This window comes from Haemaphysalis longicornis, unplaced genomic scaffold (assembly GCF_048455015.1).
Source record: "Haemaphysalis longicornis isolate Haplotype H1 unplaced genomic scaffold, Haemaphysalis longicornis Haplotype H1 scaffold_6, whole genome shotgun sequence".
In the NCBI taxonomy this organism is placed as follows: Eukaryota; Metazoa; Arthropoda; class Arachnida; order Ixodida; family Ixodidae; genus Haemaphysalis; species Haemaphysalis longicornis.
The window spans coordinates 12,492,301-12,704,547 of record NW_027526407.1 but is presented as its reverse complement, the minus strand read 5'-3'; the positions used below and the strand labels follow the sequence as shown (position 1 = coordinate 12,704,547).

The 212,247-nt window shown below is 45.7% G+C and overlaps 4 protein-coding genes and 2 non-coding genes across 7 annotated transcripts; 5 read left to right on the top strand and 1 right to left on the bottom strand.

Moving 5' to 3' along the window:
- The first annotated feature begins 18,631 nt into the window (after positions 1–18,631).
- Positions 18,632–18,704, top strand: Trnak-cuu (transfer RNA lysine (anticodon CUU)). The gene has a single exon. It is a non-coding gene; the product is annotated as a tRNA-Lys (tRNA).
- A 4,297-nt stretch (positions 18,705–23,001) lies between these two features.
- Rhogap68f (Rho GTPase activating protein at 68F) lies at positions 23,002–79,571 on the top strand. 2 transcript variants are annotated; one of them, XM_077673614.1, is made up of 13 exons: positions 23,002–23,101; positions 39,991–40,017; positions 41,590–41,886; positions 44,381–44,468; positions 47,621–47,752; positions 50,177–50,263; positions 54,790–54,888; positions 56,602–56,730; positions 59,141–59,217; positions 62,119–62,196; positions 67,492–67,620; positions 70,422–70,528; positions 71,601–79,571. In XM_077673614.1, the coding sequence occupies exons 1-13, from the start codon at positions 23,026–23,028 to the stop codon at positions 71,769–71,771; spliced, it is 1,497 nt and encodes a 498-aa protein (XP_077529740.1). In that variant the 5' UTR covers positions 23,002–23,025; the 3' UTR covers positions 71,772–79,571. The 2 variants fall into 2 exon arrangements, with proteins under 2 accessions (XP_077529740.1, XP_077529742.1); XM_077673616.1 differs by lacking the exon at positions 23,002–23,101 and adding an exon at positions 31,842–31,951.
- Positions 79,572–81,571: 2,000 nt separating this feature from the next.
- Positions 81,572–85,678, bottom strand: LOC144142253 (zinc finger protein 593). Its single transcript, XM_077673617.1, has 3 exons — positions 85,410–85,678; positions 84,519–84,581; positions 81,572–81,724 (listed from the first exon to the last, which is right to left on the bottom strand). Exons 1-3 carry the CDS (start codon positions 85,601–85,603, stop codon positions 81,607–81,609), a joined length of 375 nt encoding a protein of 124 aa, XP_077529743.1. The 5' UTR covers positions 85,604–85,678; the 3' UTR covers positions 81,572–81,606.
- A 4,495-nt stretch (positions 85,679–90,173) lies between these two features.
- Positions 90,174–136,773, top strand: LOC144142251 (multidrug resistance-associated protein 1-like). The gene is made up of 29 exons (XM_077673613.1): positions 90,174–90,331; positions 96,841–97,017; positions 97,458–97,583; positions 98,576–98,713; positions 99,449–99,586; positions 100,565–100,626; positions 101,493–101,621; positions 102,403–102,567; positions 104,040–104,214; positions 105,266–105,520; positions 106,651–106,854; positions 109,537–109,683; positions 111,651–111,735; positions 112,089–112,288; positions 113,315–113,491; positions 114,996–115,163; positions 116,590–116,834; positions 118,042–118,246; positions 119,256–119,472; positions 122,258–122,402; positions 122,870–123,035; positions 124,508–124,707; positions 126,635–126,761; positions 128,073–128,174; positions 130,688–130,834; positions 131,116–131,274; positions 133,394–133,560; positions 134,329–134,523; positions 136,430–136,773. The coding sequence occupies exons 1-29, from the start codon at positions 90,302–90,304 to the stop codon at positions 136,539–136,541; spliced, it is 4,563 nt and encodes a 1,520-aa protein (XP_077529739.1). The 5' UTR covers positions 90,174–90,301; the 3' UTR covers positions 136,542–136,773.
- Positions 136,774–151,497: 14,724 nt separating this feature from the next.
- Trnak-cuu (transfer RNA lysine (anticodon CUU)) lies at positions 151,498–151,570 on the top strand. The gene has a single exon. It is a non-coding gene; the product is annotated as a tRNA-Lys (tRNA).
- Positions 151,571–152,046: 476 nt separating this feature from the next.
- On the top strand, positions 152,047–209,354 carry LOC144142250 (multidrug resistance-associated protein 1-like). The gene is made up of 29 exons (XM_077673612.1): positions 152,047–152,205; positions 164,429–164,605; positions 166,204–166,329; positions 166,960–167,097; positions 168,369–168,506; positions 168,963–169,024; positions 171,141–171,269; positions 172,184–172,348; positions 173,311–173,485; positions 174,278–174,532; positions 175,049–175,252; positions 177,283–177,429; positions 179,202–179,286; positions 179,622–179,821; positions 180,741–180,917; positions 184,626–184,793; positions 186,236–186,480; positions 188,561–188,765; positions 190,287–190,503; positions 191,006–191,150; positions 191,460–191,625; positions 192,748–192,947; positions 196,803–196,929; positions 198,296–198,397; positions 199,646–199,792; positions 201,069–201,227; positions 205,354–205,520; positions 206,553–206,747; positions 209,014–209,354. Exons 1-29 carry the CDS (start codon positions 152,164–152,166, stop codon positions 209,123–209,125), a joined length of 4,575 nt encoding a protein of 1,524 aa, XP_077529738.1. The 5' UTR covers positions 152,047–152,163; the 3' UTR covers positions 209,126–209,354.
- Positions 209,355–212,247: the final 2,893 nt, after the last annotated feature.

Sequence of the window (212,247 nt, the reverse complement as noted above, 5' to 3'; positions counted from 1 at the left end):
GTCCCGCACCACCACCGTGTGCGACTGCCGTACATCCGTATAGTGCCGGTCATTGGCCCCTCTAATTCGTCGTCGTCGTCTCGTACGTGCCTTGATAAAAGGCGCTGCAGCCGCCGAGGTCGCGGAAAATTGTGCACCCCGGCGCCCTTCCTTAACAGCCCGGTCCGTTTACACAATTCCCGTTCCCGTATGGTCGGTCTCTTCTTATAGGGGCGGCGACGAGAGAAGAGTTCCGCTCTTCAAATTCTCCTTTCTTTCTTTCTTTCTTTCTTTCTTTCTTTCTTTCTTTCTTACTTTCTTTCTTTCTTCTCTTCCTCCGTTCCTTCTTTCTTTCTTTCTTCAGCACCGTCGTCTTCTGCGCCGCTTCTTCTCATTCTTCTCTAGCCCAATTCCGTCTCGGCACTCGCCTTGTGGTAGCGCACGCGGTCCTTCCTGTTTGCCTTCTTCGGTCACGTGATATATATATCTGACTTCCTCGACTTTCTTGCTCATCTGCCGCGGGTGGTGTAGTCTTATCTCCTTCTTTTCCGATTTTCTTGTCGGGAGCGCGATTTCGCCTTTGATTCAGTTTGAAACTAAACATTTATGATTTCTTTACAATGCAACGAATCTTTACTTTGTGACTCGGAAATTCAACCCGCCTGAACTTCGTATTCTGAACTTCGTCTTGTGAACTCCGTCTTGTGAACTTCGTCGTCTGAACTTCGTCTTCTGAACTTCATCTTGTCAACTTCGTCTTGTGAACTTCGTCTTGTGAACTCCGTCTTTTGAACTTCGTCTTTTGAACTTCGTCTTGTGAACTTCGTCTTGTGAACTTCACTGCACAACACGTGTACACTGGGCAACACGTCTGTCCGTGACGGCGAGTTAAACTTCAGTTGGCTGTACCTGAAGTCTTCTGACGCAAACTGTCGAAGCAAATACTTGGTGGCCGTACTAGTCGACTGAGACTGCGACTTTTTCAGCAGTGTTCTCTAAATTATTTCATGCCAAGGGAGCAGCAGCAGAAAGCCGTGTTATGCCATGTGTGGGCTACTGGCGGAACAGACATGTCGTAAGATATGTGTGGACGTGGGATACGGCGATTCACGTAATTTGATGGAGAGGAATTAAACGCCGTATCGCGCAGTTTGCACATGTCACAACAGTTGCGACAGCTGCAGTCTGAACCTGGCGTTGTAGAAAAGTGAATACACGTGCGACTTATGATTCGCGAGGCGCCACGGGCAAACGACGTTTATGTCGCATCTCGAATGACGTTTTTGTGGAGGAAGTTGGAGTCAAACAGCTTTTCTTCTTGGTCCCCGAAGTGAGGGGTACATTCATAGACAAATGCAACGCGATCGGGAAAATATAAACTAGAACACAAATGGCGCGATTCAAATGAATGCGTGGCTTAATTACACTGCCAAAGTTGGGAAATGTGGCTTTTATAACGATCATCATCATCACCAGCCTATATACGCCCCCTGCAGGGCAAATGCCTCTCCCATTCATCTCCAATTTACCGGTCCTGTGCCAACTGGGACCAATTTATCCCTGCAAACTTCTTGATCTCATCTGCCCATCTAACTTTCTGCCGCCCCCTGCCACGCTTGCCTTCTCTAGGGATCCACTCTGTTACCCTTAATGACCAGCGGTTATCTTGCCTTCTCATCACATGCCCTTCCCACGTCCATTTCTTCTTAATGTCTACTAATATGTCCTTAACACGCGTTTATTCGCTGACCCACTCCGCTCTCTTCTTTTCCCTTAATGTTACACCTATCATCTTCCGCTCCATTGCCCGCTGAGTCGTTGTCAATTTAAGATGAACCCTCTTAGCGAGCCTCCAAGTTTCTGCCCCGTAGATGAGTACCGGTAAGATGCAGCTGTCACACACTTTCTTCTATATAACAATAGCGCGCCATTTGGACCTCCACGAACAATATTTTTTTCAATTTTGCGTGTTGTGGTTCATATTTTCGTGTTCGTATTTCGTTTCTCCATGACACAATTCTCCGCGATTGAGTGTATACAGAGAAAACGCGACATGAATATTCTTGCAACATTTGCCAAACCATTTTCGGCGGCGATCAGAATGCTGGTCTCGATTCACCGTGTGTATACGGCGCACCAGGTGCTCAGCTCTCTGGCCTCGTCGTGCGCTGTTCTTTCTAGGTCCTGCGCGGTGCACTTACGCGCCTTATCGATTCCGATCGTGTCCGCGCGAGAGCGAACATCGTGTAAGCCCGCACCACCGTGGTAACCTGCTGCTGCTCGGAGCCCCCTTCGTTATAGAGGTAGTGCGTCTATAAATACGCGGGCGCTAAGAAGGCGGCGCGGTGGGAACTTGAAAGAGGCGGCCGTGGGAGGGAGCGCGAACCAGGAAGGGAGGAAGAAAGGCCCTCTCTGGAGAGACACTATACGGAGCTCCGCTCATCTTCCCCGCATCATCCATCCATCTGTCACGAGCGTTGTCTTCCCGGCGGGAGCGGGGGGTATAATATTAGGCCGTGATCGCGCCTCGCTCTGTGAGCCGCTGTCGCGGCCTGAAAACACTGAGACGTAGGAAGTGTCACCTTCCGGATAACTTGAGACCTGGAGGTGGACCCAAGAGGCGTCACGAGGGCCTCGGAGTTTTTTCGCACGAAACTTGCAGCTTGCATGATTTAAAGCTCGATCTCTCTGGTTGTCGACGGTGTTTGTTGCTTATGCCAATTAAACAAGCCTCGGACCCTGTTCTTTACATTTATGCCACTGTGATCATCCTTTTGAAGCGCGGAATTCGTCACCGCTGTGGCCTGGTGTGCCTTAGCGCTTATTCCCCGATTTTGGAGGGATAAAAATGCATACTCTGCATTAGCGTTTTGTAAAAGTATGCGTCGAACCTTCTCGTAGTGTTTCTTAACTCTTTCGCTACCGCCGGAAAATTGACTAATTTTAGGGGTCCAAGAAAACATTTTTTTCCTGCTAAAAAATTGGTGAGGCACTAATTGCAGGAACACAAAATGCAGATTATTTAACGGCCTTTCCAATAACACCAGTTTTTTAAAGGTTTTTATATATCATAGTTGTGAAAAAAATATCAAAATCAAAATTTTTGTCAAGTTGTCGAAAAAAATGATAAAAAAGGAGTTGCATTTATCAAACCACCAGTAGTAGAAAAAAAATAGAATATACATTTTGTAGGGAAACATTTCAAAAACACGACCTAGAAAAAATGTCGACTTGCGCGGAACAGTTTGTCAGATATAAAAAAAAAATGTTAGCATGCACGGTGCTCGTGTCATGCGGTGAAGCCCAACCTCCAATTCAAAATGTGCAATTTCGGGTGGTTTCCTGGAATAAACCTGGCGGTTTGTCATTATCAGAGGCACCAATTTGCACCCACATAACGTAAAAACATCATGTCAATGGCTGAATTTTCATTTACAGCGAGCACAATATTTGGGACTAGCACGCGATGCGGAAAAAACATGCATGAAGTTGAAAACGGAACACCGTGGCTGATGCTTGTTGTCGTTCACGGTCAGTTATCTCTCAAAACATAAAGCTGAGCTTCATTATCATCTTCTTACTCGCAATTGTAGCCTTGCTCGCAAAAATGAGGTACGATGAGCTAGAATCGTGCCCTGCGATCTTTGGCCGAGTAGCAGTTGCGCGATGAAAAAGATCAGCACAACGAGCCTCCTCTATTGCAGCGCCACCTAACATTTTTCAAATGGAACAGTACAAAAACTTATCGTTATCGGAGACTCCATCCAAATAGATTGTTCAACTAAGCAGCAACATTAGACACCGGGATATACCCTCGCATGGAAACGAATCTGGAAGTCGAACAGCTGGGAGTGTAAGGCCGGTTTGAAGCGCTGTCCTCAGCGGAACAAATATCTGGCGACTGGGTGTGATCTTTTGACTTTCATCTGAAGTTCCTATCGCAGAAATTGGGTTGGGGGGGGGGGGGGGGGGGGGGGAATCAGGAGCACCGTGCTCTGTTCGAGGATCAGTCGCGGACGCTCCAGGCGCCATGGCAGGTAGCGTTGATGTTGGGTAACTGCGTAGTAGCGCTAAATATGAATTTCGCGATGCAGAAACAAAACCGAAACTGTTGTAAACTGTTTGCGAATGGTCCTGGGGTAAGTAGAACTACCACAGTACTTAGAACAATGTGCGCAAAGGCAATAAAACTGCCTAAAATCATAAAGTAGCTTTGCAACCAGGCACTGCTTGATATTTTCAACCGATTTCTGGGATTATTACTGTCAGAGCGTGAACCTGACGATTGAAAATCGTTTGCTAGTTCCCCATTCACGCCCTGATAGCAAAAAACAACCGCTGGTGCAGAGTAATTACGAGTTGCACGCATTCTTCGTTAGTAGCAGTGACGCGCGATGACCACGCCCCTTTTCCACACTCAGGTGATTCAAAAGCGTGTCAAAAATCCCATTTCCGCAGCAAAAATAAAAACAAAACTGATTTTGAAAGGCCATTTTCTGGTCTAACTCCGAACAGCTTTACTTGTTCGAGAAACGCCTGGAACGCTATGAAAAGGCGCTCCCAAAAGTATCGATCAAATTGATCGATTTTGATAGGCGCGGTAGCGAAAGAGTTAAAAGCAGGCGCAGGATGTGTAACCTTCGGTTCAAAAGGAGCGCGAACACGAGCGAAATGCGCGGTGGGGCCAGCTGTTGCTTTAAAAAAGAAGGGCGGTCGTAGGGGACTCGAAAAAGGGCCCACGCTAAAGTTCTTCAATGGCGCCAACATGTACTGTTTATGCGATTAAACAACTCCGTGCTTGACGCTGTTTTGGTGACGAATACGTGGTTCTTGCGTAGCTCTATATAGGATCAACACACTCCCGATGAAGGCTGCTCGCCTTCCAACAGAAGAGCTGTTGAGGCCAAGCTCTGTCCGTCCGTCGCACCAAAAGCCTCGAAGCCCCAAAAAAGCAGTGTGGTTACAGAGGTCCTGAGAATCTAACCCGGGACTTTGATGCCGTGAAACCGGCAGCCGAACCACTGGGTCAACCAAAGGCCCGAGGGGTACTGGGCGGCGACGAACAATAACAGGTGTCGCCAAGCGAAAGAAAAAAAAACACCTCCCGTAGTCGGAATCAAACGTGGGTTACTCGCGTTTTTCTGTATGCAGGGTCTATCTAATCGAGCTATTATCGCATTGTGGGTACACTGCATTTCCTTTGGGTTCGTAGCGCGGGCGTTGGCTTTGGACTTGGTTGACCGTGGGTTCTAGGGCGTGCTAGCGCGGTCCACTTTGGGGGAGATGTGAAAGCTTGTGGACGAAACGATCCGGGCCTATCTGCCAGGCATGTATAACTTTTATCATCAAGTTCAAAAATAAATGCGAGATGCAACATCCGGGTCTCCGACGAAGGGGGAGGGGCCGCCAGCTCTGCTTTTTCTCCAGCCTTTCACCATTAGTGCAGGCTGCGCCAATTATTCTTTCTTTCTTTCTTTCTTTCTTTCTTTCTTTCTTTCTTTCTTTCTTTCTTTCTTTCTTTCTTTCTTTCTGAAAACAGGTATTTGCAAGACATGCTCAGTAGTCTATACACATCCGCTGAAGTGTTTGAGCCAATAACCGTGGGAAGCATAACCTACCGTTCACGAGTGAGTCGGTAAGGTTCGCTGACGTGCGCGCAGTTTTGTCTGGAGACAGCTTCTTTTATCTTCAGATTCGTTATTACAATAGCAGTGCTTACACGACACGGCCCACTCTTCTTTGAATCTCAAATAAAACGTCGCAGTACAAATGATTGTGCCCGAGCTAGCTATCCCACCGCGGAGATTTGGTCGTTGGCCGCCCCTCCCTGCATATGTACGCCTGATGTACGTGCTTCGCGTGTTGATGACTTATCATTCGCCATCGCCAGGTAACGTGCGCAAAAAAAAAACACAAAAAGAAACTAGCGAAAGAAAAAGGGTGTCATGGCCACCAGGTGGCGCCGCAATTAGTCTTTAATGGAGGCTCTTCGCGTTGCGTCTGCGTCCGCGACCCGCACCATGCCGTGGATTCATAGCAAAATTGATGACAAGGGGGTCACACGGGTAACAAAGCGGACACCGAAGACGGAACGACAACTGTACGGGGAACTGGGTTTTATGGCGAAAGAGGATCGGGGGACAAACAATGAGTGGGTATACGGCTGAAAGGGCCATCCGGGGCCGCTTGGTGGGAGTTTTTCCGGGACAGGTCTCAGTTCAGTTCAGTAAAACTTCATTGACGTTGGGGAGAGGATTAAAGGGAGAAACGTGGGTGGAGTCCTCTTTCCACGGCGCCAAAAGCTTGTGCCCCTCCGCCGCCAGGCCTTGTCGCGGTCAGCTTGCGCTGGTCTACCAAGCCCAACCTGGATTTCCGTTGGAATATGTGTTGAAGAGGACAAACTTTACTGCGTGCCTTCCTAAAGAAAGTTGAGAGGAGCGCGAAAGCTTTCAGAGATCAAAACCGCGTTCAAAAGTGCGTGAAAACCTTCGCTAACAATGCGTCCAACCTTCGGTGAAAGTACGTCGGCCGGTCGATCGTCAAAACCTTCGAAGACTCCCAAATTGCAAACGAGGAAAGAACCCATGCGGCCATTTTTCGCGCACCAAGTAAACGCATCGACGAGCTATCTAAACGTACACCACTACGTGGTAATGAGATAACGGTATACTATTGCACTCCTTCTTCGTGATTGATGCGTGTGTTGCCCTTATCCAGAACCGTTCCGTTGTCGCGATTTTCAAGTAACCGTTTAGCGACCGTTCACACTTGCGACGAAGCGACGCGACAAAGCGACGAAAGCGAGAGCGATCGCCACCTTTGCTGTTCACACTTGCACGCGACGTCGAGCGACGGGCGACGACTATTTTTTGGTTTTCTTGTTATTGTCTCGCGCTCGCAGTGAGACTTCACGGGAGCTTCGCCGCTTGTGGAGACACAGCATCCGGGTGCTTTGTCAGGATATGACGTCAGGAAGTCTCGCCTCCTGCTTCCGCTTCAAAAGCGACGGCGCGACGGAGGCGACAAAAATTGGTCGAGACCGATCGCTCTCGTCGCGCGACGAAGGCGATGCCAAGCGACGAAAGCGACAGAAATTTCCGTCGCTTCCGTCGCTTTCGTCGCTTTCGCTCGCTTTCGTCGCAAGTGTGAACGGGCCTTTAGGCTCAATGTAATCCCGGTTTCACGCATGCGTCGTGTGTTCAGAGATCTTATCAGAGGTTTTCGGTCGGCGAACCGGTGTATGGGAAAAACCAAATCATCATCATATTTTATTTCCTTAAAGACCCCACAAGGGGGTATTACACAAGGGGTGGATATACAGGGTATCGAAAACATTTGCCACATAGGGGGTTGGTATACGGCATATAAAAAAACTTTTGCTACATGAGGGGCGTGTACAAGGTATAAAACATTGCTACATAGGGGTGGATATATACATTTCCATAAGGTCAAATCAAATCAAATAAAGTTTATTATTTCGGCAAAAGAATACAGGAGCGGGTTGTGTTTTGCAGACAAGGGTCCCAAAGTCCAGGGACTGCGACGGGACCCTCGATAAGTGAACGCAACGAAAGCAGTCAATATGCAGGGTAGCAGCGAAGGGGAATGCAGAAAATAAATTAACACTGTTTAAATGTAATTTACGCAAAAATGCATAAGAATTCGCAACGTAAACGCCAGTAAAATATACAAGAAAAATATGTTGCAAGGGTACAGACGTACAGTGAATGCCAGCTAAACAAAGTTAATCGGCCGGGATGGACCGTAAAAAATGGTACAAGGCATGAAGAAGAAAAAAAAAAAAGAAATCAGCGGTCGGGTAATTGACAGCTAAAAAAACTAGCAAAACAACAACAAAAACCAAACTGCTATTTTTTTTTTTGACAGGGCGTCATCGGTACCACTAAGAAAGCTTTCACTCCAATACAAACACATTCCCGCCCAAATCGGCAGGTCTTCGTCGTACAGCGGGCAACAAAGGAAGCTGGTGGTAATGATGATTAATATGATGGTGCTGCTGTTGATGATGATTGTGTCTGGACAAAGGCTTCGCATGGTTTCTGGACGTACGTTTGGCGTATTTACTGATATTGTCGTTATTTTGAACTCTGCATCCTGTGAAGAAGGATAGTGTACAACCCGTGCGGTACTTGTGACGGTAACTTGTGTACAGAAACCTGATGTCCTACGGAGTGCCCAGAAAGAAATCGACTCGATGCGAAAGACCACCAAAGATTCATGTTATAAGGCTGTACTGACAGCAAGTGGGCATGCATCTTGAATAAGGGGGCATATTCTTGTAGGAGGTGTTCTAACTCAAATTAGGAGACACACGTGAGTTAGGAGGGTCACCTGGTCACAATTTACAAAAGGTGGATGCAAGCGGAATAACGGTAATAGCCCTCGCGTGTGTGTGTGTGTGTGTGTGTTGTGTGTGTTGTGTATGTGTGTGTGTGTGTGTGTGTAGGAAAAAATATAGAAAATTATACGAAAGGATAGAAAACTGTGATACTAAATTTGGCGAGTAAAAAGGGGATGTACCCGCCGTGGTGGCTCAGTGGCTAAGGCGTTGTGCTGCTGAGCACGAGGACGCGGGTTCGATTCCTGACCGCGGTGGCCGCTTTTCTGATGCAGGCGAAAAGCAAAAACGCCCGTGTGTGCGAGATTTCGACGCACGTTAAAGATGCTGAGGTGGTCAAAACTAATCCGGAGCCCTCCACTACGGCGCGCCCCATCGCCTGCGTTGCGTGGGCGATTTAAACTTTACAATCAATCAATCCAAGAGTAGATGTGAATGGCGCAGGATAGGAGTGGTTCAAGTGTGTGGGAGCGACATCCCAAGTGGTCATCAAGTAGGCTACGACTCTGAACTTTATCATTTTTTTTGGTGATGATGATACATTTCATACTCGCGTGCCTGAATAATTTATAGGCGGTATCTAGATTGCCGTCCGACCGTGGTATACAAGCGCTGCACTAACGCGACGTCCACCGGCGCCTCCTAAAAGATGCCGCGTGTGGCGCTACTTCGCTCCTCCTAACGTAACATAACGTAACGTTACCTAATCCTAACGTGACCTAACCACATCTAACGTTACGCAACGAACCGAGAGAAAGCATTTAAAACGGCGAAGGCTAATCTAAGACATGAAATTTACAGTTGGAACTAAGGATGTCAAAAAAGAAATGAGGGAAAAGCCGGACTGTAAACTACCAGCCTTGATATCAGGAATCTCAGGTAGGACAAAAAGGAACATCTACAGACGCTCGGTCGTGTTCGGCAATACAGAGTGAGAGCAGAGCGGAGAAGCGCCACCGGTACGGGGCCCGCGTACATCCCCGCATGCGCACAAGCAGTTTTTCCGGCAGTAGCGCCGGCGCGCCTACCGGCACTATACTGCGCGTGCAGTAGCTATACTCGGTGACAACTTAAGAACGGCACCGGAAGTTGCCGCTGTGCCTTATCACCGTAGCCGGATGTTTCTCCGCGCGGCGCAAGTAGGGCGTTACTGGGAATATTTTGAACATGGCGTGAGCCGTTCCCGTGATTTTTTTTTTAACTTAATATGCTTATACACGACTCCAGTGACGACAAACAAACTGCGTGAGACAAGGCAGACGATATCACGCATTCATAGCAAACCCCTTTCGAAACGCGCGTGCACTGACGTCACGGGTCCGGCGCTTTGGCGGAGTGATACACTACATGAGGTGGTGCCGTTCTTGAGTTGTAACCGAGTATAGTGTCGTCGGACGGCACTGCAGACACTGCGTAGATTTTAAGCGCATTTCAACCGCTTCCGCCCACGCTTTTTGCGACAGCGCCTGGATAAAAGGAGTGCGCCTTCTTTTGATTACGCGTATTATTCTTCCCGAGTGGAACATATATGTGCGCATCAGGGGGCAACGAACGCCGCCGAAGCGGGTGCCACCCACATCGGCGCGCATGAGCGACCACGGGGAGAGACCGAGCGTCGCCGCGACCTGCACCCGGGTGCGCTCACTCGCGCAGAAGAGGCGTATGATTATTATAAATGTCGACCGCACGTGCGCGTTCTCTCCGAAGACGCGGCGGCGACGCGGGCATTTATCTAGCAGAGTCACTGAATCGGGAACAATGGGTGTGCGGGGAGCGCTTCCAGTAGGGCACCCGCATGCGTTTGTGCATATAATGTATATATAGCATCCCCCGTGGCTGCCCTGTTGATGCTGTTGGTTGCACGCGAAGGGTTAAAGCCACCATCCGCACGCATTGCGGTTTCGCACGCGTTATTTAGGGCGCGTGCGTATTTAGTTCTCGCCCATTGTACGCGGGCAAGACTGTGCGTTTTGGATCGATCAACTATATATATATATATATATATATATATATATATATATATATATATATATATATATATATATATATATATATATATATATATATATATATATATATTGGGCAGACAAACCTCACACAGAGCGCGTAGAAATAGTATACGAAAATAGTCAGAGACACCGCAAGAACAATAACCAATAACAAAGATGTTTACTCGCGTATCGGCAACGGGGCTTGCCTTCGTCAGTGTACAGTTTACATCACATTGGGAAGCGATGTGAGGACAGTGAATGGCAGTGAAGTTTAATGGCAGGGAAGGACGCCTCTGTTCAAGGTAGGTAACAAAGTGTTAGAAAAAGTGAGCGATTGATTACATCTATCGTAGGAATGTGCGTGTGCAACTTCTGAGAAGAATCAACCGCAGAAAAAGAAGCATGGTATATGCTGCGTTCGCCAAGAAATCTGATATTATGGGCACTAACCTTGTCGTGTCACTGAAAATCTGGTACAAAACTAATTTGTTTTTCTGGTATTGACATATGGAGTACAACAAATCTGAAATCTCACTAAGCACCTTGAATACAAACTTCAATTAGGCATTGAAAGAATGTTGTGGGTCGCATTTGCATATGACAAAACAGCGACGTGGGATGGGTAATGGACTCGTGTGGAAGACATGTAGTTCAAATTAAGTAAAGGAAGCGTGCATGGGCTGGACACGGCAAGCGCATTAGTGACAGCAACGGACCGTAAACGAAATAGGGGCAGACCAAATACTCGTCGCAGGGATGAACTGCAAAAATTCTGTGGCAGAGCCTTGCGCTCGCGGCTACCTGGAAACCTTTACGGGAGGCTATTGTCCGTCACTGGACACAGGCTGATGATGATCACGGGGATGATGATGATGATGTATATATGTACGGCCATGACCATTGATTGGCTCAACGTAAATGTGGCCGTACATAGTATGCATGGCCGGCTCTGTCGTCCATGGAGCTTGTGGCTTGTGAGATGCATATCCATGTGTGTTTATGGAAGCAAGAACAGGTGTTGATCCGGCTTTACTGTCCTGCGTTCCAGGAAAACGCAGTTAGCCGGCCTCTGAAACGCACTTCGTGCGTAGCAGAGCTGTCGCCACTTCATAAGCGCTGGCTTGCAGGTGATAGGACACGCCTGTCTGTGTGGATAGGCCGCGGTGAAACTTGTGCATGTGCGCCTTTTTCGCACTCGTGTTTGCTACAGCCTTGTACTGTTATACAAGTATGTATGCACCAAGTCTTGCTCACAACATACGCCCAGATGGTGTACAGGCAAGCGTGCAGACACAGACAGACAGACAGACAGACAGACAGACAGAGTGAGGGAGAGAGACGCACGGACGGAGTTATAGGTGGTATTCATTAAAAATTTTAGCTGTCAATTTCTTCGCTTGGCAACACTGGAAACGGCCACTGTCATGGCGCGGCTTGGGCCACTGCGCCCGCTCGCCGAAGAAAAAAAAAAGAGCAGGGGCGTGCATCGTCTGCCCGGTTGCAACCCGTCTCTCCATGGTGGTGTCAACAGAGATGTTATTTATCGCATTCACATGAAAGTGAAGGCATTACTTTGCATACGGTGGGCGTCCGACACAAATGATGTGCTTAGTGCTTAGTACAGGAAAGTGCCGCCATCCCGCGGAGCTTTACGTAATTAGTAACGGCGCACTCACATTGTTGCCTGCATGTGTGCCTCGCCAGTGAATACAAGCTACAAGTCCAACGAGACATGGTCTTGATTGAAAAGATTATGTAACGACACTTCTCAGCTGATTGACCGGAAACGGGGATATGTAAATCTTAGTTTGTGGCTTTATGGCAAATGTTACACGATGATGGGGAATACTGTGAACCACAACCACTGCTCTTTAAACAAAACTCCGAACCTGCCTTAATTGTTCGGCCTCAAGTACGTTTCGCCTTGATGGTGAGCGCAAGCAGTGCGTGTCTGAGGGCCAAGTTACTGGACGCGTAGCCATCACTCTTAATAAAAAAGGTCGCAAAAAGGTAGTAACGGCCGTATTTACTAACTCCTTACGAACCTTACTACCCCGCGTTTTTGTACGTAGGCTCTGGCACTAACAACTGCATGGTTAGTAAATTAACTGAGTGTAGGAAGTGGTAGCACTAGATTAAGGTCGTGCTTTTGACTAGGTTGTGCATGGCCAGTTAGTAAACGCATGTAGCTCAGAAGAGTGCTATCGCTGGGACTTTACTAGTGGGGGTAGTGGTGCTTACTGCCTGCTTCGGTTAGTAATTTTGACAAGTGCTACATTTACTACCTCCAGTTACTAAGTACCTAGTGTATACTGGGACAAGTAACTTGTTAGTATTCCATTAGTGAATGCTCCGACCTTTTTTTAAGAGTGATGCATCGACGGGATGGCGAAGAAACTATCGAATCCACGCGATAGTGTAGCCTGCATGCTCGCTTTTCCGCATCGACCGTCGTGCACCGCCCGCAGCACATCGTTGTTGGTCAGGCGCGTAAAAAGAGCGGGGGCAGCGGCGGTCATGGCCTCCGCGCGGACGAATCAATTATGAACGAGCGGCGAAAAACACAGCGGTGGTGGGAGTGGCAGCCGAGGAGGAGCGCGTATGCCCCGAGGGACGACATGCCGCCGCGTGTACATAGTACACGGAGGAAGAAGACGGAGTGCCCTCCATTCCTTTGTTTCCCGCCCCCACCACGGCGCGTCCCTGTCGACCCCGCCCTGTCAGCCTTGGGCGCTTTTGGTTTTTCCGCCCCGCTGGGCCCGTCCTCGAATCCCGTTTTGGATTTTAACGGTAGCCGTTTATCAACCCGTCGCCACTGAGCTAGGAGCTGTGGTGTGAGATGGGTTCACTCGCCAACGCGATGTTCTTTTTGTCAAAGCTTATGTATATCAAAATCCGACGCTCCCGTCCACGCAGAGAAGTCATCCGGCGGAACCCCATAAATGCGCACGCGCGAGAAAAAAAGCAAAAAAAAAAAAAAAAAGAAACGGCCAGGTTAGGGAGGAGATAGGAATAAGCGGAGACAGATTGGTCGAGTTTGAATGCAGATAAAGCTTTGTAATTTTGTAATTTGGCTAAGCATCATGCAGTGCTATGACATCAGGCGTTTCGGCGACGGATAGGTTTGCAATGTGCTGCTGGAGTTACCTCTTTCGCGTGGATATCCCCTGCAGTTCCATTGTCGTACTGTGTAGCCCTCGGTAATGTTGTTGCTGTTCCTGTCCATGTCGAGAGTTGCGGTTCCCCCTGACGTTTTACCTCTTTACGAGCTTTCAACTGATGACGGTTTGTGCGTGTTGACGGGGCTGATATACTGGCGCTCGGTTGTGCAGGTAACGATGTGTGGGCTACTATTTCCTCTAGCGCTGAAACCCGACTTTCTAGACCGTCACTATGAGTGTTTAGCGTCTGTGTTAAGCTCGATGCCATAGCTTCAAAGTTACTGCTCGGTTTATTGCTTAATTTCTCGCCAAGGGTCGTACTTAAAGTTTCAAGGTAATGCTTGAGCTTTCCTTCAACCCTCGTTTCGAGTGCGTCCAAGCTGTGTTCGCTGTGTGGTTCCATGTGCTCTTGTTTCTTATTCTTTTCGGTGGAGGCGGGTTTGGGTTTGTGGTTTCAGTGAGAACCTCCATTTTGGCCGGCCATGGGCGCCAACAACCGGCCTATACTCAGAGTGCAGAAGCGCTTTCTTTGTTTTTTTTTGTTTTTTTGTAGGAAAGGAGGGTGGCATAGCCCGCCGTACTCACGGTGATAATTTTTTTTTTCCGGTTTACAACCACCGCCCTCCCGGGGGTAGCCTCTCGTTTCGAGTTTTCTTGAATAAGTTTTTGGCAATTCATCTTGATGTCATAAATGAATCTTCAGAAAGCGGGGTTTATTTCCCGCGGTGAGCTTGTAAGTAGTAAATAATGCGACAGGTTGGCGCACTGTCAGCGTCTGTTTTCTTTTTGGTTTTCGCGCGACGAATCGTGTTTCAGGCTGCCCTGAATATTTCAAATGTGTCGCCTTAGAAAAATTGTGCCTTCCGTGCCCCGCAAGAAAATAAGGGGAGAAAACTGCGTTTCTCTCATGTAAAACTCAGTGTGAGGTCCGAAAGGTATTTGTAAATTTTGCATGAGCCTTTGGTAAAACGCACGCTGTCTTTCGTTTTTTACCTTGCGGCTGTTCATAATTAAAGCGGTAGCCGTCAGAAGCACCAAATGCGGTGCCCGTATGCCAGCACGGCGACGGTGCGGTGGCGTTAGTATCGCTAGCGATGTGTCGCAGAAATGCGGCGGCGCTGGTATCGCTAACGACTGCCGGTAAAATAGTGCGGTCGCTTTTTAATACACAATTTTGTCGGCGAATGGTGGTAAACCTACATGGAGGTTTCGGAGAGAAAGAGAGAAAAAACAACTTTATTGTGTATTTCGGAGATACACATGAAGAGGGTCTGACAATTCGCTCGTACAGTTTCTCGAAGGCCGCGTCTCCTGGTAACCTACAACTTGGATTTGGGCAGCGCACGGTCCTGTCGCCCGGCAGTCACGCTTGCCACTTTAAATGTGGTAAGTCTAACCTCACAGAAAAGGAAACATTGGCTAGTTGACCTCCTGAATGAAAAAAAAATAGATGTGGCCTTTTTACAGGAAACCAAAATTGCCTCTCGAGAGGACGCTCAAAATTTTGTACGATTTTTCGGCCACCAGTTCTGGTGTTTTTACACCCTCACACCCACCCGAGCGGGTGGTACCGCAATTCTAATCCGGAAACACGAATTCTTAACAGTAATCGACTGCGAGCTGGCGAAGGACGGACGCTTTTGTTCCGTCGACGTCCTGGTGGGAGGGGAGCTTACACGCTTTGTGTGCGTCTATGCGCCTAATGATACGCAGGCGCGGACCGACTTCTTCTCTTCTATTCGGGACATCCTAGTGGTCCCGGGCCGTGTTGTCCTAGCGGGCGACTTTAACTGCGTTGTAAACGCCAGCGACAGAGCAGGTGCTAAGGGTGTAGTGGATGCGTCAGCGCGGATTTTGAAAGCGGTCCTTCGAGAGGGCGACCTGGCTGACGTGGCCCTTCAGCGTGGGTGGTCAACCACCCGCTTCACTAGATGGCGAGGCACGTCACAGGCCCGCCTCGACCGGATTTACTTGACGGGGGACGCGTTGCCATTAGTGATCGATTACGCCGTCACTCCTGTCGCGTTCTCGGACCACGGCTTGGTGACATGTACCATCCGAGCTGAGCGTGAAATCAGAAAAAAAGCCGGCAGCCGTTGGCTGATGAACTCCACGGTCCTCGAACACGCGTCCTTCGTCGATCGCGTAAGAGGTGAAATTGAAGCAATGAGCACTGCGCCCATTGATGGAGCTGCGTGGGAGCGCTTCAAACAGCATGTCAAAGATGCAGCAATCACAATCGGGCGACAAGAGGCGAGAGACAGAAGGGCGAAAGTAAATCGACTGGTGGAGTGCCTGCGCTCCCTCGTAGAAGCGGACGAGGAGAGGCCGGGGGAATTCTCTGAAGACATCCGTAACGTGAAAAACGACATCCGCGCTGAGCTCGAAAAACGGTATTGGGGGGCTCTTGTGCGGAGCAGGGAGCAACGAGTGGAGTCCGAGGCACAGCCATCGAAGCTTTTCGGCGCCTTCGAACGAGCAAAGACCGCCACTAAAAGGATTCCCGAGGTGAACCATGCCGGGGGTCTTGCTAGTGGGAGCGAGGAGGTGGAGACGGCCTTCAGTGAATACTACGCAAGGCTGTTTTCCCCGCACGCTCATCTTGAGGCTCCTCCACCGGAAGTCACAGGCGCGCTGCCAACGGTTGCAGAGGACGTAAAGGCCACAATAAACGAACCCATATCGGTAGAAGAGGTCAAGCGCGCGATCAAGAAACTCTCAAAGAATAAGTCACCGGGGCCTGACGGCATAATCTCGGAATTCTATCAGGTGTTTCGTGAAGAGATCAGCCCGGTATTGGCGGCGGTCTTTGAAAACATCAAAAGCACAAAACTGCTACCACCCTCCATGCGGAGCAGTAACTTAGTACTCATTCCCAAAAAAACCTCCCATAACACAACACCCAACGTGGAAGACTTCAGGCCTATCAGTCTTCTTTCCACCGACTATAAAATCCTAGCCCGCATCCTGGCCCAACGCCTCGAGACAGCCCTCAGTAGTGTTGTGGGTCCTCACCAGACGTGCGGGTTTAAGGGACGCTCCATCAACACCAACCTGCACCGCATGCGGACCATCTGTGAGGTGGCGGAATCAGGCATTCACCCCTTAGCTGTCCTACAACTCGACCTTAAAAAGGCCTTCGACCAGGTTGACCACGCCTTCCTGTTCACGCTCCTCGGTCAATGTGGGGTAGGGGATACAATGGTCGAGTGGATAAAAATTTGCTACACCGCCATCACCACCAGCATCATCATAAACGGGGAGGTGGGGGCGCCCATCGACATCGGAAGGTCAGTCAGGCAGGGCTGCCCTATGTCCCCGATCCTTTTCGCATTGTATATTGAACCACTTTGCAGGATGGCAATAGCGTCCAAGTCAACCAAAGGCTTGGTTCTCGGCGACGAAGAGCTCAAGGTGTTGGCCTATGCGGACGATGTTGCGTTTGTGTGCTCCTCGAGAGAGCAGGCAGGGGAGGTCGTCGCACTGGCTGAGGCATTTTGTCGATTCTCGGGGGCCCAACTCAATCTTTTGAAATCAGAGGGCGCATGGCTAGGGGAATGGCCCACCAAACCACAACAACTCTACGGAGTTCGATGGAGGGCGGGCATCACCCGCTACCTCGGGGTAAACCTAGAAAACCGCACAGCCACCGCCCCCAGGTGGCAGACGAAACTGGCAGCTGCTGGAAGGAACTTGGAACCCTGGAGAGCGCGACATATTGCCCTTTTCTCTAGGGCACATGTCTGCAACGCCGTGGTATACCCAGCCATCTTGTACGCGGCCCGAGTCTCGACCATTGACGCAGGCTCAGTGGCCAAGTTACATCGGTTGTTCGCTGTTTTCGTCTGGCGATCCACGTATGAGCCCATGCGCCGCACCAACGTTTTCTGGAGCGTTGAAGCCGGGGGGCTTGGGCTCGTTAATTTAGAGCTTAAACTAACCGTGCAACGATTTTTGTACTTCCGAGATCACCGAGATGGCTTCCTCCAGGCGGCAGTGCAAAATGTAGGCGCGTTGCACCTCGCCCCTTGGCTCGCAACAACAGCGGAGCGCCTAGGTGGTGCCCGTGCAACAGGGTTTTACAGAGAAGTGGCGGGGGCGGTGGCCCTCTTACAGGAGCGCTTCTCGTGGGAATACCTCTGCTCAGTGAAACCAAGGAGGCTGTATTGGGACCTCGTAGAGCAGACCCTCCCACCGCCCATGTACCGCCTGCCACCCCTTGGTCGGCCGAAAAGTGACGTCCTGCGGCGAGTACGGAAGCTCCCTATCCCGACTGGCTCGAAGGACTTTTTCTTCCGCTTTCACACGTGTATACTGCCTACAAAGGCAAGACAGGAGGAACGCGGTTTTTTTTTTGCCAGGAGGGACCAACTGTCTGCTGTGCGGAGGGAGGGAAACGGCCGAGCACGTATTCATGGACTGTAACACGGCGTTCTACTTCTGGGATGAGCTGCAGTGCTCCTTCAACACGCGCTGGAGAATCACTTGGACAAATCTGAAGTTCCTAGACGCGGCCTCGGAACGCCCGCTCCTTCGCGACTGTGTCCACGTAATAGGGCTCCACTCGCTATGGAGGGCGAGAGTCGACGCCGTCGAACGTACTGAGCGCCCCCGACCGGCGTGGCGACACTTAGTCCAAAAGGCACAATGGGAAATTGCCGCCCTCGACGGGGATGAGGCAGACTCCGAGCTACGCGACGCACTGGAACGGGGAACGCGAGCACTCATGGATTTCAAGTCACAACAGCAGAGAAGATGGGACGCAATTTGAGGGCTAGCCCCGGGTAACGCTGGTGTCCAGTTATACCAAGAAATGGCTTTACCCAAGACCTCTAATTTCTCCCTTCCCTCTATCCCGTTCACTTCAAACTTTGTGCAATGACACAGTAGCCCTGTTGGCAATCTCTCTTGCTTAAGTTTCACAAACGCTCTGTGACTTCGCGGACAATACTCCCCGATTGGCTTACAGTTACTTGGCAAAGCATTCTGACCCTCTCCTCGCATGATAGCCGATCGCCTCATTTTTATGTTTAAGTGGAGCCATGTTCTGATGCGCTCGGAAACCACTGTAATCACTGCATACTGTTCTGTATATATTTGTAAATAAAGTTATTGTTACCAAAAAAAAAAAAAAAAAAAAAGCCCGGCTAGCTCAGTCGGTAGAGCATGAGACTCTTAATCTCAGGGTCGTGGGTTCGAGCCCCACGTTGGGCGTTTTTTTTTTTTTTTTTAGTAAAAGGCCTGAGGTGGTCGTATTTAATGAAACGTTGTAATATGATAGGCCGTTCCTGTCTTTAGGAAAGATATCAGGGCAATACTTCATTACGGAGAGTCATACATTACCGGATGGACTAATGAGGGGGCCATGATATTTTTATTTCAATATAACACTCAATTTCCTCTAAACATTGGGATCAACAAACTGTACAAATGAGATACAAATAAATTACAATGCATTAAACAAAGACGGGCACACGTTGTTCCTCTTCAAAAAGGACAACGTGTGTCATTATCCTTGTGTGTGACGTGCGTCAGCGAGAGCTGGACTTGGGATAAGCGTGTTTGCCCGCGTGCGTACGCACAAACCCGTCATTATATTCCAATTTCATTGTAATCTGAATTAACCCTGGGTTTATTCTCTGTTAACTGACGTGAAAGTTAGATTCTCGAGTTTGAAAGCCATTACATTGTCACCTCAGCAGCGACAGCCGACGCCGTGAAGACGAATGAAATGCAGCGTACCTGTAGGCGCTCGTTTGAGTGTTCGTTTAATATCCGTATTGGCTAGTTGACCTTCCGAAAAAAGTACGAGGTGCGTGGATGAAAAAGAGTATGACTCAGCTGTTATGTCACTTTTTTCTTTTGAAGCCGAATGAAGGATAAAATCTCTGCTAGCCCGCAAACCTTGTAACTACAGGCAGAGTCCTCCAAAGGCATTCAAGGTCTCCGCCATTGGTGACCATTCCTACCGGTGTTCCCGTTTCATGCGCAGTCATTTCTTATTCCCAGACCGGCGTTGTTATGAACTTACTGTGGTTGCTCAAATTTAGAAACAAACTTAGTAATTCGGCACTCTGCCGGCTTGGGAGGTACACTGTTGGTTCAGGACGGCTTCTGGGTTGTGAAAGAGTGTGCGAACTTTTAAATCTCAAATGGAGCGTGAACCTTCCTATTTGTTTCGCATAGCACACCTCGCAATACTGAGCTGTTGGAGCAGTTAAAGTTCAGGTTCCACCCGTGTGACGTATGCGCCATGATAGAGTTCAGTAGCATTTCTGAATACCGAAACGAGCATCACGTACATGCGCATCGCCCACCTTAAAAGAAACAAACCGGAATTTTCGAATAGTAAAAAAAAAAAAAAAGTTCGAATCGAAAACGACTATCACCCCGTCTTTTCCAAACAACAAATACGGGCTTCAAATATTGAATTGAGCACAAAATTGAGTTTTTTCTACACGACCAGTACTTTCGGGTCGCGATAAATGCGAGCAGAAGACGAAAAAAAAAAAGCAAAAACGTGCTTTGCGTTTCTGTATTCGCTGATATGCGACACTCGCGGGTGCTGGGTTTTAAACCTATGCTACAGGTTTTATAGAACCAAGCAACGATTCCATGTCACATTTACGGTGCAAACTCTCGAATATTCCGTCAAAGCCGAATATTCGGAAATCCGATTCGTATTCAAAATTTACATAATTCGTGCACGCCAGAAACAACAACACAGAAAGCAAAGGAACTTTAGGACGGCTCTAGCGCAGCGTTTCACCCCTGCGGCTTACGCCGTACTTTATGAGGATGGGCGTGTCGGAGAACCGCACATATGCGGCTATCCGCCGGTAGCCCATTAAAAAAATGCAACACAGAATTGCTAGCTAGAGCTTTTCGATTCGTATGCGAAATTTAGAATAGTCGTACATACGCCACAAACCACCACAAAGAAAGCAAGGTACAGTCTGTCAAAATTTTCTAGGCCGAGCCGAGAACGGACAGTCCGCAAAAATTCAATCTATACATTGAATTGTCGGGACGTAAGCTTGTATACAAGCTTACGTCCCGACCGAGGCTGAAACGTTTTAAGCTCGAAAGCTAGATAAAACAATTTCTTACTGCCATAAAATATTTTTCTCACATTTAAAAGTAAAGCGTATTCTTTGAATTATTTTTTTTTATTTGTATTTGTCAAATCATACAATACAAAGGATCATCAGACTGGTTGGACCCATAGCCAATGGCTAGTCCTGGGTCCAAAAAGAAAATGTATGCAGTGATGCAGGCTTCCTTCTACAGAAAAAAAAAAAAAAAAAACTAACACTCCAAAACACAGGCTGTTGTACAGTACTAGTACAAGCATTTTTTTAACATGCAATCTTCGTGCCCAACAACAATAAAATTTATAATCGCGATAGTGTCAAGGTGCAACAATGCAGGCAAATCTCTAAAGTGTACATAATAACATAAAAAAACAACTAAGAAACATTTAAGTAGCCAACAATACCAGTACCTGTATTCTCAAATACAATACAAATACAACATTCATTGCTAGGCCACAACAAGATTCACAATCCAGAACAGCGGCGCAGATTTTAAAGAATGCACAAACCAAATAACCATCCAGCACGTATGATATTTCTGTGACTGCAACACGACATGCCAGGAAATAAAAAATCGCGAAGTTAGCTCGCATCATTCAAGCTTGTGGTCGAGAAGGCTTAGGATCGGCCTAGAAAATTTTGTTGAAGGGTGTACGTTAGCTGCGTGTTAAGGATACCTCGAGTGCGTCATTTTCGCCCCCGTGGAATCCGCCATGTTTTACGAGGGTGGGCGTGTCGGAGCGCAAAGCCGCACGTGCCACGCGATAGCTTCCCGGTAGCTCATTCAAAAACGGAAATAAAGTCGGCGCTATTTGATCTTTCGCCGAGTCCGCAGCTGCAGCTGTGTCGTCTGTGCTCCAATTCTGGCAGCTGCAACGGCATAGCAGGGTTGCCAACCTTCAGCACGACACTCATCCCCTTCTCGCCTGCGTCTTGTATACGTACGCACACGGAAGCAGACGGTCGTCTGACTTTGGCGCCTTCGAGGGCTTTCTTTGCCTAGCGTATGTATACGTCTGAGCGCTTACGTAACTGGCGTGTTTTTTTTTTTTTTTGTTTATGTTGTTGAAATCGTTGAAGTTTTTATGAGAACGTTACGGCGAGTAGCTTTGACGTCGTCGGTTTATGAGCGCTCAATCATATTATGATTGCTTAAAAGGACTGTTGAGCAGACGGCTATATGCGCGTGCTGTTGTTCATCGTGCGTGGTACACTTTGCTGCTAGAGTTGTATAACCGCTGCACCTTTGTTGCGTTTACCCCTGCCGCGCGCGGTTCCGTATTTTGTCATGGCGCTGCCCTTTTCTAAACCAAACAATGGATGCATTTTACGCTGTACTATGCTGCGCTCCCTACATTTCCGTGTGCATCTCTCCATGACATGGTACATATATTCCTCCCCTTATTTCTCTGTGTATTCCTTCATGTATTTATCCCCACTTTTTCCCCCGTGCATGCCTTCGCACATTTGTCGTGGAGCCTATACGCACCTTCCGCATTGACACCGTAATTTCCAAAGGCGTTTTGCATCCGAGCCAACACCATCTAGAAATTCTGACTGAGGCCAATGCAGGACTGGCCGCGTAAATGATATCTGCCCCCTTGTTACAGAGGCCAGGTAATCCGGAGGCATTCTGCGCGGACGCTCTTGCGTTGTAGTGAACAACAGTTTTGGAAGAGCAATAGTATCAAAGACTATGTTCATGTTCGCATATACGTCTGATTCTTGCTGAATACAGTGAACTCTGTTAGGACAATAATTGTCCTCATGATCATCATAATCATGTATTGCACCCTTAAAGGCCCCTTACAGGGTATTACGTGATAAGAGAGGCTAGTACCGAATTCTACTACGGATGGTAATCGATGGTATAATGCATAAACAATAAGTCAGGTTCATGATGAAAACAGTGACGACTGAAGGAGTTCGCTATGCTTGAAAGGAACTATAGCAATTATAAAACTACTAACAAATGAAATGATACGTGATTAACTGTATAGATGTTAAGGGGTTGTGTTCATTAACTACGGACTGAGGCAGGTTGATTTGTTAAGGCATTTGTCGAAAGCAGTTCTTGTACCATGCAAGCGGTGTAAACTTAAATATTTTATGGCACAACCGCGTCGCGGTTTGGGGTCGGAAAATAGCCCAAACAGCGAAGAAAGCCCCCCCAATAGCAATAAGGGAAAGCTAACCTCACGGCCTACACGCGTAAACCGTATAGTCCGAAGCTACCGATGGTCTCATTAAATGTAATACGCGGAGACAGTTGTGCGTCAACTGCAGGATTCATGACCGATAATTCCTTTTATGTCTTGTCGTTTGCGGTGTACGAAGACTTTGTTTCCCGTGCACTCTTCTATCTATAGAATGCCCTGGTCTTTGTTTGACCGTCCGTTCCCCTCTCGTCACTCGCAGGGGACTCGACGAACAGCGACAGCATGCCGGACAACCACGACTGCGACTTCGAGCCGGCCCTGGAGTTCGACGACTCCGAGCTAGTCCAGACGTCCCTCGGTAAGCTCACGCCTACCACCCGCTCGCGCTTGCTCGGCGATTTCCCCCCCGTTGGCTCGTGATGGATTGGCTCGTTCAGGGTGATGGATTGGATCGTCCGCTTGTCTGACCTGTACAAAGAGCGGACCAACAGTACGGCACGCGGTAATTGTGCAGGAAGTGCAGCGCTATTAGTGCGATTTGAGCGTCGGCGCCCATGGCGGGGGAGATAGCCTCTAGGCTTTCAATGCGTGAGCACCCTTAGGCGCCTGTATGACTTACTACGCGGAAAAGCGTAACGCCTTATATCTGCAAAATAAACGTGCTGTTGGTCAAGTTAGTGTAAACATAGACGATTGGTACCTTCAGAATCGATAGGGAAGAATTGAAAGAATAAACGCATGGGGTCATAAGGAGTGTTCAATAAAAGACCTTAGAGCCTTCGTAGTTTACATAAAGATGGTGACATTTCTCCTGGGTATAAATATTCCCAGCACTGTATTTGTGTATATTACTGAAGTTGACCTCAAGTGAACTACATGGAGGGCTTTTAGTCTCTTCTCAGCAATGCATGTGCGTGTAAGGGTAAAGCCTACTTTAAAGGCGCCAAGTGTACAGCTGAGCAGTTTGAACTAATACTTACGCATTAGTGGGAACTCCTCAGAATTTATGTGCAATGCTTTGTTTTTTTAATGTGCCCCCCCTCCCCCCCCTTCCCCCCAGACACACGCATTCTGTGCCTTAGTAAAAAAAAAATACGCTTGCGTCGTGTTGTAAGCACTTTAAGCGCGTGTGCTGTCTTGTAAGTGAGGCTTCTTCTTCTTCTTCTTCTTCTTCTTCTTCTTCTTCTTGTTGTTGTTGGTGTTGTTGTTGTTCTTCCACATGTTGTTGTTCTTCTTCTTGTTCTTCTTCCTCCTCTTCCTCCTCCTCCTCCTCCTCTTTTGAACCAGTTCTAAACCCACTATTGATCTGCGTTTTCAGTTGCTGTGATGTTTTAATATAGCGCTTAATCGGATGATTTCAGCATTCATGTACCGAAACGGAAAGAACGGGAGCACCAAATTGTTACATCTTTGTAAAGGAGTACATAGAAAAGTAAGGGCGAGAATTCGCGCACAGCCGGTAGCTTTTCCTTGCAATCCTTCAAAGAGAAACACGAAGAGAAACAAAGGCACAGGTTCCCCTGTACCGTACTGCTTCTAAAAGCCGGATGTTGGAAGATGTTCTCCTAAATGGCCGCAGGCGATAAGTTTTGAGCAATCTAGTCCTGTTGTTGCAATGTTGCAAAGTCAGAGAGCTAACTCGCGAGAGCACGAGTTTATGGGTTCTTTTCTCTGCCTCGGGGGCTATTTTATTTCTATTTCGATGGAGGCGGTAAATAAAACGCCTGTGTGTACGGTATTCCGGTGCGTGCTAAGGATTCTCAGGTGGACTGTATTAATACCCGCCGCGGTGGCTCAGTGGCTAAGGCGTTGCGCTGCTGAGCACGAGGTCGCGGGTTCGATTCCCGGCCGCGGCGGCCGCTTTTCTGATGGAGGCGAAAAGCAAAAACGCCCGTGTGTACGAGATTTCGGCGCACGTTAAAGATCCCCAGGTGGTCAAAATTAATCCGGAGCCCTCCACTACGGCGCGCCTCATCGCCTGCGTTGCGCCGGCGCGTTAAACCCCACAATCAATCAATCAATCAATCAATCAATCAATCAATCAATCAATCAATCAATCAATCAATCAATCAATCAATCAATCAATCAATCAATCAATCAATCAATCAATCAATCAATCAATCAATCAATCAATCAGGACTGTATTAATCTTGGTAGCCTGTCACTAGGTGCGCCTTGTAAACCAGCTGTAGCGTGGGCGCGTAAATAGTCAGTTTGGAGTTTAAGTTCACTGGGCTGGCGAAAATTTTCGGAACTGGTAACTCGCCTCACATAGTCGCTCGTTTGCTGCGTTCTGTCACTGCCCGAAAGTGCCTGGTTCTACACCGAAGTCTGCGACGGCTATCTCCCGCTATGTTCCCGTCCCCGGACTGGATTGAATGAAAGTAAACTACCAGACGAGTGCAGTAATATTCACAGTGTATTAAAGCGAAGTTTTAGTGTCTTTACCGATGCCGTTGTACGCCAATACGCCCTGCGGGAGAGCCGACTTTTTGTGATGATGATGATGAGTGATCTGAAGTGAAAGAAAAAATTAAAGCCGTTCCACTCAACGTGAAAACTGACGGAAGTGCAGAGAAAGTGATATTCGCCACAATGTCCTGTAGCGCCGTTATCCGCTCACTGCTACCACCCAGTGCAATTCAAATTTCCCGCTTTCGCAGTGCTCGCGCGCCCCTTGCCTTGAACTGCACCAGCGGGAGTTCTGTTCTTTTTGTGCTTGCTTTTCCTCCCGCACGTGCCGGCGTTGCACCGCCAGTTTTTTTTTTTCCCCGCTTGCTAGCGCGAAAACCAACCCAACGAGCGTTCCTAACTAAATGAACGTGGGCGGTGCCGGTTAATTACGTATATTTTGCCTCAAATGTACCTGCAGTGTTTTTTTTTAGATGCGACGCTCAGAGCATCTCTTGTCGGCGGCCCTGTCCTTCCTGCGTGCGTCCGTTGTTGACCGCGGCGTGCGTCCGTTGTCCGCAGCCACTCTCCCCCTCTCCTCTCCGATAGCGAACACTCTCTCGCGAGGGGCATTGGATTGGATTCGATTGGCTTGGATTGGATTGGATTGGATTTGGATTGGATTAAAATGGATTGTGTTGGATTGTGTTGCGTCATAGCCGCGGCAGACGCACTGGCGCCGACGCGTGCCCAGGTGAGAGCGTGTGCGGCCCAGCGCGCTCTAACTCCGCCGGTGGGCTGCGCTGCGCGCGGTGCTGCGCATGCTCCGCGGTTTTCTCTCCTTCGGGCGCGCTGCGCATATGTATATAGTGTCTATAATATAACCGGTGTGCCGCTCTCCGGCGGCCTTTTGGTCGACGGTTGCTCTCCGCTTCGGTCGACGGTTGCTGAGGGTTGAACCCCCTCAGCGTCGCATCACACCAGGGTTCCCGCGAGAGGAGGTGGGCGTAATTTTTTCGCTAAACATCGGGGAGATCACGAGCTTCGAACGGTCATGACAATTTAAACCGCTTGGTTTTCGAAGCCTCTGCGGGACGGCCTACGACGGAACACCGGGCTCTACTTGGTTCCGCTATCTAGCGGCACCGCCTGATTTCGGCAGTCGTTTGACATCGACCGTTACAGCGAGCTACGACGGCAAGGCGAGCCCCTAAAGTGCTCTGCGCTTCAAAACGCGGCTTCCCGTGGCCGGAATCAACCCTCGCGTTACAAAGCCGGCGTCTATCCTATTGCTCCATTTCCACGTATTCGAAGCGAACGCCAATCAGCAGGCACCGATTCCCGCCGTACACCCCAAAACCACGGAAAGAGAATGTATTAAAAGCTAGTTACAGCTAAGCCCCAAAACCAAATGTTCGGCCTACGGAGTTCCCACACGGGAGTTGCTTGTGGGTACCTCTATACTCGGTTACAACTCAAGAACGGCACCACGTCATGTAGTGTATCACTCCGCCAAAGCGCCAGACCCGTGACGTCAGTGCGCGCGCGTTTTGAAAGTGGTTCGCTATGAATGCGTGATATCGTCTGCCTTGTCTCAGGCAGTTTGTTTGTCATTAGTAAGTCCAAAAAATCACGGGAACGGCTCACACCATGTTCAAAATATTCACAGTAACGCCCTACTTGCGCCGCGCGGAGAAATATCCGGCTACGGTGATAAGGCACAGCGGCAACTTCCGGTGCCGTTCTTAAGTTGTCACCGAGTATAGAGTAGCACATGCTCGCCGTGTGGGATCGGCCAACCAAAGAATCCTTCACGAGAAAGCTTCGCGTTCAACCATCTTCGTCGTTGCACGGAGGGGTGCATCATTTTTAGATGCGAAGCATCTCTTGCTCTCGGCTCCGTCGTCCGTCCATCCGCAGACCCAGGAAGAGACACCGGCAACATTGTCGCTCCAGCATCTCATGGTCGGGGCTATGTCCCTCACTACTTCTTAAGCGCCAAAAAACTACAGGAACATAGAGTGAGACAGGGACAAGCGCTAACTTGCAACTAAATTTTATTGAGCAAGCGTGAAATATATACATGAAAAAAAAAAGCGATAGGAGAAACAGAAAAGGTTAGAATTACACAGACGAACTCGGTGCTGTTCCACACGTGTCAGACACTACCATGACCAGTTCTTTTTCAAGAACACTGCTTCCTTTACTGACAAGGATATCGACGTTGTGCTGACGCATTCGAAATCACCTAATTGCATTTCAGCCGCTTCAACTATTTCACGCGTGCGTTGATAAGAATCATGAAACAACGTGACTGAATTTGAAAAGTAGGGTTCGCACCCCTGGCATTTAGCACAGTGATTTGAGAGGTTCCCATTTTTTCTTTTTAGTATGTTATTCTGGTGTTCACGTAGCCTTGAGTTGATGCATCTGCCAGTCTGTCCTACATATACTCTACTACAAGCCAACGGCACACGGTACACTAAGCCGCCATCACATTCGACATACTTGTTGTTATGTCCCTGCTCTATTGTCTTTTCTGCGAAGCACAGGACTTGATCAGACTCTTTAAAGAGGACTCTCTTAATGAGCGCGTCATCTTCATCACAGTCATTATCATGATCTGTTCATTGATTTCATTTTTTCATACATCTGGTGTAGCAAGCTAGGCGCCTTGGCCAGGCTAACCTCACCAGTATCATTAAAGACTATTCTCTCTCTCTCCCTTGTCGTTGTTGCGCCGTCCACACCCCCACTGCTCATGCTCGGCTCATCTCGGGCCGGCCCAGGAAGCCACCGGTAACACTGTCGCTCCAGGAGCCATTAACGGGTAAGACACCACCGGGCTTTCAGCAAGCCGAGCATACGCAGTGGGGGCGTGGACGGCGCAACAACGACAAGGGAGGGACATAGCCCCGTCGCATCTAATAAAATTACACCATCTTCCCGTAGGGGAATCCTGAGTAGTATGCGAAACAGCCATGGGCTCAACGCAATTTCCCATTTCATAGTTCCGGTAAGTGAAAAGTGTGGTAGACCATGGAAACCAAACTGTAAATATAACGGTAGCTACCTCAACCTAACCGAAACGACGAACTGAAAACTAATGGGCACTTGAATCGACCCCATGGCTGCTTTGCATACTACTCAGGGTTCCCGGCCCTACGGGAAGATGGTGTAATTTTTTTCCTTCCCTTTTCCTTTAACTCATACTACTAGTACTACTAGTCCGCGACGCCTTTTTTTTTTTTTTTTTTTTTCGTGGTTGCGAAAAATAAAATGAAGCAGAGGTCCGTGACCACGCGAGGTTTTTTTCACTGGCGTCGATACTAGAAAATGGCGCCGTTTTCTCGCGTTCTTTCGATGTTCGAACGAACGACATTGCGGTGCGCACTGTTTTGGCGTTTATTCGCCCCATTTTGGTGCTGTTGCACAAGCAGAGGCGCATGGGGGATCCTACCTTTGCCAGTGCACAATAGTCATGCCCGTCTCAGATCGAACAAGTCTGTTGCAGTCGGCCGTCATGCACAGCCCCTGCACTCAGTGCACACGAGTGCAATGCCGGTGGTCACCGCAGTGCAGAGCTGACCCGGGCGTTCAGTTCACTCTGAGCCTACACGCACCTACACCAAGCATAGGTAAATCGAATGGCGAAGTGCAGGTACGGCGTGTCCCGAGAACTGTGTTGGAACCTAATTGCAGTCCAATCGAACACATTTCGCGACACACCGAAATAACTTGTGTGGCCGTGATCCGTTGTGTGTAGAGTAGAGTAAACATGAGTCACACTTCCTCAGAAAACGGGACCTACAGACCCGGTTTTCAACGCATGCTATGTAAATATAGGCGCAGATCGGTGCAGGCGGACCTTGTTCTGATACCATATCGGCCGTATCGGTGATTTAAAGCCGGGCGTGTTTGAGTTGTATTGCGTGCCAACTTGGAAGGTTCGTGTGAAAGTCGTGCTAGTGGTATATGTGTAACACTTCCGCTTTACATTCGTTTCCTTGATCCGTTTGCCGGTGTTCTTAGTTTTGCGGCCCGAAATAATTCTTAAACCTGCGCGCAATCGTTTTCCGGAATTTGCGTATTCGTACTAACGCCTCAAATACTCCTCCATTTTTTACTACGATTATCGTATACTAAGGTGCAGATTAATGCTGCGTTCCAATTCGCGGACAGCTTTGTAGACAGCCTACGAAGCAGTCTAACTAGACGTCTAAAGGAATAAAATTGGAACGGCGCCGCGGTCGCAAACGCAACACCAGCGCAGACGACAGCGTCGTAGCATACATGTTGAGTTGCGCAATCCGCAAGTTTCGTAACTAAGATTAGCGTTGTTATTACAAACGTTACGTAATTTAAAAATGATACAAAGTCATCTTCATCACTAGTAAATTATACTAAATATTTCAATAAATGAACAAGTGCTTTTCTTTCAACATTAATACTCAAAAAGGTGGCGCTGGCGTCACTTATTAGTTTAGACAGGAAGGTAGCCTGCATCGTTGCTGACTTCGATGCTGTCTCCTCGAATCAGTCTTCCTTGACTACTTCGTTCGAATTGGAACGGGGCTTAACATGGCGTACTGTCCGCGAAGACGGCAACGAAGCTGTCTAAACGGTAAATTGGAACGCACCCTAAGAACGACAACGACGACGTGGACGACGACGATGATGATGATGATGGTGGTGGTGGTGGTGGTGGTGGTGGTGGTGGTTGCTAGTGGTATCCCGTTTGTAGCGGGGTGATGACGTGTCATCTTACAAAAAAAAACTAATGTACTTATGTTTTATATCTTCGTTTAATACTAGCGCTACTCTTAGGGCAGGCACAAAAAGCTTATTATGCACAAAATACTTTTTTTTCCCTGTTACAGGTGGTAGCTATCCTAGTCAATATTCCCCTTTCCGCTTTTCGTCCACCAGCATTCTTACCTTGCTTTCGTCGCCTCGGCAGCCTTGAAATTAACTCACTCTGCGCTACCCTTAAATCCCATGGCTTCTGGAAACCGAATATTTCCCTCATGTAGATTCGCATGGATACACGCACATTCTAACACTGCGTGGCGCATAGTTTCCGTTTCTTTCCCGCAGATTACGCATACCCCATCATTTTGTGAATACGTACTTCCCCACAGAGGTCTTAGTTCGCAAGCAACCTGCTGTAGCCTCAAAAAGCAAAGCACTGTCGTGGGAATTATCGTAGAAATTTTCCTTTCTGATGTCCAATTTCTCAGCCCTGTACATCTCTAACGACGTTTTAGCTTCCATTTTTTCCCTCCATTTATTCGTTTCAATCTGCCGTGCCTCTTTTTTGGTTACCTTGGTTGTTTTGGATTCTCCGCTGTTCTTGCCATATTTCATCGTTAGCCTTCTAGTCTTCTTTAGCCACTGCGTGTCCAGTGTATTGGTACCTAAAAAACGGAAGGTGCCCCAGCGCCTCATAACCGTTATTCCTCCGCCCGGCGCAAAACGTTCCTTACTGCGAGTATTTTGAACATGAAGAGTCGTTTAGGTGATTTTTTTAGACTTGATATGCTTATGAATTACTGTGGCCACGGCAAATTTAAGCTCAATCTACGTTTAAAACGCGCGCCCGTGCACGCTGACATCCGGGTCCGTCGCTTCGGCGGAGGGATACACGTCATGGGCTATTGACGTTTACTAACTTGTACCCGAGTATGCTGTCTCATAATCGTTGGCCTGTTCTTGCTGGTATATGGATACGAAACTTCCGCAAACGCGGGGCAATAATTACTGAAGTAAACTGTTTTTAAGCATCCGTGATTCTTAAGCCAATGCTCGTTCGGGCGTCTTTGTGGTGAGGGCGGATAAAAACCACTGATGTGTCGTGGGGGAAAACGGGTTCTCGTATTCTGGTGTTATATATATAAGCACCGCAGAACGTCGTACTCCGTAACCGTCAACTGCTAGGCTTCACTCGGGAGTCACTTTAAGGCCTGTGTTGTTCTGTACTTTGTGCGCCAGTGATTTCGGGTGCGCGTTGTTGTAGATTTACATATATAGCGCAGCTAACTTTAGTGGGCTGCTTATCAACGATTTAAACTGTGCGCCTAAACGGAGCATATCAATCAATCAATCAATCAATCAATCAATCAATCAATCAATCAATCAATCAATCAATCAATCAATCAATCAATCAATCAATCAATCAATCAGATTATTTACAGTGGCCAGGAGCAACCGTGATGTCCAAGTCGTACACTTACAAATGAAAGGACAACAGCAATTACAGTCACACGACGCATAAATAATAATAATAATAATAATAATAATAATAATCAAGAAAGCAGAAGCGGGTCCAGCATCTTCTTGGGAGGCGCAGTATACAGTGGAATGACTCAGCGTACTTGCTCTTGAACCGCGCCAGTCCGATGTATCCATCCACGCTGCATGCGTTTACGCATTGAAATATAATGTGCGCGCACGCGCGTTTGTATGCGTATATGAATGAACACCCAGCAACTGCCATTGTTTTAACCGTTAGAAATAGCAATTATCGTTCTTATTGCTTTCAAAAGAGCAATTGAGCCTGTTTTTTTTTTTAATTCTGTTTTCTTTGGCGGCTTGTACAATACAAAACGAAAAGCGCGCGTGAGACCGTTATCTGAGCGCCATTGAAGCCCTGCTTCGTGGAAGGGGTGGAGGGAAGCGGGCCGGTTCGTCGCAGATAAGCTCGCGACGTGCTTATCTCCGCTCGTGGCCCACCGGGACGGAACTTTTGCGGAGTGTCTCGGATAACAGCGCTTCCATTCCGACACGGCCATGTCGTCCGAGCAGGAGTCATCGTCAGGTAGGCGAATTTCCGTTCGCGGACTGGATCGCGTGTTGGGCGGTTGCTGGGGTTCTGAGCAATACAAATCCTGAAACGTGATGTCCGGGAATCATTTGTCGTAACACTTCCGCGCGTGTGATGACCGCTTGTGTCGTAACCTCCGAGGCGTCTTAGTCGCTGATCAAAACAACCGCCATCGCATATGGTAACAATGGTTGTGCACGAGCTCCCGCGGAGCTCCGCGAGCAAGCGCAGACTATGCATTCGCCACTGATGTTTTTTACTGATCGTGTTCAGAATTGAAAACATAAAGACTACGGGTCTTGAGATCAGCTATCGGGCTATGCAGTTTGCAGCTACAGCGGGGAAATTGCATTTACTTGGCTCGGGCGATTTTGAACAGGCGCCTGCCTTACTTGAGGAAGATCTTGTGTTCCGCGTCTCTTGCGAGCAGCCGAGTTACTCTAGCCCCCGGTTTAACTTGAACATTTCAATCTCTTAACTGGTGTTGTTGAAATAGTCAGATAGGAAGCTGCCAAAATTTTAAGAAAAAATTTGAGATAAAAAGAAAATTCCGGGCCATCTCCACTAACGTTAAACCTTGGGAGGGGCGAAGCGTGCAGTGTGTAAGTGTATTCTTGGCGCCTTGGCCTTTTTGCCAACAGAGGCGAAACCGTTAGAGGTACAAGTGTACAGCTTTGCTGTAAAAGTCTCTTGTCTTTGAAGCACGAAGCTCTCAAGCGTGAGGCGTAAACGAATTTCCCCGGTGGTTTAGTTGCGTGACTACACGAGATGACGATTACGACGATGACAGGAGACGCCAACAGCCCCAGCCCCCGAGGGCCTTCGCCCCTAAAAAAACTGTACAACTTGTTAAGTCTTGAAGTGGTTCTGGAACACCTCTGTCCCTACGTGTGCACAGTTAGTACTCGTCCATTCATGGTGCATTGAAGTGTTTACATTGTGCACTTTAAGACACCGTCCGCCCACTTCTGTGCTCGTCTCGTTACTTCTTGCTTCGTCCGCTTTCGCCTATTGCCACTGCATTTACACAGCCGTTGCGCCTAAGTGGGGTCGTTCGGTTTCCCGCCCTGCGGCGGCTGTTTTCCTGCCGGTGGCGAAATCGGAAAGTGCCTTTGCGGCCGGATTTCGCGCTAATGAGGGGAGGGGGGGGGGGGCATTGAGCCTTCCAGCTAGCAAGCCCAGACTATCTGTACGTGTAGTGGTCGTAACAAGGGGCATTCGTACTTTCTTTTTCGCCGCCAGAGGGTTGCGGTGTCACCAATTGACGTGAACTTTTAGGGGCAAAGCCCCTTAGTTGGGGCTGTTGGCGCCTCCTGTCGTCGTCGTCGTCGTAATCTTCGTCGCATGTAGTCATGCTACTAAAACACCGGGAAACTCGTTTACGCCTCGCCCTAGAACAACACCGGGGCACTCGTTTACGACTCGCGCTGGAGCGCTTCGTAAGGCGTACTAAAAATACACACGGACACTCGTTTACGCCTGGCGTTAGGGAACTTCGTGCTTCAAAGACAAGAGAGCTTTGCAGCAAAGCTACGTCTACCGCCGATGCTTTCATCCCCGTGGACAAAAACGCCAAGGCGCCAACAATACTCTTATAGTGCACGCTTCGCCCTTCTCCATGTTTCACGTTAGTGTAGATGGCCCCAGATTTTTTTTTTAGTTAATAAACTCCTGAGAGCAGCGCTGAAGGCCTCCATTTTTCTTTCTTAAGGAAGACCTAGTTAGGACACCTGATTGTGCGTGTATCGATCTGAGCAGCTTTGTTTCTCGAAATGAGTCAAATTCACCCAAAGAGAATTTCATGAACAAGCGAAAATTTTGTGACCGGGCGTAAATGCAACGCTGTCAAAGCTATTATATGGTATGTTTTACATGATAGTCAGGGGAAGTTAGCTTTGATAGCGATGCATTTAGGCGCGGTCACAAAATTTCCGCTCGTTTCTGAAATTCTCTTCGGGTCGATTTGACTCATTTCGAGAGAAAAAAAAAAAAAAGCTGCTCAGATTGATACACACATGTAAAAGCCAAAAACCTGCAACTGTCGGCATTACACAATGATTAAGCAATGATGTCCAATGGGTTGAGTTGATGAAGGCGGAAAGCGAAAGCGCCCGTGTGTTAGATATTTCGGCGCATGTTAAGGACCCCCAGGGGGTCAAAATTAATCCGGAGCCTTCCACAACGGCGCGCCATAGATCCTCGCCTGTGTAGCGTCGGCGCGTAAAACCCCACAATAAATCGATCAAATCGAATGGTTGAGCATGCATGGGCTTTTGTTCCGACACAGACGCGAACTTCACCGAAAAATTTCGCACGGAGTTCGACGTTCGACGAGTGTTCGTGGAAGGCGTTCGCGGGAAGCAATTCCATTTCTTTGATTACCCCGAAAACCATTACGTAGTGCGAGGTAGCAGGTGAACTCAAGTTTCGTCGAGCGCTTTCATCACGCCCCGCTCGTTACCGCGCGCCTCTAATGCGTGACGAGAGGGGAGTGACGTGTTTGCTTCGGTGTCTCGTTAATCACGCAGTGTATACGTTCAACAATGACGAGGCGCCGGAGGCCGGGCGAGGCGCACTTGGGCGTTTCTTTCGTGTTGTGCAGCGCTCAGCGCACTCGGCTCTTAACACCGAGTTACACCGGAAACTGGCTGTACCATGGAAGTGTCGACGCAATTTACTAAAAATAGATGTTGGGAACGAAAACTGTCTTCGTGAACTTCAGGTCATTCTCTCTCTTGATTACGTGAGGCCAATTAAAAAAAATTAAAGATCCCGGCCCACTCCACTAACGTGAAACCTGGGGAGGGGCGAAGCATGCAGTGTATGCTTGGCACCTTGGAGTTTTTGCCAACGGAGATGAAAGCGTTGCGGGGTATAGGTATACAGCTTTTCTGTAAAAGTCTTGTGTCTTTGAACCACCAAGCCTTCTAGTGCGAGGTGTAAACGAGTTTCCCAGTGTTTTTTTTTAGTACGCCTTACGTTCTAGCGCGAGGCGTAAACGAGTTTCCCTCTGTTTTAGTACTGTCACTACATGAGACGACGACTACGACGATGACAGGAGAAGCCAACAGCCCCAGCCACCAAGGGGCTTCGCTCCTAAAAAAAAATGTTGGGAACAAAAACTGTCTGCGTGAACTTCAGGTCGTTCTCTGTCCAAATTACTTGAGGCCAGTTGTAAAAAAAAAAAGGCAGAAAAAGTTTGTGATGGACAAGTGTGATGGACAAATAACGTGGGAAAGCGGTAACAGACAGTCCAGCATAGACTACAGTTTAGTATCCGAGACAGTATACGGAAGGCTGCGGGAAATGAGGATAGATGAAAATGGAACAGACAGCTTAGGAAGCGACCACAAGCGGTTTAGCTTGCACTTTGGAGGCACAACCCGGACAAATGCAGAAATAGGTACAATAGGAGGAAATACTTTGAGTAATGAGCAGTTAAAGATCATCGCTGATAAATTGGAAGATGAAATCAATAAATACCCAGGCAAAAATTGGGATTACGATGAAATGATTGCGTTCATAAAGGGTAAGATGAATGAAGCAAAGGAACGAAACCGATGGAAAGGGAAGAGAAAGCCGAGAAGCTGGTGGAATAAGGAAATAAAAGAGGCTATTGACCAGCGAAGAAAGGCGTCGAGAGAACATAGAGAAGCAAAAAGAACTGGTATGGAACCGGAGGTAGTGAAGGAAAAGTGGGAGGTCTACCGTGGAAAAAAACTAGAAGTGCAGAAAATGGTGCAAACAAAGATCAAGCAGAAAAGCGAACAATGGATGGCAGAAATACGGAAGAAGGATAAAAGCGCATCCAAGAAGTTTTGGAACCATGTAAAATCACTAAGCTCAAAAAACGATAGCCATCAAAAATTCCTGATTGATGAAGAGGGGGAACATTTAGAAGGAGAGCACGCGTTGGCGCATATTCATCGAGTGATTAGTGAGAAGTTTAGGACAATAGTGGTAGGGAAACCTGCACCGATAACATCAGCGCCACAAAAGACTGCGGAAAGGCAAATAAGTTTGAGCAACCTTGATTGGAAAAAAGCAGAGCAAAAGGTTTCCCCCCAGACAGCAGTGGGCCTGGACGGAATACCAATGCAACTGATAAACCTACTTGGACCTAAAAGTAAGGAATCGTTTATGAGGGCAATAGATAAGGTGATAGAAACCAAACAAATACCAGAGGACTGGTTAGAAAGTACGATGAATTTAATATATAAAGGCAGAGGAGACAAAGCCAGTATTGATTCATACAGACCACTCACGGTAACGTCAGTGGTGTATAGATTCGTAATGCAGGCGATAAAATCAGAAATTCAAGCATGGATGGAAGAAAATGAAATACTTGGGGAACTGCAGAATGGATTTAGACAAGACAGGCGACTGGATGACAATCTGTTCGTGATAACGCAATGCATTGAAATTGCGAAAGCACAGAATAGACCACTATGGATTACGTTCTTGGACATTAAAGGGGCATATGACAACGTAAACAGAGAACGGCTGTGGAAAATGTTGAAACTCCAGGGATTAGATGACGAGTTAGTACAGTTCCTTATAGCAATCTATAAAGACAATAGAGTGCACCTTACTTGGGAAGGACAGAAATGCGCCCAGCAGGTCAACTTCCATCGGGGACTGAAACAGGGATGCCCTTTGAGCCCAATACTGTTCATGCTTTACATGGCAGGGTGAGAAAAGAAAATGGAAGAAAGTCAAGTAGGGTTTAGCCTAACCCATATGCTGCAAGGCGAAGTGGTACAACAGCATATTCCGGGAATGTTATACGCAGACGACATTGTTCTTTTAGCTGATAACCAAGCCGATATGCAGCGGCTAATAAATATTTGCGGCCAGGAAGCCACTGACCTCGGATTAAATTTCAGTGCAGGAAAATCAGGAATAATGGTTTTCAATGACGCTACCACCGACGTAGTGTCTATCCAGCAAGGCGAATTACCTAGAGTGAAGGAATATAAATATTTGGGAGTGTGGATAAACGAAGGGGATAACTACTTAAGTACTCACGAGGAGCAACTTAAGGTTAAGGGAAAGCGAAACGCAGCTATAATGAAGCATAGAGCTCTGTGGGGGTATAACAAATATGAAGTAGTAAGAGGAATGTGGAAAGGAGTAATGGTAATTCACAAAATGATGGGGTATGCGTGGTCTGCGGAAAAGAAACAGAAACTATGCGGCACATCGTGTTAGAATGTGAGGGTATCCATGCAAATCTACATGAAGGGAATATTGGGCTTTCAGAAGCCCTAGGATTTAAGGGTATCACAGAGGAAGTTACCTTCAAGGCTGTCGAGGGGACGAAAAGAAGATTAGAATGCTGGTGGACGAAAAGCAGAGAGGGGAATATTGCCTAGGACAGTTACCACCTGTAACAGAAAAAAAAGGATTTTGTGCCTAATAAGCTTTTTGTGCCTGCCCTAAGCAGCGCTAGTATTGAACCAAAAGTGTAAAACATATGTATATTAGTCCTTTTTGGTAAGATGACATGTCATCATCCCGGTACAAAGGGGATACCAATAGAAATCATCATCATCATATAGGCAAGTGTCTTGCCACCTGTACGTCAACTTCACAACAACAGTGCCTGACAAACACTGTATTTTCCTATACGTGCGCTCTTCAAATTTGCCTCCATCTCGCTTCCTCAACACTTTAAAACAGTGCTTCCCGAATGGGCCCGCGCTCCCTAAGGGGTCTGTGAGGGTGCTTAAGGGGGTCTGCGGACCGCGAGTCCCTCTGTGAGCTTTTTTTTTTTAATTGTTCTTCTTTTTACCAAACTTTGACGCCAACGCAAAAGAGGTGGCTTTTGATTTCTTCGCGAAGCACTGGTTTTGAAAGTCGGCTTTTTGCGTAGCACCGAAGTCGTGCAAAGAAGGGAGCCGCAAGAAATGCGGCCGTAGAAGTGAGTGTAGGTGACTTCAACTGCAGTCAATTGTTTGACAGTATGACGTCGTGGCACTTTACGTCATCTTGGGGTACACCACTTATAGGCTCAGAAGGGGTCTCCCGACATGCTCACAGTTGAGAACCGTAGGTTTAGCATTCAATTAATCCATTCCTTAAGGCGGGGATCGGTAAATTTTGGTCGCGCGCTTTTTTAAAGCGAAACTTTCTCTGTGCCTCAGTGATGGCGTTCGTGCACACCACGAAACGCACTGCAGGAAAGCCAACTGTCTCTGATAATGATGGTGTGAATTAAGTTAAAGGTGTTTGAAACGCGAACCTCTCTCTGGTCGAAAGCCAATGTCTTCAAAGTCCAAATCGTTACGACTAAAGCGCACTGCAGAAAAGCCAACTTACACAGTGGGTTTCCGCAAAGGCACACCAAACGCCCGAATAAAAATTCAACCGCTTCCCGGGATCGGAATCGGTCCTCGGTCCCTCGCGTTCAGGAGGCGACGTCTGTCCGATTGCGCCATTTCGGATTTAAGACTTTGACTTGGGTTGAGCAAGCTTCGCGTTTTAACCATCTCCGTCCTAAGAAAGGGACTTGATTTATTTAACCCACTAAGAGCGGGCAATTGGCCACGATTCGATACATTTTCGACCGGCACTTGGGCACTTAATCTTGAGGGGGAAAGACAGTGCAGCCTGCGGGTAATGACGCTTTCATATCATCTTAATCGTTTTTTTTAAATCTCCCCCTTTTCCGGCGTCTAAGCGTCCAATGGTGTACGACGTCTGCGCATGCGCAGAGTCTGCCGGACTCGATGACGCACCTGCCCTGCAAGCCGGTTCATCACTCATTGGCGGCGTTAGAACGCTGCGAAACTAAAGGGGCGAGCAGCTGATTGTAGCTCATTACGTGAGGAAGCCGGGTGCCGCTTTAACCCCTCGGCAGTTACGGGCGTATAACGGTTACCTAAGGCATGCAAGGTTGCCTTTAACCGCTACGTTGGTGTAGGGGGACGTCTGTAATGACCATCATTATCGTCAGCCGTGCCTTTGCGCACCCAACCTTGAACTTGACCGGATGTTGTGTAATGCGGGCAGTCGGGAGTGGCCAACGTGTGCGGCATGTTTGATTTTCTTGGCGATTGCAGCAGCCGGACGTGGCACTGAATGCGGTTTAAAAATGTAAACTTTTCTTTTTGTACGCTATATTCATCATTGTTTGCAGTAGTCGTGGTTTTGTTTCCTCGTCTTTCTAAGGTTTTCGCGGAAGACACAAAAAGAAAAAAACCGGATGGCCGAAATTTCTTGACGGCGAAATTAGTTGCAGGAAATTAACTGCGCGAACTAATCAGAGGAGCGCGCGGAGTCGCGGTGCTTCGATTTTGTCGCGTTAAATTCGCGGTCATAATTTAAATAATGGCCGCGTGTGCGGGACCGCTTACTTCGACGCGGGAATTTTGAAAACAGGAAAGCCTCTTAGGTTGGATGAAATTTGGCGTAAAAATTTGGGTGCTTTTGTGAACTGCTCCACAAGTTTTGCACTGAAAAAAAAAAAACTTAATAAAACTCGAAATGTTTAAAGGGGCCATGAAGAAAAAATACAGGTTTGTTTCATTGAAAAGTCTGCTTTGTCCCAATAACAATGGTATCAATTTTATCGCAAACTTCAAACAAATTCTGTATTTATTCGATTATAAGGCGGTCACGGGGAGGGTGCAGTTTGGAGAGTAAAAAAAAAATCGCCATACTGAGGTTCCGAAGTTTGCTTGTTTCAGATAGAACAAAGTTGTATTTTATGCTTCATGGCCACTTTAACTTATTGCTGAATTACTGGAAACTTGGGGAATAACATGGCACTAGGACGCCATTAGCAGAAATAAGACACCGCAATCTTCGCAAACTGAAAATTTGTTGTTTTTAAATGCCTTGGCCAACTTTAGAGTCCACGCTGCGGTGCCTCTATATGTACTGCTGTTGATTTTTGCTGAAGTTCTGCATTTGCATGTAAAATAGGTAAATTCTCTTAGTTTAGAACTTGTGTTTAATTTTTATTTCTTTGCGATGTATATAAATACACGATTAAACATACTTTTCTCTATGTGTTCTTTCTTTACAAGGTGCTCATGGAAACCTACCCATCAAAGGTGAGCAGACCAATGTTATGCCTTCAGCTTGTAAGATAAATTTGCTGACCTATTTGCAATTTTTAGCTCCAGAAACTGTTGCACTGTTGGTTGTTTCATATGTTACTAGAGACATTTTTGTGTAGAATATATGTAGCAGTGCAAGTGTTACACTCTGACTGGAATAGTGTGGAAACTAATTACTACTCCTAAAAATGATTAACGTAAAATTGCAATTAGCTCTAGAACACCTTGGTGCTGAGAGTAATTCTATGTTCAGGCTACTGACGTAACAGCCATACCGTGATCCATGAACTTAAAAAAAAAACGGCGATCGAATGACGGCATTATTTAAACGGTCGAATGACGTAATTATTTAAAGGTGTTACGACGTCATTATTTAAAGATGTTACGACAGTTGTGACAACAGTCTGAACCTGAGGCAAAATAACCCTCACATCCTGTTTGAGTTTGAACTGCTCATGTACGCCAAGCGGACTTAAGCATCAATTGCGAACATTTATAATTTTGCCCATGCTGGTTCCTACCTCCCTCTTCCGTTATAAATTCTCCGCCTGCAGCTATATCTTTATTCTCAGTGATCAGCACTCAGGAATGCTCAAGTGCACTCAAATTCTTATGTTAAATGATACTGAACTTAGGCCTGGTTTAAAAAGTGCTTCTATAATGACGCGTGAGTACAGTACGGAGTGATTTTCCATTCTGTGCTACAATTAGGTACTTTTTAAAGCAATTATGTGCCCACTAACAATAGCATACCCAATATTGGGTTCAGACTGCTGCCCAGTTACCCTTGCTGATTGCTTGGTGACCCGTCATACCGTACGCACTACTCTGGAGTTTTGATGTTTTTGGGAGCGCATACATAATCACTCCCGATAAGGATATTACATGTCTGTACCCGCTTATTAGTCGGTGTAGAGAGGGATAACAATGTGACTAGCGGCCGCGCGTTGCTATCAGGCTTGAAATAACTCTGGTATACCTACTGCGCATGAGCACTTAGTAACAGGGGACCATGCACACGCTTTGTCAAAATTTTCTTGGCAATGGCGAAAATGCACAGGTCCCCAAACATTCAATGTACAAGGTGACGGCACGAGCGACTGAAACGTCTTATGCCGGAAGGCTAGAGAAAACATTCTTTCTTACTGTCATGAAATAATTTTGTCGCTGTTAAAAGATGAGCTTATTTTTTTGAATTCTTCGTGGTCCGGAAGCCTTAGTTCTGGGCAACAGCGCGAAAACAGACGTGGACGAAAGAAACGGACTGGACCAGCGCTCGTCCTGTCCGTTTCTTTCGTCCACGTCTGTTTTCGCGCTGTTGCCCAGAATGACGCCATACCAACTTGCCCAGCTCACTACTCTGTTACGGAAGCCTTAGGTTTGGACTGGAAAATTTTGGCAAAGACTGCATTTGCTAAAGTGCTCCGGGTTTCCGAGTGAATATGTGCTTGCACGAGAGTGCAGCTAGTACTTATGCATTTGGGTCCAAGTACTTGCTACAGCGCACTTACGAGTACTATGTGTTCCCGAGTCAGTACTCGTGAGTTCACGCGAGATTGTTCGCAGCGGCCGAGCCCAACCGCAACATCTCGGTGCACCTCGACCTGAGGGAGCCGACGACGGACGCGGTGGGGCGGCCCGGCGCCGCCAACGGCCGCTACTCCAAGGGCGGCGGCTCGTCGCCGGAGTACCTCGACTCGTCGCCGTCGCTCTCGGAGAGCCTGCTCGACGACAATAACTACGAGGCCGTGCTCGGGCTCGACCTCGAGCCTCCGCCCGAGCTCTTCCCGCCCGAGGACGACCGGCGGCGACAGGTCGAGGACTTCTCGGACGTCGAGTGCCACGGCATCGTCGACATCGCCGGTACTACTACGCTGAAGTGCTACTCCTAGCTGCCGGCTGTTTCGTGCCGTCCAAAAATTGGTTTTGCCTTTTTAAATCCATTATCAAAGTCGCCTTGCCCAGTGGTCTTTAAATGTACAGCCACAAGCAAAAGTTTACGGACTAGGAAAATGAAAATTTTAGGTTATTTCTCTTCCGGTAGCAGCCCGACAAACTGCCGTGTTCATGCGAGATGTCGTATAGTTACTGAAGTAATGCAAAATACGGCGCATAGATACTCCGGGCTGCCTTACGGCAGAGAAATAACCTAAAATTGCTGCTTTCGTGGTCCGTAAACTTTTGCTCTTGGATGTACGTGCAGCACTGATGGCTTGAGAAGGTCCTAACGTTATATTCTCTTACAAGCACATATGTTACATCTCACAAACTGTAAAGCTTGTGGTGATAACTGCTGTGGTGATGAGTGAAAGTGTTAAGATTGCAGTGGTGCGCATGATAGTTTTTTTCTTTGAAAGAAGCGCTGTGAAGCTAAATATAATTTTTGTTTGTTAAAGACACTGCTTTGTCCTGATAACAGCGATACCAATTTTATGGCAAACTTCAAACAAACAAATAATGGAGATATTTCACTTTCTGGCGATTTGACGTTACACGGAATCTTGTTTGTGCCATAATCCATCGCCAAGAAACATGACTGGGCGATTACAGTAGGCTGTCTAATAGCGTCCTCGATAAACACGCACCGGTGTTGCCCCCAAAACCGGCGCGGTGCACAGTGCCCCACGACGGTGCGTACCGGCACGGAGCGTTGATCGAGGACAAACGGGGCGGTTCTACCCAGGCGCCATCTCTTAATCTAAGAAATCAACTCATAAAAACTTTCACAAGTAATACAGCACTGTAATGAGACACAGCGCTATTTGAAAGTGGTATTTATTGAAGGCCAATGATTATATGTACGCACAACTTAAATCCGTCACACATGCGGAACAACGTAGCGCCACCGCTTCCACAGCTACATACAAGCTGCTTCTCATCTTCGTTTGAGCCATAATGCGAGTGCCTGTTTTGTTCCGCCCTTCCGTTACAGCAAAACAAGTAGGTCTTCATCGTCTAGGCACTCCGGTAACAGTTCATGATAATTCGATCGAACGAAACGAATGTCAATCCCCAACTTTCTGGCAATGCATGCAGCCGTCTTTGAAGTACACAAAGTTCGCGTCCTCATTTACAATCACTGGCCGTTGTTACCGCCCGTTAGGAGACTGTCGCATCGCTGCCCGATGAATTCACAAGCACGCCATCCTTGTCAGCAACAATACACAGCTCCGCCCGCCTTGACACGAGTGCGGCAATGCGCCGTCGCTGCAGCAGACGGCGGAGGAAGCTCCTTCGCCGGCATCGTCCGCGATGCATCTCGGGACTGCACGCCGGCGCACCGTCGACTCTCTCGGTGCGCGGCGGTGCAACCAAAAATTGCCCCGCGACGGTGCACCCCGGTTTATCGAGGACGGACGGTGCACACCGGTGCGGTTTATCGAGGATGCTATAAGTTGTGTATGATCATATAACTAGAACACATTAATGAGTGTGTTTTTAGTGTTGGTCCATATTACGTCACTCTGGCCCGTAATGCATCACTGTGGCACTAAATTTAAAAGTTTTCTTTATATTTCTTGCATTGTTGCAGTTAAAAATGTTTCCATGGCTGGAATAGATCTAAATGAGTTACTAAAGGCCGGTTCTTTTTATACTTCACAAAGCTGAATTTTGTCTTCATGGCTGCTCCTAAGCACACAATCGCTTCCTCCTTGCACAGTGAGCTTTAAATGTACAGCGCAGTAAAGGGTTGAGATTATCCAAACTTTGTATTCTGTAATGTGCATGTGTTACATTGTAAAAGCAGTAAAACTATCGATGATAATTACTCGGATAATAGAGTGAAGGTGCTTGCATCGCAGAGGTGTGTGGAAAGTTTTTCTGCTACAATGTCACAGTTCTGCTGTGTTACATGTTAAGTAATTATTGTTCTGAATACAACCAAAGGTGTGACCCTGAAAAATATTTACAGCCCTGGAACTGCAAAACCATACAAAATAAGTGAAGATTTCGTTGCAAATCTTTCAAATAAACTTACTTTACGTAATTACTTCCATTACTGAGAATAATACTAGCGGTATTTACATTTATGAATCAATAGATTAGCATACTGCCATCACCATACTAATGCTTCAGAAGGGTTTTGCAAAAAAGAATACTCTAAGTACCTTTTTTCTCCCCTAGAAAATCTACCAGTATGTTTTATTAGCTGGTAAATGCATCATATGTTTAGACCTGTGAGCAGTGTCGAAGGTGGAGCTTTTGGTTCCCTGTAACTGTCCTCACTCCTTTCTATCCTAGTAGTATAAAAATGCCAACCCAGTTTTCTAGGTTTAGTGTGATCAATTTCCTCTTAACTAGTACCCTTACGTCTAACTTGCATTCGAATTTCCCGCTCTTTTTCTCTCTTCACCAGGCGATGATGCGTATGGTCGCAACGTGATAGTCATATCTGCGTGTCGGCTCCCACCACACAAGGAGCTCAACCACCCCAAGTTTCTCAGGTGGGCCGCTGGGTGGCTTTCCACCTGTCATCCACACAGCAGTCCGAAACAAATATATAAAATCTCTGTTTGGTTTCGGAGAAAAAGCTCTACAAATACCCGTGCCATACGTACACAAAAAATAACATAAAGTGCTTAATGTTTTAAGTTTTAATGCCGCTAGTTCGCTGCTACATACAAAAATCTAATGCCATTCACTCTGTCACTTTTGGTTTAAGGACTTCTACACAACTCATTTGCCTTCACGAACGGCTTAAATCTGGCTACTCTCAAACGCGATGAGCACTAAATGAAACCAATGAAACTCTCGGCACCAGAGTGTTGATGCGGAAACGTAGCTGAACTTCGAAATAAGACAATTTTTTGTGCGCTCTTGGTGGCGAAGTTCCCGTGAAGATGAAGTTCACTAAAACAGTTGCAAAAGGCAAAACGTCATGTTACTCATCGTTTTGAATTTCTTGGATTTGGCCACCGCTGGCAGGCGACAGCAGCTGCTGAAGCTATTTTTAGAAACGGCTCAAATCGTTTTTTTAGAAAACACTATTTCTCCTAACGCTTCTTTTCACAAAAAAACATTTTTAACCTTCGTAAGACGTTTTTCTCTATGTTAAAAACTTCTAAACTATGAGTGTATTTCTCTTTTTGGTCATCATCACCATCGTGCCTAACAAATTTAATGCCTTTGCGTTTTCGCATGTAGCAATGCCTGGCCAATTAATGTCATTCGGTATCTTAAAGCCTTAAATACTGAAGGTCATTTTTCGTGTACGTGTGGCACGGGTATTAATGAGGTTATGTGCTGGGTATAATGCACCTGAACTAGCTTTGCAAGAACCAAATGTTGCTGTCTCAGAAATAGAGAGAGCAAGGGTGGCGCATTTGTTCTTCTTTGTGCACATTACCCTAAATAGTAGTTGACGGAGAACTTTTGAAAGTGCTGTCATCACTCGTTTTTCAGCATGTGTAAACTCAAGGATCATTACTTTATGTACAAATTCGAAATGCAATAATACCTCGTTACAAGAGACACTCAAGACACCAAGGAAACATGTCTCTTCTGACCAGAAGTTCCAAAAACAGTGCGGAGTCAAACATGACCACTTTGTTTGTTATAAATCAGTATCAGAACGTATTCAGGCAGGTCGACAAGAAAATTTGCACTTTGGCTTAAGAAAGCCATTCATAGTAGTTTTAGGGACTGCAGATGGTATTAGCTTCCTTCCCAACTTTTGTAGGTAAAGCACTTTTGTAGGTGAACTGCCGACACTCTCTGCCCTACAATACCCTCGTCATCCTACTCCTCCATTTCATCTTCTAGGGCACCATTTCCTTGTACGAGGATCACATAATCTGTAGGCTCCTCAAACACAAAAGGTCTACATCTGCAGACACGAACTCCTCAAAAGTTTCTGGAACCTCTGTAGCCTCTTGGATGCAGGCCAGCGCTTCATCTTCAGGGCAGTTTTCCCACAGGTCCTTCATATAAGATCCCCCTTTCATCGTGTCTCTTCTAAACAAGGAAGAATATACTCTACGGACCCAAAAAAGTTGCCCTTACTAACAGAGTGTCTCTTGTAACCAAGGTCTCTTGTACGCAATACAGTAAAACCTCATTACAAGAGACACTTGGTTATAAGAGACATTTGAATAAAAGTGGTTTGGTTGGTTTTCCAATGATCACCATGTTCGCAACTTCGCGTACAAGAGACCTTGGTTACAAGAGACACGTTTCCCGGATCCCTTGAGTGTCTCTTGTAGCAAGACTTTACTGTATTGCTGACATGGTGAACATAGGAAAACCAAGCGAACAATTTTGAAGTGTCTCTTATAACCAAGTGTCTCTTGTAACAGTGTTTCTTGTTACGAGGTTCTACTGTAATTTAAGACCATTGTTTCACATTTCCAGGTGATTAAAAAAAACGGTGGCTGCCTCATTGACCACTCTTGTTGTTCTGTCCATAGTTCGGCATGCAGGGTCCATTTTTGGAAATTTAACATGGCCCTTGGAATTGCCATCTGTCTTATTCAGAATGCGTCTACATTAATTGGGCAGTGGACGTCTGCAGAATAAAGATGTTGTGGAACGTGTTGTGTGAATTCAACATTGATTTGTCAATGGCCCTTTGATGTGTGCGACTAATGGAATTTCTTTATATCCCCACACTGTTTGCACTGGGTCTTTCAATTTTTTGGTACCATTTCCTATTCACTAATAGAAAGATGGATCTTTCTTGTTTGAGATGCAAGCACAGCTGCCATTTTTCAATAAAAAAACAGTCTGGAGTGCCGTCCGATGACATTAGAATATCTAAGACCAGGCTAGCACAACATAGGGCGTCTGCTATTGTGGTGCAGAAGTTTTGTCTTAGCTTCATAATACTACAAGACACCTTTTTCTTTTAATTGTGTGTTTCAATTGTAGCTTTCGTGGCTTAATAGGTTAATTTCTGGAGTTTTTATTGACTGCTTTCCGTTCTTTAGGTTATGTAGATTAGGTAACCTCACGTTACGTTAGGGAGAATAGATGCAGCATTTTTTTAACGAAACACCCCTGGACATCGATTTAGTGGAGTGTTTGTATTACTGTCAGATGGCATTCTAAACACAGCCATAAAAAATGTGACGAAACGAAATCTCAATTTAAAATTTATGTTGTTAGAAGAATGGTTAGTTAGCTTTATTTTGACATTTTTTGTGCTATCTTGAACCGAATAATTTCTGCAAGAAATGAAGATGGAAGGGAGTAAAGCATACTAACATAAGTTTGAATTCTTTTCCACAAAATGGAATGAGTTTAGTTCTTGATACTCATGTCTGTGCCTGCGGCAAAATTTTGGTTTGAAATTTTAATTGTTGAAAGTAGTAAATTTATTTAGCTTTATTTTGATGTATTTTGTGCCATTATTGACCAAATGCCTCCTGGAAGAAAAAGAAGCGAGTGAATTCAGCAAAATTTGGGTTTAAAATTTTTAGTTGTTAAACGCATATTTATTTAGCTCTAGTCTGACATTTTTCGTACTATCCTTGACTAATTGACTCCTGCAGGAAAAAGAAGGGAGTGAAACATTCTAAAAGCAGGAATTCCTTTCCACGGTACATGGAATGCGCTAAGCGTCCTGGCTACTTGTGCTCCCCTCCTCTGTGTGGCCCAGGTACCTGATGCACACGCTGGACCAGTTTGTGGAGAGCGACTACACGCTGGTCTACTTCCACCACGGCCTCAACAGCAAGAACAAGCCCTCCCTGGGCTGGCTGTGGACCGCCTTCCGGGCCTTCGACCGGAAGTCAGTCTTGCTCTTGTGCTCGCTCTCCCCCTCGCTCTCTGCCTCGACCTTGTCCTCGCAAAGATGCAAAGCACAGTGGCCCGGGCTCATAGCTACTGAATGTACGCCAGTGGCGAAACTCCCCATAGGCCCCATGTGTGAAAAGTCGGCGCACGGTTGGGCCCCCTGCGTTGGGGGCAAACAGGGGCAAGCAGATTGGCCGGCCTGCCATCTCTCGACAGAAGGTTGAAGCACAGTCGAACCTCGTTATAACGAAGTAGTGTCGGGGCAGTAAATTAGTTTGTTCTATCCGATATTCGTTGTACCCGTAGAGGTAAAAATCGGTTAAAAAAAACCAATCGGTAATCTGGCTAGTGCAACAATCCTTGATAAAAAAACACATTGCTCTAGGCTTCAAACCCACTATCAACGAGGTAGTCCCTATCTGTATCCCTGTGGCATTTCAAACTAAATGGGCTGAAATGTGAGATTGGGAAATTACGACGGAACAAAGTTCATTCGCCGAAACAGGCCGGCGTTCTTATTTACTTGAAGGAGGACGTGGCCTCCTTTGCCTGGTGGCTTTTCACAGTCTGAGCGGAAGGAAGTTTTTCACAGGGCCTTTGGGCCTTTTCTACTTCTGCAGTTTTTCAAGCTACTAAAAATGAGCTACTTGTCAAGTTTTGAGCCTCGCGGAAACCAAAAATTTCCTTGTTATAGCCGATATCGCGCGGCTCTCCAGGTTTTGGATTTGTTATTTTAAAAAGAATAGGCGTTATTGAAATGAAGCGCGACCAAAGGAGCTTCGTATTTAGTTCGCTTATCCGATAATTCGCTATATCAGTGTTCATTGTAACGAGGTTCGACTGTAGCACTAAAGTGTTTGTGGCAGCTGCCGTAAGTGATAAAAGAAAAGCCTGGGAAACATAAATAAACAGTACCTAACTTATTGTTGTCTCATTTGAAAACCAAGCTTTATTTTATTAAACTGTGGTACTAAGTATTCAGCAAAGTTCCTGTAGGTTGCCCCTCATCTTCATCAAAGCAGGGTTGCTGGAATGGCCCCCGGATTCCAAAGCGGAGTTTGGGCTGGGGAGGACGTTCTGTCGAGTTTTGTCTCAGGCGTGACGAGTGTCGTCGCTTGAAATGAGGTCCTTACAAAAAAATTTGGCAAAGCTTGCACTATTGTAAGTCGCGCAGTGCTTGAACTACACAGCGAAGCTGGAGGATTTTTTTCGGTGTAAGCATTGAAAGACGCACCACGACGCATTGAACTAGGTTTGAAATACTTTATTTACACGCTCGGTTGTTGCTTTTCACTGTGGTAGTAGGAGTCATCATCATATCCATCTATATCATTGTCTTCTTCTTGCATGACTGGCGGGCCCGGACCGTTTTGCCCGCAAGCTTTCACATTTCTCCCAAAGTGGAACGCGTCAGCATGCTCTAGAACTGGCGGCAACCGGCTTCACGAACTGGGCGTCTGTAGCGAGAGCTGTCTTGGGCTTCTTCCTTTTAAGGCGCGGACGCATGTGAACTGTTTTCTTGGTATTTTTTTTTTGCGAGCACCACGCCTAAGCCTGGTCACTGCCGGGTGCTTCTTATAAAATGCATGCTCACATGCATAGTATACGGTGGGAGTAACTATGACAGTTTCTTTGATGACATTCTACACAAACAACAGATTCGTTCTTAAAATGTGTTTTGTGCACTATTGCAGCCAAATAACAAAGTCCAAACGTTTAGGAGAACACTGTCAAGTCCACCGAAAACTAGCGCTGGTGTTCAGTGAACTGAAGTTTATGGGGAATTTAATTGAATGTAAAGCTAAAGTTTTTTTTCTTTTTGATCTTTGCCTGTAGTATTCCACTAGTCATTCACTAGTGGTATTCCACACACTAGTATTCCACTAGTCATTCCACCACACCAAGATGGCATCAACGAGATCTTTCTGATTGGCTGCCAATCTTTGTGGTAAATGTGAAAGCCAAGGAGAATATACTCTCAGGAGGGGGGCAACGATTGAGTGATGTCAGGCTCAGCTTGCTCTGGCTCTGGGCACTTTGTGCTGTAACATCACGGAGAAATACAATGGAAAAGGCAGAGAGAAATGCCCGCTTCAATTACGTATTTCTCAGCAATCGAGACACCATTGGTTGTCGAACAAAAGCTGAGAGAGCTGCAAAACACACAATCTTTCAGTCAAAACAAATAGTTGTTCAGTATTTAGTGTCTCTTTAACATGTTTCGAAGCATAGACGGTATGCTCAATATATCAAATAAAACAGAAGCTTGCAGGCTGCGTCTAAAAATGATCTCCATGACGATGTATTCTTTCTTCAACAGGGCTCCACTGACCACAGTAAGTTGGTTTGTTGGGATTGTGAAAAGGGGCCGTTCTGTTTCTGTTTATGACCTCCTATCCTTCCCATGATGCCCCTGCAGGTACAAGAAGAACCTGAAGTCCTTGTATCTAGTCCACCCCACGGGTTTCGTCAAGATACTCTACCAGCTCTTCCGGCCCTACATCAGGTTGGTTAGACGTCCTTGCTACTTATGCTTCTCCGCTCCCCCTCTCCCTTACACTGTGTGCAATGGTGCACTTAAAGGGGCCCTGAAAGGCATTTTGAGCACACTAAATGAAGTAGCGCAATCGTTAGATTGGGTCGTCAAGGTCATCTGGGCCAAGTATTACTCTTTTACGCGCAGCGGAAAGCTCACACTTTTGTTGCAAAGTTTGTCGCTTTTTTCTCACCCTTTCCTTCGTGTTTTTGGACGCCGCCATCTTCACATGTCTACATCATCAATTCCCCGATGTTCGTCATGAGCTAGACATCCTGCTATTGGGCGGCTTTTTCACGCACTTCCGGCAAAGAGATGAGTCGTCTGCTCAGCGTCGACTCGCCGGCTGATCTGCCAGCGTAGTGCCGGAGTGCTTGGGCATTTTACGAGAAACGAAACAAGTGTAAAACAAACGCTTAACCGTTTGTATTGAATGCAACACGCCCATAACATGACATGGATATTCTCTTACCGGAGTACGTTCCATAAAGAAAGCGTTGAAGCCCCGTGGCACTTCTTTCGTGCAATCGCTGAGAACGCCCTGAGCCGAATGCCCGGGTTTGACGGATACATTTTTTTCCACTTCAAAACAATCCAGAGATGCGTTTCGAACGAACACAACGTCACAACATGCGTTGCAAGTCTGAACCGCGATTGACAGACGATGGGTTGCCTCCTCCTGCCCGTCGTAAATTCGGCACTCGCCTCGCGCGCGGTTTGCGGGGACGAACAGCAAGTCACTCAACTCTGGCGCGCAAGCCGAGATGGCTTTTAGCCACGCACACTGCACATATCCCATGCGAGGTTGAGTCGTACGTCGCTCGAGAAAGATAATCCAGACCATGGGAAGCACTATCCACCCGCAGAAGCACAACGTCGCATTTCATCGCGAAACAAAGGCGTCCACAACACACACACCATCGCCTCCTGTAATGCCAAACGCATCTCACACTTCCTAATGAGAGTGAGTGGTACGCCTGCAGTGCCCACATATCGCGAGGTGGGGCCCCGAGCTGAACCGGGATCACGCAACCGTAACTGACTTCTGGGGCGGTTTGTGCCTTGTTGCCAAGGCAACCGATGTTTGAGATCGTCAAAGAAAGGCGCTCGCTCCAGCGCTAGAAAGCTCAGAACCGCGCCGGAGCATGTTTTGCCAACGTTACCGCTCTCCACCACGCGTCGCCCCAAGCTGAACTGGTCACATGATTGAAGCGTTTTGTGCACGGGTTCTGTATCGGTTTAAAATGTCCTTTTCACATGCCGCCGGCAGGAATTACCACCACCGCAAAATAAGACCCAGCACCAGCGGGGCCACATCTGATACGGCGCTTTTTGGATAAACAGTGCGCGGTGCATGAAAGGGACCGAGCGCAAGATCCTCCCCAGCGGCTGCGAGTTCGCCGCCGATTAAAAGTCACGTGCTGCACTGCAGCAACGCACACCGCGAAAGGGCAAGGCCAGGCCACCGCACACATGCGGCCAGATTTTTCGTTCGATTATCCATCCTTGAGCGGAGTGCGGAATTCATGGTGTCAACAAAACTTGCCCGTAGCAGACGGCAGTCGGAGGAGCGTAATGCGGAAGTACGTCACCGCTGACTAGCGCAACATCATGGGAGGGAGTGCTCGCGCGCCGTCAAAAGTTGAAAAGAGGAGGAAACGCGGCGCGACGATAATGCGCGGTTTTTGATTTACGATTTCTCAGCTAATACTCATCGCTTTAACAAAATTCTTGCGGGAGGAGATTGCTAATACATTGTCTTATTTGGTTACATGTACATCCATGCATCGGCGGAAGGTATTTCAGGACCCCTTTAAGTCATAGAACCTTTTGACTCTCTTCACAGTTCTCACACTTTACAGCAATAGAACATGTTCAATTGCTGTATGTTCTATCGCAATTTCTATGTTCTATCGCATGTTCTATTGCTTTACAGTGAACAGCTTATGATGTTACTGGTAGCAAAATCTATCGTGAAACTAAAAAATGGAATTTGTCATCTTTAAGCTCCAGGCACATCTTGTGGTGTCCATGAAGTGAACCATGCCAAGAGGTGCATGGCAGCGATTTTGACATGTAGTTCTATTGGTATTGAAACCTTTTCTTGCAACTGTTTTCTTGCAACAGTCTCTGTCCCTGTCACGTGAGCGCTGTTTGAACTAAGCTTCTTGTGGGAATAACAGACTGCCACTGGGCCACTAGGCTTCTTTTCACTTTGCTGAACTTTCATCACCTACATCTGGAATGGAACAGTGAACTACTGCCAAGTTCCAGCACTCGTCTCAGAGTGCTGATTCAGTAGAAAACACAGAACAAAAACTAAACGCACAAGAAGGAATTAAACACGCCGTGAAGACAAAATATGACAAAAATATGCGGTTCAACGTGGAATGACGAGGCTTTGCTAACTTGCCCAGCTCTATTCTAGCCACAGAAGATGTCTCTTTAACAAGAAAAATACAAGAAGTGCAAAAAAATTGGCCGCGTATCAGCTCGATTCGATACAAAGTCACCGAAAGACGATAGTCGAATGGCGCCCCTGCCAAGTACATGCCTCCCTTCCCTTTCCCGCTCACCTCTCATGGTGTTCCTTACCGGTGTCATTTCTCACAACATAACACGCTAGAGGTTTGGTCCAGTCAATTTAAATTTACCGCGTTCCACTGCTCCAAGTCAGGTGCCTCGATGACTAGTGCTGCCGTACGACGGAGAAGCGTGGGAATTTAGGCACCCTACCACAATATCTATAGAACCACGATGCCCTACGCCATGATCCCTTCAAGCGGAACGTGGAACCTATCTAGTCGAACATTTTGTTGCTTTTGCCGCTTGATTTCTCATATGTCGCCAGGAGGTAGCGCTGGCAACAGCAGGAGACTGTTTTCTGCCGCTGATGTAGTATATCATTTGCTATCGCAAAAACCAAGCATCCATGAATTTTGAAATAAGCGAACGCCGCAAATATCACCCGTGTATTAATTTCTGCCTTATACAGTGCAGCCCACTTATAACGAACCCACTTACAGCGATATAGCGGTTATAACGAAGTGATCTTGATTTCCCGTCCCAATTATAGCGGTCTTATAATAGTCCAGATATAGCGAAAAAGCGGTTATAGCGAAGAAATTTCAGATTCCCGCTTACTTCGTTATAACCGGGCTACACTGTATTTGCGTAATGTCTTGTTCTTGTTCAACAATGTCGACAGGTATGAACACTGACACCGGACTTAGACGTTTAGATTTGGCGGTGGGTATATAAGTCTGTTGCGCAGATTTCGTTTCACCTTGGCCGGGTGGCTGATTTGAGGGACAAAAAGACAGACAGGCAGACAGACCAAAATTTCTGCATTTAAGTAGCCCAAGAAAGAGTATCGTCTTTAAAAAAACTTCCAGATTTCTTACCAGAGTGATGTATAGTATGACCCGGAACTAGAAATGTACTGCTTATATGTGTGTGAACTGCACGTCAGCATTCAATTCAATTTCAATTTCAATTCAAATTGAATTGAACACAGCAACATGATTGCAGTTCAAATTATGCAAAAATAATATACAAAAACAGCTCAGATACTACAATAGAGACTTATTATCTAATGCAAAGTAGGAGATTCACGGTAACACAAAACAACAAAAAAAGAAAAAATACAGCACAAAAAGGGCCTAAAAAGAACAAAGAGACTACCGAAACGGCAGAAATAAAGGGTTCAAATACTCGTACAGGCATAACTTGTGAAAAACATGAGGCATAAATACAGTTACTAAATACAGTTGCAAATGAGACATCAATACAGTTGCAATAAATGCAAATTCAAGTGTCACAATCCAATGGAAGTAGAGGCCCCACTGCAATCGCCCAGTTCTGTTTCTTGGTGATGGCTTAGGTCGACGGCCATCAATCACACAAACAAGATTCCGTGATGGCATAGAAAAATTGCCAAAAGTGGGGGGGGGGGACTCATCACTGAATTACCTGTTCTCCCTAATATATCTCGCTTATTTGTTTGAAGTTAGCGATGGAATTGGTATCGTTGTGATCGCGAGAAAGCAGCCTCTTCAGTGAAATATACTTCTATTTTGTCTTCACGGCCCATTTAAGAAAAAAACGAAAGGGAAGAAAAATCAACGCGCAAATTATAGCTCTGTCACGTAGGTGCTGTGGATGACAATGCTGGGACACTTGCACTCTCACGGTAGCCAGACTAAAATACACATTCTCCCAATGACCACTACATGAAGCGAGGGGTAACTTTTGTATGCATTTTTCGGGGGGAAAAACTTGTACAGTGTGTCACTGTCAGAACGTCTCTCCATTGCTTGCAAAGGGCAAAGTCCCACCCGTGGTTCATTCAAAGTTTGAGAACTCCGACAGTATTTTTGATGCCTTCGTGTTTTTCCTGTCCTTAATTGTGAAATAGAATGAAACTAAATCTAGTTATGCTTGTCTTTGCCCCAAACGTCTACCCTCCCTCTCCAACCCCCTCTTTTATACACCAGTGCCAAGTTTGGGCGCAAGATCTCGTACGTGAACCACCTGCACGAGTTGAAGCAGCACGTCCACTACGACCAGCTCAGGATACCCGAACAGGTTCTCGAGTGAGTACGCTATACGGCCCCCTTTAATCGAACAAGATCCTCTTCATTCGGTGGTTAAAGTGTGAGGAGCACACAGGCCAACCTCTGCTTTTAATTAATGTTCTGCACCCGTCCAACACTTCATTTCCTGAAATTTTGGCAGTTTAACACACCAATGTTACACTTTGACTATGAGGCGCGCCATAGTGGAGGTCTCTGGATTAATTTTGACCACTTGGGGATCTTTAACATGCACCGAAATCTCGTACGCACGGGTGTTTTTGCTTTTCGCCTCCATCGGAAAAGCGGCCGCGGCGGCCGGGAATCAAACCCTGATCCTTGGGTTCTGCACCACACCGCCTTAGCACACTGAGCCAGTGCGGTGGGTAGAATTCATTTCTTTAAGGCCACGTTCTGGATGTTAAAAAAAAAAAAAAAGATGTTTTGCTGTGAGCTTTGCTTTGCTGAGGAACTGGGAACGCAAAATTTGCTGAGTTCAAGCTGACAAAGCGTGCGTCAACTTTTTTTCCCAAGTTGATTCCACTTCTGGAGGTCTGGTGACCCAAAGCTTCTTTTTGGCTGATGCCCTCTTGGCTAGTTCCCTGCTAGAGCATGTCTTGTAGCCAGGGCTGATGCTGTGTGCAAAGGGTTAGTTCTGGTAAAATTAATAAAATTGAATGTTTTTGTAAACCACTAGAATTATTTTGCGTTAAGGGTCGGTCCAGTTCGCCATTAGATGAAGTTCAGTTATTGTGTGTCCTGTGCTTCCTGTGGAGTTAAGTTTCAACACCTTTCACATACCATTTTCATGCGAATACAATGGAGGTTTTTTTTTTTTTTGTCATTTCGTGTTTCCGAATCGCCTTCTCGTTTCAACCTGACATTATGTTTCGATTTGAACCATGAATATAATGGGACTTTTTTTATGAGCGTCAGGCTGCTGTGGGCTCAACCACTAGGCACCCAAGCTGTGTAGAAAAGCCCACCTCACAGCAGCATCATAATTGCCATCATCAAGAGGCCTCCGTGAAAACTCCCCAGTTCTTCTTATCTTCAACACTGTGTGTTTTGGCAGCACCTTATGGTGTACACGCAGTCGCAAACAGAAACTGCCCCAATTTCTTTTTTTAGGCCTCTTTGTGTTGTAATAGTTTTGTTTTCCCTTTGCAATTCTTTCAAAGTCTCCTCTTACATTACAATTATTTCGTCATATTGTGCATTTGCAAATACTGCTCCTCTAGTACTTGTGCTAAACAGACGATCGAGTCTTAAAGTTATCTTTGGAAAAAGAAAAAAAAAAAAGGAATATATGGGAACTGACGCCACTAAAGTTGAAATATCGGCGCATTGCATTCACGGTGAAGGGCTGTGAACTTATCTGCTGCGCTTATCTCTTAGAGGTGCCGAGAACGGTGAGAGGATTGTGTCGGAAAGGGTGGTGGTGACGTCAAGCTACGTGTAACTCGTTTAGCTGTGGTGTTAATCTCTAAAGAAACACACACACCGCGCAAAACAACAGGACGAAAGACGGAGGGATGTACAACACAAGCGCCCAACACATCCCTCCGTCTTTCGTCCTGTTGTCTTGCGCGCTGTGTGTGTTTCTTTCGAGATGATTTACCAACTCGCCCAACTTTCGGTGTTAATCTCAATAGAGATATGTACCCAGGCTTGTTTGCACCCAGAACCAGAAATAGAGATTGCAAGCGACCGTCACGTGTGACCTTGTCGCAGGCATGACCGGAAGCTGCTGTCGAACACCAAGGCGGCCCGGATACCGCACTCGCACAGCAGTGGCTTCTTCAACAAGGCGGCCGCACCCACCTTCCATCCCACCCAGCAGTTCAGGGCGACACTGGAACAGTGAGCGCACCCCCCTTTCCCTCTGTCTGTCGGTCTGTGTGTGTGCGTGTTCATTCATCATTCCACCTGTCTCTCTGTGTGTCGTCTTGAAAGTGTGAGAAACAGAGAAATGTAGCTGTTTCCAGCTCGCATGCTGTTTTAATTGTGGAGAGGGAACTTTAAATTCCATGTTTAACGTGTAATGTTTCAGGTAAAATACTATGCTTGTGGTGTTTCAAGGTGCTGTGAATATCTTTATATAGTCCCCATCAAATCACTTAGTGACCTAGTACTCTGTGTTGTCCATTGCGTTTAGTTCGTTAAAATCATGCGGGTGGGTTGGTGTTCACTTATTTTGAGAGCTCGCACAAAGAGAAAAAATAACAGCTGGACGATATCATCTCGTTGTCTCCACTTCTTGTTGCATACCCTGTGTTTTGCGCTGAAGCAAAAAGTAAGCAAGAAAAAAATAAAGGAACTGCTGGTGGCTATTTCTTGAAATGGTTAGAAATGGTGACTAACATATTTGCACCCGTAACGGCCTAACAGCACTGATTAAGCAGTCTTGCTACAGTTGCTCTTGCGTTTGTGTGGTGCAATAGACTAATCTTCACTTGTGCCAACTGCTCCAATATCCACTCTCGCACACATAGTATTCTTAAGAATAGATTTGTTTTTGTGGTGGTACCATTCTCAAAGTATGAATACAGCTGGTACCCACCAGCCCACTGGAATTTCGGTCATGTGTTCAGAGCAGAGAAATGAGCCACTGCACTTTGGCAGCACTGTGAACTAAGACATCGTGTTTCTGTTCTTGACAGAAGAGGTGGAAGTCAATGAACTTCAATTGTTTCTTTATTGCACACACATGTGTGCAATAAAGAAACAATGTCCGAGAAATGCTGCTTCACGGGTGTAATGTAGTCATGCAATCGACCGGGGTTTTCATTGTTGGGCGGATGTACTGCAGCCTGGTGGGTACAGAAATTGTTGTTTGAACTTTTTTTCGACTGATAAGCTACAGTCATTGGACAGATTAAGTGAGATCAAGCACATTATCCAGAGTCACTGAGTGCTTGCCTTTGCTCCTGCTTCTATTTTGATTGCCAAAGTCCAACATTGCTTTGTTCGTTTGAGGTACAGTATACTGTGTTTCTAGATAAGTATGGTCACTTACGTGGCTTATTCGGGTGACTCGTATTGCTTGATGCCTGCGTGGTCATTTTGGCTTATGCTGATGACTACCCGTGCGCTGTTAGGGGAGGGGAAAAACAACAACACAAACAGTACAGCAGGCAGGTGTTTGGTGCAGAGCCTACAAGATAAGGAAGGAAAAAAAGTGACCGGGGCATTTAATGAACCATTTTTGTGGAGAGCTTGCCAGGACCCCAGCAGACTGCCTTAAAATTAAGAAGCCTGTTGTTGCATCATGGAGAGGAGGCAAGGGAGGCCTAATTTCTGTTCCACAGCATATATTTTTTCTAGAAACCTTTGAGTTTACTTCAGAGAGTGCAGCATTGAGTGGCGCTGGCCATTTGCAAAAACAGTGAGCAATAGTTACATTACTTTCTTTGTGTGGTGATCATAATTCTAACAATAAAGATCGCTAGAAAGGTTTTGATTTCACACTTTGTTCGAATTTGCGTTGCTTCTGTAGCATCTTGTTTTTTTTTAGTGGCATCTTAGGGTATGAGTAAACACAGAGTTTACCATTGTCTTGGTAATCAGACTGTGTCACAAAATCTCAACGTGAATAGTAGCCAAACTGTGCTCTCTTTATCTGCTGCACCCTCCTTTGTGGCTGCAGTAGTATGTCCGTACCGTTTCACTAATTCCGCACAATAGTGCCAAGAAGTGCCCTGTGTTAGACCAGTCACCACAGTGTCATGGCAGCAGCACTTGGTTTCTTGTAGCAGTTTTATGAGTTTTTCTTTCTGCGTCAAAAGTGTTGTGGACTTGCTCACGCTGCCCCGTGAAAATGATGGTCCAATAAAGACTTTGGTCAAGATTGGTAAAAAAAAAAAAAGCACCTCTCCAGCGTTTGCTTTAGTTGTGGCATCACTTGCTCCAAACGAGAAAGACGCTTCATAGCGTACGCCCCTCCAAGGGGATGTCCTATGATTATCACCTCCAGAAAAATGAAAGACGCTCACACTTATAGCAACAATGATGGCCTAAAGGTCGTTATGGCAGTGAAGACGCAGCAAATCGGCTGCAATTGCGGGCTTAAACCGTTGTGATGGTCATAAAAATTGCGTACAGCTTCACTACCTTCAAGTCTTACGTGTTAGTGTGAGCATCCTTCATTTCTTTTTTTCTTTAAGGTTCTATGTTAGGTGCATTCTCTGTCCAGTGATGGTTCACGGGTCTTGTTTTTGGTTGCACAAGTGCGTGAATTCACGGCCTTTGCTTCTGTGCTGTCTTCGTGCAGCATCAAGAAGCACAACAATGGGGACCCCATACCAAACGTAGTTCGGGACTGTGTCACCTACCTGGACAATGACAATGGTACGTAACGTGTCCTTTTCTATTCTTTTTTTTTCCCTAGCTCTACCATAGCTGGTCTTGCTGTTTCAATGCACAGAATAAAAGATGCCTCCAAGAAGGAGCCACCCTCTACATGTGCACAGATGTAGCAAAATTTGAGGAAATGTTTTATAACCTGCAAGCTTACTGCCTGAAATAAAGCTGTGTAAAGGAAATGGTGTAACATAATCTTGAGACTGTGCACCAGATGCCAGTGTTCTTAGCGCAAGTGCTTAAGTTTATGCGGTTAAAATTTGTCTACTTGTGCATCTTGGATAACATGCAATGTTCTTTCTCTTGTACGTTTGTGATGGAATGCAACAGAGGTGGCTTGCAGAATTACCGTATTTACTTGTATAATGAACCCACTCGCGTAATGAACCCTCCCCCTACACTTTTCTTCTTGAAAGTTTACCTTTTTGTCACTTTGAATAAAAAAATGCAGCGGGGATATGTTATCTCAGCATAGTTGCTGGTGCTGTAGATGATTGCAGTAACTTGATATCTCGCCACAGTACACGCAGAAATGCTAAAAACGCATTCCAACAAAAAGAAATCAACAGTAGCCGGAGACGTCAACGGGAGTGCTGTGGCTCACAATTTAAAAATTGCACGCTTGTGGTGCGCCACCTGCTGAACACAAAACAAATGTTGCGCCATAAAAACGTTGCGGAGTGTGAACAAAGCGCACAATGTACTCCGCACTCCTTCCTTGCTCTTTGCCACATAGTTTCCGTTCCGGCTCATTTTGGTGGCATGCGGACAAAGCACTAAATGTAGTCTTGCTGTTGCACGACTTCGCCATGACGCTCCGTGAGCTGCACAGACGGTTTTAAACTGAAGGTGGTGGAGCATGCGTTGATGCACATGGAAACCGCGCGGCTGGGTGGCACTTCAGTGCGGACCCACTGCGTGTACGCTACTGAAGAAAACAAGGTTTTTTTGGGCGGTGAACAAGGATCGCCGTGTGTTCGTGGTCCCAAAAAAAGGGAAGTTTCTGGGTATGAGAAAAGGTTTTGGAGTGCCTTGATGGCATGGAAGAGGGTGCGCTGTGGGCCAACTACAAATGTGAAGCAGCAAGCTACTTCAGTGAGGAGGACAGCTCCATGGCAAGTAGGGGGCCACTAGCATGATGGGAATAAAAAAGAAATTTCATTACATAATCCCCCAGGTGTTTTTACGAAAATGGTGAGGCTCTGAGGCGCTTCTCTTAGCAACTTTATTGTGTGGAATTTCAACTTTTAAAAAATCTGTTCTAATTTTTTCCCGCATAATGAACCCTCCCCCCAAATTCATGCCGAATTTTCTGGAAAAAAAGTGGGTTCATTACGCGAGTAAATATGGTAGTGAATAGCCCAAAACTACAACCTTGAAGCCAATCTAGCATCAATTAGTCATCTTGTGTGTACCAGGTTTGGGGAAGAAATTTTCTTATGTTAGGTAAATGTCTAAAGTTCACATTCTGAGGGTTAAGACGAGTATCTGTGTGACTGAGGTAACTAAATCCCATTTGGATTTTGGTCTGTTGCCTTTCAGCATGATGATTTCAGGTAACATTTAAAAGAAACCGAAAGCTGGGCTCCAGCACTGCTGCCATTCAATCAATGTAGATTTGATCAACTCAATTTTGCAGAGTCATTGCAGATGACATTGTACTTAACTTAATGCGTATCACTTCCTAAGAAAGAGCAGCTATTCAGCGTCACAGAGAAGGCTGTGCTGTTCGTTTTGTGCTCCAATTTCACATTAGGGCGTGTCGTAATCGTCAACCAATTCTTTTGCATTTGAGGAGTATTTTAGATTTTGTTCAGATTTATGGATTAGTAGAGCAAAATACTGGGTCTGTTTTGCATTTATTTTTGCATTTTCCCCTTATTTTAAATTTACATTCGTGACTGTAATGATGAATTTTGAACACCCTGTTAAAACACCTTTCGTGGTAGAAGTTTAATGGTCGGTAGGCAGAGGAACAAGTTTTGCCACTGGCCTTGTATCGGAAACAGAAAATTACTGCAGAACAAACTACCGTACTTACCCGATTCTAACGCGCGCCCGATTTTCATGGCAAAAAAAAATGTAAAAACTTGCACCTCCGATTGTAACGTGCATGGAAATTTGTTACCCAGAAAAACGAATGCGAGAGAAACGGGCGATTTATTTCCCAAAGTAATCTCACTCGTCTTGCTCCTCGTTGCTCTCCGAGAGCTCCTTGTCGCTTTCCGCTGACCACAACATCTCGTCCTCGGTGCCGTCAAGCGCATTTTCGTGATGCCACACTTCCGAACGAGCGTTCAACCATGGTTGATGGGATCGTGGCCCATGCCTCGCGCGCCCATCCCGCGAGCTTCTCCAGAGGCACATGCTTCAGCTGACCGCTTGTTTTGAACGCGCGAGTGCCGCTCGTAAGCCACTTGTGGAAGCGGCGCACCGTCATTGCCACTGCTGCCATTGCTGTTATCAAGCGCGCAAGTGGAAGAACAATTTGACGATTTGTGTGAACGCCAATAGAAAAGCCTAGGCGCCTAGGCTACAGTCCTCCGTCCGCAAAATCGTTGCCAAAAGCATAGCCTCCTTTATACTTTGGTGAGATGGCGATGGCGATGGCTGGGGCGAAATTTCCGCTGTTTTGGCAGTTTCGATTTCGTATCCGATTCTAACGCGCATGCAATTTTTCATCCTATTTTTTCGGAAAAAAAAGTGCGCGTTAGAATCGGTTAAGTACGCTAAAAGCAAAAACATGTGGATCCGCAAATTCGAAATTTAACAAACTAGCGGCAGCTTTGAAGTGTGAACCCCAAAAAGAACTTTGCTTGCGACTGAAAGAGGAGGTGATTGATCTCTCATCTCTCTCTTTCTCTCTGTTCTCTCAAATTCCTGGTGCAGCCCTGGAGACGGAAGGCATCTTCCGGCGGTCAGCAAACACCCAAGTGGTCAAGACTGTGCAGGCACTCTTTGACGAGGGTAAGCGGGAGAGAACCCTTCGGATTAATTACTCGTTAGGACATTCTTGAAACCAGTGTTTCAATCTCTTGTGCCTTCATGGGCACTAGCCAGCATGAAAAAGGAACAAATGCAGGAAGGTGGAGCTCCCAGAGAGTGTGTTGGAATATCCTACTCTTCTATGGAGGTCATGACTGTAATAAAGTTCGCAACAAATAAAAAACAGGACATTCGTGTTAAGCTGAAGCATTGTTTGTGTGTTTGTTTAATTGTTTCCTGGTTCGCTGTCAAACATTGAGCTCTGCCTGTGTTTGCAATCATGGCAGTATTATTGCAGGGTTAACTCCCGAAATACGGTCAACTCTTACTACGTATATCAAACAGCGTAAAAGTTGGGAAATAGATCAACGTAACCAAAATTTGGTGTATAAAATTACATTGAGAACTTCCAAGAAGTTCTGCTAGCTTTTGTTTGCTGTCTTACTTGTTGATAATGCCAACGGTGTTTTCTTATCGACCCAACCAACACTCGGGCAGAGACAGCTCATGGGACGCTGATTTTCTTTCTCTAGAAGTGCATTGAAGGGAAAGGTGGTTGGGGCAGTTGTGGTTATCATGTGACTGTAAACGAATTGTTCGAATTAACGGCTGCCTTATATTTTCTTTTTCAAATCCAATCCAGAGGGGAAAGGGAAGCCCTTGGTGTGTCGAATGAATGACCTGTTTATTTTTTTGTGGCCCTTAAAATGATTCGACTGCTTTCGTTTACATATTTTTTTTAGCCTTGTTTGCTTTTGTTGGCTGCTATCAATGCCATTACGAAGGACAGTAAAGTGTGACACCATGCAGCATATCTGACGCTTTTCTCATGTGTGGAAAGCTGTTCTAAGTGATTCTAAGTGTTCTAATGACTGTGAATGCCTGGTATAGTTAGAAAAAATTTGCGTGAAGTCTTTCACTTTTGTTAGATCACCAGCCCCAACATGGCTACATTCTGAGCTGTTGTGTTCGTAATTCACTTCAGCACTGTCTTTCCGGCATCGTCAAATGCCAGCATTCGAACACGCCATCCAGTGGAGCATTGGCCTTGGTGTCATTTTTTATTTTTAGGAATGCGCGTGAGTTGCTTCTGAGTGGGCTTTATAGTGAGTGTACACACTCGTGTGAAGGCTGCACTTATTTCCCGCAATTTTGACACTGCGCACCTCTACACAAGTCATGGCCTATATCTATCCGCAAAGACCTTGTACTGCTGCCGTGACTGTTGCAAATAACAGCGTAAACAGTTCCAATTGATCACACACACTTTATTTATGTATATTCGTTGTTGCTTTTGCTCCCACGCTACCTGACAAGTCTATGTCATGGGGGCACCTTCCGAGAGGTAGTTGTTTTGAGTACCATCTGTGCGATTCACGATCTTGATGCTTTTTGCAATGGCCACGCACTCAGAATCTGCAAACAAAATTGCTGGAGTGATGCCCTCTTCAACCGTTCAGTAGGTGTCCTCTCTTGAATGTCTGCTAGCTGCCATTCACTCAGTATAACAACACTGGAATTGGACCTTGGAGGGCTGAATGACAGAACAACACATGGCTTGAAAATGCTTGTCATGCCTCTTGGAATGTCAGCTCAATGCGTCGAAGCCTTGGCAAACTGGACTTTCCAACCCAAACCTTAAGGTTGCCACGAAAACTGTCCAGGATGAACAAAGCCTTCAGTTGCAACAGGCTGCTTGGTTGGTTCACCCACACTGTTTTGACCCGATCCAAGACAAGTTCATTCCACGTCCATCATTTCTTGTGACAGTGAATAATAATTCCATCGAGAAACTTCTCCCTGAGCCGCGTCTTCCTTTTGAAGACTACACATGGTGGCAGCTTTCTGCCGTTGGCAGTGATCGAGAGCATCACTGTGCACGTTTGTCGTTTGGCACCCATTGTATGCACAGGGATGCTTTTTGAAACTTTGAAATATACAGTTCTATTTTCATCACCAGCCTACCTACGCCGACTGCAGGGCGAAGGCCTCTCCCATTATTCTCCAATTACCATGGTCCTGTGCCAACTGTGCCCAATCTGTCCCCGCAAACTTCTTGATCTCATCTGCCCATCTAACTTTCTGCCGCCCCCTGCCACGCTTGCCTTCTCTAGGAATCCACTGTGTTACCCTTAATGAGCAACGGTTATCTTGCCTTCGCACTACATGCCCTGCCCACGTCCATTTCTTCTTCTTAATTTCTACTAATATGTCCTTAACACGCGGTTTGTTCCCTGACCCACTCCGCTCTCTTCTTGTCCCTTAATGTTACACCTATCAACTTCCGCTCCATTGCCCGCTGAGTCGTTCTCAATTTAAGTTGAACCCTCTTAGTGAGCCTCCTAGTTTCTGCCCCGTAGGTGAGTACTGGTAAGATGCAGCTGTCATACACTTTCTTCTTCAGGGACAATGGTAGGCTGCCATTCATTATCTGAAGTGCTATTTTCTGAGACATCAAACCAGACTGGCGTCTGGTTCGTGTTTCCTCTATGAGACAGGTCATAGTTTTCCTCCCTTTGAAGGCTGTCCACAAGGCGAGGGAACTTTAAGAACTCGTTCTTGAACCCACTGGGCAGCTTTTTGACACACTGTCGCCCTGTCCCAAATAGAGACCCTGTGCTGCTTCATAAAATTCTCGTAAGTGCAGTGCCTGTATTGCGGGTGATGGCAGTGGCTTTCGCACGGATCATCTCTGTCGACGCTGCATACCGTATTTTCGCGCCTATAACCTGCACCGAAAAATGCGAAAATTTTAGTGGGAGAGTAGGGGTGTGGATAATACGCGTGGTTTTTTCTATTTCAGTGCTGCTTCACGGCAACGCGCGCTCTGCCGTGAAGATGAGCTTGTGTACTACAGTGAGGACTGCGGCTCAAGTGACAGCTCTAGCAAGAGCAGTGCCACTGAGTGAATTGTGACTTTCACCTTGCAGTCAGTGTATTCTACTTGCTAAATGTACCATATTCCTGTCTGCATAGTATGTGATGTGTTGCTTGAGCAGTAGCTTTGGTGCAGCCTTTCCTGTAGCGAATATGCGGGCAATACGCGAGGAATTTTTTTCTTTTCCGGCGGGCTGAAAGTGGAGGCGCGCATTATATGCAGGGGTGCGGGTTATACTAGCGAAAATACGGTACCTATTTTTTCTCGTACTCGTTACATGCTCCACAGGTTCGTTTTCAAGTCCTGAAAACTTGCATGGCTTCCCACAAAATGCTTTCTCGTTTCGGTTTGTTCCAGCGAGCTGTTCTCTTTCGTTGCACCACCGAAGCACACTTCTCGTTCGCATCAAATTTGCGTTCAGCGGCCTGATTGCTGTGATTCTTCAGCATGACTTTCAGCTTGAAGGCAGTGGGATATGCAGTCAAATCCTTGTCCATTGCCACCAAGCAACTTAGGCCGTGATCCACTGTCAACTGGGTGCACTACAACCGTGACCACACAATACACCATCGACCGCTGCGACACCACACAAAGAAACGATGGCTTCGAGCAAGTCATTGCAAAAACATGATTACAGCCATGTCACCGCATGATCTCAGAGCACCTTTGATGGTAGGAGAAAAAAAGCCGCTTGCACCATCTAGTAGCATTTCGTGAAGCTTAATTCGAGCTCGTGCATGAATTGGTGCATGTGACAGCTAAGGTTTTTCTTTTTTTTTTTTTTTTTTCAAAATTTCGGCTATTATGAGGGGGTGCAGTCCTTATCCATGCATATGCGATAAGAGCCACCAATGCTGCACTGCTGCTTTTTTCCCCTTCCCCTTTTTTTCTAAGTGGCATTGAACTGAAAATGTGTGCTGTTGAATTGTGCTGTTCAGCTGAAAATGTGTGATGCATGGCAAAAGTGGCTTTGGGGAATTGAAATGAGCGTGGAAGCTACAAATGCAATAAAAGGTACTGTGCATTGCTCGCGTATTCGGGACGCTACTAGCTGTAAGAGTCAGTAATTCTAGGCTGGAAACTGGAGCTCTCTCTCTTAGCTGTTGTGGACACCGTAGGACAGGTATCTTTCTGGCATACCAAAGCCTAAGTTTGGTGCAAGCTCAGACTGAATGTCGACTGGAGCTGAGTTGGAAGGTGAGGCGCGCAGAATGCTAACTTCACACCGTCGCGTCTAGTGAAGTACGACAGCTACTATGAAACTTCAGTTTGTATGCATCAAAGGATTCTAAAATGGAAAAAGTCCGCTAAGCATGTTTGCAAGAGCAGATCAACAATCCAGCAATATATATCTGGGTACCATCGATTAACATTGCAGTGCTTGAATTCAGGTTGTAGCATAATGCAAGTAAGATGAAAAAAAAAAAAAAAGAAATCGTGGAAAATTCTTAGTGGAAAATGTTGGTTGAATGCGTATGCCTTTCTTATATAAGCTGAGCCCCTAAATTAAATTCAGCTTCACTTTGATACACATGAACTTTGCTGGGAAGACATTTTTTCAAGGGGTGATGCAGGCGGTCCTATATAAAAATATGAGGGCTCTGAATAGGTCTAACAGTAGCATTTTCTTGTGCGGCGAAAGTGTAACACATCAAGTGTTGCAGACGGAGAGTTTTTCTCGTAGAACAAACGTAGTTAAGCACTTTAAAAAGTATTAGCCTTTCTGTGTGGAAACTGAATCTTGGATATGAGGCATGCTATAGTTGATGCTACGGAATAATGCAGACCACCCAGGGAGCTTTAACACATGAGCAGAAGTCTCGCCACAAGGGTATTCTTTTTTTTTTTTTTTGCTCCATCACAAAAGCAGTTGCCACTGCTGGAAATCTTGCATCTTTGTAGTCATTCACACAACTCTGCATGGTGTCACACTTGTGCATTATGGCATGCAGTCAAGTTAATTCAACTCATTTCAGTGGAAAATTTCCCATTGTAAAGCTATACCTTCCCGCGAAATCAAATTTCCATCAGCACGAATATCGTAAATGTAGCACTCTACTTCATAGCGTTGAGCTTGAAGTAATAACTTGGTCTAAAATGCGGCCTTGACTGCTTGCTTGACTTAATTCTTTGTACCTGCGTCATATTTGATGCAGCTTAACATGGGCTGTTTCAGTGTGGGTCTAGTTATTTTGGAACAAATGCATTACCTCCATGACCTGTTTGATGTCCTATAAATTCGGCTGTGAACCACTGCCATCTTCATGGTATGCGTAAGTTCTTCTTTACTTTTTGCACTCATTTTCTGGGTCATAATCCAAAAATAAGTCAACCTACTTTTGCTGTCCTATTTCCTTTACGGCAGAGCGCAATCATCGAGGTGTTATTCTCTAATGCAGGGAAGTACGTCAACTTTGGTGCGTACGAGAACGTCCACGTGGCGGCGGTCATCCTCAAGACCTTCTTGAGAGAGCTTGAGGAGCCACTGCTGACCTTTGACCTCTACGACGACGTCATGCGCTTCCAAGGTGCTGGCTTGGCTTCTTGGCTGCTTTGAGTCCTGAGTGATACTAGTGTACAGCTATGACAACTTGTAGTGGGGAAGGGTAACTTTAAAAGGGCCATGCAGACTAAACACAAGCTTGGTTCATTTGAAAGACTGCCTCGTTAGAATCGTGCTGACAACATTTTTAACGTACACTTTGCCCAAATAAGCTACATATAATTAGAAAAAAAGGGAATGGCCATGCGAATCACTAGCTCATTTCCCGCAACAGAACCTATGATGTCATATGCCCAGCAGTGCGATTGGCTGAGGCCGGCAAAAGCAAACACAAATTAGGCACGGATTATAAGCTTGGCAAATGAGCTATTTGCGCTTAAATGTAATGCATACTCCTTTTACAGCAATAATAATAGCGGGGTAAACAATGAAAGTTACGAAAATACATGTAAACAAAGAAGTACCGATGCGCACTGCTGTTTTTGCCGCGCACTATGATTGTTATAGCTGCTCAATCGTCCGCCGCTTTGGAGTTGTCTTACACGACACTGGCCAATTGGCGTGAGCGACGTTGTCTTACGTGACCCTGTCTGTCGAGCATACCCCATGTTTCACGAAACGATTACGTTCTACCGTAGCAAAAACAAGCCAGGTGCAAATATGTTAAAAAAAAAGCAACGGCGGCCAGCGATTTGTGGCTGATTATGGTAGCGCCATGTGGGAGGGCTGATGCAAGGCTGCAGAGCCTGATGACACACTGGAAGTTTGTTTAAAATACCCGCCCTTCTGACTTCATGGCAGACATCGCAAAAACACACGATTTGGCAAGTGAATCAAAATTTGTACCTAAATTGATTAATTTCTCAGTGAATATGGCGTCATTTGCTGCCAGACAAGTGTTGGGGGCACTATAAAACACGAAATCTTTCAAATAAAACAAACTTGTAATTTGTCTGCATGGCTCCTTTATTAAGTTGTGCTGGCAGGTGCTTGGCTCACTTCATAACCAATGTGATTCCAGTTGTGAGTGTTTGCGTGCATATGTACTAATTCAAAATGTTCAGCATGAAAGTAGAGGAAGCATTTCTACTTGGAATGTAGACATTTATTTTGTTAGAATGTCTGCTGCACGGAGGAAAGAACAGATGGTCTAGTTACTCAGCGAGCAGAGCAGATGAAAATGTTTGCTCTAAGTGCTGCAGAAAGCAGTTTGTTAGAGGCAGTGGTATTTGACGAATGTGTAGGGGAAGCCCCTCTCATGAAGCTTGAACCAAAGTAAACCAGGGTTGAAGCCCTTAAATGAGCTGAGGCTCTTCCTTATCTGGCAGGTTTTAGATTGATGAATTAGGTCAAAACAGTGAAAAACACACTGAGAAAGAAACCGTCTTGTCGTTGCTTCATTCACATCATCCCAGCTTGCCGCTCCATTTTGTCTTCTAAACCGAAAGCTTTTTTTAGTGGGACCAATGGCACCCTGTCAGAAAACTAATGCATTTCCCCATAGACTGGTTGGTCGACTGACAAGCTCTGATAAGATGTCTGGACACACATAGTGCATGCGTTCAATCGGGCTTCCCTTCTTTCAAAATGGTTACAACAGGAAAATTGTGAAAAGGAAAACGGTTCTGAATAAGATAATGCACGCATCAGTCATGAAGAAGGAGTAAAATAGTATACCTTTATCTCATAAACCACGTATCGGTCTACATTTGGGTCATTTGTAGATGCGTTCACTTGGTGCATAAAAAATCGTCGCATGGGTTCATCCTGTGTTTGCGATTTGAGCCTTTAAAGTTATGGCGATCGATTGGACGAAGCTTTCGCAATTTTTTAAACTTTCTTTAGAAAGCGACGGTAAAGTTCTTTTTACGAAGCAGCTTTTTCTGTAACCGTTTCTGCTGAATTTTTTATGAATAATAGCATCTTTCTTTGAGAACTGTGCGGAGTAGGATATACAACGATTTTTAAGCAGGAGGTGGTTGGCATGATTGCCGCAAATGAAACTAGGAGATACCAACACGTGGAGATGTCCACGGCGGAAGTGCGACGGTTGTTTTCAGCTGCTGCAACGTTTACACACCCACAGGTGCTTCTGAGGTTGACTGCCATCGAAAAGCAGCATAGCACTGAACCGGAAATACTGTACTTGCACTCGAAAGTAGACTGCCCTAGCAGCGTGTCTGCTTGTTAAATTGGTAAAACTCCACGCGAAATTTCTGTGAGTAAATGTAGCATATGAACTTGTCTGGTTTTCTGAATCTGAGAGTGACATTTTGTCAGTGCTAATGTGTTTCTCACATGTGAGGCTCACTGAGAGAGTTCAGCTTATATAGAGGACGGCTCAGTGGTCAATGGAGCGGAAGATGATAAGTGTAACATTGAGGGACAAGAAGAGAGCGGCTGTGGATCAGGGAACAAACGCGTGTTAAGGACGTATTAGTGGAAATTAGGAAGAAGAAATGGACGTGGGCAGGGCATGTGATGCGAAGGCAAGATAACCGCTGGTCATTAAGGGTAACAGAGTGGATCCCTAGAGAAGGCAAGCGTTGCAGGGGGCGGCAGAAGGTTAGATGGACAGATGAGATCAAGAAGTTTGCGGGGATAAATTGGTCACAGTTGGTGCCCGACCGGGGTAATTGGAGATCCATGGGAGAGGCCTTTGCCCTGCAGTGGGCATAGACAGGCTGGTGGTGGTGATGATGATGATGAATGTGTTTCTATAGTGCTAACCAGGGCAGAAGGATAAAGTTGTTTAACGCTATCCTTAACTCGAATTGATGCCTCATCGGGTGTACTGGTTCTGTCTTTCCCTCCGTTTCCCCTCAGAGCTGGACCAGTCGGAGAAGCTAACGCAGGCCCGCACCTTGCTGGTGGAGAGGCTGCCAGAGGACAACTACGAGCTCCTCAAGTACATCGTCGAGTTTCTGGCCAAGGTCAGTGGGCCACTGAATCGACACCGTCTTAGTAGAAAATGTCTAGGACAACAGCCCACTTGTCCAGTGAAGTAGCAAAATATTGGAAAAACATTTTGGTCACTTTTCGAAACTTTGAACAGCCTGTCAGCTAGCGCAAAACGAAACCTATTTCTTAACCTTTGCATACAAAGCCAAATTTTTCTTGACTCTCCGAAGTACTTCACTCTGTAATTTATCAAAGGTGCGATTATTTGAATGGGGGAGGGTGGGGTGTTGTGTTCGATTGCTTCAAGATGAGGGATGCGTAGGGAGAAAAGTGTTATGGTATTTGAAACGTGTAAACTATGAATGAAGTTTTTTTGCATTTATGAAGCATTTTTAGTGAAGAGGAAGGCACACTGTTAATTTCTAAATCAACCTTCAAGTGCAAACAAAGCTATTTCATTAAGTCGTGTGGCAGAGAGGGCACTTGTCAGGCTTTTAAATGTGTCGGCATTTTTACGCGGGCTGAACAAGAAAACCTGTCTTTCTGCAACGCTTGCTATGTCACACTTTTGATGCACACAGAGTGCAGTTAATGAAAGGATTTCATTTAAGACAGCTTATATTGTCCCTGGGAGGCTGTCTTCTTAGCAATGCATTTTTCATATAGTAGTGCAGCCAACTTTAAAGGAGCTGAACACACACACTAATGCAGGCATTTATGGAAAGGCTCTTCAAACTTTGATTTGAGGCTGTTTATATTGGCCTAAAAAATGTCTCCTGGTAATGAATTTGTGTCTAGTAGTGAAGGCACGCCAAAAAAGCTTGGCTTATGCTCACACACTATGTGACAGTTGTCCTTCAGAGTTCCTGCAATTTTTTTTTTTCTTATTCCCCTTCCTCGTGTGGACATTTATGGCCCAGGTGCTATTTGAGTGAGCCTCAGCCTGTACACATAAGAACTTACACAGTCCCTTCCGCATTTTGTCCTCCTTCTTAGCATAGTCTTGATGCATTTGAACCAAGCCAGCATTTTTTAGGTGATTCAAAGCAACAGACTTTTAAGCCTGCCCCCCTAAAACCTGCCCCTTTGGCACTGCCTGCGCAGGTGATCGACCGCAGCGACCTGAACAAGATGACGGCCTCCAACCTGGCCATCGTCTTTGGGCCCAACCTGCTGTGGTCGCGCCAAGAGCAAGCGTCGCTGGCGTCCATCACGCACATCAACCAGTTCACAGAGTACATCCTGAGGAACCAGCACCTGCTGTTCAGCAAGTGAGCGTCGTCTGCCACCGCACCGAAGAAGGGCCGGAGGAAGCCGAGTGGCGTCTGCTGCTACTGCCGCGTCTTTTTCCGTCATCTGCTGCAAATGTCGTCTGCTATGGGTGTCGTCTGCTGGAAGCGTCTTCTGCTTGGAGCGTCGTCTGCTGCAAGTGTCGTCTGCTACGTGCGCCGTCTGCTACAAGCATTGTCTGCTATCAGCGTCGTCTGCTACAAGCGTCGTCGGCTAAGTGTCGCCTGCTACAAGCATCGTCTGCAACATTCCGTTCCCTCATCGGTACAAGCCTGCCACTTCCTGTACACACCCAGTGCCATCTGCTGGTTCGCTTCAAACACTCGTAAACTTTTAGGCAACTGCTTTAACAGCACCCTGTTTGGTCTCATTAGCCTGGGGGACAGAATCGAGGGTTTTGGAATGAACGTTCTGGTTCGAGTCCCAGCAATGCCTTTAATTAATTTAAGACTCGTGATTTTTTTTATTGTAGAACGTCATCTTAGCTTAATTCTCCGCCTTCTTTTCATTCATAAGCATGATTTGGTACCTCTTACGGTTGTTTAGAGGTGGGGTGCGGCGTAGTAACACGTTTAATTAACGTTATGCATCGCACTGGAAGTGGCGGGCTTTTACCCATCTTGGAACGGAATATCATCGTCTGCTATGCGTGTTGTCTGCTATAAGCATCTGGTCTCTTTTATTTGCACGTCCAGGATACACAGTTAATTCTGGGCAGTCCAAAATGACAAATTTAAGAGATATATAAATATCGTTTGCTATGTACGTCGTCTGCTACAAGGATCGTTTGCTACAAGTGTCCGGCTACTAGAAAAGTCACTTGTGGGCTGTTCTCAACTGCGGGAATCTCCCATTAACTTGCCCTCTTGACCAAAAGATCTTTTTTATTGGCCATAAGGTCTACTAGCAGCTTTCAGCTGTTGAACACAACAAGTTGAGTTTGGATAGCTTGCTGCAAAACTGTCACCCAGTCAGAAAGAGAACTTTCAACTCAAGGTGGCGAATTTTGAAAATTTACAAAGTAAAGGGATAGCCTCCCTGGTACAAATCTCGTCTGCCCGCCCAAAATGTTGTTCCGCCCTATTGAAGCAGAGTTCATTAAAAGGCATTGCCTTCATCTGTTATTTTTTCATATCGCAGGCTTTCAGTGATGTCGTCCGCTATACTCTGTCCAAACGTAAGACATTCCGCTGTTTCGAAAGAGAGGTTTTGAGTAACATCTACATGATGTCGCACATCGGGTGTGGCTTGTCCGGTTGGAGGCATGTTTGCATGGTTGTCAGGCTCACTGTTCGAAGCAAAATCTTTGCATTTGACATTTGATTCACAAGTGCTGTGCGCAGTATGGTGTATGAAATTGTATTTGCTAAAAAAGTGGCTTGTTCGAGACAAAAAATTGCGGCGAAGTTGACATCTTGCAACAAAGCTCACTTTTCAAGACTATAGTTTTTTAGAAATCAGCGCCGGCACTTCGTGACGTGTACCAACTTTCGCTTCGAGGGTTTCTCGTGCACAACAGACAACTACAGGGTGACCGTACAGACGAAATTCACAGCTGCCTGGCAACTTCAGTGCACAAGAGGCAAAAAAAAAATCTTTCTTATGCTGCAACAAAACGTCCCATCGAGAAAGCGTGCTCTTTAACAGCAGACGGCAGCCATTGCCACGACAAACGTCGTACCCAGCTACTTGGCAGATGACCATTTGGACAGCAGACAACCACTAAGGCTGAACTAATGCCGTTCGACGTCCCTAAGAGTAACTCCTCATCATTGTAATTTATAAAAAACTTTTTTCTCTCCGTGTTCCGTGTACTGTAATCTACAGGGTGTACAACAGTTCTTTTTTGTCACCCTATGTATAGGAATGGGGATGAATGAGTGAGGTCTTCGTTACTTGTGATATGACTCTAGGAGTTTTGATGTTGCAGCATCTGTCCAGATGTACCTTGCGCCCACAGGTCTTGCAAAGAGCAGCCATTATTTAACCAAAAGCAGGTTGGGCGCGGTTATATACATGCTTCTCACACCGTATCGTTTTCCTACCTTGTTCTAGTTCATAAAATATGCGGTAGTACAGCTCGCACATTGCAGCCATCGCCGCTGGCATTGGCAGCGCACAAGAATCTTGTTCCCCTGTAGGCGTGAGCAGTTAATGTCTGCTGTTTAAGACACCCTGTGACTTTGCAGTTTATAAATTTAAATTTTGTACGAGTGTTTGTCCATTGTTCCAAATCTACAAGGCAACACTGCCTGAGATTGAGAACCACTCCCGTTTAATTGTCCTGAACTAAAGGCAGTGCTGATTCAGTTTTCTTGTTTTTTGTTTGTGACCATGATTGACAGGTTTAAATGGAACTGCAGGGAAGAGCTGGTAGACATTAAGCAAAATAAATAATTATGATGAGCGAAAAATTGAAGCACTTTTTTAAAACATTCGCGACTTTTGTAGATGGGAAATGAGGTCTCAACCCCCACCTTTATGAACTAGCATGTTCAAAGCGGAGCAAATGATCTGAGACTAATTTTGCACAAAAACAAGGCATACGGGGTTTTTGCAGAATAAAAATACTTCTGTTACAAACCCCATTACAAGGGCCTGCGTTAGCCAAAGGTTATTAGGCAGGCAAACTATATTAAATTTTTGTTGAGTATTTTGGGGAAGTTACAGCCATAAAAATCTCAGATTTATACCAAATTTATTAACAGGCTGTTTTATATCATCTCAGGCTTCATATGTGATCGACAGGCACGAAAAGCAAGACTGGATGGGAAAATAGTTGCAGAGAGTTCGTTGAGCACGGAGGTACGGAAATCGCTAAACTGTCCACATATCATTGACGTCCATACATGTTGGTGTTCGCGGCTCTACTTAACGCAAGTGTTAGTACGGATTTGTAAAAAATCCGTACTGTTTATAAAACCTGCACACTGTCCAACTTCTGAAATGCACATTATGAAAATCTTGGCACATTTCGCATGTAAAATGTGAAAGCGTTGCTCGTTTTATTGGTGTTCTTGTGTCACATGTGCGTTACGCGTAACGTTTCAGCAGTGCTATGGCGTCAATAGTTGACTGTTTTAATAATACTGTGTCTGTGAGAAATGCATAATGTCTTCAAACTTTTAGTGCTAGATTTTTAATGTAATCGTGTACAGTGCATCAAGTTCTGCAGTGTGGTCAATTTTAATCGTGCGTGTGCTTTCTGCCTCTTGAACCTTGTTCGATTGTAAAATCTCTCACTTCTTTTTAGGCTTTTGTTGGAGATAGAATGCCGTCAACAACATCAGCCTATCCCACTCTCGCTTGAGTTTTTGTTTTATTTTGCGTTTGAAGGTCCAGTTTTATGTGTTTGGCACAACTTCGAGCATTTCGATTCTCAAAGGCCGTACTGAGTGGGGTAATTTGGACTGAATTAAATTTACCCGCTCTCAAATCGCCGCACACCACCGATAAAAAAATATTTTCTTTCTCAATACTCTGAAAAGCTTACCACTTTTTTACTTTAATGTGCCGGAGAAATACTTTGTCTTTCATCTTTTTTCCAAGTATATGTTTAATGAAGCTGATCAAATTCTGCCATTTAACCTATGCCAGGTTGAAGCAATGGAACTAATAAATCGCAGAGCGTAGACCTTGCAATTTTTTTTTTTTTTTTTTTAGAATACATTTTTGTGGTGAAGTCTCACAACTGAACAAAAACAGCCACTGAAGTAATTCGACACGGGAAACTATGACAGCGCAAGCCACTTTCAACTTAGTTTGAACAGACAGGAACAAGTGCTGTTTGAATAGAAGCCTTAATTAACCTTCAGAATTCTGCTTGTAATTAAGCTTCCATTTTCGTAATACTGTTGCAATAGTATTTCTTGCTTGGGCTTGGAAAATCCGACCTCTTCATAGTTTATGCTTACATTGTATGCGAAAACATTGGTTCAATGTTTTTGCTAGTAATGTGAGGTCAGTTTAAAACGAAAGTTAACTGTAGTATCTAACTTTGTGTGCATTTTTCAGCCCCTATTTAAAACCCAGCCATTTTTATGGATCTAGCAAACAGTTCTATGCTTTTGTAAAAAGGTATGTTAGATTCACTTCATTGAAGCGCTTAAATGGCTTCCGTGTGATCTGCATTGTCTTGCTGTCAAACGTGTTTCGTTTTTCTTGGAGGCAGATACCAAAGTCTTTTTTTTTTACTGTTTTTACATTCCTGCCTAATTTTGGAAACTCAATAAAGTTTAAAAACATGTCAGGGATACTGGATCACATTTCACGTGCAAAGCATGTGTAAAAATTCAGAGTACTGTTGGTTTTTTAAGTTTCATGTCTCTGACAAACGTCTTTTTCTTTTTGTACACATTTGTTTGAGGCCTCTGTTTCAGTGCAAACGTCTTTTTTTTTTTGCTGTGATCTGCGTCTTTGTAAATAACACACGAGAAACTTCTTTATGCACAAACTGACACAGAGCTTTGTTTTATGTTTTTTCCCCGCCTTTTTCTAGTCAGTTATGATACGCAAAACTAAGTCTAAGCCCTGTTTTTTTTTCTGTTGCCTACATGTGTATATTTCTCTGGGAATGTGCACTTATAGTACATAACTGCTTTCTGCATATTTTAATAAGTCGGTCTAATCTTAATTGCTCTTATAACATGTGCAATTTAGGATCGTGCGTGTGTAATGCTGTACGCTGTATTTAATTACACGCGAATTGCAGTTGTCGAATGTGAGTGTGATTGCGGGGTGCTTGTGTGTGCAATCTTGTGAACAAAGTGCTGGTGATGTTATGAACTTCTGACGGAACGGGAATCCTTTGATCTGGAAGGGTTACGCAAGTGGAACTTGCGTGTTTAGAAATCTCCCGACAGTTGAAGTCCTGATACAACACGCATTACGACATTTGTCGATGTCGAGTGTTAATTTGCTGCTATTGAGCAAGTGGAGCGCGTCAAATGTAGAGGTTGAATTCCAGAGGAAGCGTGAGGTCTGTGACATTTGAAGCTTTAATTTGAACACTGCTACATTTCCGGCTGTTTATGTGCGAAAAACAGGGTGTGAGTACTTTATGTGAAATGTGCAGGTTCTGCCAAAAGCTTTTAGCTCGTTTTGTGCTTGTCCACAGCCCTGGATAGAAGCTTTATTAACAAACTTCTGCTGTCAGTTTGCACCAACTACCAAAACCTGTGGTGTGGTAAAGCATTTCTGCCGCTTTATCAAGCTAAAAATATTGGGTTACGAAGTCTATACTTACCAAAAGACGGCCTGAAGGTAAATAATAAGCTATGGTTATTGCATTCAATGAATTAAATCATTTTGCAATTAATTCTGGCCGTGTCACAACCAAGTCACTATGTGGTCCATGAACTTTTGGCAAAAACTGTACATCACTGTGTGCTTCGCGCCAGATCACCACTGGCTTTGAACATTAGACAGGGTGCTGCTCTTAATGTTGCAGAATAGAATAGTTACAAATCTTGATGAAAGGATTCCTAAAAAAAAACTAATTGCTGCACTGTTTATTGCAGAAGCACCAATTTTATTGAGTGATTATTACTTCTCAAAAGGTAAAAGATGGTTGCACTTGTGATGGTGCAAAAGTAAAAGGACTTGAATGTGTAAAGTGTTAACATTTTTGAGAAGTGCATTATCTGGTTAGTTTTCTTTGAATGTGCATTTTATGCCTGCAAAAAAATTTTGTATGCTACACTGAAAAAAGATTGCTGTAGGTTGCATAATGCAATACAAATGGCTTTTTATGTGAACACTATATGTAAATAGATTAGTGCAAAAAGACAGTTTGCACCGGAAAAATGTTGCATAGTGAAAACAGGCAGATACTTTTCAACAGATAAATCATAATTTTCCTTGTAAAGCGTTTGTGTGTTGGGCTTCCTCTCATGTCATTTTTATTTCCCCTTGCTTTTTGAAATGTAATGAGTAATGGAGTGCAACTTTTGTAAAGTGTACATATGAGGGCAGTGTTTTAACAATAGTCAATATAATGTTCTTCTTTACATGCTTTTTTGTATAAGTCTCAAGCGATCGCGTGAAAAAAATGATAAAAAGCATCTGTGTAGAAATGTTACGCACCCTACAGTCAAGCACCAAATTTTAGTAGTTATTTCTCGCTATTTGAGGGGAAAAAAAAGGAATGACCATTTTTATGTTGCCAGTTTCTGTTAGGCTGTAATCGATTGGCAGAAAGTCAGGATACAATACAAAAATGGTTCAAAAATTACTTCGTAAAGATAGACGCTCCTATTATATGGATTCATAGCATATAGAAACTTCGTTTACTGTTTGAAAGTCTACGTGAAATAGATTTAGCTATTTCATAACTAGGGAACACAAACAAACTTTGAACAAGGTGGAGCATTGTTGTTTATTGCCAGCTTAAATAGTATACCTGTTGGAGCGCTGTAACACAATAAAATGTGTCCTCTTCTTTTGTGGATGCACAGATATACAGATTTACACAGATTCAACTACTTCACAGCTCTGCAGTTGTCTGAAGTGCTGATATAACGTGCATAAACCATCTTACTTGAGTAGTTTAATTGCACGGAAAACAAAATGATGTGCTGAAACTACACCCTTCATATGAAGGGATGATTCTGTTGTCAAAGTTGCTCCTCTGATATAAATAAGGTGTTCCAGATTGCACCCTCAACATAATCGCCACAAACCTCGGTGCATAACACAAAAGGAGCAAAGCAAACCAGTCCAAAAAACTTTGTCTTGCGTTGGCTAATCTGACCCCGAAAGTCATTTCAACACAGAGACCCATCCAAGCCTAGATAACGCTTCCACAAATAATGTCTGCAGTTGTTCGCGAGCGCCGCTTCACAGACACATGTCCCAGCTTCCTCCGAGCCAAAGCTGATCCAATGCCGTTCCGACACAATCCATCCGCAAGCCAGTTTTTCCGTGCCGTCGATGAACCGAAGTTGCGGAGTTCTTGGCGTCCGACACAGCTCAAAAAGCACTGTTTTTCTGTTCACACATAAAGCTTCTCCGATGTACTGAACTGGTGGTGCTGTACAAGAATGGTGTGTGCGGGCTTTTTTTAACCCATGGGGATGGAATGGGGTGATATTGTCCATGACTATGTTGTTGCATAATGGGCTGGATAATATTGTTTTTAAACGACTTTCTGTGTGAATTGATGGTAGATTCTTCTTACCCTTGCGTATTGGTGTCTCATCCTGAATTTGCAACGTAAACAGCCGACGTCTTGCCGTTGGCATGCAAAATTTAATGACATTTTACAACAGAGCACTTGTATCAAGGTAAAAAGGTAGATTAATCTACAATCCACAAAATCCACGATCCACCAATCCACAATCCACAATCCACCAATCCACAAAAATATTTTAAGAAATCAGCCGAATTTGGCTTGGAAGTCAGAGAAACTGTTGTGGTATGACGATACACAGTGGTCTGTACAATGTTCCACCATTCCATCCCCACACTCCCGAAGTGAGCAGTGTCCAATTTACGGTGCAGTTAACGCCACCCACTGTTGCCCAACGGTGCACACACAACCATTTTGACGTCCTTCCTTTGTGTAAGATGCTAACGTGTTATATAAGCTCGTGTGCGTGTGACAGAGATAATATTGTACGTGTGTGTATATGTATGTACATTTAGGAACAAGAATCACCCTAATAGAAAGAGAGAGTAAAGAAACAGTTTCTTTTTGTATTGTGCCAATGCTGCCGTGAATGCAGGCAAAAGAAAGTGATGATGCCATGCCCTGTAAATAAACTTTTCCTTTTGCACAAAACTGTTGTCTTGTCTCTCGCTCGCTGTTTCTTACAGTGTGTAGTCAGAAGATTGTGGTGTAACTCGCCCGTTCAGTCAAACTCTGGACAGAAAGGGTTGCAAACTTGGAACAGAAGGCTGCACACAAAGCTAATTTAATTATTATAACTGTTGCCAGAATAGTTTGAGCCCAAGAAATTATGCTTAGCGACATGGGAGATCGGCCAAGATGTTAAGTCTAAACCATTGCAACTATCACCACCATCATGCATTATTTGACGCATGTGAGTACGACGGCAAGACTTGAAAGTCGCAGCAACTTGATTACACATGGAGCACCTTTATGACTCACTTTTGATGTAACGAAGCCATACAGGAAGTTTGTTTGGTGTAGTTCTTCGTACGTAGATGAAACTGAACCGTGGGATGTGAAAATATTTACTACGGTATGAATTGGTGAAGTCGTGGATGACAGGGTAGGTAGACAAAAGAAAGCACCAGAAAGTGCTACCGTGTGGACATGCATGAATACCGAGGACCTTGCTTCTAAGAATATTGCTCGAGGTTCATTTGTATGAAATGGCTGGCAGGCAGTTCACCATAAACATCTAAACAACTGAAAATAACCGTCAATGTCACTGGCCAATCCCTTTGAGGGGGCACACAAGAATTTTCTCTCCTTAAGTTGATGTTGCAGACACACGGGAATTTTTGAAGCTGAGTCTAGTGTACCGTCTGATGGCACTGTAAGCATTCCACTAAAGCGATATACACCAGCATTCCGCAGGAAAAAAAGCTGCAAGGCACTACTTCACTCCCTCAAACGTAACACAACCCAACCTAACAAACGGAAAGCACTCGTTTAGAACGCCAAAGCTAAGCTAAGCCATGGAAACTATAATTGAAACTAAAAATGTAGAAGGAAAATAAAGGAAACACGAGCTGGACTCGAATGATCACTTCTTGGTATCACAAAACCAAGATGGAGCTTCTACATCTCAAAGACATGCTCTGCACTGTGTCAGCCTAGTCTTAAAAGTTCGAATGTCTTCAGCAGCACACTAGCCGCAGCTTTTTGGCTGACCTAAAGCTCCATTGGACAGCACTCTAGACACTGTGATTTGTGAATCACACCCGCACCTCTTAAAGCAGCTGCCTTCGTCACTGGCAAATTTATTGAAGTGGGTATGTTAGGCCAATACTCAGCCTTAATGTGAGTTAACCTTTGCGTTTAACGCGATGTGATGAGCAACATCAAGCTCAATGCACGTCAAGCTGAGAGTATCACTTGACGATGTTCGGCCCGAGAGCTGAACATTAGGTCTAACACCCGGCCATAGCATACCAGCGTTCATAGCCACACGATGCGTTACAACCAACGGGGACGTTGCACTACCACATACCTGTAGTTGCAGTCAATGGGATTTTCGGTACTATCGTAGTTGCACTGCTGATGCTGGATTTTCGTAGAACGGGCTATACACATTTAGCACTTTCACACTGAAAAAAATTTGAAGCATGCTTAAGCTACAGCTTTCAGAGTGGAACACAACTGCTGAGGAGGAGCAGCTGTCGATACACCATACACACTTGCGGAGGATTCAGAGAAAAAAAAAAAAAAGGATCACCGACTGCGGTGACTCAGTGGCTAACGTGTTGTGCTTCTGAGCCCAAAAACACGTCAAAAACAAGCATCAAGATGGCAAAAGATGCCGCCAGTGCTTACGGACTCCCGGCTGCCATCTGAAAGGGGTTGACACCACTCCCAGAAATCTACCCTTTCTACACAGAAACTGACAATAAAGTTTACCTGACCTGACAGGGCTTTGCGTTTAAGATGGATGTGAAAAAGCAAAATGCCTGCTTGTCGAGGTTTTGGCGCACGTTAAAGTTGCCCAGGTTGTCAGAACTAATCTGGAGCCCTCCTCCATTAGAATGCTCCTCACAGCCCAGGCATTGAAATTTTTTGAAATGGAGATTTACGGGAAACAATGCTGTAAACTGGACCGTTATAAAGGCATTTGAAACTGGTTTGAACGGCACAAGTTTATTCCTGCGAGCACTACTCCTTGGGCGGCTGCGACTCCACTTTGCGCCTCTTGGGTGGGATGTAGTTTCCCATGCCGGCTGCGGCTTCGGCTTCAGCTTGGCTGTACGGCTCCTCTTCCAAGGCCTTCAACCTGAACGAGAAAGGGCGGCAAATGATTGACTAGCTTAAAAATCGAGAGGAAAGCGCACGAGCAAAGGCGTATTTCGGACATGTACTACCTTTTTAACTGGTCTCTTGCAATGAGTTTTAATTTTTTTTAGAAACAAGAAGGATGGAGGGTTATTGAAAAAAAGTGAAAGCATTTTGCCGATTCCTGAAGCCAAACTCTGGCTGCCACTCTAGGCTTACACCCATCCACCCTAAAACATTAGTGCAGTTGGGACAAAAAGGTGGTTGACTTCATCGCAAGTGTTTTTTTTTTCTCGTATTAAAATTGAAGGAAGAAAGAATAAAAGAGACGGGTCTTCGAACTTTCTTAGCATATATGCAATGATGCGAGCACTACGCAATTTTTTCTTTGATCAGCTTCAACAAAGGTGCAAATGTCACGTACTGCCAGCCACACAATAAATCATCGGACTAAGGGAGCAATGCATGGCATCAAAGCGACGCCTCCCGGCCCAGTGCCTGCTGTCAAGATAGCTGGCATGCGCATTCTAGTCTCGTCAATGCGCACAAGTTCTCCCAATATCAGCTGCAGCGCTTGGGTTGTCTTAAATGTGGCACTTGGCGGCGCCTTGCGCGGTGCTCCGAGCGAGTGGCACGATTTGTGGCAGCGGCTGTGAAAGCGTGCAGCATGCGCTTAACACGAACAACGGTGCCGTTCGTCCTTATATGTTGTCTGGCACTCTCTTTATTTTCATCCTTTTCAGTGTAAGGAAAACTGCCCTGCAAGCAAGTCTGCGATAAAGATTGACACACGACTGAGCCGGTGCTGGTTACGTGACCAGCGTGCTGTTGATATCAAGCACTGAAAACCACCGCGATGAGTTTTGTTCGCTTCAGAAAAATGCAGTAAAATACGCAGTTTTGTTGAAAATAAGTAAAGTACTATTGAAAAGCCATAAGGTGTTTCAGTACTTTTAAGCCCTGTCCACACAGCACGAGCAGTGAGCGACCACGACCAAGCAGTGCGCCAGTTGCAATGGCCTCTGTGCGGGGCAGACCTGAAACCATCCATAATGTCTGAGGAATAATGAAAGTGCAACTCGCCACAAGAAATGACTGTGGCCGCATGGCCGACGAGTTGCGGAGTGCAGTCAGAGAGGAATGGGAACTCCTTTGCTCCCGTCCAGAAATCGTAAATTCTCTTTACAAGTCCTTTCCCCGACGCATTCGTGAGGTAATCGAAAATGGCGGCAACTTTGCACACACCTAATCAGCTTGTCGTAAATCACTCACTGTATCGCCTACAGTCTAACACGGATATATCGAACTCCAAGGGGATCACGAAGCAGTTTGATATATCGATAACTCGAAACAATATGCCTTTCACCTGAAGCGTATCTGAAAACTCCGCACATCAATGAAAGTTTTTCAACGTTGCGACAAGCGGTAGCTCACAGATTTATTCCTCACAGCACGGTAAATTCAAGCCACAGTGCAACGATCACCCCACTGTGTTTAACATACGATCTGTAAGATTTGCTTGCTTCTTCTTCAGTGTCATAAGTTCACAGGCTGCTAGAAATACACACTCTTCCGTTTTTCCGTCACCATGGCTCCCAAACGCGGGCCGTGGACAAAAGCACGCACCACGTCACATAGGTCCACCCCTGTGCGATCCACCACTGATAACCATTCAAGCACGCAGAAAAAATGCCAGAAACTGAGTGCGGCAGCCTCCGCGACAAGTCACCATCATCGTCGCATCCACCCCGTCAGAAGAAGCGCAGTTGCAGGGGCAGCTGGAGCGCAGCTTTCGATGTACCGACTGTGCCCGTGATTGAGAGTTCGATACACGCGTAGAACAGCGCTATGCTTTTGCATGAGATTTCCAAGGGGATGTTCCGATATAGACAATACTTCGATATAGCTATGTTCGCCTGTATATTCTTTTAAAAAGCGAGTAAACCGCCGCGGTTGTTTTCAGTGCTTGATATCAACAGAACATTTGCCACATAACACTGTTTTTTTATCGCAGAGTTGCTTGAAGGGCAGTTTTCTTTACACTGAAAAGGATGAAAATAAAAAGAGTGGAGTGCCAGACAACATATAAGGATGAACGGCACCGTTGTTCGTGTTAAGCGCATGCTGCACGCTTTCAGCTGCTGCCACAAATCGTGCCACTCGCTCGGAGCACCGTGCAAGGCGACGCCAGGTGCCACATTTAAGACAACCGAAGCGCTGCGGCCGAGATCGGGAGAACTGCCGTGCATTGACGAGACTAGAATGTGCATGCGCCCCCAGCAATCTCAACAGCAGGCACTGGGCTGGAAGGCGTCGCTTTAATAGTTGCCGTGCATTGCTCCCTTAGTCCGACGATTTATTTTGTGGCCAACAGTACCCCAAAGCATGCAAAATGAGTGCCGCACTTATTCTGTCTGCTCTCTAGCACGTATCACTTGGGCCAGATTTTGAAGACTCATAAATACAAACTAACTCTCGTAAAATACAGTTTTCTAGCAAGGAAAGAATGAGGCCTTGCGGACTCAAGAGCGGTGGCACTTCCCGCACTCCACAACTAACTCCAGCGGATAAATTTGTGGAAGTGCGAATGTTGTGGAAAAAAAAGTTACAAACAAGTGATACTATAAATAAAGCTGAGTTCCATTGAAGCTTAGAACTGCAAAGAAACCAGCCTGATTTTTTGAACAAAAGTTCCAGGGCACACATGGAGAATCGGCAAGAAACCATGTGAGCATTAAAGACAGAAGTGAGGATGCCAACAGAATGTGTGGAACATTCGAAGTGTTCACACGTACCTTCTCTTGTGGTTCTTGCTCTTCAGGTGATCATTCAGGGAGTTCTTATCCGCGAAGTACCTCCTGAGAAAAAGAAAAAAAAAACGGGCTGTATACGAAGTACAAGTGACCAATCACTGTTCGAACACAATCCTTAAAAGTGGAACAACTTTGCGACCATGGCTACTGCATTTATTGCAGCTGAATGCAAACACTATGCCTTAGATGAGATCGTCTACTGTTCGATTAGGCGGTTAACACTGTTTTGATATATGAAGTTTTACAACATTTTTGTGATGCAGCAAGCTCTAGTGGATGATGAATTTTAGCGGGACGATAAAGAACATTACTTACGACACCAGCTACAATTAGACAGGCGATCAACTTTCAACCTTCTAATTATGTACTGCTTGGTTTAAGTGCGAATTCTAGTGAATTATCAGCACCTTTTTCTAGAGCTAATCAATGGAAGAGACTTAGCGCGGTGTCTTTGCTTTTCCTTCAGAACTTTCCTCACTCACAAACTAGAGAAATGAACATATCAGCAGCAGCTTGAACAACTTCATATATATAATAAAAGTGGACGTCGTACCGACAAAAAAAAAAAAACACTAAATGACAACAGTGTGCGTTTTTATCACTGCTTTTTTAAAGCGTCACAATAATAGTAATGCATAGATGCAAACATACGCGGCTTTTTACCAACTAAATATCGTAGCGACGACAGACGCTTTAATGAAACTACTACAACCGTATCTGCGAGCGCAAACGGCTCATCAGGCTTCAATGACCGTATGGCCGCCCCATCTGAACACGAAAACCGTGCCAAGCCGTCCGAACTGTCATTTTAGGTATTTCTGCCCACGACACACGTATAGCCAACAACAAAAAAAGAAAGCGAATTCATCTTACGCGCAGTGGAGACAGTAGAACTGCGCGTCGCCAGGCATGTCGTAGTCGACCTCTTGGTTGAGCAGCTTTCCGGCGTTCTCAGGCTCCATGTCGACGTGTATCTGGTCGAGATCCTTAGTCCTTCGCTTGGTCTTGTCCTTCTTGTGCGACGCTGTGTAGCCCTTTTGCGTTTTCTTTCTCGAATAACGCGTCATTTTGACGGACAGTGATGTTTGTCGCACACGCTGCGACGCTAATTAAATGTGAAAAGGGCGCGGCCATCTTGGTTGCCATCACTGTTGCCAGCAGAACCTTTGAGAACGGTTCAAAATTGGCCGTCTGTAACCAAAAAGACAAAACGTGGGAGGCTAGACGTGAAGGGACCTGGTGTTTTACGACGTATTCCCCACGAGAAACACTCGATTTAGCATTAATAAACGTTATCTCTACCTATACAACTGCAGTTGCTTCATTTTTTTTTGTCAAGGGGTTAATAATGGTGGCGCGGGATTTGAATATCGTATCCGTTCCGATCAACGTTGTATTTCATCTAGCGCGGGTGCTGTGGCTTGGGATGTTACAATATCCGCGAGCCGCACGGATAGTCCAAAAATAGAGCACTACACCCAAAATATAGGCTTCCGTGACCAGTTTTACTCGCCATCGTAAGATTGCTTCCCAGATGATGAAACTACAGTACAGGTAATGTTTGGAGCATAATCAGAAAGCTCTTACCGTGCATTTAAGGCTCGTATTTACGAGCGCTCCGAAGAACCACTTTTTTCTCCTTTTATATTCCTCCATGGCGTCATGCTTGTGAAATAACGGATGGATTCACAAATCAGTTTTTATACATCCACGTTTTTGGTTTATGCTTGAAAGCTCTGAGGTTTTCAAAGCGCTACCAAATAACGTTGTGAATACGCCACCAAATTCCGACACAAAGTTTTAATTCTGACGCCTCTGACTACGTAATACCGGCGCCCTCTCTAACGTAGTTTTGAGGTATATTTCTGACGGAGATGAAGTTATTGCGAGGCTCACTCGACAGATGGTCTGTCCAATATGCGTAGCAACGACCTTTACTCACACCTATATACAAGAGAAACTAAAAGCTACCGTATGAGTCAACAGACTGCCGTCGGGTGTCGGTGAACCCTATTGTTTCCGGACATTTGAGGGGGTGGTTAACAGGCGGTTTCTTATCTCTCTAGAAGTGTCAGGCCTTTCTCTCAGCAGCCAGCAGGGTTTTCGTAAAACAGCACTGACAACGATAACCCATTTTATCAGCGACAACTTGGACAGTCGAGCTACGCCAGATTTGGTTCAGCTCGACCAAAAGCAGCTCAATTCATTTTAGTCACCCACAGCGTGCATAGGAAGCGACGTGGAAAAATCTGCCGAAGACAGCTTGACATATATCCGATTACTCCGATGCGTACTAATCCGGGAAGGTTTGACGGATATTTTATTTCATGGCAGCTGTGGCGTAGCCAGAAATATTTTTCGGACGGTGTTATACGCTGCCGCAAAAAGAGAAAAACGAAAAGGAAAGATACCAGCGTAGAAAACCGGGCTAGTTGGTACAGATTCATCTTCGCAGCGCACAAATAACTATACAAAGGGGAGGAAAACACTGGACAAGCGCTTGTCCATGTTTTCCTCCCCTTTGTCCTGTTATTTGTGTGCTGCGAAGATGAAAGATACTATAGGCGCACAAACCATTTCATTTTCGTGTCTATTTTCCTTACATTGTTCTTACATAATAAACCAATGCGGGGTATGAACAGCGGGGATGGAAAAAAAAAAAAAAAAAAAAAAAAAGGTCGAAAGGCGGAGAGGTCAACGTGGAGAATGCACCGTTCAGAAAATTTGGGGGGGGTGTTCTGAAACCGACCCCCCCCCCCCCCCCCCCCCCCCCCCTTGGCTACACACCCTTGCATGGGGGGGAGGCAAATACAAAAAAGACGGACGTGGTGTGATTTCTACCGTCCTCGGTTATGAACATCACATCCTAAACAAAAAAGGGTAATACAATAAAAATATATTTACAGTATTACAGCATTGCACAATACTAAACGGATGCCAAAAATTGGCACGAAGTCATTGTTATGACACCTGAATCGCAAAATTATAAAGCGAGAATAGCTGTAATGACAACAAGAATGACGTCAATACAAGCAAGTGAAAGAAGCGGAGCAACAACAAACGCATTCCAACGGGGAAAGCATTTTGTTGGATAATCGCGAAACGTCAACATACTGGACATCAGTAATGTGACATTTTCGGCACACCGTAATTGGTTCGCCATGTAGCAACTTTCCGGGCTTCACGTTCACTGCTTCCGATGCAGTATATTTACGTAGGCTGTTTGCATTCTCTGTGACTTTCTGTTTCTTTCTGTTAATCTAGCGTTATAAGGGGGAGCATTTTAAAGGTGTAATTGTCCAACGTGTTAGTAGTATGAGATGTGTAACGCAGGTTGCAAAATGTTCGTATAAAATATTTTTTTTGCCCTGCAAACTCATACGTGGCAGTTCCCCAAACTAAATAGGTGCGTGTATTTGGAAGCAACTACAGTAGAACCTCCTTGCTACGTTTCACCTGGCTTTCTTGATTGCTGAGGAATTACACCCAACAAGTTTTACATGATGGGTCACGCTCTGCGAAGACTGCTACCTTGTCCAGTGTACCACAAGGTTCAGTCCTGAGTCCAACGCTTTTCATTCTCTACGTAAAGTAGATGCAACGCAATTACAATGCATTTTGGGTGTAGTATACGGATGGTAGAAAATGCACATAGATATTGCGCCAGTTTCGTCTTACTGTGACATTAATTATCAGCTGCAGTACTATCTTGAGGAAATGGTGACAGATTCTTACACATCATCTCCGCCTGAGCACCTCAAAGGTTGCGCGAGTTTCTACGATGAAAAAAAAAAAAAAAAAAACACGACTGCCGGCATTCCACTGACACCCTCTCCCCTCCCGTCCGTCGTGGCCAGTAATCTGGTGTTTTCTGCACAAATTGCAAGGGCCATCGAAAAGGCTGAAGGCTATTCGGTTCCGCCACTTGCACCGCAAAGCTAGTCGCGTCCACGTCTTTCCGGACGTTCCACATTTCCTTGGTCTTGCCTTTGGTAGGGTAATGCTGCGCAGTAGGGTCACGTATTAACAACACATGATAGTGAGACTGGAGGGTGTACACTGGGCATCACGTACAATTCAAGCTCGAACCTCTGGTATGGGTTGTACTCCACACGGCCGTCAGCTATTTGAAGGCGGTGGCTTGAGCAGAGGCGGAAGATTTCCCGAGTCGACGCGCTGTGCCGACTGTAGACAAATCGCTTCCTGGCACCGGGAGTGTCACTAGGAGGACAGGGTACGCTCCCCTCTTCACGCCAGAACCATTAGTCCCAGAGAATCGCTACTGCCGTGCTGTTGCAGACTTCTTCTCCATCCCGTTGGCCGCTCGTAAAATACCAACAACTGATGACGAGTACGAAAACCAGGCAGTCTTCGCAAGCCGCGCGTCGTCTGACTATTTGTGAGCCGAGCAAGCTATTGGCGTTGTGTGATGGGACTTGTTCACGCTACTTTAGTCATCTTAATGGTCTCCTACCGACCCCTTTTAACAAAATGTACAGTCATAGACAAATAAAATGTGAACACGAATATATGAACCTGAACACGCAAAGTGGAACAATGCTGTTCCTGGATGTTCAATAATGGTACATATGGAAAGCCCCATTTACCAATTTTGTCACGGTAATTATACCACGGGTCAACTTGACTTGCACAAGAAGAAATCGCGCTACTTGTGCGTTCGGGTTTATTTTTTGTGACTGCACACGGAGGTAGGCTATAGAAGACGCACACGTGAAACGATTTTAACATATCTGCTTCGCCTGACACGCGACATTGTACGGTGCATTTATATGAGCAAATAAATTAAAATAAAACATGAATACGCCCGTGAAATCTTGCCTGTTTAACGTAAAAGTGTGCCAGGGGTGGCAGAGTAGGTTCAGTCAGAAGTCCGAGACTTCTTAAAGCTAAATTTTAAACATAAAGCTGTGATAGTAATGGTTGTCGGGGAAGAAAAGACTAAAGGGTAACCTCCTAAGTCAGACCAGACCCGAACTTGACCACGGCCAGTGGAATTAGTAGATGGGGATGGAAGATTCAGCTAAAAGATCCCCGAAAAAATTAGACGGAGGTAAAAAGTGTGGCTGCATCGGCGGTTGCGAGTGCTCACACTACCACTGGTGTGCGTGCTATCCGATACTTTATGGCAATTTATCGGCAACAATATGCCAATGTTGATAAAATAAGAATAAGATTTTTCTTTTATCAACATTGGCATATTGTTGCCGATAAATTGCCATAAAGTATCGGATGGACCGTGCTGAGCCGAAGTAAACAATGATGGTTTCTGCGGTGCATCCGATACTTTCTGGCAATTTATCGGCCATCATATAATTTTGTGAAACAAGTCATAACGGCACGAATAGTTGGCAAAGCTTGCTTAAACATCGGCACAAAACACGCAGGACAATCGCTGCACTTGCCGTGTCTATTTTTGCAAGTCTCTGCCAACTTTCCGCGCCCGCATAACTATACCTTGTTTAGCCGAGTACCAACTTCCCCAAAAACATATTCTCTTGCCAGGAATTGCGTAAGCGCAGGACAGGTTGTATCTGGGTTATTTGTTAGAGAATAGATAGGGTGAGAAAGGGGCCGGAGAGCTGGGCGGTATACGCGAAGCTAGCAGATCGGCCTTATCAGATAGCGTTTGTCCCCGCATGAACGCTTGCGGTCGGTCTTTGAGCGATCGCGACACTGCCGGACCGTTCTCGTGGGCGTGATGCAGTTCTAGGCGCCTCATACCGCAACCGAAGACGGGGGACAGCATGGATGCCTTCTGCGGTTCGCCGCTTTGGGTGAGCGAGCAACGGGAACTTTCTTCAGATTACGTCATGTACAGGCATGATCGACAAATGAAGTGCGAACACGGAAATATGAACCGGAACAGGCAAATAGCGCGATTTCCTTCCTTCCATGTGAAATTGTGACGTGGCTTCATCGCAGTAACAAAGTTGGAAAATGTGTCCTTCCAAATATACCACTAGACAGCCATTAATTTATCTCCACTATCCATATTATTTGGTTTCGCGTGTTATGGTTCATGTTTTCGTGTTCTGATTTAATTTGGCCATGACTGTACGGTACACAGGGAAAGACGCATGACTGCAATACTCGAGAGGCACTATTTTCACGGCACGGGTAACAACTGGTGATCGCGACTGGTTTTTTTCGGTATGGTGACTAGTTTGAGACCGGTATCATGCAAGTATGCGCGGTGGCTTCAGTCGTCTCGGTTGAAATATATCTCCATTTAGCTGAGACGACAACGTATACCAACGCACGCATGCCTTCACAACTCAACGAGGAGTGATGCCCATGCACTCGGACACCGTAGCAAAAAGCTTAGGTGACCTTTCTCCTCAGATCATCTCCCGTCATCTTTCAGTAATCTCTGGCAACACACTCAGATCATCTCCGGCGACGGACGACCGCGTAAACAAACAATTTTCAGCGTATGAAAAAAATTCATAAAAAGTAAAAAAAAAAATCTTGGGGCTTCCATGTTTCGGTACAAGACAGCTTACATTGCCTCTAAAATTGCCTTCCCAACAGCGCACTTGTGTTTAGAGGTGAAGCCAATTTAAAGGAATCGGTGTAAGCTTGCTCTTTGTAAGCTGCCTTTTCCCACATTGCCTGTCGCTCAGTGAAGCAAGGGAATGAGTGAAGCAACTAAATATACTCCTCTCTACCATCGACCCTCTTTACAATAACATTTAGACTAAAGGGTGTTGCTTTTTCCCGGTTCGTCCATTCTCCTCGCCACATGCGCCGTTTCCCTCACCCCTGACATTGTGCAATGCCGGGCGCTCTTCCGCGGCCACCAGGGCGGCGCACTAGAGACGCCATTGTCAGTACTAGCGTCACTAAATAAGCTAGCCTTTATTTAGTGACGCTAGTCAGTACCGACCAATTGTGTACGCTCTTGGGCGGCCACCAGTGCGGCAGTGCGGTGCACTATAGACACGTCATTGTCTCTACCAACCAATCGTGTGTACTTTGTAAGGGACGTAAACATCTCGTCACGGTTCTTATAGTTTAATAATGCAAACCCACGATACAGCTAAACCTTTAAATAGCAAACCCCACTAGAACGGTGGAAGGGCTTTGATTTCTTTCGATTGGCGGTCCGATTCTTAGTTTTCTTAAAATGCGATACTTTGATTTGCGTTTTGTTCAATTCCTATTTATATCATTTTAAACTGGACCCTTTTTAAAAGCTGAGCTCCCTTTCCCCCCTTCTCCCTCCTAGACGCAAAAAAAAAAGAACGTAAAATTAGCCATACCACTCGAGGGAATTTGAGGTACTGTGCTTGAGAGACTCGCTGTTTCAGGTTTACCTTAAGGCACGTAGGAAAAATTCACGGTTGTCTCGGAGTCCCGGCCGATCTGACCGACAGCGTCCCGCATGGTCGTTTTAAATGCGACGCTGAGAGCATCTCTTGTCGGCGGCCTTGTCCTTCCTGCGTGCGTCCGTTGTTGTCCGCGTGCGCCCTTTGTTGTTGTCCGCAGCCGCCACTCTCCCCCTCTCCTCTCCGATAGCAAACACTCTCTCGCGAGGGGCATTGGATTGGATTGGATTGGCTTGGCTTGTCTTGGCTTGTCTTGGCGTGTCTTGGCTTGGCTTGGCTTGACTTGGATTGGATTGGATTTGGATTGAATTTGGATTGGATTAAAGTAGATTGTGTTGCGTCATAGCCGCGGCACTCTCTCTCTCCGCGGTCTCCTATCCTTCGGGCGCGCTGCGCATATAACCGGTGTGCCGCTGCTCTCCGGCGGCCTTGCGGTCGACGGTTGCTCTCCGCTTGCGCTTGAACCCCCCTCAGCGTCGCATCACACCAGGGTTCCCGCGAGGGGAGGTGGGCGTAATTTTTTTGGCAGTCACTTGGAGGAGCTAATGCCAACAGCTTTCCTCGCCCTTTGTCTGTATCAAGGGGTCAAGGAAGATGGCACCCTCCTTTTTTATCATTTTTTTCATCCTTAAACAGCGAAGCGGTTTAGCACATCGTTATTTTGCGTGTACGCAGCTAAAAATACAAAGAAAATGCCGAGCGCACGTGAGCGTGCGCCTCGCGGCGGCCGCCCAGCGTCTCCGGCGCACGTTTGTCAAGTCAAGCATACCCACTTAGAGGGATTGGCCAAGATTGGCCAAAAAAGAGAGAAAACTCCAGCATTCGCCGCAATCCTGGCCATACTTGCTCGGAACGAGAAAGACACGTCATACCGTACGCCCCTCCAAGGTGACGTCCAACGATTACCACTTTCAAAGAAGTCAAGGAAGACCACACTTATAGCAACAGTGATGGAGTGTAGGTCGTTGCGGCAGTGAAGAAAAAGCAAACCGGCTGTCGCTACCTTCAAGTCTTGCGCGTTAGTGTGGACTTCCTTAATTTTTTTGTTAGTGCTTTCTCTGATATATATATATATATATATATATATATATATATATATATATATATATATATATATATATATATATGATGGTTTTTGCTATCGGTGAGCGACAACAGCTTTGTTATAATTACACCGAGGCTGTTAGGGGTGCAGGGACTCTCAAATACTCTGGCGGTGTGGTGCGAATCTTTCGTGTGGTGCTCCGCCAGCAGCATATAGCATTGCTGCAAAGCTTACTTTCTGGCGAGGCATAGATTCTTGGGTAAATCCTTAGCGCAGACGACCGCTAAGGCTATTCTGTCGTTGCACGAAGATTAATTGCCTTGTAAATAGTCAGTTCACAGAGGAGCTGGAAAAGTTTCGGAGTTCCCGTCTGTTGTAAAGACATGGGCTTCTGGGAGGGATATTGTCACAGAAAACAGCTGCAACTCCCGTTTTACCGGAACTATTCCGGAACAAATCATATGAGCTTGACTGCTCAGACAACTCTATAACCGTGGTTAGTTTATCAGGCGAATTAGAGGTGGCAGTTTTAAGACAAATACCATTAAGCCGTAGGTTTCGAAACCAATTCCAGCAACATCATCAGGTTTGGGAAAGCCGCTGTGAAATGAATTGTAGGAACTTCATGTGTGAACAAGGAAAAAATATAATCATTACAAGATTTATTACGTCATTTAGCTCAGCAGTATCATCATCATCATCACCATCATCATAATCTTGCTTACGCTTAAATGGCGCTCTTGTAGTATATGTCAGCTAAAATAGAAATACTTTGTATTAATTATATGCCACAATAAAAACAAAAAATAAGCATTGACAAAGGCTAATTCAAATTGCTCTCAGCAGTATCACCGCCATCATCACCACCAATATGCTGAATCGCAAATTAGACCCCATCCCCTGTTCTCGCTCACTCCTAAACGGCGCCCCTGTAGTATATGTCAGCAAAAATAAAAATACTTTGTCCTAATTATATAATACCACAATAAAAAGAAGAAATAACCATTGCCAAAGGCTAATTCAAATTGCTCATTTCTGGAATACCATCTTTATAGGTATTCGAACACGTTGGCTGGCAAATTCCTTGAAAAGAGGTTAGTGCCAATCGATTTTTGCGATACAATGCCAAGCGCTCTTGCTGTTGTTTCTATCCCCGTAGACGTATTGCAGTTGGGAGCCAGCCCACCTAGAGCAATCCAAGCTTGCCTTCGACGTGCACGTGGCCTCGTATCTAATCGCGGCTATACGGCAGCGAGAGCTTCTTTTGAAGGCCGGAGGCTTGTATGAACGTGTGTGGATAAGGGCATATTGTCCTTCGTTCACCTACTTGGTCGGTTCACCTGCTTTCTTTTCTGCCTTCTTTTCGTCTGTGGCTTCCCTTTGCGCTTTCCTTTCTCCCACTCCCTATTCCTCTGCACTTTCTGCTTTTTACACCCTTTTAATGTTATCTCTCCGTGATATCGACTCACGTGAAGCAGTGGTTCTATATTATCACTGCTTGAGCCGTTCAAGGAGGCTGCCCTGGCAGCTGTTGACCACGAAGAGTCAGTGGAATGCGCTCAAAATTCCCGCCACGAAAAAAACCTCAGGTTATCGCTGTTTATTTGTGTGCGGATAAATGAACTTCCTCAAAGCCGGACTGCAGCAATGCCAGCGTGTAAAAACTCTACGTTGTTTTTCTCTAGTCGGGTTCTGACCAGCTTGGACTCACGATGGATTGAACAGGGTTTCTTCGTTTCGATGAAGATGTATTAGGCGCACACAAGCACAGAGTGCAGAAGGTTGCACAGGTTAGCGTCAATTCTTTGCGATATCGTGCCCCCAACGACGGAATAGCAACTATCTCCTGATAACAAGGGGCATATTTCGCAACAATAACAAAAAAATGAAAGCATAAAGGGATAGGGCAACGAAAGACAAGTAGACGGGACGAGCGCTTTACTTGTCTTTTCTCGTCCCCCTCCTCTTACTGTCTATATTATTATAAAGCCACGAACTAACTCGCTCAACAGAGTATTCTATTTAAAAAAAGAACATTCACTAAGATTTTTGTTACGAAGTGCCGAAACATAATCGCACTTGAGCCATAGACAGGGCCGGTGGAAGTTTGGACCACCTGCCACCCAAAACAACCAAAAAAGTGGGTTCGCTCGTGGGTCAGTGCCAATCAACTTGTAGTAATCGATCTGTGACCATCACCTGTGTGACCGGTTACTAGTCCGTTACGCACGGGTCTCACACTTGTGGCCTAGACGAATTTTAAGGAAGGGTCCTTATTGCTCCATGAAAGCTAACAATATCCAATCCGTTAAAATAGAAAGAAATAATTCCGCCAAGAGTTTTCCAGCTCAAATTGGTAATAACCGATTGGCAATTGGCAACATACCCCATTTATTACTTTTAATGACTCGGAAAACGCGCCATCACTACGAAAGCCTTAAGTCAGTGGTTCTCAAATGGGGGTCCGCGAGAACATTTGAGGGGTCCGCGAAGCCTCCCTCAAAACTTTTCCCGCCACCATTCTTTTCTCGATTTTGCCGTATTTTTTGCAATCGAGAAAGGTGGCTTCGCCGCATTACACGTGCGTTTAATTGCTTCGCGTTGTACATATTTTAGCATCTGCTTCTGCGTAACATGCCAGGTATGAGAAGGGAGAAAAACAGACACAGGAAAGGCGGTATATGGGTGTTAGGAGGCTTTTAGATTCAACAGCAAATTGTTTAACATTATGACGCGCATAATCATTAACGGCAAGCAGAAAAGGCGGGCATATGATAAGTGTGTGGGCGATGTACGCTCCAGTGCAAATTATTTGACGTTATGACACCGCTCAACATATGCTCCATCGTGGGGTCCACCACCACTGTCGCAAGGCCAAAAGGGGTCCTCGGGGCAGTCATAGCTGAGAATCACTGCCTTAAGTGATTCACTGTGCTAAAAAAACTATCGTCATTGTTATTGGTGTTGTTGAAGGGTACAGAATATAGCAAGAAATATAAATTTATGTATAAATAAATAAATGCAAATATATAAACAAATATAAATAATAACTATTTTTGGGTCACGGTTTACTGCTGGGTAACCAATCTATTCGTCACGCGTGAATTGCCACTCGACCCCTAACCATCCTAGAGTCAGAGGGGATGTTACCTGTTGGTGACGTGATCAGAAACAAGGGGGAGGATGTCAGGGAGAGAAAAGGAGGCGTTAACTGGCAGGGGAGACAGCAACGGTATCGTCTTTGGTCATCATTTACAGCGAAGCAAGCTCACACGTGGCACATTCTTTGCCCAGTAATCATGATTTGCCGAAGAGTTTCTACCATGACGCAGGGCTCGGGAAGAGCATGATAAGTGATCGATTCCTGCGGTAATATACCAAATATTTCAAATGTCACTTACGTTCACAAAAGTTAAATTTACGCAAACGTCCCTTTAGTCACCGCATCATGTGTCGGTTCGTCATGGTCTCTATTTAGAAGTCGGGAAGTTTGGGAGTTGTTAGAACCATATAAGGAACTTTTTGTTCTCTTTGTGCCACCTCGGAATGAATCCACCTCACAGAGAGCATTGATTATATAACTCTTAGGAAGCGCTTAATTTATGTTTAATTAAGCTTTCCAAGAAAGGTTTTCAGCGTGTTAGTGCGTTTTTGCAAACTTCTTGCAATCTTTGATTCTTAGGCACATGCCCATGAATTATTCTTGAGTATATTTGAACTTGCACAATTGCAAGAATGCCTTGTTTGCGCTAAAGCATCTCAAATGAAAAAAAAAATGTTCTGAAATATAGCTGCATCATTAGGCACCCGCTAATTTGTTTGAAGCTGAAAAATAGAAGAACGGAAACAGAGCCAGCTTGAAACAGATAAGCAACTTAGTCGCTCAGCCTTGTTTGCACGTCTCCCGCAGGACGACTCCCTGACGTGGTACGCCGAGACGCCAGACTTCACGCCATGCTTCCAGGAGACTGCCCTGCTGTGGGCTCCGTGCGTTTTGTTCTGGCTGACCTCGGTCTGTGACATCGTTGCCTTCAAAAAGAGCCGTAATCGGCCATTGCCATGGACTTTTTTCAACATCGCAAAAGTGGTTAGTACAGGGGTGATAATTAGTATTTAAGAGCGAGTGCGTACTGTAGAACTGCCGCCGCATGTGTGAATAGTGGTTACCTAACAAATTTTTACGTGTTTCCGTCCTTGAAGCTGCAATTTTGCGTATTCTGGTTCTTCGTTAGTCGGGCCTCTCTGGTCGTCGCAATCTCTCGTATGAATTCGGTGTCTATGCATGCTTGGGGGCTGGAAACCAACTCCCAACGGTAAAATTTCTACCTTTGTACCGTGTAACTGACAGTGTGAAAGTGTAACTATGTTTTGTGCGGACATTGGGCAGACTGCCACCAAACGTGACCAAACAAGACATGTGTAACTGCTCCCTGCGATGGTCTTTTAAGCCAGGAAGCTGCACTAGAGTGCACGAAAGAAACTATGTGTCGTTGTCGGTTAATATCTGGCACATTTGCTTTTTTCCAGACCCTCGCTCTCATCCTTGTCCTCGTTTCGCTGGTGGAGATGGTCCAGGCCTTGTTTCGTTACTCCAGTGGGGCGATCGTGTACCCAGTCGAGTACTACGCCCCCGCAATACGGCTCGTCACCTTCGTGAGTTAATACAGATGTTGCACGCCTTACCCCCATTTTAAATATCATTGTAGTTAAGGCTGCTATAGTCATAAATATTAGGTTTTTGAACCTGACCTCAGGCAGCTTACCTGCGAGGTGTGTTTTATTCGAAGTGTGCTGCTCTCGTTCCCCAATCGAATATGGTATTAATTGAAGGAAGACAAGTGAAAAGAAGAAAAGGTAAGTAAACGGTCGTTACGGGCGGAATACGTCGCCGGGATTCAGAGCATGTGAGGAACGGTAAAGCCACCTGATCCCTCAGCGTTTAGATAGGGAAAATTAAGGTTGTGTGAGAGGGATGTAAAGAGTGTTGTTACTTGTTAGCATCAGAATCAAGGATACCGTTTCAAAGCGTGCGGTATTTATTTTTTCGTAGGAGTAAGCAGAGCTGCTGACACAGTTCTCGCAAAAATGGTCTGAAAGACACAAAACCAGTCGTTATACCACTCATAAATGCGCTTGAAGGCACGTCAGAGCTGAAAAGTCAAGTTTGTTGCACAGGATGGTTAGAAATGAAAGAACTAACAATGCGCATTAAACTACATCCTTAACCTTGAATATAGACATTTTTTTGTGTCCTCGTGACGAAGCAGCATTGAAAAAATTAGCAGTGGCTTAGCTCGTCTATGCCAGGATATACATAGCGTGAGCTAAGGTTCAGCTGGCTATTCTTGGGTTTCCTGGATGTCTAGGATTAGCTGATTGTCATGCTTACTGCTGCTGAAACAATTTCCAATCCAATCCAATCCAATTTAATCGAGTTCAGCTCAGTCCAGTCGCGGCGGCTTCGGTGCGCCAGTTGTGCGTTGTGTGACGTCACTGCTCCTCGCGCATGCGCAGCACGGATCTCCAGGAGCCACGCGAAACTGTTCAACCTCGGCCAGTGTAGCTCACGCTACGAAAGGGCCTGCTTATTTTGACTGCTTTATGTGTAGGGGTACGTTAAACATTTTTCTGGCATTGTTTTTCAGATTTTAGCCCTGGCGCTAATAGTGGTGGCTCGAAGACGGGGTGTCGTCACGTCAGGACCGCTGTTCATATTCTGGTTGCTGATGTCTCTTGCATCCATTGTGCGGTACAGGTCCGTCATTTTGCAAGTTTTCAACGAGGTGAGTGACCAGGTTTCCTCAACTGTAACAACAAAACTTTCATGAAAAATTGCATTTAGCGTGTATTGCAATCCAGCTGTTTTCTCAGTCAAAGGTATCTATTTGGATCTAAGGACAAAATGCCTTACTTGTGCACAGTTCATTTATAATTACCGATTTCTTGGCCTTTAGAAAAAAAAAACAATGCAGGCTGCTCGTGCTTTGCGATGAAGCTGTTTTCGTTTAGCTTGCTAATGAAATAACTCCGCTGCTTGAAGCACACAAATGTGCATTTACAGTTTATCAGTGCAAAATTCGTGGATTCGTCTTTAGAGCCAAAGCTCTCCTATGTATGTCTGGCAAGTTAATTCATCACATCGCAATGACCTTCAGCCGCCGGAGCGCAAGTGTGGCAGCTATGACGTCACGTCACGTGATTAGCTGCGGAGAGGCGTCGCAGCTGCGCCTAATGGGGGCCTCACCGCTGTGGTACCACGTGACCAGGCGAGGGTTAAGCGGCTGCTTCGTTGGAGCTTGGTCGCTCAGTCTCGCATGGATAGCGCGCCGGCTCGGCCGTCTGTGTGTGCATGACCCCTTTCGCTCGTTATAGCTAGGATTACAAGTGTTAAACCTGCACCATTTTTCTTTTATTGCAATGTCGCCACTCTAGAAATGGTACCAGCCACACGCACAATACCGCAGGCGCGAAAGTGTAATTCAGTGGCAAACGTTTTTTTCTCATTGTGGTTCTTCTAGGACGTTGAAGCTATAGGCGACGACCAGATGGAATTCCGCTTCATCACAATCGTGATCTACTGTCCGGTGCTGCTGGGGCAGTTGTTCCTCAGCTGCTTTGCGGATAAAAGAAAGCCAGTTAAGGACAAGATGGCCATGGTAAGTCATGTCCCGCTAGATGGTAAGATGTCCCGTGGGGATAGCGTACCCACTGGGCCACGATGGCAAAGCGTAATGCGCTTGCATTCCTGATGTGTTTGTCTCATGCAGGTCTATAGTGCAATGACAGTAGTTTGAAGTTTTTTTTATCCGTGGAAATGGAAGCAAGAGTTAAGGGCTACGGCCGGGAAGAGGCTCCTGCCTGGATCAAGCGCAACCAACAAAATAACATTCAACACTTTTTAATTACACAGTGAATAAATCCTACGCAAACAGACACAAAACGTACATTTAGAGGGTTAAAGTATGAGGGCGATTAAATGTAGGCGCAGGCTCTCCAGTATAGTTGTAGAATATTCAGGTACAATTTTTAAGGTCAGTCTGTAGCTCAAACACAGAATTAATGATACACATTTTCATCTTGTAAACGTAACAAACAGTGCATACAGAATAACCCCCTTACAGACAGAGTACAGCAAAAAACTAGGTAGACGGAATATTCCATACAAAGTTCAAGCAATATTTCGTAGTGAACTAATTGAACAACTATTCATTACAATCCTGGGTTCCTTTAATTCTATTTAGGAGCAGTAATATTTGAAATTCAGTATTTTTCTGTCTCCAACACAGTCGTTTCCTGTCTTCGAGGGAGAAATCGATGAAAATGTTTTAATGCCGTCCAGACTAATTCGAGTCAGGCTGACGGGAATTAAAACCTTTGCCATATATCCCGTTTTCAGTTTTGTATGAGCACGGTGCACTAATTATTGTACCACCGCAGCATGGCCTACTTTGCGCTGAAATTCGTGTGTATGTCGTGTTAAACTGTGTTGCCCATGCGGCATAGAATTTAGAGAAAAATGAATTACTTCAGATGAATATTCAAAACATCCGACGAATGCAGATGAATTTTCTCCTTGTCTCCCAGTGCTGCTACTCGTGCCAAAGCTAATCCCTCATTTTGTCTTTCTTCGACAGAGAATTTGCCCTGAAGTGAGCTCGTCTTTCTTGTCGAAGCTCCTTTTCTGGTGGTTCAATGGGTGAGAATCAAGTTTTACGATGTTCTACTGTTGTAATGAACAAAAACCCCTGTAGCAACATTACAAACTAGACTTGTGTGAGATTCGCCACAAGGTAGGGGACACATAAAATATGGATTTCCCGGTGGTTGCCTTCCAACGATTCCAGAGCTCTGCCACTTCCCTTAAGATTAGTATTGACTAGAGACCATGATTTCGAAATTCGAAAATTTATGAAAAGGTTTGTCGAATTCGCGAGCTTAAATGGAACGAAGCAACTTTTGATAGAGGTGGCTTATAAAGGCAATAGTTAATATTTTCCACCTAAGAATCATGCACATTGATCTCATAAAGGGAGAGTAAGTACAGTGAACCTGTTCGTAAAATTTTTATACTTCGACGAGAGAAATGAATGGGGCGCTTGTCTTCGCTTCAGCTAGGCACACGCCTGGCTCGGGTAGCAGTAGTAGTAGAAAACGTTTATTAGAGCCAAAGGGACAGTCAATTTTTTGACGATGACTAACAAAACTATCGGTAGATGTAGCCCTACAATATTCTATGTAAAACAAAGTTTGCTTCGATGTAAATAGCCAGCGCTGTATGAAACACTTCACAAGGGCAACCGGCGTTGTTGAACAAAATATTTAATTCGCTTAATAAGTGTGATTGGATATTTTACAACAAGAAAAATTAAATGTTACTCAATGCAGCCCAAAAACCGTTTCAGACGTGATCAGGAGCTTCAAATGGTCGGCCACGTAATTGACGTTAGTATGCACGAAAGCCAACGCTTGTGATTCTAGTTCTTACCAAATGCACTGTCTCATCTCACTGCCAAGGGCTGCAGTCCCTTAACACAATTCTGTGGTTTTACCCCTCGCGATCAGCATGGCTATCCTGGGATTCATGCGTCCGCTGCAAATGTACCACATGTGGTTCCTCGACCGGAAGAACCAGACTGAACAAATCGCGGAGGACTTCTCGTACCACTTCGAGAAAGAGAAGCAAAAGCGGGGGTGAGAGCTCGTGTTATTTACCATTTCTTATAGTCTTTGTAATAGAAGCGTGGCCGTATTTGGCAGGCCATCTTTCCACTGTATTACGTTTTTTTTACGTTTGCCAAGTGAACGTGGTGGCGTTATAATATGACACAAATATTCTGAACGTTTTCACACTGCACAAAACTGTAGCTTATGGCCACGTTATATGCTAAGGGTTCATCGCTGTGCTAAAGCCACAGTAAATATAGTCGAAGTCAACTTGAGCCCCACTAATATGTAGGTGTTTTGATGAATGCAATGCAGGTTAGATTTTTCACGCTCTGACTTCTCAACCATTTCCTGGTTTGTACTTTCGTGCGTTTAAGCGGACGGTCCACCACTCCAAACAGACATTAAAGTTGTTTGGTACAAAGTTGATAAACAGGCTGAATACATCAAGTGCCTACTTTTTCTGTACCTTTCTTGAGATAGTTGCTACACGTGTGGAATAATTCTTAGTAATCCTTCTTTATAAATGCAAATTTTTCTTACTTTAAATTTGTTTATTACATCTGGTGCGTGTGTATGTTTGGTAAGTCCATTTCGATGGGGTCAATAAACAGCTTTTGAGTCACAACAGCTTTGCGCATTTTACATTTATTTTTGCGATTCTTTCTTTACGCGAAATAAAGGAGTCTTGCGTGCAATGCGCAGACGAAATGATCAACGCTGAACAAATAATCGCTATTATTCGCAGTGTAATGGCCTTTGGTGTGCCGTGTGTAATCTCCATCTTTGGCCACCCCGTTCACAACAGTGCTGTGCCGAGCAAGAAGCCCGACGCCGAGGGCCGTCGTCCGGTGGTGTCCATGGTAGGCATCATGGCGCCGCTGTTCCGCACTTTCTGGCTCGAGCTCACCCTGGTGGCCTTCGTCAAGCTCGTCTCCAGCGTGCTCACCTTTGTCAACCCGCTCATTCTCGAGTGAGTGTCGCAGAGGGCTCGTTGATGCCATCAATGGAAGGCCAAATATAAACGTGCAATATTATTTCCCCATAAATAAAAGTACGCATTATGGCACAGTGAAAGCGAATGACCAGTACAAATGAGTAGAGTGACGTGCCCTAAACCTTCTTGGGAGGGTAGCTATAGCCCTTCTGTTCAGGGTCACTATCCTTCCACGTGCACTCACTACCGTGAACAGCTAACCGCTAAAGATGCGCAGTAATGTACAAGGGGGTTGATAGATATGGTTTTCACAGCCGGCCGCCCGCACGTTCTGTGGACGCTCTCGGTAGGTCTGCTAATGTTACTGAACTTTATTTGCCTGGTTCTGGCTAGCAAATAGTTATCAATCTTAAAGCTGTGCGAACTACTTTTGGAAGCAGGGGAGTGCTTGCATGGCGCGGTGTTATACTTAAAGGTCTAAAAATTGGTCTCAATGGGCATTCGAGAAGGCAGAGTGAAAATATCAAAAATTGCATCAGGGTAGTGTAACACTCTGTTATCATCCAATATGACGTATTTCTAGCTTCAAACTAAAATTTGCTCGTGCGAACGTACGGAATGCGCGTTGTCATCACCTCGAGTACTATATCTTTCCAGGGCATTAATCACTCCAACGCAAAGGTAGGAGCTGCGTGATGAACAGTATCATAGTCTAGATCCTTGTAGAAGAAAGTGGGAGGGGATCCAAAGCCCTTTGAGGACTGTGTGCTTCAGCGTGTATTATCATACACATAAAGCTTCCATCATATACAACACCCCTGCTAATTCCTTTCTTATCTCCGAATATTCTTTAGTGTTCGTGCTGTGGTCAATGCTTCACTCATGCCTTTGTCTCGGTAACGTCGGGGAATGCATCTGCGCCCACTTCACAGCAAAATCAGGACTAATTTGGGGTCGGTTATAGCAACGGACAAAATAAATGCTTGCCATTTCATATATGTTTCGAACCCGGTGCATTCCAAAAATAGAATAAAGACTTTTGCGAATATACCGTGCTTATTGTATTCAGCGTTCTTTCTTTCTGCACTTCATTATTTTTGGATGTTTGTGAGGTTTTTACGGTTTTTCGTTTTTAAAATTCCACAACAATATCAACAGGTGTAGGCAAGCCGAATACAAAGCGTGCTGACACTCCAAACGTCGCCCTTTGCACTCGAAGAAATCCGCGTGGCACATTTTACAGCTAAATTTGCAAACGACCGCAATATCTGATGTGGTTTACAGTTTTAAATGGTGTTACTGTTACATGCAATTTGGATCACAAGACTGCTCCAAACAATCTCGCCTTCGCTCTCGCCCATTCGTGCATCTGGAACTTGATAATATATTCGCGCTTCCATCTTCTGTTACATTCTGGCCACACTAAAAAGCACGGAATGTTTTTCAGACCTACTTTGACAGAGAGCCGGCAGTAAATAATTACCTTTCGGCGTTTCCTTTCTTCGCAGCCTGCTGATCGGCTTCGTGAGCTCGAACGATCCCATGTGGCGCGGTCTGTTGTTCGCCTTCACGATGTTCTTCTCCGCTATGCTCGAGTCCATCCTGAACGGCCAGTACGACTACCGCATCTACGTCATCTCCATGCGCATGCGCTCTGCAATGATCAACGCAATCTACAAGAAGGTGAGGGTCCGGTTGTACGGACGCTCACGCTTTTAGGAAGCGTCCGCAGAACATCTTTAGGTTGAAGCTTTGATGGTTGTGGCCTATATGACCTGTGTAAAAAGTGGTGTTCTTTAGTGTTGTTTATGTGCAACTGAGAAAATAAAAATGTTAACTCAGTATCGTGATGCGACCTTTTACCAAAAGAGTAAAGAGTATCGGGGTGAAAGGCCGTACAATTACGGGACGCAAAGGCTTAATGAACCACGCTCAGCAGACATGAAAGGTTTTGGGATGGGAAAAAGAACATTCAGGGATGGGTGAGAAACACAGGTCCAGTCACGTATGTCGAGATGTAGTTGACTTTTTTGATGAACAATCCAGCCTTTACACCGCGGCCGCCTAAACAACATTCAATGTTGTTTTAACTAGGTACGGGCTTGGCTGGAGGCGTACAGTAGGCATTCATAATATGCGCGTTCTTAACTCGCGTATTCTGTAATTTAGCGCATCTCTGACGACAGGCCTCATTTTCAGAGTGGTTCACTTTTGGAAAAATCTATTAGTGTAAGTCTTTCGAAAGGGGCATTCCAAATATATGATTGGGTTTAAGTGATTGCTCAGTTACAAAACTACACGTTTAATGTTGAAGAAAACATACGCGTATGCTGTTTTCTTTATTTCTTTTGATGATAGAATCGGATTTTGGAAATCGGGTTTCATTAAAAACAATTGCAAGGATAATTTGGGCTCCTGAGGGCGTTTAACTTATGCATTGTTTGACTTAGAAAAACTTATAACGCACGGGTCCGGCTAAAGTAATTGGACCGCGGGTTTCAACATTTGCGCCAATTATTCTGCGATGTACGGGACCAGAATCCTCTAAGGGAGTTCTTGAGTAAGTCACTCTGAACTGAAAGCCGCCTGCTGACCTCAAGTATACGCTCACAGCCGCGTGTCGGATAAATTCTTGTAGATTCATGAACCCTTGATCCGTTTACTTTTGACTGCATCTGTACTTCAACAAGATTGACATGGATACACACTGTCGACTTTTAAATTCCTCATGCAGGCCCTGGCTCTGTCTGCCGTCGCCAGGGGGTGTTATACGACGGGCGAAATTGTCAACGTCATGTCCGTGGACACTCAACGAGTGATGGACTACATCCAGATTTACAATCTAATCTGGATTACACCCCTGCAAATCGGGCTTGCAATCTGGCTGCTCTGGGGGCAGCTCGGCATCGCCACTCTAGGAGGTCTTGGCGTCATGATTATTCTTCTGCCTGTCAACGGTGTGGTGGCTGCATACATCCGAAAACACCAAGTAAGCTGAAAACAGCCGCGAGGCGGTTCTTAACATTATGCTATTTACAAGTAGAATATCTTCACGGTGGAAAACACAAGATTAAACCTATAAACGTGCCTAAGGCAACTAACGATTGATAGCTTCAGGGCTTCATGTTTGCCTCTAAATCTACAGCTCAATTTGCGCTTCTTTCTTGTAATAGTTGGCTGTGAATGAGGACGCTTGATTAGGGATTACAAATCTCATGTCTTAAGCTCTTTTTCTATACAATAGTCTTAATTAGGAAAACAGCGCAGAGACAGGACGGAAGACACCGAGAAATTGAAAGACTATCTTTGAAAAATCGGGTCCTGTAATGCATATCAAGCGAGATTTCGGCGCACGTTAAATATCCCTAGGTGGTCAAAATTAATCCGGAGCCCTTCACTACCGCGCGCCTCATCGCCTGCGTTGCGTCGGCGCGTTGAACCCTACGATCAATCTAATGCATGTGATGGGGCAGTTGGCTTCTTACATATTAAACATTCCTGCAGTGACAGCGCGGGTGGCATCAAAATGTTAAAGGTTATGATACCAAAACGAACTTGACTGTAGACATAAAGTTGGAATGTATAACTTACTTGTAGTAAAAGCAGCGCTCACAATCGTTAACTGATATCAGTCTGCGTCCACGTCCGTCCATTCTTGTTTCTTCCTTTCCGTGCGCTGATATACTATCAATCCATGTTGACTCACCCAGCTTCACACCCTGTTCAAGAACAAGGATATTTTTGGTACCATAAGCCAGGCAAATGCAACTTTGGCTGGGTCGATTCCAATTGAATTGTCACTTTTGACTGATTTAAAATGATAATAAAATTGTAGGCGTCTCAAGTTTCAATGGTTCCACCATTATTCTCTTAAGCTGACCGCCTATTTTAAACTGGGCTTATATTTTAAAAAATGGGCTATTGCTAGCGTAGAACTATTAATTTCTTACACCAGTGTCCTTCGTAATTTCTTTTAATGTAGCACGGAAAATAGTCCCAGAAAATCTAGGCTGGATGCAGTACAAAAAATTACCGCAACAAAAAATATTGCTTTTTAACGGCTTGAACGAATTCCGCAACGTAGCCTGAAGTTTAAACAACTCATGATGTGCATTTCAGGTTCAACTGATGAAGCACAAGGACCGGCGTCTGAAGCTCATGAACGAGATCCTGGGCGGCATAAAGGTGCTGAAGCTGTACGCCTGGGAGAATTCGTTCCAAGAGCGGGTGCAGCAAATCCGAGACGACGAGATCAAGTCTCTCAAGATTCAGGCCTACCTGAGCGCCGCTGTCATCTTCGCGTTCACGTGTGCTCCGTTTCTGGTGGGCGCCATCTTGTCATCTAGTTACTACTGCTTAACCCTCTCGCTGCATTAATGATTTAGCGCCTCACATAAACAATAAAATAATTTATTTACCAGAAATATGGAAGCACTACATTTCCCTACCCTGTAGTATTTAATTCACCAGTTGCAGTGCCACGTGTGGAGATATATATATATATATATATATATATATATATATATATATATATATATATATATATATATATATATATATATATATATATATATATATATATATATATATATATATATATATATATATATATATATATATATATATATATATATATATATATATATATATATATATATATATATATAGAGAGAGAGAGAGAGAGAAAGCATAAACGTGTATTGTAGTCAATACTGAGGAGTGGTGGCTTTAATCCAGGACTCCGTGAGATTCTTCATCTGCGACGGCTCTCTTGGCCAGCCGAAGCTGGTGGTCAGGGTCGGAGCTCAACAGCACTCGCTCTTACTGGCCACAGGAAGGGGCGTGAATTGGCTCCAGTTAGGGGTTCGCTGCGCATTCCCATGTGACATTGTGGACTGTACCCGTACCCTCCTAAAAGTTGAAGAGCAGGGAGTATAGGTTAGATGCGATGAAGTGCGTGTTTGTCGGGTATGGGATTATATTCGTCCGTGATAGAGGAATGCTTTTGCAACGTGCATCGAGAATCGTTTTATTTGCTTGAACAGTACGGGCCTACTTTTGCGGAGAGCTGCGCATATCTCGTGCCCTGAGCCCTGCATAGAACATTGATTATGAAGTCAATGCACAAATGTTGTGCCGCTCAGGCCCTGGATGTTTTCATTTATGGATGCTTGTTTTATGCCCCATTTGATGGCACTCACTTGTCGTTATATTATTTTTATAATTTATTTTGATTTGTACGTATTGCAGCCCTTTAAGGGCGGTAGCACAAACGTGACTATAACGCGGGCGCAAATAAAGGTGCGCGGGGACATCTCCGGCGTGCTGGCCTTGTTTTTCATTCAACAAAATGTCAAGAGTTTCATTATCGTAACCAGTAAACTCTGGTCATTCAGTAAACCAACAAAACGTAAACCAGGGAAGGCACACTGCAGCGTAGGGGAGAAATGATAACCTCCTGGTTTATCCGCCCTGCAAAACTCGATCTCCAGCGAACGGCGGCCTCCTTGAACAGTCATTTTAGAGTGCAAGCACTGCATGGGTAGGCCACAAGATGGTTGTGCTAGGGATCAGGGATCAGAAATCTACGTGCGCTGTCTAAAGCTCTAAAAGATATCCGCATTTCTTAGCGTTTCATACACACAGGATAGCGCAAACCTGCAATGTTGTATTGGAGAACGCTATAAAAGCTGCCATTGATGCGGTGTCCGATGCAGTAACGTTGAAAATAAGAAGCAATATTTATTTGTTCCACCCGCCGCGGTGGCTCAGTGGCTACGGCGTTGCGCTACTGAGCACGAGGTCGCGGGTTCGATTCCCGGCCGCGGCGGCCGCTTTTCTGATGGAGGCGAAAAGCAAAAACGCCCGTGTGTACGAGATTTCGGCGCACGACAAAGATCCCCAGGTGGTCAAAATTAATCCGGAGCCCTCCACTACGGCGCGCCTCATCGCCTGCGTTGCGTCGGCGCGTTAAACCCTCACAATCAATCAATCAATATTTATTTGTTCCCGCTTAATGGCGCAAATGAGCCAAGGGAGGGTTGCTTGTGCACGTGCAGAGAATCACAGTCTCCTAACTTTTTCCTATGATTGTGCGCGTGTCTCAACCACTGCAGTAGTTGCGCTGCTATACAAATTTAAATACAGTAAAAGCTCCTTAATTCGACCCCCGTTAAAACGGAAATTCGGATAATTCGGACGGCTCTATTGGTCCCGGCCAAAGCACATGTTAGTGTATGGGACCAAACCTTCGTTATTTCGTCAGAATTCGGCCCCGCACCGCTTAATTCGGACAAATGCTGACGGCTGCCGCTTCACAAAAGTGTGGTAAATTAGCAGCACTGGAACCACTGGAGTGAAACAGAAACCTGAGAGGCATCGCCATCGTCATCAACCACGATTCTGACGAAGAGTCATGCGAGGAGGTGCAGCCACGACCTCATCCCCATGCGCTTGTCCCAAACGTGCTTTACGGGCTACCAAAGCTCTGATAGAGTACCTGCAACACACAGGTCTAGACCAGTCGCTGTGAATAACTCGCCGTATATGTACGCATCAACTTCGTGAACATCATCGCCATCATCTTCATCACGTAATCAACTGGCGTAGCAAGTTAGGCATTTTAGCCCAGCTAACATCGCCAGACTTCATTAAAGATCGCTCTCTCTCTCTCTCAATCTCATCGCACCTCACGAGAAGTCTCTGAGGCGCTTTTGATATTGGAGGACGTTTGTCTGAGCAGTTCCGACAGTTTGTGTGCTGTTGGCCACTTGGAAGAGTTAAGAAAAATTGTAATGTCAGCCGGAATCTGCGCGAAAAAGCAGACGGCTATTACAAAATACTTCAGCAAATAAAGGTATGCTTCTCCAACGTGATTTTAATGTTGTTTTTTCTATTCATTCATTAACTCTGCATTTGGATAATTCGGACATTTTTCCCGGTCCCGTGAGATCCGAATTAACGAGCTTTTACTGTAGTAACATTCACATCTGCCTAACCATGCAGGTTGCACTGGCCAGCTTCGCAGTGTTCATTGCCATCGACCCGGCGAACATCCTTGACGCGAACAAGGCCTTCGTGTCGCTTTCGCTGTTCAACATACTTCGCGTGCCCTTGGCTCTCCTACCAATGCTCATCACATTCACCGCTATGGTAAGTCAGTGGCCTTCTTGTTCTCATTGTTCAATCTACGTTTACGTATTTTTTTTCACAGTCTGAGGCACAGAACTTACACAGTAATGCAAAGTGGTACCGTCGTTCCTTTGCAGAAAAAGACACGACGGCAACACAGCTGAGATTCACGACACAATACGCATTCCTATGGTGTGGTGTATCTAACCTGAAGCGTCGTGTCGTTCTGCGCAATTGTTTGTTCAGTTGGGACACCAACTCTCCCAAACAAACACATTACATTAATTAGGTTAGGCGGTAACCCAGTGAACGTATATGTCCCAGTATTCCTGATGCCAGCAATGTGTTCAGACGTGCATGCCTACGTGAAAAAAAGCAAGGGCACGAAAAAGAAAAGGAAGCATGGGAATGCATGACCTTATCTACCACTTGTCGCTCTTTCCGAACAGGCTGAGAAAGTAGAGCTGTAAAGAAATAAGAGTTTGAATTTTTTTCATTAACTTATCGCACTCCTTCCTTGTTTTATCATAGTGAAAAAATTATGGTTGCTTCTTGGCTTCGTGCCCCACAACCTGCTTGCTAGCTTCTAGTGAAAATAACTTTCTCAGGGCCGGGACCACCGCTGTTGCTCAGTGGGTGAGTCGTTGTGCTGTGAGCCCGATTAGCTTGGTCTGATTCTTGCCGTCTCAGCCGTGTTTTCAAAGAAGAAAAAAAAAACGACAACGCTTGTGTTTTGAGTGCGTTAAATTTCTCCACATGGTGTATATGAATTCTTAAACCGCGGCCATGGATGATTCATCTACCAGGTGCAGCGTGGGCCCGTAAAACCCCTTCACTTTCAATTTTGTTAACTTGCCCGGAACCGCGGTAAGCCCTATGTTGTTTGAAAGTTTCAGCTATAGTTACATGCTTGGGGAAGAAATACGGTCCGAGCCCGAGAACAGGCTTAGCAAAAGACATGTTGGGACCCTGGTCGCTTCTTGCAGTCATCTCAGTGATTTTTCCTTTTGAAAGAAATTTGAAAGAGGCACAGTACTTTATCTGTACCGATAGCGCCTGTGGCTCGCTTCAGATGGTTTCCGTGAGATATGGCTGTCGTAAAAAAACATAGCATTCACAGTTGCACAGATGATCACCACGTCTTTTTTGTTCTTCATTGTTTCTCAGTGGCTTATAGGCGCTCTTCCGAGTAGACGGAGGTTCCACATTTCCTTCTTTCTAGCCGCAGTCGCGAGTTCAAATCACGCAAAGATGCGAAGTGCCTGCATGAACTCTGTAGGTGTCATTAGGCGCCTAAATAACTATCTATTTATTTGCTACCTTCAACAACATAGCCCTTTCTCATTTGGTCGACCGAAGAAACCGAAGGTGTTCCAGATGTGGTCGAATGCCCTTTCTTGTGAAACAAGTAATGAACACTAACTGCACTTGACAAAGTTGAACGGCAAAACTTGCGGAGGGCTTAGTTCAAGTTTTTTTCTGGTCGCACATTTCCACCTAGCAAACTGGGAACAGTATTGTTCGTATGAAAAGCAACGAACAAGGTAAAAAAGTGGCATATTGGTTATTTAATTCATGGTATGGCCAGGCCACTGAATGAACAGCCATAATTCGGCAAATCATCGTCTCCATTCAAGCCGTTGAACTGAAAAATTCTATCCTACAGTGTACCATATCTACTAGTATACTGTAACGCTGTTGTAGTGATATAGGGGTTATTTGTTTACAAAGCTGCAAAAGTTTTCCGGCTTCAGTCGTTGCCGTTAAGGGTTTGACAGGCTCACCAATTTGCTGCTGAAGGGCTGTATGATTTGGCGTTGTATACAACGTTTGACTACGACTTTATCTTCTCGAGGCTTTAAGAAAGCACACAGCTTCCTGCTGTCATTTTAACAAAGTCGTGACATCACCGCACAAGAGGCTTGCCTTGATATGAATTTATAACAAATGCCAGGATAATACTAACCAGCCATTTTCATTACCTACAGTTCTTCGTCTCGCTGGGACGTATAAACAAGTACCTTCGATCGGATGAACTGGACCCGCATGCCGTTGAGCATAATCCAAACGGAGGTTTGTACACTCCCATTGTGGACTTTTACTGATAAAACACGCCTATAGAGAGTTCTTGCTTCATTAGTCATTTTAACCCGTAAAACAATACACTGAGTACGGCAAAAAATGATGTAAGGAAAAATAAACGCTCATTAATTCTCATTAACAGGTTCTACTAAAAACCATTGTCTTTGTTGTAAAATTTGGTGCTACTTATCTGCATAAATAAAAAATAGTTTTTGTTTCCTCCTAACCTCTCGTTAAACTGCATTTGCGGCTCTTTGGAATATAGAATATATAGTTGGCTAATGGCTAACGCACTTTGACAAACATACCTCGGGTGCTGATGTCCTGTAAACTTCGCCATACAGCTGCCGGAAATCCACTCATCATCAAAGACGCCAGCTTCTCCTGGTCAAAGGACTCCGAGGCCACACTGACTGACCTCAACATCAGCATTCCTAAAGGTGGGCTCGCTGCTGTCGTTGGCTCTGTTGGCTCCGGGAAGTCTTCCATGCTGTCCTCTCTGCTGGGCGACATGGTGAAGCTCAAAGGATCGGTTACCATCAATGTGAGTAGAGTTTGTTGCAGTTTGTTAGTCACGGTAGAGATACTAATAAAAATTCGTGAAGAGAATTGTTAAATTAAAACGAGAGCTCGGGATAAATAAATGACGTGCAACGACACACATATGTACACGTCGGGGTTACTTCTGTAGGCTAGTCAGCGTTACTTCAACCACACACATATGTATACGTCGGGGTTACTTCTGTAAGCTAGTCAGCGTTACTTGTTTCTGAGTAACAATTTACAGGAAGCGGAGTACTAAATACCACGTAACTGTTGCATATGAGATCAACAAAAGAGAACGTAAATATTTGAATCCTGTTGCTTATCCACCCGGTAGAAGAGTGTACACTGACATGACCTGGTGTTTTAACTTCGTTCACTTTGTGTTTTGAACATGGTAATTACCCCTGTTCCATGTGGAGACTTTTGAATTGGAAGTTGTACAGATCTAGTGAACTTCAGCATACAGTAGTACAAGTAACGAGCATGAGCTAGGCTACTTGCGCGCCTTAAATATTACGTCATTGGAATACTGCGGCCATATGAAGCCACAAGTCGTGGTAGTAGCAAAACTTGTAATTGAAGTGGCATCATCCTGCAGAGCTTCGCAGTGGATACGAAAGTTATTTTATTAATACATCAGTTTACATGGATTCAATTAGACATGCCACAATAAGTTTTCTCTACAAGGCTTATTTCACTTGAACACGCAGTTGTTGATTGGGAAACAAAACAGTATATTTTTCAATGCTATAAATTTACCTGTATAGCACTCATGCAGCCTATTTACAATCTGATAAATACAATTGATTTTACAATCTGATTTACAAACTTATTTTACAATTGATTTACAATCTGATTTACAATCTGATAAATCCAGGCAAGGTGAAATATACACGCTTAATACACGGTAGACTCATTGCATTGCAGCTGGCTTTTTACCAAGTGTGCATGCACCGCAAACGAGTGTCAACACTTTTGTAGCATCTCTTGCGGCTCTGCAAATAAAACCAATCTTTTCTTGCAGGGCACAGTGGCGTACTGTCCTCAACAAGCCTGGATTCAAAACGCCAGCGTCAAAAGCAACATCATATTTGGTCAGCCGTTCGACCAGGAGCGCTATGAACAGGTTATCGAAGCATGTGCACTGAAGCCAGACTTGGACATCCTTCCGGGTGGTGACGACACGGAAGTAGGCGAGAAGGTGCGCACGCCTTTTATTGTAAACTGTTCTTATGGGCTATACTTCTAATGTTGACAGTAAAGGTTTAACCTTCTGCTGCTGAGATGTTAATAACTGCGAAGCACGTTCAGGCCACCCAAGCTGTTCATTGACAAGCTTTCACAAATTTTGTATTGACTGCCACTGAAACAGTCACTTGTACATCATGAAACGGGCCCCGCTGAACCCTGCGAAAGTATTTGAGAGTCGTAGCAAATGCAGTTTTTGAGGGTTGAGAACTAGCAAGAAAAGAGAGTATGAGATCTGTGCGAATGGTTCTGAAAACGCGCAAAGCAGATACTTCATAATTTCGGGCCCATACTGGGTGGGGATAATCTCCAGCACTTGATAAATTGATTTTGTGTGATATGCCTAACAGACGTTTAGTTCCATGAGCCTCAACATGGACGTCAACGATTACTTGGAGTAAATGAACGAGAAAGCATGGGTAGGTATGGCTGACAGATAAACGGGAAGGACAATAACTATACTGATGTAAACCACCGAACGGTGCGCAGGAGTTATCGGCGGTTGTGCCGTGGCACAGGGGATCGGAACATAGGAAGCCAGCTTCTCGTCTCCTTCAAAGCACATGGCACCCTCATTTTACATTTCTGAACGATAAATTGAGTACAAAATGCGAAATCTTGGTTGCCGTTTCTACGACAGGCTTGGCGGGACAACGCGTGCGAGTTCTTTTGTGGTATTAAATCCCCCCTTTTCGCGCGAGTTATCAGATACATTGAGTGGTTTTAATTGGTGATGAAGACAACTAAACTAATGCGTATTCTTATAGAAAAGAACAGAGCCCTCTTCCATTAGGGATCTGCTTTTGTTTGCCGTAGATGTACCCTACTTTTCTTTTGTAAACAATACTGACGTTTGTAAACTGTACCACAGGGAGCAGTACGGAGACCTTCTCGCCTACGTACACTCTGTCTTCAACGCGCTGTTGTGGCAGAAATGCTTCTTGCTGTGGTTGGGTCTCCGTGAATTTAAACCGGTTTACAAAAATCAAACAGCAAAACCTAACCCAGAAAATAAATGCCGAAAATTGTCAGGAATTCGCCAGGATATACGCTTCGTGCATAAATATTCTACTCGTAATTTTATTCCTCTAGTTATTGGTTCGACTGTGAGTACCTTCGTGCTACTCGGAAAGCAACTAGAAAAAGCTGGAACCTGTGCCTCAGTAGCTCGTCGCGTCCTTTTTGTGATCCCAATAGTGGAACGAAGAGCACAAATGCGGCACTTATAACGCAGTAAAAAGCACTATGGAAAACTAAACGAATTGCTCACCTTAATCTTCATGATTGGCGCATATTTGGTCCTAATGAGCCGACATGTGACAGATATCTAGAAAGCTGGTAGGTCTAATTGCAGTTACAAGTGACGAAATCAAGACGTATAAGTGATGGTGGTGCTGTGGCATGGCAAATTGACACGCGTGTCTCACTATAAATGAATGCCATTTCTCTCTCTACAGGGAATTAACCTCAGCGGCGGTCAGAAGCAGCGCATCAGCCTTGCGAGGGCCGTCTACAGCGGCTCGGACATCTACTTCTTCGATGACCCGCTCAGCGCTGTTGACTCGCATGTCGGCAAGCACATCTTCGACAAGGTCATCGGCCCCAAGGGGCTACTTCGCAAGAAGGTACAAACCAACTGCAGGAGACTTTAAGTCCAATATGATAGGATGCTTACGTATCAACAACAGAACATTGCAGTGCAAATGTTTTAGGCTTGGTTATTATACAACAAGAACTGCTTGCACTGCTTGTATATCATACAATTATATTCATTAGAACTAATACACAACCAGAACTGCTTGACAGAACTGTTCTGTGGCTCAGCGGGTAAGTATTTGTACTGCTGAGCTTAAGCATGCGGTTTGATCTTGTCCGCAGCATCCATTTCTCGGATGGAGACGAAAAATTAACACGCCCTTGCGTCGGAAATTGGGGGTATGGTAAAGATCGGCGGGTGATTTGAATTATTTTGCAGCCCTCCACCACGGCGCACATGAAAGCCCAGGGTGACCGTAGCAGCAGAAAACCTTAAAGTTTGAGTTTTAGAGAGCAGTTGTGTTCATATGGTGGGTTCGTGAAGTATAGCATAAATATTTTGCAGGATGCTTTGGTTTGGTCGCATGTATTTGCTGCAAGGGAAACTAGGGACTTCCCGTAACGAGCGCATGTCGGCTGCGTGTAGCTGACGCAGCTTCTGTATGAGCAAACTCCTGGCCACTGTTGGGACCGGGCGGGGGCACCCGATCCTTGTTCCGTGGCCTCCAACATACGATGGGTAACGTGTATGATGCGAGCGGCCAGCCGCTGTTGCAGCCGTGAAGAAGTCCAGAGCAGTAGGGTAACGTAACTGTTTACTTCATAGCGAGAGGTGAGCCGAAGCCAAAAAAACATACAATGCCCCGACGGGCGAGGTCACTATACAGGACTCGAGCAGAGCGACCGCATGGATTCGCTGCTCAGACAGGAATGAATTTCAACGTTTGTGCTGCTTCTATTTATACCCAAAAAACGCCCCCAAGAGTAACACGCCATGAAATCACAGACACACACACGTTTCCATAGTTCGCGAGTCATGGCTTCGCCCCTCGTGGCGTCCGAGAGAGGGGAGAGAGTGTCCTTGAAAGGTGCCGGGGTCGCGCTATCTAAAGGTTGATCGTGCCGATAGCGAACCGTCTGAGCCGGGAAGGTCAGGCAGGTGCCTGAAGGGTGTGGCGCTGGCAGCTGCCGGAAGCACGTTGCAAAGCGAGGTGATTGACCCGGCATGGCGAGACACGAAAGTACGATTCATCGACACGCGGTCGCACATGGTCGATTCCCACGTGGTCGCTGATGCGGGAAAACACGTGGCGCTGGCCGATTCGTAACACCACGCTCTACTTCTTTTCAAAATAATGGTGATTGCACCATGTGAGTCGATGTGTCAAGGAACTATCCCTCGTGTCTAAATGGTTAGTATGAATAACCCTAGCTTCATCTCGAGGTACAATTCTTAGTGGTTACTGATGAATTTAAAATTTTTAGATGTTTAATACTTGGCTTGCTGTCATGCAGACCCGAATTCTGGTTACGCACCGGCTTGCTGTGCTTCCTCAAGTGGACATGGTCATTGTCCTTGGTAACGGGAAGATCTCCGACGTGGGCACCTACGAAGAGCTGGTCAGCCGCGGCGGCGCTTTCTCTGACTTCCTGGTTCAGTTCCTCCAAGAAGGCGAGGAGACCGATGGCGTCTCCGACGAAGATATGCAACTTCTGGGCGAAATTGTGTCCCAAGTCGGAGCTACTACTGAACTTGCCCGGTAAGAACCACTGGTGCTGTATTGTGATGCTCTAATAAATTTGTTTGGATATTTGGGCAGAACTTTCAGTCAGGGAAAAAGCGGCGATTTTCCAGAGCTGCGGAGGTTGGTGCATCAAACAAGGGCTTACTCTTGGCATGTTTTATTCCAAACAATGACGTATATGAAAAGAGCGTATGTAAAAAAACGGCTTCTGCGATTGATGCCAGAAGCCCTCCGTCTATTTGTAGCAGGGGAGAATGGTCGCACAGGTGTTTCAAAAAGAAGTGACTCGTATAGACACTGCTTCCATCAACCTTTTTTTGTCAGTTGCCTAGCTTTTCTCAATGTCGCTGTTGGGAATCTAACTATATATCGTGGAGTAAAGGAGAAATCTTAGGGTGAATATAAGATATGCGATAGTGAAAGTGCTATCAAGTCTTTAGGCCTTTAGCTCAACCGCCTGAATAATTTGTATGGATATCACAATGTGGCTTGCACACTTTGCATTGTTTTGGATGAAAGAAAAAGAACTTCAGCATGCCCATGGCAATTTTCAGCTCTTTTGAAGTCTCCAAATCAGCTTATTTTGAATCAGACTAAAGATTCTTCAGCGGAACAACGCCGTCGTCATGCCAATAAAAAAGTGTACTGCGCGCTTTATGTGCGCTTCACTTAGTTCATTCCTTCAGTCATTCCCTTAGCTAGTTATTCGCTTAGTTTTCTTCAAATAATCGGTAAACATGCTACTATATGCGACATACTTTCTACTTAACACTCTTAGCGCAGGAATCTGATAAGTTAGTCATGAAAAATGATACCAAGCGGAAGCGAGAAGATAAATTTTTGCTGAATGGTAAATAATTCGAGGTGGAGGCAAGTATACGCAGCTGATACCACTACGGGGCGCATCATAGGCCAAGGTGTTTCTTCTTCGCATGAAGAATTATTGTGATACTTGATAAATCTTTTTAGGAATACAACGAAGTACCAGCGCTTGTTTTGATTTGCATTTGAGTAAATTCCAGCTTCACAATGCTTTTGCAAATGGTTTTAACACGATGTCAGGGATTCTGAAGACAAACTGATGTTTTTATGGGAAAGCTTGTTAGTGTCATGACAAGAATCATCCGCATAAATAAATGTTCTAGCATAAGAACGATGTTATTGAAGTCCAGAAATTGTTTTCTCTAAAAAATTAACGTCATTCGCATTGCACCCCTTGCAGGCAGTACTCCAGACTAAGTGCTAACGAAAGCGACTCCACCTCGGACACCGAACGTCTTGCGAGACGACGTCGCACGTCTTCAACACGTAGCGCTGGTGATAAGTCTGTTGCTACCAAAGGCAAACCTGAAAAAGCAGTAGTGGCAAAACCGGTCATGGCTGCTGGAGCAAAACTGACCGAAGACGAAAGTGCGCAAGTTGGTTCGGTAAGTAAACACTTACTTGAGGATTTCGTGAATTATCCGTCTGCGCAGGAGGGAGACTTGAACAATACCATCGCCATGATCCACGCAAAGGTAGCTGAACGCAACTTTCCAATATGCTCAACCTGGATAGACTAGGGCCGTTTCCGCTTCGACCAACATGGGTACATTATTCCGTGATCAGGGATTATTTCATTCTTTCCTATCAGTCACGCTATTACAAAGATTCCCCGCACAGATGGCAATCGGCTATATAACGATTGACAGATGACTGTAGGGGTGTGCAAAGAATACTCAGAAAAAAAGTCATTTCCTTCATTTGCTCAAAATACGCAAATACGGGGAGGTTTAGAATAACACATAAGACCACGTAGGACAACGAGTTTGTACTGTGTTGCGTCTGCTTAGACCCCGTATTGTGCTTTAAGCAGTTTTTTCAGTATGAAACAACTTCCGAACACCAAAGCTTTGCAATCTCTGGAGCGCCATCACTGTCCTCTTTCGCCGCCGCCACCCCCTTTCTACCCCAAATCCATTATTGATAATTTCAGGAAAGGTGGCTGAGGTAAGCTTATGCATTATTGCCACTTTTAGCTCCACACGCAGTGCACTGTCCGAGCGAAGGTCATTCATCGCGTCGCAAGTGACCTTCACCGCCAATGCACAAGCTGCGCCTTTGTTTCTCATTGCTTGGCTCGCTTGGAGTCTCACCGCTGTGAACCACGTGACTAGGCAATGGTTCAACGGCTGCATCGCAACCGCTTGGTCCCTCAGTCTTGCTATAGGTGGCGCCCCGGCTCGGCTGTGTGTGCGTGCCCTCCTGCGCAAGCGAAAGGCTGAATTCAGTAATCCAGTAGTTATAGCTAGACGGCAGGGTGCGAAATCGCAAACAAAGGCAAACCTTCACAAGACACACTGTGCATAGTATTAACTTTCGCTCGTGATAGTTAGATTGAGAACAGTTAAGCCTGAACCATTCTTCCTTTCCCACCCCCCTTTTCCTCGCACGCAGGTGAAATGGTGGGTGTACCTTGCGTACATCAAGGCAATGGGCAAGTGGCTCAGCATCGTCACCCTGCTCTCGTACGTCTTCTCTCACACCTTCAACATCATGGGCAGCTACTGGCTCAGTCTGTGGAGCAACGACTCTCTCGACCCTGTCCTCGCCACCGACCCTGTGCAGCGCAACTTCCGAATCAGCATGTACGCAATGTACGGCTTTATAGAGAGTGAGTACACCTTGCTACACCCTGAACTCAAGTGAACACTGATCGCTGGTTCGACTATATGCCACATTGACTTCTGTTCAAGCGGATTGGAGGGCCAGAAATGGTCCCGTGGGTGTGATTGGTTTGCGTGCTAGAACCCCCAAGGTGGTTTAAATTATTGTATGCCCGTCCCCAGGAGCGTAGCCCGTGGGGGAGGGGGGCACACCAGCCCCTCTTTCCGAAAATTTTCATGGCAGGGTGGCATGCGCTTTAAGCCGCCTAAAGAACCGCCTAAGGTCGCGTACAGGCGCGAAACCTGCAGTTTTTAGGACATGCTCGTTTATGCAAAACTGGAAGCAAAGACTAAGCCGATATCTGATCCCTGTGGCCACTCTAGGTAGTGTATATGTAAATATATACAGTCCGGGCGACGTCCGAATAGCTTCTGCTGCATTTCGCGCCGAATGTGCCGAGCTGTTACGGGATCCCGCCGCAAGCCGATGGATGAGATCGTGCTGTTTTGCTGGCGGAACAGCAGGGCCGCGAAACTGCGGGAAGCAGGAAAAGCTTCATGGGGACATACATTTGGTCTGGATTTGAACGTCATATTTTGTCATTTATTGTCTTTACTTTGGTACAAAATGTAATAACATGACAGACCATGTAAGTGTATTGGTTCGGCCAACTACCAAACCTCGATTTGCTTATTTTCCTACCGACATCGCCTTTCATTGACTACTGCAGTTCAGTAAAATCTGCTGTGTAGCGCTAACCACATGTAGCGATTTGCAGGCGAAACGGGAAGCGACGGGACGAGCGACGCACTACTTTTCGCCGCGCAGAAAAAAGCTAACCGCTTCGCTAGTTTCTGTCTCGCCATAGAAGCCAGAAAACATCGCTCATCGCCAGGAAATGGCCTGGACGACTGACTATCCAATAGGAGAGCCGTAAGGGGCGCAACGTCCGGTTTAGGGAGAAAACGAGAGGAATGAGCGGGCGCCGGTATAGTGCATCCTAGAAAAGTACGACCCTCTGCATACTGAAGTACGTTTATTACCAGTTTTGGGGATACATGTAAACATAAAAAAACATTGCGGCCGTGTGCACTTCTGTAATACTATAGGGCGCAGTACGGCAATATTTGGATCGCACTTCGCCGTCGCTAGCGCGATCACTCTCATGTGGCTGCCTCTGCGAGCGATTGGGACGAGGATGCGCCATATACTATAGCGTCGCTCGCAAACATCTCTACATGTGGTTACCGCTTGTGAAACCCATCTTTCGTTAGAAATAGAAATAGAATGAACTTTAAGAAGCGTGCAACAAGCTCAACACTCAACAGCAGTGCAATAAGGTGCTCCGCTGAGTGTAGGTACTTAGTGGCGTTACGAGTATGGAAAAAGACCAGAAAGGCGATTACTTGAGCACGAAGTGGCGATTACTTGAGGACGAAGTGGCGATTACTTGAGGACGAAGACCCACGCTTGCTTGTCACGCTGTCATAATAAACGAATGTGCCGCAAGTTCAGTCGAGTGAGTTTTGAAGGTTATCGCGGAAGCGCAACTCGTTCAAATGAAGAAGACCAAACTAGCTTTAGCAGACCTTCCCTGCCAATTACCTTACCGTCGGCAACCAAAAAAGGCAACCAAGTCTGTGCTTGATCACAACGAATGTAAAGCTTAAAACTGAAAGGGAGGCATGTTGGTCGGGGGGGTGCATTCTTGAAGCATGAAAGGGAAGAGCCAACGAGGGAGAGAAGAGTACAAAATCTCGATTTTCATGGTTCCGAAACGAATCGCTACGTTCCTGGCACGCTTGGCCGGTCGATGCTCGTGCATCGACCGGCATCGACCTTGAAGTCGTGCTCGCCTGTACTTCATTGCTCATTAGACAAATTATTCGTCTTTTTCGAAAGGAAAATGTAAAACATGCAATATTTGATGGTAAACACACAATGTTGGCCTCCACTTTCGCCTGACGAACATCGGGGTCCTCAAGCCGCTCACAAGCACGCTCACGACTATACACTCACGGGTGCGTGCCGCATAATCGCCTGCCCTTCGGCCGAGCGAATCACCCGTGGCCCACCCATATACCTGCGCATGTGAATTCATGTCATCATCACCATCACCACCACCATCATCACCATCATCACCATCATATTCACCACCATCATTATCGAACTTCGTTAAGTTGGGCTTTACGGTTAGCGTTTAGCATACGCACATCGCCCATTCGCGTCAGTTATTTCAAGCTTAGAAAAACAATGCGCAAGCAGCGTTGCCCTCCTAACTCCTCCCCTCTTTCGGTAAAGCCCCCTCTCCCCCCCGGAAAAAATTCCTGGCTACGCCACCGGTCATCCCCTACTGCGCGCTTCATAGCTCACGAGCCTTAAGTGCCTCAAGCCCCAAACGTAACCTTCTCGAATATTAGCGTTCCGTTCTAACTTGTACGTTACCGCGGTTAGTCGTTACTGTTTGGTCGCTTTCATACTTCATTATTGAGCTTTTGCAAATCTGCCGCGAAAATGATTACAACAGGATGTTAGTTAAAAGCTAGGAAATTGTACTCTCAACGTGTATGTATTATTTCTTTAGGTAGTATTGCTCAAACCTATGCACTCCTATTTGTGAATTGCAACAAATCTGTCGCGACTTCTGATAATACATATTTCACATTCTTTTTAGTTTTGTTTTTTTGTTTTGTTTTAGTTTTTTAGTTTTGTTTAGTTTTTAGTTTTCACATTCTTTTTAACAATTGTGTTGAAAGGTAGATAAAGCTGAATTTATGTACCTTTTTTTGCAGCTTTCTTCATCTTGGTGGGCACGATTTCGTTGAATCTGGCAGTGCTAAGAGGCAGCAAGGTCCTGCACGCTGGCATGCTGCAGCGTGTCCTGCGCTCCCCAATGTCATTCTTCGACACCACGCCAATGGGAAGAATCCTGAACCGGTTCGAGCATCTTTCTTGCAATAATGTTGGCATAATAAAATAAATATATTTTAAGTGTAAGCAGGGCATAAAAATTGGCTGTTTTTTTGTATGAGGATCGACTGGATTGCTTGCGGATATTGTAAATATGCTTTTCAGAATGCGTCTATCTACAATGCAACTAGGTTTAGAAAACCGTGTCTATTGAGAGCATTGCCTGGAAAATAACGGACGTCTAATATGATAGTGAAATGAAAATAAACTGTAGGAAGTTCGACATGGAGTGTGAGGGAATATATTTTTTTTGTCTTAAGGTTTTTGCATTAGAGGTAGATTAGAAGAGATGTACTGTGCATCAGGCTAGCATCCAGCAAAAAAAAGTTACCTTTCAAGCAAGAGCTCAGCTTCCTATAAAGCAGTCAAGCGATGCTGTGGTTGGTTTCCAACATAGACTTTCAGCGTTATGCACTGTTTACCATTTTTTGCAGGTTTTCAAAGGACATCGACACTGCTGATGTGACGCTACGGTTTAATTTGCGTATGCTGATGTTGCAATTCTTCCGAACTATCGTGTCCTTCATCCTGATCTCAATGGAAAACCCGATTTTTCTGGGCGCTGTCATTCCATTGCTCATCATTTACTACTTCGTTCAGGTATTCAGCATTCAAATTTTCCCTTTTCTTATAGCCACGAATATCTCTTGCTTCATTCGTCAGTAAAATTTGTTCTGCTGTGGTGCATTTTTTTTCCGCCAGTGCCAAGCATAATGCAAAGACACGAGCAACTGCTTTGATCGTTAGTGGCTGGAACGCTCCGCGTTTCAACACAAAATTGCTCACACGATTCTCGGCGCCAGTGGCTATTTTATAAAATTTAAAGCCGTTCCAGTCAATGTGAACGCTGTCGGAAGTGCAGAGCAGTGGTTCGCCATAATGGGCAGCAGCACCGTTATCCGCTCACTGCTGCCACCCAATGCATTTCAAATTTCCCGCCTCCGCAGTGTGCGCGCGCCCCCTGCCTGAAACTTCGCCAGCGGGAGTTCTGTTATTTTTGTACTTGCTTTAATTTAAGCTGTTTTGGATCATTTCGAACACCTAATTTTTTTCTTGCGCGGCTGGAGCCTTTCTGCTGCACTTCGAACGCGTAATTTTTTTCTTGCGCGGCTGGAGCCTTTCTGCTGCATTTAGAACGCGTAATTTTTTTCTTGCACGGCTGGAGCCTTTCTGCTGCATTTCGAACGCGTAATTTTTGTCTTGCATGGCTGGAGCCTTTCTGCGTCATTTCGAACGCGCCATTTTTTTCTTGCGCGGCCGCTTTTTTCGCTTACTATCGTAAAAACAAACCCAACGAGCATTCTTACCTAAAACAACGCGAGGGCTGCCGGTTATATACACAGATTTTGCCTGAAATCTACTTGCAGTTTTTTTGCGATAAACAACTGGGAGATGCATGACAAGCGCCAGCAGTTAACGATGTTCCAACGGTTATGACTATTTAAACCGCGTGAGTTTCGAAGCGTCAGCGTGACTCTTTGACGACGGTACAGAAGGCTCTACTTGGGTCCGTTATCTCGCTGCGCCGCCTGATTCCGGCAGTTGCATTGACCGTTAGCGAGCTACGACGACATGGTGAACCCATAAAGTGCTCTGCGCTTAGAAGATGAAGAAAGAACCAATACGTACAAGGTGTTAAAACGTGGCTGGGGGCCAGGAGTTGCGAATGAATAAGTAACGGCTGACTGCCTCTTACCCAACGACCGTGTGACTCATACCTGTTTTTGACATGTTTAACTGAAAAGATAGGTACATGAAATGTTATTTGTTTTCTAGCGGAGAAGCAAATAGAAATGGTTGTCCTCTATATATGACAAGAGAAATGCATTGCGCCTGCTGTGACTTCATTATTGTGCAGGAAGCTCTACCAGGATTGCAAAAAAGTCTAAGATGTTAGGAATTTCAGCACTCCTGATGATTCTGACTGCAATAGAAAATAACATCAGGAGTACTTTCTGGCTGTTCGACTTATCTGAGAAAAAGTTCAAAGTGTTTTGCTATCAATACTGCTATTGCACATATTGCTATCAATCCGGTTATTTTCCGGTTGTCCGGTTGTCTTGTCTTTCCAGAAATTTTACATAGCTACATCGCGGCAGCTGAAACGCCTCGAGTCCATCTCTCGCTCCCCTATTTACATACACTTCTCGGAGACGGTATCGGGCAGCAGTTCCATCCGGGCATACGGTGCCAGTGATCGATTTGTGGCTCGTTCCAATGAGCTGACTGACATTAACCACAGCAGCTATTTCCCCAGCCTCGCAGCCAGTCGGTGAGTTGGTTCAAAACAATCGTGGGAGTAGCCACTATAGGAGGCTAGTGCGCACACCGGCACATATACGCGACTGAATTGTTCTCATAGAAGAAAAAGTGATCTTTAAAATGTCACGCTTAAACAAGTTGGTGCGGCATTGAGAACGAAAATACTTCTTCATCTATCTGAGCGTTGTAGCTACATCATGATTGCAAACATTAAGCGGGTGTACTGCTTATAAAAAATGACACTCCCTGGTTTTAAGCATTGTCGAGTATTCCCAGTTGACATAGGTGTTAGGGGAAGAATTTGGAGCAGGTGTATGATGCTGTTCCGCATTGGTTGCTGAGACGCACACAAGAAAATGTTTAACAAGTACCCTAGTGAAGAAGCGCAAAGCCGTGAGCAGAACCCAGATCACACATTCAGCTAAGCTCGCAGGTTGCATCGTGGAAGCCCAAGAGTGAAAGAAAAAGGTGTAAAAGTGATACCACCACATCAAAGATGTAGTATATGATGTAATTAATATTGTAGGACGTTACTGGCATTTATCATCCTCGACCTGCACAAAAAATGGCATTTAATATGACGCTTCATTATTTGACCCTGAGGTTAGTCATATAGTAACCAACTTGTCCCAGTCGCGCTGTATTCGCATCGTAACTTACGAGAGAGATTTCGATTTTATTATTACATGACGTTTTTTATAAAGTCGTCTCAATGAAACAGTGATCACTGCGAATATAGATTGGCATACAATTTTTTACCATATTTCTATTTTCCTGCTTAGCATTCCAGGAGTACCTAATATCTACATGGAGAGAAAATAACACTATCTTTGATTACAATATCTAAATTGTGTCATATAAATTTTCCACACAATTCAGACAAATATGTGATTTACAGGGATTTACAGACAGATGTGATTTACACCTTACAGAGCTGATTGATAGATGAAGATAAATTCTTAAATCACATGTTTGTCTGAATTGTGTGGAATATTTAGATGACACAATCCAAGTATTGTAATCAAGAACAGTGTTATTTTGTTTCAATGTAGATATTAGGTACCCCTGGAATACTAAGCAGGAAAATAGAAATATGCTAAAAATATTATACCAGTATTCGGAGTGATCACTGTTGCGGTAACTGCCTAAGGAGCCTGTGCACTTTTTGTTCCCTGAGTACAGCGACGTTGAACAAGCGGTGCTCTTGCTGTTGAAGCCTTAGGGATGTTGTACCAGAAGCAAGGTACACAAGCGATAAAACGGTACTTTGGGCTTTTTTCTGTGAGCTTAAGATCATGCGAAACGATGCTTTGATGCATCTGTGAATGCGTAGTCCTGTGTAACAACAAAGAAGCGGAAGATGGAATGACGGCAGAGAGCTAATCAAATACAGTTTTTTTTAACTGCCGCCCATGTAATACGAATTACAGGGCTATACACTATCAGTAACGACAGCTGATTGAATTGGTAAAAACACGTGGTAGGCAAAAAGTTCAAGAAGGAATAAATGTCGTATCGCGAATAAAGGCTACAGTAGGAGGAATATTCAGCCCATCACGGCTGGAACATTTCCTGCTTTTGCAGCCGTCACAGCTAGCAGTTGGAATTCCCGAAAACAGACCAAAGATGTGAAAATATATAAAAAAACGCACCGTCCTATGTTCTCGTAGTTAACTTACATTTGATTTTCTCATTTTCGTCCATACTTTACGGCTGCTGGCGTCTTTAAATTTTCCGCAATTTCTCTAGCGACCAGTATTGCTTGTAAAGCAACATTATGAAATGTGTTAAGCTGAATGTAGCGCGGATAAACCACGCGGTAAATAATTGCTAAGTATTTTGGATGCTTTACGTCGGACACCTTAATTTCCTTAAGAAAGCGTGCTTACCAAAAAGTGCGCCAAGGGTAAAAGTGCCCGGGAAATATCTTCTTCTAGGTGGCTATCCATTCGGCTGGAGTTCCTCGGGTACAGCATCGTGTTCATCGCAGCGTTGCTGGCAGTGCTCACCCGCGAAACCCTGTCGCCGGGTCTCGCCGGTCTGTCCGTCAGCTACGCGCTTACGGTAATTGTGGTGCTTTACTGCTTTGCCGCTCATAATGGCATGCTTCATGGGCGCAGTTTTTTGTAGTACGAGAAACGGTCCAGTAGTGGCTGTGACATCAGTCGCGATTTTTCGGCACAACATGCCTTTAAGGACTCAGCTCATCTTCACATTTTGGTGTTTACAGCTTGCAAACGTGCGACCGTGGACACTTTAGCGCGTATTTTAAAACTACTACAGTTCTCAATGCTCGTGGTTGAGCCAGGCAGTTTGCAGGCTGGAATCAACTGCTGCACTACTACTAAGGATACAGTTCTGGATTTTACACATACCTTTTGTGTCATTACGAAGTGCTGAAGACGATACCAGCTAGCTACTTTACTGCGTGTGAAATTTCTATCAGTTCGGACTGCGAATGGTGGAAATTCACGTGGTTGCATAATATCGCATGTTCATCAATTCATCAAGTGTACAAGAAACTGCCGCAAAACCGTACACATTTAGGCCAAATGGTCATGTCTAGGAATTCAAATAGGGCAATTGGTTTGGTAGCAAGACTGGAAGTGTCATCTTCCGGCGATACAAACTGCTCGGCTCTATCTGTTGTCAGAAACGGTCCTCTATACCAACAATGGCACTTGGTAGGTGTCCCAGTCATGCTTTGATGGAACCCCAATGGAAACGCTACTGTGTTCAGTGGTGAACGCGAAGCGGCCACGAGAGAAATCCAAGCTTCGTAGCTCAGGACAGCTCCTCAAGTAGGCCTCCCTGGCCGAACGAATTTCTATGCGAACGCTGCGCACCCTGGCAGACACGAAGAAAGGCTCCTTGACATTACTTGTAATTGACGTAATTGTCATTTCGCGTGTTAAAAATAATGACGGGTTGGATTCACACTGCGGGTTCAACAGGAAAGGCTATGTTGCACAAGCATCGAGGAGAGACGTTTTATTCAAATATCACAAATAGTGCGTCTTATTCTTTACTGCTTTATAAGGAAGTGCTAGCATGCTGTCGTTATCGCTGAGATCTGAATAGGTTGTTGAGCAAGCGCTCGGTTGTCTAAATAAAAATGAAAATGAGTCGCTGCTGTTCAGTTTGATAAATGGCACAGCTCGCAAGAAATCTCGATGCAGCTGTGGCCCCTCACCAGGGAAAATTCTAGTTTTTTTATGATTACATTTCCCGTAGTGGGAACGTTACTAACTTTAAAAGGGTTTTCCACAGCAAAATTTGTGACCTAATGGGTTTTAGCAGTAGCACCCGAGAAACTAGCCTTAACTCATTAGCTTCGTTCTAGGGGGTAACATATGCACCTTTGTTATTATACAGGTGACGGGCACTTTGAACATGCTCGTTCGGGCTACTACAGACACAGAGACCAACCTCGTCGCCGTGGAGAGATGCTTCGAGTACATGCAGACACCGCAAGAGGTGAGTGTGGGCAGTCGGAAAAGCTGCATTCCACGCATAGGAGAACAAGCGTACGAAGGACGTGTGAAAGATTTCAACCTTTCCTTTAGGGCGAGTAGTTGAAATGTGAAAGATCTAAAGGTGGTGTTCTAGGGAGGCATGTAAGATTACTGTTGTGAATAGCGAAGATTTATTTAGTTGAAGGGACAGTTAAGAGATGAGGAAATGAAGTAATGGAACTCTTGTTTCGGGTTGCACTATGTAATTGAACTTGCGTACTTGTCTTCATTGCGTAATTCACCCAAGTTAAGCGCAAAAATTTCGCCCAAATGGCGTGACAGACGAAAACAGCCGCAAACTTCCAACTAATATTCATTTATTTTAACGAGACCTATATACAGGAGCGAAAAGACTGAAAAAAAGAAGATTATATAGCTGCAATGCGCAGGGTGCCGTAGCACAGCTCTTCCTAAGCCACTTAAGCCATGTACTCCGCCCAGGAAGGCGAGCTCCTTCATGGTCAGGGATAGGGATGCCATGCTGACGTTATCACTGGCCCGGTGCTACGTTTTGGCTGCTTCAACAATCTTCCGAATGCGGTGATGGGCATCCCAAAACACAACAGTGCACTCATGAAACAGTGACGTACACCCGCACTCGTGGCAATAAATAGCCAAGTTGCAACCAGGGCTTTTTTTCTATTCGTAGGTTTACGCAGGCGGTGGTCAAGGCCACGAGTCGTCTGGCTCATGAATCATTTGGAAGTTACCGCCTATTTTCGACCCTCACGTCGATTGTGTGAAGTTTTTACGCATAGCTGTGGTGGATCATGAAATACCAACTAGGTCGGACCCATTGGTTGTTAAGTTCATTGTGTAGTCGCAGTCTAGAACCATAGCCTAATGTCTATAAAAGAGCGGTCGAAAGTTATGAAATCTCACTAAATACTGCAATGTTTTGCATTCCTCAGCATAGGTATCCAAAAAAAATTCAAATTTTGGGCGTTAAGACACAGAAAGTACACCAGGGCTAGGAGCCGTGCCGTTTTGGAGGGCTCTGGATTAGTTTCGACCTCCTGGGTGTCTTCAGCGTGCGCTAAAATCTCGACACGTGTTCTTTCTTGCTTTTTGGGCCAGTACACTTTGTAGGTAAAAAATGAAATTTTTATTCCTACTTTTTTTGGTGATGGATGCGAACAGCGAGAAAGCCCGTGTGTTCGATATTTGGGCGCACGTTAGATCCACAGGTGGTCAAAAATTATTCCAGAGCCCTCCTCTGCGGCGCCCCTCATCGCCTGTGTAGCGTAAGCGCGTTAAACCTGATAATAAATCAATGAAATGTTTTTCTTCACAAACATCTTAACGTACAGAGGTACGCTGTATGATACGAAAATGTGCGGCGAACACGGGGAAAATATACGGGAATAGAAGAGGTGATTTTTCTGTGTGTTTTGCTGTGAATTGTCATGTGTAATTTCCCCCTGTTCGTTGCACGTTTTCGTGTCAGGCAGCACACCTCTGCGTTTTAAGATGTTGAAACGCCACCAACTAGCCCATTTCCTAGCCTTGCTTCTCGAACAGTTCACATAATGCTTGGATGCTTGCGATGACATTCTTGCACATCGCTGAACTTTTAAGGTTGCAGCTGACATGACCAAAATCACCAAAGGGAGTTGTCGAACACGAAATGCCTTTTGAGCGCACTTCTGGAAAATATTGCATGTAAATGTACGTTAGGAGTAGGAGGTGGCAGCGTTGTCTAAGTATTCGAAACTTAACAAATTCATCATTCAAGGATTGTAACTTTTGTCTGTTTTGGTAGCCGGGATCTGAAAGTGCTGTTGGATTTCAACCTCAGCGCACCAAGTTCTCAATTCAACCAACAAAAGTTTAGTTTAGGGGAGTCAACGCGTGGTCAGATGCTCTGCTGTAGGAAATTATAATCAACCAACCCGAAAAGCATTGTGACTGTATGTTGCTTCTGCTTACTGTGGCTTTCTCAAAAGCTCAATTTTGGAGGAATTTATTTCAAAACTTTTTTCAGTAATTGAGAAATTGGACAAGGAACAAGCCGCAGACGGTGGCCTATGTTGTGGGTTGTAGTTTCGTAAATACGTTGAATATAAATATAACAATCACCGAGGTCGAAACTACCTGAAACAACTGATTTAAACAATTCCGTAATACACGCTGTAGCGGTGCTATTATGCTATGTACAACCGTGACTCCTTTAAATAAGTTTGTACGACGGCTTCTTCAATGTATACTATTTTGACAGCGAAGTCTATAAGCCCAAGTACGCTGTTTAAACTCAACTTAGTGCAGTACTTTGCGTCGTTAGGCGTATTTCTTACAATATCTTTGGATGTGCATGCTTTATATCTTGTTCTTGGGAAATCGCTGTTCAGCAAGTTCAGCTTGCAGGGGTCTTAAGCTCTCCCATTTTCTAATGTGGCGTGCTAATGTCGCTTCGATATTCTTCGTAATGCTTGGAGTGCTGTGAATAGAAATATTCCTATATTATTTGTTTCACAGGCAGCATGGGAGCGTCCCGACTTCAAACCAGACAATATGTGGCCGACAGCAGGTCGTGTGGTGTTCGACAACTACTCGACCCGGTACCGCGATGACCTTGAACTCGTCCTCAAGGGTATCAGCTGTGACGTCAGCCCTGGAGAAAAGGTACGCTGAAATCTTTCACCTGTGGGTATTTCACCTTTTAGGTGCACCCACTAGGCTAATGTTCATCGCAAAATTTTAATGAAGCAAAGATCCGTTGTGGTTCAAGCCACGACGAAACACCGAGTGTTTGCTGAACAGTTGTTGGATAGGAGACGTACTTGATGAGACGTTGTAATAGTTGTTGTTTGTTTCACACATTCCAAGGCATGGTGTTTCTAAACATGATTCCCGTAGACATCTGACAGGCACGTCTGAAAGCGTCACTTTCTGTCCTGCCTTAGGTTGGCATCGTTGGCCGGACAGGCGCTGGGAAGTCGTCGCTTACTCTGTCGCTGTTCCGCCTCATCGAAGCAGCTGGCGGAGCTATCTGTATTGACGGCGTCGACATCTCCTACCTGGGCCTGCACGATCTGCGCTCCAAGCTCACCATCATACCGCAGGCAAGTTGAGCCGCAGGCTATGACAACGTCTGAAAGATCTGTCTTTTGCACAAAGCTGTGCATCCCTGTGCCGCGTAAGGGCTTCGTGTTTCGTGCTGCGCAATAAGTGCAGATTTAAACATTTCGTGCAGACACAATGCTGCATATAAAATAAAATGTTCACAGAAATCTCAACGCAAGACTTAGAGAGAGAGTAAAGTTAATTTTAGGAACTCCCAATTTACTTCCCAATCCTCCAAGTTATTACATGCAATTATAAAATTTTGTTCAAGCCAAGCTATAAATTACACTAATTTACAAAAGTGCATAGCCGTACTTTAGGTGGAGTGTGCATAAGGGAAAAAACCACGTGGTCTTGACGGTCTCTTTAAAACGTACCTGATTAGCGTCAGGTGTCTCAGAGAGCTATATTGTCACTTGTGGCTGTTTCACGACTTATTTCACTCTTTTTTCATTGGGCATATGGTGTAACTGTTTAAGGTTCGTTCGCAATTTTTTGAATTCCGTCGTGTGGGCTTGGGGCTGTCGGCACACGGCTGCTGAAATACATTCGGGTATCGTCGGCACTTTGAGGGCGTTTGTCTCTTTTCCCTTTGACGCTCCCTAATCGCCAAATTTAATTTTGACATAGTGGCACATGTCGCGACCGTTTTGTGGGCGGGCAAAACGGAGTTACAGAAGGTCATTGCCCGTCTGCTTCGCATCATTGCCCGTCTGCTTCACTTCATTGGTAACCTAACTGCTGTTCTTGTGTGCTCCAGTATGCGTGTGGCAGAAAGAGAAAAATGTCACAACTTCGGAAAAGATGTATGGTAGTATGGTAAATGCGTTTGTTGTAGTGTTAAAAGTGTTCAGATCATTAGGTTCATTCCCGTATAATAAAAGAACCTAGGATGCAATTTTTGTAGAACTTTGCATGAAAAATTTCAATGATGCAATAGCTTTTTAATAATGGTACTTTGTAGATTCTGAAATGCGGTAAGTTACAGCGAGCATGTTGCCTTAATTTCGTATCTTCTTGAAACGCGTAACTGTAAAAATGCCTGAATTGATCTAACATTCTGAATCATGAATTTAAGGTGCTGCGTAATTTCGTGGCCTTGGTGAACCTTCTTGCCCAAGCCTGAAATTGCGAAGTTTCCAAGCGGCGAACTTGCCGAAAGTCTTCTATTCGGTGTAAAGGCGACGCGAAATTATTAGTTTTCTAATATTGATACACCTTTATAGTAACAGTGGGTTCCGTGACCTTTAATTGATTGCAAAATAACAGGCGTGGTGCGCCTCGGTTTGAAAAAAAAAAAACAGCGAACACTTCCGAGTGGAAATTGTGCGTTAGTGCACCAGCATTTTTTGCGGAAGCGTGCCTCTGCACATAAACTTCTGCATATGTTTGTAGCGAAAGCCCTAGAGCTTGCGACATACGGCCTTTCATTAAAATGCCTTTCCTTAAAAGAGGCATGAAGAGAAAATACAACTTCATTTAATTTGAAAGAACTAGGATTCAGTACCTCACTCAGCTCCCTACAGCCACAAAGGAGGTTTTTTAACAAAAAAAAGCAAGAAGTATTTAAAAACTTTCAAATTTTGTGCCACAGTGACGTGCTATGAGCAACAATGACGTCATACGGGCCAACAACAAAACATAATTTTCTGTGCGTTAACTGCACGTTAGCATTCAAGTGATGCGGTCAAATGCAACTAGAGGCCCCATTAGAGACGTCCAGTCATGTGTCGTCGCTACAGCTCAGTTAGGCGGCCACCAATCGCACAAACAAGGTTCCATGACGTCATAGAAAAGTTGCGGGAAATTGGTGAGGGGGTCGCGACTGCTTCACACGTTTTCTTTAATATTTCCGTTATTTTTTCGAAGATTGCGATGATATTGGTATCATTGTTATCGCGACTATGCAGTCTTTCTAATAAACCCAACTTGTATTTTGTCTTCATGGCTCCTTTAAACAGACTTTTTAATGCCTTTACCATGGGTCTAATGGTTATGGAGCGCATCAAGTAACGGAGAGATGGACAGATTTCTGGGCAGGGAATACTAGCGATGTTTACGCATTCAAATCATTAAGTGAATCCCGAAATCTAAGCCTCAATGCAAGGATGCTCGCAGGACCCTGTGCTGTTCAGTGGCACCCTTCGTTCCAACCTGGATCCTTTCGACAAGCTGAGTGATGAGGAGCTGTGGCGTGCCCTGGAGCACTCCCACCTCAAGGAGTTCGTGACAGGCCTGGAGATGGGTCTCCAGCACAACATCACCGAGGGAGGAGATAACATCAGGTGCGCCGATTAGTTTGACGTAGGAGAAATGAGTCAGTGCCGCGAGAGGGTGTAAGTAAAATGAAGTACTTGTACCTTTTTAAAAGTAGGCGCATGAGGAAAATTTACAACGGAAAGTGCGCTTATTTCTTCGTACTCCCAACATATCTTAAAGTTGCAGCCATACATCTGTAGCTGCGTCCATAAGCCTTATTACAAACGCAATTATAGGTTTTTCGGTCTAACAACATGGTTAGAATTTCTGACAAACTAAAAACAAAAATCACAAAAGTAGGGTCGGCAAGGGGCTACCGAGTGTGTGAAGAAATTCTGGTGACACAAAGGTGAACGCCCTAGCCATTGCACGGATGGAGTTGTTTGAACAGCCTTTGTTACCCAGAGTTCGAGTGAACCCACTTTATTTAAATCAAGAATGTTCAGTTTTCTGGGTCAGCGTGTAGCCCACATTTACCTACGTATTACATGTGGTTGAGGTTAAGGCTTCCTTTCTGTTTTGCATTAAGCAATTGGTGACCAAAGTAGTGTCATGCAGAAAATCTGCTTCACATGGAGTTTGACCATAGAGGAAATTATCTCCTGCGTTCGTATTTTCACACTGAAAGTATCAAGTTGCAATGTGCAACGCCAGCTCCAAGGGAGCGTGAAACAAGGGGCAACGGAAAAACCCTATTTCAAACAAATTGCCTTTCAGCTTTTATATTTACGGGAGAGCTCTAGGCACTGTTCAGCCTGATTGAATACCTAAAGCCTTTCTACGTAACCCAACAGCGTCGGCCAACGTCAGTTGGTGTGCCTGGCGCGAGCCCTGCTGCGCAAGTCCCGCATCCTGATCCTGGACGAGGCCACTGCCGCCGTCGACATGGAGACGGACGACCTCATCCAGGCCACAATCCGCCGGGAGTTCTCCGACTGCACCATCATCACCATCGCGCACAGGCTCAACACCGTCCTCGACTACGACAGGTGAGTGGATGTGCTGGGAAAAAGATGCGCTGCTTACGTCTGTCTATGGTGACTTAAACATTTTGACAGTCACAGCTGAAAGCACTCCTTTTCACGTAGTATGTTGACAGGAAAGAACTTCCAACATAGATAATAGTGACGCGGCGGCGTTTTTGTATTTAAGTTGAGAAATGAAAAAGTGCGAAGGTCTTAGAATACGAAACGAGGACGTCCAGAAGGAGCTTTTCGCCACAGCAAGGCATAAATACGTTTCTGGACCAGTCATTCTACTTCACGCTGGAGCATAGCACTGTTTGAGTTTCAAGAACTTGTTCATTTATTTATATACCCCTTAAGGCCCTCACTGAGAGGGTATTACATAGGGTATTACATAACTGACTTTTCTGCGTTGAGTGCAAGGTACGATTCCCGAAGCCATCGAAGCTTTCGATGTTTTTCTCCAGTGAATGCTTCTAGTATGTGGTAAGGTGCTTGAGCTTGACATATGGGTGCGTTAATTAACTCACGGAAAAGAAAAACCTATATAAGAATAAGGGAAAATAAGAACCTATATAGTATGGTCGTGTACCATGCGGCCCATAACTGGCATCTTGGTGGAGAGATAAGTTTTTGGTTGTTTTGTTTTCATGGTTTAAAGCACCTGAATAGTTGAAGCACTACGCTGGATGCTTTTCTTCAAGGAGAGAGCGAGAGAGAAAGAGAGAAATAACTTTATTCTGTTCATTGAGTATTGCGACGTGGTGAATGCCCCTAGTCCAGGGCTACAGTCTACAAAGCGCCGGTGGCTGATCTGGCGATTGTTCAGCACGGCTCGTCGTAGTGGGCGCTAAACAGTTCCTCACTACACTGCTACCCTGTTAGAGGGTGTTTGTGAATTTTGTGGCACCTTGCTGCCGTATGGTAGAGGGCGGCTAGTTGGCTGCACTTGGGGCACAGCTTCGGGTATCAGGATGGATAAAATTTGTGTAGACGGGAGAGGTGAGGGGAAGCGTTCGTTTGCATTGAGCGGAGTGCTGTTTGATCCCGTCTTTTCAACTTGGGACGGGGAGATGGGATTTTAAAGGAGCCATGAAGAGGAAATACAACTTCGTGTAATTTGAAAGGACTAGGATTCAGTACCTCACTCAGCTCCATTACAGCCACAAAAGATGTTTTTTAACGAAAAAAAAGTAAGAATTTAAAAACTCAAATTTTGCGCCACAGTGACGTGTTGTGAGCAAGAGTGACGTCATATGGGCCAACAATAAAGCATCATTTTGAGTGCGTTAACTGCACGTTAGCATTCAAGTGATGTGGCCAAATGGAACTAGAGGCCCCATTACAGACGTCCAGTCATGTGTCGTCGCGACAGGTGAGTTAGGTGGCCGCCAATCGCACAAACAAGGTTTTCCGTGACGTCATAGAAAAGTTGCGGGAAATTGGCCAGGGGGTCGCGACTGCTTCACACGTTTTCTTTAATATATCCGTTATTTGTTCGAAGATTGCGATGATATTGGTATCATTGTTATCGGGACTAAGCAGTCTTTCTAATAAACCCAACTTGTATTTTGTCTTCATGGCTCCTTTATTACAGGTTGCTTTGTAGTACCTTGGTACTTTAAAATATATGGTCATAACGGGAACACAAAAATTTGCTTGGGGATGTAAGCTCTGGGAAGGGAGTCATGAGCCTGTTGATTGCCCTCTAGGGTTCCATGGCCAGGCGCCCATATGATTTTCATTGGATCATTTGATTTGTAGCCGATTGCTAACCAGTGGGCTGTTTTGCCGATGTGCCCTCTCGTCCATTGCCTGCATAACAGTACTGCTTTAGTAGGGTGAGGAGGCAGCCACGAATAATGCATAGTTTGCCTGCATGCCATTTCTCCCTTGTTGTGCACAAAGTAACGAAAATTTATCTCTTCAGGATCATGGTTCTGGACCGTGGCGACATCGTGGAGTTTGACGCACCACGCGAACTTCTTAAACAAGAGTCGTCGGTCTTCTATCAGCTGGCCAAGGACGCCAAACTTGTCTGATCCCGACGTCGTGTCCGCTCAGTTCGCGTTGGCCAAGGCTGGGGTTTCAGAAATAATTTTACAATTATGTGACCTCAGTCACTTTTTTACTTCTTCATCATTTTACAGAATCAAAAAATACGCTTTATTTTATACATATAATTAATTTTTAATTGCAGGGAAGGTTCTATTTTGAGCAACGGAGCAATCCATCTTTTTGCTTTGAACAATAAAAATGCTCGCAACTGGTAAATGTTGTCGACTCCAGTGGATCAGCTCTCCCTGAATAAAGAGATCAGGCTAACTACACAAGTTTCATATACTCAGATGTGCATTCTTTTTCAAAAGTTTTCGGGCCCTTCTAGGGCTTAACGGCCATAAAGATTCCAGGATAAAACTATAATTCTCCACTGTGATGGCAAAGTTTTATGCCAGAAAGCTGGTGAAAGCTTTCATTTTTGTTGTGATAACATCTATTACCTCGTACACACTTTCTGCTTTGGCTTCTGCCGGTTCAGAAACTATTAGTGTAGTCTAGAAGCACTTTGGAAGACTACTTTTGTGGGCTATGCGTGCCGTCGACGTCGTTCTTAGGTATAGGGGGTGGGGTGCTACTGTTTATAATTGATGGTGTTCCTTTTGCATTCGCAACGTGTATGAGGCCTTGGTACGTTTTAACAGCGGAGCTCTTTAAGCTTCAGCTTGGTTTCGTGGCGCTAACAAAAAACACCAAGAAAAATTTCCTGTGGGGTGAGGCCCATTGCATGACCTTGCACAGCTGTGAAGACGGAGGCACGCCTCGTCTACGTATGACGTCACAGCGCCGATGCAACGTGCGATAAAAAACCTTGCCGAGCGATGACGTCATCGCGGGTGCCAGCACCGCTCGACCTTCGAGAACAGTGTTTGTGGCGTGATCTCTCACCTGCTCTTCTCCTTGCCAGTTCACGCGTGTTCGCGCCTCAAGTGGGAAGCAAAGCAAGGCTCCCGCTATGTAGACAGACGCCGAGTTCGCGAAGCCGGGTGCCGCCGGTTTTAGCGCGAGCTAACGTGGTTCACGTTGGGAGAGATGTGATATCCTGCGGGAAAAGTGATCCGGGCCTTCCAATCATGCAGAATTTCAGCGGCAAGTTCGGAAATTCATGTAAGGTGCAACAGCCGGGTCTCCGACGACGGGAGAGAGGGGACGGCAGAAGAGCGCCACTCCTGGAGAAGGGAAACCGCCGCGCCGCTACTCAAGACTGGATGCGACGAGTCTGGTCCAATCCCGAACATCGCTCCAGTGAAGCGGCGGCGAAACATCATCGAGTTGCAGAAGAACCGGATTTGCGAGTTCGCGTACATTGCACATACTTTAATGACCGAGTGTTCATTGCTGTTTGGGGAGCTGAGGACGACACCACGCAAAAAACTTCACCGGGTCTCCAACACAGCCACGCATAAACTTTGCTGAACCAAGAATAAGCTAGGTGGCGCTGCCAGCTTCGCCGTTAGCCCAGCCTTCGCACCACTAGTGCGAAGATGCCCTGATTTTGGGGACTGGGCAAGAGTTTCAGGGGAATAAGTTTGAGATACATATAGAATTTCTCAAACGTGGCGCTCTGTATGTCAGCCGTGCCAACTAGATAGCGGGGAAGGCTTGTAAGTTTGGCCTGAGCTTTGTGAGAGGGGCGAACTGTTTGTTTTAGAGCGCTAAGCAGCCCATAAGAAAAGTTATATCTATCTTGAAATTCGCGGCCTCTGATATAACGCGGTCTCTTCTTGGGGTTTTTTACCCACGCAGGCTAACAGGTTGTTACTGATCCGCAAAGAGTTCACCGGAAGTGCGCCGTCACGCGGCGGCTTCCCGCTTTGCTCCCACAGCAGTGCATGAAAGGAGCATGGCCGCTCAATGAAAAAAACAAAACAAAATGATGTACCTTTATTACGACCCATTACTTCGCTCTTCTTCGGAAGGCGTACAAAGTCATTTTTGGCAGGGTATCAATTCAAACTGTATAGCTTTATATGAAAATGCAACACTTTGACTTGACATGTAGCCGCTTCAAAAGAGCTGTCCGAAAGTTCTACAATGCCTCATTCAGCCAGTTCATTTAAATTAGGCGTCTGTAGAGGGATAGGTGGTCGTACAGAACTTGAAGTTGCTTTACATCAGACAGTGCGTCAGGTCAGTGGAGAATCGCCAAAGCTGAATGCCAAGTCGACACAGCTAGGTGCTTTGCACTATTTATAAAGCACTCGGTGACGTACTGCATTCAAATAGTTTTGAAAATTCTTACGTGATCCTGGATACTTCAGCTGTTTTTTCCGCTCTGATGGTATCAAGTGGCCAGGCAGGACAGTTTACTGTAAGTATAGATGAAAAGTTTTTCGGTCAATTTCAAAATCGAATTCCCTTAAGCTCATCTTGAAAGGCGGTAGCACAAATGTAAGCTCAATCAGCGCCCTTTGGAAATCTTGCCTATAAGCAATGTGTCGGCCGGATAAAATGATGGTTCGGTAGTGCTTCTGAAAAAACCAATGCTGTGAATGAAGCCAAACTTTTATTTAGATTTACATCGTAACAACACCAACCTGATTTTTCGGTAAAAACTGTCCCAGACGCGCACAAAAAAATACGCCAAAAGAACAAAATAACAACACTGCGGATATCAATACAAAGGACGGTGGAATGAAAGGAACATTCATAGCGTCAACACTAGTGCCACTGGGTCACTTGCGCTTCAAGTGATCATTCAAGGTGTTTTTGTATATTCGATACGCCCCCAGAAAAAAAAAAAACATTGGCTTCCTAATGCCAAATTTGACCGCAGCTATTCAGTTGTTCTGACTGCAAAATATGTTGAGGCAAAACATTACAGGCAGACATATACGTACGGGCGACGACGGTAAGCCTCTGCGTCGGCGACTCAAACTGTAGAGTAGTTTCGGCGACGGCGCGTAGCTGCTGCTTTGGCAATGCACCTCTGAATTATGAGGTCGACAGCGCTGAGCAATCTGTTCGGGCAGCTCGTTTAGCTGCAGCGGCAGACAAAGCACTTCTTTTGTCTGAGGAAGTGATCGCGTCATCGGCGAACGCACGACGGCGTGCGCTACTCTAGCGCCATCTCGCAGCGGGCCGCCGCCGCAGAACAGGTCTCGCACGGCAATTGCGGCACTTTGCTTTCCCCATCGCCCCCTCTTCGATTTCCTCCTCGTTCTCACTGTTACATCGAGGGACGATGGCGAGGGATCCCGCGAAATCGCAGGCGCAGCCGCTTAAGAGCTGCGCTCTAGGGCTGCACAAATTCTGAAAATTGTCCACAAATGCTTAAGTATTTTCACGACACTCCTCTGTGTTGCCAACCTCACGTTTTCCTGGCGGCATTAAAGAAACCTTCACACCCCCGGACGTATTTTCGTTGTTTGGCCTTTTACGGCGGAGGTGTTATACGGTAGTTTCCAAAGGATCTATACGTGCGTAGATCAAACGTGTAGACCAAAACAGCTCGTAGCTTTGATACAGCTACAAGTACCAACGATGTACTCTCTCCAAGACCCACCACGTGTGCGTCGTCGAGCGCGCATCACAGTTGCGGCGTACTTTCTTCTCTGGAGACTGGTGTGTCGTCCGTAGAGGGTTCCCAGCCGAGTCTACGCACAAAAGAAATAATAACGTACATATATAACTAGAAATAGCCGAAGTGTGTCTCTTTGGCTCGTGACCTCACGCATTGCCTTAGGTACGTTACCACAATTGTGTTAAACAGCTCCGCTAGTCGTCCGCGTTGATGGGGTGGAGTGGCGGTGATTGGGCAGATAATCGCGTTGGGCTGCGAGATTAGATGAATAGTTGTGATGTTGCCGGTTAATTGTTAGATCTTCTCATTTTAGAGCGCAGCCCTTAAGCGCCCGCTCCTGTGGTTTAGCGTCGTCCCTCAACATGGGCCTTGTAAAGAGTCCAGCCGGGAAGACGTGGGGCCGCGTCACGGCGCTTCGGTAACGGAGGCCGCCAGCAGGCGATTTTAATAAAGTCTCCACTCACTCACTCACTCACTCACTCACTCACTCACTCACTCACTCACTCACTCACTCACTCACTCACTTGCGAGACGCGCTGTGAGGTAACGCCAGGTAGCGCACGCCGGCATGCGTTCGTTGATGACGCGATAACTTACAGACATTACAGTGAACTAGAATACTTGGGTAGGAGAAAAAGCGGCCGCCTCCGAGTGAGGCACTTAGTGCCAACCCTACGCGATGGCGCTCGCGAGCCCAGCCCGAGCGCTTTTTCGCCCCGGGAAGCGGCGGGCAGGCGTGCGTCGGGTCAGTCTCCGAGGAGTGATAGCTCTTTTTTCGTGTAAAAATAGTAGAGAATGCTATAAATGTACCAAGGTTTTTATGGAAAAGGTACCTACGTCGTGTATTTACTGTTTACTAATTTTTTCATCACATTTGGCCAACCGAGCAGACCGCGCGTGCCGTGCTTTAGCCATCGAGGCTAACGTGCGGGTACTGTTTTCGTCGTCGTTTCATGATTTGCTATCGTGTTGTGTCAACTGAGGGATCAACGGCGTGCTTTTGGGCTGGCCAGCGTACGTCAATGTTTCTGCTTTGTCTTGATTGTCTTGATTTTTCTATCAAGTTTTGCGTACGAGCAAGCAGCGTCGGGCGTACGCAAACGTTTACGTTGTCTTTTTCCAAATTTTACCCATGCAGAACACATAACAGATGTCTTAAAACTTCAGTCAAGTCAACGAAAAGCGTGCAAATACAGGATTCGTGACCACAATTCTCAGAAAAGCACCAAGCCACACGGCACCATTTTACTGCGTGACCATTTTAAAACCTCACACTTTTTTGCACACTGAACACAAATAAACATAAAATAATTACACATTATTTACATTTAATTTACACATTACACAATTTGCACATTAACAAACAATTAAAACAAAGAACCAAGAACATTTAAACAAGTGTAGTTCCTGCTAGGCTCCTCTTACAATTTCACAAACCAAGATCATGTGCGGTGGCTAGCTGGTTTCGATTTCCTAGAAGGATCATGTGCAGCGACTCAACAGCGGGCAGACAATGTCATTGTGTCATCTGTTTATTGTAGGTGTTCACTTTCCTAACTGTAAATAATTAGCAATCTGACTGACTGACTGACTGACTGACTGACTGACTGACTGACTGACTGACTCATTGTAGGGTTTAACGCGCTGACGCAACGCAAGAGATGAGGCACGCCGTAGTGGAGGGCTCCGGATTTATTTTGGCCACCTGGGGATCTTTAGCGTGCACCGAAATCTCGTTTACACGGGTGTTTTTGCTTTTAGCCTCAATCAGAAAAGCGGCCGCCACGGCCGCCGCATGTAACCAAACGTGCGGAGCACTTAACTGTAGACTATAGGAACACGAAGGGAGAAGCCGAAGCAAAGGCACACGTGAGAGTCGAGATGCAAGTGTGAAAGAAAAACTCAGTGCGCTTGAAGCAAGAACCGGTACGGAGAAGAATAATCAAAACCACAAGAAAGCGTCAACTCGCCGGAGCGCGCGAGCAACGCCGAACGGGTCCCGGTAATGCGCGCAAACGTCGCGCGTGGGAGAAAACACACAAGACACACAAAATATAACGCAACCCGCAGCGTTCGTTGTGGACTGTATTCGAGGGGCAGCAGTCCTATTTTAGTGTAAATTCGTCGCTGGTGTGGCGAATGCGTGTTGCTATATCTTGGCGAATGCTATTAGTAATATAGCAAGGCTCTTACGGGAAACGTACAGCTATGCCGTGCGCATGGACTGTTCTTTTTTTCAACCCATTTGGCCAACCAAGCAGACCGCGTGTGTCGTGCTTTATTGATGGAGGCTAGCGTGTGGTTACTTTGTTTGCTAACGTTTCTGTCGTGTTGTGTCAGCCAAGGAAACAGCGTGGTGTGTCTTTTCCGCTCTATTTTTTTTTTCAAATTTGATGCACGCTAGAGCACTGCACAGGCCGCAGTTCCCAGGCCCGGACCGAGGCTGACAAAGTTTTTAAATATAAGCCCTAGCCCCGCCCCTTCCCGACAAAATTTAATAAAATAAACCTAAGCCCATCGGACTGTTTTGAAATATTAGCCCGCGCCCGACAGACTATAAACATGAGTCCGAAAAAAATTGATGTTTTCAACCTGAAAACGTAACATACACGAGTATATTGGACTTGCAATTTTAAAAACTTGGACCGAGCTGAATATATGTCCGGACACAGAAAAGGAATTTCGGGAATATCGGCGAAATATATTTTCATCGAAGCTGCAGTGACTTCGCACTTCGATCTTTTTTTCATTTAACCTCATCAATGAGCAAACTTGTTGGCATAAACAATCACAAATTTGCGCGCACGACTTCCGGGCTTCACACACTGCGTGCATGCACCCGGGCCAGCACGGCCCGAAAAAAATTTGTTGAAGGCCGAGCCCCGCCCGGGCCCGAGAAAATGCGTGCCACCTAGCCCGGGCACTTGCAGTGCACTAATCCACACAACACACAAAATATGCTTTTAATAACTTCACTCGAGCGAAAAGCATCAACATTCGCAACTGTAGTTCTCGGAAAAGCCCCATACGGCACACTTTATAGCCCGATCACTTTAAAAAGTTCATTGGTGCGCTGGCTATTCATTAACATTACACAATTACCATATTACAAATCCACAAGTTCATAAAAAGTGCTGCCTTCGTCTTGCGGACGTCAGATATTATGAAACAGTTAGGAATTCAACAAACAAAGCAGGCTAAAACAAATCGCAAATATAAATATTTATAGCAATCACATAAATTTATTATGGGCAAAGTCCCACAACACGCTATTGCACTATCATTTCAAACTGCACGGGCCATGGCCCTTCGGAAATAAGAGACCACCGCAAGCATATGCCCTCTCCAGATTACAAAAAAAAAAAAAGAACCAATAACATTTAAAGACCACCGTAGTGCCGTCTAGGCTGCTCTTGCAATTGCACACACAAAACTGTCATTTGAAGTGGCTTAAGAGACATCAAAACGGAGCGTGAATCACTCAACAGCAGCACAGCGCAACGCGCGCCGCCTCGGGATCTCGCCGGGCGGGGCACACCAGCGCCGCGCGCCGCGGCGGTTAACAAGTTCGGCTTCAAGGGCGCTGTGTGGCGAAGGCGCCGCTTTTTCCACTACCCAAGTATTCTAGTTCACTATACTGACATGAGAGAAGTGCGGCCGGAGCATAAACTTAGCATCGCCAACGCCAGAATTCAGAGGTGCTAGCCACCACAGCAGCAGCTATGCGCCGTCGTCGAGAATACTCTGCGGTTCGCGCTGCTCTCAAATTTCGCATACGGGAATATCGTAATTGTCAGTAGAATGTTTTGTACTTTTGTTGATTTGTTACCGAGTTAATTACGTGAGGATCAAGGATTATATACATTTAACAGCAAAGCTGTATGCCTCTCTACCTGCCAGCACTTTCATCGCCGTGTGCGAAAACCATCTCCGTGGGCAAAAACGCCAAGGCACCAAAGCCTAAGACGCCGAGCGTATGCGTCAGCCAATCAGGCATACAACATAGAGCTCAGAATACGTTTAAGGAAACCACAAAACAAGCATCGAAACCGCATTATGTATGATAAGGCGTCTGTGAACAATGTGACCCCCCCCCCCTTTATGTTTTCCTGGTAAAGATTGTGTTGGCAGATAATCTTAGAAGGCTAGGCGGGGCCAGTGTCACTAAGTAGAGCAGTTCTTGTCAAAGACTCAGAGTGCATGTGCTATACTCGGTGACAACTTAAGAACGGCACCGGAAGTTCCCGCTGTGCCTTATCACCGTAGCCGGATGTTTCTCCGCGCGGCGCAAGTAGGGCGTTACTGGGAATATTTTGAACATGGCGTGAGCCGTTCCCGTGATTTTTTGGTCCTAATATGCTTATAAACGACTCCAGTGACGACAAACAAACTGCGTGAGACAAGGCAGACGTTATCACGCATTCATAGCAAACCCCTTTCAAAACGCGCGCGCACTGACGTCACGGGTCCGGCGCTTTGGCGGAGTGATACACTACATGAGGTGGTGCCGTTCTTGAGTTGTAACCGAGTATAGGCTAGGCAGGACCCAGCATTTACCGCCAGAAACACGCGTTATCATTGATTCGAATTCTGAACGACGACAGTTAGCACGCAGTCGCAGAGCAGGGAGAACAAGCTTAGCCTACCAGAGTTAACCGACTAAAGCGCATAACGAACGAAATGGCGGCGCCCATGAATAATCACGGTGTAATCAAATGTCATGTACTGCGAACTAACCAATGATCATGGCGGCGGCGGCACAGAACAATAGGAGAAAAGTGTGCCGATACTCTGTACACTTGTCTAGTGACACTAGCCCGCCGATCGAAACGACGAGAAACATTTCATACCCTTATCCATAACCATTTGCAGTGGTTTGCCACAGCTTTACAGGACATCCACTTTTGCAGGGTGGTATGGCGAGCAATGTTTTTCTCATATCGTTATTTAATGTCACCTTTTTATTTTGTATTCTGGTTTTAGCTAATCTCCCATTGGCACAGAATTTGGTGCACTTTTTGTGATTTCATTACTCTGTGTTTAGTCTTTTTGTTTGCGATATTATCATTACTTTAATCTAGTCACTTAAGGGTGCTATATTCATAGGCCTTCACGATTTTGTTACTTCGTTTCTAGTTTTCTATGTTTTACATTTTTTGTTGTTTAAACCTTGCCACATACTATCATGGTTACCTAGATAGGGCTATCAATGGACAAAATGGGCGAATTTTAGTTTGTTGCATATATTTTTGCGGTCGTTTTGCTCACAATGATATACATTTGCACTATTGTAATGATGAAAGGCCTCGAGGGCGCCGACTGCACATCGTTGCGCGGATACAAGGCATCACGCTGTCGTGTTCGGCACTCGGCCAACAATGTCTTCAGACTAAAACTGAGAAACAATTACCCTTCCTTCCTGTAGAAAGCTTGGAGAAGCGTGAAATGTAAAAGTGCGCCCACTCGATCTTCAGACATCTAAAGACCCAAAAGAGCGAACGAAGAACGAAGTAGTAAACGCATCTACGAACGATCTAAATGTATACGGACACATGGTTTATGAGATAAAGGTATACTATTGTATTAGTTGATAATCGACGCGTGTATTGTGTTATTTAGAACCGTCCCCTTTTCGCGAGGTTCCAGTAGCCGTTTGGGCCCAGTGGAAGCTCGGTTTCACGCACGTGCAATGTGTCCAGATATCCTACCAGAGCCTTTCGGTCGACCAACCGGTCTACGGGGCAATGCATTAGTTTTTTTGACAGAACGCCATCGGTCCCACCGAGAAAGCTTTCACACTGCGCAACTTTGCCAAGGGGCGAGTGTGCGCGCCGGCGGCGGCATCATCGGCAAGCTCAAGCTCCAAGACCGCGGCAGCACCATCCGTATCAAGTGGTTCCCCGCTCACGCGGGCGAGTGTACACCCTCACCGAACCACAACGAGACAGCCAATTCGGAGGCGCGAGCGCTTACCCTCCGCTCCCCCGAGAGTGACCGTTGCGTGTGGTGGTTCGAAACCAAGGACCGAATGACCAGTTATAGCGAAGTTACCTAGTGTTATCGCCTAGCTCGACGGACAATGCCGCCACCCCACCCGGCACTCTGTCGGGAGGAGGCCGTCATCTTAAGGCAGATACAGACCAGGTCACTCCCCGCCCCGGCAGTGCTACACGTGCTTCACCCAGAACTCTATCCGAGTGGTATGTGCAGTGTTTGTGCAGTGGGTTTGGCGGATCAATGGCACATCATGTGGGACTGCGCCAGGTTCCCGACTGAAGCTACCTCCAGGACATAGCCGCCCGAACTTCAAAGTGCAGTGGAGTCTAAAGACAAGGACACTCAACTATGGGCCGTCCAGCAGGCCCGGGGTGCGCTCGAAAAGCACAAGCCTCACGACCCGCCACAAACGGGCCGAACTGGGGTATTGCAGAGTAGGGAATAACCCCGGGTCGACGCTTGGCCAACGTCACGACGAGTTAAACCGTCGGTTGCCGGCATCAATAAAGTTATTCCTACCTACCTACCTACCTATCTACCACAAGATAAATTCAGTGCCATTTCATTCTGAGAAGGAGTCCAAGGAGTGCGTGAAACAAAACACGTCTCTTTGTAATTCGCGATTGAGAGAGAGAGAGAGTGAGAGAGAGAGACTATTATAGAGAAAGCAGAGAGGTTTGCCAGCATGAATTCGCTGACATGCTGTTCTGCGGGGAAGGGGGGAGAAGGAAGCAAAGGAAGTAGATGGAAGAAGAGTAGGAGACAAAAGACAAGAATTGAGCATACTTCCTGGCTGATTACTTGAATGAAACTTGGAAGGACTAGAGGATTATTCTAGCGGGCAACCATGGGGGCTGTCCATTCCCCAATTGCGTCGTGGACATGTTGATGTTCGGGCAACACGCCAACTCAAACCGTTGTACCTCGGAGGACAGTAATTTGGTAGCATCGTACCGTGCGGCGCCCACGTTTGTATTTCCCGCCAAAACACCGGGCATGTCATCAATGAGGACCCGAAGCCTGCTTGCATGAATCCTTCAGTGAATAGGACCCCCAATTTTTAGGTAATATTTTCGTTCCTATGTCAGGTTAAGACGCAGCAATGGCGCCGTATTAAACGTTGTCTTCCCATTTTCTCCTGGTCGCAATAAAATCTATACACGCCCACGCGTTGACGTCTCGTGGTTTTCATAGTATGCTACGTGTCGTGAAGTAGAAACTGAACCTGATCTCCTCACCTCTGCGCTTAGCGTTTAGTTTAACAGGTGACGTCGGACATTTTTCATGGACTGCCGAGAGTATGAGACGGAGCAGTCAACTTTGTTTAAGGAGCAACGAAGGAGAGCCGCTCCGCAATCTTCTTTGGGCGACGTCATATTCTATAATGGACGTTCGATTACAACGTGAGATACTTTGCGCCTGGTCCTCCAGTTTTGAAAGATGCAAGTACAAATGACTTTTGTGAACTTCCCGTGCATAGCGGTAAAAAACATGCATTTAGGTCAAAGCATTTGTCAGCCCACCGGGCAAATAAATAAAATAAAAAAATAATGACGAACCTCGCATTCGTCCTTATTGTTTTAGTTTATTTTATTTATTTATTTTCAATGCTGGCAGTCTCGCGCGAAACAGGTGGGCATTCATACTATTTCAGCAGGAACAGCAGCATTGATAAATGAACAGCAGCAATGGCAAAAATAAAAAAAGAAACTGTAAAATAAAAAGGTGCCACACGTGTGCACTTCACATCCACATTCGTTGAGTTATTAATCATCGTCATTATTGTGGTTTCCCTCTGAAGACCTATGCACCACCACCGCCAACATCAGACTTCGCAATCCCAAGCCTTCAAAAATCTACTTTTTCAACAGAAAGCTGTAGTAGCAAGGTTGAAAAAAAAATAAGCTGGACCAAACTCTCCAAGACTGAAAAGGACATGGTGGAAACTGATACGCAAAACGTACTAACTAGCATTAGGACTACCGGTTACCACCTCAACGCAGAAACTCTTGCGGTTGGGAGTCCACAATACCTTAGCTGAACTATTGGAAGCCCAGCATTTGAGCCAACCCTTACGCATCAGCTCTACCCCTACCGGTAGAGCCATTCTGTCTCAACTGCACCTGCGCTCTCCTCTGCAACACCCGCAGGCGGATGCGACTCAGCTTCCCGATGAGGTTCGCAAGTTCGTTGATGTGGCCCCACTACCACGCAACATGCATCCGACACATCACGAGGATCGTAGGGAAGCCAGAGTGAAAGCTATTCTTAATCAATACGGCCGAAACTCTGCCACTGTCTATACAGACGCCACTTCATACCCCGGGCGAAGAGCTATGACCGCTATGGTTTCTACTACGGAAGACCTCGCGCATCAATTCCCATCAACCACTCTCTGCAGTCGAAGGAAGTGGCCATCTGCCTAGCGATTGCACAAACTTCTGCAGAAATGATAATCACAGAGAGCCAACAAGCAGGCAGAACCTTCTCCAGCGGTTGCATATCACGACCTGCCAGAACAATTCTTCTCCAGCATTCTCCTCGACATCCCCTAAGGATTGTTTGGACTCGAGCCAACACCGCCGTGTCTGGCAACGAAGCTGCCCACCAGCGTGCCCGAGAGTTGACCCACTGGGCAAGCCAGGAGTTCGGCGAGCAGTGGCAGGTCTGCCCCCTCTTGTCATTCCACGAAATCACTCAGAATTACTGTCTGGAATGAATGCTATATCCTCCTGCGCACAAAACCCTCCCCAAAAACCAAGGGCATACAAACAAACACATTTTCCCACCCCATTAGAGCCCACATTCTGGCCCCCACCCTGTACTCCTCGCAATGCCGCTTCTGCGAGGCTCACCCTCTACCATATCACGTGGGGCGGTGATAAGAACCACTACCTACCCCCCTGCCTTTCCCTTCCCCTGAGCACTGGGAGAGAGCCCTGTCCAGCTCCGACCCTGACGACTTATTCCTCCTCCACCTTAATGGGTAGTTGTCTACGTTCTAGAGGCCACACAATGTTGATCACAGCCAGATGAATATCAGTGGAACCCCGGTTACATGTCCCCGGGTTTTACGACAAAACTCGGATTTTACGACGGACTAGTTCTGTCACGGCGAACTCCCCGTAGAAACAATGGATTATATACCTCCGTTATCCGAATCGATTTCATGCGCGACCCGGGTTATCCGATGACCCACGCGAAGCGCGCCACCGACGGGCGGCCAAAATGAAAGTGCCGCGGATCTGTCACGTGGACCTGGAGCCGCTCAATCGGTTCTTTCCGGCATAGCTTTCTTCTCCGTCTCATCTTTTGTTTCTCTCCTCCAGCAGCAGCCCGTTCCGCTGCACGATCTCTTTCCCCATCTCCTCTGTAGCATTTATTTTGTAGGGTAAGCTACACTGGCCGAGGTTGAGCAGTTTCGCGTGGACCTTGAAGGGCCGTGCTGCGCAAGCGCGAGGAGCATTGGATTGGATTGAATTTGGAATGAATTGAATTGATCACATTGGGTTGGATTTAAATTTGGATTGAATTGGATAGAATTGAATGGAATTTGATTGGATTTGGACTGGATTGGATTAAATTGGATAGTATCGGATTGTCAATCCAATACAACTGGAGTACGGGTGTGTAGAGAATTGGGTCTGCACATTCGCCGCTCTCCGCATTCCAGAGGAGCGACGCCATAGCCGCGGCATACGCACGGGCGCCGGCGCGTGCCCAGCTGTGCGCCTCCGTTGCGCTGTAGCCAAGTCTGACGCTGCGCCGAAGCTGCGTGGCTCCTCCCGTGCTGCGCATGCGCGAGGAGCACTGACTGGACTGGACTGGATTGGACTGGAAATCGTTTTAGCAGCATTAAGCATGATAATCAGCTAATCCTAGACAACCAAGAAACCTAAGAATAACCAGCTGAACCTTAGCCCACGCTACGTGTATCCTGGCATAGCCGAGCTAAGCCACTGCTCATTTTTTTCTTACGCTTCGGTCACAGTGTGCAGGCATTCATTTCTCCCACAGTGGAGGGAATCCCCAACGAGGTCACGCTGAAAGGCTTAGGTTTCCACATGTGTTTGTCGTGATCGTGTGCGTCATGATTCGCACTGGCACGCGGAAATTCCGGCAGTCGACTGCCGCGCAAGGTTTGTTTAAATACAGCGTGATTAGCCCCTGCACTACATTGTTCTCTCCGCATTTACGTTTTAGTGATTTGGGTTTCCGAGCCCTGCAAAGCGCTGGTTTGAAGTTTGCATTAAAGTTTTTTTTGCAAATCCGTCACGCGAAGCTGGTTTAATGGCGTAATTCTTGACGCTCGGATTTTACAACGCCAGCACCTTTAGGGGCTTTTTCACGATCCCGAGAAAGTCGTGTAATTGGGGTCTACTGCATTGGGATGTGGCATTCAGTGAGAAGATTTTAGAACAAATTTAGCGAAAGTAAAAAAAAAAAAGAACTCGAGGCTTATCTGTTGCCTTGCAGTGGTTTTCCGCCACCCCTTCCACACTACACAATTTTAGTTTCACGTACGTAGAAGGTTTACGAGCGTAGAGTTGTCACGGAGGACGAGAGCGCATGCGCAGAACGCAAAGGGTCGCCGTGAATCTGACGGACGTACGTGAGATTCAAATTTTTACGTTGCGGTATTTACGCTTCTCATGCATGTAGAGTTGATTAACATGGCGGCGCCCTGCTCTCCGTTTCGCAGCGGAAACAGCTTTGTCGCTAATCCCACGATGCGATATCGTGTTCTAAGCTAAGTTCCATCTTCAGTTTGGCCATTATTACCCTCCCCCATAGTTTTAATCGAAAAACGGATTTTTCTTTTAAGATGGAAGGGCGATTTTTCAGCTGTTAAGCTTGATGAAGTAGCGTTTCTAGTCGCCATAGCAACGTTCTCGCGATATCACCAGTGGCTACAGCAGTGTGCCTGCCCGTTAGTAGATGGCGCTAGTAATAACGCACGGCGCACCGCGTACGTGTAAAATAAGGGTTTCAAACTACATGCCCGTGGGCTGCGTATCCTTTTCACGCTTGCGTACGTGAACTCTGTACGCACGTGAAACTAAAACTGTTTGTTAACCCTCTCCTCTCTTTTTTTCGCCTTGCAGGAATTCATCTAATTTCCCCTATGATGCACGCAGTGAGTTTTGCCAACGAAATTCAATTTTCCCTCCTTGAAAAAGCTCAAGCTTGATCTCTTGGAACATTTCGCTTCGGTTGTGTTTAAGACAGCATGAGCGGACATCCATTGTTTTAGAGTGCGCAATAATCTCGCCTCTGTTGGACACTGTTTTTAACGCGTTGTTTTATTTTTTTTTTTTGGTACTGTAAAAACTGATTGAATGCTTATTTAAAACTACAAAAACGCCGACGATCTTTGTGAAGTAATGTATGCATTTTACGTACGTCGCTCAACAGGCGTCGCCCGGCTAGCTCAGTCGGTAGAGCATGAGACTCTTAATCTCAGGGTCGTGGGTTCGAGCCCCACGTTGGGCGTCGCTGTTTTTTTCTTTCAGAATGTTTTAGACGGGATTTCCCAAGATATCTCGTATGTACTAGATAAAATGTCAACAGGATACAATATCGTAGTCACTTTTACTCCTTGATCTGCGACACCTTTTCCTGTGCACGGAACTCACGGCGTTTCTTTTTGTTACGGTACGCAAGGACGCACTGCTTCGAATCGTAGTTACCTGCAGCTCCGCTAACAAGTGTGTTCTATTTTAAGTGACGAAAAGTGCCATGACGCTGGGAGGCTCATAGACATACAGAATTTTCTTGCATTCTGGTAGCTGAAGAAAGCCTTTCGTGGCACCATCAACAAGCGCCAGTGTTCAGACTCCCGCAGTGTTCAAGACAAACCGCTTCTTGGGTGTTTGTATGCGGAATAAAATAAAATAGGGAAGGGAAAGAGGGGAAAGGAGGGCGGCTGAGACACGCGAAGCCAGCAGATTGGCCTTATCAGATAGCGTTTGCCTGTCCCCGACTCAGCGCTAGCGGCCAGTCAGTCACTCGTTGAGCGATTCCGCCACCGCCGGACGGACCTCCAGGGAATGTCGCAACTGTAGGGCTTCAACGCGCAAGCTACGATGGGCGGCAACATGCAAGACTTCTGCGGTTCGCCACTCTGGGTGAGCTATTCTCGGGAACTTTCTTTCGACTGCGTAATCCATAACAAACATTAAAGACAGGTAAACGTTAAACTAATAAATTTCTTAGCTGCTGCTGCAGCGTATGTTCAGGGTGCAAATAAGGTAGTGGAGTGACTTGGTATAGCATTTAGGATTTCGGCGCACGCTAAAGATACCCAGGTGGAGTAAGAATTATTCTGAAGCCTTCCACTACTACGCCCTCCATAGCAATGATGTAGCTTCGACGCTGTAATTGGTCAATCGACTTCGTTTCGCAAACGGCCTAGTGGGGCTACTGAGGGCCCCGTTGCTACGACGGTGCAGCCAGAAACACGCCAGCAGAATGCTGTGGCGATAGTGGTTTGTCTTCTGCAGTGGGGCATTGTTCAGGCCGTGATAACGTACAGGAAACGCGTCCCTGTTACACATCGCCGGTCAGGTGCCTCACCAAGGGGCGTTTCCTTCACTTGTAGCTTTCGTAAAAATGAGCGATATGCCATTAGAACGAATTAGTTTGGCAGAACCGAATCTAATGATTTATTTATGCAAGTTTAAGTTATTTAGCATATCAAAATAAACCTATTTTTCCGGATTTGTGAAAGAGTATGCTCGTGTCGCCCAGTTTAACTTGATTTTCGCAATCCGTCTTTACGTCAACCTCGTATCGGGTAAAAAGTGCGTTTTACGGAAGCAAAGATTCCTGAGATTTCGCACCGACTATCGCAGCTTTAATTCTGCCTGGAAAAGAACTTTGGAACGCAAAAGAGCGAACCTCCGATGTGCTCGCAACGCTTCCGGCTCAAACTGGTCCCCAGTCTTTCAAAATCGAGCACCTTATTTTATCAGGGGTGTTTGCGTACGTTCAATACTGATTTTGAAGTTTCTGATATCGCGTATGTTTGCGAACGCAGACGCCGTATTTTTAACATCCTTCTACGGGAAAGGGCAGTGCCTAAATCACAAAGCTCTGGATAAAGCAACGTGTGTTGTGGTCCGTAGCACTGGTGTAGTTGCATTTGTTGAAGCCCCTAATTTAAAACGGGTTGGGCTGTTAACTGCGCCAGCTGTGTGGTTGATTTAACGAGTCATTTACAAGGACTTAACTGTCCATAAGGTTTCCTCTTACGGTACAGTGCTCACGGATTGAAACGCGACACTGCAATCGCGTGTCCACAGCCATCGTAACGCTGTTTACGCGCCACGCGCTCACACTACAACTTCTCAGCGTTCATTTTTCCTTCATACAGCGCAAGACTGGAACAATCTTTCTGCTGACATCGCTGTTATTACTGATAGCAGTCGTTTTAGGTAGGCGATATATTTGTCATGACCTAGTAACCCTTATTGTTTACATCATTGCACTGTATTTTGCCTGCCATTTTTCCTGCCCACCTCTCACGTAATGCCCCAAAAGGGCCCTTGGGGTACAAATAATACATTATATACCTTATATTTCCCATGCTAGCAGCGCTGGCCTGTGGCCGAGTGGTTTTGGGCGTTAAGTATGCTATTTTTCAAGTCGCAAGTTCAAATCCCCGAGGCTACATTTTTTTTTGTAAGTTGATTTTTTTCCTTTTCGGCCGATGTTTTCTATACTGAGTTTAACCTTTTTGGGGCCGTAACATTCACTCCTCCACGAGCGAGTTCACAGAACACGCGCATACTGACACTGACGCGCTAGCGAGTTCTCGTTGGTGTGCTGTTGCCCCAAGCACTGACTGCTTGCGGGCAGTGGGCACAGGCCAGAATCAGCAGACCCATGGCCTGGTGCGAACACGCTTTTTACGATACAGGCATGAGTGAGGCAAGCTCCAAAGATGGGGGAAAGCGCATGGTATTTGAGCGTCTGCGGTGACGCGTAGGGCGTTCATCCACTGCGTAGGCCTCGGCCAGTAATTGCTACGATTCCAAGCCGTCCTTGGAGGCTTATCTTATGCATTTTACAGCGGACATGGCAAAAGTGTTGTACGACGATTAGAGATATCAAGAATGCCCATCCAACGATGCCGTCAGATGTCAAGCACGTTGTTTAACAGAACCGAAACCGAAACTTGTTTGAATGCTGATCTTGGACATCGTCCAATCACAGTGCACCTTTTCCCGACGTCACAGCCTTTAGTTTGTGCGGCCGCCGCAGACCGCGCATGGTAGTTTTTCTTCCTTCGGGCTTTATGAAATAATTACAGACTTATCAACCGGATAAACGATGAAGTGTGTTAATTTGAGCCAGTCTACGCAGTGCAAGAAAAAACGGGAGTGGGACAAATTCACTTCAGTGTCCCTTTAACTCGTTCAAACAACGTGGGCTTAGTGTGATGACTACAAAACTTTTCTGAGGGACGATAATACAGAACACGAACGACAGACACAAAAGCAGATGAATTGGCCCGTCTGGCCGCAGATTGGTGATCCCTGCGAAAGGAATGATACAAAGGTGTCGCCCCGGGGTGTGTTACTTTTGAAAATCATAGCGCGGATGTCGAAAGGGAAAAAAATTGGCCGCGTATCTGCTCCTTTCGTTGCAAATGTCGTCAAAAGACGACAGTCTTTATCGACTTTTGCGAAGTAAATGCCTCTCTTCGTTTTCCCGCTCACCTCTCATGTTGTTCCTTTTGCGTCGCGCTCCTCCCAAGGTAAAGACACCAAAGGTTTGCTTAAATCATTTTAAATTTCCCGCGTTCCACTGCTCCAAACCGGGTGTCTCGATGCGAACGCTGCCGTACGGCGAAGACGCGCGTTAATCGAGGCACCCTACTTCAACGTTTATAGAACCGCGTTTCCCTACTACACGTGCGTTGCAAGCAGAACGTGGAAACTATCTAGTGGAACCTTGCGTAACTGTTGCCGGTTGATTTCTTAAAATGGCGCCAGAAGCTATAGTGGCGCTGGCGACAGCAGGCGACGGCGGAGTGAATTCTTTTTCTGCAGTTGATGAAGTATTTAATTTCGCAAAAGTCAAGCATGTTTGAATTTTTATAAAGGAACACTGAAAATATCACTTCTGTATTGATTTGTTGTCTCATATTTGCGTAATGTCTTGTTCTTCTTCAACAATGTTGACAAGTATGAACATTACACCGGAGCAAGTCGGGTAGATTTAGCTGTGACTATATAAGACTAATGGGCAGGCATTGTTTTGCTTTGGCCGGGTGGCTGAATCGTGTCACAGACAGACAGACGGACAGACATACAGACATACAGACAGACCAAAATTTCTGGGTTTAAGTAGCCCAAGAAAGACTATCGCCTTAAAAACTTGAATGCGTGGCACTAGGCGTGACGCATCGGTCTCGACAGCAGGCGGCATGCTTCCACAGTGCGCAGGGGGGCTTTTGTCACGCGTTCGCGGGGTGTGTAGTAGAGTGTCCCCGCGTGTACAGTGTAGTCCACTGTTAGAGGGAACCGGCGAGTGCGTGGCCGCAGCGCTCCGCGAAGCGTCGGCGCCGAGGAGTGGCGATAATCAGAGGCAGCCGACGCATGCACACTGACCGCACGAGGCGGGACCAGCAACGCGATGTATTAAACATATACAGGCTGCAAGAGTGCGCGCTTACTTTCGCAGCCAGAAGATAAATGTATCCTGCTTAAACAGCGTAGCTCTTGTTGCTGGCCGTAATGTGTGCGGCATCATAAAAAACTGGGTTATAGTTACTGTTGCCGTTTACCGAGCACGTAGAAACGCGCCTTACGAGGAGCACCCCGCGTCGTCCAGGCTTGCGCGCGGCATTCGCAAGAAGAGACGAGTTCGCGTACGTCCGCGCTTCAAGGGGGGAGAACAATACACCTCGCGCTACAGACGCCCAGTTCGCGAAGCCGGTTGCCGCTGGCTCTAGCGAGTGCTGACGCGTTTGACGTTGGGATAAACGTGAAATCCTAGCTGCGATCCGGGCCTACCGGTCATGGATGAGGACGACGACAGTATAGATGAATACGACAACTACTACTACCACTGCGAAAGGGACGACGGAACATGTAAATTTCAAAATTAATGCAACGCGTGGTGGTGTCCGTCAGTGTTCATGCAAAAAGAAATCACCCACCCTCGCTGTGGTTCAAGCCTTGTGCGACTTAGTGCAACGTTCGTCAATTTTTTTCTTTCGATTAATCCCTGGAGAACTAGATTAGCCACCTCTCGGAAGCTGAGTCATAGCGGCGCGCTGTAGCAGACGACGCGTGGCTGTTCCCGCCTCGGGCGGTCATTGCGCATGCGCCGGCTTCCTGCGCTTCTCGCCACTTCTCGGCGCTTAGCGGTGCGCGGCGGCCACGCGCTTGCCGGTTTCCTTTAAGAGTGGACCGCACTGTACGTGTACGATGCGAACTATTCTCGAGCGGGCAGCGAAATGATCTTGCTGCTATGCGCGAGCTCGGAGGTTCATCACAGCATGGGTAGGCTGTGGTGATTGCAGCACCTGATGCCGCTCGCTCCCGTGTTCCCGCACAAACATATCACGATTAGTACTGTGTTTAAAGCATTCTCTAACCAAAGGTGCAATATCTGGTAGGTAGTGTTAGTTTGACTAATATTCTTAACGTAAACCTCTACGTGAACTTCATTATAATTTCGGTGTGCAGTTCTACCTTATCCTGTTTAGAACTCCCATCACGTTCTGACTGGTCATTCAGTGCTCCATTTTCGCCAAATGCGATACCGTATTTGCCTTTTGTTCAATTCCTAGGCTGCTCATTTTACTTTAAACGCTTCCTTCTTAAGAGGCCCTTCCTCTATTTACAGCCTTCCCCCCAACGCATATGTAAAAAGAACAAATTAGCCAGGCTATTTGAGGAAATTCATCGTGCTGGGTTTCAGAGCCACGTACTTTCGCGTGGAGTCGAAGTCCACTTGAAGGCTATCGCGAGAGCAACGACCGATCTGGAGTACCTGCATGTAGACTGTCGATATGCTCACAAAGGGGCCATTTCGAGAAACTCCAGACTGATTTTGGCGACGGTGTCTCGCGTGGTATTCTCGCAGGCGCTAGTATGTATGCTAGCTTTCCTCACCAACATGTTCCATGTAAGGCGGGCTGTGATGACAGTCGCCTTAGTTCTGTTTTGCGTTGGTATTGCTGCCTCGCTGAGTTATTCGGGTTTAGTCTATCGGGGAGTGACTTCGGCTGTTTTATTTTTATCATGATTTTGGTCTGTAGCTCACCACCGGCTAGGCACTATGGCGGACAGCGTTAGTTGCCGTCAGTGCGCTCAACAAGCGTTGGCAAAATTATTGACCTGGTAAAGGAATACAGCAGGCTATTCGTAGTGAACAAAACGTTTGAACTTCAAAACAAACCCAATTGTCTCAAATTTCTGCGCGCAGAGGAGTTTGAGACCGGTAGCATGTGAGCATGGCTCCACGAATGAGACTGCCCTATCTTTCGGGCTTTGTCTCTCTCCTTCTCTGCGGAACCTCCAGGGCCGGGAAACAAAAGCGCAGATAACCCTCCTCGCCGCCACTCCGCCAATATTTCACGTGTACCTGGCTCACTGCTGCTCCTTTGTCAGTTCTACTTGCGAGCTACGTGGGAATCACGTGTACCGCGCATGGATTTGGGCTGATTATTGTCGACGAGCGAATTCCACAGATATCACTGCATTGTTGATATCTGTAAATGTGCGAACAGCGTTACCGCTGTTGCTTGTTTTGATTCTTACAGAATAATTCATAGAGTTGAACTTTTTTTGCAAACCGTCATCTTGTCGAGCACATTGCGAGAATAAAATCGAAAATTGAGTGCAAATTGCCCTAACAAAAATTGCGGTATCAAATTCTGCACGAAATTCACCCTGCCAGTTGAGTGTAGGTATATATGAGTGGGTAGTCCATGCAGTGCGTTCAGTATATCGCCAAAAGTCGAGGACTGCGGAAAGACCACACGACACAGCGCTTTGTGTACTTTTGGCTCTCCTGTCTCTTCGCGCTAGTGAACGTACAGCATGACTTACCCTGCCAACCCGTGGGCAGGAATCATATAGTAAGCAGAAAACTTGGCTAAAAGTGTTTGTTTGGCAAAGAGAAAAATGTAACACTTGCTATTTTCAACAGTAAAAAATAACGTCGCATGCCTGAACAATCGTTCAGTTTTTCGCTTAACAAATTAAACGAAGCATAGCTATTGTGATACATCTGTGGCTATTTTGGGCTGAAACGCGTGCTGGAGCAAGGTGACTGGTTGGCCAGTATTGGTCCAGCGAAAGTATACCCCACCATCAGTTCAACAAGAACATGTAAAAAAAATGGCGCCGCGTGCACTGGTAGTGCAAGGCTGGAGAAACAGCAGAGCTGGCGACCCCACTCTCTTCGTTGGAGACCCGGCTGTTGCATAAGGAAAACGAGCGCTACAAACGTGGACAGAAAAAGCGAAGAACGACGAGACAGATGTGCTCAAATTTAATTGTTGCACCTGACGAGGCTGTTGCACCTCATATTTAATTGCAAACTTACCGCTGAAGTTCCCATGACTGGCAAGCAGGATCATTTTGTCCCCAGGCTTTAACATCCAAAGTGGACAACGTTAGCACGCGCTAGAACCGGAGGCCAAGTCCAAAGCCAATGTCCACGCTACGAACCCAAAGGAAATGCTGTGCGTCCACGGTGCGATGGTAGCCCAATCGCAAAAAAAAATTCCCCGAATTTCCCCGAGGGGAAGAATGTGAAAGTGCGAATGCACGAGTTGAATTTGCTCGGTTCGGTAATGTTCGCGAAAGAGAGATCACACACACACACACACACACACACAACTACAAAGAAAGAAAGATGCATTTATTCACAGACACCTATTTGTGTTGTCGTTGTACTTGATTGCTAGAGCGGATCTCAGCTTTGAAATTTCGTGTCAGTACTCCTTTAAGCGGGTGCATTAGCCCTTCTCACGCCCGATTCCTGGCCAATCCCCCACGTGGGTATGTGCCATGTCAGCGGCCAGGCAGCGCGCGCCCATCTCCCCCCGTTGCCAAGGAAGATGAGGAGATTCCTGGCCAATCCCCCACGTGGGTATGTGATGCGGACATCGCCGGTGGACGCAGGTTCAGGGTCGCTTAAGAAGTGCATAACCACGTGGGTATGTGCCATGTCAACGGCCAGGCAGCGCGCGCCCATCTCCCCCCGTTGCCAAAGAAGACGAGGAGATTCCTGGCCAATCCCCCACGTGGGTATGTGATGCGGACATCGCCGGTGGACGCAGGTTCAGGGTCGCTTAAGAAGTGCATTGCACTTAAAAGGTTAGCTCAATCGGGTAGACGCCGGTTTCATACCGCGAGGGACCCAGGTTTGATTCCGACCATTGGAAGCGTTTTCTTTCTTTCCAATTGGCTGCACATGTTGTTTTTCAATATTGTCAAGGTTTCTCAACTTTAGATTATATTCACGCTATCGACCAGGTAATCTATACGTGTTCACAGCATAATGCACCGCTGTATATGGCAATAGGATAATAGGAGGATAATAGACCAGTGATACCATCAGGGTATGTGCCATGCGCAGGCATCAGCCATGTGGACAAGTAGTCCAGTCAACCCGTGAGGGTATGCACCCACGCCGGTGTCAGCGGAAGAAGCGCCGCGGAAGGCGCTTTGGCGCGTAAGATCGGCCTCCGTCTGGACGCTCAAATCTACGCGAGCCTCGGCTATCTGCCTTACAGTATGTGTGTGTGTGTGTATATATATATGTATATGTATATGTATATGTATGTATATGTATCTGTATGTATATGTATCTGTATGTATATGTATATGTAGATATGTATATGTATATATGTATATGTGTATATGTATATATGTATATGTATGTATATGTATATGTATGTATATGTATATGTATATGTATATGTATGTATATGTATATATACGAAAGTCGCTTCAAATGAATCTGTTGCAACGTTTCCTTTTGACTGCACCAGCGCAGCCCACTGAAAGGTGCCACACTGAGAGCGAACACTCTTGGCAGCCGGCCGATGTGGATCGAACGGCAGTGCTTGCCGCTCTTGCTGTTAGAACAATCGTTAGAACAATTGACGCAAATGTGTGACAATGGGGATGCAGCACACCTACAGGAGCTTTCTCTCCAAGTGGCCCCGTATCTAATCGCGGCTGAGGCAGCAGTCCGGGTATCACCTCGCGCTGCAATTTGGCGGCTGGTTTTTACCGTCAGCGGAAATCTCTTCGTGCTCTCTGAATGTTATCGGCGGTGCATCCACGTGAAACAAGTTGTGTTGCCGCTGAGTGATCTGTTTAAGGAGCGCTGCTCTGGGCGGTGTTGGCAACGAAGAATGAACGTCCGGTACCCCACTAAATATTTTGCCTGCACCACGAAGCAAGAACAAGACAGGAGGGGAAAAGAGGCTTCCTAGAGCGGCCAGATATCACACGCGCTCGTCATAGGTTAAGAGTAGGGTGCCTCGATGCCGGCGCTGCCGTACAGGGTGGGGACACCCTTTGAACGGTTCCGTGCCGCCAGTGTTGGGTCAAAGTGCCAAACGCAAAATTTTCGCTTCCCACATGACCCAGCAACGAGAAATAGGTACATTCATTCGAACTTCGCGAGTAAACCTCGTCGCGGCGAAAATTATAGCGCGGTTTGCTACAGCGACTTCCTGCTGCGGGGAGCGGTGAGCAAAAATGGCCGCGCCAACGTATGCGTGTCTCCACCTGTACGGCAAACGCGTGTGAATCGAGGCACCCTAGTTAAGCTGGCGTCATTGCCCGCGGGCGAAGAAACTGCACGGCTGCCTCAATGGGGATTTCACTGCGCAGCCACGAAAGAATTGCGGCCCCCATCATTTCGTCCATGTGCCACTACCCTCTCCTTCGCCGTCAGAGACGATTTGCATTCCGCCTTGGTTTTCATTATCTGGTCGTTCGGCCGCGCTTGCCGCGATGGGCCGTTTCCGTTCCCTTGCTCCGTGGCCTGAACCGAAAACACTGTCAGATTACTGCTGTTCGTTCGTGCACACCGGAATTGAATTTCTGAAAGCACAGCTGGTAAAAGGCCGACTGATAGAAAGTTCCGCTTTGTTCGTTTGATTTGCGTTACCATCAGCTTGGGTGCACAAGGGACAGCTTTGGACACAAACTGGTGCGCATTAACGTTGCTTCTTTGTGCCGCCATAATCAAGTAAGGAGCAAACAGGCCTTGCTTGCTTTGTAACAAACGGTTTACCAACGCTTCGTTAGTGTTCACGCTACTACACTATTACTACACTACTAATACGCTACAACAGTACATCTGCACATGTGGGAAGGCGTAACACATGAACGGTAGAGCTGAAACTGGAGCTCTGCTTTCATAAAGTTCAGGATCATCTTTGCAGTCCCGTGACATTCCATTGGTAGGGATATACCTATTATTGAAGTAATGAGACCGCAAAATTGTCAGCGCAACTGGCTTTATAATAAAGCAGTGTCGTTCCAGCGGCAGCGGCCTTGAATAATTTTTTTCCCAAAGTGAAGTTGATTAATTAAGGTTGCATTGCCACGGGGACGCACTTTTGGAAACAGGTGAAATAAGACGTACAATACGCGGCAAATGAAACGCGAACACGAAAATATGAACAGAACACGCAAATAGCGCGTTTCTTTTCATACAAGTCAAAATGACGCGGGGCTTCATTAGAAAAAAAAATTGGGCCCATCTCCCCACGAGGGGGGACTCGAGTAAATGCGTCGCGTAGGGGGTGGGTGTATTGCGTTAACGTTAGTGTTTGGGGGGGTGGTGGTGGGGTGGTAGTGAATTTGTTACCTATTATTGTTTATTACTATTAATTACTATTATTTCTTTCATATATTATTACTTTCGTGATTTTGCGACTCGAGTCCCCCCTCGTGGAGAGATGGGCCCAATTTTTCTTTTTTTTTTGTGACGCAAGAAGTGAAGGCAAGGAGTAGGTTGTTGTAAGTCGTTATTTATTTATTTGTTGCTGTTGTCGTTGTATTGGACGCTGAGAACGACGGCTTTGTGGTCGCTAAAGTGTACTGTTAAGGGGTCTTTAAGCAGTGGTCGTGCGTTGAAGCAACTAGTGAAGACGAGATCGATGCAACTGCTGCCATGTATCAGCAGCTTCTTGACGTAGTTTGAATGAGTCAAGGATATAAGGCGCGTTCGTACCCTTTGATTCTGTGTCGCTTTTGTGGCGCAGTGGGAAGAGCACCATGTACCTCGCGTTCCGCCCACAGGGTCGTGGGATCGAAACCAGGCGCCGATAACTATTATTTTTTTTATAGTGTAGGGGGAGGGGTGCGGACCTGTTGTTGAGAGCGAGGAGGGTAGCGTGATGCGGGAGAGGAGTGGGGGAGAGGGCGCACCTGCGCGCTGAGCTGTTGCGGACGGACGGCGGACGCTACATGTAAGTTTAAGAAATGCTCTGCATTTAAAAAAAAAATTGGCTCCGATGCCCGCTGTGAAGGTGGTTGGAAAGCAAAGCTTTAAACGACGCCAACAATTGCTAATGCGACGTCACTTGAATTCACTCACGTTGCTCTACAAAAAGTGAAACCAGAGATTATGTCTGCCTTTACCTAGAATTCGCAGGGCAGCGTCCCGAACGCAGAAGCATCGGCCACGGCCGGGCTAGAACGGCGAACGCCACTGCTGTAGCAAGGACGCGCGTCGGCAGAAAGAAAACGGCGAGGAGCATAAGTCGAAGGTCCAGACAGCGGAACCTGGCTATCCTGATGTGCTAGCTTGGGGCCGCACTACCGCGCGACACAAGCGCGGACACCGAAACCATTCGGCATGTGAGCGTAGTGATTACCATTTATAGTGAATTAAACTAGTTTGTTTAGTAAGTTTGAGAATTACGAGAAAGCTGAGGGAACCTTTAAAAACTTTTATATTAGGGCAAGAACTTGGGCTCCTTCCGTCTTTTTTAATACCTGTTAAAACACAACCGAAACGGTATTCACCAATTTCTAAAACGGAGTCCCATTCGTGGCAAGCAGTGCGGAAAAAGTGGCGTTTCTCTAGCAACCAGATGTCTGTATGTGGTCTGTACATTGGTTTCCCGCCCTGGAAACAAATCCTTAACGTATCTTTGCCGTACGACCACTTACTTCCGTCGAGGCCGGGTTACCCAGGAGGTGCTGTCGAACAAGTTAATCAAGCCGTGCGAAGGAAGCACGCAATGGACGCGAAGCTACTCCATAATAGGCCAAAAACAACCGTTGCTAAAGCAGACGGCAAAGGTGACTGAATAGTGCCGCCGACGCGACCGCCTGGGTGAGCAGCTCCGGCAAGCGAGGAACGCTGGGTAAATTCAATTCGCAGCGCCATCTGCAGTGTGCTACATGAGTGCAACCCTCCGCCGCCTCTGCCGCGTTTGGAGTTGTCCGCACGCCACGAAAGAACCGTTAGCTGGTACTGCTAGAAAACTTTGCTTTAAAACAAAGTCCGAAAATGTGGATTTTCGAATATACCAATAGCACGTCATTATTAGACCTCAACGAACAGTATTTTTGAATTTTGCGCGTTCTGAGTGATATTTTCGTGTTCGCGTCTCATTTGCCGCGTATTGTACGTGCAAGCGATTGCGCGTAAAATCAACCCACCCGAGTTAAATTCAAGGCCGGCTTGGTCGCCGCGAGCGTCGAAGCAGGCAGAAAAGTGTGGGTAAAGGCTAGCGTCGTTAAGAATGCTAAAGGTAACGCGTGTAACAGCACCTCAGCAGCAGAAGTGTGTCCAAAGATGTCGTTTTGCTGCCTCTTCGGTAGTGATGCTAACAAACGACCCAGTCGAAGTTAATCGTGAGGCCGTGGATGCGGCAATCTCGCAACACTAATTAATGACAAAATGGCCGCCGTTGCTGACTTGCGTGTCCCAGTGGCGGTACTCTAATACCTTATCTACTCTCACTACGCTCGGCTTCTCTGGCGGCAAATGCTGGCTCCTGCCCAGCCTGACGCACGCGCTCGGCGTCTTGGACAAGAACCTCTGTATTTAGCGACACTGGTCCTGTCTAGCCTTCAAAGATAATCTTCGAACATGTCGACCACGACCACATGGTGAGGGGTCCCATTCTCCACAGGCGCCTTACCATCCATAATGCGGTTTCCATGCTTGTTTTGTGGATTCACTAAACGAATTCTGAGCTCTATGCTATACACCTGGTGAGCCTGACGCATACGCTCCCCGTCTTAGGGCTTGGCTTTCTTGCCCATGGAGGTTTTTAGAGGTATACAGCTTTGCTGTACAAATGTGGGAGTTTGCCTCTAAACTTTGGTTACATGTCTCCCGCAGGATGACTCCCTGACGTGGTATGCCGAGACGCCAGACTTCACGCCGTGCTTCCAGGAAACCCTCTTGCTGTGGGCACCATGCATTTTGTTCTGGCTGACGTCGGCATGCGACATCATCGCCTTCAAGAAGAGCCGCAACCCCCCCTTGCCATGGACGTTCCTCAACATCACGAAAGTGGTTAGTAGACGGGCACTAGTTGGTGTTTCCGGAGGAAAGCTTCACTCCCAAAGCGTTTGTGATACCAATTTGCCACCATAATAAAAATTAAACAGTCTAGCGCGAGCTACCTTTGCTTATTGTTGATACCAAATTACCTGGTATAACTGATAGTATGAAAAATAGGTGTGGGGGACAAATATTTTAAATCGAGTACAAGATTATTAGGCCACTACTTTTATACAGCGCCGCCAATAGCGCTCTTATCACGACTTTGTGCGCATTATTGTGTAGACTAGTCTCAGGCAGTGGGAGGAGCTTTACAAGGAAGAACGGTGGTAGGGAGAAAAGCACAGGTACAGGCTGTCAGAAGCGTAACGTACTCGTGGTCATTTTTGAAAATGATCGCCTGCTTGCCGGAAGGCGCGGAACCTTATGGGGTCCTTCACATGTGAGGTTAAATGAGCCTCTCCTCTCAGCTACTGGTGAAGACGAGCTCTGCTCAGGACGTTAGGACAGACGAAACATTCGGGCGTGGCCAGCAACAAGGGCATTAAGGGCGCTGCAGATTCAAGCAACGCTACAGGCGTGTAAAATAACCTGATCTTGGCACATTTGTAGGAAATGGCGCGGGCTGGTGGTTACAGGAGTGATTCTGCGTATGTACGGAAGCATGGAGGGTTTGTGGTAGCCAGCGTGGTCTTTTGAAACTCTCGTTTGATTGCCGCCAATCGGAATATAGAACAGCTGTGGATTGAACTAATTATGAACAGGAAAGTACGTATCCGAGACGGAGGCATGGGGTTTCAGCGCACATCTACGTCTCTAAAAAGAAACATTTGAGCCCGTGTCAGAGGGATCTTATTGTGTTGGAAACTGCAGCGTCGTGGGTTAGCAATGGTTACTAAACAAAATATTGATTTTTGGTGCCCTTAGAAACTGTCACCTAGCGCACTGAGGTGCTTGATTCCCCCAGCTTCTGCGTTTTTCACGAGCAGTCGTGTGCTTCCAGTGCCTCTACATGCTTAGTGCACGGAAGCCTTGTCCTAAACTTTTTTTTTACTAAGGTAGGGCACGGAGGCAGAAAACAATGTTGGTACTACCATGCAAATGGATTAAGCGCACACTGTCTTGAGTGACCGTGAAGGGTGCTAAGATAGACATAGTTCTGCTCAGAGACAATTTTAAGCACGCAAAATATACTTTGGTGTAAAATAGAAGGGACAGCCATAGAGAAATCAAGCCAGAACACGAAAATATGAACTACAACACATAAATAGTGCGATTTCTTTCCATGCAAGTCAAAATCACGCCCGTGTGCACGAGATTTCGGCGCACGTTAAAGATCCCCAGGTGGTCAAAATTAATCCGGAGCCCTCCACTACGGCGCGCCTCATCGCCTTCGTTGCGTCGGCGCGCTAGACCCTACAATCAAGTCAAAATCACGTGTTTTTAGTTACAGAAACAAAGTTAAGAAATGGAGATTTTCAGGTATGGACATTCACGAACCGTATTCAATTTTGCGTCTTCTAGTTTACATTTTCGTATTCTCATTTCATTTTTCGATGACTGTACGTGCACGTTCCCGTTTATATCCGGCCCGTTTGATTCTCTTGCAGGCTGTGTCATTCCTCCTTGTCCTGACCTCGCTTGTGGAGATCGTCCAGGCCTTGTTGCGAAACTCCAGTGGGGCGATCGTGTACCCCGTCGAGTACTACGCTCCTGTGATACGTTTCGTCACCTTCGTGAGTAATGTAGATGTTCCACGTTTCGTGCCTGTGTTGTAAATGGTGTCGGAAAAAGTGCATGCTATGTTCACACGAAGTTCAGTTACGAAGATTTGTTTCCCAAAATTGCACGCAGGAGGGCAGGGAGCTTGCATGTAACTGACGCTTCCATAGTAGTGTGCTGCTCTCAATACTTAACCAAAAATGTTCTTTCCCGAAGCAGGACCAATGTTACAGCTACATAAACAGCCTGAAGGAGTTGTGCTTCACAGCAAATACGGTAATATTAACGGAGAGAAACCCTCAGAACTTACTGAGGTGGACTTCAGGTTTGTCGAGCGGCAATATAAGCAGTGTATTTCTTATGAGATTCAAGAGCATTGTTTCAATGTGTGTGGCTTCATTCTTTCAGAGCAGAGAGCAGAACTGCTCGGCAACCCCAGAAATTTGCTTCGAAAATGCACAAGTGACAAAATACATTAAACTAAACGCTTTAGCAGGACCGGAACATACCTTCGGTCGAAACTGTAGGAAGGTATTTTAGCATGGTTTTGTTCTCATAATGAAGCGGCGTTAAAAAAAGGCACTTCTCATTTAGACTGCAATAGTTCTGGTCTGTCTATGCTCTACTTTGGCCTTCTTTTCCAGACCCTAGCCTTGGCGCTGATAGCTACGGCTCGAAGACGGGGTGTCGTCACTTCCGGACCACTGTTTATATTTTGGTTGCTGATGTCTCTCGCTGCCATTGTGCGGTATAGGTCCATCATTCTGCAAGTCTTCAGTGAGGTGAGGAGTTGTATTTTTACCCGTGTAAAAAAAAAGGATGTCACACATTGTCTCCCTCTAAAGCAGTCAAGTAGTTTCACAAGTCGATGGTATATATATATGTGATCGTAGGCAGACCACGTTACCTAGTAATCACTTTTTATGGATTTAAAGCACTCGCGCAGAATTTCGCACGGTGCAGGGAGCTGGTGCTGTCGATAAAACTACTCCTGGATCGGTTTCAAGTAAAATAAAGTGGCTGTGTTAGAACCTTTGTAGCATGTTAATGCGCATTTACTTTGGGCTGGTTCTGTGCCAGTGCATGTCCTTCCTTCCTAACCGCAGGACCACAAATCCAATATACAATGTACGCTCAACAGAAATAACTCCAACTAAGTGTTAAGTGTCTAATCGTCTAAATCGCCAATATCATAAGTACTCCGCAGTGAAACGATATGCGCTCACCACTTACCCACTTTTTTTTCCTCTCAATCTGAGAGACACAACTACGCTTAAAAAAAAACTTGCATACCAATCATACGCACGGCTTTAACTTTGGTACGCTTCATCAGTTTTGCCGTACGAACTAGAATTTTCCAATCCCAAGACCTTGCTGCTTATTTTATTATGCCGAACTGCGCACGTGAAAGAAGCACCCCCGAACTAAAACGCTCAATCTATTTTCCAAGTGTCCAATCGCGCCATTTCGTCCCGCGTCTCTGCATGCGACCTGTTACTCCTATCAACCTCTCGCCAAACACCTTCGAATACAACTCCCGCCTAGATACTCCCCGAGTATCAACCATACCAATACAACCGCACACATGGCCATTCACCATTAAATATTTTCTTAGTACAATATCCTCGTTCAATCATCTTCCGGACAGTATGGCTAAGTCTGCAACCCACATGGCCTTTTGCACGTTTTGTTTAGAAGCCTCCCACTAATACCTCGGTAGGGGTAAATTATTAGTGAAACTTTCGTACGGTGTGTTACGTGGGTACGGTGCTTGTACAGATGCTTCAAATACTTTCGACAGCTTCATCGCTTTGCATGCTTTCTTCCTGAGCGGTGTTTCTTTCGTGTTTGTGAATGAACTGCTCATAGTATGTTCGGACCTACCTTATGGAATACATCGGGCCGTCCTGTTTTCGGGAAGAGAAATAAAATAAAATTGGTTTCAATTTATTTTCTGTGTATAACAGCCATAAAAACGCTACGGCCATAAAATTCAGCCGGCGCGGAAGTGCAATTCTGTGGCGAACGTTTGTTTTTGTTGCTGTTCCTCTAGGAGGTAGAAACGATACACGACGACCAGATGGAATTCCGCTTCATCACAATCGTGGTCTACTGTCCACTGCTGCTGGGGCAGTTCTTCCTCAGTTGCTTCGCGGACAGCGGGCAGCCAATAAGCGGCAAGAAAGCGATGGTAAGTCAACCAGGCCATGCTGTAGTGCTAATCTGCCTAGATTTCTCCCGTCAGAAAACGTGATGTTTGCATTCCCCATGCTGTTATGGACCAATGCAGGTCTATAAAGTGGCAGCAGTAGTTGATCTGTCGCTTGTACGACGTAACGTATAGTATTATATTGTTACAGTTCACATTGATGAAATAATTATAGCTGAGAAGGAATTCAAAAATCGCTTTTCTATATGGTGCTGTCAAATGAGCATGAACCACTTTTTTGCCGACCCTCTCATAGCACACTTCTTAATAATTCTGAGGCCGCATCCATGAGTTTCTAAACCATATTGCCCTTATGGCATTAGACTCCGAAAACAGTATTTTTCGAGGTATTCTAAAAAATTACGCATGTGCATGAATTTTCTGCTTTTTTGGATACCCATGTCACGACCATTCTTTTGTTTTGTTTGTCCCTAACAGAAAATTTGTCCTGAAGCTCGCGCTTCGTTCCTGTCGAAACTCCTCTTCTGGTGGTTCAACGGGTAAGGCTACGAATTTAACGATCTCCCAATGCAAACAAACGAAATAGAAGCAACTATAATACTAAAGCAAATGCATGTAACGTGTTCTAGAGCGGAAGGCTGTTGTCTTGCAACGGCACCGAAGGGTCCTGGTGGCTTTCCAGACTAATGACTACGGCCCTCGAGTTTGCCACTCTCGAACGTTTTATATAGCGTATTGCCAGGAATCGCAGGCCTAAACGGCGGAAACGCTTAATAAAGGTGGCTTCTCTTGGCCTAAACGAATTCGTTCTGGAACAAATATGCATGCTGATCTGATAAAATGTCATTGCAGTGAAGCTTTTATGGCATGCCTCCAATATCGACTACAGAATGGACGATACGATTGTACCCGCTCTAGTCGGGTGAACGGGAAAATGCTGGAATAATTGTAGTGGTGAATGTGACGAACCGTATCTGCGGCAATATGAGGAGCCCGGCCAACAAAATATTCGTTTCGATGTTAATAGTTCGTGCTCTATGAACTCATCTGAGAAGGAAAACTTGTAGGTTGTATCAAAACATTTTAGCGCGAAAGCACCTCTATCATACCTCCCCGAATATTGCGGACGTAAGATAAAACCCTAGTAATGGTGTCACCATTGCTACGGACCAGCCGAGCTGCTGACGGTGTGCCCAATGTACCGCGTCGATATCTAACGTCATTATACGGTCCCAGCAGCTTCGCGTACATTGTTGGCGTTGCTTGACAAGTGTCGCAAAGCTTACTAGGGCTGCCAAATTTTAATCCCAAACCCGAGGCTAGCGATGTGAATTAAACAAAGATTTAGTCGTAGCAAAAGAGACCCAAAAGGCGGGGGAAAATGATAACGATCATTTTACGCACACATCTTGCGCCAGAAAGACATTGACGTCCTGTAACTCGAATCAAGCTCATTACTAGTGTCTCAAAGCAGCAGAGGTGCATTGGACAACGCTTTATAAAATTAAAACCAGTTTCACGCCTGTGAAAGCTGGCAAAACGGTTGAACTGACTTCAGCGCTGGCAGCCACCTTCGGCAGCGGTGGGAGTCCCTCACAACGCCCCTCGCCGCAGCATGTGCGTACTTCAAGCGCACCTACGGTGGCCTGGTAGTTCATCGGTGCAAATATAAGGAATGAACTGGCGCCGCGTGCCCCGACGCACTAGTCAAGGTCGCGAACTGGACGGCCGTTGACGCCGTGGCGCCCTGTGTTCGCCCAGCGGGGTACCTTCACCTGGCATGGCGGGCATCAACGGACATTGTGAGCCCCTTAACTGCTCAGCGGTTAAATATGCCCATCTACCGATAAGTTAATGAATCAAGGCGCTGACACTGGGGGGTCGGCCACAATTTACGGATGTTCTGCATTCTGTGTTTGTGCTCTCGAGCCTAGCTCTGATGGAGGAGAAAAGCGAAAGCGCCAATGTGTTCGAGATTTCGGTGAACGTTAGATCCCCAGGTGCCCAAAATTATTCCGGGGCCCTCCACTACGCACGCCTCGTCGTCTGTGTAGCGTCGGCGCATTAAACCTTAACTCTCGAGCCTAGGGAAGGGTTCAGTCATGAACAAATGAAACGCGACCCCGAAAATATGATCCTGAACACGCAAACAGCGCGATTTCTTAACATGCAAGTCTAAAAAGGCGGGAATTAGTTATATGAAAAGTTGGGAAATGCTTTCTAAATATACCAACGGCGCGACATTATTGGGCATCAACGAACAGCATTCTTAAATTTTGTGTGTGCTGGTTCATATTTTCGTCTTCGCATTCATTTGTCCATAACTGTACATATCCGCAGTCCTTGATTAGATAACGCTTTATCAGCAGAAGTGTTTTCTTACCATATCCAGTGGTTGGTACAGCCAAACAATTCGCAATTGTAAAATAAGCATGATAGCTATTTGGAAAAACGTATTTGAGACGCCATAATTCAGCCGCGTTAAATTGTAAAGGAATAGCATATTCAGGTTCGTGAAATGGTTGCCTCATTGTTAAAAATAGCGGCACGCCGTCCAGCAGGTTTGTTGGAAATTTGTCGTACGAAATTAGATTTTATTCGATGCCATGTGCTGCACGCTTCAACGCGATGCTATCGTTTCGCCCTCGCGTACAGCATGGCCATCCTGGGATTCTTGCGGCCGCTGCAAATGTACCACATGTGGTTCCTCGACCAGAACAACCAGACTGCCAAGATCGCAGAGGACTTTTCTTACCACTTCGAGAAAGAGAAGCAAAAGCGAGGGTGAGAGCACATCTTATTTACTGTTTTAACGTAGCCTTTACAAGCAAATACTACCAAGTTTTGTGCTAACTACAACGAACATGGCTATTGAAGAGTAGTATTGAGCGATCAATACTTTTTTACGAAGCCCGCAAAAAACTTCATGGCTCTGTCATGTTGCTTGAAATCGAGAATCTGGTGCTAGACTCCCACTGTGGCTAAGCCGTCGTGCTTCTGAGACCAAGGTCCCGGGTTCGATCTCGGCCGCGTCGGCTCCTTTTTTGACGGATGCGAAAAGCGAAAACGCATGTGTCGAGATTTCGGTGCACTTTCAAGATCCTCAGGTTGTCCAATAATTCCCAAGACCTCCCCTAAGGCGTGCCTTATAGTTTAGGTGCCGCTTCGGCGTGTCAACCCCCCCCATCACTCAAGGCTGTTAATTTGGCAGCAATCCCGGTATATGACGCACCGTGTTCGAAAGTTAGGCGTGTAGAATGTGGGAATCCTAAACTTTTAGGAATGAGTATTTTTAGTCACTATTTTCTGTTTATAACAAAATTGATCCTTCCGCAGAAGAAACTCAAGTATAGAGATGAGTATTTCGGATTGTCGCATTGCACAAAAAAATGGCGGATTGACATGTGAATGATTTGGAGATCGCCGCGCTACACTTAGTTATTCTAATCACAGTACTTCGGACTTGCAGCAAAATGTGCTACTTCAATTGAACGCGAACACGGTTTGTTAAAAATTTGAGTATAGTCCTGGACGCTTTTACTTTCGTTCGCTCAGCGCTTGCATCCTTCTGCGCCCATCTGCAATTCACTGCCCAAATGAGCAGTGATCAAGTAATAGTAATTATTCCCAAGTAGGTGGTTGGTGGTCTACGGGAAAAAGTGTGTAATCACGGTCCGTGGCCGCCTCGTTGACAACAGTGCCGTGCCGAGCAAGAAGCCCGACGCCGAGGGCCGTCGTCCGATTGTGTCCATGGTGGGCATCATGACTCCTCTGTTCCGCACCTTCTGGCTCGAGCTCACTCTGGTGGCCTTCGTCAAGCTCGTCTCCAGCGTGCTCACCTTTGTCAACCCGCTCATCCTCGAGTGAGTATTGGAGCACTGTCCGCAGTAAGGCATGCGATGAACCCAAATCAGATATCCCATGTTACGAACTTGCCTATACCGGCTTATTCAAAAAAAGTACGACAATTTCGCTGAGGAATACATACTGAAGTTAGCTTCCCCGTTCTTCATTCTTTGTTTTTGGACCTTTCAACGTGTGGTACGTATCTGATTTAAAGTGATCTAGATGTTATCACCGCGTGTAAGAGTACGAATTTGAAGCGTGCTAACAACGTAAACGGCGCCCCTTCCTTTACAGCATGCGCCGCATTGTCAAGTTGATTATTGTACAAATAGTTGCACTAAGCTTATGTAACGGCCGTATCAAGATTTAGTGAATTCAATCGTTATTTATGGTTACTGCTACAAGCAATAATTCTGAAACCACAGTTCGCTATTTGTGTCCAGGCTGGATCCCTTTCGAAATTTCAGGTTGATAACACACCTCGAGTAGCCATCTTCTTTTACGTTTGTTTCTCTACCGCATACATAACGTTAGCAGTCTCAATACGAACACACTCCTCCAATTTGTTCAGCATAGTGTAATGTGTGTCCACGTCCGAGCAAGCGTCCGTTTGTAGCCTAGGTTAGGCACATTGCCATCCTTGAGGTTTGGCGCCGACTAAATGAAAGAGGGCCCGTTCCACACGTCTGTAAGCAGTAAACTGTAGGAAAGGATTTTGGTTCTCACGGGAGAGTGGCGAATGCCAACCACCACTCATTGCCCACCGGCGGGCCCGAGATCACTATTTCTCCTTCCAAAAGGAAACAATGTCCTGTCGTTTTATCACCAGTGAGTGAGATGTTAAAGGATTACCGTCTTCCCCCTACGTCTCCTTAGTGTCTTATGACTGCCGAGTTTCTGTGAATGCTACGGCTTTCAAGCCTACTAAGAGATTACCAGGCTGCAAGCGGTACATACAAAACTTTTTTCTGCCCCGCAGCTTGCTGATCGCCTACGTGAGCTCCAACGATCCCATGTGGCGTGGCCTGTTGTTCGCCTTCACGATGTTCTTCTCTGCTATGCTCGAGTCCATCCTCAATGGCCAGTACGACTACCGCATCTACGTCATCTCAATGCGCATGCGCTCGGCAATGATCAACGCAATCTACAAGAAGGTAAGGGCTGGTTATACGGACGCTCACGCGTTTAGGAAGCGTGTACGGGTAAGGCCTTAGGTTGAAGCTTTCATGGTTCGGGATTATTCGAACAGTATACAAAAAGTTGCTTACTTTGTGTGAAGTGCTACAAAAAGAAAGTGTTAAGCTGTATCTAACGGTACATTTTACAATGGAGAATAAGAGTACCTAATGAGACACACAAGTACAGGGCACTAAACATAACGAACCATTATCAGGTGATATGATGCAGCATTATTCATAACACTAATACGAAAACACCCCCGATTCCGCGAATATGACGTCCCTGTAATACTCGCAGACTATCTTGCCCCTTTTAGTAAACATTGGTGCTACTCCACAGGCAACGATGCAACCACCACGGCTGTTTTGTGTTGCACATGCTCGCTTGTATACCTAATGTTAGCGTTTATGTTGTGTGCGTAGTTGGCAGTGTGCTCGTTATTTTCGTGACTCTCACAACGGGCCCATTTTTTATACTGATCAGCTTGCGCAATGTATCAGAAATTGGAACTTGCGATGGTGTTTACCAGATCTGCGCATGCAGAATTGGATATATCCTGATAAAAATGTAATGATGCTTCAGCGCCTGGAGGACTGGTTTTATTCAAGAACAATCGCGCGCGAAACAGTTTCTTATCGAAAAATGCTAGAATAAGATATTTATCGCCCGACTAGTAAAAATTTCAACTGCCTCTGATGCTGAAGTGGTGTATGTGAGAAGCGTCGCCAGGGTGACATTTTGTGCTTAATTTGCAATCCCACACGCAGGCGCTGTCACTGTCTGCCGTCGCCAGGGGGCGTTTTACAACGGGCGAAATCGTGAACCTCATGTCTGTGGACACTCAACGAGTGATGGACTATATCCAGGTTTACAATTTAATCTGGATTACACCCCTACAAATCGGTCTTGCAATCTGGCTGCTCTGGGGACAGCTTGGCATTGCCACCCTTGGCGGTCTTGGAGTCATGATTGTCCTCCTGCCTGTCAACGGTGTGGTGACGGCCTTCATTCGAAAGTATCAGGTAAGCTGAAAACAGCCGCGAAGGCCAATGTTTCATTTCGTACACACGCTTACGGTAGCTATTACGAATAATGGCGTCCGATGGCATAGTTTCATCTTTGCGACAAAATTTAAACACGCACTTGCAGGTATTCGGGGTTATGCGTGGTCGCGAATCTTGAAGCTTGATCAGCTATCACAAATGTTCTACATTAGGCTCCAGCTGTTCACGGTTATGGGTTGAAAGTTTGATTATTAATGGCGTTATTTGGGCTGGTTATTATTTCAACACAATTTAAGTTTTCAAGCTATGCAAAGTGTTAATGGGCTTTCCGAGTCGTAAGTTCGATATAATTTTACAGAAATTCTCTGGGGTTCTTCAGCAGTCTTAAAGTATTGTAGCACTATTTTAAAGGGGCAATCTTAACTGCTGAGCTTTTGTGCTGTACCTTTCGTAATGCCAATTTAAAACTTGGAGAATATAAAGTGGGGAAATGCGGTAGCTTAGCATTTAAACTACGTACGTTACCCACTTCAGGTTCAACTGATGAAGCACAAGGACCGACGTCTGAAGCTAATGAACGAGATCCTAGGCGGCATCAAGGTGTTGAAGCTTTACGCCTGGGAGAAGTCGTTCCAAGAGCGGGTGCAGCAAATCCGAGACGACGAGATGAAATCGCTCAAGGTTCAGGCCTACCTGAGCGCCGCTGTCATCTTTGCGTTCACGTGCGCTCCATTCTTGGTGAGTGGCCACCTCAGTGCACTCCAGTGCCGTTCATCGAAGTAAACTGATTGCGAATGGGATTACCAAGTTTGTCAATGACCTCTAGCAACACACTTTTTTGTGTTTTAGCTTGTAAACTAGTATGTGCGTTGTCTTTTGTAGATGTAGGCATTTTTCACTTATACCGAGCCCTGTGCAGGAAAACGACGCTTCGGCGTCTATACTCGGTTACAAGTCAACAACGGCGCACCTCCTTATGTATTATGTAGTGTATCACTCCGCCAAAGCGCCGGACCCATGACGTCAGTGCGCGCGTTTTGAAAGGGGTTTGCAATGAATGCGTGATATCGTCTGCCTTGTCTCACGCAGGTTGTTTGTCGTCACTGGAGCCGTTTATAAGCATATTAAGTCCAAAAAATCCCGAAAACGGCTCACGCCATGTTCAAAATATTCCCAGTAACGCCCTACTTGCGCCGCGCGGAGAAACATCCGACTATGGTGATAAGGCACAGCGGCAACTTCCGGTGCTGTTAACTTGTCACCGAGTATAGTAGCATCCGAGAGAGGAGGCGCAAAACTAGGCGTTCATATGGACGCCCAGTTTTGCGCCTCCTTTCTCAGATGCCACTGGGAGCGAGTGTCATACCAGATTGAGAAACAATTAGCCCAGGGTCACGGACTTAACGTCGCGAACACAGGTGTTAACAGCGAGGCTGCCTAGCGTACCTTATTCGCAAGGCTAAGAAACTTCATGGAACATGTGAAAGCCAGCAGATCGATTTGCGTGCGCGTCAATTCATTTTTATCGTCTTCCACTGCTTGCGGCATCTTCTGGAACTTTTTGTTAGCTTTTAACTTGGAGAACTGCCACATGGGGGCGGCACGAGCGCTTTTTTTGTTTTTCACGGGGTCTTGCATTTTTGTCCCTAAAAATCAAGCTTCGTGCATTTTTATTCGAAAGAACAATGCAAATATCCCTTGTGTATCGATGTCTTGCCTCAAATACGCCTAATGTTTTCTGTTTGTTCAAAATAGTTGACAAGTAAAAACATTGCCACCAGATTCAAGTTCTGAAAAGCTTTGTCTATGTAAGCGTCTTTGAGAATTCTTTTAACTTGCTGCATGTGTACTTAGCGCTTTCTCCCCTCTTCACTTGTCTATGCACTCTCCACACCGCTGCGACTGTGTCGCCACATTTGGTTTTATACAAGCCTTAACTGCAACAGCTTCGCCTTAAAAAGCACCAAAGCCCTACATGCTTTGCATGCTGCATGTAAATCGTCCTTCGTAGCATGGGGCATCCGAACCACGTGGTATTTCTGCGGAAGGTGCAAACACGAATGATAACACCCAGCGCATAAACTTGCTCATATAATTCAGTGCACAATACTGCCCACGCTGGGGCCTGGGAATTTTTTCAACGGTCTTGTTCGGTGAACATTTGGGGCTTATGCAACGTCGGTAAAACAAATCTCTTACGCGCACCATGGCAGATTAAACAGCGCAGGCTTATCCGCGACCTTGTGGACTTCGTTTGCATTCTACATTCTACAAAAAATTGGGCTTTGACATTTTACTTTTTTTCAAACGTATTCGATATAGAAGCAGTTATAACTTTGAAGCCTTTTGTCTAGCAATAGTCACATTAAATGAATTTAAATTTTTTCTTCATGTGTTCCATTGACACATCTCTATTTTAGGTCACAGCGATGAAATGATAGTTATTGAGAGTAATTATTTTGCACCATTCTGGAACTGAACACTGGAGCTTCAACTGATGTACCTTCACTTATAATAAATATATCTTCGAACACTGTTTATTGTGATGTGTTCTGCATGATTTATACATGTGTCGTATGGGCGTACCTATAAAAATAATCGAAGTGAGGTCAGGTCCTTCGGAGAAATTATAACGCTGTGATAAACCGCCACTAGACAATCGGATCAGCTTCAGGGAATCATGCTTTCATTGGAACCTCTATTTTCTATGTGATGCGTGTGGTGAATGCATTGCAAGCTTTATATATTTCGTTCTGTTCATCATGTAGATTGCACTGGCCAGCTTTGGAGTGTTCATCGCCATCGATCCGTCGAACGTCCTTGATGCCAATAAGGCCTTCGTGTCACTCTCCCTGTTCAACATACTTCGCGTGCCTATGGCTTTCCTGCCAATGTTGATCACGTTCACCGCTATGGTAAGCAGCATTGTTCCCATTGCTTAATCTAAGCTCACGTATTTATTTTTAATAGAATCGTTAGGAACAACCTACCACGTGTTATGTTAGTCAGTAACTCTTCCAGTATGCACGTCCCCTGATGTGATTTACGCCATAAGAAAAGCGAACACGGAACAGGAAATATGCTCAAGGAATTGTTAATTGGCTGGATGGTTAATAGGCAGTATGTTTCGTCATGCCAAGAGCAACTGATGACAAAAAAGTTGCGAGAGAATAAAAAAGGATGGCGAATGGGGAATTAAGCAAGCAAACCTAACCAAAATTACTTGCACAATTTCTAAACCAAGTAGTTAGGAATACTGAAAGAGGGGAGTCAGGGAAGTGTCTCCAACAAATTACGAGACACTTTAGGTGTGCAGATGTTTTGTTGTTCAGTGGTTCGAGAGAAGACTGGCAATAGTTGCTTTGGGGATGGCAAGGGAAGCTGAGTTGTAAGGTTAAAGATAATAAATAGGCGTGCAGCAACCGCGTCTTCAGCCTAGGCAATGAAGTACTGTAGAGGTGGCTGAATATGACTTCTTCTTTAGCAGTTTACTGATAATAAAAAATCGCACGCAGAATTATATGGCGGAGAAAATTCAGCCAGAAGTTCGGCACGAACTAACAGAAGCGTAAGTCTGTCGCATACGAGAATCATGCAGCCAACATGACTTCCCGGTGAGGACTTTGGGTTCAGAAAGTTGGGGACTTCAAAATATTGAAAGAAAACTTAGGTCGGCCCAAGGAGCCATGGGATAAGAGTGAAGATAAAAGATAAATAGGAAACGAGCATCATGAATTTTCAAGAAAACTCAGGTGGACGATTTCATATCTCAAATAAAAAGAAAGTGCAATCTGGCTGTACATGTAATCCAGAGAATTCACAACCAGTGGGCTACCAGGGTAATGTGGTGACTACAAAGAGACGGGACTACAAGTAGGGTAAGATGGATAATTTAATACAGGTATGAGATACAAAAACTTGGTGGCACGGAATGTATTCAGCGAGCGGTTGACCAGAGCCGTTGGATTCAAGAGGCCTTAATCCTGCAGGGTATACGAACTGGTGCTAAGTTATTTGTAACTCCAAACAATATTCACTTCCTAATTGGCTGCACTGTAAAAAGGAAGCTTGTTCGAAATGTAGTGTCGTTTCGATGTTTCTAAATGACAATTCTGCACCAAAGACCACTTTGCGACTCCAGTCTGTTGAGGAGTATACGGAAAATAAAACCCTTTAGCGCACGGCCTTGTTTGTGCTAACTGGGAGGGGGAAAGAAAAGTGAACAGCGCTGGTGAACTAGAAGACAAGCCACAGGAAGAAACTTCGTTCTTTTGGAAAGGTACTGTGGGAATTGTTAGTTTCTTGTAAGGGCCCCTGAAGCCAGCGAATGAACAGCGAAGTTTCGACAGCCCTATGTTCTTACAAGTTTTATAGCTAGACGAAATACATTGTGAAATCTGCCTACCAGATCAACGGCTGCCGCTGCAGAACTCTTGGAGTGAGATTGTGTGTACTAGCTTAAAGCACCTTTGCAGCCTTCGCTATATCCGTTACGGTTGTGACATTATTAAACATGTGGGCTGGAAAGCTGTGATTGCTATCATAAAATCTTTGGCGATAATTGTCTTCGGCAGGCTTTCTTAAAAACAACAAAAGAATTGGTGTTTTTTCAAGGTTGTAGATTTTCAACAGAAAGCCATGAGATCGTGGGTAATGACATTGGTAATGCATTTTCATTTTCCTCCAGTTCTTTGTATCACTTGGACGTATCAACAAGTACCTTCGGTCGGATGAATTGGACCCGAACGCAGTGGAGCACAATCCAAACGAAGGTTTGTACACTTACTTGCGGGCTGCGAGTGCTAACTGCTTTTGTAAGCGTCTTTGAATGCTCGTTCATTTAAAATTACATTAAAGGTTTAAAAAAAAACAGATACGGCGAATATATGCTGAAGGCAAGACCCTTTAACAGCTTTTACAGACACGAAAGCACTTTTTCCGCTTCAAATTGGGCATAATTACTTCGAGAAACATAATTCGGTTTTAATCGCTACTTCATCGTATATATTGGCCGGCCCTCAGGCACCGAGGGATCTTAAGCATCATGGCTATCAAAGTATAATCAAGGTTTCTGGGGCTTACGCCACGTAAACGGTTTACATTACAGCTGCGGGAGATCCACTGATCATCAAAGACGCCAGCTTCGCCTGGTCAAAGGATTCCCAGGCCACGCTCAAAGACCTCAACATAAGCATTCCTCGAGGTGGGCTCGCTGCTGTCGTCGGTGCTGTCGGCTCCGGAAAATCTTCCATGCTGTCCGCTTTGCTTGGCGACATGGTGAAGCTGAAAGGTTCCGTTACCATCAATGTGAGTGGGCTTTATCGCAGTTTAAATGCCGTAGCGCCATTTCCGGAAACTTTTGAAGATAACTGTTAACGGAATGCCAGAGCTCGAAATTATTACATTGGGGTGTGGAGATACTTGAATTTACGTCGTGGTCGCTTTTGCAGGCTAGTCATTGCGGCAAATTTTGGTGCGAAATCACGGGCAAAGCATTAAATACCCACAACGTAATACAGCTGAAAGCTGTAACACCACATAACTGAGGGTGCGGAACATTGGTTGGGCATGCAAAACTGGGAGCCTGGTGACTATTCAGACGACAGATTTGGCAATATTTAGGTGGCTGTCGCCAGTCTTTTACAATGCTTTAGCTTGTGTGTGTTACTCCTAATTACTTTTACTCCCGTGTACCATCGTTCTGAACTTTTACAGAGCAGGTGAAAACAATCTAGAACGCAAGCAATTTCAGTTTACGGAGTTGTGAGCTAAGTAATAAGTTAAGACATTGCGACACTGTGAAGCCGTTGTGGTAGCACAAGAAGTTCTGTTAAATTTTTTTTAAAACTTGCCACGCTTGGAATAACTTCGCAGTGGATATGTAAGTATTACAATGATAGATCCCTTCATACTGTATTGATAACGATGCTCTTATTTGTTTGGTCTATAAGGCATATTTTGTTTTGCTGGAACCCGCAGTACTTCATTTGGCAGCACGAAAAAACGGTACATTTGAGTGCTCCAAATTCATCATTTAAACATTCATGTGGCATAATTTACAATTTGAGTCGCTATTCACGTGGCTGGTAAACTGGCTGCTTTGGAAGAGGTTAAGTGCTGCCACTCCATTCAGCTGTTCATCAAGTGGCCATTCATGGTGGGTTAGTGTTCACGCTCGTGGGAGTTTTTTGTATTGCATGCGAAATAAAAACTATATTGCTTGCAGGGTTCAGTCGCCTACTGTCCTCAACAAGCTTGGATTCAAAATGCCAGCGTCAAGAGCAACATCATATTTGGTCAGCCGTTCGATCGAGAGCGTTACGAGCAGGTCATCGAAGCGTGTGCCCTGAAGCCGGACTTGGACGTCCTTCCAGGCGGTGACGACACGGAAGTGGGCGAGAAGGTGCGTACGCATTTTTTATATTAGACACTGCTAGGCTGCAGTATTTTTAGTATGAACAGCCGTGCTCCAGCCTTCCGTTGCAGGGTTACAAAAATGCGAGGCTTGTTCATTTTTGTTCATGGAACACATGCACTTGATCGACAAGCTTTTGCACATACCATTTCGACTGTCCATGAAACACTCGGTCGTAGATTTTGAGACGTTCACCGTTGAAATTTGTGACTGCTGCGTCTCTCCATATGAACGCCTGAAATATGATCCTTTCAGGACATCAACTTACCGCAAGTCTGAGGCCGGCAGGGGCGGAATTTCTAGTTCAGTCGATTTCGAAAATGTTCATTGTGCAAGCATTTCAAGACGACATTGTTCCGGATTCGAGGCAATCGACTACCACAGCTGCCCAAAACCAATGCCCCACCTTGCTTGCCTTGTATTTTAAAAGGGTCGTGAAATGGGCAAGACTCAGAATTCCGTCCTCTCACCCAAGGAATGCCCAACCACTAAGAGGGCACACATCCGTCGCTAGGCAAGGCCCAGTCGTGTGGGGCATGCGCAGAGTGGTTCGACGACTAGCTGAAATAATACCGAGCTAGCGAGATATAAGGCATGCCTTGCTGGCAGGAAAGTACCCGGCACTGCGCTGCGTCTTCTCACCCGTATAGTCCCTGCTATGCCACTTCCGCGATGCCCCCAGGACGGTCTTTCATGTTAGAGGGCTGCGACCACCCCCCACTACATTCACGCATACCCTCGCATCCTTACGAGCTTTGGGAGAGGGCTGACCAGCTCCGCCTTCAGATCAGCAGCACCTGCTGGAGTTGAAGGCTTTTGAGGCTGGAAGAGTCCAGGGGGTCGTGAACTGAGGACTCCTCCGTATTGCTTCTCTTAAACAAGTATGCGTCCTCTTTCTCGCTTTCTAGGTTGTCCTTGTTCACAGCTGTATGTGCAGTGTTAGCGGCATGGATAGAGCAGGATCATCAGTTGGTTGCGTGGAGTGATTGAGTGCGAAATGCGGGTGTTATATAAAAATATACCATTGTTTGAAGTTAAATACGAAAATTTATAAGCTTCACGTCATTTAAAGCATAGCCCAGTTTCTCGTTTGTTTCCCTTTCTGTTGACCGTTTACCTTATTCGCAGTTAGCGCCGTTTAACAATCGCGGACTTCTGGCCTAGTTGGTACTGTGACTGACGAGTAAAGCGCAAAAAATTACACGAAAGACGAAGGGAGACAACAGTAAGAGGCGATTGTCTGTTGTCTCCCTTCGTCCTTCGGGTAATTTTTTGTGCTTTACTTGACAGTTACCAATATTGGCAGCTTTGACCTAACTGTGTTCTAATAAAGCCGCATAACTTAACCGAGCGCAAATTGCGTGCTCTGCAAATGTCCTTGCTAATTTGCATAGGAATAACTACGTTCAACTTGTGAACATTGCTGAGCGAAGAATGAGCAAGAATGACAAAGTGCAGCACCCTTTAATTTCTTGCATACAACGTGAAACCCAGCAATTCTTAATTGCAATAGCTTCTAATGGGGCATGCCTGATTGCACAGAACGAAAGAAACAGAGCGCACGTGGACAGCCGTACTTCTGCGTGGAGAGGGTGGTGTTGCCAAGGGGTCGGCAGCGAATGCGAGTGTCTTGTCGCTTTTTCCTGCAATTACCCATTCGATAGTCTTCCAACATGCTCCCGGCTTAAACAGTGCAGGCTCGCGGAACTATTTTCACTGTTACCTAGCAGCCCGTCTGCCGGCGCACGCCACACCGCTAATGAGCGGCCGAACTAGGCCTCCCTTCTGTTCCTTTGAAAAGCACGTGACACGAGAGGCTGTTATGCCTTTCTATTTTGAGGATTATATTTATTTTCTATTTTATTTATTGTTTCTATTTTCTTTCATACGTAGAAAGGACCAGAGATAGGTGAGCTTCCCTACAGCACTTGCATGTTCAAAGCTTGTGCCAGTTTTTGTGGAGTTATACAGCTTTTTTTACTTTTTAAACCTAGATACGGTAATTTCAGTTTGGGATCGTCTCAAAGCGATGTGTACAGTTAAAACACTACCCGCCTGGGGTTATCTTTGTCTCAGGTTTTCTTCGCCGTAATTGCCATTGACAACAATGAACCGTGGAACCGGTCATGGTAGATACGCGGGGAGCTTGACTTCCTATACTTCGTTCCATATGGGCTGTTGTGGCTGAAATATTTTATTGAGCTATGCTTAGGAGAAAACGGCTGAAAAGATAACCATCCCAAAAAATTAACTCGGAAAAAAACTTCAATTCTCACGCATTAGCCTCGTTCGTAGAAATGCACCTGTAATTGCATCAATTTGGTGATTTGGTTGTGACTGCTAATACGTTTGTACTGCTCGGAAGGCATGTGTGAGGAGTGGGCGCATGTCTTGGTGGTCGGCCACGTACACTTTGTGGTTTTAAAAGAGTAACGAAGACGGCAAGTGCGGGACCTAGAAGGCCATATAAATCTGTCACGAATCCGAGGACGATGCAGTTGTCTTGAAGGAAAAACAAGTTTGTTGGAGCGAACTTGTGCTCCCCTAACAACTCAAAAGTACACAGGTGGCGAAGCAGCAGCAGCCAACAAAGTGACGTGCGCAGGCGAGCGTTTGGGAGGCAAATACCGCGGCGTCTTCTCTGCGGGAATTTATCTTTGGGTGTGAGTGTTTCTCGAACCGTCCAGTTACATCCAGAACACTGTAGATCAAATGTTATTCTAGGTTGTTGACGTTAGTTCTAAACCCTCTCCCTATCAAAAGAGGAAACACATGCGGCATAGAAATAAAGAATGGAACACCCGCTTCACTTGGCACACAGATAACACAGACCGGCCCAGCCGGGCGGTAAAAACGAAACATAAACAAACCCAATGTGTGGTTCGCGGCAATACAAAATGCTCCCTAGAAACGCATCAAGTGGACGAACTATTTACCCTAGTCTGCACGATTAAGCAGACATGTGACCAATATTCTTGAAGTTGGCATGAATTATTTGGGCTTAAATGTAATTCGGATGCACAGGGGATGGCGGTGCTGTGGCACGAAAAACTGTCGTAGTCAATGATATTAAGTAAACATTTTAGGGGCGAAGCTCCTAAAGCCATGGGTCTGTCCATCCCTTGTGTCTCGTGGTACGTGACCGCCGCATGCTTTCGGAGATGTCGCAAAGTGGGCCGCGATGCACGCGCAAGAACTGGCTGCAACCGGCAGCGCAAACTCGGCACCGGGAGCGCGAGCTTGGCTGTGTTCGCCAACGGAGGCGCGAGCGCACGTGCACTGCGAGGGGGAGATCACGCAAGAGATCACGCCACGAACGCAGGCAGTCGTTCTCGGAGATCGAACGAGACGCAAGGACCTTTGCTCGTTTCCTCTCGTCTTGTTCGGGCACAAGTTCGCCCTAAATAAAAGTTCTTTCTTTACCGTTGTGTCCCATCCTACGTGGCCAATTGTGGTGTAGGTGCGGGGTAGTCCTCTATGGCGCGGGGTCTTTCACCAGGTCTGGGCCTGGGAGCATTGACTCCGAAAATAAAAGTTGATTTGTACAATGTACGCACAGTCTTACGTCTTTCTTAATGATGTAATGGGCGAACTTTCACGGGAGAGTTACGGTTACCGATGATCTCCCCCTCTCGAGCTTCGCCCCACTTATCATCATTCATTCCGTGGATATGGCGTGATTTTTTTTCTGCCTAGGGCATCAACCTGAGCGGCGGTCAGAAGCAGCGCATCAGCCTAGCGAGGGCCGTCTACAGCGGCTCGGACATCTACTTCTTCGATGACCCGCTCAGCGCTGTCGACTCGCACGTCGGCAAGCACATCTTCGACAAGGTCATCGGCCCCAAGGGACTGCTCCGCAAGAAGGTACGAACCAAGCACGTGCGGCTGTTCTAATGCATCGATAATGCATTGACTGTGATAGCGTCGGCAACAAAACGATTGGGAATGAGTGTTGAGTGTTAGGCAGTTACGAGACCTAATGGTAGAACTACTCTCACCGCCAGATGTGTTAGTGGCCCTTTGTGCGGCACAGCACAAGCACGCGGTTTTGGCTGACGGAGGAGAGCAATGAAAGGGCTACTGCATCAGTGTTCCCCAGGATGGAAGTACGTTCGTGTACTCTAAACTAATCTGCAGCCCTCCCAAGGTGCTTCTTGGAAGGGCGAAGCCCTAGAGTTTAAATTTTTAGAGAACTTCTTCGGTTATGTTGTTCATTTGCAGCCATGAATTAGCCCTCCTTTTTGGGGGTTGAGTGAATGCAGGGATTCTTCAAGGCGCTGCGCGCAGGTTACCAAACTTCTGCAATAATGAAATCAAGGCCGTTCAACGTTCTTGCCAAATAATATCGTACAACTCCTCTTGTCCACGAACGAGCTGTTACTGTTCATAACCGGAGCTCCATGCCGATATGTAGTGATTTATGTGTTGCTCACAAATTAAAATATTCGCTGTAACGGGTCGGTGGATAAGGCATCGGGTTAGTCTAATTTATGAGCGTCACTTATGTAGCGGTTTTCTATAAAAATAGATAAGGTACACGTGCGTGAGATCTTTTTCGGGATAACACGCCACAGGTTTCCTGCAATATGCACTTTTTCCTGTTCTACGTTCTAGCCGAATATTTTGGAGTTTGATTTCACGTTGGCATGTTCTGTGCTTGCACTTAAAATTTTCGAAAGGCTTGTCTTCATGGTATTTGCAAACTGCAGGCCCCATTATCCTACAAAAAAGGCGCCAAATAAGAAGATACCTATTTTAACTCGCACTACGTTTGTGCGCTAACGCGCAGGAGGTTTAATGTAACTCCTAACGTCGCATAGTATTCATGACATAAACAGTATACAGAATAATTATTTTGGTGGCGGGTTAACCGGCGAAGCTGTTTCCGTTTTATTGGGTTGCAGAAATTCAGGAAATAACCCACGGTTGACCGGAAGCCAGTCTTAAAGATTTCACGCAAGTGCTATGTATTGTCGGCCAACAATTTCCAGATGATTGGAGTTGGGCAGGAGGGGTTGCGGGTGTGACGCGTTCAGCACCACTATCCCCCTTTTCGCGCTTTCGCTGCTGCTGCTGTCCCGCAGCCTTTTCCCTCTCCACAGCTCTAACGAAGCGCGGAATGCCGACTTTACACCCTCTTCCCATCTTCCGCTACTGGCGCGCCGTGCCCACGGTCCCTCCCCGGTTTTCGGCACATGGACGCGCTCTGTTAGTGAAAAGTTTGGCTCAGTTCATGCTTACAGGGGCTAAAGGTAAACCCCTTCGCTTATATTGGTGCATTCAGACTAGCGCTTTCTTTCATGCAGACCCGAATCCTTGTTACCCACCGGCTTGCCGTGCTTCCTCAAGTGGACATGGTCCTTGTCCTCGGTGACGGGAAGATCTCCGACGTGGGCACCTACGACGAGTTGCTCACCCGTGGCGGGGCCTTCTCGGACTTCCTGGTCCAGTTCCTTCAGGAAGGCGAGGAGACCGAGGGCGTCTCCGACGAAGACATGCAACTTCTTGGCGAGATTGTGTCTCAAGTCGGGGCCACCACCGAACTCGCCCGGTAGGTGTCACCAGTGCGGGATTCTCTGTTGGTGTGGTAATTTCGTGACAAAGTGATGCACTGAGCTGCCCCAGTGTAACTGCACATGCGAATCTTTACACTGCTACAAGGCAAAACGAATTTGTACTGCTACACTGTTCCACAAAACGTTGATGCAGTCATTGTCAGTTGCAACAAATTAGTCGCGTATTGTTTTGGCTGCACCACAACTCAACCATTTTAGTTTTGCTGCAAACGGAATTGAAGAGTTTTCTATTAAAAGTACGGGATAAACAAATATTGTACAGTCAACCGAACACTAAATATTAAATGCCGGAGTGCATGCAACTGTTGCCACAGCCCAGAGCTTTTTGGTAGTTTGGGGAGAGTAAGAAGGGTCTTTGGGAAGCTTTTATTTGTGTTTGCGGGCTATCGTAACCTTTACACCCCCTTTGTTATGCTAGTAAGTTGGAGGCGCGTGGATTGGGTCACAGCTATCTCCCGTGGGATGAAAAGGGAAATCAGTTGCCGCTACAGTTATGTTTGCAGAGGTGTGCTGGATTAGACTTGCGCTTACTCCTGGGATGTTTCACCACACGCAATAATGGAATTCCCCAGTCTATTGCAGGGGTAAATGATCGCAGCCGTAGTTGCGTACTTTGTACCTGGACCCTATTTCTCGGTTATTTGCAGAATATGATCGCATCATCGCTTGTGTCACCCTCCTTCTCCAGCCGCCTTGATTCTCGATAGTTGCTACGGAGGTTCAAATTATTCCTTGTCCAGTGGGTATTACACTGGAAGTAGTGAACACCCCGGTGAAAGTTCTAGCACGCTTTCTCCGTTTAGCTTAACGGCCGGAAAGAGTGTTGACGACTATCACAATGCAGCGCTCAACTTTCAAAGCGAAGTCCTTGGATATGTTTCATGGCAGGCGTAAGGTACAGAAAACTTTTGAGGTACAGTGCCTCAAATAATCAAGGACGCTAGGAAAGAGGAATGGCAACGCCGGAGGAGGGTCTGAGGAGAGTTGCGAGAAAGTGCAGCAAAGCACAACCCCCAAAAAAGGGACAGCTTCTGAGGAGGTTGGGCCGTTACCGTACGGCCAATATGAGTCGCGTTTAGAGGTGATGTTTCCGGTAGGGGGAATTGGAGGCTACTGGCGATGGTGAGAACAGAACGATCTAGTAAGGGTGCTTTCCAGAGGGCTGATCTACTAGTGGCGTGCACCGCCTCAAAGGAGGTTCAACTGAACCTTCCCGTCTCATACGTATACAGTTCTGAGCATCCCGTGTATTTTTTGCGTTGTTGGTGGGAATAATGGCGGCAGTAGTCCCACAGTAATTTCCATGTGTTTAAGTCAGATTTGCTGTTATAAACTAGAGCTTCCTCAAAAAGCAATATGTTTGTCACAATGTCAACATGCATGGCGTGTTCCGGATCGACCACCTCGTTGCGGGTGCGCCGCCAGGAAACGAAGCCGTGGGACCCCTGCTCGAACGTCTTTAATGGCGATGACTGACTTATGTACAATGATAATGATAGTAGTGCACGTTCCGTTCGAGCGCACGGTCTCTTCTTCTTCGTCGCCTGCTAGTCTCCAACATGGCGTGCTTCATGTGTGCTCCCGGACTGGACATTCCTTATTTTTTGTAATACTAGTAAAAATTACCTTTCTTGAATGCTACCCGTTAGTGAACGTTTGTCACTCACCACTCCTAGCACAGGAGTAGATACATTCGTCATTAAAACTGGTGAGAACCGGAAAACAAACAGAGCATTTTCCATTACAGGATTAGGTAAAATCTCGAGGTAGTGTTTAATATACGTAGCTGATGCAGCTATGGAGTGCGCCATAGCCAAACTGTTCAACATAGGAACCACTAATTAGACGTTGAATGATGTTTCGAAATACTCGGTGTATTAAAAGCTGTCTTACCGATTTTCGTGGTATAAAGATCGGCTTGACGATGTACAAAAGATGTTCACTTTTACAATAAAAACATCGGCATAAATAAATGTCCCTGAGACCTGCGACATTTTTTGTCGAGAACTACTTTTCCTGACTAGTGTTATGCCTTCCGAACTGCTTCCCTTGCAGGCAGTACTCTAGGCTAAGTGCCAACGAAAGCGACTCTACCTCGGACACCGAACGTCTTGCAAGACGACGTCTTACGTCTTCTGCGCGGAGCGGTGGGGATAAGTCTGTTGCGGCCAAAGAAAAACCGGAAAAGGCGGCAGTGGCGAAACCGGCCATGGCAGCTGGATCAAAACTGATCGAAGAGGAAAGTGCGCAAGTTGGCTCGGTAAGACTTTACTGCAAGCATTTTCTGTGTAATCAGTCTGCGCAGGGACAAGGTGTTTTACTATTTTAACTGCCTGCGAACGGAGTCATAACGAAAAAATACTTGTTGGTTCACTTGTAAAGGATGCTTTGTCCTGAGAACAAGTATACCCGATTATTCAAACTAAAAAAAAAACATGCGAAGCAGTCGCGACTCCCTAGACACTTTCCGGTGACTTGCCTATGACGTCTCACAACACGTTGTGGAGTCGGCGGGCGTCGCCCTGATCCATTGCCAAGAAACCGGACTGGGCGATTGTTGTGGAGCCTCTAGTTCGGTTTCATTCTATCCCTTCAATGGTAACGTGCAGTCAACACATTCATAAAACGTCTTTAGCGCTAGCACATATTACGTCACCTCTGCTCACTGTACAGCCTCCCAAATTTTTAATAATATAGCGGGAGCGACGACCGACCGGCATGTCAGCACCTTATCGCGGTGTTCAGCAGCGAAATAGGCGAGAGTACGCGCACGCGCATAGGGCTAATTTGTTGTATGAGTGTCGCCTGCTACGCTGTTCCCCTGAGGTTGGTACACCCCCTGCCACTGCATCTGAATGACTTTGTGCCCCACGCTGCTTAGCTATCTTTGGCGGTAGCGAAACAGCCTTTCAAGATAAGAAAACCGGGGGGTGTTGCCTTGAGAACAGCGGAGCAGACGACGCTCCCACAACAGATAGTTCTATGCGCGTGCGCGTACCCTCGCCTATTTTGTCGTTGAACGCCGTGGTAAGGCGCTGACATGCCGATCGGTCGTCGCTCCGGCTATATTAAAAATTTGGGAGGCTGTACGTTATTGTTGCACGAAATTGGAAAAAAATTCAATTGTTTTGCTTTTAGGTAAAAAACGACTTTCGTGGTTGGACTGGAGCTGAGTGTTACCAAAGGCTAGTTATTTGAGACTGAACAGGGTTGTAGGTTGTATTCATGCCCCCTTCAAGCAGACCCCGTGCTCATTACATCACAACAGCTTGGTAGCAAAATAGTTACAGGCGTCGCGTGCACATTCTAAGGCCTAAAATAAACTGGCTTTGATGCTGACTGGTGAGATCAATGCATTAACGAAAAGCGATATCTTCACAAAGTTGGTGCACTAGCTTGGGTGATAAAAGGCTATGAATGGCGGATGGGTTGTTTCGAAAGAAACCGGTTTGCAGCCAATTCAAGTCGTATACAATATTCAGTAAAATACAATACACGACAGCGCGCTTGACCTGTCTTGTTATCCCTATATACCGGTCATTTGCTTTCAGCGTTTTTTTTTTTCACTAAGAATCAATTAGCTCGCGTCAGAGCTTCGCCAAGTCTTGTGTCACTGCGTTGCTCTTCCACAATTTTTGTCTCCCCTCCCCCAATACTCATTATTACGATTTATACAGAAAACGTCATGGAGGTCGCCGTGTGCAACAGCGGATCTTTAGTTACATATATGCTTCAGAAATTTTGCTTTTCTTGACCCCACCCTCCTTTCCCTTGCACGCAGGTGAAATGGTGGGTGTACTTTGCGTACATCAAGGCCATGGGAAAGTGGCTCACCATCGTAACCGTCCTGTCGTACGTCTGCTCCCACGCTTTCAACATCATGGGCAGCTACTGGCTCAGCCTGTGGAGCAACGACTCGCTCGACCCTGTCCTCGCCACAGACCCTGTGCAGCGCAACTTCCGGCTCGGCATGTACGCAATGTATGGTATCGTCGAGAGTGAGTACACCTTGCTTCCCTGACAGCCCTCGTGAACTTTGTCACTGGTTCAATTCCGTTCCACGACGACCGCTTTTGTGCGGGAGAACAAATCGCCTGTGTGGGCTAGGTTTCCGCATGTGTCGTGGATTCCTAGGGGGCTATCTGCGACCAGAGTGCATGCGTAACCGTGGCATTCGGCTCGCGTTTGCCTTGTAGCATCTGGATTCAAAATACAAAGGTCATTCATTGAGCCACAAGGCACGTGGGAACGTAATATCTCTGCAGATATTACGTTCCCACGGTTTTCCCGCAACAGCTCACCAACGGGACACAGATCTATAAAACTAGACTTTGAAACCACGAGGCGGTCAATAAGTACACATTATTGCCCACATCTGTCAACTGGTATTTGGGAATGGAAATCAAATCCTTCGCGGGTTCGGACAGTACGCGGTGTACGATGTCATCATTGGGTCTTTCGAAGGAAGGTAAGTCGAATTTTTGACTAATTTCGTTACAGCCCTCTTCATCTTGGTTGCCAGCATTTCTCTTAACCTGGCGGCGCTGAGGGGTAGCAAGATTCTGCACGCTGGCATGCTGCATCGTGTCCTGCGCTCACCAATGTCCTTCTTCGACACCACTCCAATGGGAAGAATTCTAAACCGGTACGATCATCTTTCTATAAATTCTTGCGAACATTCCTCCGAACATTTGCAATGGCATATCTACAATGTTTTCATGCTTACATAATTACAATACTGCCAGTGATCAATTACGTGTGATTACACAAGCTGAAAGAGGTTGTGTAGTTAAGTGCGCAATGTGAGCAAATTGTTTTGCTTCTTAAGCTCAGTTACTCACAAAACACAATTTCTGAGGCACCTTGTTGAGGTGACGGTAAACAATTCGGGCATTACTGAGGTTTGAGAACGTGCTATTGGGCGTTTAAAACAATTTCACGATTATTTTTGCAGGTTCTCGAAGGACATCGACACGGCTGACGTGACACTCCGGTTTAATCTGCGCATGCTTATGATGCAATTCTTCAGAACTATCGTGTCCTTCATCCTGATCTCCATGGAAAACCCGATCTTTCTGGCAGCGGTCATCCCACTGCTCATCATTTACTACTTCGTTCAGGTATTCGGCGTTCCATGCCCACGTTTGCTTTTTTTATCTCTTCGGCAAACAATTAATTCTATACCAATTATTAGCAGGAATTACCCTTAAAGAATGTTACACTTTGGAAAATAAAATAATGTAATTTCTCATATGGTTATCTCATCTAAGATCAAACGCATGCTAAATCAATGGTATAATCTGATACTGGGACTTTAACTCTCTCTTGAGGTCGTTACGTAAGCGCTACTGGTAAGGTGGGCTAACGTGGTGGTACAGAAACATTAGGGTGCTGGTGCAACTTTTATTTCGCCTTGCAAAACATTTGTACGTTTCATCAGTTCTTCATTTATTCCGGCAATGATATGGTATAAATTTTAGCAGAGAAGTCTTTTGCTTAACCTTCATGTTGCATGAGGGCCTCAACTGCTTTACCTCAAACTAAAGAATTTATGCCCACAAGCTCTACAAACATGGAGTTGCTATAAAAGTTTCTTCGGCCTATGCTGGCTTCAACATCAGCAGCTGCCGTGGATGGACGGGGCTACTAAACGAGCTTGCATGTAGGATTCTCGATGGTGGCAGCTGATTTGCTTCAGGATGCAGAAACCTTTTTCCAGTACGAATGATATCCAGCACGAAGACGAATCATATAACGTTTCAGGATGGCACAATGTGCCGATAGTTCCTCCGCGATTACCTTCGTGCGTTTTTACGTCCTTCTAAAAAAAGCGTGTAATTCAAATTGTTACATTAAACGCCCGTTAATCACAAGAACCGTGAAAATTTGTTCGCATTATCAGAGATTCGTCTAAGCGGACATAGTTGCATTCAGAGAGCAGAAGTGTTCTTTGTCTTAATCATAAGATGTGTCCGAAATGTGTTCGTGTTAATGCTTGCATTTACTTACTGCCAGAACGGCAAACGAATGACCGCTCTGATTAGTAAATCATTACGCCTGATTTTGTTTAAGCCCGCCCTCGACGCGGATAGGCCTTAAGTAACAGGTTACAAAATATTTTTCGATTCTTGCTATTACTTCAACCCCATCAAGGGGGTTTTAAAGCTGATATACTAAAAATGTTCATGTCATGACACGCCAATGTGATGTTTATGCGTGTTTTGGTTATCGTTGCTTTCCAGAAATTCTACATAGCCACGTCGCGGCAGCTGAAACGCCTCGAGTCCATCTCTCGTTCCCCCATCTACGTGCACTTCTCGGAGACGGTGTCGGGCAGCAGTTCCATCCGGGCGTACGGTGCTGGCGAGCGATTTGTGGCTCGTTCCAATGAACTGACCGATGTTAACCACAGCAGCTTCTTCCCCAGCCTGGCAGCCAGTCGGTGAGTCAGTTCAGTCTGATTTCCTAGAACAAAACAGAAAAGCGGTACTTAAAACTCTTACTCTTAAATACTTATGTAACCCTAAAGATGTTTGCATTAATAGGAACACTACACCTACCGCAAAATAAAAGAATCCTTAAGGTTATTGAGTTATGTTCCTCGGTACGGAGGCAGCGTCGTGTATTTGCTACCTGTGGCCACGGCACCTAAAGTAAATTATATTTCCAATGTCACATACGAGGCCTCACTTGCGTTTCAAGACCTGGGCCTTCCCACAGACAGACAGATAGAATATCTTTATTTGCACACAGCCGGTGCGATTAGGCCGGCGACTTTTTAATTGCAGAGCATTTCTTTAACTCACGATGTCAGCCGTTCTTGGCGTCCGTAGTTGTCCGCATCGCTCGCAGGTGCGCCCTGTCGGCGCGATCGTGGCGTGATAAAGGCGGTTGTCGGCGAGGCTGGAACGCGCTCATCGCCGGGCTATCTCGTCAGCCCCGATTCTCCTCGCCTACTCTCCGCTCGCATCGCGCGCTCTCTCCGCGGTCGGTTCGCGCCCAACAGGTGGGGGCGCGCGCGTCGCGGGATCAACATCTGTGGCGTGATCGTGACTTCAGCATCGCGCGCGCGTGGCGCAATCGTGGCGTGATAAAGGCGGCTGTCGGCGAGGCTGGAACGCACTCATCGCCGCGCTCTCTCGTCAGCAGTTGCCACAAGTGCAACAACATTAACGTAACGCAAACTACTTAACGTCGTGCTCCCCCGGAAATGCTCTGCATTTGATCACGCCCCTCGCGAGGGGGATGTTTCTTCCATCAGGAAAACGGCTACCGCTGGCGGGGATCGAACCCGCGTCCTCGGGCACAGCATTTCTTCCACCCGTCGTCTTGTCCTCATTCACTCAGTTAGGACGGTGACGCTGCTGAGTCCAGAAACGGCCGCCAAAGGACTGCGCCCTAAAATAACAGCTTCAAAATTTTTTTTGTTGTCCGTCGGCCAGCAGGGCTTCTTTTGGGCGGGATCTGGTGTTGTCGGACAAGCGGGTCAGGTTTTCCTGTACTTCGGGGATCGGGGCATGCAGGGTGGCCTACAAGCGCCCCTCACTGGTAATGAAAATGAGGATCGGAGCCTGAATAATGGGATGCTATTACGGGCCAATATTATTTGGGCTGGCGATGCGGGAGGGGCAGAACAACACGGACATTCGCCTCTGCAGATATTCCGAAATATAACGGACGTGATGGCAGAGGTGGGAAAGAAGCGGGTCTGAAGCTGGCCAGATGACCGCTGGGGGTCGGGTTAGAAATTGGTTAGGAGGTGAAAAAGTGGTAGGCTCCAAACGGTAACGGGAGAGGATGTCCGCGTATGTGTGCAGACTGTCACGTAGTGAATATATCATTGTAATTTGCGACGCATTCGAGCCCCCGGAAGATCACAGCGCGAGAAGCTTCATGTGCCAATGGGTTTCCAGGTAGCGCGATATGGTCGGGAGCGCACACGGGAGTTAAAGCGGCATCGGATGATCTGTACCAGCAAAAGGACCAAGTAGCCGGATAAACTGTTCCGTTGAGTAATTCCGAATGGGTGATTTAAAGTCACTGGTGACAGTTGTTTTAAGGTGGAGACTTTGGGTGATAGCCAACACAATGGCTATCTTTTTTCCCGCCGTTGGGAATATAGTAAAATATCATAGTTTGACGCTTATTTTTCTTTAAATAACTGTCAAAATTGAGATAGACCACCACAAATACCGAGACAAAAACAACTAACTGGGACAAGCGCCATTGTTTAGTTTTCTTCACTCTTGCATTTTTCGCGCTCTACCTATACGTTATCAATTTTTATGCACACTATTTTGTTTTAAGAACAATTTTGCTCAGCAGAGCATTCTCCGGCAGTACTGTAGTCAACTTGCTAACCGTACTAAACTGGTTTTGTCAGTTCTGAAATAAGATATTGCCTTCGTTATTATATCGCGTCTTGGCGCTTGGGTGGCCAATGCTCCACCGAAAATTAGAGCCTATCATCTGTTGGAGTAGTTTACAACCTGTCAATCCCGGTCACAGGGCGAAAGTACGACATGCGAGCTACAAATAGTGTCGCTAGGCAGCGCCTCTCGTCTAGACTTCACGAGGCTAGGCACGGCGGCTGCTATTTTTGCACGTGAAGAGCTTGGAAGCTGCGTCTGTTGGAGAGAGGACGGCAGTATGAGATGTCAACGTAAAGTGTATATAGCCCGGTTCCAGCTATTGTGGCTTTTCCTCCTCGTGCTTCAGCGACGGATCGGATCTTAAGCTTTATCGTGCCGCAATAGTTTGAATGTGCGAATCACATAGACCGACATCAATGCTCAGCATTGCGTTCGTCCAGCTAGAATTAATGAAATCGATGCCTTGCGAAGCGTGCATACTTTGACTGCAAAGTGAAGGAAAAACTAACCTAAACGGCAATAGAAAATAAGAACTAACCAGCGCCGCTATCAAACCCTGGTGCTAACGCCCCCTTTCACAAAAGCGCATTGGCTTTAAACTTTCTGTACCGTGCTATTACGGTATGAGCGGTGCAAACTCGTTAATAGGCAAGAACCGAATTGGAAGTGCAAATGAAACTTCCGACAATGTTGTGGTGCAGCGAGAGAGATTAGTTTCGCAATCCGCATATTGCGAACATATTTAATGCCAAGTTAAGCTTGGGTAAAAAGTATGCTGGGAAAATCATTTCATCAATGCCAAGATCTGTAGTATTCAGTATTGAGGCGCTTGCTGAGGCTGAAGGCTTACGCTCGTTGTGCCAGATGTACTGTGCATATGAAATTACAGTTTGGCATTTTCATTTGAGACAAGGGCCCCCGAAACGTCGTTTCGTGTATCTGTGACCGGGGAGCTTTGAGTAAGTGTGGCTAAAGAGCCAATAATGGCTTCGGAGGAAATAAGTTTCATCAGGAATCAAGCCTGGCTGAATTTATGCGAACGCGTAATCGGCAACAAAAGCAGAAACACAGGCGAACGACCTCAAGGAATCAATATAGCAAGTGGTCGTATGCTATCGCACACAATCGTCTGTGGTTTTAGCACGTCTCATCTAAAATATGCGTACCAATGTGAAAATGGTTTAACCCTAAACTGGCCATAGACTAGTTTAAATGCAACTATTACAATTTAGTGTGCAGAAGGTGCGATCATTGCGGATCATGCGTGATCCTAAATTTATTTATTTAGGTACCCTAAAGGCCCCAAAGGGTATTACGTAGGGGGGTATCAGAAAAGCAAAACTTGAACGGATAATATACATAAGATCAGTATACAATTAAAAACATCGAAGAGTTACCTATACAAGGTAAACGATACAATTTTTACAATAGGAAGTTGCCATCGGCCATAACAATGGACACCGTGTGTTTTAACAGGGGCAAGGGAACACTTGGGCCTTTAACACTTGTTTTCATAATTTACAAAGTCATAACACAGACTAAGCAATAAAGGAACATGTAACACTGGGCTTGAAATTGACAACTTCCATCTATTGCGTAAGGTACTCATTTTCTAGATATAAAAGCGCTGTTGGAAAAGATGGTAAGTTTGTTGAAGACTATGCGCTCGGGCAACGCGTTTCACGCTGTAATGCTCAGGACAAGAGGGGAATTCTGATGTTGATTTGTTCTTGCAAAAAATGGTTCGATTTTATGGGAGTGGTTTAGTATGGAGGAAACGTAACTGCATGCAGTACGAAGGTGGAGCCGGGAAAAATACTAGTTTTTACCCTTATTATTTTGACTTGTGTAGTGAAGTGCAAAAGGTTGTCGAGCGACACACTGATGAACAAGGATGAAAGCGAGAGGTAAATTAATTTTTTCAGATGGCTGTCCATTCGGCTGGAGTTCCTCGGGTACAGCATTGTGTTCATAGCGGCGTTGCTGGCAGTGCTCACCCGGGAAACCCTCTCACCCGGTCTTGCCGGTCTGTCCGTCAGCTACGCACTTACGGTAAGTGTGCAACCTTACTGTGTTCCCGCTTCAATGAATCGAAGCCACGTGGGCTAAGATTTGTGCTATACCTACCCCTACAAATTTTGGTTACAGGCTAAAAGATGGCTAGAATCTACAAAGATCGTTGATTGCGGATGACACTGTTTTGTTTTATGACCTAAATATTCATGTTTCTATAATGCACATGGTAAGAGTGGGTCAAAGGCGCTGGAACACAGGTAGACAGGTTTCAGTACTCAGGAAAAACATGACTTTATACAAGAAATCAACTCATCTTCTCATTTCGTTTTGCTGCTGTGTGCGGGTGCGTCCGACAGTTTTATCACATCTCGCTTTTCAGTGCGAGGGATTCAAACACGCACTGCGGGTTAGCAAGTGGCAGTCATAATGGCTGGAGCATGACTAAAGATGTATTTGCTTGGTTTTAAATGCACGTTTCAGGTCATTATGAAGTCCTGGAGGCGACAATAGCTACTTTGTCTGCACGTATAAGATCAGTCTGATTGCCTAACGTGCCTAACCGAACCAAAACTGCTTGACCCGAAATTCTATATGGGGGTTAATTGCTTTTATGGTGGTGGGTAGTCCAAAGCAGAATTTTGAGAAAATGGGCTAAGCTTTGTTTTCAAAAGCTTGTAGTGATCTCGCAGTCTAGTTTTATTGTATTTCATATTGATATAGTCATGCTTATTAAAACATTGAAATGTCTATAAAGCTGTGTGAAGATTTTCCCTAACCTAACCTTATGGGGGAGCCTATATCTGGAATTAAATTGCATGTTTTAACGGGTATTCTATACTGGGCACGTTTCTATATTAAATTTATGGTTGATGACAAACGCTTCACAGTGAAGTGCACAAACACGACTTTCAGGGTATTGCCCGAAGAAGCCTTTAATAAGGTTTATTGCGATCACGCCGCTAATGTTGTAACAAAGACAATTATGTGATGTTAACGCCTAGGCTTAAGTGGTGGACATAGAAGTTTACTATTTATGGTGTACAATATGTTATGGCGTAAGAGTGAAACAAAAAAACTCTGGTTGTTATTTGTTAAGGTAAATTCCTAAAGAGGTATTCACTAAAGCCTCGACTTTTAAAAAAACTGACTCATTGTATAGTCCCATAAATTGAACAGTTCGGGAGACATCTCGATGAAATCTTGGCACCACCTTAGTAACGACACTCATATCAGTTCTATGCTTCAATTTCTCCGAATGACAATGTGGCCAGCTTCATAAGGGACCATCGTGAGCCAGGTGTACACGACACCCTTAGTTATCACCGCTATGCCCCTAAGCAAGCTTCAACTTTTACTTTGTTGGAAGAGGCCTAACGTGTGCACCTTCGTTAACATTGTCCAGGTGACGTCCACCCTGAACATGCTTGTTCGGGCTACTTCGGACACGGAAACGAACCTTGTCGCCGTCGAGAGATGCTTCGAGTACACGCGGACGCCGCAAGAGGTAAGCGTGTTTTGAGGTATGGCTTTGTGGGTGCTCGCAAATAAGCACCGGAATGCCATGAAAGCTGTCACGTTACCCATTTTAAACAGGTTAATATAATGTAAAATAAGCACAGAACTGACATCGCCGAAAAGCCTAAGTTCTGTGCAAACACTAGTGATGGTAACAGCGAATGTTTATTTTCACAGTCGAATGAACTCCCAAACTAAGTATAATTGTAGGCCTGGTAATTGTAAGCGCACTCCCTGGTTACCATTATTGCTGTAGATTTCCCTGTGTATTCCAAGTAAAGAAAATACCGTACACTCCTCACGGCTATCGTATAAACTTCCGCAATTAATTTTCTAACATGTCGTGATTCTGGTATCTGGGCACAATTCCGAAGAGTCCTACTACACCCGGAGCTTGTAAACGAAAAAAATCTATATGAAATAAACCTTGTCGCAGCCCAATCGATGCACCTTGCTGATTTCGGGGGTTTCGTTACAGCTTCCATCCGCAAGAATTCGTGGAATTTTGTTAACGTGATTGGACAATGACTACACCTTGTCTTAAAGCCGGATTCAGAAATGCTTTTTGAAGTAAACCGCAGCAAACCTTTCTATTTAACGAACAAGAAATATGTAGGGAAAGCAAGTGTTGACGCTAGATGGTAATTTGATAGTTTTTACTGTAGCTTGTAAAGCTTCCTGTAACTTAGAAGGAATAGGGTAGCGCCCTCAAAATGTTGTTTTTGCTTACTTTTAGAATAGTTTTGCAGAGCGAAATCTCTGCTTCTCTAGTTTTCACCCCGTCAGGCATCAGACCCTATAGTCATATTGTTATGCAATCTCGTCAGCATGTTGCCTATGAAAGTAGCAGTCATCGAGTTCAAGAGAATTTTTAAGATTGTTTTTGGTCAATAAATAGATGGATCTAGCATTTTTACAATGGTGCGCGGACACATGAATACGTTAAATACCACTTGTGTCACTTCATTTTTGGTATATGTTAATGGTTAAGTTCATTCTTGGAGCACAAATTAGTTCTTTACCCTCCATTCAGTACGGAATCATTACGTTGTCACTGGCTTCCTGGCTCTTTTTGAATGCGCATGATTTACGGTCGTTTCTGAGATTACCTACTAAGGAATTTCAGCTTTTGCCTTCCTATTTTTTGATGTAGTGTGGCAGTCCCTCCAGCATTATTCGCTAACGTTTTTTTTTTTGGAATGCAACAAAAAATGTTTCTACATAACTTGTTCGACAGGCACCATGGGAGCGTCCCGATTACAAGCCAGGCGATATGTGGCCGACAAACGGTCGCGTTGTGTTTGACAACTACTCGACCCGGTACCGTGATGACCTCGAACTCGTCCTCAAGGGAATCAGCTGCGACCTCAGTCCTGGTGAAAAGGTAAAAAAAAATTTCGCTGAGCACTTCCATCAGCCAGTTGTTGATAATGCCATGATATGCAAGCGCAGTCCGATTGTGCTACAAGCCAGTGAATGGAGGTCATTGTACACTAAAATATTTATCATAAATTTGCGTTTCAACACCTCGTAACACCCTTCTATTAAACTTTTACGTCAATGATATTACTACAATTAGCCAAGCTCCGCAGTACGTCATATAAGCAGATGATACAAGACTTTTATTTTCCAGCTCTGATTGCCAAACCTTTGGATCTGATATAAACAACACTGTTAGAGTTGCATTGTTGAAGCATGGTGAATTTCTTGAAACTAACACTAAAAAAAAAAAAACGTTCTTTTTTCCCCTAGGCAGTCAAGCGTATCCCTAAATGCAAATTACTGTTTGCAATGAAACCGTAGTAAATTCTCTAGACGCACTTGGTGTACTATTCAACACAAATGGGCCTTGTAATGATTATCTAAACGATGTAATTACGCGCATGTCGAAAATTGTTGGAATACTAGCTAAGTTTAAGTATTTTTTGCCACCTGCTGTTAAACTGCGTATCTATAACTCGTTGTTTTTGTCTCAACTAAATTACTGCGTTCCTTTGCGGGGAAACACAACCAAAACAAACCTAAACCGAGTGCACGTGTTGCAAAAAAGCAATACGACATACAGCTGGCGTAGAGCATAATGCACAAAGAAGAAACCTATTCAACAAACTCAATTCGGTTTCAGTTCCCAACCTTTCACTTCAACCTAGCAAAAACATACAAATCTCACGTCATGACATTTTCATATCAATTGCGAACCTAACAGAGCAAAAGCATGAAAATACCCAACACGTTCACGAGAGATATGAACCGTACCATTTTCGCGTACCACCTTTGGAAACCAAATGATTCGACACTTTGCCTTCCTTGTTAAACCACTTTGTCGCCAATGACATTACTCCTCAGCATCTAAACAGTGTTGCATTTAAAAAATTCTTTGCTACAGCAGAATGATATCTGGAAAATTGTGCCTAATGATGCCACAAAAACATTTTTTTTCTTAAAAGATGTACTTTGTGATGCCCGTTGCTGTCTGTAAACGGGGCTCGGGCTTTGTCAAGTGAATTTCACTTTTTTCCGAGCCCCTCGTTTGTCGGAGATATGTTATCTTTTGGTGAGGCATGCTGTAAAAAATCGTCCTTACAGGTTCTCACCAATAAGAATAAGGTAGAACATTACTACCAGATTTAACAGCAGTGCTGCCTTCTATTCTGCGATAGATTGGCATCGTGGGTCGTACAGGCGCTGGGAAGTCGTCACTTACTTTGTCCCTGTTCCGGCTTATCGAAGCAGCGGGTGGAGCCATTACTATTGATGGTGTCGACATCTCCAACCTGGGTCTCTACGATCTGCGCTCCAAGCTCACCATCATTCCTCAGGCAAGTTGAGTCGTGCCCTATAGTAAGTGTAAATATCTCTATTGCGATATCACAAAGTTGCATCCTTGGGCTTAAGTCCGTCGTGCTACATGCTTCGAAGTGGGTTTGGGTTTGGAGGCCTTGTGTGCAGACATCGTGGAAAAAGATGAACGGCCGATAGATAAGACCTTTAATGAAAAACGCAGAGGGAGACTGAAGTAAATTGGGCAAACACCGGTTTGCAGTGGCATTCCGGAGTTTCCTTAATGTAATCCCTTTTTGCAGTTTTGGAAAGCTGAAAGCCTTATTTTGTTTGTGGGAGGGAACGTACGGCGCACCCTTAGTAACTACTTCACGACTTGCTGTAGTGAGGTCAAACTCGTTTCCCGTACTCTTTGGTGCTACTTCGGTCCTCCATATTTTTCCTTTGTTTTACGGTAATTAATTTTTGTTAGTTAAAACCACGTTATACCGTTTAGGCACCCTTGAAATCGCCTATATTCTGCGATGTCGGTTTGCGAGGGCCAGCATCGCCTGGTAACCGGAGGGGAGAATCAAACGAGAAAAAATTCCCCCGCATTTCCCCGAGGGGGAGAATGTGAAAGTACGAATGCACGGTTGTCGGCCCGCTTGCGGCGCTTGCGCTCGGCCCCCGCAGCCCACCGCCTCGCCGCCTTCTCTTCCATCTCTTCCATCGGGTTTGTAGTATCACGTGTACACCACGCAGTTATCAAGCCGCTATAACGCCGCTGAGTCGCCAACGCACGCCGCTGACGACGTAGTTTGAATGCGTTAGAGATATAAGGCGCGTTACTGACAATATCAGCGTCGCGTCCGTGGCTTATTCGGTAGAGCGTCGGGCTGCGGCCCGCAAAGTCCTCGGATCGAAACCTGGCGCCGGATTCTGTTTCTTCTTTAAATATAGAGGAGCACTGCGGACGCCGACGCCGCCGACGCCGGCGGTGGATGGTTTGGGGTCGCTTATAAAGTGCATTCGCACTTAAAACATCACTGTTTCTAAGGCGTATTTTTCCTATTTGGCTTCGGAGGTCGTTCTTTACTTCGTGGTTATGTTCAAAACATCGTTGTCGAAGCAGATGCTGTCGTGTCGTCAGCATACAGAGTAGTTAGCGTTGTTGAGGCGAGTGGGGGTCATATTAGGAACAGCAAGAGTCCTAAGATTTAACCTTGAGAAATGCCCTGGTTTACGATTAGGGCGTCGGATATGGCACTGCCTAATTTCACAAACTAGCTTTGGTTGCTTAGGCAATTTTGTTAGTAAAAAACCCGGGCCAGACGCCAAGAGACTCAAGGTTTTGAAGGAAGATAAAATGATTATGGTATCTGATGCTTTTGTATGATAAATGAATACGGCTCCCGTGAAAAAGCGTTTATCTAAACTATACTTTATATAATCTGTAAGCTCAATAAGTGCAAGTTCTGTTAAATAATTGGGTCTGAAGCCAAAGTGTCGTGATGGTAAGACAATTTTGTAAGGCGGTTAATTAATCTTGATACACCCAGTTTTCCAATTAGTTTGCTAAAAATGGCAATATTGTTATGGGGCGGCAGTTAGATAAATATTTCGGTCTCCCTTTTTGGGCGTCCGTACTGTTACCTCTCTTCGGACTATTGGGAAAGACTTCGATTTTAAATATTGTGACCGTTCTTGCGCATATATTCAACAAAATATCGCCAGCCAATGCCTTAACTTCAGCAGGGCCGAGGTTATCAGGCCCGCCCCACTGTTTTTTTATAGCAATAAGTTTCATATACTTGTTCGTATGACGTAGGATGTCAAAGAATGTGAACATTGGCAGCCGAAAAGTTGTGGAGAAAATGAGTTGAAGGAATTTGCTATATCAGTGTTGTTATAGTACACTGCGATTCCATCAGTGACATTAGGTGTAGCCTCAACGGAATCGTGGTTGAGAAATTCTTTAATAAGTCACCAATTCTTTTAGTTATTGCAGTTTTGAATAACTTGAGCTTGATGTGTTTTCTTTTAGCTGCCCTAAAACAGTTACTACGCCTTTAATCCTTCAACTGAGAGGTTCCCAACGATTTGGCCGTACCATTCAACATCCAAGGATTTCCTCGAGCACGGAACCATTTCCTTTGAGTTGATGCGGTACAAATTTCGATGTGTTCATATTTTTCACAGCTGAATTTGCTGAAGGCTCTGCTAGCGGACTTGTCCACCAATGTTTTCCTAGCCTGTTTCCCTAATGTCCTGAAGGAATGAACGGTCATTGAATGGACTTTTATAGATGAGTTTTGGCAGATTGGTTTAATGATTCGAGTAGCAGAAAATTGGGGTAAGCATCAGTAACGGCGAATGCTGAGATTTCAGCTGTCTGACGTGGTGATGTAAAAAATAATAATCAGACAGCGTGCTACATTCCTGTGGAATACGTGTGGGAGAGATTAACAAAGGTTCAGATCAATTATTTAGTACGTTTGTAACTTTTTCCAGACACGAGCTGTTAGTGTCCAATGAGTTTATGTTGCCTCCAACAGTTATTTTATTTTTCAGGGCCAGTCATACCCTTATAAAAATTTTCGCGGGACTCTGAATATGTAGATTACAGAGAGCTATAGGTTAATCGAATTTTCGTTTCGGAAAGTGAACTCGTCAAGCTCAATACAGACCAATTCACACTTGTAGGTTGCAGTCTGGATGTAATATGGACGGGTGTATGTTGTGTTGTAAACAAAATAGTCGATCCACCACAGCGACTGTCGATATGGTTAGCAATCTCTGATGTATGGTCGGCATCGGCAAAAATAAAGTCGGCAAAAATGAAGTCGGCATCGGTTGGCGTTCCAAGTCTGAAAGATGCACTAGCTAAAAATTGTGACTGGTTAGGGTCACAAAGATCAGGAAAGCATCGTAATGATTCTGTAAACTGGGAATATTTGGATGAACAAGTGTTTTTTAGTTCACAGCGTGGTTCTGAAGACTAGAAAACTTGTCAAGGGTATGATCGGCCATAGCTCCGTTGGCGTCATGCTCTGAGGGCTACGTGATTCGCTCAGGTCATGGGAGCCGGAGAAACAAGCCACGCGACTGTGTTTTGACTACCGCGCCAGGATCCAGTAGTTTTTCACCCGAACAAACTGCTTTTCTTCCTTCAGTTCCAGATCTTGGGCGAATATGCGCATGTTTTTAGGCGGCAAGTGATCATTTGTGAATACGGGTTTGTGTTGCTCCAATCGCATGCCGATCGACTCGGTTGTCAAGCGAGCTTTCTTTGCCTTAGAAGCGAATCCCGTTCTTTTTCATGCGAACAGAACATAGAAATAAAGTTCGATCCCTTGCTTGCGGGAACACGCTGAACATCGTGCAAGTCATTGCTTGTGACGGGGCAGTTCACTTAATTTTCGAGATTTCGGGAAGATCTTCACCCTTAGTGACCAGCAAACCTTTATTTCCAGGTTGTTAGCCCTAAAGCATCGCTCTAGGGTTGCTGATCTTTACGCTAAATGTTGATTTTTTTGGCCCAAGCTCTTATTTTCTTCACGAGTGCTTCTTTCTTTTGTTGGACTGATATAGCGCACAGAAGAGGGTGATACTGGATTTAATTTATATGTTAAGTTTTTATTTTTTTGCCAAGCTCCGCGTTATTGTCATAATAGCTTGAAAAAAAGGAGCGAGGGAAGCGGGGACCGGAACACAAGTGCGCAAAAAAATTGGACAGTAGCATTATGGAAGTAGTTAATGCTGTAACAGTTAAAAGGAAAAAAAGGCGCTAGAAATTGCTATGAACATGTGACTAACGTGTACGCAACGCAGGCGTAAATTAGTTGCCCAGTCTTTCGCTGCAACTACCGCTGCCCATACTTAAACAATTCAGCAGGGTTCCGTCTTTATATATTGCTTAAGGCGAGGATGGCGAGTTTTGGTGACGGTTTATGACGTGATGGGTCAGCTGGGTAATTTTGCCGTCCTAAGCTGTTGACGTGTGGGTATCCGGATCTGTGCTGCTCTTACAACATCCATAAAACATTCCTACAACGTTCATACAAAATATATTTTATCGCATAAAACGTGCAAGTTACCGAAAAAAATCACGGTGCGCTTTTATTTAGCAAAGACTTGTCAGTAAATGCCGAAACCGCAGCCTCAATGCAACGGTGTTCGCAGGACCCAGTGCTGTTCAGCGGCACCCTTCGTTCCAACCTGGACCCCTTCGACAAGCTGAGCGACGAGGAACTGTGGCGTGCTCTGGAGCATTCCCACCTCAAGGAGTTTGTGACCGGCCTCGAGAAGGGACTGCAGCACAACATCACCGAGGGAGGAGACAACCTCAGGTATGTAAGTAAGAGTGCCGTAGGGGCGTGTATTCAGTGCAGCGAGAACGTGCACTGAAAATGGAAGCACGTGCAGCTTTACCAAAGCAACACGTGTCACGATTTGGCCCACATTCGTGAACGTGGGAGGGTTGCGGTACCCTCCAGCCGAGTGACGACCTGGAGCGTGCTGGCGGTGACGGTGACTGACCGCGAGCTGCTGTGCTCGGCGGTGTTTATTCGCCAGCCACACAAAATGTTGCCCACCGTACCTGGTGGGGCCACTGAACTTAGCGGCCAACGAAGATTAGGGTCAGGGGGGCGCCACACACTTGTCTGTAACACATGTGAAACCGTCTCATTCGCAGTGTTAACAGCTGTTCTAAAGATAGAGGTCACAGAAGCGGTCATGAAAGCAGAGCTAACGGAGTTTTCCTCCCGTCCACGTATTCTAGAGGTATGGCTATTAATGTGTAGCCATCTATATATAATTCTGCACAAACACTAGTGACCCTCTGGTGATTAAAAACACTGAATTATTTAATGATTGAAGCTGCTTCATCCCGTGGGCTGGTTGGAAAAGTGGAGTATGTTACAAACACTTGGTACAGGTGAGCTCAGGCTATTGACCGCACAGAATTGCTTCTGAACTCTATGACTTTCAAGATTTTATTAATGCCGGCTTTTTTCTTCACTACGAAGGAGGAACAGTTTTCTGGGCCAGGAAGAATTCTATAATGTACGGTTCAGTTTGACTTCGCGTATGTACGCATACAAAACGTGATGACCTAGATAGTCGTATGGAAGAATTTACCTCGTATCAAGCTTGAGAAAGGAACAAAATTATACTCCTCCGTTCGTTCTTGACGGTTGGTAGTGCAAGGTTAAGGAGCGTGACGCCAACTGTACAGAACAGAAGACAATTTTGAAATGCTGGCTAAGTATTTTTAGGGACTTCCGGTGGTTCAATTTTCGCAGACTCTAGGGAACATTTAGACCATATTGTAGCAGCAATTAATGAAATACTAACGGTGGTTCTACGTGATTCCACAGTGTGGGTCAGCGGCAGTTGGTGTGCCTTGCGCGAGCCCTGCTGCGAAAGTCCCGCATCCTGATCTTGGACGAGGCCACTGCCGCCGTGGACATGGAGACGGACGACCTCATCCAGGCTACCATCCGCCGGGAGTTCACCGACTGCACCATCATCACCATCGCGCACAGGCTGAACACCGTCCTCGACTACGACAGGTGAGGAGACCAGTTTCCAAGGAGTGCTGCTTAGGATTGTGTACGGTGACTTACAGTTGTAGTTTAGAGCGCTCGCGCACACAAAAACTAAGTTACTTTCAAAGTAGGTAGTACTAGATTGGTGTAATATATTACCTACTGAGATATTGAGATATTAAAAGGAGGTGCCCACCTCGTTGCTAATTAATGAAAACAATTTGGACGTCATTTTTGTCCCAGAAAAGGCAGACTTGCTCTTTCCACCGCACATAGGACAACGCGCTCAGAAAGAAGCTGTTTAATATTCCTTCACATATTGACTGATTCCAGTGTAAGTAACGTAGTTGCTGTAGAGCTAGCCGTCCGTGTTTTGTGCCCGTGATTATATTTTGTATGCGCCACTGTGAGATGGACAAGTGATTGGTTACCCCCGGGTATCTTCACACCCCCACTAAAGTACGCTGTAAGAGGCTGATTCGGCAATCATAATTAGCGTCTTTGAGAAAACAAATTTGTGCAATTTTTGTACACTTTGAAAGATTTAAGCGTCTTGGGTGTACGCTACAGGCGTTTTCTTTTGCCGTGCACGGATGCGGCACATCGGATGTGTGAGCTTTATGCGCGTCTTTCTAAGGGCTTGTTTCAAAACCTCTGCTTGAAACAACTGCTACTGCACTAGTAACTTTGGGGAAATATTATTTTGGTATTATTGGTAGGGCAGGTCGCTATTACCGTTTTCACCAAACCAGCGTGTACTTCGATTCGGGGCCGATGTTGCCCATATAAGTAGATAAATAGTGAGAGTGAGTACAGTCGTCAAATGTAGGGACAACAGAACGAGCACCATCATGCACACAGAGCGGAGCTTTCGATAAAGCCAAGGGTAGCTACAGTACCCGGGGGACGATCAGCGTCCTGAGCGCCGATTAAAACAAACGGCTGAAGGTGACAGTGAATATCAGCGGCTGCTCTGTGCGTAAGCTGGCACATGTTCCTTTGTTGTTGCTGGCGGCTGTACGTTGCGCTCTTAAACTGGACAAGGAATTCCGGTATTTCATATACCGTTTTTGGCATTGCCAAGCATTTTACTCTTAAACACAGGAGTGCCGAAATACAATATAATTTGTTTTCCAATGCAAGAATTTAGGTTCAACGAGAAGACTTGTTCGGACTAGTCAAATATGTGCGTCTATGTTCAATTTAAAACACCTGTCTGACAAATGGCACCTATTTTAAGACAGTCTAGGCCTGTGTCAGGCTGATTAACAACCTGACGGTATGTAACAGGCAGCTACTCCAGTCAAAAACTGAGCAAGGTGAATTTAACTATCTTAGGTTATTTGCCCAAAATGTACACAAAAGCTGGTTTTAACTATGATTCCTACGCGCTAAACGAAATTCGAGTGATCTTCATGCACGGCGACAAAGAACGGTGATGCAGCATTTTCTCGCGGGTTTTCTCAACGTATAAAAACTGAAGAGTTGTGGGCGTTAACGATTTTGTCAGCTCCGGCTCAGTATCGCAACCGATTCCGTAAAAAAAAGCGTACAGTTTTTACTCCTGGACAAATAGTTCAGGAAGATGCGAGTAAGTACGAGAGAGCTTGCATGAGAGGCATTACATATTAGGCAGGGCAGCAGGAATGCAAAAGGTTAGCACACATAGGAGGAAGTGTGTTAGTGTTTTGATTCGAGCAAATGAACGCAAATAAACGAGCGCTGACTACCAGCATCATTTAAAGTTAGCTGTTCCTCGTGATGCAAATTGTCTGCTATAAAAACGTAAGGGATACCAATTCTATGTAGTGTTTGTATGCACAATGGCTGGATATATATATATACATATACCATATGTATGTGCAGTCTCTCCAAAAATTTTCAAGGTCACACAGATTGTTACTTAGGCTTGGAAATTTTCCAAAGACCTGCTATTGATCCATTCAAAATTTCTCAAATTCGCTTGGTCGCGGGGACATATTAGCTTGCCGGCTTTCTGGTGTAGAATATTTTGTTGGAACTCAATAGTCGGTGTTCTACACTACATTATTGAAGTTAAAGCACTCATCAGCCCAACCTTTAAAATTTTGAGACTGTACCCTAAACGGTCGCTGCTCACTTCTGTCCTCACATTTGATAACGCACAAACCAGGACGAGTTAGAGGGCCAGCTGCTCAAGAGTACTGTATTCGTACAGTTCATCGCGCTTCGCATGCTGCATAGCTGGCAGCCCTGTGATTCCATATTGTGCTTGAAGTGAAATCGTAACGCTGAAAACTTCTCTTTGCAGAATCATGGTCCTAGACCGTGGCCACATCGTGGAGTGTGACCAACCACGCGAACTTCTTAAGCAAGAGACGTCTGTCTTCTACCAGCTTGCCAAGGACGCCAACCTAATCTAACTCTAATGCTCGTTCGGTTTTGTATACGCTGCCCGAGGCTTTCGTTTTAGGAATTTTATATTCACGCGACCTTAGTCGCCGCTGTTGCTACTTGGTTGTTTTAAATGCCTGAAAAAGGCTTGGTTTCGTTACATGTTACCAGTTTTTAATAGCGGTGAGGATGCGAGTTTGGGCAATCGGGAAAAAGTTGTACTTGCTTCGAACAATAAAGATGCTCACGTCTAATCAACCCTGATGATTCCTGCGTCATTTCTTCAAGACTTCAGAGGCTGGCCAGCGCGACTTACGTTTGAAAGGAAGGATTGGTACTTAAATTACACGTGTTCTTGTTGTCTCCGGAATATAAAATTGGCGCATTTGTAACACTCATTTGAGTAGAAAATGCGCGGCACTAGGCTCGGAAATGAAAGGGGGTCGCGCGAACGCTATGTAGGGTGGGATAAGTAGTTTAGCGGCGTGACAATGTCGGGTATGATTTGAGATAGTTGCCCGCAAAATATTTTAAGAGCCGTTTCTTTTGAACAGGCTGTGACGCCCAAATACAAGTTTAATTTATAAGATTGCTTTGCCTACTAACTATACAAATTATATGGCAAACTTCAAAGAAATAATGGTGATACTAGGGAAAACAGTTCAAGAAGTTGCGACTCGCAAGGCGTTTTCTTGCTTGCTCTTGATACCGTGACAATCTTAAAGCGATGCGGCTGCCTACTAAAGCCACTAGGAAGAAACTGCTGTTATAGTGGGGTCTTTAGTTTTGCAAGAATGTTCACATGCCATTAGCACACTGTTACAGGGGTTCCTACTACTGCCCCACTGCAGACGTCGTCTACTGTTAAGTTTGGATTTTTTGTAATACTTGCGTTTATGTGGTTAAACATCTTTCGTGGCTTGAGGGGAGCTGAAAAATTGAAGGTTTTATTTTATCTTCACATCGCGTTTAAGCAAACCGTACGGGAATGAAAAGCAAGTGTCTGCTTAAAATTTCTTCATACAGATAAAATTGGGGCGCATTTTTTCCGTTTACATAGGGCGGCGCTGTATACACGTTTATTAAACTTTTTACAATCAGACATTGTCAAGGTGCTGAGGCAAAATGCCACTGCAATAGTAGCCTGACTAGACCCCTAGCACTTGACAGCGACAGGAACAGAGGCAGCTATACGTGCCTAAATAAATACAAATATACACACACACTTTTAGCGTAATAAACAAATTATACATACTACAAAGACGTAACTGATGTTCACTACCAGTACGCACGGACGGCATTACCAATCATGGACATTTATTTGTGGATAAAGGTAGAAATGGAGTATCCAGGCACAGGCTCACGCCTCGTAGCAGCACGCTGTAAGGAAGTCCATTCTTTGACTCAGAGACTTGGCCACGATTGGCATGTGTGCATCATCTTCACAGCCTAAAACAAAACGGGAGAAAAACACTGGACAAGCGCTGAACTGTTTCTGCGCTTTACTGTGTTTCTCCTATCTTTGTCCCGCTTTGTTTTGTTCTGTGAAGATGAACGTGTACCAACTAGCCTAGTTTTCTACGCTACTTCAAGACATGCGTACAGCACGCAAATTCGAAGCTGATTTTTTGCGCGGATGACAAAGTAACGGCACTTAGGACTCAACTGTATATGGCTGTAGAAAATGTGTATTTTCTACTTTTATCGTCTTGTCCTTCTAGACATTGCCCAGAATTCTGCATAGAGCTTCAACGTGTTTCTAGCGGTGATAAATGCTTTCATCATCCCTATGCGCTCGCCAGCTCAAGAGAAGTCGTCATTTTGAAAATTTTCATTGCTAATTCGAAGGGGAATGTGTAGTTGCGGTATGCCCATAGCCTCAAGAGATAGTTCCGTGGTGATATTTCCATGATATCAAAGTTGCAAAACGACATATTGAAAATCTTACCCGGACAGCGTTTTCCCGTTCTTTTCAGCATTTGGTATGCGCTTTTCTTTCATAATCAGGTAAGCGAACCAAGGCAAGCTCAGTTTCTTGCCACGATTGATTATAGGTTACGAGATACCTTTTTGTAATATTTAGAAGGTTGCGCTAGAGGCTGTAAGTGAACTTCTGACAGCCAGAACTGTCTGGTCTGTACAAAGGTGCATCAAGTGCGCCCGAAAGGTGTGTTTTTTTCTGTTAGGCAGTGTACGACATTCCTTTTTTTCATCCCTTGTGACTCCAGCAAATACGCGTGGTCATTGAGAGGCGCTTCGTGCCACCAAATATTCAACAGGCATTGTTACAATTGTGGTTTCTAATGATGCCCCATTGAAAGGGGCAATATTGGCCTCTTCCGAAAATTACCTGGCACAGTAACTGTTGGCGTTGTCAGGATAAGAACACTGCACATGTGTGTGAAAGCCTACGTAATTGTGTAGTAAAGTAAAATAAGCTTTCAGCCAAACATACAGCACATCAGACGCTTTTTCATTGCGCACGCATTCGGTGTTCCGTTGCCTCCTGTTTATTCCCACCTGAAGCCATAAGTCATGATTTGTAGTCGAAGGAACTTTGGTGGTTCTCTAAATGCCATCCTCGTGCTGCTGTTTGAGCTGTAGAAGCAGTCAACCGGCTTACCGCCCCGATGTTCACGATGAAGGTTGCTAGCTAACATGCAAGCCGGGAGTTATATGCTTCCTAATACTTGCGTTATTTGAGGAAATTGGTTTATGTAACTGTACTCCGTAGACCTAAAGAAATCCTTGCAGTCTCTTGAACTTTCACCGCATGAAAGCGACCTCTGTTGATATTGACGTTTCTGCTTATCAGCATACTCCAACAATTTTTACTGGATGAAAGGGTCGACAGCTATTTGCAGTCTTTCTGCTAAGCATAAATTCTTTGTCTCCTAGTTTTCTAACCACCTTGACACCTTATAACAATGCAAAACTTCCGTGCAGAAGCACGATGCTTGAAATTTGACCTTTCTCACCCCCCTACCACGACGCAAAACCTACGACCAAGGCCCTAAAGATTATGAATTCAAGTGTGTAGATGACTGGCATGGGTAATAAAGTGCACTTAACAACTTCGTTGGCCAGTTTGCAATTAGGTCTATAGCCTTATACATCTCATCGAACGTGAAAGTCACCGCTGTCCTCAACC

Excerpts from the sequence above, each read along its gene's own strand:
- Rhogap68f (XM_077673614.1), top strand. The coding sequence starts at position 23,026 with ATGCCGGACAACCACGACTGCGACTTCGAGCCGGCCCTGGAGTTCGAC. Across the intron at positions 41,887-44,380 it reads CGGCATCGTCGACATCGCCG|GCGATGATGCGTATGGTCGC; the intron begins GTACTACTACGC and ends TCTCTTCACCAG. Across the intron at positions 44,469-47,620 it reads AACCACCCCAAGTTTCTCAG|GTACCTGATGCACACGCTGG; the intron begins GTGGGCCGCTGG and ends TGTGTGGCCCAG.
- LOC144142253 (XM_077673617.1), bottom strand. The coding sequence starts at position 85,603 with ATGACGCGTTATTCGAGAAAGAAAACGCAAAAGGGCTACACAGCGTCG. Across the intron at positions 84,582-85,409 it reads TTCTACTGTCTCCACTGCGC|GAGGTACTTCGCGGATAAGA; the intron begins GTAAGATGAATT and ends TCTTTTTCTCAG. Across the intron at positions 81,725-84,518 it reads AGCAAGAACCACAAGAGAAG|GTTGAAGGCCTTGGAAGAGG; the intron begins GTACGTGTGAAC and ends TTTCTCGTTCAG.
- LOC144142251 (XM_077673613.1), top strand. The coding sequence starts at position 90,302 with ATGGATGCCTTCTGCGGTTCGCCGCTTTGG. Across the intron at positions 101,622-102,402 it reads AAAGAGAAGCAAAAGCGGGG|TGCTGTGCCGAGCAAGAAGC; the intron begins GTGAGAGCTCGT and ends CGTTCACAACAG. Across the intron at positions 123,036-124,507 it reads TCATTTACTACTTCGTTCAG|AAATTTTACATAGCTACATC; the intron begins GTATTCAGCATT and ends TTGTCTTTCCAG.
- LOC144142250 (XM_077673612.1), top strand. The coding sequence starts at position 152,164 with ATGGGCGGCAACATGCAAGACTTCTGCGGTTCGCCACTCTGG. Across the intron at positions 177,430-179,201 it reads TGATCACGTTCACCGCTATG|TTCTTTGTATCACTTGGACG; the intron begins GTAAGCAGCATT and ends ATTTTCCTCCAG. Across the intron at positions 191,626-192,747 it reads TCATTTACTACTTCGTTCAG|AAATTCTACATAGCCACGTC; the intron begins GTATTCGGCGTT and ends GTTGCTTTCCAG.